Here is a 220,967-nt window from a genome sequence, read left to right as displayed (position 1 = left end):
TAAAGGCGATTTTCTCAATATTTTATTTTTATTTATTTATACTAAGATTTCAAACAGTTGTATCTCAGCCAAATATTGTCCCATCCTAACAAACCATGCATCAACGGAAAGCTTATTTATTCCGCAATCCATTTATTAAATTAATATTAAAAATTGTGGTCCAGGGTCACATATTTGCTGTTAAAGAGAATTCAAGTTTAAAGAACATAATCATTATCCCTGTAAGCCCATAAATATGAAATAATAGAACATCTATTTTTACTGGAATACCGACACAGTTTAACGAGCTTTGGAAAAAAAAAAAAAAGCATATTTCTGTTTTTTGTTTTGTATCTTATTTGATACATCAGGCTTTTATGGCCCATATGATGTAAGAATGTCCTTATACTCAAGGAAAACTCATCTGAATTTTATTCAGTGGCCCAAACGGTGCAGAAATATGCAGTTGATTTTATTACAGTATTCTAACTTTTATAACAGAATACTAATATACATTGCATATCAGTTGGCAGTCACTGTGATCAAAACATGACAGCCAATCGGAATGCATCTATTTTAATCTCAAGCATTTAAAGCGACAGACAAAGTGCAGCACAGGCTCATAATAAACATGCCGCTCTTTGGTCTTTTTTAGAATCTGTTGTCCGGACCCTGAAATAGTTGTTATTCATAATAGTTATCGCTCTTGGTTTGAACAGGTCTGACAAATGTTTAAAATTATGTCTTGTGAATTCATATAGAATAATTTTATATTATGGTTCTCAAAAATGTTGTGTATTTAGGTGTAAAGCCTTTTTAATTAGCAAAAAATACTGAGGGCAATTCTTTCAATCTCTGTAATTCTTTCAGAGCGTGGCCTGCATTTAGAGGCTTGTGAAGCATTCATTAAATTAAAAGGGTGTATATTTAGAAATAGAAATGTTAGGGCAAAACGTTCTGTTTTTATTGTGTGAACGGCCTCTGCCACACCCTCGTGTTTCACGTGCAGCTGGGTGAGAAGCAGCGCCTCCGCGCGCACTGAATGCGTACGGAACTGTCGCGAGGAGGAGGCGAGCACTCGCAGCATCAGCAACACACACACACGCACACACACACATGCATGCACACACACATACACAAAGAGGTCAGCTCGCGTGCTGCGATTTGAATGCAAGATAACCGAGTGCCGCGAGACACAATAAAGGAAGCATAGGACCTGATCGCCGTGCCGTGCCGTCACAGACGCTGGAGAGGTAGGAGACGATCAAACATTTGTTTGAACTGCATAGCTTTGTCGGTGATACTGACCTTGTCATATAGCCCATCTTCCAAAATCCACCATTCTTCACAGATGTGTGCGGAGCTGGGGAGGCATGAAGACGTCTTGGGCTGCATTTGGCGTTGAAATGCATGATATAAGATCTGTCATTGTGTATAAAAAGCCGTCGATACGTTTGCATCATCACATCAATCTGCCCCCTCCATATGTTGCCTTTTATTAGCTTATTTATGAATGACAGTCGTTTTGATTAGGTGATGCTGTGGATTTCTTAGATACGTCCGCAAAACATTGTTTGAATTCGTCAGTCATTCATAATATGCTTACAGGAACTGGTGCAGGCAATTGATGGTGCCCTGAGTTTTAGTGTCGTTTTCTCTCACGATGCATACCTGCCACAATGCATGCTTTTGTGGCAAAAGATGCCATCGATAGCATTGCCCGTTCCTACAAAGGACGTGATGGCTAGTTGCTATTTAAATAAGCCAAATATACATGCACTGATATGCTTTATTAACATTACTTAAAGCAAGAGAGGCGTCAATACTCATAATACCAATAATATTTTTAATAGACAGTGTCTGGCCGAATTGTTCTTCTTTTATTATGACGTAACGATGATGTAATGCCTAACTGTAAATTGAATTTCAGTTTTGTTTCTTTGTTGTGTTTGCTATCAGGTACACACACACTATATAAATACCCTGATGTGGTGTACATGCATGAGCTGTTCATTGCTCTTATATTGTTGAAGGCTCAGTGATGTGAGGATGATAGCATCAATAACATACACATAAACCTTACACTTACTCTATAAGAATAGGATTTTATCCTCACTTTACACATAACTCATGAATGAATAGATGGACTGATGGTTTTTTATTAGATGTACAGACAGATGATGATATTCAGCAGTCTTAGCTGTAATTATGTGTTTTCTTGCATGGAGATGACATTGAATCAAAGCAATTTCACTCTGAATTGCTTGGATCACATGCTTTTAGGATTAGGGATGCACTGGTATTAAAATTTATGGCTAAATATGGTCAACTGAGAAGTATTTAAACTACTTTGTAAAAATTAAAATCAATTACTAAATACAAGTGAATTTAGACATCGCCACATTTTAATGTACAGCATGAAAATCGATATTCATTCAGATTAGCCAAAGATTACATTTAACCATGTTATTAAATTATTACCATTTTCAAAATTAACTTGAAGTGTTAGATGAAGGTAGGAATGTAAAAATAGTGGAAATGAGCATGCGCAATTCAATCCCATATTGACTAAATTAAACCTAATGGCCAGTAACCAATATGGTATATTATGCATTCCTATCAATGGTTGAAAACCAAAAATTGATTTAGAGACAAAAACATAATATGTTTTCCTCATGAAAACTCAGCTATGAAATCATCCTGAAGGTCCTGAATCCTCAATGAAAAAATCTAAAGATCTGACAACATATTATATTAAAAATGTAACATATTATTAAAACACATACTGGATTAGCACATAAAAACAGCGTGAAGAAACAAGGAGAAATGCTCTTTAAATACACAAAATTTACAGTTACACATACACGCTACCTTACTCCTCTTTGAATTTGACATTCTTGGGCCTGACATTTGAAAGCTGTCCATTTTTTAAGACAGGAAACAGCCTCAGAAGTTCCCACTGCTGACCTCGGTTTGGGGGCATGTTCCTCTTATTCACCCTGGAGATTTGTGCATTCAAGTAGAGGAAACCAGAGAAACTGCTCCCTAGGCTTCCTCCCACTGTAAATAATTCATGAAAAGGCCAATTAATATTAATCCATAAAAAGTACTGCGTCAATACAAGTTGACCAGTGAAGGGGAAAGGCCTTGTGTGTTTGACTGGATTGTCTGTGCTTTTGTTGGTGCGACAGATGATCCCACAGCATAATCTGAATAAGGTTACACATCTTTAGACAACAGCTAAAGTGGGTGTGCCTTAAGCATGCTGGACTTTATAGGATGTTATTTTCCACCACAATATTACCTAATTAAACCCACTTTAGTATGCTCACGGATTGGACGTGACAGACATTGGCCCCAAAACATTATGTGGTATAACATTGCCCTCTAGTGTAGTACGACACAGATAGACAATACTAATATAGTCATCCATTGATCCCTAGAGGAATTTATATTGCCTTTGGCTGCCGATATTAAAATAGATGGGCATCGACAGTCACTATCAAACAGTGTCTTAATAGGCACTTATAGCGTAACATTACCCTCAGATATAAGGTAACACAATCTGCACTTTGGTATCATTAGAAAATGATCTTTCATAAGCAGAGATGTACATTTGAAAACATCACATGAAGTAAGAAGTGTTACATCTGAACTGATATTCACTGAGAAATACAATTGAATGCATGTATGAAACAGGCAAATATTGCCTTGACACTACAACACACCATTGCTGACATGTAGGTCAGTCAATTAGTCGGGGCAAGTAGCGTTTTACATGCAGTTGAGGTTAAAAGCTTCAGAGTTCAGTTGGTTTGCTGTCCTTATTAGTGTAAACTAGTCACTATTTTTGCATATTTATCATGCTTATACTTTTATATTGTTAAGTTTTTGAATTAAACCCTTACATCTATCTGAATAATTTCATGTTTAAATGAATGCTGCTTTGTCTAAGGGTGTGTTTATACTTGTAGTTCGGGTCTCTTGGCTCTTTTGGTCTGGACCAAAAAAGAAAATTATACATTTAGTCCTGTTCGTTTAGCGTTCCCACTGTCATTTTTAACACATAACTTTCAGATGCAAAACAAAAGACATAAGGATAAGGTCACAATCTGATCGGACAGCTTTATGACGTATATTTTGTGAACATCCAAAACAATGCTGTGTCCTGGACTAAATGCACTTAATATGTATGTGTACTGTACATACGGTGGTATTTTTTACCAGCGTATTACTCACAAAGAGAACAAACAGCAGGAATTCCTCCATTGCACTGATATCTGCTGCATGGAGATGGCTGTTCCAGTGCCTGTACAGAACTGTAATGGTAATACCTATGACAAGAAGAAACAAATATGCTTGAGCACTTTGTACTTTTTAGAGTTGCATCTTGTGACATCACTTCTTGTTTTCGGGTTTAAGTGTCTTTGATCAGCATTGCATTCATATATCAGTTGAGCCACACCAAAGTTTGTTTGGAAGTGGAATGAGACCCCCTGAAAAGGTGGGTCTCGTTCTGCATGTTTGTTGTGCACCAGGGTTCACACTTACAGAGTAATCGCTCTAGTTCATTTTAATTAAACCAAACCTGCCAAGGGTACACACACCCTAAGACTGGTGTGGAGGACCAGGAGACATGCACACAAAGCTATTGGCATAAATCTCAAGTAGCTGAACAAAATCAGTACAGAGCACTGTTAACAATGACACTGCACACATTTCTGTACAAAAAGAGGGATATTGTAACATCTAGACACAAGAACAGAGGGGTTAGAAAAACAGACTGACAAAACAAAGGCCAGATTTGTCCAATTCTAATGGATTGCGATATTCTGACATGCAGATGCTTTTCTTATTTGTTTTGAATAAAAACAGAGGGACTGCATATATGTGTGTGTTTGATAGAGACAGCGACAGGACACAGTTAGGAAATCTGTGTCTGTCAGGGAACGCGTTGTAATTACATTACCTGGTTCAACCCAGTTCCTCCTCTCATTTTAATCATCAACACTGTATGCTGTAAGTAAGACGCTGTAGCTGTGCTATCATATAATAGCCTCTGCCCCACAGCAATAATTCCAACATTAAAGCATCTCTAATTTCACCCAAACCACAAAGTCATGTTGTACAGAAAATATCTTACCAGAACACAGGTTGGTCCTTGGGTGCACAAAACTTTGACTTCCTATACAATTACAATGCAGTGGACTTGGAAATGCAAGACTTTGAATTTTCTGGTCCAGACTAGGTAGTGCTGGTCTTGTACACATAGGCTCTTTATCAGCAAAAGGAGTGATAGTCTTTATGGTGTAGATGGCTAACTAAAAACATGTTGCTAGTTAAAAGGCCTGGTGGACCCCCCCCCCCCCCCCCCCCCCCCCCCAAATATAGTTTTGTCATTATTTTTCATTTTTAATTATTTGCTCTTACTGAATAATAGGATTCAGCATTCTTTCCCTATTCTAAACACATACGGCTGAGAAATTATATTATTGTTTTTGCTATTTTTAGCATACTGCTAAAATTATGTAATACTATGCTTAAATACTTTTGAAATACCACTAATGTCACGTCTTTAAGTGTATACCTTTAGCACCTTGGTTATGTGCTTATGTGCTAATAGGTTCATAAATAAGTTTAGATAGATAGACAGATAGATAGATCATGGCAAATCGTGACCACATTGCACTATCAAGTTGAGAAATGATTAACGACTGACTGGAAATCACAGTTCCAGCTTATCAATTAAAACTGAGACCATAAAGGTGTTCTCGGGGAATTTATATTCTATAGTAAGAGATCACTGGAGCCCATGTGTTTTATTGGAGTGGGCTGCTGGTCTTGGCCTGTTCTTCTGCAGATCTTGAAAGGTAATGTTTTGAGATTGAGTCTGATTCCTCGAAGATTCCCATCTGTGTCTGTTCTGTGGGAGTTTTTATTAAACGCCGATATTCTCTGCCAGAGTGAGTCACTACAGTCTCTGAAATTTAACACATTCAAGAAAGACTCAGCCTTCCAGTGCAGGCAATTCTGAATCTCGAAACACCATCAAGATAATGAACTTATTTTTAGAACTGAAAACAAACAATTGAAAGTAGCATTGTTGAAGCGGCAGTATACAATTCCCACACCACTGATGCAATAATGACTGTTTCCAAATAAATACTACACATTTCTCCCTGCCCCCATCTATCATTTTTCAAGAACACTGCACACATCAGCTTATAGGGTATAAATACTTTTGTAAGGCATTGCATGTTCATAGTCTATTAATAAATATAGTTCAACACTCAGTGAACATGCCTGTCAGTAGTGCTGAGGACAGCAGAAATGACATTTGTAACCATTTATGTTAACTGCTAAGTGTTCTTGTCCTTTGAGACGGCATTTTATCCTATAAGATATATAATTACTTTCCAGTAACAAGGAACATTTACATAAGTAATATTGAACAGCAACAACTGGGTGCAACATGAGGGGCAGGCAAGGTGCGAAATTTCATTTAACTCCTCCCTGAACTTCCCACTGCACTGTATTATGCTCTCTCATCGGCTGTAGTTCATCGGCGATGTATTTTTCAGTCAGAACTAATTTCACACAGCAGGATTTTGAATCGCCAACAGGTCCAGATATTTAGCATGCCAAATATTTCAGGACCTACTTCATATTAAGTGCCTTTCACTACTGTTTTACCATTTAAATTAATCATTTGATAAAATGCACTTATTGCATGTAATTACATTTGTAATTCATTTCTATAACCCTTAACCCACTCTTAAACCTAGCCCCACCACAAAACCTTACCTGTATCCCACTTTAAAGTTTCCATCTTTCGGATGAGACGTTAAACCGAGGTCATTAAAAATCCCAGCATCCTGGCCAAATTTGCCCATTGGCCTCTGACCATCATGGCCTCCTAATCATCCCCATACACTGATTGGCTGTATCACTCTGTCGCCTCTCCACCAATAAGCTGGTGTGTGGTGGGAGTTTTGGCGCAATATGGCTGCCGTCGCATCATCCAGGTGGATGCTGCACATTGGTGGTGGATGAGGAGATTCCCCCTCTTCCATGTAAAGCGCTTTGAGTACCCAGAAAAGTGCTATATAAATGTAACAAATTATTATTATTATTATATTATAGTTCATCCAAATCAGTACTCTCCTGAACGCACGTTGAAGACTGACAGTAAAGTCAATATTTTTTTTTTTTTTTGTTAAACCACTGATGTCACATGGACTATTTTAACAATGTTCTTATTACGTTTCTGGGCCTTTAATGTGGATGTTGCAGTCTATGCAGGGTCAGAAAGCGCTAGAATTTTATCAAAAATATCTTAATTTGTGTTCCGAAGATGAACAAAGTTCTTATGGGTTTGGAACGGCATGAGGGTGAGTAAAGACAGAATTAAAATTTTTGGGTGAACTATCCCTTTAATAGCAGCAAAAGTGTTTTAAAATACAGCATGAACTCAATAAGTACATTGAATTTGTTTTTGACACAAGTACTTAGGAAAGACACGTAATATAAACTGGGACCATTCATCATGCCAACTAAACTAAAATGTATTTACAACTTTTTTATATAATACTATAATGTAATGATATGCATTATGTACAGCTACTTTTGTATTTGATGTTGATTTAACTTTATAAGTGACAGCCATTAAGGTTCTGATTGAGAATGCTAATTAAGTAATAGATTCAACTTATATGCATGATGTGCCATGTTTTATATGGTTAGAAAATAAGTATGTCTACTTCAAATCGCTCCTTAATAATACAGTTGATTTGTGACACTGGAGACAGGTAGCAGTTTCTGCCGCTATTGATTGCCACATGTCTATTCAGTTAATGGAGGCCCTTGTTCTTTGAAATTGTTTTAACACAATACACACACGCATCCTCACATACGCTGACAAACAAGCTTACAGTCACAGTCTTTGTGTGTGTTGGGCAGTTTGAAATGATCAATGCATGTCTGTTCTTCCTGCCCCTGGTAAGCTGGCCAATGAACAAAGTGTTATTCTGTGAGCAGCAACAGAGACAGCAGTATGAACCAGCGCACTACCCCACCATCATCACCCACTTTCTCCTCTCTCAAACACATTCTAGGATTGTTTTCAGTCACATGTGTAAACACATCTTGGGCATAGGCCACTAAGCTCTCACATAGGACATCATGCGAACAAAAATCCCTTGAGGAACACACAAAAACATACATTGTGAGAGTTTTATGGTGGTACTATGAATATGCATACCATCATTTTTCACACTGTATTCAATAATGGAGATGTTTGTGAATACATCATTTGTGAATTCATCATTCATTGCAGATATGTGTCCTCATGTTCGCACCACAACACACACAGCTATTAGCATTCTTGAGTTCTCTGTGCACCTGTGCAATGTGACACCTGACTCTAGGTAATAGCGTAGCTCCACAGTAACAGCAGGCAAGTGGAACAGCTACACATTCATACACGCATACATTCTAGCCTCTTACCCAGATAAATCGACAACCAGGTAAGCCTTTATTCTTGCGTACACCTTCGACCATATATGCAATAAAGCGTTTTTTTTTGCGTAATGCATGTGGCATGATAGCATTGAATACAATAGGCCTCTGTTCATGAAACTGCCATTATCTCTCGCCAGCTCCACATCCTCAAAGGCTCATTGTGTATGTCTTATTGTATGCATTGTAATTAAAATAAATGTATGCACATTCAATGATAACAGTGTGTTAGAACCAAGGGCCAATAGTTTTTTGTTTATTTTTGGTGTAAAATATAATGTGTATTAAAGTAAGCTTTTTGTATATAATTTTTTAAACAGTTTTATTTTTGTGACTAAGGTCATGAAATGCACCATGTTTGTGTGTGTAGGTACACATGTATCACATGATTACAATTCTTGCCATGAATGTTTCCTTATTCCTTATTTTGTAGTTGTTTCAGACCTCATACATCTTTGTTCCTTTTATCTTTATATATGGTACTTTGGGGTCAGTAAGATCTTGATTATTTTTTGAAGAAATACTTTTTTTCAGCAAGGAGGCATTTATATTGATCAAAGTGACAGTAAAGACATTTATAATGTGATATAATTTGAACTTTCTGTTTACCAAAGAATCTTCAAAAATTGTATTGCATGCAAGTAACACAACTGTTTTCAACATCATTAATAATAATAAGCGTCAAATGTCAAAGCAAATCATCATATTAGAATGATTTCTGAAGGATTGTGTGACACTGAAGATTGGAGTAATTCAGCTTAACACAGGAATAAATTACATTCATATTAAAATAGAAAACAGTTTTAAATGGATGTTTCCCAATATTACTGTGTTTTTGATTAAATAAATGCCACCTTGATGAGCATAAGTGACTTCTTTCAAAAACATTACTGAACCTAGATGTTTGAACAGTAGTGTATATAAATAATAATTCATTTAATAATTTAGACCAAAAGGAAATTCTACCTTTATGCATTACAGAATCATCGTTTTTCAAAAAAGCCTAGACTAGCACCTTGTAGATTCACACAACCAGCCTTCTGCACATTTTTGTTTTTTCAATCCTACATAAATGACTGAAAAAGAGAGAAGGGCTGACTAAAGAGCTTGCTCATGTCTGTGACTGCCGACTGAGTACTAAGTCAAAGTAGTTGCATAAAATGTCTATTTGGCGGATAAGGAGGCTACTTAAGTGGTGTATTGTTAAAGTAGTGTTTAAAATCATTATTTGCCATATATATTACATACTTAATATATATGTTATATTATAAGGGAGAGTGGGACTCGTTGTCACATGGGGAAGTTGTCACAATGGCCATACTGTATATTTCATTAATTAGGTTTTTACAATTTGTACTAAAGCTTGTTTGTGTGTCAGATTCAAATTCTTAAAATAAATAATTTTTATGAATTGTGTCCTTCAAACAAAAAGAGTCAACTATTTATTTTAACAAAGTTGAACTATGTTCTAGACATTTTTATACAGAATTCAGAAATGATATGTTGGGGCAAGTTGTGATGTTTTATATGTTATAATGTAATATTTGATATTTTCATTTTTTATTATATACTACGATATTTTACATATATATTTAGTTGAAAGTTTTCGAATGTGACAACTTAACCCACAAGGTGCTATATGTTTTTCCTGGGTAATATTGTTCAAGGTGGGTATTGAAATTGACTTTGTATCAACCTAAAAAGTGTGACAACTAGCCCCGGTTCCTATTTATTTTACTGCAAGTTACACAGGGTTCAGTTCATAAGAGTAATGTTTGGATCAGAATTGCCTGGTTCATAATGCTGAAGTCAAGCTTTGAAAGGCAACCCTGATATCCAATGAGGTCTTATGGGCTATTGATGAAAGATCTGTGTTCATCTGATCTCCATAACCATCATTCATCCAGAACCAACACAATTAGATTTATTAGCCTTCATACTTCAATAGAGACTTTTAAGATATGGCATGCTATTATTACTACATTTAATAGAGCTCTATAAGCTGTGATTCAATGGTTTTGTTATATTTTTCCCTAAAGCACCAAGGAGCAGCAACAGAGATTTGTAAATCAAGGTGCAGAAGGTTGAATCCATGTTCCCTAAGGTTTTCCTTCAGTGGTGTGCAGCTCTTTCCAGCTGCGCGGCTGAACTAGGTAAAAGTGTGCTTTTGTGCTCAGTAAGCACAGGCAGCTAGACAAGCTTTGCTATACGCTGTGCAGTCAGCCATCCCATTTTGCTTCAGTGATTTCTAGCTGTTCCTTCAAGCCGTTCCATTGTACAAGTGAAGCTAGCTTGCTATCATAATAAAATACGGCAAAACAAGAACATTTCACCTCTGATACTTAATGCATTACATGTGATTTGCTTAATGTGCAGGCATTACTGACGGCTTCAAGCCCTGTTGTGTATGTAGGCTAGAATCACAGCTACGTAGCCTGTCTTTATTTAAAAATGCCCGCTCTCCTCTGACCATCCTTCTATAGTATCTGATGCAGCTCTGTTGAGCCTTTCGTTCTGTGTAGATAAAATGCTACATCAGAACCACCCTAAATGTTACTGTTGTCATAGCAATAACCACACGTTGTGTTCTATTAGCTGTACATGAGAATCAACACAGAAGGCAACATTATGTTAAAAAATGGCCATGAATTGTTAACAATGTTGTAACATTGTGATTCCTGTGTACATGCATTTATGTTGCCTCTAGGCCACATTACAAACATTGTATATTGTGCTTCAAATGCTCTATGCCTCTTTTGTGTGTGCTTAATCAATGCTAATTCTTCTAAGATAGCATCTGGAAAGTTAAGGCAAGGTTTCCTTCACAAGGCTATATCAAAAACGGTTAATTTATACTACTGTTCAGGTTTTTTGAAAGAAATTGCTTTCAACACATGAAATGATTGAAATCTCTCACCAAGGCTGCATTTATTTGATCCAATATACAGATAAATTAATATTGTGATTTTTTTTTTTTAATTGAAAATAACTTTTCATGTAATTTGTTCTTGTGATGGCAAAGTTGAATTTTTCAGCAGCCATTACTCCAGTATTCAGTATTACATGATCCTTCAGAAATCATTCTAATATGCTGATTTGGTGCTAATTCACTTTCACTTTATCAATTAAATGCATCCTTGTTAAATAAAAATATGAATTTCTTCTGTTACCCCCCCCCACGTCTGAACAGTATTGTATTTAGCCTAAGTCACTAACTTTAGCTGTTAGCCGCTGCAGCAGATCACTAGCGGTGCTACTTAACCTTTCATAAATTTTATTTGCAGTATTTAAGAACACTCAGTGGGTGTGTCATCTTGGTTTTTATAAGGGTCATTATGGTATCTATTATGACTTATAATAATGACTCCCATAGCTTTTAGGTTCAGGAGTTACAGGGGCACCATTCCAGGAATCCACTTACATTTTATAGCCCACTGGTTGGTCAAATAGAGGCAGGTCTGGGCTAGAAATGTTTGTAATGATGGTTAGAGCTGCTCTTTGTGATATAGCCTAGTAGTGAGGTCAGTCTGTACCTTTTGCTCTTTTGTTGGTTTTGATTCTTCTAATGTCCTCATTTGTAAGTCGCTTTGGATAAAAGCGTCTGCCAAATGACTAAATGTAAATTTAAACATCAGTAGTGGGTTAAATTAGCGCTGTAGCAGCTAGAGCTAACTTAGCAGCTAACTTACTGCAGCGCTGCTGCTGCCTTTTCTATTTGTATTTTCAATGTCCTGCTGCAGTGCATGTGGCTGCGACTTGCGCTTTTGCCATCATTATTTTGTCTGGAGCTTCTATGCACACATCACAAGCAAGATCATCGGCTAATATGTGCATGTGAACCATAACATGACAAACATGCACACAGTTTGGACCACATGCACACTTGTGTCGCAGTCTCAGATGCATGTGCACAAACACATCTGGACCAGAATCAAAAACAGACAAGCATTTTTTGTCACAGTTGAGCCTGCTCAGACAGAGATACTTTCAGGATGACCCTGTGAGCCATTAGAGGACACTGTCTTCTCATACATAGAGAAACAACACAGTTGCACATAAAGATGATGTAAGACTGTAATCATTTACAGTTTGCTGTTTAACAGTTAGTGCAACACTGTGCTGCCAAAAGGTTTTTGTCTGCCAAAAGGAATGTAGGTTTTGAGAGAATGTGTTTTGATAAACAACGACATTTTAAATCTTGGCATTTTGTGTCCTGACATTCTGAATGAACGCATGTAAAAATCAGAGCAGCAATATGGAACAACAAAACCTCATTTGGGGAACTTTAGTGCTTAATTAAGACTGACTTATCAAAATGATATTATGCATGAACATTTGAATGGATTCTGTGTTAACAAAATTCCCATTTTTGCTTTTTTAATATGCTGTTTTGCAGTAACTTGAATGGGGGATCCATTAACATAAGATGGTAGAAAAAGTACTTCTCAAATAGCCATTAATTTCGACTGCTGAGCAAGCACATATCTGATGTGATAATGCACTTTACTGTGCCTATATGGAGGTAGAGTGCACACTACAAACAACTGTGATTCACAAACACAATATTTTGCAGTTTCATCTATCTATCTATCTATCTATCTATCTATCTATCTATCTATCGATCTATCATATTTTTTTATTTCAGTTCTTTTTATTTTTATTTCAGTTCAGTCATTTTAGTACTTCAACTCAAACTTGTTTCAGTAAATTGCCAAAATTGCCATTTTCATTTTTTTTTACATTTACATTTTACAAAAGTACAATTCCAGGGTATTTTTATTAAGTACATCAATATGTAAATGTGTTTGTCATATAGTTAGCATTAAATAAATGTATTTCAAATACATTTTAGTATATTCATTTTCACTAGGGGAGTCAATTTTTTTTAGCGCATGGCATTCTTTTCTATCTATATTAGAATTGTATATAAATTAGAAGTATTGTTCATACAGTCATCTGATCATTATGGGAAAAAAAACAGAAACAAAAAACAAATCCAAACAGGGTTGTCAGGAGGGTTGTCTTATGTTATCCTGAAGGGATTTATTTTGCAATAATGAGCAGATAATTGTAATAGGCCATTTATAGGCTACTAAATAAAATAAAAACTAACTAAACAAAAAATGGACATTGAATATTTAAGTTGCGATAGTTGTAGAGGCATAGATATGACATTATATAACACAGCTATAGAAGAAGTCATGTACACAGCAAACAAAGAAAACAATGTTTGTGTGCATTTTTATCGATCATGGCAGCAGTACATAATTAAATTATAACCAAAAAGCATTTTAACTGTGTATATATCCAGACTCAGACCCTTAGTATAAGGTTGTGATATGTCTGAAACATGAGGAATTTCGTTCTTCAATTCTTAGCAAATTCCCACTGAGAAAAGACAGAGATCATCCTGTTATTCGCAAACAAGCAATTGCAAAAAAATAAACCCAGGACTAAAAGCAGACTAGACTGTGTACAAGCACAAACAGACTATGATGATAATAAAATAAGGGCCCAGAAGCACCAAGGAGGAAAATAAGGAAAAGCAATACAAGTGTCTCATGATCTCTGTAAGCCTATTATTGTTGTCATCTCCTTCCATTTTTTTCAGACTTGCACACACAAACCAAACACATCAATGAGGAAAATACCTCTCTGTTCACGCTTATTCCCCCTCTACACTTGCTGCAGACAAAGCCCGTCATAACCATGGCGACGGACAGTAAGGAAGCTAAGCTTGACGCGCGGGTAGAGGTAACAGTATCTGAAGGCCCAGGTAAACAAAAACAGAGTGAGGAGCTTTGCAAACGGCCTGCTCTTAAAGTGACAGTGACTAAATGCCTCAAAACATCAGTGCTGTCTCTTTAAGAAATGTGTGGTGTGGGCACAAAAACAAAAGAATTGTGTGTTGTGTCTGCGTGCATGAGCTTGTTTGTCTTTAAAGGAAAGTTCACTCAAAAATTACAATTCTGTCCGTTTTTACTCACCCGCATTTCTTTAAAAACCTAGATGACTTTTTTCTTCTGTGGAACACAAAAGGAGAAATTTTATAGATTTTCTTTGAAGTTGTTTTCCATGCCATTACAATGAAAGAGAATGGGAAGACAGAAGATGTCAAGCTTCAAAAAGGATGCAAAACCACCACAAAAGTGGTTCATGTGACTTGTGCGAGATATTTCAAAACTTGAGCGAGATTTCAAGATATTGCCAATTATCATTTACAATGCAATAAGAGTTGAATGCCAACATTTTTCATCTTAAACTTTGATCTGTTGGCTACAGAAGCCACATGAACAACTTTATGGTGCTTTTGTTCACTTTGTGTCCCCTGTCCTTATTCATTACAATTGCATGCATCAGAGTGACATTCTCCAAAATTTCTCCTTTTTGTTCCTGGGAACAATGGGAGTCATACAGATTTGAAACGACATGAGTGTGAGTAAATGATTCTCATTTCTGTGTGAATTATTCCTTTAAATATGACTTAATCATGTGTTGTTGTCCAGGGTTTACACACCTTTTCGAGTGAACCTTGTGCCCTCAAACTTTATAACCTTGTTTAACTTAACATTAATATATCTCACGTGTGACTTATTTCATGCTTCGTCAGTACAGCTGAAGTGTGGCATGCTTTAGTTTGAGCTTGTTTCTTTATGTTGTTACAGATGTAGACCCATGTGTTGGGCAATCAAGTAAACTGCTGACAAAAGGAACAGTGCCAATTATGTTGTTATGATAAATATATCAATTAATCATGTACTAACATTGAAATTTGGAGTGTGAGGGGAACAAGTTCAGGTGGGACAAAAAAAAAGTTACTGGTTTTGCTGTGCTAGTGAGAAACATTGTACGACAAGAGTGCGAGGAGCAAGGTTGAGTGTTGTCAAGTGGGTCGGACATGTGTTTTAGCTTTTGTGAAGAAGTGAGGGGAACAGTCAGGTCTGAGTGAATTTATTTAGCACTACTGACACTAATAGTAGCAGGTAGGCTGTGTTTGAGTGTATAGTGATTGTAGTATGGAGGAGTGCAAGGGAGACACATTGAGGGCTGTTTCTCTGGCTGAGTGGTGTCCACTCACATCATATGCCTCAGTGATTGAGGACGCCTGCAGCACTGCATTGTGGGCCAGAGAAATGGAGTAGTAGCAGCTGGGAACAGACTGTGACTTATATGAGGCTTTGAAAGGGAAATGACGAGACAAAATATGAGAAATCATAAAATGATCCAGTCATATACGCTCATAAAGCAGTAAACTGTGTAACAGTAATAATTTCAGAAATTCGCATCAGAACAACAGGAGCAGCCACTGACGCCAGGTACCAAATGTCTTACTTTCTTTGTTATTGTGCCATTGTGTTTTGTGCAGCAACACTTACTTACTGTGTAATCCCACACTACTTTCCACTTTTAGCCTGTAACAGATCCACGCTGATCTCTCGCTGAATTTATCTACTCTGGGGTATGCAGTGACCCTGTCACCCCAGCCATTTCATTTGGAGCTCCTACAACAGAGAGTCAGTCACACACACTCTTGAGCCTTCATACACATAAACATCCATAAAAATAGAAAATACAGTCTGGAGATGTTTTGCTCTTGGTTGGCGGCTTGCTTATGGTGTACTTATAATACCTTCAGAAGGACCAAAAAGGAATCTGCAGGCTTTGATAGAAAATATTCACACATACACATATTATAATGTTACAGAAGATTTCCATTTCATATAAATGCTGATCTTTGTGAACTTTTCTATTCATCAAAAAATCCTGAAACAAATCTTAAAACAGCACAACGGTTTTCACCATTAATAAGAGGAAATGTTCCTTAAGAACCAAATTAGGATATTAGAATTTTTTTCTGAATAATCATGTGAAAATGCAGCTTTGTCATCAGAATAAATTGTATTTTTAATGAATCTTTGATCAAATAAACACAGCCTTGGTGAGACTTCTTTCAAAAACATAAAAAAATCTTACAGGCCACAAACTGTCGATCAGTAGTGTATATAGCTAATATTATATTTGACATGTTTATATGTCATTTTATTCGTAAACAGTGTTTTTCAGCTACTCTTATCTCCGTAGTGTTTATGATTCCTTATAACTTTCTAGTCTCAGGAAGTGGAGTCTCTACACAGCACTCTTTACAAACCAAAGGTCCCTTGCCTTATCATTGGTTTAATGCAGTTACATGGGAACTGTATGATTCAGTCGTGCCAGCGACACTTTGCAACTGCAGATTTCCATTTTAATTGGTAGGTTGCGAATTATTCTATAAATGTTTTCTTTACGATTGTTTTGGGATGTTATTTTTTACAGATTAGGAATTAGTTGTTTAAAAGCTGGTGTTTGATTGTTGGTCATGAAGCTCAGATTATATCCTCAGTGTGTATGCTATCAGAAGTAACCAATGGGAAAGAAAGTAGCTTGTTTAGCATTAAGTAAAACCTACAACCCAGTAGAGGTTAAATTATTTGTATACCACCTTTCACAATACATATCCAAGCATTTTTAAAAAACCTCCAGTGAAGCTGGGATTTTAGAGTAGTTTTAGAGGAACCTATAACATCCCCCTGTGATACTGCCCCTGAACAAATCTGCACAATATACAAGATGCTCAGTTGTTTATTCATGTAGACTGAAGTATTATTTGAGTCGTTTATTTTGGTACTTAAAAAGTTCTGCGGTTGCTGCATCTATTGTGTCTCACCCATGATTGCTCATGTGGATTACAGGGCTCACATTGATGTAAAATGTGTGAGAGGAGTAAAGTTTATGTACAGTATGTAGCTTAAACAACCAGATGCATTTAAATTTAAGTCACATCTTGTATGCATTTGAGTGGCTGGATTGCTATCTTTTCATAATTGTAAATACATGAAGTGTACCCCCAAAGTGTTTTCAGTAAAGCATGTAAAAACTCCTCTTTTCTCAAAACAGTGTCACAACTTTATATTACTGACAACAGCTTCATATAAAATTGCTTCTTTAGCAGATGGCTTCTAATTGTTGGCTTCTTTTTTCTATGATGCCTTTTCAAGATCATATGGCTTTATAGGATCTCAACATTACTGGATAGTTTAAATAGGAAATCTGGTCACCATAATTATAAAAGCCAGTCTCAAAACAAGGTCTTACCCCCAGTATAACCTGATTCCATAGCCTCTGATCTATTCTGGTCCTCCATTTCATGGACATTAATTACAAATGCTCACATTTTTGTACATACTAAAATAAACTGAAATAAATAAACTGAATAAACTGAAACCCCACTTTTTACCAGAGCGGCGACGGCAGGGCAAATTCCAGCCATTCCGGCGTCTATTTGGGAAGAAGAAAAGAAGGGAAGCAGAACGTGGGTTTGAGGGATCTGAACTTAAACCTAGCCATTCCACTGATGATGTTTGCAGTGGGGTGGTCTCAGTTAAGGAGGAAAATGATGAGTGTCTAAGGTAAAACTTAACCATTTTAGCTGGGTCCGCCTTTTGTAATGTATACCAAACATATTGATTTTATTTTAGATGCTTAGTTCATTTGTTGAATTGCGTACTGAAAACATTAATAGAAATGTTTTAATTAAACAGTGTGTTAATATATACATTCACAGGGAGTTAAACACCCTTGGGTCCAGAGCTTTTTCACACGAGAGTGTATTTATCCCAGAGGACTCAGAGAAGACATATCCAGGACAGACAATGTCCCAGGAGAACGTTTCAGACAAAGTTAGGAACATTCAGGTGAGACTTTTCACACAAACGTTATAATTAAAAATGTTCATATGCCCACAATTAAGTCTTGCACCAAACTTCCCTAACACAATTTTCATATAAGCATTGCACCAAATTTATACAATTTATTTTATACTGTTTTATGTTGGTATCTTTAGGACTTAATGTTGGCCAACTCCTTCCTCTCCTCTAATTTGACTAACAAGGCAGCAAAACAACCTAACAAACAAACAAACAAAAAATTAGATTTTTTTTAACTCTCTATGCTTTTGTTGACAGAGGCAAATTGGACATAATATAAAATTTGGTCAGAGACTTCCTTCACTCAGAAAGAGTGAGGGAGATGAAGGTAGCTCAGATGAAGAAGAGGTACCACAAAGTCCACTGAGGGTTCTTGCTCAGGTGGAGAATGAGCCACCAGAGACCGAAACCAAGGAAAAAGTAAGTTAATCTCCAACTTATTATCCACTACTTACATAAAATGTTATATATATATATATATATATAATACTGTTAAAAATCACTGCTCTGTTTTAGAGTAATGTTATATTTATGGATTTGGCAGGCACTTTTATTGAAAGCAACTTTTATTGCATTCAAGATATACATTTTGTTAGTAACCTTGTTGCTAATGGCGTACTCTAGTTAAGCTGTAGGAAACTGTCAGACTGTGAATACATTGATTCCCCATACATATAACATGCTTCCTGCTCTGCATAGTCACAAAATTGTTTGTGTTTTTTCTTAACAATTAGGCTGTCAGCCATGACACGGTCCAGCACAGAACTCCAGTCAAATCCCCACGCACCAAGCGCCCACCTCCCCCTGGCACAATTGAGTCCATCAATCTCGATGCTGTCCCTCAGTCTGTCCCACGCTTGGACAACACTGCTGCCAAACATAAACTGTCTGTCAAACCGAAGAACCAGAGGGTGTCACGCAAACACCGAAGGTTCACACAGGTAAAGAGAAAGGTGTTCATTGAAATGTGAACAGTGTCTATTGGGATAGTTTTTATATATGAAGATGTGTTAAAGAGTTCACAGAAAAATGTAAATTCAGTCATCAATTTACTCACCCTTTCCTGTATGATTTGTGAAACACAAAAGTCAATATTTTGATTAATGTTTCAACTGTGTTTGTCCATACAATGTCAGTGTGGTCTAAAACAATACTGGATTAAAATTAAATAATTCAGTGAACTATCCCTTTGAAGAATATAACTCAAAGGCAATAACTTCTGTAAATTTAACATATTTCAGGAGTTTAATGATGAGGATCTCTCTGAAATGCAAGAGGAATCTGAAACACAAAAAAATGAAGAAGTCTTTGATTTGTCAAGAGAGGATTATAATATTAGAAGCAAAGAGGATTATGAACCCACTGAGAAATCGATGAGGCAACGATTTCACGAGGAGGAGCTAGAACATCTTGAGCTTCAGAGAAGGGAACAAGAGGAAGAGAGAAAGACGGAGGAACAATGGAGGAGAATCGAGGAGCAGAGGCTAGAAGAAGAAAAGTGGCGCAGACAGGAAGAAGAAAGGCTGCATAAGGAGGAAGAGGAGAGGAAGCAACGAGAAGAAGAGGTGAGAAAAGAAAGAGAAGAGGAAGAAAGAAGGAGAGAAGAGGAAGAGCGAAAAAGGCAAGAGGATGAAAGAATGAGGAAAGAGGAAGAGGAAAGAAGAGCAGAGGAGGAGAGAAGGCAGCAGGAACTTGAGGCGGAGTGTCTTCGTCTGGAAGAGGAAAGAAAAAGGGAGCAGGAGGAGAGAAGGAGAAAAGAGGAAGAGAAGGCAGAACAACGTAGGATTCAAGAGTTAGAGGAGAAACGGCAAAGAGAGGAAGAGCAACGCCTCCGTGAGGAGGAAAGGAGCCGACAAGAGGAGGCTGAGAGGAAAAGACTAGAGGAGGAGGAGGAAAGAAAGAGGCAACAGCAAGAGGAGAAAGCTGGGGCTACTGACCCAGAATGGAAAAGAAAAGCAGAGGAACTGAGATGGAGAGAGATGGAGGAGAGACAGAGACCCTTCACTTTTAAGGTCTCTTCAGGTGAGAAGCAGATACTATTCCAGAAGGTCAACCTCACTCCTGTTACTCCATCAACTGGCCAACAGGGTGAAGCAACAGCTGAAACCAGGGAGGGAGCCAAAGCTTCTTCACCAGGATGCACAGATTCACCAACTCTGTCTTCATCTCTTTATGTCCCACATACTGCAATTCTTGTGACGGGAGCCCAACTTTGTGGAACCGCAGTCAATCTCGATCAAATTAAGGATACGGCCTGCAAGTCCCTTCTTGGCCTTTCGGAAGGCAAAAAGGCCATGGGCACTCCTCCAACCAAGAGCAAGACTTCTCCAGATCGTAAATCTGGAAAAACCAAATCCTTATACGAGTCTTCCTTATCTGTAGACCAATCCAACGCTGCTGTCCTGGCAGAATGGGCAAGTATCCGATCCAAAATTTTTAAAGGTGCTGAGGACGGAAAATATCCAGAATACCCAGATCAGTCTCGCAGGCCAATAAGTGAGGATCTAAATACAGTGCCATTCACTCACACCAACCTCAGGAAAACCATGTCAGCCAGTGCTAAGTTTTCAATCACACCAGCTAGAAAGAAATTTGCTGATTCCAACAGGAACTCAGAGAGTTTTGGTCAGGAAGACAAAGAAGGTGTGAAAATAGAATCACCATCGACGGAAACTCCCTCTGTCCAAAAATCAGAGTTGCCCTCCTTAGGTACCAAGATCCAGAACAGGGGAAGCAAAGTTGTCCGCATTGCAGATAGTGCTGAAGAATGCATGTTTGCCAAAGACCTCCCCTCCTTCCTTGTTCCCAGTCCGCCACATGGATCTCCCAAGTCACAGAGGTCCGAGACTGGATCCCCAAGTCAGGCAGAATCAGAAGTCTTGGAAGCAAAGAATGAAGGGGATCAGAAGGATCAGAGTGGTGATGAGCGGCCCACACCTTTTGGAATCAAGTTGAGAAGAACCAACTACTCTCTTCGCTTTCACAATGAACAGTCTGCAGAGAAGAGGAAAAAAAGGTACAGTGCAGGAGACAGTTTTGAAGGTGTCCCAGTGCCCCTCACTTCCATTGACCAAGACTCTGACACTTCTACACGCTCTGAAAAGTCTACACCTGTTTCTCCGCAACAAGAGATTAGCGTATTTCGAACCGCTGCAGCACACAGTAAAGAATCTCGTAGTAAGTTTAGCAGAAATACTCTCCCTTTGGCATGCACTGAAGGTGACAACTTTGTCCCCAAGCCTCCACTTTACCAAAAACCGGCTACCTCTCCCAAACCATCTGAAGGTGCCACACCTCCACCCTCTCCTCTCCCGAAACCTGGCAGAAGGACTTCTGGGGACAAGATTTCACAAAGGACAGGGCAAGCAGAACAGGTGGATACTGACCAGAGCAGTGATCATAAGGAAGAAGTTGCAGCATCTCTACCATCCCAAAAAAACGGACAAGGAGAGGAGGATCTTAAAGAAAAGAAGTCATTTTTTCCATCCATCAGCATCCCATGGAGAGAAAAAACAGATCGCAGGACAGAACTCATTAAAAAAGGTTGGAAATACTCAAGCACTATAGAGCTATCTTCACAATTATTATAATGTTTGCTAAGCATCAATTTATTTATATTCCTCAAACTTCTACCACGGGTCAAGGTTCAGAAAGGTAGTAAGGACATTGTAAAAATAGTCCATGTGACATTAGTGGTTCAACCATAATTTTATGAAGCAACAGGAATACTTTTTGTGTGCAGTGAAAACAAAATTAACTTTATTCAACAATTCTTCTCTTCCGTGTCTGTTGGTGCGCATTCTTGAGAGTACCACGACCCATTCAAGTGGTGCTGCTGACGCAGGAACCATGCGTCGTGGTACTCTCTTGAATGGCGGCAGAGACTGACCCGGAAGACAAGAAATCATTGAATAAAGTAGTTATTTTTGTTATTTAAATTTGTTTGAATTGTTTTGTTTTTTGTGTGTGTTCCGAAGATGAACGAAGGTCTTTTAATTTTTGGGTGAACTATCCCTTTAATGCTATTCTTGTAGACAGTACAACAGAGGAGTAGAAGACTTTAAAATGTTTTCTAGTCTTGCTTGTCAATTTGACATCTTCTGCATTTCTTCTTCACAGAAAAACCCTCTCTGCAGGCCAGGCACTCTCTGGACAGCTCACAGACACCGGAGAAAGAGACAGGGCCACTTTGGATCACTCTGGCACTGCAAAAACAGAAAGGCTTCAGAGAACAGCAGCAAACCCGAGAGGATAGGAGGAGCCAGAGAGAAGCAAAGCTGGCTGAGAAACATGCTAAGGACAGAGATAGTGTATGTATACATTATAAATATAACCACACAATCTAGTATCATTAACTAGCTACACTGTTTGTTCTATATGTAAAATTGTAATAACAGTGAGTTTTAACCAGCTGAAATGCAATTTAATGCAACAAGCAATAACAGCTTTCCCTTTTACATAAATATTACCACGACAAGTAACATTTTATTGATCACTTGTTTTCTACTTCTGTGGTGTTGTGCTGGGTAACCTTGTCCTTTAGGAAATCTTGTTGGTCCAAAATCTTGCTCCATATAACTACAATATGGTGTTGTTTGTCTCTGAAAGGCTGGAATGGTCAATCCCACAGAGGATAAGGGCAGTGGAAGTTCCAGCCCTCCCAAACATCAAACAACAGATGAGAAAAAGAGACCAGACACACTCCTGGCCCGTTTTGAACGACGTGACAACTTGAAGAAAGCCAATACCTTGCCCAGCTCAGTCACAGGTAAAAAAAAACAAAGTATTTGATTTAAGGATTAGTTCACTTCCAGAAAAAATATGTAACAATATGTAATATAAATCTCTGGTGTCCCCAGAATGTGTCTGTGAAGTTTCAGCTCAAAATACCCCACAGATAATTTATTATATCATTTTAAAAATGATTTAAAAAAGATTTGATTGATTCGTGCCTGTCTCTTTAAATGCAAATGAGTTGCTGCTCCCCACTGCCTTTTCCAGAATAGAGCTGCGCCATTACAGCTAGTACCTGCTAAAAAAACATCTGTTTTGGTTCTGATTATCATGTTTATCTGTGTGGCAGCCGCAATATACAGTAAATAAATCTATAAATCCACTGCTCTCTTGTCTCCTCTGAGGCTGGGACTCTAAATAGTGTTCTGTGCTCGTCCGTGCAGCCAAAGACAGAACAGTTAGCATGTTTTGCTCAAACTTTCTCCATGGCATTAGAACTGGTACACTGTCGCTTGCAAAATCAAAATGACGGTGCCGTGGGTGGAAATTTACAGATTAAGGGGGAGTAATAATAAAATGAGATCCATTTGCAACATCACTAGGGGAAATCAGACGTGCTCGTTTTTTTCAGACGCTTGGAGAAAATGCCTTACCAAACAAAGTTACTGGGTTAATCTTTTTCACATTTCTTTGGTTGGTAGATGCACCGGGGACCTGATTATAGCACTTAAAACCAGGTAAAGTCCGATTTTCATGATATGTCACCTTTCACGAGTTCACACTTACATATAATTAGCTGAAAAATCTAATTTATATAGTTTTTAAATCACAAATGCTCATCTTGCACTAGCTCGACCTCAAGCATTATGTAATCATATTGATCACGCGTAACGTAGGCGGAAGTACCAGCCAAGTGCTTACAAAGCGAACATGCAAAGACAGCCAAAAAAAAGGTAAAACAATGATGTCGGACGATTTTGAAGTTAGAGGAGAAAATGAGATGGATTTTTTCGCCCTACGCTACCTTTTGAACCAAAGATTACAGACGAAGAACTAACCACACATGACCACATTCCAATGTAATTAGGTAATGTGCGAAGTCGTGCATGTACATTGCAGAGCTAGTTCAACATGAGCATTTGTGGTTAAAAAGTATATACACATTTTAATTTTTTTGGGAAAATGACTGATCGTTTCTCTAGATATGACCGGCTGGATTTCTCGGCTGGGATCATGTAGAGCCCTTTAAAGCTGCATTGAAACGGCAATTCGGACCTTCAACCCGTTGGCCACCATTTAAGTCCGCTATACGGAGAAAATTCCTGGAATGTTTTCCTCAAAAACGTTAATTTATTTTTGACTGAAGAAAGAAAGACATGAACATCTTTTGGGAGACATGGGGGTGAGTCAATCATCAGGAAATTTCTCTTTTGGAAGTGAACTAATCCCTTAAATTTCCCTTTAGTAGCGTTATACTGGGGCTGTTTTTCATATACATTCCCCTAGCTAAAATGCAACTGACATCAGAGTGGGATTTAGACATGGTTCCCATCATGATGTGATGCTTTTAAAACTGAGACATCTAACCACAACAAAAGCATAAAAGAGCCATCTCTAAGTCTTTATAGTGATTTTCTTTCTTTCGACAGTTGAAATTACAGACTCTACACCATCTCCGCCAGCAACAAAAGATGTGACAAAGCGCTTCCCTCCTGGTGACACCACCCAGGTTTCAACTGAGCCTGCGTGGCTTGCCCTAGCAAAGCGTAAGGCCAAAGCCTGGAGTGACTGCCCACAGATCATAAAGTGATCCATTCCTGCTGACCAGTGAAAAAGCAAATAAATAATCTCCTTCATCCACATCACTTAGCCATCACAGCACCCCAGCTCCTCTCTTCTAGCTTTTCAGAATATTTGGTATTTTATGGAAAAAATATTGTACCAATATTCAGATTCACTAAGGATAAACAATTACATCAACCCACCCGTCCGGTTTTCAATATACTGGATTATTGCAACAACATGCATCAAAAGTATATTTACTCATTTGTGTCACAGCCAATCAAGCAAGCCCTATGATCTTCAGAGAAGTTGCAGCCCTTCATATCTTTGAAGTCGCCAGTGGTTAACAGTGTATATACACAATGCATGTCGAACTGTTGATTCTAGATATTACTAAAACAATATGAGTGGTTCACATTAAGTACAAATGTAACATTTCAAGTAAAACAAGAAGGTGCGTTATTGCTTTGGTGATAAATCTGGGAAGCAATTCAAGGGCTAATAATAACAGCTGATGAAACTCACAAATTCCACTCCTCGCTCCCACAAGCATGTAAATCAGAAACGGCTTTGTAATTTTTCTTTTTTTTCACGTATACACTCAAATGAGTTGACACTCATTGACCTTGCCGATGGGCAGACGTTGTCACTTTTTTATTTCTTAACTTATTATATTTGATATCTTGGCAAAGTAAAAAGATCTTCACTGTGTCCGTGACAACTGTGAGTACCTTCATTTTAACTATTGCTAAAACTCATCATGATAATGACACGTCAGCACTGTTTACTCATGTAATAAACTAACAATGAATTTTTCCTTCTAGTTTCCATGACATAGTATATATGCACTTGAGCCGTGCTGTTAATTGATGAAAAATCTACTTCTTACAGTGTCTACACCCGCCTGTTTCTGTAGAATTGGTTGCCTGGGATCCGCCTGCTTGCTGTAACATAAACAATGCTATCCTGGCGTAGCGTGTGCTAGCATCTCTTTTACCGCTAATTAGCTAAATCTGCATCACGGCTAAGTGATGGGAGATCAGCGTTTCAAATGCAACGTCCCAGGGTGGAGAGGAGTAAGAACAAAAGGTCTAGCCAACGGAAATATCCTTTACAAAAAAGGAAGCATTTCTAGTGAGACAATGAACGGACTATTATCGGACATCACCTCTACGTCCTTGAATAAGGCAGCTAACCACAGATTGCTCCAGGAGGGATTGTCCTTGTAGGTGAAGTTGCACTGGATAAAAAGCGTCTGCTAAATAATAGTTATTAAATGGAAGCCTTGATCTCTCAGCAGAGCCACTGACTCCACTATCTAATGTAATGTTGTATGTATGTAGGTATGTATGTATGTATAGAAGTGAAATGAAGCAGACTGTATTCCTTTGGAGATCTCCTGAACTGCAGTCGCGTCACTGGTCGTGTGCAATAGTGTAGCGTAAACGGTGTTGTATGTGATATAAAACAAAAAGTTTGTTGATAATTGCACTTTTTTTTTGTTCCACTTTAGAAAAACCCATTACAGAAAAAGTGACGCAAATGTTATGAAATATGTAGAGAAAATTAAAGGAAGCTGTTTGAACTTGCTGGACTGAAACTCCTGGTTTTGCACAAAAGCAAACATGAACATTAATGCTAAAATCATTTATGTATTTTGCAAGATATGTACATTATAATACATGCTGAATATATACATGTATTTTTTTAATAGGCGTCACCCATAAAAATATACTTGTCCAGTTGCATATTGTGATTAATCACCGTTTGGTCAGTTCTAGACAGTAAACATAATCATTGCGGCACCCCACCACTACCTTATGCCCCCATACGACAGGAGAGGAAAAAATCTCGCCTGGCAATGACAAGGTGGCCTTCAGTGTGCCGGTTTCTCCATCTAAAATCCAGACCTTTCCATCAGTGGAGCACACGGTCACTAGTGTCCTCAAACCCCATGGATCACCATCAAACACAAAGGGAGTAGAGAACACCTTGCCTGTGGTATAGAACTGCCACAGTAATGATCCGTTATCACCATTTATACAGTATACACGACCGTCATGTGACCCACATGTGACTGTGTGACTGGATAATGTTGATGTGCTTCTGCTGGGTGTTGTAGAAACCTGCTCATTAGTCCAAAATGTCAAAGAGGAAATGCATGGCGAGGAGAAGATTGGTCCTTTAGTGGAGAATTCCCATAACTGCAAAATAATGGAACAAAAATCAAACTTTGGTGCATAAAATGCAATCAAATAACTCAAAATCAATGGAGGCATTCTCATAATCATCTGTAATTAAACTGTAATATTATTGGATTACATCTGAAGAGTAAAAGAATATTGCCATAAGCCTCTTTTTAATTCGCAAAAATAAGGTTTGAAAAATGAGTGCAATATACATGGTAGAATAACAAAGTGTTGTTGTTTATTGCTCTACCTGTGAAGACCATAATTATGAAAAATAAGATTTAAAATCGTGATTAAAGTCATGTATATTTAATTTATCATCTCTTAGAGCAAGTTTTCCTTTTTCCTCTCACCGTATCTCCGGAATGGCTTATTCCAATAATTTGTCCATTTACTGAACCAATGAAGACAGAGGAATCAGAGCAGCAAGGAGACGAGAAAAACGGGACACTGCTGGAATATGTCCACAAGAGTTTTCCACTGTCCTGGACAGACAATGAATGGAGAATGACGAGACAAGCTTTAGCCTTTAAACATGACCTCTGATCCTACAGTATAAACTCCATTATTAAGACCTTTCATATCAGAGAAGTTGATTTAGAAGCTTTGAAACTTAAAACACTCAATAATAATGTGTCTTTTTCACTCTAATGAAGATGGAACATTTACTTACTGGATCAAGACAGTGCAGATTCCCTCCCAGAGTACTACAGTATAACTGTCTAGGAGATGAGTGGATGCAAGGGGATGAAAACACTGCACCTCCACCACAATAGTGCTGCCATATACAAGTCTTAGTCTGGGAGAAATAGAGACGAGTGTTTTAAATGTCAAGGGAATATGCAAGAGCATATTTACAAAAAACAGAGTACAACTAGTGTTAACTAACTAAAACTATTAAAAAAATATTTTTGTTAACTGAAATAAAGATTAAATGAAATGAAATATAAATATCATACTCAAACGTAAAACTTGTATGAAAATTGAAATAAAACAAGTTACTAAACAAACTGAAATGAAAAGCTTTTTTACTTTAAAAAAAATGACTAAAAATAAAAATGCACGTAAACCTCAAAATGAAAACTGAAAATATAAAAATAAAAGCTACATAAAAATATGAATAAACACTATAATAGTATATTAATAATACTAAAGCAACACTGATTAGCACTACATAAATATAATTAAACAAAACTGAGAAGTATTTCTCTTGTATATTACCAGTGGGTCTAATGCATAAACAAAGCCATCATGGGACCCTGTGAACATCAGCCCAGTTTTAGGGTCTACAGTAGGGGAACTTTTCACCACATCCCCGGTCTCAAACGTCCACACAGTGTCCCCACAGGAAACATCCAGGAAATATATCTGTCTGTCATAGCAGCCTGAGAAAAAGGGTTAAACTCAGGTTACAAATGTGGATGACAAATAAATTGATGAATAACTTTAAACCTGAAATCCCTTAGGTTCTACTTGTAGTCAAAACCCCACATATTTAGGCTAAAGCAGTAACAACCTCCTTACAACCATGTTAGTTCTCTTAATTAAATTAAGCATTCCTTTTAAAATCAAGTACAAACCAATTGCTACAAGGCTTCCGCATTTGGAAATGGCAGCTGAAGACTCCAATCGATCTCCGAGGATACGCTCCCAGATGACCTCTCCATTGGACAGGTCAAGAGCCTGCAGTCTGTGCGAGTGAGAGCCAATGAACACGGTGGTCCTGTCAGGACCCACCAGCAGCACTGGAGAGGCGTCCACACACCTGCCTGTGTCTGAGCTCCAGAGGACCCGCAGGCCCAGCTGCAGGACATTGGAACGGTCTTCCTCTGAACCTTCACCTGGGCTCTTACTGACAGGTAACGTCTCAGTAACTTCTTGAGGAACATGGTGTTCTGTAATCTTTTTAATAGCAGGATTTTCCTGAGATAAATTATGAAGTTCATGTGAGGAATTAGATATTAAACTGTCTTCAGAAGTATTTGTCACCGTAAGATTGCTCCCGTTTGTTCCCAGTGCATCGGAGAAGTTTTTCTCTTGCATTTTCTGAAAAAGACCCCATTCAATAACCTCAGCAGCTCGTCTCACAACTACAAATCCCATAGTCCTTCTCACTGAGGGAACTACAAAACCCACTGTGCTTTCTGTAGCATTCACTGTGCTCATTTCCTTCTGTTGTCTTTTGGGTGAAACTATAGAGCCTGAATCATCCAGCATTCTCTTCTTTGATGGCTGGATTGCATTGTTATGCGTTTCCGTCATGACGTTGCTAAGCACATCTGAGAAAGAGCCATCTAATATGACCTCCAGCAGGCCCACAGAGGTTGTCCCCATGGCAACAGTGATCTCATCACAGAGACGCAGGGCCTGAAGGGAGTCTCCTCCACTTAACATGAAGTGTGCATCTTCCTCAATCGCCACATCATTTGGCAGGCCAAGACAATCCTAATGTACATAGACAAACACAGAATGGCAGTATCACTCAGCAGGCAATGGGAAAGATATTATTTAAGAAATACCATGTGTCAAACAATTAGAATGGTAACACTTTAGTATAGGGACCAATTCTCACTATTTATTAGTACTTACAAAGCACATATTCTGCATGATCATATTCGATTCTACATGCCTAATCCTACCCAATACCTGAATTTAACAATTACCTTACTAAGGCGTAATTAGGAGTTTCAGGCAAATGTCGTAGCTAATAATTAATAGCAAGAATTGGACCTTAAAATAAACTGTGACCATACTAAGTTCACAAACTAGTTCATTTTGTGCAATATGATTAAATGCTATTTATACCTTCCATAGGGTCTGTAACTTCAGTCTCACAGATTCAATGTCTTTCCATACAGTTTGTGTATTTATATCTTGTTTTTGAGTGTCACACATCCTCATCAATTCGTCAATGGCTATTTTACCTAAAAATACATGCAACATGAATATAAAAATGACTGAAATCTATGACAACAATGAAAACTCATTAATGGAAATGCCAAAGCTTAATGAAACAAAAGGAAAATGTCTAATGATAAAATATAATATTTTAGTACTTTGTCTTTTTATTAAGCCTTTTATGTTTTATTGCTTAAAAAGGACACTTTTAATCATATTATACTTGTTAATGAAACGTATATAAAAACATTCATATATAAATTTGTAAAAAGGATAAATGTATAAATGGTTAATAGTAGCATAAAAAGTTCATTTTAATTTAAAGTAATTATATTTTGATTGGTGGACATGAGTTAAACTATTAGCGTTACTTCAAAGGACAATAACTTTAACAATGGCGATAAAGATATGGTTTCAAAAATCATTCTAAATTTATAAGAATAGCAGAGTTCACACCACAGCTATAACAGCAATTCCTAATATAATTATCCTTACAGTTATTTTTATAGTTATCATTCTTAGTATGGACAGGCCTTCAGAGGATGGTGCTCACTTGCCATGAGAGGTGAGTGGAAGAGCAGGGATGAAGAATATCATGTCTGGAATACTGTGACTGGCCAAAAGCTGTGATAACTTCTGGCGAATCTCTCCTTCAATTACTCTGAGTGAGGGAGAGGTGGAGTTTCTTGAGACTGCGACAGTGGTGAGGTCTTCAGAGGACTGTGTAGAATGTTGGAGAGGTTTTTGTTGAGTAAATTCAGAGGATGAAAGGGTTCCTGGTTGACCCAATGTGAGCACTATAAATGCCAGCAGCCTGTCACCCTTACTCAGGCTCACTGCACACGCTTCCACCTGAGGCAAATTCTCAATGATCTGAGCACAGAAAGAAATCATTGCATAAGATCATATATGTACCTTTAAATAGATTTTATTATAAACACATGCCAAAGTTGTTACAAGACACATGGGTCAGTTATCACCTACCTGCTGCAAGGCATCTAGGTGTACCCGCTGACCAAAACGTTTGATGAGCCGATCCTTCCTGCCCAGGAAATACAAATGGGAATCACGCACCTGCACCCAGTCACCTGTAGCACGCATTGTTCCCTCGACTACAGTTTCTTCATCATCAAGCAGACAAACCCTCTCTTGACCACCTACATAAAATGACAAAAATTCACTGTACAAACACAAAAACTAGCAAAACAACAACTACATGTCAAAGTAAGTACACTACCATTCACAAGTTTGGGGTCAGTAGGACTTTTATAGAGCAAGAATAAAATCATGTTCTTTTGAACTTTCTACTTATGATAGAGTCTAGAAACAAATTGATCACAAAAAATATTTAACTGCATAGCTGTTTTCAACATTGATGATAATAAGAAATGTTTCTTGAGCAGCAAATCATCATATCAGAATTATTTCCGAAGGATCATGTGACACTGAAGACTGACGTAATGGCTGCTGAAAATTCAGCTTTGCCATCACAGGAATAAATTATATTTTAAAATATATTAAAATTGAAAACAGTTATTAAAAGCCATAAAAAATATTTCACGATTTTATAGTTTTAACTGCATTTTTTTTTACTCTTTCTGACAATTGTACTATACCAATGAACAGCTGTCCTTCTCCTTCAGTGACGAGACGTCCTGTCTCATCTCTCACTTCCATTACCGTATCCAACATCGGCTCTCCAAGGGGCACAAATTGATCAGTTCTTTAAAATAATAAATATGATATGTAATCAAACAATGGATTACAAGAAATGGCTAAATAATAATAATAATTTAGCAATATTTTTTATTTCAATTCAAAATAAAGCAGTGGACTGAGAAAACATTCTCTATATACTGTTAATAAGAAAGGTTTTTGTGGCTGATGCGACTGGAGTGTTATTTTTTTATATTAAAATTTTTAATAAATATTTTGGATTAGCTTTTATATTTACAATTTTCATTTAAAATTTGTTTAATTTTTTATAAATTTTGTGATGTGCTTGTCATTTTATTAGTTCCTGTGTGTCACTCACATGTCCTCCAAGCACAGGTGTTCGTATGGGACTTTGTAACAGCTTGCCCAGCAAGAAACTTCTGTGGTGCCGTAAAGATTACAGATGTGTGTGCTATTGCCTTGCTGACTCCAGCTCTTGATAAGACTTAGAGATGGACATGGTTCTCCTCCAAAAGCCAATAACCTCAGGGGTGAATTAGCACTAAGCACCTCCTCCTGAAGGATCCGCCTTCCAAAGCGCCTCACAAGAGTGGGAGTGGCCTGGAAAATAATTAAAAGTCAAATATAATATTTTAGCATAGAACAGTACTTTATGTTGTGTATGTCATCTCGTGGTGCGGAGGAAGCATTGCATAAATGGTTTCAGATACTGGATAAATGCCAATGTCAGAAAAATGTTATTTATGGTCAGCCATGATTAACTAAACTGCCCACTGTCCACTGATGTCACATGGACTATTTTAACAATGTCCTTACTACGCTTCTTGGCCTTGAATGTGGTAGTTCCCTTGCTGTCTAATGCAGGGTCAGAAAGCTCTCGATTTCATCAAAAATATCTTAATTTGTTTTCCGAAGATGAAGGAAGGTCTTACGAGTTTGAAACATCATGAGGGCGAGTAATAAATGGCAGAATTTTTTTGGGTGAACTATCCTTTTAAGAACTGGAGTGTGAAATTAAATTCTGAGTGATGCAAAACATGTTACAGTAAAATATTGAAAACAAATTGTTGGTGCATGTAGATAAATGAACAAATGCCAAAGAACACACTCATTATCTCCGTCATCTGCATAATGCAGAAATTTCAGCTCACTACACCCACTACCAATGTTGATTACACCACCATCATCTCCTCTTCACAGCGTGTACACATTCACGAGAAAGATAAATAGACAGATGAAGTGATTTGATTATTAAAATCTCTAATTATAGGCTGCAAAAACAGGAGTCTGTCCCACGACTAATGGTTCGGTGAGGAATAAAGTTACTTGCCTGTAAGACTGTTGTTTTATTTCGTTTAAACAGCACATTTGCAAGTCTGCGTGGCATCTTTTTAACCGCTGAGGGGACAATTAGGAGACACGCTCCGGAGGACAGGGCCAAAAACACCTCCACCACAGAGGGGTCAAAGGTTAATGGAGAGGACAGTAATACAACATCTTCAGCAGTTATCTTAAAGACAGACCTGTTGAGAAAGTATTTAAAAAAAAAAAAAATTATTATTTTTATGAATTCTATCCTCCAATTTCAACACAATATTTTCACTATAGCTGTCAGGTAAACAAGTGAACGCATTCAGACCACATGGTCATACCTTCAGCTTAAAATAAACTACATAATAAATGCACATTTGAACTAAAAATTTAATGTGTTCTTACCTTAAATGTGTAATATTAGGCACAATACACCTGTGTGGGACCTTCACTATTTTTGGAAGCCCTGTTGTTCCGGATGTGTGCAAAACATAAGCCAAAGGCTCCCTCTGTTGGATGTCTTTGGTCATAGCAGAGCTGGAAGGCTGATCGTTTGCATCCTGCTCACTTTGTATTTTTATTAAAGTGAGCCTATGTGAAGACAATGTTACACATATTTCCAGGGATAGCAAGTTGGAAAATGCACTCTGGAATTGCTGTTGGTTATGAAACAACAATATTAGTAATAATATATAATGACTAGTATAATATAATATAATATAATATACCCACATTAAGCAGTTCGTTTTGTAATAAACAGTATTTCAGTCTGCACTTCTTTATCATTCTCAGATTGCACAAAGGTGGCGATGCAGGATCAAGAGGTACATATGCAGCAGGAAACTGCAGAATACTGTTCAGAGGAGAAAACATTTTAATTATGTGCACTAAACTACAATACATTTGTTTAGTGTAATAATTAGATACTAGAATAACCCGGTGTCCGGTAGTCATGCAACACACATTGCATAACTAATCGTACCCGACAATCCAGGCAGGAAGGAGGACATCTGCATGACAGAATAACCCTATGGTACCATCATGTTTCTGAACAGAGACGCGCAAATGTCCAGCTAATTCATTTGCGAGGGATATAACTTCTTCATATGTCAAGCAGACGCGCGCTGCAATGCTGCTGTCGAACGCGACAGCTGTTTTATTACCATGAGCACGCGCTGCCTCGTGCACCAATTCATGAAGCAATTTTGCTGTCATATCTGAGCGAAATTTATATTAAATCATAATCTGAGAAATTGCAACGTACATTTTCCATATATTTCCATCAGTTTAGGAGCGCCTGTTTTGCAAAATAGCCATAACCAATTCATGAACGAATTTGAGTCGAATGCTTTTTGAACCGGTTCACTAAGGTTTGAACGACTCGTGCACGAATCTTCTTCTTCTTTCTTTTAGGATTTAATGGCGGCTGGCAAACCAATTTAAAGGATGCATTCCCGCCACCTACTGGAAAGGAGTGTGAAGCGCACAATGAATAAGAAGTTTAGAAACAAGAGCTACTTAAAATAAATATATATATATATATATATATATATATATAAACGGTATCCTAAATCCTATTAATCAATCCTGTTTTCTTTAAATAAACAACTAATTTGCGATATATTCTTGATTGTTTATGTCCATCACCTAACAAAACCTGGATTGACATATAATTTATTTCTGTCTTATTCTAAAAAGACTCTGCATTACTTCATTTATCATGTCTTGTCTTGCTAATGATTTCCCACTTGAGTGTTGAAAGATAATCTGTGCATATTACTGCCTTTGTTGGTTGTATTTCTTCTATCCACTGAAGTGCCAATAAGATTGCTATTAGTACTGCAGTAAAAACAGAAATATGATCTGAAGTTCTTTTTGACATTTTCATTTTGAATAGGGGAATATATACTGCTACAGCTGTTTTCTCAGAGTCTGGATCCTTTGAACCATCCGTGTAGTACTACGCGATCTATATATTTCTGTACAACTAATTTCTAATACACTTGTCTCATTATTATGTTTTTCTTTATTCAATTGGATATCAATCAAAGGCATTGGGAAAAGCCAAGGAGGAATTGCTGACCTAGCCACAGTAGGGGCAATACACCATTTTCTGTGCTTCCTCATTGGCCTTCCATACAAAGCTTGATAACTTTCATTTTCCCAACAGTCCTTCAACACCATTTTAACTGGATGACTATCCGAATGTCCCTTTATACTTATCCAGTACCTCATCCTTAACTTGAGCCTACGAATTTCTTGAGGCATCTCGCCCATCTCTACATAAACTGCTGATAATGGGGATGATCTAAAAGCTCCGCAACAAATTCGCATTGCTTGTGATTGTATTGCCTCTAATTTTAAAAGTTGTGTTTTACATGCAGAGCTATACAATACTGCCATAATCAATATCCGATCTTATCAGAGCACAATATATTCTTTTAAGGAACTATCTGCAAGCTCCCCAATCAACTCCTGCTAGACATCTCATAACATTTAACGCCTTTTTGCATTTGTCCACCAATTTATGAGCTATATCTACTCCCACTTTACTGCAAATAGGAAAATGGTATTGTACTATGATCTAATACTTTCCATATGCAAACATCGATTTTCTTAAGACAACAGATGTCAATTTTTGTATTGTTTGATGTAAAAGAAAAGTATATTTAAGTTCTAAGTTACTTTATGTGCTGAATCAAGGCTGCAACAAGTATCTGGGCACATGATATTAAAATATACCACTTTTCTTTTTCTTTTTTTTTTATAAATAAAACGTAATCGCAAAACAGAAATAAACAGTCATTTGTGCCTATAAAATAGCAGAGAATCACATGGACAAAGAATCTCTTTTGTGCCTGCTTTCTGTTCTTCTTCTTCTTCTTCTTGGTTTTTAACGGCGGCTGGCAACCAACGAAAATAGGTGCATTACCGCCACCTTCTGCTCCGGAGTGTGGAACAGATTTTTATATTCTGTTAATCAATCCCGTCTCTCTAATAAAATCATAGAAAGCTTTATTGTTTACTTCACTCGCCCATTTTATTAATACCTTAAAATTTAAATCCTGACTTCTATTTTTACTTAATTGTTCTATCATTCTTCCTCTTTCTTGCTCATACTTCCTACAATCAATAAATACATGAGGTATTGTTTCTTCAACATTACAGTATTCACATAATCCATTTGGATGCTTCCCTAATATTTTAAGATTGCCATTTAAATTTGAATGCCCTAATAGTATTCTGTTATAGATGACCTCCTCTTTCCTTGACTTTCCTATACACTTTATATTTTGATTTACTTTATTTATTAAACTATAAAGGAATCTACCCTTTTCCCCATTGTTCCACTTAATTTGCCATTCTTTATTCACTTCATTCCAGATTAAAACCTTAATCTCTGATTTACTTAATGGGACTTGTATCTCTATTGTTTCTCTCCGTAATGCTTGCTTTGCTAATTTATCCACTTCTTCATTTCCCTTTATTCCTATATGTGCTGGGACCCAAATAAACCTGACTAATGTTTTATTTTGAACAATTCTTGAGTGAATTTGTAGAATACTAAAGAGAATATCTTGGTGACTTGATTTAAAAGATATCAAACTCTTTAAGACTGCAACTGAGTCAGAACAAATTAAAACATTCCCAGGTTTGTGTTCCTCTATCCATTGCAATGCCAACAGCATTCCTATCATTTCTACAGTATAAACTGACAAATGATTAGAAGTTCGCTTTACTCCATTGATACCCTGGTGGCCACTGTTTTGGACTAAAAAAGCAGACCCAGTTATTTGACTTTCTGGATCTTTTGATCCATCTGTATACACTTGTATATGCTGAGGGTATTGCTTTCTGGTATATATTAAAAACACAGATGCCAGGTCAGCTTCTCTTTCTGTTTTTTTAACCTCTAACAGATGCAGGTCTACTTGAGGCGTTACATATATCCATGGTTCGTTTTCCTGAATAAAAACTGTTGGGCTCATCTTGATGTTATTTACTTGTATTTGTTCTGCATATATTTTACTACTCCACCCAAAGCTTGTTCTACATCCTTCATTCTGCTCCCAACAATTCTGTACCACCAATTTTGTAGGATGATCATCTTTATGCCCCTGGAGATTCGCCCAGTAATTGACCGTTAATTGTTTCCTTCTAATTTCTAATGGCATCTCTCCTACCAAGACTTGTAACGCTGGTATAGGTGTAGTCTTTACTGCTCCACAACACTGTCTCATCGCTTGAGCTTGAATTTTATTTAGTTTATCTAACTGGTTTTTTGACGACGATCCATAAACTCCACAACCATAGTCAAGCATTGACCGGATCAGTGCTATATAAATTATTTTTAAAGAAGAAAAACTTGCCCCCCATTCCACTCCACTTACACATCTCATGATGTTTATCACCTTCTGGCATTTCTCTACTATTTTATTTATATGTTCACCCCAAGTAAGTTTTGCATCAAAATACATACCTAGAAACTTAAATACATTCACCCTTTCCAAAGTTTCCCCATACATCTTCAAACTCACTTCTGGAACGACCCTCTTCCTAGAGAAAATTAGTGTTTTAGTTTTCTCCACTGAGAATTTAAACCCCCAATCATAAGCCCATTCTTCCACTTTCCTTATAGTCTCTTGTATCTTCCTATTAATATACAAAATATTCCTTCCTCTCTTCCAGAGAGCTCCATCATCTGCAAACAGAGACTTACCTACCTTTGGTTCTACTTGATTAAACACATCATTGATCATTATGGAAAACAATAGTGGACTTATTACACTCCCTTGAGGAGTACCATTATCTATCTGGAATACATTCGATACTTCATTTCCTATTCTTACCTGGATGCTTCTATTCTCCAAAAAATCTTTTATCCAGTTGTATATTTTTCCACCAATATTCATCATTCTTAATTTTATCAATAGCCCCTCTCTCCACATCATATCATAAGCCTTCTCAACATCCAAAAATACTGCTATTACTGATTCTTTATTTAACTGTGCTTGTCTAATTTCATTTTCTAAACATATAATAGAATCCATTGTTCCTCTTCCTTTTCTAAAACCACTTTGGTAATTTGACAGTAATCCTCTTTTTTCCAGTAAATAAGTCAACCTTTCCGTAATAATCCTTTCCATAATTTTACAAATATTCGACGTCAGAGCTATCGGTCTGTAATTAGAGGGTTTTGACGGATCTTTTCCTGGCTTTCTTATTGGTATTATTATTGCTTCTTTCCAAACTTTAGGAAGTCTTCCGTCCTCCCATACTCTATTATATAACTCTAAAAGTTTCCCCAGAGCCCTATCCTTCAGATGTCTCATCATTATATATCCGACCTGGTCCTTACCTGGAGATGAACATTTTTTATTTTTATTACAAATAGCTCTCACCAATTCATCTCTGTTGAGTGGGAAGTTAATTGGCTGATCTTCCATTCCCCTATTCCTTACCAATTCTTCCATATTTCTTCTCTTTGTTATTTCTCTCCTCCTCTTACCTTCCTCACTTAAGTTCCCTGACCCATGTATTTTTGCAAATGTTTTTACTAGCATTGCTGCTTTGTCTTTATCTGTTATACCTATTTCTCCTTCTGACTCCAACACTGGATAATCCCACTCTTTCTTAATACCTTTCATTCTCTTAATCATATTCCACACTTCACCTACTTGAGTTGTCCTTCCAATTCCACTACAAAAATCTCTCCAACTTCCTCTTTTAGCTTGCCTGATAGTTTTCCTCACAACTGCTTGAGCTTTTTTGAATAAAATTAGATGATTATAATTATGTGTCTTCTTAAGAAGTTTAAAAGCCTTGTTTCTATCTCTCACAACTTTACTACACTGGTCTGTCCACCAAGGAACAGCTTTTTTTGTTATATTTCCTTTGCTTTTTGGAATTGATTCTGATGCTGCCTCTAATATTGCTGCACACACTTTTCCGTTAAAGATGTCAATATCTTGATTTGAATCAATTGCATCCATTTTTTCCTCACACATTTCCTCAAATTTATCCCAATTTGCTTTTTCAAATATCCATTTTCCTCCTCTTTGCGTTTCTGCTCTCTCCGTCTCAATATTCAATGTTATAACTATTGGGTAGTGATCACTCCCAATGCTAGATTCCCCCCAAACTTCCCAATTACACTTACTGGCCAGATTACTCGAAACTAGTGTTAAGTCCAATACTGACTCCCTTCCCTTACAAACATCTATCCTTGTACCCCTCCCATCATTTAAACACACCAACTCCCTTTCCTCTATTAATTCCTCAACTACTTGACCATTGGCATTAATGTAATTTCCTCCCCATAGGGTATTATGTGCATTAAAATCCCCACACCATATCACTCTTTGACTATCTTGACCATGTACTTCCTTTAGCTTCTCTAGCTCCAATTTTTTACATGGATTATAATAATTTATGATAATTATCTCCTGACCTCTACCCCATATCCCCACAGCAATATATTCTTGATCCCTTCCTTTTCCCAGTATTCTATATGATATTTCTTGTCTAATAAATGTTGCACACCCACCACCATTCCCTTCTTCTCTATCGCGCCTTACTATACTATACCCTTTTAAAACAAAATCTAAACAACTTTTCATCCAAGTTTCTTGAACACATACTACATCTGGTTTAATACTTAACTCTTCAATAAAATGCTTGAACTCGTTACCATTTGCTATAAGAGATCTTGCATTCCACTGAAATATTGTTATCATTTATGTGTCCAATCTAGTTTCTTGACTTGATCTTATCTGAAGTTCATCTCGAACTTCTTCCCAAGTCAAGCCTTTCATTCCAAGATGACGTATTGCTGCTATAACAACTAACTGTGTCTTTTGTGTTTTTGATTCAATCCCAGCTGTACTATTTATAACTCCTGCAATAAATGTTACTAATTTCTTCTTTTCAATCATCATTATTTCTCCTGGAACTTCTTTATTTCCTTCATCTGAAACTCCTGGCTGACCTCTTTGTTCTCTAGCTTGTCCTTTAACTTGTTTTGCTGCCTCCGCATAAGTTATCTTCTTCTCCACCCTCCTTTTCTGAATGTCCATCTCTATTTTCATTACTTCACATCCTCTGAATGCTGCACTATGATCCTTCCCACAGTTGCAACACTTTGGTTGTACTCCTTCCTCACACTTGCCGTATTCATGATTTCCTCCACAGCGAGCACATCTACACTGTTCCACACACCTTTTAGCAACATGCCCAAACCTTTGACACTTAAAACATCTCACTGGACCTGGTATATACTCTCTTACAATATAACTCATCACACCCAACATTACTCTTTTAGGAATTTCATTCCCTTGAAACTCTATTACTACTGTTTCAGTGTCTCTTCTGTTTCCATCTGCACCTGATTTTATTCTTCGCGCATTTTCTATCATCCCTCCCTTTAAGTTATCTTTCAACTCTTCCAATCCTATATTGAGAGGAACACCAAAAATGATCCCTTTTCTCCCCTTACTTTTACTTTTATCTCCAACTCTGTTTGTGCTGACAACTTTAATCCCTCCTACCTCTTTTAATTTGAGAGCCTTATTTGCTTGTTCTTCTTTATTACATCCAACTAGCAAATTTCCATCAGAAAGAACTTTAGCGAACTCAATATTTCCTATATCTCTATTTATTATCTTGGTCAATTTTAATGGATTAATTTTGCTTACCCCAATCTGATCTCCAAACCTAACAATGCATATTATGCTCTCTCTACTCTTGTCATCAGACTCTTCTACATCGCTCCTCTTCTTTCGTTTTTCTCCCCGATTTCTCCTTACTTCTTTCCATCCATTTCCTAAAGATTTATCACTTTCCTCTTCGCTTTCTACTTCCATACTCCCTTCACTATCCCCCCACTCAATCCTCTCTGTTCCATTCACGGAGTAGTCGTGCCTCACCGCCGATCCTTTCCGATTTCTCACTGAAGTTTCCGCCATTTTTCCCTCCCGGCAATCCGTCCCCTGCTTTCTGTTCAAAAGAACCGATTCATGGAAATGACTCGGACATCCCATTTGACAAATTCGCGCTTTAAGATGACGTTTCGTGTTGCTTAACAGAACGTCCAATCACAGCTCGATTTTTTACTCGCGGGAAATTTTGAAAGTCCAGTCCAGGCGAGCCGCCGGCTGAGTGCAAAATCTCAATGTATGCTGGTCAAATAAATTAGTTTGCAATCGATTTTGTTAATGCAACATGTCTGCAAAATCTTTATATGTAGATCAATTCAAGAGAAATGACGATGTGTTCAGAAACACGATGGAAGCAATTTTTCAGAAGGTACAGTAACGTTAGTGTTTATGATGACGTCTATGTATTGGTTTCTAAAACAAGTACAAGTATTATGTTTCTAAAAAAACTGGGGCGAATCCATGTAGTAACGTGTAGCTTTAATAAAGCATGTTTATTGCGTCCATTATAGTATTCTAGTCTATATGATCCTGGGATAGACGTCTGTCTGAAAACAATGACCTGCAGGACTGGAAGAGGTGAGCCAAAATATCGAGATTAAAAACTGTTATCTAAGCATTTCTTCTCGCTGAGTGGGTTAGGTTAAAAAATGAAATAAATGTGTTGTTTTCACCTAAACATTCAGATGATTTGTTCTGAGTTTGTGTATTATGTGACTACAGGTCCTGTTCCCATTGACAGTGCAGAGGGAGAAAGTGAGTTACAAGCATTAAAGGTGAGATACATTGTTGTAAATAAAACCTAGAAAGCGCATATCTAGATGAATATTTTCTGAAATATTTAGATTTTGTTATTTAATAATCATGGACATAATAAATTAATGATGTTGGTGTTCTTCAGTAGTATTTAATAATAATAGTATGATTAATACACATTAGCTTTGAAATGTGAGTGTTTTTTTTCTTAGCCCAGATGTGTGTAAGTTTGCACAATGGTTGTATTGGGATATTATATTTCTTTTCTTATATGCAGACTCGAGTTAAAGCAGATTATTCAATGAGGGGTAAGGAACATAATTTTGTTAGTTTGGGTAATTGATAGCTGTTGTTTTGAGTATAATACCATATGTCCTTATTTCTCATGCTTAATCTTGTTGTCTTGTATTTAGAGTCTGAGGACCAGGAGAATGATCAGGTAGTAAAAAAGCTTTTTTTTTTAAACTATTATTATTATTATTATTATTTTTTTTTTAAACCAATATTTTGTTTTCCCCACAGCTTCAGATGGATGTGTCAGGGGTCACTGAGGATGATCTTAATGGCTCAGGTCAAAAGGAAAACAGGGAAAATCTGTGTAAGCAATATTTATATAAATGTAAAACAAACAAGTAGGGGTGCTCCGATTGATCGGGTACCGATCATAATCGGCCGATAATCGCGTTGGGATGTTTGATCGGTGGTCTCTAGCTGATGATGCGCGTGCAGTGAGCGGTTTGGCACGACATGCAGCAGCCCCGTCTCTGTCTGGCGCGGGTGAAATAATTATAATGATGAAGGTGAAGTACAATTCATATTGATTAAATAAATAACAAAGTAATTTGAAACTTTCTGTGAGACATTATTTCATAAACAGCCTGTGTGAATCATCGTGCCTGCATTATAATCGAGCTGCACGCTGCATAGTTGACGCAGGAGTTGTCACTTGCACAATAGAGGCAGTGTCGCATCGTTACTAAAGTTGACAAATTGCTTTTCTTGTTAATTTTTTTAAAATTTAGTAGAGCTGACTGTTTCTGCCAGTCGTAAGTTAATTTAGAATGTTTGTGATAACATAAGTAGTTTAAATGTCTTGCCACATGCTTGAGTAACTTACTATATAAATCTAGAAGTAGCCTAAATGTAAAAGTAAAAAGCATTGAATAATGTGTTTCTTATCGGCTATTTATTGCATTTAAACACGTCTATAAAGATTGTATTTCTGTAAATGAAAAAAGAATCACAATGAAAAAGCATTTTCAGTAACAATGTTTGGATTTGAAATCAAAATAATGGATAAATGTTGTGTTTGTGGTAAACAGATGGATCAGCAGTGGACTCCTGTGTGAAATCAGGCTTGTGCTGTGTGTAAGCTTTTCTGCAACAATTGCACAATTGTAAAAATGGATGATCAAACATTTAGGTGAGATAAATGTATATTTTTGAAAAATGTCTAAAAAATGCCCCCCTCCACCCCTCAAATTAAAAAATCCTCTCTCACAAGGTTTCAAGAGGGGAATTCCCCCCATTTTCAAAAATGAAATTCAGGCACTGAATAAATGTCTATAAATACTGATTGGAGTATCACTATAAATAATTCTACATAAATATGGCTTTAAAAAGGTCAGTATCGGCGATCGGATCGGCATACTGCTTTCTGTGATCGGCCTCAAAAATCCTGATCGGAGCACCCGTACAAACAAGTAACCCTGCACTTTAGCACAAAATAAACATTTCAGTTAGTATTTCTGTTGTTTACAGTAAGATATTTATGAACCACACGCTGTATGCTCTTCTGTTCATTTATGAGCTGGCACTCATTTTGGAGCTGACATTAAAGTCATGTCTCAATGATAATCTTCTAGGGCATGGAGGTGAATCATTCGTCTCCATGATTCTGAATAACACATCTCCTGAATCTCTGTCGGGTGAGCTGTCTCCACCTGAAGAAGAGGATGAAGAACTGGAGAAAACACTGAGCAGTCATGGCAGTACCCTCCTGGATGTCTATCCCAGCATGCTTAACCAAATCGGTGAGGCATACCGGCGACAGCACGTGACTGATATGTCGAGGGCTGCCGCAAACACTGGAAAGCCGGCCCGACGCATCGCAACACATCCTTTAAGAACAGACACAACTGCACTCTGAACAAAACAACAGAGATCTCCTTTACCAGTCAAAGTCCAGTTCGAAGAAACATTAGCAGCTGTTTCAAGAGCAGCGACAAACTTCAACATTTGCTGAAGAACAAACCAAGGTCTTCGCCACTCAAAAATTCATCCTGCGAGGCCAGTGCCTGTTTTTACTCACCCAGGAGGAACGGCGTGGACATGAGCGGTGTGACGGATGAGTGTCCATGGACTGATTTGCATTTAACAAGTAAACCTGCTCGTGTGATTGACTTATCCACACCTTCACATTCAGGTTCCCCCTTATTTAGTGACCAATCTCCAGATCTGGACCAAACCTATGATGTTGGACCAACATCCCATGCTGTTCCAGCCTCATCAGTCCTTAGTTCTCCAAGACAAAGCAGAGCAGATCTGTCTCTAATTGACCAGAGAGGAATATCAGTCACCTCCCGACCTTCCTCATTGGACAAAGACTGTTTCAGGGACCGCATACATTCTCCTGTACCCTCCCCGCAGCGCGGTCTCATTGGTGTTTTGTCTCCTAGTGGGAAAAGTAGCTTCAGACCTAGTGTGCTGAACATGGAAAGGCAATTAAATGCAACAGCAAGTCCAAAACGATGGTCTCCTGTCCACCATCTATCCCATTCTGAGGTCCTCAGATCTCCTTATGGTGTCAAACAGGTGCCGTTGCCATCACCCTGGCGGTCTGTTTATGACCACCCTGACCAAAGCTTATCCGAGGTGGAGAAACCATCACGTTTTACTCCATCCGACCGTCAACGCTCTCTTTCTGGCCCCCAGTCAACTAACTCTTTCAGTGAACCGCAGATTGATGCAGAGTTCAGAAAGCTGTATCACCACTTCATCTGTCGTGGCACATCATCGCTGTGTCCTTCCTCCCAGTGTCACCTGTGTGAGAGACACATGAACGAGACATCCCGAAGCCCCAACTTTTCCTCTTCCAGCATGTCTGCTCTCGCTCTGACACCCCTGAGGGCCAAGCTCAAGAAACGTCACCGTCAGCCCGAAGTGGAAGAGTCACTCCGATTCAAACGCTTCCGAGAGAGTCGTTCTCCACTTAAACAGCTCCAGCTGAGAGTCCAATATATGAGCCCTGGCATGTTAGAACCTACTGAAGACAAACACACCTGGGATAGAGCCGTCCTGCTGCAGTGCCCTAGTCCACAGTTCCTCAGGGGCACAGGAAACCTCAGGAGAATCAGGGAGGCTAAATTAAGCATGAAAATGAACCCACGTGCTTTGTCTTGGGTAAGAGCATTATTGATTTCAAATTTACGGTCAAGTTTTTGATCTAATATTTATTTAATTTTAATGGTATTGCAGTTAACAAAAATAATTTTTAATAGTTTAACAAAAACAAGATTTATTTATGCAGTAAAACAATGGTTTCTCCACTTGCTTTTGCAGAGAGATGTCACAAGCGGAGTCCATCTAGTGGAAGGTTTGTAGTCATATTTTCTTTTCTTAAAAATATACTTGCTCTGCATCAAGGCCTATGTATCTTGCTTACAGATATTACAAAATGTTAACTTATCAGTATTTTGTTTCAACAGCTGTGTCACCCATGAGACTTTTTAATCAGGGTACCTCTCCACTCTCTTCTAGGTAATTTGAGCACAAAATACTATCAATTAATTTCTTACGGATTTCATTTTAACTAGTTCATATGACCTTTTCTAGGGATGTACCATTATACAAATTCTGTCAAATAAAGTTGAGATTAAAATGTTATTTACACGTATTTTGCGTAAATAAAACTAAATTTAACCAAAACCAATAACTTTAAAAGCTATAAATAGTGAATTTGGGCATTACAAATGCACAATAAAAAAAAATTACATCCAACAGTGTTGTCAAATTGTTTTAAAGATGAACTTTTAGAGTACAAATAGGCAAAATAAGCATACATGCGTAAATATAAAAAAGACAATCTCCAATACTGGCCAATAGCCAACATGGTAATATATTGTGCATTCCTGAAATATGAAGATTTTTGTTTTATTTGAAAATGATCAGATATTCTTTTAGTCTCCAACACTGATTAAGAATCTGTTTTCTTCAGTCTCTCCAGGAGGCGACTGCAGTACAGTTTTGTGCAATGAACTTTCCTGCACGCATCCCACAGCCTGCCTGTTAACCCTTGTGGGATAAACAATATATATTGAGACTATATGAAGTTTACCCTAGTCAAAAAGCATGGGATGACAATATGTAGACACATTGCTTAAAGTTCAGTAGTCCTGTTTTGTTTGAAGTGTATATGTTTATTGTGTATATATTTTTGTGTAAACACATTTCCATCACATTCTCATGTTTTAATGATCAATTTTAATAGAACCCAGTGTTGTATTAAAACAAGTGTCTAAGTACATGTGCATTGAATATGTTTGGCTGTAAATAATTCAAATGTTTTGTTTCAACATTTTTTAATAAATGTGTATTTCACATACAGAGTTTCATTTTGTGCGTTCTTGAGGACCAACAGAAAATCAAGAAAATCGGTTTCTTTAAGAAGCATGGCTGCTAAAGCTCACATTGATTCAAAACTTGATCAAAAGAAAGAAAAGTTGAGAAGCATACATGGATACTGAAACAATCTAATAAAATAGTTTTGATAATTACAAGATAGTGTTTTTACTAGACAAGAATCTTAACCAAACTAGCGGTTTGAAATCTGACAGCAACAGGAATGCTTTTAATGCAACTCTTAAAAAGAATGTTTGAAAACTGAAAAATGCTTGGAATGTTTTATTTTAATTCTAACACAGTATATAGCCTACCTTATGACATTTACAACTGCAACAAATGTTAAAGCAGCAGCACAGTTTTCATTTCGGTTTTAGTCATTTTAACAAAAGATTTCAAAAGACAAACAAAAAGAAACTATTCTATACAGAAATGAATAGACATTTATGTGGGCCGAAATTCACCACTCCAGCTCCACTGGGTATTTTCCTGTGAGACAGGCTGTGCAATGACCAAATCTAGTAGTCTTAGTGCTGATCTTCTCATCTTTCCCATGTGACTCTATCCCGTCTTGAACAGCAGATACCAGGCCTTCAACTGACAGATAACGGACACTTGTAGCACCTGTTCAAAGAAAATAATTACCAATTACATTTTTCTGTTTTCAGATGGGAAGTGTTTTTATATTTTCATTATTTGTGTATTCATTACAAAACCTTAGCGATTAAGCAAATTTCTGCTCCTGCCTTACCAATATAACCCGCTATATCCTCAAACTCTGGTTTATTAGCAATTAGCTCCTCTTTGGTAGGAATATTAATGCCCATGTAGCATGGGAACCGGATTGGAGGTGATGCAACTCGAATGTGGACCTGTGTCATCACAAAGGCACTGTTAGTAAAAACAGATAAAAGCAACCAAAGACAGTACTGATTCAAATACATTTTATTTTTATTTTACCTCTGTTGCACCTGCTTCCTTCAGCAGTTTAATAATTGGGGAGATGGTGTTGCCCCTCACAATGGAATCATCGATAAGCACCACTCGTTTGCCGGCAAAGTTATCAGTCAACGCCCCAAACTTCTTGGCAACTCCAAGCTGACGAAGGCGAGTGTTTGGTTGAATAAATGTTCTGCCCACGTAGCGGTTCTTACACAGCACCTCTACATATGGAAGGCCAGACTGAGAAAGAGACAATGTCAAATTTTGTAAGGGCACAACATGAACCAAGAAAGCATTAAGACTGATGTGTAGAGCATCATTATTACTCACTTGTTGTGCGTATCCTAATGCTGCAGGTGTGGCTGATTCTGGAACAGTGCTCACTACATCAGCATCAGTGGGAGCCTCAATGGCTAACTGCTGTCCACAGCGCTGCCTCACTGTATATACCATCTGACCTGTCAGACAGAAAAAAACCCCACTTATTTCACCCATTACTATATGTCATGATTTTAATATTTACTACCATTTAAGATTTTTGTGGTTAGTAAGATTTTGTTTTTGAAAGAACTGTTAATAACTTTTACAATTTTATTTTAAAATAAAATGTATTTCTCAGCATCATTACTCCAGTCTTTAGTGTCACATGATCCTTCAGAAATTATTCTAATATGCTGATTTGCTGCTAATTAAATAGTTATTGTTACCAATGTTGAGAATGGTCGTGATGCTTAATATTTTAATGGAAACCAGGATGTGTGTTTTTTTTCCAAGATTCTTTAATTGACAATTCAGAAGTACAGTTGTTGTTTGAAATAGAATTTTTAGAAATGTTAACTGTCTTGGTTAATTCACTGCTGGCAAGATGGGTTTTTAATAAAAAATTGTCTACTTTTTTTCATATATAGGGGACTAGAGAAACCAGAGCAAAAATCTGCTGTGCTAAAAATTAGTGGTGTCACGATAAATCGATTTCTGGATCGATTCTGCGATTTTCTGAACGCATCGGGATTCTCTCTTAAATCGATTCTGAGCTTAGTTTTTAACAGCAGATGGCACTGCGTGCTTTAGAAACTGCCGTACTCTGATTGCTTCCAGTTCCTTACACAAACACCACTTGAACTTAAAAATTGTCATTCATTAAGTTCGAAAAGGCCTGTGTTTACATTAATCTCATGTCATAAAAGCCGAGGTGCAAGTACATTTAACGTTAACCAATTAAATTACTCAGTTGAACACACAACTGCTCTTATTCATGAGCATTTAAGTGTGCAGTTAAAAACTAGGCAAGAGCACCATCAGCTGTTAAAAACTAAGCTCAGAATTGATCCACGAGTATAGAAACATCAACACCCATAATGCACTGTGTTTGATCTGACTATCCGCAAAGACTATTGCTATCCGTGAGCTGGGATACAAAAATGTGGAAGCATCTGTAATTTTAACAAAAGCAACACACGACATACATTTACTGATAAATATACCAGGAGATCTGAGTGCAGGAAACATGGAGAAAGTGTACAGCTGGTTCATTTACATATACTACCGACATCTGTAATAATACAAGGTGGTTGAAAGTCTTACTGACCCCAATCATTTGGTTTAACGCAAGCATTACGGTTATATCTCAATCTTTCCTTTCACTCAAAACATAATGATTTAAAATATTATGAACTTGCCTTCAAATATGGAGTCTGGCCTGGCAAAGTAAACATACTCAAATATGCAGAAGGCAGGAGGGTCTCCCTCTGGCCGTGGGACAACACTTAGGCTCTTCACTCCGTTTTTAGAGATCTGGACGATCTCTCCAGGCTGTACTTCACGATAATACCTGACAACAGAAAAAAAAAACATACACAATAAACAAACTAACTAATAAAATAAGCAACAGCTACTGTGTGCAGGCTTAAGGATGGAATCTCCTTTAAAGAAGTGTGTAGATAGTCAAAAAGAGTAATCAAACATTTCTGTTGGAATGATGTGAACATACTTTGCTCCAATGGACTGGAAGCTGCAGGATTCAGAAGAGACCACCCAGCCTTCGGTGTCTGCTTCTTCAGAACCTACAGAAAACAAAAAACAAAAACAAAAACAAGGTTAGCACCATCCTAGACCTAAGGTACAGCACAGACAGGCCACATGCACCCCCTGCAGCCCTTTCCCTCACTGCTGAATCACACACCTGAGCTGTGTAGTTTGGAGACGGGTACTAGACGTCCAATAGATAGAGGCCTGTTTCCATAGGGGTCTCTCACAGCATAGATTACATCTTTATACATAACTAGCAATGAGTATGATGTAGGCGTCTCTGTCATCAGATTCTTTATGCTAAGAAAAACAAACAATAAAAATACATAAAAATTAAGACTGCAGAAGTGGACTTCAGTTTGCAATCATTAATACTGACAGGGTTAAACAAGTGGTGACCCAATCAGACGGGGAAGGACAGGCAGAACATACCGAGCCACCCAATCAGGAGTATCTAGCTCCTCCATGGGTGGAGTCAAAGCAAGGAGCTGGGTAATAAGTTCACTGTCTGAGCTGGTGGAGAGGCCAACGCCATGGCGCATAACCTACAACACACAAATACTTAATATCAAATAGAAAAAACCTCCTCTCTTCTCCTGAAACTCTATGTGGAGTCTCATGTAATCCCTACGAATCAAAGCCCACCTTTTTGCGCAGTGCGGAGGCATTGACCAGTTCTCCATTGTGTGCCACTGCAATCTTGCCATGCAGCGTGTCTACCACAAAAGGCTGGCAGTTCTGCAGCTCTGAAATGCCCGTAGTGGAGTAACGCGTGTGTCCGATGCCTAGGTTGCCATTGCGCAGCTTCAGCAAATCCTCTGCTTTAAAAGCTGTATTCACTAAACCCATGCCCTGTGAGAGGCAATTATGTCAGGCATGTCTAATCTTGCATTCATTGCCGTATGTTGAAATGTGTTGGCACATGGAACAGGAACAAATCATGTTTTAAGCGAGAGGAAGAGACTGTATGCATCGAAATGCTGTGTTATTCCTAGTAGCCTACATTACCTTCAGGGTGGTGTACGTCGGTGAGTTTGTTCCAGTACTCGTGACAATTCCAGCACTCTCCTGACCCCTATTGAACAAAGAGTATTTGTAAGAGTGTTTTTTTTTTCTTCACATTAATGATCTACAATAAATTATGCAGATTTAGCAGTTGTCTTACACAAACTTACAAAGACATACCAATAATGTAATTGTATTCAGTAAGGACACATTAAATTATATATTTAAAAAATACAGTAAAAACATAAGGATAAAAAATATTTGTATTAAAAAAAAAAAAAAAAATGCTCTTCATTAAAGATCCTGAAATTATTTTAACAAAATATTTTTAACAATAAGAAGAAATGTTTCTTGAGCAGCAAGTATCAACATGAAAAATTTCTGAAGGATCATGTGACACTGATAACTGCCGAAAATTTAGCTTTGCCATCACAGGAATAAATTACATAAAAAAAAAAAACTGTAATATATATATAATCTTTTGAAAGGTAATGTATACTGACACCTAGAGATGTGGAGGAGGCATCACACAAATTTATTTATTTTTTCTCAATCACTGATAACATTATAATGAATGATCTATTATAGAATGATCTGTCCTAACTACACGTAACGCGACAGGATTCCAGCGACAAGCAATTTGGCTGTCCGACAGCGCGACTTTCCAGATCACAGCCATTCAGAAGCGCAGAAGTACACTGCACTCCCAACGAAATGGAGTTTATAATTTAATTAATAAATTATGGAGTCAAAACAATGCCGCATATATTTGCAAGAGAATTTAAGTATTGCAAAAGAAAATGAAAGTATTGAGAAAAAGTAATGTGCTTTTTGCAAACAAAAATAAAGAATTGCAAAATATAAATTAAACCGAGCAAAAGCAATGATTTTGCAATACATATTTTCCATGGCCATATCTACTAATTCATTTGCAATGCTGCTTTTATATTACATTACATTTCAGTCAAGTTTGAGCTTGCGATACCGTTTTCCCCTTTTCTGCGCGTCTCACTTTGTGGCACTGTTTTGACATGGGGGTGGAGTCAAGGGATGGGGCGGGGAATTAACATAAGAATTACCTTGATTTTTTTTTTTATTGTTTTTTTTTTTTATAGTTTTTGTATTTTTAGTAACAAAAAAAGACTCAAGCTTTGTTTTTTTAAATCTTCCTGTGACAGTCATTTCTTAATTTATGCCAGGAGTTCTGTAAATGAAAAACAAAGTCGAGATCGATATGAAGCTTGAGTCTTAGACCTTTTTAATGATGTATAGTTTATGAAGTTAACTGCATTCTTTTACATTAAAACTAGCAGTAACTCAAACTAATGTAAACAAAGACCTCCCACAGGTTAAGGGACTTTAAACAAGCACTGTTAATACACATTTACACATTTCTTTTGCAATTCTTTATTTTTGGTTTACAAAAAGCACATTATTTTTTCTCAATACTTTAATTTCCGTTTGCAATACTTCAATTCTTTTGCAAATATATGCGGCATTATTTTGACTCCATAATAAATCTAAAACCTTTTTAACATTATTAAAACTAAATGCCGACTGATACACTTGTTGTTTTGCATTGAGTTCACAGTATTAACGTACATCTTTGCTTTCATTTATTTTCAAGATCTGAGGTAAACTATAATCTGTTGTTTTCAGTATGGCTATAAAAAGGTCACACAAAATTATATTCAAACTCACATTAGACACGTTTAACTTCGAATAAAGCACATAATCAGTAATCAAGATTATAGTTTGAATGTTATTGTTCCAGTCGTGACGTCGCGGAAATAGAAACCGTTTTTAAAATATTAATTTTGTGCATCGCTGTCGCAGCTAGTTAGGACAAAACCTCTGATTAACATTAAATTAACTAACATGGATAAGATACCTTTTATCGCGTGTTGCTAGGACACATGTGAATGTGCATGATTTTAAACAGATTTACTATTAATTTCTTGATGTGCTGAACTTTTTGAATAAAAGGAATGTACCTTTAATTAAAAAAAAAAAAAAGAAGCAGCAGATATTGAGACACGTTGATGGTGTTTGTTGAAGAAGTGATATTGCATGGGATAATCCATTAGAAAACATGTCTTAGCAAGACTGGAGTCTGAATAGAGAATGTGTCCCTCCCGTTCTTCCCCTTTGCTATTTTACACCAACAAAATGAAAATCAAGCCAAATTTGTTTTTATGAGTGAATAACTGCACAGAGTGTGACTAAAGCAGATCAAACTGGTTTATGTGAAGCGGTTAGCCAGAGAATGTGAAAGAGAAAGGGGGGAGGGGGAATTAGAACGAGCACAAGAGAGAGAGAGAAAGAGAGAGAGAGAGAGAGAGAGAGAGAAAGAGAGAAAAAAGGAGACAGAAAGCATGAGGGGAAGCATAGACAGTTCATCATAAAATATGTGACCAAATAACCACAAGAGACATTCAAAATAGATATGTTAGCGCAGCCAAACGCCTCTGAACCTTTTCCACGTGTCTTATTGAGTAAGATCAACGCAGCAAGTGCAGCTCATTTGCCAAGCCACTTCTCACATTTCTTCCCTGGCCCTCCCCCGCCACACGCAGCTTAAGCCAGTCATGTGGCTGTTCTCGGTCACGTGGCTGTTCCTAACTGGCTCAGTCGTCTGGTTGCCTTGGACACTGAGCTTAAAGTCAACAGGGAGGGGGAGCAGAGAGGATAAAGGCAGAGGCGAACAAACAGAAGCCATTTCTAGGCAAGCTTAGAAACATGGAGCCTGAAACAGACCAACAAAGGCATTCTGGGGAGGACAAGAGGCAGAGGGAGGCAGCTGGACACTGGAGAGGGGAGGAAGTAAAAGCTCTGCTTTCCGTGTGGAGGGAGAGACAAGCCTGGGAAGAGGAAGAAAGCAGGGCCAAGTATGAGGCCATCTCAAGCCGTCTGAGAGAGCTTGGGGTGTGTAGGGACTGGCTTGACTGTAAGGCCCAGAGTAGGAGCATGGCTCTTCCAGACTGGAGGCCTACGCAGACCGTCTACAGACACTCTTCTGCAGATAGCAGGCCGCCGACCCAAAGGCCTTACGTGGCAGATGAAGAGCCGACGGCTGCCAGAAGAGAGGAGCCTGCTTCACTGCCAGCTCTTCAGGAAGGTAGCAATCACAAGAGTAACAAAGCTACAACATTTTTAGATGAAGCATTCGAGTTACAATTGGATTTTTGCTCTCTTTTGATATTTTATATGTAGCTTGCATAATTAAGTAATTACAATAATATAAAGTGATAATATATCATTTAAAAAAGTAACTTTCATTCTACAACAACAATGGTTTTCAACCAGGGGGGCAGGGCCCACTAGTGGGCCTACAAATGACTTAAATGGGTAAAAAAAAAAATGTGTTTTTAAAAAAAAAATCAAGGTAATTCTTATGTTAATTCCCCCCTCAATTACATTTTTCTAGCTATGTCAAACGAAATAATTTAGTGGGTAGAAATTGTGAGTAAAAAAATATTTGTAAAAAATTCTTATCCTTAATTCTCATCAAGAAAAATCACAAACAACTGGAAAAGTCATGGGGCTGAATTTTGTTGTGGTCTATTGAGGGCCTTATAGTCAAAACCAAACAAAAACCTGGTGGATTTTAAAAACCCACCTGGTGGGTGTATAAATCCAGCCCCTATTGTTTATACTAAATACTAATGTTGCCAAACCTGTTTTTAAGCAAGAACCAATTTACTTCCAGGATTGGAAGGAGGAAGGCACTGGTCTGACAAGGAGGTTCGGGCTCTCCTTACCGTTTGGGCTGACAAGGAGGTTCACAAACAGCTCCAACGCTCCCACAGAAACAAGGCCATCTTCCAGGAGATGGCACATCGGTTGGAACGGCAGCACGGCGTGGTGCGAGACTGGAGACAGTGCCGCACCAAATACAAGAACATGAAATATGACTACAAAGTCAGCAAGAGTCAAGGCCGGCCAATAAGGTTCTTTGCTGAGCTTGATGCTATAATGCAGGGCAAAGACATTGCGGGTGGATTTGAAGAGGACGAGTTGTCTAGGAACATACCAGACAGGGACCAGGTGGCCATGAGGCGTGAACCTGTCGAAGAACAGGTTATTAAGATCGATGACGGTAAGATTTGTGTTATTAATTACAACAAAACAGTGATGGTTCAAGTTTCGCCATTAAGTTCACCTGCATCTTCATGCATTTCTTTAAGATGAAAGTCTGGCAGAGATGCAAACAATAATGAATGCTGCCACTCATCCACTGATCGCAAGAGAGACAGGTGAGTTCTGATATAAACGGAAATGTTCAATGTTGTTTCAACATATTCAACTTTAAAAACAAAACAAAAAAAAACTGGTTTCTGCTTCAGCGACAACAGCAGCAGCCACAAACGAAATGAACATAATCACAGTGCACGACTCGGGCAGAAATTGGAGTGAGGAAGAGGTGGCCGCACTGCTTCAGATCTGGGCCGAAGAAGGGATTCAGCGACAGCTACAGGGCTCAACCAGAAATAAAGACATATTTGTGCAGATTTCACGCAGGCTTCTTCAGCAGGGCGTGGAAAGGGACTGGAAACAGTGTCGCACCAAGTACAAAAACCTGAAGTACCTCTACCGTTCTCTGCAGAGAGGAAAAGCCGATATCGGAGATCCTCGCCGTGTCATGAGATTTTACGAACAGCTGGATGCCCTTTTGTCCAAGCCTCCAAGAAGTCGACTGAGCTATGCCAAGTTTTCTGACACAAACAATTTACTGAGAAACTCTAGGATGTTTACTCCACCAACATTTGAGGAGCACTCCATGGGTGGACTTCCACAGGAGGACAATAACATTGTTGCGATTAGATATGACCAGCCACTAATAGATGAGGTCACTTTGAGATCTTCTGCCATTTCTGCAAGGGTCTTTCAGAACCAAGTTGAAACCGAAGGCATTTTAACAAGACCAGAGGTAGTGTCAAATGTTGAATATGGGATGCCTGAAATGAATGCCACGATTGTGAGGTCAACTGGCAGCCCTCAGATAGAATATGAACAGCATGTCTCCTCTGACTCCATCACAGCAGTTATATATGACGACGGTCCTAAGTACAGAAGGATCCCAGGTAATACAATTAATTACACCAGTGGTTCTCAACTGGTTTTGCATCAGATTTGACATTACATATCATGTGGTGGCCCAAAGCATGACCAAATTTTATTTTTTTATCATATAAGAGTAAACTAAATGAAAAAGTGGAATACAAGTTCTTAAGATTAAACAAACACACATAACATGGATTTTATTTATTTAATATTTTTAAGACAATAATACACAAATACACCGATTCAATTCTTGAATCCATATTTATTGTAGTCCAAGTTATATTTTGTTTAAACTGGCAATGTTTTGTTCGTGGTTTTTGAAAATGAGGGAATGTTTGAGGATGATGCAACCAGTCCATGTTGCATTTTCTGACAGATGAATTTGTAAAATGATACAAAGCCTCTGACGTCAGCATCACAAGATATGGGAAGCGTTTTTCTCCCTTAAACAAGAAGGCCTATTTATTTTGTTATACTAATTACAATGTTGCATTTTATTATTTGCATTTAGTATTGTTTCTTCCTCAGCTGGTAGCGACACAATTTTTTTGCTCACGGCCCACCAGTTGAGAACCACTGACTTATTATCCTTTTAAATTAAACGTTTTGCGTTTATCTCAATATGTGTGCATACATTTCCAATGTAGACAGCAGTGACCCATCATACACAAGTGGAGAGCATGCGGCGGCTACCAAAGGAAGAAAGAGGAAAGCTACAGATGAAGGTTTTTCATTATTTTCTCCTCACTAGAGTAGGGTTGTCACCTTCAGCTAGGCAAAATAAGGAGATGGTCCTCAATGCAGAACACAAGATCCAGGGGGCGTGGTTGGATCTAGATCCAACTCCTCCCACCTTACATTTACCTGAACCTACCAGTCTCCACCCCCTGATCCCTAAACCCACCCATCTCCACCCCTAAACCTACCAATCTCCACATCCTAGATGTGGGTCCAACCCCGCCTCCTGGATCTTTGTTCTGCAGTGAGGGGCTACTGAAAATAAGGGACACGCAGTCACGACTAACAACCCCCCCCCCCCCCCCCCCCCCCCACCACCAAAAAACACGCTCAAGTATGTAAACTTCCAACACAACATATTAATGTCATTTTAAATTATTAATTATTTTTAGTATTTTTTTTTTGACAGTTCTGCAGCTGTTACCTGGATTTTAAGAAGCATATTAAGAAATTGTCAGTGAACAAACATGTTCTTTGACCCATATAATACTGTATCTTGTGTTTAGGGGATCGTTTGCTTTGTAAACAGTTTCATCAGAGCACCGATGATGGAGAAAGCAGCACAGACTGGTCTGAGAATATAGACTTCCAATGCAAAGAAGAGGAGGATCAATACATTCCGATCATGGAGATCACCTCTGTGTGTTCAATGGCATCTAATACAATCACGTCTGAACAATCGGTGAGACGGCAGGACAATGGAAGTCTATTGATCTGTGATTCAACTGCATAGCTGCAGGGTATTGCAAACCATTATTGCATGTGCGTTTTTTAACTATGAGCTATATCCGCATTTGTAGTACTATGTAACGGTAAGAGAACAGAGCAGGCAATTGCAAAAGTTGCACCTAAGTGAATTATTAATGTTCATGATAAAGAAGAGCACTACATTATTACTTTGCATGCCATGCAAACCATATGTTAAACAAGGGGTTTGTTTAATGTTGCTGTTTTCTAACAGGGAAGAGATTTCCAACCACAAAGAGATCCATGCTAAAAAAAAAAAAAACAGCTTAACCTGCCTAGGCATTATTTGCTGGTCTTAGCTGGAGTAAACTGGTCTTTCAGCCTGACCATCTGAAAACTGCCCAAAACCCCTCAAAAATTAGCCAGACCAGACTGGGAGAAAAGCAAACAAGCACGCTTAGACATCCCCAGTAAGGATATATAAATCATATGTGACATAATGTATCCTATATGCTTTAAAATGACAAAAATAAAATATTAACATAAAATAATAAATAAATGCTAAAAATTTATTAAATCTAATTCTAAATGTTGGACAATAATGTACAATCTGTTCAGATTTATAGAAGGTAATGATTAAGATAAAGCTTTTAGAATATTGGCTACCCAGATTGACTGAGGTCAGGGGTGGGTGGTCCTTGTGTCTGACCAGTCTGAAAAAAACTGATTTAAACACTGTTTTCTTAATCTGAGATGCAAATTAGGTAAAATAGATCCCTGGTGAAAAAAAACTAATCCAATGTAAAATGCTTTGCGGATCTTAGCTGGTTTACGATGGTCTTCTTCCACCTCACCCCCTTTAAAATCCAACATAACAGCACAGCCAGGTTGGGAAACCATAAAGTTATATTTTTTCAGGAAGGATGATCTTAAAATGTTTATTCTATAGTAACAGTCTCAAACAATAACTCCACAATAAAAGTCACCTGTATAAGAGCCAGCACATTCGCAGCAGCATACTTACCTGTGCTGCAAAGCAACTAGTCCAAGTGTCAGAATCTGCGCGACCTCCAGTTGTGTTGTCCATTCTCCCGCTGCCACACAGCCGAACACCCCGCATTCCTCCCCAATACCCGACTCCTCAAACTCCATGTCCCCCTCTCTGAGGCGAGCTGACTGGGTTTGTAGTAGTGTTACCGTGCGTTTCCACGCTAGCTGGACTCACTCGAAGCACGTGTTTCCTCACAAAGAGGCACATGCGGCGGAGGATCTGGCAACACAAATTCTCAAATGAACAAAAACTCCAGCTCTGAAGTCAAAGTTACAGGAGATGAAAAAAATAGTAAAGTTTATTTTTTTTAAATAGCCAGTTTTGTCCAATCAGTAACTTAAAACGAACGAAGTCTGGTAGGTCAATTGTGACTAATGCGATTCATGTCTTGCGCAGCACGCCCTAACTTCAATGCAACTTAGTTTGCAAAGGTTTAGTATGATTGCTTCTAAATAACATCAATAAATACGTCTTTTGTCTTTTAAAGTAAACAGATTAAGATTTTGCCCACGTGGTGAAGATGGCATTACTCTGATTGGCGTTTATGAATCGGCAGAGTGTCGTAACGCGTTGCTCTTCTGAAAAGAAATGAGTCGAGTCTCACTCCACTGCGACGCACTTTATAGCAGCCTTTCTCTGAAGTTTAAGTAGTTATTGAAGCCCAGCGACACAGAATAATCAAGTTTCTAATATTTTTGCAGGAAAAACGAAGCGCAACCACAATGTCGAACACAACAGGTAAGTTTGGTTTCATTTGTCTGCTTGATTATTTCTTTCTTCACCATGTTTTACCTGAATAAAATACACCCATATGGCGGGAATTAATACTTTGTGTGACTGCAATAGAGTGCATTTTTATAGAAACTGGAATATAAAATCAACAAATCTGGCATAAATCTGAATTTCCAGTCATAAATGAAGGACTGGTACTAGAGCACAAATGCAACATGGAACAAGCATGTTCGTGCACACACAGGCGTGACATAGGTTTCCAGGGCATTTTTTTAGATTTTGGCAAATAAAATGCACAGAAAATAAATGCATAACAATGTGAAGGGGTAAACATAACACAGAGAGAGAGAGAGAGATTTCTGCAAATTTATGTAACATAATTTTCAAAAGCAGACAATTCAAAAGACATCAGACAACAACAAATTCTAACCTTTGACAAAAATATAGATTTTTAATATATTTTAGAATGTTAAAATATATATCATAAAGTTGCGAGGAGAAGTTGAAACATGAAGAAAAATGGACTTGAAACTTAACTGAAAATGAATGAGTCCCTATGGATCTCTGCTGGATGTATGTGGTCATTGCACTTTCGTTCTTTAACTGTAATTCCTAAAGTTTTTCCTCTAACCTGCAGGTGGCAATATTCTATCCCTAACACATGGACCAATATCTAGAAACCTTTTATATTTAATTTAGGTCATCATTTAAGTGATTTTTTTTTTCATAAGCCAACTTATGGCGTAGTTGAGTAATTGTGCAGTAAATAGATAAAAAAACAAACAAAAAATATATCCACAAAAGCAGCATAAATGCATAGTTGAGAAGTGAAAAAAACAAACAAAAAAGATATATAGTTCATCACAAATTTCTTTTTATATTTCCTTATGCAATCGCTCTGTAAAAGTTTGCGGTCTATATGACCCTGAAGAACTTAAGTGTAAAGTCCATTTGAGGAGTGATTAAGGGTTAGAATTTTTTTTAGAAATGTAGTCTTTCTGTTGGTGTTTTGTTCTTAAAATGATAAAAGTTTGACTAAAAATTTAAGTGGAGAAGAAATTACTAAAAATACTTTCCTTAAGAAAAAAACGCCTTTTACAAAGTAAGTCTCTTTTTAAATCATATAATATGAATATTTGAGTTATATTTTTTGTTTTTTTGAAAATATAAAATAAAATCCTTCCCTGTCTCAGTTATGCCACACTGATTTTAATTCGGTCTACTCCCCCCGTTCCCTAAATATTAGTATTAGCTATAATTATATTAATATATTATAATATTATATAGATTGACAAACTACGTAATGCAACATTTATTTTTTAAGAGCAAAAAGCATAATGTCATAGACCCATATGTGCTTGTTCACTATAATTTGCAGTGATTTACATCTCAAAGTCACATACATTGACATCAATTAATGTGTATTGTCGCCTTGGTTTTTATTTGTAGAACTTAAACTAGGTCAAAAACTGAACGAGGGTAAGACCAAGCAGATCTTTGAGCTTGTGGATGAGCCAGGCCATGTTCTGGTCCAGTCTAAAGATCAGATCACAGCGGGCAATGCGGTTCGGAAGGATCAGATGGAGGGCAAAGCAGCTATTGCCAACAAGACCACCAGCTGTGTGTTCAAACTTTTACAGGACGCTGGTGAGATTTTCCTTCTGTTGATTTATTTTTCTTTAATCTTTGGGCAAGCTGGTTAATTTATTTGCACAAACAATATTCAATCAAAAGGATGGTGATGTGCTGTACTGTAAACAGGCAAGCAAGTAGTGTTGGTCCACAATCACATGATGTTTATTGAATAAAAATTCAACAGTGCAGTAGTGCTCAAACTTTTGCAGAAGTTTTTTTTTTTTTAATCTAGTTGAAGACATTCAAGTCTTTCAGTGTCTCGTCGAAGACAAGTTGCAAGAGGTCTCTAGAGGGCATTTAATTTTAAAATAGTTGCCACAACCTTAGCAATTTTAGTGAATTAAAGTTGGTGTGTACACCATGTGCAACTCCTGATGAAGGTTTTACTCTGGGGAAATGACTGCCTTGTGACAGCCATGCTTCCTTTAATTAAACTGAATATTACACACATGCTTGCTGTGTTCAGGCTATTAAGACTGCTGTTCCAGTTTGACTGTGTGAAAGCATGTTATCATTGTCTGTCATACCTATACTCTGCACAGTCAGTGTCAATATATCACTGTACTCTGCTGGGAAATGCAATTAATGTACTAGACCAATAATTTTGCCATTTCTAATAGGGTGCACACAGTAATGTGAATCATAACTCTACCACTTTCTTTCAGGGTTTAAGACGGCTTTTGTCAGGAAGCATTCTGAGACTGCTTTTGTGGCGTCTCGATGTGAGATGATACCTATTGAGTGGGTCTGCAGACGGATAGCCACAGGCTCCTTCCTCAAACGCAACCCTGGGGTCAAAGAGGGCTACCGCTTCTCTCCTCTAAAAATGGAGATGTTCTTTAAGGTGAGGTTTTGTTATTTAGAAATAAAGTTATTGAGAAGGTTTTGTTATCCATGACATTTCAAAGTAATGTCATGCCATTTCACATATTTCCCATATTGATGCCCTCGGTTTTTCTTCCATTGTTCTTTGTTCAGGATGATGCCAATAATGACCCTCAGTGGTCAGAGGAGCAGCTTTTGACAGCTGGTTTTGGGCTGGCAGGTTTGACTATTGGCCGCTGTGAAGTGGACATCATGAGCAAAAGCACGGTGGCCATTTTTGAAGTCCTGGAGAAGGCTTGGGCCACACAGGACTGCACGCTGGTGGATATGAAAGTAAGAAACCTGAGTGTGTTGTGCTAACACTTGTGAAAGTTGACTGGTGGTAGTGACATTTGCTACTGTTGACCCCTATAGTAAATGTTTAATGCCTATAAACTTTAGATCGAATTTGGTGTGAACGTGACCACTAAAGAGATTGTGCTGGCTGATGTGATCGACAACGACTCATGGAGGCTCTGGCCTGCTGGGGATCGCAGCCAGCAGAAAGATAAACAGGTAAATAACCAAACATCTACTAGCAGCCACTGAGAGTTTGGTATTAATTCTCAGGAAGCAGATATCCTTCTGCTTTGATCATGATTTTTCCAGAAACACGCTGATTACAAAGAATTAACCAACCTGTAATGCGATCTATAGGATTGACTCTGTGTAACTGTGTTCTCTGTGAAGGTGTACCGTGACCTGAAAGAAGTCACTCCTGAGGCCATGCAGATGGTGAAGAGGAACTTTGAGTGGGTTGCAGAGCGAGTCAAGGTACAATGATTTACAAAATTATTGTTTTTGATGTGTTTGTTTAACTTAAATTTCTACATTTACTGCAATATAGGGAAATGGGTCACACTGTTTTTTTTTCTCCATTCATATTAAAAATGCATGAAATTCACCTTATCTAATTTTTACGTCACCCCATAAAGATTGCATTCATCCGGCTCTGCAACCAATCATATAACCATGTCTCCACCCTGTTTTTTTTTTTTTGATAATTCATTACACTTGCATGTATGTCACAATATAGAAGAACATATCTGCCGCTAGCCTGCTTCATCGCAACTTTAAACAAGATCCTCAAGTATTAAAAGTTGACTGCAGTCAATTTCATTTATCATAACCTGCATCAAGAATCTGAACATTAACATAGAGCTTTGTGACCTTATGCTATTTACTTCGTTCACCCAGATCAGGCTTTCACCCCATTAACCTCTGAACACCGTGATGACCTCACCATTCCTCTTCAATAAAGTCTTTCACAATCTAAATGAATTTTTCCCAGTCTGAAAGAACCTCACCACCCTTCCTGATTCCTGATTGCACTCACCCCATTGAAATTTTTCACTTTAGATGGGATTCTTAATAGATTAAAGAGATGATTGTTGGTGTTTTGCTATTGTCACTGATATTATCCACCATGCTTCATATCACAATAATGCTATTTTTGTGGAGGATCCAAACTGAAACATTGGTGATTGATGTGAATCTGTATATGTGTGTATTTAGCTGCTTCTGGAGTCACAGGCGAAAGGAAGGGTCGTAGTTCTGATGGGCTCTACCTCAGATGTGGCTCACTGTGAGAAGATCCGTAAGGCTTGTGGCTCTTATGGCATTCCCTGCCACCTTAGAGTCACCTCTGCCCATAAAGGCCCTGATGAGACACTCCGCATCAAAGCTGAATACGAGGGTATAACCAAACACAACTAACACTAAGAACAGAATGTCCTTTCTACGGACTGTAGAAATGTAAAACGTATTAAAAACAACTCCTGTGTTAATTACAGTGGTTAATGTTTCAAACATCATTATTTGAATCCAGAACACTAAGTAGGTTTATTGTGAAATTTAAAAACTAATTAAATCTATCAATGTTTTTCTTCTCAGGTGATGGCGTACCCACCATCTTTGTTGCAGTTGCTGGCAGAAGTAATGGCTTGGGTCCTGTGATGTCAGGAAACACTGTGTATCCGGTTATTAACTGTCCCCCTATTACCCCCGACTGGGGTGCTCAGGACATCTGGTCATCTCTTCGCATGCCTAGTGGTACAGATCAATTTAAATATCATGAAATCTTTTTAAACATGATATCTGTATTAATTACACTACAACGGAGTCAGTAAAAAATACAGTAAAAACAGTAATTATAAAATATTATTACAATTTAAAATAACTTTTCTATTTTAATAGAAAATAACTTTTTCTTAATATTATCAAAGTTGCGTAATTTATGAACTGTGATATTTTTTTTTCATAATTTTTGGATGAATAGAAAGTTCAAAATACCAGTATTTATTCGAAATAGAAATATTTGTAACATTGTAAATGTCTTTCCTGACCCTTGAGAATTTAGAATTTTTTCTTTTTTTTTAATTCAGTTAACTTTTGAAGAGATTTTTAACAGAATTAAGCCAAATACAGTTTTATAGTTTTTAATGAAAAATAAATGGTAAAAACCTGATATAATTTAGCCATAAATTTTTCTCGCCATGAAAATAGCCACGGAAGCTGGCATGGCATTCAACACAAACAAACTGACCCTTCTGAGCAATTTAATGGGTCCTTTTCAAATAAAAGTATTATGTTAAATCTTACTGACCCCAAACGTTTGAATGGCAGTGTACAGTGCAGTAAAACTAAACATTCTCTCGTTCTTACGCTTTCAGGTCTGGGCTGCTCCACCGTTCTGTCTCCAGAAGCTGCTGCTCAGTTCGCAGCTCAGATCCTGGGTCTAAATGACCATTTGGTTTGGGCTAAACTTCGAGCATCCATGCTGAACACCTGGGTCTCTCTGAAGCAGGCTGACAAGAAGCTGCAAGAGTGCAGCCTGTAATAAACCAGCACTTTCCCTTCAACCACTTTGTACATTTCTGCTTGCATTTTTGTGTACGTACCTGTCATTGCCTTTGAACAAGCCTATGTGAAATGCTGACCTAGAGCTTATTTGCAAAAATACCATTTCAGGTGTGCATTATGTCAATAAACATTCCTCAGTTACATTTGTCTTGGTGGTGGTTCTCAACAAAAATGAAAACATAATAAAAGCCAAGGGTGTGATAAACACTGTTCTAAGTAATATTATCCAAGATTCATAGGAAGTGTGTGTTTTACGAAACCCTGTGAACCCTTGTGAAAAAATCCTCTGTAAAATGAGTCTCCCCCACAGAGAATGATTGACAGATAACTGTGGGAAAGGAGTAACAGCATAGGCGGAGTTTCACATTTTTGCCTGGGGGGGCACCTACCGGTAGACCATGAGCTCTGATTTTTTATTTTTTACACACCGTATATATCTTTCTTTTTTTTTTTTTGCACACTGCATATACCATATTTTCTACATTTTCAATTATTTATAGCCTATATATTTTCTTCTTCATTTAAAGGAGCACTGCGTAAGTTCTGAAATTTCTAACAGTTACTGACACCAGTGGCCGTTAGAGGAACTGCAGCCAGTCTCATGCTCGTTCTCGGTGCGCACTAAATGAGGCTTTTTTTTTATTTGTTTGTTTTTTGTTTTAAGCTTACGATGAGCTTTTGTGGGTGTCTGGGTTGTGCTGGAGGCTGGTCGCTTCTTTCCGTCCACAGAGTCCATTTCAAACACTACCGCTAGCGATTGCCGCTGTAGACGAGAACGCGCACGACGTCACATTTTGTGAATTTTCGCGCCAATTTGGACCCGACTCCTCCAGACACAACTGAGCCTACAGGCTGATAGAGGCAACCTTGGTGGATAGTCAAGGTGTCATTCTTCCTATTACATTATGGTTGGCTCATAAATGGACAAATGAAAACTCTATCTTAAAGATTTTTTTAAGTAAAAACCTACACATAGCCCCTTTAAAATACATTTACAACAACGACTGGTTGGCTATACAAAGAGTGGAATAAAAACTTATGTCTTACCTAATGTAGAAGAATCCGCCTCTTTTGAGAAGTGTCAAAGTTAGAGACCTCCACGCTTTTTATTGTGGGTTTATTAAAAAAACGACGAATATACATTTTGTTCATTATCTTTGCAGAAAGCAGGAAGAGAACGAGAAGAGAGTCCACTCACGCGATACTTTGAGATTCGCGAGTTGTGAGAGTAGGTTTTTTTGGGGGGGGGTTTACATTAATTACAAATAATTTAGCCTTAACATACTCATTAAAATAAGATAATGCAAATAAAATGAGACAATCTGAAAATATTTTTGTATTCATAGATCTGACAAAATCGATTGGCTCTGATCTGGGGGGGCAGTGCCCCCCCCCCCCCCCGGCCCCCCCCAAACTCCGCCTATGAGTAACAGCTCAAAGATTTTGAACAGCTCCATGAAATGTACATGCGTCCTCTGCTTGTGAGGTAAACCTACACTACCTACATTAAACGCTTAGTGAACAGCGCCATCTAAGTCTCAGCTTTTGGCATTACACTGCTTAAGTCGATTACGTCTATATCGGGGTTTCATTGTGAAAGTTGAACGGTACAAACAATTGAGTCATTGGCATATCTGTATCCCTACATTGGTAGATAGGGGGCAGTCTTGGCCTAATGGTTAGAGTCGGACTTGTAACCCAAATGTTGCGGGTTCGAGTATCGGTACAGGCAGAGATTGGTGGAGTGAATGCACAGTGCTCTCTTCCACCTTCAATAACACGACTGAGGTGAGACCCTTGAGTGTGTGTGTTTACTACTCACGGCTGTGTGTGTGCGCACTTGGATGGGATGAACGCAGAGCAGAAATTCGGAGTATGGGACACCACACTTGGCTACACACATCATGTCAGTTGTCACTTAGATTTACGGGTCTGTGCTGAAGAAGAACCAGATTTGGGTCGGTGCAAGTAGTAAATGATAATAAAAGTGAAGTGACGTGACATACTGGCAAGTATGGTGACCCATACTCGGAATTCGGGCTCCAACGCACGCACGCACGCACGCACACGGAGCAGTGGGCAGCCATTTATGCAGTTGGAGGTTCACTCCCCCCCACCTACAATTCCTGCCGGCCCGAGACTCGAACCCGCCACTTTTGGATTACGAGTCCGACTCTCTAACCATTAGGTCACGACTTCCCACAGTGGGAAGATCAATGATGGGAGATCAATGATGGGAAAAGATCAATGATGGGAACTACGATTCTAATTCATTCTATTTGTTCTTAATCTGCACTGCAACTGAAATTAACTATCATTATGAAGGAATAATAGAGCTGAGCGATAATTCGATAACGCTAATTATCACGATATAATTTGTCGATAAAACGATATGAAGAGTTCGATATAATGTTTATGCGCCAAAAGCGGAACGAAACAGCGCGTGACTCATTTGAATCTGTTCGGATCAAGGATCAAAGTGCCGTGCAGCGCGAGCTCACTGGAGCAGATGCGTTTACTCGGTCACGCGAGCAATAAACAGCGCTGTGAGATCCAGTGTGAAGTGCTTGAATTCAGAGAAGAACACAAATAACAGGAGAAACATTGTGTGCAATTATATACATATATATATATATACATGCACATTTATAAATTCAATATCATTTCCATTTAGTTTGTTGAAGTATTAAAATAACTCAAATAAAGCTAAAACTTAATAAAAGACTTATACAGACATAAGAAATTCAGACATTAACTAAAATTAAAATAGATAACAAATACAAATCACGACAGTATAGTTTATCAGTAATCCTAAGAAATAACACTGCCAAAAACACATGCTAAAAACAATAACTTACACATAGTAAGAAATGGTTATAAAAACTGAAACAGAAGTGAAACAAGTAGCAGAAAAGAGGAGAAATAAAAAGCCATACTTATATCCTTTGCCGGTGTCCCAGCCCGGTGGAGTCGATGGTCTTTACACTCTTCGGTCATCACACGAGGAGGACTTCACAAGACAACTGCCGCGGAAAACGAAGCATTTTTATACCCATCTAACAAAATTCTAATTGAATTTAGCTGGACACACTATCCTTATTTTTTCACAACAAATGGCCGTGAAGCTTCGTCAGCGCGAACGGCGTTGCCTAGCATCCATCTGCCAAATCTGAACTCCTGCTCTCCCGGACAAACAAGGATTTTTCTAACTCTGCTGCCCTGTGTTTCACAGAAACCTGGCTAAATGACGACATACCGGACAGCGCGATTCATCTGCCTACTTACCTGCTGATCAGAGCAGATCGGGACGCGTAATCAACGGGGAAATCGCGCGGCGGCGGGACGTGCTTTTACATCAATGAGAGGTGGTGTACAGATGTAACTGTGTTAAAGAAGATGTACTGTTTAGATCTAGAAACACTCTTCATTAACTGCCGCAAGCACACGTGAGCACAGCTCAACAGAAACTCGCTGATCTGATCACAGAGAGTGAGCAACAACACCTGGACTCTGTTTTAATCATTCTCGGAGACTTTAATAAAGCCCTCTCCCGTGAACTGCCAAAATACAGACAGCACATCACATGTCCCACCAGAGACAGTAATATATTGGATCACTGTTACACAACAATAAAGGACGCATATCACTCGTTTCCACAAGCAGCTTTAGGACTCTCTGATCACTGTTTAGTTCATCTTATTCCAACCTACAGGCAGAAACTTAAATCTGCAAAGCCTGTATTAAGATCTGATAAAAGATGGACTAATGAAACAGAGCAGGATCTACAAGCCTGTTTCTCTCTCACTGATTGGACTGTTTTTGAAGCCGCTGCCATCGATCTGGACGAGCTCACAGAGACTGTAACTTCATATATCAGTTTCTGTGAGGATATGTGCGTTCCTAACAGGACTTATCTAATCTACAACAACGACAAACCATGGTTCACTGCAAAACTCAGAAAGCTCCGTCAGGCCAAAGAAGATGCTTACAGAAAAGGGGATATGTATTGTACAAACAGGCCAAATACACACTGGAAAAGGAGATCAGAGTGGCAAAGAGGAATTATTCTGACAAGCTAAGGAAAAAATTATCTTCCAGTGATCCTGCTTCAGTGTGGAAAGGAATGAAGGATATCACCAATTACAAGTCACCATCCCCCAGCACTGTGGAGAATCAACACCTGGCAGACGACTTGAACAAGTTTTATTGTCATTTTGAAAAATCACCCCACACCCGCCCTGAACACACAACCATTAACACCTGCAGCAACCCTCCTCTCCCCCACACCTACAATTCAAACCAGTGAAGAAGATGTGTGCCAGGTCTTCAGGAAGAACAAAAGAAGGAAAGCACCAGGCCCAGATGGTGTGTCACCAGCCTGTCTGAAAATCTGTGCTGACCAGCTGGCCCCCATCTTCACATAGATCTTCGACAGATCACTGGATCTATGTGAAGGCCGCTCATGCTTCAAACGCTCCACCATCATCCCCGTCCTAAAGAAACCCAAAATTACTGGACTTAATGACTACAGACCTGTGGCCCTAACATCTGTGGCCATGAAATCATTTGAAAGACTGGTTTTGGCTTATCTGAAGGACATCACTGGTCCCTTACTGGACCCCCTGCAGTTTGCCTACAGAGCAAACAGGTCTGTGGATGATGCAGTCAACATGGGACTGCACTTCATCCTGCAGCATCTGGACAGACCAGGGACTTATGTGAGGATCCTGTTTGCGCCGATCAGCATACAAAGTGACGCCATAGTTCTCCCATTCTATTTGGAGGATCCTTAAAAGGCAGCCTTTGTTTTGTGGCCTTCATTGGGCATATTTTGAAGTAAAAAGTGAAAGTGAAGTGACATGTGACCAAGTATGGTAACCCATACTCGGAATTAGTGCTCTGCATTTAACCCATCCAAAGTGCACACACACAGCAGGGAACACACACCCGGAGCAGTGGGCAGCCATTTATGCTGCGGCACCCGTGGAGCTGTTGGGGGTTCAGTGCCTTGCTCAAGGGCACCTCAGTTGTGGTTTTGAGGGTGGAGAGAGCGCTGGTTATTCACTCCCCCCACCGACAATCCCTGCCAGTCCTGAGGCTCGAACCTGCGCCCTTTGGGTTACGAGTCCGACTCTCTAACCATTAGGCCACAACTTCCCCTAAAGTTTACATTTATGCATTTAGCAGACGCTTTTATCCAGAGCAACTTACATTGCATTCAAGTTACAGTTTTTACATTTTATCAGCTCTTGCTTTCCCTGGGAATCGAACCCATGACCTTGGCGTTGCTAGCACTATGCGCTACTATTTGAGATACAGGAAATGCATCCAGTGTATCCTTGACATCCTCCCGTCATCCTTTGCACACATTTCAATTCACAAAAAAATTGTTACATGTTTTCAAAGATAAAGGGGAATCATGTTTTCTCTTATTTGGTTGTAAAATAATCACATTTAGGCCTACTATTCTAGCGTTCAGAGCTGAGAAGTCGTCCAGCCTTAAAAGCCACAGAAGGACTAGACTAGAAAGGTTTCTGCTTCGCTAGGAAACATCATTTCTTTTGAGAAGCAAACTTTGTCCGCTAGTAGCCTATGACATCTCACATGCAAAATATTGATATTTCGATTTTTTTTTATATAATATTTTATATGACTTATAATTTTAACATTATTAAATTTTTTATATTGCTGTTTTACTTAGCTTCCTCACTTTTAATTGTTGTTTGAGGTTATGATTGTGTGGTTTCATGGGATAAATAAGAATTTTTTTTTAAAAGGTTACCAGGTTTATTTGTCTACTAAAAGCTGCAGTTTTACTTGATAATTATAGATAATTTTGAACAATCTCAGATGAAGAAATGGTGATATTCCACAATGTTAATATGGTGCACTGATGTAAAATGTACAAATTAATCAACGAGGAATGAAACATATTCTAAATGGCTTTGGGGAGAGTGTCATCCCAAATTTGAATTCCAAGCTTGTTTGCATTCCCTCTGGAGGAGACAGTGTGTAGGATTGTAGAAATGATGTGAAGAAGAGAAAGAGCTCCATACGGGCAAGCGATTCTCCTGGACAAGAGCGTTTTCCTTGGGAAGACAAAATAAAATCTCAAAACAAACCTCAAGATTATCTCATGATTTAACATATATGTCTAATAAAATATTTACCTAGACAAAACCCCCCCAAAAAACCCTGCTCACCTGCCGAGAAAGGAATAAAAGCTTCAAGTTTTTCAAACTCGCCTTGAGTGTTAAGAAAATTCTGTGGGTCAAATGAATGTGGAGTCTTCCACTTGGTCTGATCAAACAGTACTGATGTCAGGTTAGGAATGATCTGTGTACCCTTATTGTAGAATAAAAAACATTATCAGATGATGAAATACTGACATCATCTAAGGATTAACATAAAAGATTCCATGATGCACATAATGTACTTTTAAACTTAATTTGAACACATTTAAAATAATATAGAAATCTGATTTGGTTGGTAGGTAGTTAGTTAAGCTCAAATTGGAATGGCATGTCAGCAGCTGAGGATATAATAAAATAAAAATAGATTTAAATTACACAAGGCTCTGGTATGGCAAGTATCTGGTATGTTGATGCAAAGTCAGCTGTGTCATTGTTATGAAGCTTTACCATCTCACCTTTGGAATGAAATATCCTTCCAATATTGTGTCTTCATTGGTCATTCTTGGCACACTAAGGGGCACAACATTGCCCCTTCTCTGGACCTCATGGATAACGGCATCGGTGTACGGCATGCTGGATCTGTCATCCATGATGGGTCGATGCGACCGTCCAACTACTTTGTCTATTTCTTCCTGAACCTTTTCTGAATGTGTTAATATGTCATTCAATGTCAAAATTCCATAATATGCATCCAACAAATTTAACTACATACCTGAATAAAATCTTAAGACCGAGGGAAATATTACAAGTATTCGCATTTCGTGCTGGTGGATCGTAACCAGGTTGTAAGTACTGCTTCAAAATGCCAAAACAAGAAACAGGAGCAAGAGACAAAAAATAGTGAATAGGAAATTTACTGAAAACTGCATTTAAACTAAAACAGGCAGTTCATCAGCTGATCAAAAGTTTAAGGCCATAGCATTAAAAAGTTAAAATCTGCACAAAAATATGGCTTTCATGTCATTGTCCTTCAGACAGTCACACTGTCGTGACCTCCTCATGGTAAAGGCAAAAGGGCTTTCTGTCTTTGAAAGTGGCAGGATTGTTGAACTGCACACGCAACGCCTCGCGCAACTCGCAATCGCTGCCGAGGTTGGACGCAAAAGACTATCATTTTACATTTCTTAAAAGATCCTGAGAATTATGGGACAAAAATTGTGAAGTGGTTGACCCAAAAAAATTCACCTGCACTGAGCCGGAGGATCCGACGGGCTGTCTGTGAGGTCAAATTAAGGCCCTTACTGATGCTGACTGCAGCCCAATAACCATAAGACGGCATCAGCGAGAGAAGGGCTTAAAGAACAAAAAACGTCTTCAAAGGCCACGTCTCCTCCCACACCACAAACTTGCCTGTTTGGAATTTGCAAGGGAGCACCAACCATGGGACACTGAAAGGTGGAAGAAAGTTTTATTCTCTGACAAGAAAAAAATGTAACCTGGATGGTTCTGATAGCTTCCAACGTTACTGGCATGACAAGGAGATCCCACTGGAGATGTTTTCTACACGGCAGTGGAGGAGGCTTCATCATGATCTGGGGTGCTTTTTCCTTCAATGGGATAATGGAGTTTACAGGTTGTGCAGGGGCGTCAAATGGCGGCTGGCTATGTGGACATGTTGCAGCGGGCATCCCTCTTGACTGAGGGCCCTTGTCTGTGCGGTAATGACTGAGTCTTTCAACAGGACAACGCTGCAGTTCACAACAACTACCTGATGAAGGACCTCTTCCTGTAGAATAACGTTCCTTTTTTGGATTATCCCCTGATCTAAATCCCATCGAGAATGTTTGGGGATGGATGGCAAGTGATTTTTACAAAAAGGGACGTCAGTTCTAGACCGTGGATGCCCTTCGTGAAGCCATCTTCATCACATGGAGCAATGTTCCTACCAGCCTCCTGGAAACAGTCGCATCAAGACTGCTGAAACGAATGTTTGAGGTGATCAACAAGAACGGTGGGGCTACTCACGAGTCCTTTTTTGAAACTTTTAGTTCTGTTGTGGGAGTTTTTTGGCTTAAACTTTTGATCAGTTGATGAACAGCCTGTTTCAGGGTTCCTATACATTTTTCATTTCAAAATTCCATACTTTTCCAGACTCAAATTTCCAAACCTCTCGGTAGATTTTCAGACCAGATTTAAAGGGATACTCCACCCCAAAATGAAAATGTTGTCATTAATCACTTACCCCCATGTCGTTCCTAACCTTTAAAAGCTTCGTTCATCTTTGGAACACAATTTAAGATATTTTGGATGAAATCCGGGAGGCTTGTGACTGTCCCATTGACTACATAGTAAATTGCACTGTCAAGGTCCATAAAAGTATGAAAAGCATTGTCAGAATAGTCCATCTGCCATCAGTGGTTCAATCTGAATTTAATGAAGTGACGTAGAAATGTTACGGTTAAAGTTGTTTACTTCCTGGTTTCCTTTTGTTTTGTATGACAAAAACATGACCTGTAATAAACTTTCCCACCACCTGACATTCGGAGAGATCTGTTCGTGAACGAATCTGTGTTTCTGAGGGATTTTGTTTTTTAAAGGTAAACGAATTGTCCAGTCCATTCGCTCATATTTTTATTTACTCTTTATTTACTGTTAATCTCTCTTTTGGGGGAGATTAACAGTAAATAAAGTAACAATAAAGTTACTAATTTAAAGTAACAGTTACTAATCTTTAAAGTAATTTAAAGATTTCTGAAAATGACCTGATACTTCAGGTCTGAGCTAATAATTAATCAGATTCACTCTTTAACACTGTTTTGAAATAGGAAATGATTGTCAAGTATATGAAATACAAGGTAAGTTGTTATATATTATCTCATGTTCTTAAAGATTCTCTTGACAAATGTATGTGTTCAAAATATTTAGGAGATACATAGTTAGTAGTAGGGGTCTGTTTCTCCCTCCTTCCTGGAATATTTCTCTACGCCTTTCCTGCAATGTTTACATTTTTCAGGAGGGCCTCCCAAGCATAAAGCATAAAAGGAGTGAAAGGCGGGGCCCAGTTGCATCGTTCGAACGACAACCCTGTTTCCCTGTCTAGCTTAAAAATTGACCAACTGCAGAATCCAGCACTTAATACTCTCTGACAAAGGGAATGTGCTATTTTCTTTAACACCATGATTCTGCAATTTATATATGAAAGCTTTGATTTTAAAAGCTGGATCATTTTAAGTTTTGTTTTACTGCTTCTTGTAGATATCATCAAATATAGAAATCCTTCCAGTTTCCCACCGGGACCCTGGCCTCTACCATTCCTGGGAAATGTTTTCACTGAGATAAATTTTAGGAACGTGAATAAGGTAGGAGGAAATTGCATATGTTTGTTTATTTTTTGGGGAATTTTATTTTCTTGATTAAAAACAGTTGGTGGATATATTATCAGGTTGTCTGTATATACATGTTAATATTTGAATTTCAGTTGGCTGAAGTCTACGGCAACATATTCAGCTTAAGAGTGGGCAGTGAGAAAATGGTAGTCGTGTCTGGATATAAAATGGTAAAGGAGGCTCTCATTACTCACATTGACAGTTTTGTTGAGCGTCCAAATATCCCTCTGTTTCACAAAGTTTTTAAGGGAATTGGTAAGTACACTGACCATAATGACCTTTATGCATAGAATTATGGTTCATTCATTATTCTCTCATAATACCCATTTAGTTATTGAAATTCTTTCATTCGTTCATATTATGAAGGTACGATACTGAGTAATGGTTACCTGTGGCGGATGCATAAGAAGTTTGCTGTCTCCCATTTGCGGACCTTCGGAGATGGGAAGAAAAGCCTTGAGCTCAGAATCCAACAAGAATGTGTCCATCTTTGTAATGCTTTTAGGGCAGAAAAGGGTATGGTCTAAATATCTGAAGAATTTTATGAATAGAATAAAAAATGATTTGGAGATAAAAATTAAAATATACACTTATGTATACATAAACATAAACAATGTATTTTCTCAAACAGGACCTTTTAACCCCTTGGTCACCTTAAACAGTGCTGTCTCAAATATCATCTCCTGCTTAATATTTGGACAACGCTTTGACTATCATGATGAATATTACCAAAGAATTCTGCGTCTTGATACTGAATGCATTCAGTTAATAGGCTCTCCTAGAGCACAGGTACTGATTCATAACAGCATCCTTAGACACTACTTTAATAACCTGTTAGTTAATTATAATAAAAAATTGTATTCATCACCCATTATGTCATCTTTCACAGCTGTATAATGTGTGTCCTTGGCTCTTGGAATACTTACCTGGCCCCCATCAGACTATTTTTTCCAATTATAAGCAAATAACAGACTTCCTGAGAGGAGAGATCATTAAACACAGAGAGGACTGGGACCCTTCAAACCCACGTGACTTAATAGATAACTACCTGAATGAGATGGAAAAGGTAACGAAGTGGGATTTTATTTTAATAAGTTTTTAAAATACAAATTTCTAAGCATCTGTTTTGATACTGCAATTTGATCAACCTAAGTCTGCTTTGATAAGAGAGTTTTTGCATATTTTTTGTACTGATTCCCACTTTTGCAGAAAAAGAGTGACCCTGAGGCTGGATTTAACATTGAAGGATTAGTGGTGACCTGTCTAGACCTGATTGAGGCCGGGACAGAAACCGCGACTACAACATTGCGCTGGGGTCTGCTTTTTATGATGAAGTTCCCAGAAATCCAAGGTTAAGTATTGATTGCCAAAACAAGAATAACCATTGTTGTTCTTTTGAAGCATGTAGATTATATGTCATCTTTAAGTTAGCTTGGAAATTGATCAGGTCCAGGAGCTTTCCATGAATAAGCTTATCTAAAAAACACACATTATATAAGTAATATTATATTTCCCATTCAGAAAAGGTACAGGAAGAGATAGACCGGGTGATTGAACAGTCGCGTCAACCTTGTTTGGCTGACAGAGTTGACATGCCCTACACTGAGGCTGTTATTCATGAGATGCAAAGATTTGGGGATGTTGTCCCACTGGGATTCCCTAAAAAAGCTGTTAAAGACACAAATCTAGGGGAATACTTCATTCCTAAGGTATGAATTCTATTCTATTTAGGGTAGGGGCCCTGTCTAGAATAGTGAAGTTTTGATTCTCTCTTTATTAGGGGACCTCTATTACAGTAAACCTGTCTTCAGTCCTGCATGATCCAAATGAATGGGAGACCCCAGACACCTTTAACCCAGGACACTTCCTGAATGAAAATGGCCAGTTTCGGAAAAGAGATGCGTTCCTTCCATTTTCAGCAGGTAATGCGCAAACCATCTGATGACTTCTCAAAAAGTGATATGCTTGTGTTTAATCCTTTTTATTGACTTCGGGTGAGTAAATGATATTTATCTGTGCCACATTATGATTTTAACTTCAGCTGATAGCATCTGCTCACAGGTAAGCGAGCGTGTTTGGGAGAGCATCTGGCTCGTCAGGAGCTCTTCTTATACTTCACCTCTCTGCTGCAGCAATTCACCATCTCCAAATGTCCAGGAGAGGAACCCAGTTTGGAGGGAGAGATATGGTTCACATATGCTCCTGCTCCCTACCGTATGTGTCTGTCCTCACGTTAGAGGATACACATAGGCCTACATTTTTTACAGCATATTTACGAAAATCTGCTATGATAGAATATCTATTATGTAAGTATTCATTCTTTATGTTACCATTAAGTAGGCTACACGGTGGTGGTTTATCTTCACAATGATTTAATACTAATACCTACAGGATTTGTCCTGATGTACAAATGTATGTCATATATATCAACATGCACATCTAATATATTAATAAATGTTGTATTCTGTGTATGATTTGCTGTGTTCTTTTAATGTTTATGTCAATAAATCACAACTGGGCAGATCATTTGTCACAATAAATATCTCTGTTTTCAAAATGAAGCATCATTGTAATAGTCATGCATGTTACTTCAAATGTTACTTCAAGTTAATAATTCGCCCTTGTACTCTGTAATGATCTTGCAATTATTGTACATATTAGAATGTACCAAAGTATATGAAAGCACAGTTTAGTAGAGAAAACTGTGTAAAGTAAAGTAAAAAGACAACCCAAATGATATAACTCAAGTACATGTATGATTAAAGCAGAAAGAAAATAATAACACAGCCTGAAAAACCTCTAGGCAAATGTAGACATGTCAGGCAGAACTGTGATGTTGCCTACGTGTTTATAATAGCTTGTTCTTATCTTCAAAATTTTACTTTTGATAAACGTGTTTTCATATGGTTTCGTTCTCCACCTTAGTGGAATCTGGAGTGCCTTATGTAATATGTAATATCTCTGTACTCCTCCCCTCCAGTATTTACATTTCAGTCCTATACGAAAGTATTTATACCAATAAGCACCAAAGAGTTCCAATAAGACAAAAGGAACCTGTCATTTCCTCTACCACTATCTGCACTTGATCTATGACAGCTTTGATTTTAAAAGCTGGGTCATTTTATTTTTTGTATTTCTGCTCCTTGCTGATATAATCAAAAATAGAAATCCCTCAAATTTCCTTCCAGGACCCTGGCCTCTGCCATTCCTGGGAACTGTCTTCACTAAGATGGACAGTTTTAGTTCATTGGGGCAAAGAAGAATGAAAACTTTTTCAAATTAAGAACTATATCCATGGTTTCTCCCAAACAGGTCCTTTCAAACCTATGACCATCTTAAACAGTGCTGTCTCAAATACTGTTGCCTGTTTGACATTTGGACAACGCTTTGACTATCATGATGAATATTATCAAAGAATCCTGCGTCTTGATAATGAATGTGTTCAATTAGCAGGCTCTTATAGAGCAGGTACTGATTCATGACAGAATCCTTAGACACTACTTACATATCCTGTTAGTTAATTATGATTCAAAATCTGTATTAACCATTAACTGTCATCTTTCACAGCTGTATAATGTGTGTCCTTGGCTCTTGGAATCCTTACCTGGCCCCCATCAGACTATGTTTTCAAACTATAAGCAAATAACAGACTTCCTGAGAGGAGAGATCATTAAACACAAAGAGGACTGGGACCCTTCAAGCCCACGTGACTTAATAGATAACTACCTGAATGAGATGGAAAAGGTACAGCAAGTAAAGGTAGGATTTTCTTTTTGAATTTGAATTTTGAATAATTCAGTACTTTCTTTTTTTATTTTTCACAGAAAAAGAGCGACCCTGAGGCTGGTTTTAATATTGATGGGTTAGTGATATCTTGCTTAGACATGATTGAGGCCGGGACAGAGACCTCTGCTTCTACATTACGCTGGGGTCTGCTTTTTATGATCAAATATCCAGAAATACAGAGTGAGTCTGTTTTTTTTTTTTTAATGTGTACATATTACACATGGTCACCCTTTAATGACTAACTTGTGTTTCCCATTCAGGAAAGGTGCAGGCAGAGATAGACACGGTTATTGGACAGTCACGTCAACCTTGTTTGGCTGACAGAGTTGATATGCCCTACACTGAGGCTGTTATATATATCCATGAGATGCAAAGATTTGGAGATGTTGTTCCGCTGGGATTCCCTAAAAAATCTGCTAAAGACACAACACTAGGGGGATTCTTCATTCCTAAGGTATGAATTCTATTCTGTTCTATTCTATTCTATTCTAAAAACTCTTAGTCATTGTTGATTGCTGCACAAATCAGTAATTTTGATGCTTTATTTTTTAGGGCACCTCTATTTCAACAAACCTGTCTTCAGTCCTGCATGATCCAAATGAATGGGAGACCCCAGAAAGCTTTAACCCAGGACACTTCCTGAATGAAAATGGCCAGTTTCAGAAAAGAGATGCTTTCCTACCTTTTTCAGCAGGTAATGTTTTTATAAAAATTTACATATAACATCTCGGTGTGTGATTTGCTTGCATTTATCTTTTTGTGGACAAGTGCAGAAGAACAAAACTAGCAAACACATTTGAAACTTATTGTACCTAATAACACTGAAGTGAATTAAGATGACAATATGCTTTTATAAATTAATGAAAAACTAATGCTATAATGTATAATTTAATTAGGGAGATTTTTTTCTGAGAACAAAAACAATGAGTGGTTTCTGCTCACAGGTAAGCGAGCGTGTTTGGGAGAGCAGCTGGTTCGTCAGGTGATCTTTCTGTTCTTCACCTCCCTGCTGCAGCAATTCACCTTCTCCAAATGTCCAGGAGAGGAACCCAGTTTGGAGGGAGAGATATGGTTCACAAATGTTCCTTCTCCATACCGTATGTGTCTGTCCTCACGTTAGAACAATACAAAGCCAGTAAGATTAGATATAAAGTGTGCTTTCTGATGTGTTTCTGGATGATTAGCATTTCCACATTTTTCAAAATGCAATATTGTTGCAATGTTGAAAACATGATTTTAATGTATAAATGTAAATGTATTGATACCTGTATTAATGCTCTGTGTAAATGATTTACGGATGTGCAAAAAATGATATTTGTCATGTAAATAAATTATACTTCAGTTGAAAATTTGTCACATGAAACATCTCTCTTTTTTTTTAAAGACAGATAAATATAGATAAATAGAATTGTTTCATTTAAATATTATGTATTAAGTATTATGTAAAATTCTTTTTAGAGTTACTTTAACTATAACAGAGTACAGGAATGTTTCACAGTCACAGATTCATTACTAACAACAGCTGGGGTATTATGTAACTTGCTGGGGCCCCAGAACCATGAAAGGCCTCTTCCTCTTGTAGTCTCAAACACTGAGTGTAAAGACTTCACATAGCAGGGACAAACTCCTATTTAGATTCAGTGTGTGTGCTTGTAGGACAACTGCCCCTCTCTGATATGCACTAATAGGTCCGCATTCATTTGTACTAATGAGTTTCATAAATTTTTAATGAGTTTGTTTGATCAATCAACACTTGCTACAGAATAAAAAAATAAAAACGAGTTTAGAAACAATTTCCACTCAAAAATTGCTAGTACATTTCACAAATAATTACAAAGAAATGGCAAGTAACACATTTAATTAAACGTGTAAGAAAGACTGAAATAGTATTTTCAGACTTTTTGAAGTTTATTGACTTTTCTGCTTAGCAATACTGAGATTGAATTATAGCAGAAAGTACATTGAAAGATAAAATTGCAAGAAAAACATAAAATACAAAATAGCTGAGAAATATAAAAACTAAATTGTCAAAACAAATAAGACTACTCCAAAAATAATAAAAGATATACATTTGCACATATATACATAAGTAAAATATACATCCATTCACACATGCACATAAATAAAAAAAAAGTTTTGAAACATACAAGTGCAACTGTAAAAAGGACCCTAAGCATCCACATTACATTCAATGAACAATTTAATACCAAAAGAAATGGTAGAACTAGCATAACGTTTTGTCCTTGCTTTGAATAATGTCAAATTGCTTCGCTTCCTAAGAAGCCGACCAGTTTTTTCGCCCCTGGTTGATGGAAAAATATCATGAAGGGGATGATCATTCTGGGCCATCTCTTTGATGGTGGCTTGTTCTCTCCGACCTTGTAGGTCAGGTAGATGTATTGATGTGTTGGTAAATCTCTCAATGATTTGTTGTGCTCTATTTTGTATGCTTTCCAGCAAAGCTGCTTGCTTTTTTGTGCAACCAACTAACAGCACATTTGCATACTCTGGGTCTGATCAAGGAGTAATACGTACTGACTAAATCATTAGCAGAAGCTCCATGTTTTGCAAAAACTGTCAAAAAGTGAATTCATTGAGATGCCTTCTTTACACACTCGACAATGTGATAATTTCCAATTAATTGATTGTCAGGATGATACCCTAGGCATTTTGACCGTAACACCACATGAACCTCCTGACCTCCCAGTATAAGTGGTGGTGGTTGTATTGAATTTTTTGCTAAACATATCCTTATTTCGACAGATTTGTTTCCATTTAAGAGCATGTTGTTATTTTGTGCCCAAGTTTCCAAAGCAAGTGCCTCCATTTCCATCTTTTTGTCTGTTTCTATGTCTTTTAACTTTACAGCTCGTGATATACAATATCATCTGCATAAACTGTGTCCAGTGTATCACCAAAAATGACTTCACGGGTTGACATATGGCATAAGTAAAAACAGATATGGTGACACAACTCCACCTTGGGGAACCCCTGACGTCACAACTTTCCATTCACTGCTTTTGCCGTTTGCAACCACAGTACATACTACTTCTACTTTTTCTACTTTTTTACAATCACAGTACATACTACTTTTTCTACTTCTTTCCTTTATTTAAAATTTTTTTTTTACAGTGTATTAATTGTACCCAGTGTTAAAAAGTGTGATAAAGTTTACACTTACAAACCTCTCAGACTGAAAATGGAAAGGCGCATATTAGGCCTGTAGTACATTTCACGACAACTCTTGAGGGAATAAGAGAAAGAGAGCAAAACAAGGGTGTCTTATTACCTGCCCAACCCTCTCGACTACTTATTCATTTAGGAACAAAGGCCCTGTAGAGGCAAGTGCCTATAAGCATTCATACATTACACACATTTATATTATGTTGTAGCTGTAGTGTTATGTACTGTTATGCATTAAGAAACATGTTATCCAACTAAAACACTTTAGCATTGTCATGATCGCACAGATGCTCTTATCTGCTGTCTGCATTGCAGTCTCATGTGGTTCAACTATGCAGTTCAGTCATTATTTATGACCTGTTCCTGGTAGAGTTTCTTTTGGAACGTAGAAGGTTCACACAGAGGCTGAATTGGGGCTGTTTTTGTTGGAAACTTTAGCATGAACTACAAACACTGATTACATAACAGGGTTAAATAATGACTCCCACTCTGCTCGTTTGGCCTCTTGCTGCTGAGACCCACATTAACGCTCTCCTTTCGGATAAATAGTGCACGTACACTTTCTCACACACACCCTATTCACAACAGCCTGGCTAAAATATGTTGGTTTACTTCAGAGGCGTCGGCTGCCCATAGAATCAGTCATGATTTTATATTCCCTATATGAGCGCCTGGACTTTAAAAACTTTTTGTTTTTGATTTGTTTACTCCTGCTGCTTACAGATTTGATCAGGCATAAACATTCAGCAAATTTTCCCCCAGGACCCTGGCCGCTACCCATCCTAGTAAATGTCTTCACTGATGTTAACTATAAAACTGTAGACCAGGTGAGGTACTCATGAATTTATTACAACACTGAAATAATTACTCATTTAATATACAATATAACAATAATATGATTATTTTTTATATTAATATATATTTTTAAATTAAGTAAATATACAATGCTATGGTTTTTTTTTTGGTTTTTTTGGTATTTTCACATGTGCTACTTGATTAGCAATTTAATTAATTTACTTTTTTATTTTTCCAGCTGATTGAGAAGTATGGGAACATCTTCAGTATCAGAAATGGAAGTGATAAAATTGTGTACGTGTCCGGGTTTAAAATGGTGAAGGATGTTTTGATCACTCAAGGGGAAACCTTCACTGACCGCCCTATTTCACCTTTATTTGACATTTTATAAAGGCAGAGGTAAGTGACTCTAATAAGGCAACCAAAGGAAACACAAAATGTTTGTTTACAAAACAGCTGCTGTATATATGGAATGAAAGTAGCATGATAATTGGTGATTATTGCTATAAAGTATAGTTTAATTGCAAATAAGCAAAGTGTTCTTGCTCAATAGGTGCAAATTATTGATACAAATTATTTTGAGTATAGAAAAACATCCTCACTGATTGTACAGCAGGTCTAAATGCAGTTTTCTTCCACTGTCTTTGACGCCTACTCCTGACCGAGAAAGGATTGTCCTTTAACAATGGCTACTCATGGAGGAAGCAACAGCAGTTTTCCATGAGTCACCTGAAAAACTTTGGAGAGGGGAGGAAGACTCTAGAAGAACATATTCATCGAGAGTGCTACTTTCTGTGTGGCGCCTTTAAAGAAGAGCAGGGTAAGAACACATCTACAGTTTTTTATTGAATCTGTTCCATGAGGAACCTTTAACATCCATGGAACCCTTCCAATGCACAAAAAGGTCTTTTTATACTGGAAAATGGTTCTTTAGATTATTGAAATGTACTTTAATCTAATAACAACATCGTTCTTTTGAGAACTGTTCACTGCAATGCATGCAATGCAGTAAAATGATTTGCGCAGCCAAACATAAACGAATTTAGTGAAAGTGAAGTGACGTATGGTGACATATATTATATATGGTGACATATTCGGAATTTGTGCCCTGCATTGAACTCATCCACATTTATATGCAAATGAAGATATTTGCCATCCAATGTTTCCTTTAAAATTAAAATATTATAATCTTAATTCAAGTGATGAAGGATTTTAAACTGTACTACTGTGAGGTTAACCCTGCCTGGTTTACATGTTTGAAAATAATTAACAGTTGAAAACATTAGAAATTTAGAAAAGTAATCAAACAGTAATCAGTTACATTAATGAAGTAATTGAAAAGTTACACTACTTATTACATTTTAAGTAGGGTTACTTGTAATCTGTAATGTAACGGTGGTGGCCGCCCTAGCTTAGATAAGCTCTAAAAAGAAATGTTCGGGCGCCAGCCAGGATTAACCCTGACAAAATTTAAATTAACTCAGGATAGCAAAAAAACACAGCCCACCTGTTACAATACTAATTTACAACACCAACAAAACAAAGTCCAAGAAAAAACTCTGTTCACAAGGGGAAGATTTATTCTGTGACATCCATGAGAAAAAAAATAAAAAACAAAAACGAACAAATAAACAAACAGTTCAGCACTTCGGTTCACTCTGAAATCCGTGCAGAAATTGCGTCACGCAAGTTTGCAGTCATAAAGGCAACTGGAGAGTGTTGCAGGTTTTGTAGAAACCAGGACAGGTGGATAAACAGCCCTCACTTGTCTTCCGAACAGTTTTACTAAAAGCAGATGATCGTGCTGTGCAACGCTAGAAGTCACGTGAACTTCACGACGCACCAGACATCGCTCACAGGAAGCAACAGTTCGACAAGCGTCAGTCTTTCCACTTTGTATGCCGTCCACTCGCTCTTACTACTGCAACCTTACTGATGACGCAATTTTTCCTCAGGTATGACACGCTTCCTTATATCCTACTTCCTTCCGCTGTTAATTGAAACACTCCACCCCAGTCACACAAAGTGAAAGTAAAATGATTCCTGTGGCACGGATTTTCCGCATTGCCACACTCTCCCCCCCTGGAAGAAAACAACCCATGGTTGTTGAAAGAGAACATGAATTAGAAACCTAGGAATTCATCATCATCATCATCAGAGGTTTCTTGAAATAAGTTAAGGAGTTTTTGTTTTTCCTGGGTCTCCAATTCCTCCGCGGTTGGATAGCATGGTTTGAGGTTGCACACGTGTGCAGTGCGGACATCCTCTCCCGTGTCTTCCAACGCTATCTGATAATTCAACGGGCCTAACCGCTTTAAAACCCGGTAAGGACCTTTCCATTTAGGGGCCAGTTTTGCACTGAAATTATGTTGAGCACTGGACTGAGGGAAATTTCTTAACCACACACGGCTTTTTTCTTCAAAGGAGGCTTCACGACGGGTTTTATTGTAACTTCTGAGCTGTCTTTTTTGGGCTTTCTTACAGCACTCCTCTGCCTTCAATTTTAGTTGCCTTAGATGGTGGACAACATCATATGATGGTGTGGAAGGTGAAAGGCTCTTAACTTGGAGTAATTTATCCATTGGACTTTTCAGCTTTCTCCCTATTTGGAGTTCTGCGGGGGACATCCCAATGCTTTCCTGCACCGCGGAATTAATGGCAAACCGAAGCTCAGGTAAATGCTGATCCCACTTCTTGTGGTTGTCATCCACGTACGAGGCAATCATGCATTTTAGGGTCCGGTTAACTCTCTCGGTCATATTCGTTTGGGGGTGATATGCTGTTGTTAATTTTTGATTGAGATTCCATTTTTCACACAGCTCTTTGAATATGGAGGATACAAATTGGGTACCACGGTCAGACAAGATGAAGTCTGGAACACCCCACCGGGTAAGGATTTCAGTTCTGAGAATCTTCGCTATGGTTTGTGCATTTGCATGGCGCATGGGGAACAGCTCAACCCAGCGAGTGAAGTAATCTACAAAAACAAGAAGGTACCCATGACGTTGTGTGCTGCTTGGCAACGGGCCCATTATGTCGACACCCACCATTTTGTTGGGTTGTGAGATAATAATGGGTTGTAGCTTACCAGCCGGTTTCTGGTTTTCACTTTTGAGTGTTTGACACTTTACACAGTGCTTAACATAATGTTTGACATCCGTCCACATTCCTGGCCAGAAAACAACATTTTGTAGTCTCTTGTAGGTTTTGTAGATTCCTCCATGGCCACTTAAAGGATGGGAATGGTAGTGATGAAGGACAGCTGGGATGAGACTGCCAGGCAGGGACACTCTGTAGTGAACTTGGCCATTGGACAGGTGGGTCTTATGGTACAGTTTGTCCTCCACAACTTCATATTTATCTTTAAAATCACTGTTGTTGTTGTTCTCTGCCAATGCTTTAAAGATTTTTATGATCTCAGGATCTTTATGTTGTTCCTCCCAAATTGACACAACAGAGACTGGAAGCTCAACATCCTCCTTTTGGCTGGAGTACAAGCTGCAAAAGGGTACGCTGGAAATCCTAGATAAAGCATCAGGTGCTACATTGAGTTTTCCTTTTCGGTATTCAATGACGAAATCAAACCTTTGCAGTCGTAGGGCCCATCTAATGAGACGGCTAGTGGTTTTTGGGGAACTTAAGACCCACTGTAGTGCAGAATGGTCGGTGACTACGGTGAACATCTTGTGCTCCAGGTAATGTTGCCATTTCTCAAGTGCCCATATGACTGCTAGGCACTCTTTCTCTGTAGCAGAGTAGTTTGATTCTGCTTTGTTAAGGGTGCGGCTTGCGTATGCAATGACTTTCTCCAGTCCCTGAGCTTTCCGTTGTGTTAATACAGCACCGAGTCCGATATCACTGGCATCGGTATACACAATGAACGGAAGTTGGAGATTTGGATGGCCAAGGATAGGAGGTGATGTGAGATGTGCCTTCAATTGCTCAAAAGCTTCCTGGCATTGGGGTGTCCAGTGAAAAATGTGTCCCTTCTTTTTCAGTGCATTGATGGGTTCAGCGATCTTAGAGAAATTTGGGACAAAGCGGTGATACCATCCAGCTAGTCCAAGAAAACGCTGGACCTCTCTGATATTCTGTGGCACAGGGTAAGATCTGATGGCCTCAACTTTGGATGAGTCTGCTGTGATGCCGTTGATGCTAACCACATGTCCCAGGAATGTAATTTCTTTAAGACAGAACTTGCTCTTCTTAAGGTTTATGGTCAATCCAGCTTCCTGCAGTCGACAGAGAACAGTTTGGAGGTCCTTGAAGTGCTGAGCTACAGATGGTGAGTATATGATAATATCATCAATGTAGACAAAGCAAATGTTTCTCCGTAATTCTCCCAATACGGTTTCCATCAACCGCTGGAATGTTGCAGGTGCATTTTTTAATCCAAAGGGCATGACATTAAAGTGGAAGAGCCCTGATGGAGTGATGAATGCAGTCTTTGGTTTACTCTGGGGGTCCATAGCCACCTGCCAGTAGCCACTGTTGAGGTCGATGGTTGAAAAAATGGCTGCTCCCGACAGAGATTCAAGGATCTCAGTGATGTTAGGAAGTGGGTAAGCATCATTCTCTGTGATGGTATTAAGTTTACGATAATCTACACAAAATCTAACGCTGCCATCTTTTTTGGGAACAAGGACGACAGGGGAGGCCCAGCCAGAATGTGAGGGTTCGACAATTCCTGCATTCAACATCTCCACAAGTTGTTCTTGTACCACTGCTTGTTTGGCCGGGGACATACGGTATGGCCGTTGCTTGATGGGCACTTGATGTTGTGTGTAAATAATGTGTTGTAGGACATCAGTACGACCTGGTTGAAGGGTACACACCTGAGTGTTGGACTCCAAGATTCTCCTCAGTCTGTGTTTTTCACCAGGAGGTAAGTGTGCTTCACTCACAGCACTGTCAATTAAACATTGTGCATCTGTACTGACAAGTGGTGATGATCGGCATACAGGTTGTGGTGGAGGGATTGAACTTAACAGTGAAAGGCTTTGGTTAAACGTCTTTACATGTGGTCCCGTCTTTTGACGTTGCGAGCTGATATCAGGTACACTTGCATTTCCAGGTTGAAATGGATGATCTTCTTGTGGGGAGGACTTAAATGAATATTTACTGTCGATTACATTAATTTGTAAGCCACTGAAGAAGATGAAATCCAGTCCCAGAACTACAGCATAGGCGAGTGCTTTAGGGGAAAGGACAGCAACAGGTAAAGTGAAAGTTTGGTTGTGAATGTGGATTGGTAACTGCAACCATCCTACAGGCACCTCTGCTTCTCCATTAGCCAAAAACAGCTGACCGAGAGACCAAGGCTGGAGGTTCTCTTGTGGGAAGAGATTTTCCCACAAACTTTCATGGATCATGGTGTAGCTGGCCCCTGTGTCCACGATGGCCTTCCCAAACCACCCACCAATGCAGACGGGAACAATCAGCTGTTGTGGGATGACAACAGGAGAAACAGGCGTTGGTGTAGGGGGTGATGTTTTGGAAGTGGACAATCTTTTATTTGTTGTAGCTGTCACAGAATTATTAGTTGCTTGACCTCCAGACTTGCGGGAATTAAATGATCGACGACTGGTGAAAGGATACTGCTGTTTTTCAGGTTGTTTGGTGGATGGGTTGGCATATAGTGGACAAAATCCAGGTGAGTGATGTCCCTTACATCTCCAACATTGCACTTGGGGTTGGTCAGTGGGTTTGATGTTTTTTTGAGTTACTTCCTGCGATGATTTTCTGCTTATACATTTTTCATATTGCAGTTGCTGTTCATGATCCTTCTCTAGTTGATGTCCCAGCTTTACTAGTTCCTCAACGGTGCTCACCCGACTACGTAGCTGACTGGCGAGGTAAGGTTTTAGATTTTTGAGAATCATTTTGACTATTTCATTTTCAGTAAGGGAAGGCCTCCATCTTTTGCAGAGAGCCCGATATGTAAAGGCAAAATCTCTGATGGATTCTCTCTCTCCTTGATACCTTGTACGGACTCTTTCAGCTAGCTCATCTTCGTAGTCTTCGGAAAGGAAGGCGGAGAGGAAAACAGTCTCGAATTCGTTCCATGTCGTTACGGAAGATCGGGCGACTTCCCACCAGTCGCGTGCTGTGCCGTGTAGTACGCTGCGGAAGGTTGCCAGGAGGTCGGTCTCTGCAAGTGGGTGCAATGCCAAGAAGTCCTGACACCTTGTTAGGTACAGCAGAGGATCAGAGTCATCTGACGGTCTTCCAAAGGTGGGAAAGGTCAATTTTAAATGGTCACTTTTTCCAGCAGGAATAGGAAGACACTCTGGGACATTTTCTAGTGGTGATGGGGGTGCAGTAAGTATGGCACTGGATTGTGGTTGTACCCTTTTACTTTGGTTATCAGCCATTTCTTTCCCTTGCCGTTTGACTTCCTCTATGTTTGTTTGAAGCTCATTTACTTGTGTTGTTAGCCTGTCAACTTGAATGATGCACTGATTACATTCAGTGGAGAGCTGCTCATGTTCCTTTTGAAGGTTCTTTTGTGTAGCTCTGAGGTCTCCCTGAAGTTCGACCTGAAGTTGATCCACCATGAAACGGACTTCAGAAATCCAGGTACACTCCATTTTTTTCAGCTCTTGTGATATCATCACTGTCATGGCTTTAACTAGGTGATCTGAATCGGCTGAATCTGCTTTTGTTGCAGTTAACGTGGTGAGGATGTGTTGCTGGTTAGCTTCCATTTTTTTAGTCAGGTCTCCAAGTTGTTTTTCATGAAGAGAAGTGGCTGTTTTTTGCTCCTGGGTGAGTTCATTCACTGCTTTCTCCTGATGTTTTATGAAGTTAAACAGGTTGTCCCAGTTACCTTGAACTTGCGCAGTCAAATGGTGAATGTCCCTTCCAGGAGTTGGGAGGTGACCAGGTAGGCGATGCGGTGACACAGAGGGAGATGGTGTCGTTTCAGGGGATGTGCAAAGTTGCATAGGTTCTGGCTGAAATGAAGCAGTGCCACCTAGAGGCAGGGAGGCAAAGTGCACCTGAGACCTGGGATGGGGACTGCTGAACTGAGTTGGTGTGAAGTGAAGAGTGGAAAACTGAGGTGGAGGAATGGTTCTTGGTTGCACAGGTGGCCAGACTGGAGTTGCTATATCTGGGGGAGGTTCAATTTCCACAGATGTTGAAGGGGAAAGAGGGATAGTAGCCATGTTTGTATGGTGTTGCTTGTCAATGTTGTGTGAATAATCAGTAAATGAGATGAGTGAATTAGAATGACTGTGTCTATTTTTGGGGGGCACCCGGGGATATAAACACAGAGTACAATTTCCACAGTCTCAATTTTCAGTTTTTTTTTTTCTCACAGATGCACATCAAGCTCTCAGTAATTAGATTTCCAACTGATACACATCAGTCAAACAAAAGCACAAAGAAAAAAAAAATACAACAAGTTATCTTTCAAGGTTCACCAATAATAACAATTAACCATAAGGTCTAAATAATTCCCCAACACAAACAATGTTCAAGTGATAAATATTCAGGTGATAGAGGTTTAAGTGTTCAGGTTCAAGTCCCTTTTCACATACACAATTTTCATGGCCCTTTTCACATACACAATTTTCATGTCCCTGTTCGGGCGCCACTCTGTAACGGTGGTGGCCGCCCTAGCTTAGATAAACTCTAAAAAGAAATGTTCGGGCGCCAGCCAGGATTAACCCTGACAAAATTTAAATTAACTCAGGATAGCAAAAAAACACAGCCCACCTGTTACAATACTAATTTACAACACCAACAAAACAAAGTCCAAGAAAAAACTCTGTTCACAAGGGGAAGATTTATTCTGTGACATCCATGAGAGAAAAAAAATAAAAAACAAAAACAAACAAATAAACAAACAGTTCAGCACTTCGGTTCACTCTGAAATCCGTGCAGAAATTGCGTCACGCTAATTCAAGTTCCCCAACATAGGCAGATTCGCGTCCACAATCATAAAAAGAGAGAGAAAGAAAACAATTTGTTCATTCCATAGCTTTGAAAAAAAAACATCAAACAATAATCTTAAAGTAAAATAACCATTAAACACTATGTAAAAAACAATAAGCACATCAAATGTGCGGAAGTAAATGTGCGAGTGTGTGCGTGTGTAGTAGTGAATGAATGAATATGAATGAGTGTGTGGATGGGTGGCTTGAAGGTACTGACCAAGTTTGCAGTCATAAAGGCAACTGGAGAGTGTTGCAGGTTTTGTAGAAACCAGGACAGGTGGATAAACAGCCCTCACTTGTCTTCCGAACAGTTTTACTAAAAGCAGATGATCGTGCTGTGCAACGCTAGAAGTCACGTGAACTTCACGACGCACCAGACATCGCTCACAGGAAGCAACAGTTCGACAAGCGTCAGTCTTTCCACTTTGTATGCCGTCCACTCGCTCTTACTACTGCAACCTTACTGATGACGCAATTTTTCCTCAGGTATGACACGCTTCCTTATATCCTACTTCCTTCCGCTGTTAATTGAAACACTCCACCCCAGTCACACAAAGTGAAAGTAAAATGATTCCTGTGGCACGGATTTTCCGCATTGCCACAGTAACCTATTACATTTCCAAAGCAACCTTCCCAACACTGAGTATCATCCACAGCATGCATATGCACAGTGTTGAGGAAATTTACTTTAAAAAGTAATGCATTACAATACTGTGTTACTTCCTAAAAAGTAACTAATTACATTACTTAGTTAGTCTACTTTTTATGGAAAGCAATGCATTACGTATTGAATGTGTAAGTATAAAACCCATGTATATTATTCGTTCAGCTCTCTCCTCTCTCCGTTGTTACCTGCTGAAAAAAAACAGCTAAAACCAGCCTAGGCTGAAAACTTTTTGAGAAATGTGTCTTTGTTTTGAGAACTGAATTTAATGGTTTGGGAAAATGGGCCAACTAAAATCAGTTAGGCTATATTATGTTAACAATCGAGAAAACTGCAATAGCCTACATTGTTACCTAACTCTGCTATTTGTTTTCGTGATCAGCATCTCCTTATTAATATTATTGTTTCGTCCGATATGGCAGAAACTTTCTGCCAGAAAGGCCTATATCCATGATGAAAGTGGAGCGAGCGATCACCAAAAAATTACGGGATGAATCTCAGACATATCCGGATGGCATTAGATTTCTCAGAGGACTTCTGAATAAACCGAGAAGCAGTATCTGATGCACGAATAAATGTGAAAAAAATTTGTTAGTGAATGGGCTGTGCTTTGTGCTTTTGACTAAAAAAGAACCGGTTCATAAGAGTCATTTGTTAATGAAGTCGACAACACTGGACGAGCTGCGTGCGCGTGCAACCATCGTGCACAGTTTAGACTTTTTGTTGTTGTTGTTGTTTTTTTTGCCATCGTTTTCCATTACGCTGTCATCGCCGTGGCTGAAAAGTAGCACATTAAACACTGCTTACATTTATATTTTATTCTGTGATAATTCTGGTGTGGCAGGTAGATCTGCCTCAGCATGTGTGTATTCATGACTGTTTTTATTCATTTTGAGGAAGACTGAATCTGTTTTTGTGCAGGTGAGATGAGTAAATGCATGTTCACATTTAGTCTAGAACTACAGTAACATCATGTTCACACAGCGCACACAACGCCTCAGCATTTACTCCCGATTTCTCTCAACACGGCATCACAAGATCTGTCATGGGAAACAAGATAACTGGAGTTACTTATTTGAAAAAGTAACTCAGTTATTTCCTTCTAAATTAAAAGTAATGCGTTACATTACTACAAGTATTCTGATTACGTAACTTGCATTAGCTACTTGTAATGCGTTACCCCCAACACTGCATATGCAATCAAATACAAGTCATTTAAAGTGAACATTATGCCTGGAAATTCCAAATACTACTGTTTGTGTGTGTGTGTTTGTGTGTGTGTGTGTGTGTGTGTGTGTGTGTGTGTGTGTGTCCAACAATTACATAGATTAAGATCTCTACTATAAACACAGGAAATGTGCTCTGGCCTTAAACACTTTCCTCCAGTATACACATGGAAAGAATTTGTTCTGTCTGAAAACAGAACATTTGTTAGAATGTGGGAACTTTTATTAGAACCTCTGTTTAGCTCTTTATGGATTATTACATTCTCTTCTACATCTATTGTTTATGCATAACTTTTAAAACGTTATGAATATGTGCTTGCCAGCCTCTTATTAATTCTGTATGGTGCCACACATTCGACATGCATGATGACTAGGTGTTTCCCCCCTTCTTTGTGATTGCTTAGTGTGTGTGCTTTCTTTATATTATTATAATGTTATATTTGCTGTGTTTTTGACCAAATAAATGTCAAATAAATGTTTTATGTGAGCATAAGAGAATTTTTTCAAAACATTAAACATATACGTACACACACACACACACACACACATGTTGGGTTTCCATGTTTTATGGGGACATCCCATAGGCGTAATGGTTTTTATACTGTACAATCTGTATGTGCTATTGCCCTACACCAACCCTACACCTAAACTTAGCCCTCACAGGAAACATGCTGCATTTTTAGATTTTCAAAAAACTTTATGCTGTATGATTTATAAGCTTGTTTCCTCATGGGGACCAAAAAATGTCCCCACAAGATTAAGATTTACTGGTATTACTATCCTTGTGGGGACATTTGGTCCCCAGGACGTGATGAATACCAGGTGCACACACACACACACACACACACACACACATATACACATACAAACACACAGAACAGTTGCGTTTCTATCATTTTACTATTTACCTTTACCCTGTCTACCTGTATTGAAGAATTGAGTCATGTATCTTTGTGATTTTTGCCATTTTTGTATTACCTTATTTTCAAATCTAGACATGTAACCTTTCCCGGAGTGATCATTAGTGCACTTTGCTGATTGATTTAAAAGCTATAAAACATGAATTCAATGCCATGTACACTACTATTTAAAAAGGCACTAATATAAACTTCAGGTACTAATATGTACTTTTAAAGCACTAAGTACTTTTTAAGTGATAGTGTGTACATTTAAGGTACTGATATTAAGGGGTAAATAATGTACAAAAATGTACTAATCTTGTCCTCTATTCAAATATGCTATCAGGTTTCTGAACTGAGTAAAGCAATATGCTATTAATTCACCATTTTACATTTCAATGAATTATCTGTCAATGACCATGACCTCCTAAACTTGCAGTATGAACAGAACCACAGACAAGCCTTCATGTGTTTTGCACTAACATCGTTTGTCCCCTATTTACACTGCAAACCAACGAGCAAATATAGCACTGGATGAATGTGTGGGAGTGGGAATCATAAACACTATGGCAAAAGTCAAGCTCAGTTAAAAATAAACCTGCAAGGCATAAACTCCAATAGTCCACCTCACTGCATGTTCCACTCAATAACTGAATCGGAGGAAGGTTTCCCATTAAAATGAATGAACATATTAGCTGACACACATATGACACTCAAACATCTCTCAAACAACAAAAGCTGTCTAATCCATCAAGGTCTTGTGTAAATCCAAGTCCATTTTCTGTTAAAAACATTGCAGCTATTGAGCCAAATGTGAGGGGAGTGGCAAGCTGAACAGATGGAAAGGCTGCCTGTTCAACATACATTCTGCAAACCTCACATTTTCCTTCTTTGCCTGACATGGCGTTAACTGCAGTTCTCGAGATTCTTGATTTTAAGGGACTACTGGTCTTCGTAGTAGCTCTTCTCTTGGTGGCAGATTATGTGAGGAACAGGAATCCACCGAATTACCCACCCATCCCTTTCTCTCTTCCGCTCCTAGGAAATGTCTTCAACATTGACTCCAGGGAGCCACATAATATATCTGACAAAGGGGAGCAGACATATTGACACTTCTGGGTTGATAGGACAGGACTCTATTAAAATCTAAGAAAAAATAAATAAACAAAAAAAATTGTGAGAAGATATTGCATGATAATGGATATTGCTTTTACTTATATATATATACACACACAAACTTATAATTTCATAACAGTGGTTAAAATGGTGCTTGTCATTTAGATCATGCTTGCAGTTTGCTGACAAAAAATATTTATGAACCCAATGATTTGCATTAGTTCCAGTCACATGCTTCAAGCGTTTGAAATGTTTTCCTCACAGCTAGGCCATGCCTACAACAATATATTCAGTCTGCGATTAGGAAGAGACAAAGTGGTCTTCATCAGTGGTTATAAACTGGTGAAGGAGGCCCTGGTGACTCAAGCTGAAAACTTTGTGGATCGGCCCTACAGTCCATTGCTATCACGAGTCTATTCAGGCAATGGTAGGTCAAATGGTTATGACCTGTCAAAAAAGTTCAGAAAAAAGCATTGTTTATTGGGAATCTGGAGAAGCAAACCCCCTTTATTAACAAAAGATAAACATTCCTTTAAATTGCGAAACTTAAGTAGTTACATCATTTGGATCAGTTCTTTATTTCTAAAATAAATATTTAAAAAAGTATTTGTAACTGTCCCAAACTGTTTAGATTTGTCCTACAGCTTGGAGAAAATGGTGATCATCATCTTCTGAAGTTTACATAAATACATTCACTGATTATTTGTTGAAAAAAAGTTGCAGTATCCTATGGAACATGATTATGTACTGATTATTTGTGTCCGGACAGCTGGACTCTTCTTCAGTAATGGTGAAATATGGAAGAAGCAACGGCGCTTTGCTATGTCAACACTGAGGAACTTTGGGTTGGGAAAGAAAACAATGGAGCTGGCCATCTGTGAAGAGAGCCACTTCTTGCTAGATGAGATTGACAAACAGAAAGGTACACAATACCTAGTTTGCATGTATATAAGAATCAGTTTAAGGTAAAAAACAGGACTCTTTTAGTTTTTGTCCTGCTCAGGAGCTGCTTTTGACCCAACAATCCTGTTCAACAATGCTGTTTCCAATATCATCTGTCAAATGGTGTTCGGCCAGAGATTTGATTATGCAGACCACCAATTCAGGACAATGCTAAAATATGTATCTAAAAACATTTAAATAGAGGGCTCCATTTGGGGGCAGGTAAATACATTTTTTTTCTCTCTCTGATAATTGTCCTTTATGTCATACAGTTGGACTGGGAGATATTTTACTACTTTGAATGAACTCTGGGAAAGAACTAATTAAACAAAAAGACTGTTTTGTGAAATCTGTGAAATAAATAATTTTAAAGAAATAGTTCACTCAAAATGAAAATCTGCTCAGCCTTAGGCCATCTAAGATGTAGATGAGTTTGTTCCACTACAGACACATAAGTAAATAAAAATGTTTTTCCTTCAGCTCTATGAGGCATTTCCAGCCATCATGAAGCATCTTCCTGGGGCACACAATGACATGTTCAGTAACTACAAATTATTGCAAGCCTTTGTTAAAGAGGTTATTGTCAAACACAAGGCTGAACTGGATCCCTCAGAGCCTCTGGACTACATCGACAGCTTGAGTTGATGAAGGTAATACAACTATTAAAATGACAGGAGGACTACAAACTAGCCTCTTTCGCTTGCATTTATTTGTAGGAATAAAACAGCTTTACTTAAAATTTTACTTCTTCCATCCCTGAACAGAAGCCACATGAAACAACAGAGGGTTTTGATGAAGAGAACATGGTTCCATGTGTTCTAGACCTGTTTCTAGCCGGGACCGAAACTACATTCACCACATTATGTTGGGGTCTCATATACCTCGTCACTTACCCAGAAGTACAAGGTAAAAAATACACTCTTTAAAGAATCTATGCATAATACATAACCAAACTTATGGTATTAATTGTACAGTGCATTCAGAAAGTATTCAGACCCCCTTCACTTTTTTCAATTTGATGTTGCAGCCTGATACTACAATTGAATTGACTTTTTTCTCATTAATCTATACACTCCATACCTAATAATTTGTCACAATATGAAGTCTAACTCATCCTATTTTATTGTTTCAACCAGGGTACAGCAATTTTACCCATACTGCACTCTGTTATCTTTGATGAAAATGAATGGGAGACACCCTACAAGTTTAATCCTGGACACTTTTTAGACAAAGAGGGCAAGTTTGTGAGGCGGGACGCATTTATGCCCTTTTCTGCAGGTAAAGTGAAAACAGAAGTACAAAAAGAGACTTTATTATGAATTATTTACACTACCATTCAAAGGTTTGGGGTCAGTATGGTTTTTTGTTTAAACAAACAAAAAAAAACTTTTATTCACAAAGAACGCATTAAATTAATCAGTGACATTAAAGACTTCTATATTGTTACAAAAGTTTCTATTTAAAATAAACACAGTTCTTTTGAACTCTCTATTCATCAAGGAATCCTAAAAAATGTATTGCATTTTCTACAAAAATATTAAGCAGCACAATATCATCCAAATTGTCATATTAGAATGACTTCTGAAGGATCATGTGAAACTGAAGACTGAAGTAATGAATGCTTAAATTATTCAATTCTAAAAATATTTCACAATATTTTTGTTACTGTATTTTGATCAAATAAATGCAGCCTTTGTGAGCAAAATACATTTTTCCAATAATAATAATCAAGCTTATTTACATTAACGTCTCCAAACTCTGTCTCTCTCGCAGGAAAGAGGGTCTGTTTGGGGGAGCAGCTCGCTAGAATGGAACTCTTCCTGTTCTTTGTCATTTTATTCAGAAAATTTAAATTTTCAGCTACAGAGGGTGAGAAACTCAACCTTGATGGAGTGATAGGAGTAACGCGCACCCCACACCCCTTCAAGATCCATGCAACGACACGCTGAACAAACCATACTCACTATGAGAATTCTTTTATAGCAGAAATTCAACATTATATAATACACATATGAATTAATACGGTATTGTGTCTGTTTAACATGTCTAAGAAAACAGATCAGTGAAGATTATGGCCTTTCATCTGATGACTGGCTTCTTGTTTGATTAACGGATGTGAGATAATACATCTTTAGTTCCCATGTCAAACCTGCAAAAACCTGCTTAGTAATGCCTAGTTTACAAAAACGAAAAGTGTTGGATGAACATTGCCCTAGAAAAAATAGAGAAAAGGTCATTGCGACATGTTAAACATTATAGTATCATATTGGCACTGATTTCAGATGAAGGGGATGAAGTTTAAGTTTTTTAGGTGACAGATAATGATATTAATCAGCAAACATAAGCAAGATTCTGCTGTGATAATAAACAGCGTTGAAATCCATATTGTCACGTCATAATTTGTTTGTGTGCCCTCTCAAGGCTGAAGAAATATTGCCTCATCCATTTGTATTGGCTGGATTTCAGATCATTAAAATAAGCATTTTAGTGTGTATTCATGTGAAGGAAAATGCTACCCGGGCATAATATAACAAAGATTTTTTGTTTTCATCTGAGACCTTTAAAAATGGTTACCGTTAGTGACACTCAGCGGGAAATGTTTAAATTAGTCGCCATCTAGTGGTGAGACTTGAGTAAAAACTTCAACCTTGGGATCATTAAAACGCAAGAAGGCAGTACTGCAAAACAAACTTTAGACTTTTTATTCATCACATGTAAATGAAGGCTGCAAGTGCTCTTTAACTCCAAATATTACTCTAATACCATATGAATCCAATCGTATTATTTATCATCTCTCACAAACAATGACAGTGCTCATAAAATTGAGTACACAAATTTAAGAGTTCTTCCTTGGAACACATCATACATAAATATTAGCATTTCAAAAAACATTAGCATTTACCCATCACAGATCAAAAAGCCTAGTTGAATAAAACACCAGAAAAGAGAAATCAGAACCACAATGATTAACCTTACCATTTAAAACAGAACTTATGTATTGTATCTCCCAACATACACAGAGTGTGTTTTATCCGAAACGCAACAGCTAGTCTATTAGCAGATAGCTCAGTCAGGTCAACCTAAGCAGGAGCAGAATTTCACAATACAGCAAAAGCCATTTCACAATGCAGCTATGTTTTACAAGTCACGCATGTATATTTAAAGAGTAGCGTACAACACATTCAAAGCCGTCACAGCGGTTTGCTATGGCCTGCTATAATTCTGTGCTGGTGTTCAATCCTGATACTTGAGGTCTTCACACAGACAGGCGACATTAAGTGGATAAAAAAAGGCCCTTCTGCTTGTTAAAAGAGCATGCAAGAGTCCTATCACAGTCAACTAAACATAAAATACCATAACTGACTGAATGAAGCACCTGGATTCAGATTTAATCAATTAGAGTGATTATATGCATGTCTTTTTAAATGTACACAATGTAGTTTCAATGCATGTTGCTGTTGTTATTTGAGAAAGTCACTGTAATAGGAACAAACTAAGAACTCTGGTGTCCAGCACCAAATACATTATCATCCTGATCGACAGATTTTTATTAGCTAGGGCAAAATGTTTAGTCTGCATATACTTTCAATGTTTTATATAACATACCTGCACGATTACAAATATATTCCACGGCTGCATAGTGTATCGTTGGAAGTCATTTCTAGCAAAAGCATGCATGCTACCAATACAGGATGCATTAAATGCATTTCTTCCTGCACAATCTGAGTGAGTCTGACAAAAGATTGACCTGTGATCTTTAGTATGGATGCTGGTTCAGAAGTGACCCTGCTGCAGACGGTTACAGGTGCTTGTTTAGTACTGAAAGTGAAAAAGACCGCTACTGTACATAATTGTGTGCTGACTGAGTAACCTTCGTCAGAGTTCAGCCCCTTATGCACATTATTATACATGTGTAACTGTAGAGAGTGATCACATGGGGACATGCTAATGTTCATCATGGCATGCTTGTCCCCTTGTTTAGAAGTGTACTTAAGGTCACTTGAGTGTACATGTGAGGAAAAGGAGGAGAAGAGCAGGAAGCTGGGAGGTACTGAGGACAAGGTTACTTGGAAGAAGTGGCAGGCATATTGATGGACATAGTGCGCCGCACATTGGTCACCTGACGTTGCTGAGCCAAGAAGGACTGGCCAGGCGGCACTAGAGAGTTGGATAGCCCGCTAAGCCGTGACTCGATTGCCATCTTCTGGAAGTTCAAACTCTATGTTTTGCACAATATGACAAAATTAATTTTCAGAACATAAAGCAAATTACTGCAGACTGTTTCTTTTAAAGTTTTAGATATTTCAAGACATCTATTTCAATTTAAACAATCAAATAATAGGGACATTTTAAGTGACATTCCATTAAGGGACAGTTCACCCAAAAATTAATTATATGATGTTTTATTAAAGTTCGGGAGGAGCACGTCAGATACTTAGCCTAATTAAACACAAGTGGCACGCAATCAAGTCAATCAACACATGGATATAAATACAGCTGACATTTACTCATGTTTCAAACCTGTAAGAGTTTGTGTGTTCTGTTGAACACAAAAGAAGCTATTTTGAAGAATGTTGGTAATCAAATAGGTGATGGTAGCCAATATATGTCTATAGCTACTTTCAACTGTTTGGTTACAAACATTCTTCAAAATAGCTTCTTTGGGTTCAGCAGAACAAACAAACTCTTACAGGTTTGGAACAATAAGAGGGTAATGTAAATTATGACAATTTTAGTTTTTGGGTGAACTGTCCCTTTAAATAAAATAATAAACATGCATAAATAATTATTATATTATCTTTAATTGCAGCACCTTAAATTAAAATACAAACAAATATATAGCGTACAGAATTTTAAATCTAAATAAATAAATATCATCTTTAATTTACACTGTACATGATAAACTATTGAGTGCTGTCACCGTACCTTATTATACCAAGCGGTCACAATTAACTTCTCCTCATATTCCCTCAGTTTGGCCTGCTCACACTCCCGCTGAGTAAAGAAGAAAACATAAGAACAGACATGAGTGAAAAGAGAAAGAAACAACAAAAAGAATTCAGTTGTGAGTGAGAAAGTAAATCTGAAATTGCTAGATGTAAATAACATGTAAAACAGAGAAGAGATGGCTGCTCTACCTCCAGAGCAATGATCTTCTTCTCTTTCTCAGAGAGCTGCACTTTCAGTGACTGAATCTCTGCTGAGGCTGGATTTAGCTTGGGGTCCAGAGCTCGAATCACCTTAGAAATGCACAATATGATGTATAATCACTGGAATATATGAGTAATAACTCTCTGTTATAATAAGGCATGTAAAAGAGCTTAAAATTAGGCAAGAATGCATATAAGAACGCACAGGTTAAACTTGTGGTTATTTGATGCGCAGAGTATGACAGAACATATCAAGTTTTGATCAGTTCTTAATTTTACATGATTCAATAAGATGAAAATATTGAGGACTTTAAAATGCCTACAAAACTGTAACAGACCAGAGTATAAGACAGTCAGTGGTAAAGTAGACTATGTATTTAAGAGCTGAAGTTAATGCAAGTACATCACGGGCTTTCTCCAGGTACATCTTGTATCGATCCTCCATAGCCCTCATGTCCTCATCTTTCTTCTTCAGTGCTGCAACCAGCTCGTCCATCTTCCCACCTGAAAGTGACATTTATCTTTAAAACTGAGAGGAACTTTAAAGATTTTTTTTTTTGTTAGACTCAAAGAGGGTCATAACATCACTCTAGATCATGGACATCAAAGTTTACAGACACAAAGTTGATGGTTTGAGTGAGTGTGACTCGAAAGTTAAAGGCTAACTAGCATCTGGCTGGAGGTCCTCCAACAGCTCTTTCTTCTTCATGATTTCATCTTGTGCTTCATTCAGTCGCACCCTGGGAAAAAAACATAACGACCATCCATTTCAGAGAGTGCATAAGATGCTCAAATATAGCTAAAACAACAGTGAAATCAAATTTTATTAAATGTCTAAACTTACATATGAGCATCCAGCTTCCTCTTCAGATGAGACTGTATGAACGCAAACAAGCAATGTGACTTTTTAATGAAAAGTACTACTTCCAGAAAGAAATTAAAGACTAGATCATTTAGTGTGCTAGATCAAATGTGCAAAAACAGCACCACCCAAGTGGCATAAAAACACACTTACGTCTTCAGGTTTGGCTCCATGTGTCTGCAAAGCCTTCTGCAGATCCTCTACCTGCCGCTGGAGTTCACTGATTCTTTCTCTGTTTAACCTTAATATACACAAACAACACATGTTCATATGCAGAAAATCTACTGCAGAGAACAGTAAGTTAATACTTGATGTATTATGTCAATCTGTACCTGTTCTCAGTGTCCAGCTGGCTGCGTCCACGCCGGGCCTCCTCCAGCTGCTCCTGCAGCTCAGTTATACGCTCGTTCTCTGACTCCTCCTGCTGCAGCCGCAACATCTTGTTCTCATGCTGCAGACGAATGAACCTCTCCCTTGAGAAGCAGAAATACACATCAACATATACATGTATTTATACAACAACGATAGCTAAGATTTTATATGCACTAAAGATGTATGTGAATCACAAAGACATTAGGTTCAGAGTACTAGTCTTGCTATTCACCTTCTGTGTGAAGTGTGATATTAAAAACAGTAGTAAACAACCATCTCCTTCTTCACTCATTTGATCAGATTACCAAATATGAAGACATTTCTGCACAAAATTACTATCAACTTTCCATTTAAAGAATCTTAAAAAAAGATCACGGTTTCCACAAAACTATTACACAGCACAACTGTTTTCAACATTGATAATAATGAGAAATGTTACTTGAATACCAAATCAGCATATCAGAATGATCTCTGAAGGATCATGTGACACTCAAGACTGGAGTAATGGATGTTACAAAAAACAACTTTATCCTTACAGAAATAAATGGCAGTTTAAAATCTATTAAATAGGAAAAAAGGCTTTACTTCCTATATATAACATACCTGTACTCAATGGGCAACATCTCAGCTGCCAGGTTATCGTGGCTTGGACTTCCTGTTTGATACTTTCCTGTGAAGTGTGAAAGAAGTTCAAGTTTCATACCATCTTCTAAACTACATTTTCAGTTTGTGTTTACTGAGCTGTGAAGTGACCCAGACAGATCACTTGAGCTGGTCTCAAGGCTGCACTGTCGTCGGAATATAAATCTAACAGACTGTACTGCCTCTGAACTAGCAGATTTGCTTGAATTTAAATTGGCTTATGCAAAACGAATCACAGGAGTGGAGGAGCTGTTATCTCTCTCAGCAGAGCCCATCTGCACTGATTCATATCTGTGAGCAACAGTCTTCATTCAAATGCAATCTTTTCCTAGCAGCACATGACACTATTTCCAGGTGTGGTATCTGCAAACATACCTGCTAGTAATAGCTGGTCCTGTTGGGCCTGATTGCATCGCAGCTCTTCATTAGTCTCTCTGAGAGTGTCCCGCTCAATGCTGATCCTCTGATGAATCACACACAAACACAATTGTCACAAGGTTTTGGCACATGAATGAGCACTTGCATGTGAATGTGTCTGTCTACCTCTTTCTCCTTTAGTAAAGTATCATATTTCTCCTGAAATTTCTTCATCTCGAAAGCCAGGTTATCAGCCCTACGGGACTCATCAGACAGTTTCCTGTGGAGCTCCTGACCCTGAGGTTCCAAAAGCAATATAGTGTTCATCTTTTACCTCATCTTTCACTTATCACATTTCTCATAATTCCTAAAAATAGAACTGCTAGCACATTTATACCTGTCTCTTGTATGTCTCTAACTGAGCTCTTGCAGCATTAGCTTTGCGTAGCTCCTCTTCAAGGCTGACTGTGTTGTGCATGTAGGTCATATTCTTCTCCTCGAGAACTTTCACTTGCCGTCTGAGGTCACTTAGATCTTCTAACTTCTTCCTGTACGTCTCAACAGAGGCCTCTAGCTTGACTGCCCTGTCAGAGCAGCTCCTAAACAAACAAATCAATCATAAAGACTTCCCAAACCACCCAAAGAGGATACTGGCAAAATCTACTTGTTAAAATATGACCCAGCACACACCTTAATATGTCTAATTCATCTTTAAGCGATCGCGACTCCTCAGCCAGGCTGGTCAGTTCATCGTTACGATGCTGAAGCTCCACTAGTTGTTTCTCCAGCTCTTCACAGTGGATGCGGTAATCATCTTTAGCTGCCTCAAGCCTGGTTATTACATACATACACACACTTTCATTATTTACACTGCATGCTATTTCAAACTGAAACATTCTACCCAAGCTTGGTTCATTATTTCAATGCTTGTCAGCTTATGCATCCACAACAATATACAGAACATCAGCAAGTTAATATCAAGCAAGTTTCAGACAATATTAGGAAAGTTACACTCGGTCTACCTGAAGTTCTCCTCCTGAAGCTGCTCTAGCTGTAGTTGTAGCTGGCTGTGCTTCCTCCCTGATGGAGTGCTGAGGTCTTCAAAAGTATCAAGCTGACTGTCTCGATCAGTCAAGAGGTCATTTTCTGCTAGGAGGCTGTTCCTTTCCTCCTGTAGCATTGTCACCTGTTTAAATGGCAAAAAGGTCAAATATCAGGGCTTTCTGGAAAACCTGATGTTTACTATGTCAAGGCATGTATGACCTACAGTACATACGACAGGTATGGCATATTTGAACATAGGATTGTATGTAGGGTAGTAGTGTATAATATACACAACCGTTCAAATGTTTGAGGTCAGTATCTTATGCTTATCTTATTTATTTGATCAAAAACACAGTAAGAATTATTACAATTTAAAACAAATGTTTTCTATTTTAATATATTTTAAAATGTAATTTATTCCTGTGATGGCAAAGCTGTGTTTTCAACAGCCATTAATCCAGCCTTCATGTCACATGATCTTTCAGAAACAATTTGAATATGCTGAGAAACATTTCTCAATCTTACATTAATATTTTTGTGGAACATGTGATACTTTTTTACATTATTAATGCATTTACTGTCACTTTTGATCAATTTAATGCATCCTTGCTAAATAAATTAATTACTTAAAAAAAAAAAAAAAATCTCGCTGACCTCAAACTTTTGAATGGTAGTGTATATACAGAGCATGATGTAAAGATTTTTGAAAAATTATATAATATTGAATTATAACAGATTACAACTAGATGTGCTGCCCCACTCCTTACCACAAAAGGAAATAAACCAGTTTACACAAAAAAACACTTTCAAAACTAACTAAACATTAAATAATTTATCCATTATAGTTGTGTGCATACACATAAACTCCAAATTGATGCAGTTTTATATTTAATTTGCAAATTAAATGAAACAAATCCACTGTTAATGTTAAGCGTGTTAAACCTCCCACACCCCAACAGCAAATGCAAGTTATTCTTGTTTTAGAGTGTGTGCCAATATATAACCCAGTAATTTCAGCTCTGAATCCATGAGCTCTTTTTGCCACACAAAACCCTCAGATAAGACTAGTTTTTCAGTGGTTAGATTGGTTAGTGGCAACGCAGGGTTTTAGTTTTAGTTAGGCTAGGTTGCCATGCATCTGTTTAAGACTTACCTCTCATAGGTCATGGATACTTTTACAACTCAATCTGTCAAGAATCAGCAACACATGAAATTCTAACCCATTTATGTGCACAGGAAAATTAACATAGCCGTTCAAATTCTGCAAATGACCTTTAAATGTACTACATTTACCACAATTTCCAAAAGGGAAATATACACCTAATATTTATTAATGAAATACTGTACATGACAGATTATTTCTTTGTAAAGCTAAAACACATCAGTCTCTGCAGAGACAAAAAAAAAAACTTGTACTCAAAGGCAAAATCTGTTCATCCATGAAGGTGAATGAACAGAACAGCAGAAATACTGTTCACTGAGTTGACACAGCCACTAAAAAAATGCTGTCTCAGGATTTCTTTGACCAATGCCTTTTTTATGTAGGCAGCTTGTAAATATTTCAGCACCTGTGTATATTCATATCTAAAACAAGTAATAATAGTAACTATTTATGTAGCATTTTGGTTCCGATGCATGAACAATTTTTGCCACAATCTTACTTAAGGCTGTCACAAAAGTATCAATAGTTGTCAAGCAGCTTTGTAGCGGAATTGAGTTCATAACTTATACATTTTTCTACAATGACACGGTTATTGAACTGAATTGAATCAACTAAATTGAGCTGAATAATGACACTGCTTTTTTCGTAAAGCTGCTTTACAACTGAAATTGAAGTCATTTCATAACTGATTAATTTTAACACTAATTTTCCTGGTTATTACTGTAAGCTCATTTGAAATCTGTATTATATAACTTGTGACTTGATTTTTAACATTCCTAATATTCTCGTATCTTTACAAACCCCTTTGACAGCTGTTTTACTGAAACTGGAATCTCACCTGCATGTCGAGCTCCTGACAGCGCTGCGCCAACTCTTCTTTCTCTGCCATGACTTCAGTCAGATCCTCCAAGGCTTTCTTTAACTGCATGCCAAAAAACCAGAATCATTGAACAATACTACAAGATACTACATTTAACACCAATATCAACACTCTGACGTTCTCACACTGACACTGTGATGATGTTATATGTCTGTATTTCTTACCTGTTGGTCAACATCTCCAGGATGTTCTGTTCCTAACTGAGCCACAGTCTCCTTGTTCATAAGCTGTAATCAATACAAAAAACTTTGAAATTTTTTTTTTTATAAAGAAAATATATAAATGACCACTTAAAAACACCTGAATAAAATGAATCTGACCTCCTGAATAGCAGTCATCACCACATGCTGTACAGATTCCTCCAAAGTCATAATAATCTGGATATACTCTGTACAACAAAACAATTTCACAAGGTTAAAATAATGAAATATATATGCATCACGAGGAAAATAGCAGTAAATAATGATAGAAAATATTTTAAGGTTTGGGTGAACTATTCATTTAAATACCTTGTTTCCGGTCACATTTGACTGCACAGCCCAGGATGAGCTGCAGGAGGCGTCCCAGCTCTACCTGATCAGACTGCTCTACCACACGCACCAGATCAGGCAGAAGGCAATCTGTGATCTGCTGAGCCAAAACCTGAGCACAAAGTGATCAGAACACATACTCATTGTTAGAATGAATCAGTTTAAGCATGATTATTGTATCTTTGAAATAAATTATGAAAAAAAGAGAAAAATTGCAGGCATTAACACAGTTATATAATTAAACCACCCAACAATTACACATTCATGTGACAGCAGGCATGTGCGAATTCAGAATGCTTGGTGTCAGATGAAAGGTTAATTCAGACTGATGATATCTGAAACACTGTCATTTACCTCATTATAATAATCAACAATCATCTGCAGGATCTTTTTGAGATTGTTCATCTGTAAAAATGGAGAGAAACAAAGACTTTAGCTTTGACTAACACACTAAATTTGGCATGTTCTCAAAATTAGATTTAAGCACCAAGGCATAAAAGAAAAATAAGCCTACCTTGAGTCTCACATTATCTCCAACATCCTCTTTAATACGGGCCAGCCAGCTCTCATTGAACCATGAAGGATCTCTGTAATTGAAATATATTGATCAGTGCAGCACAGTCTTATCTAATTCAGATACTTTCAGATGCTTTCATTCAGATCAGTCGGCAGAATCAAATCAAATATGTTTTGTTCTTATCCCATCCTGCTTTAATATAATCAGAATTACGTCACACTCTCAGGCTCTCCAGACTCTCTGATAACAATATAGAAATTTCACTAAACTTGAATGTTTATTCAACAACAAAAAAAGTGTTTCAGGTAATATAACTCTGAGGACTACCCAGAACCCAATGCAAGTCATAAAATATTCACACACTGACAAGCTGAGGTATAAATCTGTAATGCTGACCTGGAAAAAAACTAATCTGATTTAGTATGGCAAGGAGGAAAACAAAAAATAGGGGCAAATGAGAAATGTAAAACACAGTTGAATGAACGAGTCAAAAAAACACTGCGGATCAACTGGTAGTACATGGCACAAGCAACGTTGAAGTCATGGGTAATGAAATACAATGAAAGCTATATGAGTTGTGTTGGATTAAAGCATGTGCCAGAGAATAAATGTCAAGTAAATGTAAACACACTCACATCTGATGCAGAGCCTGAGACATGGCTGACCCTGAGGTCAGATCCTCCACTGTCTTACAGGGGGCTGCAGTTTTGAATGTTTGCAGCTGAGGCATATACAAAAAAAGAAAACAAATGTATACAGTGCTATAATAAACAATGATAAACTACAAAGAATGCATTACAATATATACAAATTTTAATATATTAAAAATTCAATGACACAATATTTATTACCTGTAATTGTAAAAAACGTTTTCAGTTTTATTTTGAATAATTGTTGAGTAGTCATGACACAGAAGACTTTCTTTTCCCTGAAAATGCCAGTTAATGTTCATATTGGTCTAAAGCTTACTAACTTTGCTCCCACGGGGGATAACAATATCCTAAATATTGATTCATTGATTGACTGATTGATTATTTTTGCACTTTAAAAAAAAAAAAAAAAGAAGAAGAAGAGGAGAAAAAAAGTGCTAACTGAAAGAAAGTGACAAAAACCAGGCAATTTTCCAAATTTGGAAAGAGCATTTTCAGCACAGCACAAAGATTAATTTGACATTTGATTTAATTATTAGTTTCTCATCGACTTGTCAATCCTCATTTGGGAAACCCTGCATTACTGCAATAAAATTTATAAAAATCGCTATGGGTGCAGCATGATAGTATATTCAATAGAACATCCTGGAGGTTTTGTACACTTCAGTTTTATCTTCCAATCTACTTTGATAGCAATAACATATAGCACTCTCACTAAAGAAAAATACAATGAACATTTACAAAATGCTCCATCATGTTGTTAAGGTATATATTTACTAAAGATCTTTATTTTGATCAACTCCAGTGAATTATATACAGGCTGTATTACATCAATTACGCAAATTTGGGTGCGCAGTTCTAATGTATGACATCGCTACGGAAAACAGACTCTGGGATTCTAACAAACAAATAATGGATTTAAAATGTGCTATCTATTCAGGTAACAATTATAAGCAGGGTCAAGCCATTCATAGCAGCAGAATGAATTGAAGTATTGTATTATAGAGACCCCAAAGGTTTAGAGAATTAAGACAGTTTTATTTTGCATCTTATAGTCTTTTTTTTTTTAACTATTCAGAAGGGGCCTTGATTGAAACGCAGTGTAAACACAGCCATGGATTAGAGCCAAATACAGAGAATCGCGAGCACGCGCCGCAGTCAAAAATCAAAACGCCATCATATTAAACTGAGACAGGGAATATCTGATTGCATAAGACACATTTCACAAATACTCTAGCTAACCAGATTAGACGCCTAAATCGGATTGTTGGCTGTGACTATTGGTGTTGTTTACATGTCTAAAAGCATTCAGAGTCTGACTCGTCTTTATGATTTTTGTATATTGGTGTCGCAAAGGTGCCGCTTGGAGAAATGAGCGCAATTTTAACGTTGTAATGATGCACCGCAGACCCCGTTTGATTTACAAAAGCAAGTGCACAAATCAAAATGTCTTATTTCCGGTATTTTTGGACCATGGTGCCGAAGGAAACGACTACCTGCGACAGGTAACGCTATCTGATCGCAGATAAATAAACGATTCCAGTGACCTTTAGAGCTAAACTAAAAGATAGGATCTTACCCAAATAATCAGGCTCTCGCACAGCACCGTTTTATTTAAATCCATATCTCCTCTGTGCTATCGGGCAAATATTTCCGTCCACCTGTCAACAATGCGCTTCCCCTTCCCACCTGCGTGTGTATTTCTCACCAGCGCTGCGTTCACGTCTATTGCGTCTACGCACTAATTGATACGTAAAGGCTTCGTGAATGTCCGCCGCGGATACAGCGCGTGCTGCGTTGATATGGATTGGTGGGGGATTGAAGGGATCAAGAGTGCAAGAGCAAGAAATAAAACACCAATGGTGTATTGAGTTCAGGACACCGTGTAGCCAATCAAAACAGAGATCCGAGGAGACTGGCAGAGCTGAGAACACGGATCATGTGGTATAAAGCGTTTGGTTTCCACACTATGGAAACTGAATAGGCCATGGGCATATAAGAAAGTGAATATAAAATAGCCTACAAAGTGTTCTTCTTCTTCCGTTTTTGGCGCGTCGCATTCTTTGTGCATATCGCCACCTACTTTTGCTGTTATGCAGTCATGATTTATTTATAATCAGTCTTTCCTTGTTTTTGCTCTTGCCTCCTCACATATCCATCCATATATTATATATAATTATTTGATGCTCCATCCCATTCCATCTCCCAAAGTCCCACCTGGGGCCTACAAAGTGTTACAAAATAGGCTACTGTCAAATTTATCATCAAAATGTTCACCCAAATAAGCACCCAATAAATATAGCCTTAAAAATATTAAGCCTATAAGAATATATTTAAAATGTAAATTTAAGATGATCAGCTGGTAGCATCTTGGACCAGCAACAAACCAATCTAAAATATAGCCTACTGTAGTAGTTGGTCATCCAAAAAATTATCAGCTATCTATCCCCATAATGATCATCTTTGACCAGGTAGCCTAATGATTATCTTATACCAGCTATGACCAGCTAGAAACCATTCAATCATGTTCCAAATCATTAAGTTATTATCATTTTTCAACGCTTATTGGGTAAATCTGACAATTTTTTATTTGTTTTAATGTAGTTATTTTTACTTGGCATCCCATAGGGACATTCACTTTTATGCACAGATTCTTTATGATCAACAGCTCCCAAAGAGAGTTTATTTTATTTTATTTTATTTATTTTATTGCCACTGCCTGCCACTTATACACATATGAGTTAAGCTACACTAATGGAACAGAATAATGGCTGAACCTTCAAATTGACTTCAGTTATTAAAAAAGAAAAAGAGAAAAAAATTGAGAATTTTTTTTAAAATTGAGTTGAAATAAGGATGTACATACTTTAGATTTACACAGATTTTTCTGTTGTTAAACATTAACATCTCTCAAGCTATTACCTTTTTGTAATAAAAACGTAAGATTAGATTGTGATGTGAAGTCACATGCGTTTAACCAGTATGCATGCGCACATGAGGGAATACTTCATATAAGAGACATATTAGTGCCTTTATTGTAAACAATTGTATAATATATAAATAGATAATAATCGATAGAAATAGAAATAAAAATAAAAATAGATAAACTGCATTCCATTAAAGTTTTGATAAACTCTTTCCTTTATTTACTCAATTTATAATTTCACCATAAAGCCACACTGAATAACATTAAAACATATACTTAAGCTCAATGGATATGCCCGTCAGAAATAAGCTAAAAATACATTTTCTATTTCGTCTTCAACATGTTAACCACATGGGACAGCGTAACTGGTGACAGTATCCCTTGACTGATATGACACTGGACTTTAAACCATGACAGCCTTTAGATTCTCATTTGGCCCATGGGTCTTTAACCCACCCCTATGCCATCAAGGCCCTTGTGGATCAACAGTTGCTATTTTCAGCCACAACGACCTTGCGGTTTAGGCAAAAATTAGAAAGATAAATATTAGCTTGAGAAATTTTTAGCAAAAAGCTCCAGGGCAAATGCACTGATATGGAGCCAATTTGGAAGTGGGGAAACTAAGCTACAAAAGCTGTCTCATCAATAAAGAATATTGATATAAGAAACTTATAAATAACCCACACATGATACACTCTATTTGAAGGTCGATGTGTAATATAATAAGCCTATAGTATTAGTATAGTATTGAAGCTGGTGTAGATTGTTTTAACCTGCTGGATTGCCCTGGTTATGATTGTCCCATGCATCTCAGTGAAGTGCCTTTCTTTGGTCATCCATATGGGACAGCGTAGATTGTGTAAACTTACAGTAAACCATTGACAGGTTAACCAGACACCTAACCTACTTAAAATAGGAGGAGACTTACAACCTGTGTCTTTGAACCTATGATAGTGGTCACATGACAAAAATACAACACTGGAGACCGAGAAAATGGCCATGGCTTTGTTCAGTGCAAATATAGTCAATAAACACATTTCCACATGCATTAACATATTTCAGAGGCCCGTAAGATTGCAAGCAAGTTTCCTAAATTTCGAAAATCCAACAGTAAATCATTGTAGTTACCTAATCTCCAAAAAAAGGGGGACTGATGCCCTGGTTAATGATTAACCCGTCTGTCAAATTTACTGTGTACAATGCACTAGTGAGAAAGCATTCCAGTCTCTGCCTTCCTCGAGAGAAAGCAACTGAATTACAAACAAGAAACATGCCCACCAGCCACAGCTTCCACAACAGGTGAGAGAGACAAACTATTTGTGTTAGATTTATATTAATTATATTTAATGCACATTTTTGTGCCCAGTAATCCTATCTGAAACTATCTGCTGTGTAAATTGAATGTTTAAATGCTGCCATTGGAAGATTTTGTCTGATATAAGGCTATATTTAAACATTTTACCAATATGCAGCATTATCCATTTTATAAATAATGAAATATTTATATATAGCTATACATGTATTATGATGAAGGGTTGTGTCCTGAGACTGCAGGTTAACTGTGTTATGGTATTGTAGGGCAATAGAAGGCACCACACAGACATGAAATATTATGACATCAGTTGTCAGTCTAACTTTATTCAATTCTAAACTGAACTCACAGTCTTACAATTCACAAATGCTTTCACATGGGATCATTTGCACAATGTTGTTGTTTTAAAGACATAAGATGCTGTATAAGATAACATAACTGCAGGATACCAAGCTATAATAAGATGCAAATATAGTTCTTTTCATATCAAAGGCAAATGTTAGTTCAGTACTGACATATTTCAAAGGCTGATGTACTTTAAAGCTGTCTGGTGTTGTGTTATCTGGCGTGAGTAAAACACAGGTGTGTCAGACAGCTAAATTTAGATTTCGTACGTGCTCTTCCAGACTTAGTCAGCCTATCCAGACTACTCTTTGATAAAAAGTGTAATAAATTTTGTAAAGAAAATAGCGAATTGAGATTAATAAATGTTTTTATTCTAATGAAGAGAAATGAGGTACTTTTCAATACAGCTTACTCAGAATTTCAAAAGAATATCTGTAAGCTGTAATGATACTGTAAGGATGATGACGATGACCTTATAAACTTTAGTCCTGCATTGTGATTTGAAGTCTCTCAGTTCAACTGAATAGCTGTACATAAAATCCACAGTATTGCATTTTAATAACTTCATCTCTCACTTTTGAAGGTCCTCTCTGCTCTCAAAGATAAGGAATCAAGGCCAGCCATACAATCCTCACGTGAACAAAAGAGAGGTGAATACACACATTCCCACACACACATGGCCTCCAAAAGTCTGAGACCACTAGAACAATTCTTATATTGTGTATTTTATTTCATTATTTATAATTAAATGCAGCATTTTCAATTAGAAATGTCTACTTCAGTAAAATACTGCAATACTATAAAATCAAACATTATTTTAGAAATAAATGACACCTGCAACAGAGCAATATTTGTATAAAATATATTTTATAAAATTTAATTTATCATTTATTACTTTAAAATAAAAATTATTACTCTAATAACTTGGGAAAGGGAATATTAATCCATATTAATAATCTTAATTTGATGCTTGCAGGATTTTGATAAAATGTGGTTGCCAGCAGGCAACAGGGACAATCACTGCCCCGTCTGTTTACAGATCACCAGCTATCCCGTAGAGACCAACTGTGGGCATCTTTTCTGTGGTGCGTATCAACCTACTTAAAACACATCACTGCAAAAAAGAAAAAAAAGAGAACTATTTGCATATACAGCATTCATTTCAGTGTTTTACAATGTTAATCATCATGCTGGTTCACTTTAGCTGAAGGTGCTTTAGAGACTAATGTAACTAGTGTACTGTGAGAGAGCAGATGGTGCTGGCCATTTACACTACAAGCACTGAACACTTACCCGCTCATGTGAATCTACAGTGTTGTATATGGAGTTTAATATTATACTGTTGTAGTTATGATAGCTAAACCTCTCACCTGACCCAGATCACGTGAATACACACTCAGAGATGGAATATTTGTAGATTTAAGTTAATAGTAAACTACAAGGTTAATACAAAATTCTAAACTGTTCATAATTCTTGCACAACAGGCACTTTAAACCAGCACATTAAAGAGACTAAAATAAAGAGTAGCAGAGATAATACAAGCAATAAAACATAAAAATAATGATGCACATGCATGTCTCTTTCAGGTTTGATTACCTGTTCAGTATTTATTATTATTATTCCTTCTAGTCACATTGACTCTACTAAATATATAAAAAAGTAGTGAACCCGACCAGCTACTTTGTTAAATACTTGCTATTGAGAAAAAAATAAAAATAATTCATTGAATATGATGTGCCAGATTTACCTGAATCAAAACATAAATAGCAAAAAAACACCTTTTTGTGTGGTTTTAACATGATGTGAATGGTGGAATCAAAATGACATTTCTGAATCACTGAAGCCAATGCATTTCAGTGGAAAAGCACATTTATTTTTATCTATCTGATAAAAATGGTTTAGAATGACCTTTTGAATATAACAACACATTTCTGGCACGTGGCACTAGGCACATGGTGAAGGAGAGGCCCACGCTTATCTGTCTTCTGTGTCTTTTCCTCTCTAGCACCATGTCTGGTATCTTACTGGAAACATTGCTCCTGGTTAGATGCCATCAGCTGTCCTTTGTGCAGACAGACGGTAAGAGATTTCTTACCCTATGCATGCTACTTGAAGAAAATAAGACAAATAAATGCATTTTATTTTATATTTTAGTTCTGAATAAAACGGTTTATTTCTTTCTCTTAATCTTACCCTAAACGTTTAAGGTAGTGAGTGACAATTGTCTGCAAAACTATTAAGCTGCACAACTGTTTTCAACATTGACAATAATAATTAATGTTTCTTAAGGAACCAAATCAGCATATTATAATGATTTCTCGAGGATCATGTGACACTAAAGACTGGAGTAATGGCTGCTGAATGTAGCTTTGCCATCACAGGAATAAATTACAGTTTAAAGGATTTTAAAATAGAAAACAGCTGTTTTAAATTGTATTAATATGTCACAATTACTGTTTTTACTGTATGTGTGTGTGTATATATACAGAAAAGGTAACGCTCTCATTTGATTTGTCTTTTATTCTTTCTTTATTCTCAGGTGAATAAGATGCGCCATCTCTTCAGAGAGACCAGAACTGACTGTAAAGAGACAGAAGTGCTCAAACATGTCAGAGACTATAACAAGCGCTACTCTGGAGCACCAAGACAGGTACAAACATTAGCTTAAAGTTGGCCTCAAGCAATAATGTGTCTTTTTTACATGCCATATGTCAGACTGAAATCATATCAGTTTGTTTTTTGTGAAGTCAGACTTACACACAATGTGATTGTAGCTACTGTAATGCCTCCAAAGACAGGTGACGGCTGACTTGAAAAACGACATTATATAACATTCTTTGTGTTGACAAACTCGTGCCACTCCCAGTAAATTGGTACAGTTACCATTATTACTTCTCAGCAGAGAGTTATTCTTCTTATTTTCTCTCATGTCACCACACCTATTTTAGTTCCTGATGCCACAAAGGTTGTGAAACGTCAGGCCAGGAAGGACACTGTTTCCCACAGTTGGAAGACACCAGCTGACATTTTTATTGTTCAGATGTGCAGCACACACTGATATCCCACGTGCTAGGTCATATGCTACAGTATGATTGTCATCTTTTCCTTTTTTAGGTAAAGGATTACGTGTGCGATACACCCATCTTCCTGCTCTTTTTGGTGCGATGGCTGGGGAACATGGGCAGCCTGGTATGGCTGTTTCTCTTGAGGGTGGCCGTCTGTGGATTTGGCGCTGCCATGTCTTTGGCCTCTCCACTGGAGACTCTTCCTGGGCCGCTGAGCAGTGTGCTGGGCATGCTGGATGATTTTGTAGTGGTCTTCCTTCTCCTCATCTGCATTATTAACATCAACCAGCAGATGGGGCCGCAGAGGACAAGAACGCACTCCGTCACACAGGGTGTGCTGACCGACACATTGTAGAGCAGAGGTATTCAACCCTGTTCCTGGAGACCCACTATCCTGAAGAGATGAGCTACAACCTTAATCAAACACACCTGAAGCGGCCAATCAAGCTCCTCAAGACTGCTTGAAAATTGTAGGCAGGTGTGCTAAAGCCAGTTGGAAATAAACTTTCCAGGAGAGTGGGTCCCCAGGAGCAGGGTTGAAGACCTCTGTTGTAGAGGACAGTGATGATGTGCTTACTAGCATGTTGAAATTACGCTAAGGCCTGCTGCACTTTGATCTTATTGAACATGGATTTTCAATGACGATGTGTCTAGAATAGACATACAGCACTAAATAAGATGAGTGGAGTTCTGATGTTTTAAAAACAGCAATTGAAGGTGTTTTATTAAAGACAGATTGTATATAATAAATGTAAAGTGGTTTTGTAAATATGCACGTTTCTAATAAATATTTATATAATTTATTCCTTTTTTATGGTGTCTGAATATTTGATTCTAGCTGTGCTTTTCCCTTACATACACACACGACAAACATTTAATAATCAGGAATTTATTAAATGCTTTGAAATTAATGCTTTGAAGTGTGTTTGCAGTGTTTCAACAAAAAAAAACTTGTAGTTGAATAATTTCTGGAATGTATATTTTGCATTTTTAAATAAAAAACGTTGATGATGCAATTCAAATAGCACATAAATTTGTATATTTGTGTATGTTTCATCAACTTTTTTCAGTGCAAAGTTAATTTCTGGAATGTATATTTTGGATTTTTAATGAAAAATGGTGATAATCAGCCATTACATTTGAATTATATCCAAAAAATGCTCAATAAAGAACCCATTATGAATTTAGACATGTATATGTTGAGGCATCAGTTTCCAGCAGGACTCTACATGTTAATTCTACTTGAATACAAACTAAGTCTGTACGTAGGAATGTAAGATTTCAAAAAGTCAGTCTAAGAACATCCAATTTTTTTTTTAAACAAGAATCTTAAAAGGGATCGTTCACCCAAAAATGAACATTGTCATTCACTCACCCTCATGTCATTGTTAAAAATATTAAGAATGTTGATAAACAAACAATTTTGGTTCCCATTGACTTTCATTGTATGGACAAAAAATACAATGCAAGTCAATGGGAACCACGACTGTTTGACTATCAACATTCTCCAAAATACTGTATTTTTGGGTTCAGCAGAAGAAAGATGCATACAGGTTTAAAATGACATGAGGGTGAGTAAATGATGACAATTTTTTTGGGGGTGAACTATCCATTTAATAAGTTGTCCTATCTGTTTAGTTGTCTATGACAACTGTACAGCAGCATATCTCTATGAGCTCTGACACCAGACTGCCGCATTACGAAACATGCTAAGCCACGGTGAGGCCTTCAGTGATTCCCTGAGGTGCTGAGGGGCCCAAGGCCACTGCCAGCCCAGCACGGCCCGCTCTGGATGGGGCATCATAGCCAGGTGACGGCCATTCGCTGAGCAGATGCCTGCCACGCCTTGTGCAGAACCGTTGGGGTTCATGGGATAGATTTCAGTTGGAGTTCCGGAATCATCCACATAACGCAGAGGAGCCAAAGAGGCACCGATCAGCTTCTTCTGAGCCTCAGGAGAACGAAACTGCATCAGACCTGTAGAACAAAAGACAGGAGATTTTAAAGTCTGTGTGAACCGGAAATTGCTGGCAACTTTATTTCAGTGTAGTGACATTTCCAATTTTAGCCCTCCTCCTCTCCGTCTCTCACTAACGGTTGGAGGGGCATGGTTCACCCAAGCCGTCAAAATGACGTCAGCGAAGGCATGCCATTCCACAGCGGAAGCAAATGTTCAGATTTTGATTAAAGATTACCAAGACAAACTAATTTTTTTCAGTGGATTAACTTGGTATATTTGTGTATCACTACTATTCCCGGTCCCGCCCATTCCCGCTGACATTTTTTCCTGTCCCGTCCCAATCACGTGATTCGTAGCGATTTTGTTTCGCATCCCGCGGGATTCCCGAAAAATTGTCAGCCTCTACTCAGGACACAGCTGTGTGATTCTTTTGAATGTACAAAGTCTATCATGCTCGTGATTGATAACATCAGGGTTTTGTCACTGAGGCCACACCACCAATTGATATAAATTGAAAGCCTCTACAAGTAGTCTAAAACAGGGGTTCCCAAACTCGTTCCTGGAGCCTCCCAAACACTGCACAATTGGCATGTCTCCTTTGTCTGACACACCCATTTCAGGTCTTGGAGTTGCTACTAATGAGCTGATGAGTTGAATCAGGTGTGATTGATAAAGGAGACATGCAAAATGTGCAGTGTTAGGGAGGCTCCAGGAACAAGTTTGGGAACCCCTGCTCTAGAAGTTTTTGAACACGCTAAGGTGAAGGAGCTAACGAGTGAGAAACGGGTTAAAATAAAGGCCCTTTTTGATGCTGGCTGGAGTTACCGCTGCATAGCCAAGGACACGAGATGCAGTCCAAGCACTGTAAAGTACACTTTAGACCGCCATGATGTCACCAATTCACAGAAGGGGTGGGAATCTTCAGGCACTTCACGATCCGATCCGATTCTGGGAGTCACGATACGATTCCAAAACGATTCTTGATCTACATTTTTTCCCCAATTAATTCTTCTGCTGTGCAAATACATCTTTACAACTTTACATTTTAACCAAAATTGGAGTTTCTATGCTTTTTGTTTAAAGTTGGAATCTATGTGTGTCAGTACTGCCATCTTAAAAGTAGGGGTGTGAATCTTGGTTTCACAATTAAATTACAATTATCATTATCAACTCAATATCACAATGCCATTGTATTGACTACATTACAAGTGTAATGTAGTCAATTGATGCATGAAACTCGCGCACTGACAAGACTTTCACGTGCGCTTTGTGTTTGTTTGTTGAAGCTCGATTGCGGCTGCGGTTAAATGCACTTGTATTTTCAAATAATTTTACAGATGCCATTGACTGACTACAGAGTATTGAAAAACAGAAAATTATATCAATACAAACATATATGCAAAAGATGACAGAAGCATTAAAAAATATAGACTGGTTACATATCATTCAAAGTTAGAATATGATGTCACATTCTCAGTTTTCAATATTACTGCACATGGCTACATTTTCATTTAAATTTGAAATCAAATTTATTTTGTGCAAAATTTACTTTATTTTATTATATAAGGAGGCTACTTTTTAAAACAATGACTTATTTAAAATAAGTGTTCCTTAAGTATCCGAAAATTTACAGACAATAGTTATGGGTTTTTCTTTTTTCCCTCAGCATTATTGCCGTTTGATTATTACTGATGAGATCATGGTCAGTGGCAGCTTTAACAGGCTGCATTCACACTAATGCACAGATCTGTTTCGATATATCAGATGTTTTGTCCTGCTCTAAAAACATAACTGACTGTGTGTTCATCAATTTCGTATAAAAGTATTCAAAAATCCAAGTGCATTTAACTGCAGCCACAATCAAGCTTCAACAAACAAACAAACACAAAGCGCACGTGAAAGTCTGTCAGTGCGCGAGTTCCGTGCATCTAATAGTACTGCATTCCAAACGGTATAAACGAAAGCATATCTAAAGTAAAACACGGCAGGTGGAAGCACACACTGTCAAGCAATTTGCACGTCTCACAGCGCAAATTCTGTGCAATGAAGCCCGCCGCGTCTCTAGCGCACACGTACCATATGCGAAAAAAAAAAAAAACAAGCTCAGAAACTTTCAGACAGACAAGTGAAGCATCTCTAAATTCTCAGTCTTAAGGACCGAAGAAAGACCTCACGAGGACTGTGTGACGAGATTAACACCACAATGACTAATGGTGCAACAATGTCTTCAAGAACTCTGCATCGGAAACTGGGAGGACGACAACTTGTTGGAAGAATAGCAGCAAAAAAGCCATTACTGAAAGACAAAAATAGAGTGAAATGCCTGAAATTTGCAAAAGAACACAAGAAATGGACAAAGGAAGATTGGCATAAAAGTGTTGTGGAGTGAAGAGTCCAAGTTTGAACAGTTTGGCAACAAGCGAATGCATGTTTGACAGAAGGAGGGGGAGAGATATAAAATGAGTGTCTCTTCCCAACAGCTAAACACTGAAGGGGTAGTATTATGGTGTGGGGTGCCATTTCAGCCTCAGGAAAAGGTGACCTAGTGAACATTGATGGCATCATGGATAAGAAAGTATACCACAATATTCTGGTGAGGCACGGAGTACCATCTGGGAGTCGTCTTATTGGTTCTGGATTTATTTTTCCAAGAGGACAATGACCCTGAACATTCTTGTAACTATTGCCGGAACTACCTGCGATGGAAAGAAACATTGAAAATGATGGACTGGCCCCCCTCAAAGTCCAGACCTCAAACTCAGAGGAAATTTGGGGAGTTGGAAAATAAACTGGACAGATCTATTGTACATTCAAAGGAAAGCCTTTAGCTTGAGTTGCAGAAGGCATGGGATAACATTAGTGTTGAAGTTCTCAGGAAATATATTGACACAATGTCAGAGAGATATGCTGCTGTAATTGCTGCAAAAGGTGGAAGTTAAAAGTGAATAAAAACAGTCTGACTCACTTCATCTGATATTTGTTGTGCTCAGCGCAACCATCTGCATGTTTCATGAACATTATAAAATTAAATCATGTTTCGGAGGCACAAAAAAGAGCCAATATTTTCAGATCTGCCAGGTGTTCTAATAATTTTGACCACCACTGTATTTATTAGGGGTGGGAATCTTTAGTCACCTTATGATCCGATTCCGATTCTGGGAATCACGATCCGATTCTGAGAGTCACGATCCGATTCCAGAACGATTCTTGATCTACTTTTTTCCCCCTTATTAATTAATTGAGAATTTTAAAATCCTTACATTACAAGTACAAGTACTTTTTTAAATAATTACAAATTAAAAAGATAATTAAAACAGTTGTATGTTAAGAATTTTAAACTAATATAAAATCATAAAACCATTTTGAGACTCAAGTACATTAAACCACTTAACGTTACACGGAGTCACGCACAGCCGCATGCGCGAGCAGTCTACACAAACAAAGCGCGCGACAGCATTTGAAATTGAAAGCAGCCTTCTGTTAGTGAGGTTATAATATATAAGTCCACTGCATTCCAAACCACATAAAATGATGACTTCGTAGAGCATTTGTAAAGAAAATACCGACGGGCGAGACCGCACACTTCAAGTGTAACATCAAACAAAGCGCATCCTGTGCAATGAAGCCCGTGAATGTCGTTGTAATTCACTTCAACTTTTCCGAACTTTCTGAAAGATTATTTTACGGAAAGTTCGAGTGGTGCATGTGTGTGAGGAATTAGAAGCAAGCAGAATATGGGTGTTTCTAAAGCAAACTCAGCATCATCGCACATCTGGTTAAAAACTAAGCCCAGAATCGATTCTGGATTGATTCTGAGAATTCCAGAATCGTTGGAGAGAGAATTGCGATGCATCGATGGATCGATTTGTTTCTCCCACCCCTAGTATTTAAGATGAAAACAATTATAAAAAGTATAATATAATTTATAAATGAAATTTTTTTTTTTTTAAAAGTGTATATATATATATATATATATATATATATATATATATATATATATATATATATATATATATATATATATATATATATATATATATATATATATATATATATAAAAACTTATTTTTCTTGTGGTCTCAGACTTGCAGTAGTAGAAGTAAATGCACTTGTCAAGTAGTGTTACAATGAACATATTTCTAACCTTCTCCATGAGCAACCCAAACGCCCAGAGCAGATCCCTCCATTCCCTTAAGCATGATGGCCGGAGAGGGCAGGATACCTACACTCACAAACCTCGATTCGAACCGACCAGACTTATTATGGGTCAGAGTAACATCAGAACCTACAATAGAAATGAATAAGATTTATAAAAAATATTTAATTTATAAAAATAAAAGAAAGAACAAGGTAAATTCTTGAGGCTGTTGTTGGCATTTACATATGGGTGAAACTAAAAGGTTTCTCTCTCACCTCCATCCTCTCTTTCACCCACCCAGCCCAGCAAAGCCATAAGCTGACATCCGTTACACACTCCTAGACTCAGCGTGTCATCACGATTGCGGAAGCGCTCAAACTCCTCACGAGCTTTGGAGTTAAAGGTCACTGTGGCAGCCCACCCTGATGAATAAGAAAAAGTCAAAGCTTTTGATCATCAGCTGGAGGACAAATGCTAAGACCCAGTCATTTTCAGGATGCAGAGTGGCAAGGCCAGTACTAGATAACCTATGACCAGAGTCACAAATCTAAGGTCATATGAACATTCAATGGTAGGGATGAGTTAATACTTGTTATCATTATATAGCAGAACTAACATACAGTTCAGCAGTGATATGTAAGATTGCTGCAACATGCAATAGTGTGATTTTCACCTTTAGCTGACCCCAGCACATCGGCATAGCTAAAACCACCCACAAACACCACAGCTCGGAAAGGTTCAAGGGTCATGGAGCCTGTGCACAAGTCTTGCATTGTGACATCCCACACCTACAGATCATACAAGAAAAAAGGTCAAATGTCAAAATTAATTCAACTCAGCCTTCTTAGCAGTGAAAATTAAAAAGTTTAAAAGCAAACAAGCAGCATTTGAGTTATTAGTGAACAAACATCACCCCTAAATTCTTTTAATAAAAAATTATTGACTACAAACTCCAACACAAATCTTTCATCTTTCTTTGTGAAGGGGTGTCTTTACCTCGAATCCAGCCATGAACAGAGAAGCAGACATCTCCCTGTCTCCATTACTGCCTTCCTCTCTCACAACAGCTGCGCAAGGTTTCCCTGAAGCTGAAACAAGTCAAATATTTTAACATACAGGTCAAGTATGAATACGGGAAAGATTTAAGATTGGTGAAATGTGTTCATGGTCTCACAGAGCTCTTTAATGATGGGTGTTTGGGAGGGGTCAAAGGTGAGCTTGAGGTACTGCTGTGTGCGAGAAGCAAGCCCTTCTTCTTCCTCTTGGACACACAGTGGATTAGCCTGCAGTCGCTCCAGCTGAAAACTAGTGCTTTCCCATATTGCCCTAAGTGTGGGTAGACACTCATTCAGCACTTCCTGTCCACACAGACTCACTCTGACCTACAAGACAGTGTGGAGAAGAAATTAGCAGTTACTGAACACTTTCTCTGCAATCACTGAGCTCCATTAATCCATGCACAAGCTATTAGGTGAAAAGAACTCAGCTCACCCTGGCATGAGGTCCAAAACCAGAAGTTTTGCCAATTCTGTGACAGAGGAGACCAACATCTGTGTATCTCTGACAGACAGTCAATGCATTTCTCTCACACACCTCCAAAACCAGACCAAGCTCTTCTGAAAAAAGAGCCTCCATCACTGAAAGAGAGGAATAAGGAGAGCCATGAGGAAATATCTATTGTCTCCATCTATGATGTAAATTTAATCTAAAAAACAAATATATATATATATGAAAAATTGCAAAAACAAATTATGAATAAAGTAGAATTTCTCCCTTGTGTGCTCAGGTGTACAGAACTACAACTATCAAAAACCATTTTCATTAATTGACAAAGCTGAAAAAAAAATGCCTTTGCAACTAATAGAAACAAAACATTAAGCTGTACTAAACTACTTAGGTACTAAAATGACTAAAACTTAAATTAAAACATTTATATAACAATTTATAATGTTATTTATAATATCATAATAAAATAATTTATAATAGTATTTTATCATCTTATATTTAATAAAAGATAATGCCTCACCAAGGATACAAATCTCACACTAAGGATGTACACAGGTAAGTGACTAGTTGATTTTAAAGATACATTTATTAATTTTTTTAAAATAAAGGCTAATTCAAAATAATAATCAATACTATAATAGCATATAAATAATACCAAAACTATTTTTTTTCCAGACAAAATGTAACAAAAGCGTTTTTTTATGTGAATAAAACTTCCAAAATGCACATGTTGGTATTTTCTATGCAAACTGTAATGAAAAAATGTGGATGGAAACTAGCTTATGATGGTTGGCACAAGTAGCTTTAACGAAAAAGCATTTTTCTTTCAAAATATACATTTTATATTACCAACCATCAAGGCCTTCTAAAGGCAAGTCCACGTCCATCCCACGATTCCCTGCAAAGGCCATCTCCAGCAGACAGGAAATTAACCCTCCATCACTGACATCATGTCCTGCAGTCAGCAGTAGATCTGCAATATAAAGTTAAAATCAACAGACTGTGAACAGATAAAATGCTGCGGTGGATTGAGAATCAAATAATAGGACACCAGTGTTTGGGAGGAGTAAAAACTGTTCCTAGATCAGTTTATGGAGGATTTTTATTGTTAACCCTGGAGCATAGGAAGAATGGTGTTATTAATGTATCGATAAATAAGATGAAGTAAAAAAACTATAATTGCTTATACTGACCCTGAATCAATGTCTGTGTTGTGTTGAAGCAAGCAGAGAGTTTGTCTGGCTGATCCAGATCTGGGCTGCTGTCTCCAAGTTGTCCGTAGCACTGAGCGAGAGCCGAGCCGCCAAGCCTGTATTTACCTGAGCTCACAGGCACATACAGAAGCACACCTGAGAATGGAAGAGAGTGCATGTGAGAGTTGTACACACTAGTACTGTATATATTAGCAGAAATGTAAAAACGATATACGAGAGGTTAAAGGTGCTAAAAGATTCAGGATTAACCTTTGCCATCGGGGTTGTCCAGGTCAGGGGTCACAGTGGCTGTGATATCAGGACACACAGCATACACAGAGATAACCAGAGAGCCTAAAACACAAGGAGAGCAATTAGCAGTGAGACAAAAATGCATGCAGGCAATGGCTTATCTACTGTAGAATAAAAATCACATACAACTAGGTATGTGTAAGAGCAAATGTCTAGTTATGAAAATTTATCTTTGCTCGCTGTACGCTACAATGAAATGTTTTTCTCACTGAATCCACAGTTACAACAATGCATTAGGTGGTGCTGTGGATGTGTGACATCAATATGATGAAAAATAATGGCATGTGCTTTCAGATGCATCAAAGTAAAACATTTTAATTATTTTAATTAAATGGTTTTAATATTCAAAATATTATATATAGTATAGGTAGGCACCATATTGGTATCGGCCGAAAATGCTATTTTTTTTCTGTTATCGGTCTCGGCCCGATAAGAAATTTTGCCCGATATCTTAAAGCCGATAAATACTGCATTATTTCCTTATCAGGCTCTCAAAAAGTATATAAAAATTTGGATATAGATTTATCAGCCAACATGTCGGTTATCGGCTTTCAAATATAAAGAATTATCGTATTGGCCACAATTTTCTAATCAGTGCATCCCTAATATAGTATTTTTATTACATAAACATTTTATATATATATATATATATATATATATAAAAACACTACTGTTCAGAAGCTTGGGGTTGGTAAAAATTTTCTGACTCTTCACCAAGGCAAAACATTAATATAATTTAAAATGACTATTTCCTATCTGAATATATTTTAAAATGTAATTTATTCCTGTGATGGCAAAGCTGAATTTAGAATTTATGGTCAATGTTGAAAACAGTTCTGCTTAATATTTTTGTGGAAACTGCGATACATTTATTGCAGGATTCTTGGATGAATAGAGAGTTCAAAAGAACAGTATTTATTTAAAAAATATTTTTGTAACATTATAAATGCCTTTACTGCAACTTTTGATCAATTTAAATGAATCCTTGTTAAAGTATTAATTGATTAATAAAAACTTATCTTCCTAACCTCAAAATTTTAAACAGAGTAAAACACACGTGACAAACTCAAGCTATAATTTATGACTAGCCACTTTCACACTTTTTTGTGTTAGAAGAATCGATTATTGTCCATCCCTAATTCAGACATGCATTAAACAGATACCTGGGGACTTAACAGTTTCTCCACTGACACGTGCAGCCATGCTGAGTGAATCTTTTCCTCCATCCACAGCCACTCCCAGCTGAACCATCACCTCACACATGGCCTGACAAGCCTCCCACAGGCACGCTCCCTCTCCTGGCAGCTTAGCAGCCCACATCCAGTTACCGCTGCACTTTACATCCTGAGAAGATATGCATAGATATCCTTAAATGACAAGTGGGAGAGTGTTTTTTCCCCCCAAATTACATGCATTCAATAACTTAATTTTTCATACAAAAATGAAAATTATGTCATTAATTACTCACCCTCATGTCATTCCGAACCGTAAGCACTTTGTTCATCTTCGGAACACACGAAGATATTTTTGATGAAATATGAGAGCTTTCTGAACCTTGCACAGACAACAACAGAACTACCACGTTCAAGGCACAGAATGGTAGTAAGTGACATCAGTGATTCAACCTAAATTTGATGAAGCTACAAGAATATTTTGTGTGTGGAAAGAAAACAAAAATTACTTTATTCAGCAATTTCTTCTCCTCTGTGTCAGTCTACGATGCGCGTTCACGACACTACCATGATGCATGCGTGTGGTGCTGCTGACGCAGGAGCCGGCGTTCTGATGTAGAACACACATGTGCTGCGTCTTGTTTACAAGCAGAGGAAAGGCACACGCATTTTTAACGATGTCCTTACTACCTTTCTGGGCCTTGAATGTGGTAGTTGCATTGCAGTCTCTAGAGGTTCGGAAAGTCCTCGGATTAGATCAAAAATATCGTATTTGTATTGTGAAGATTAATAAAGGTCTTCCGGGTTTGGAACGACACGAGGGTGAATAGTTAATAGGGCTGCAACTAACGATTATTTTAATAATCGATTAATCTGTCGATTATATTTTCGATTAATCGATGAATCGGATAAAAAACCAAAAACAAGGCATTCAATTCCAACCCTTTATTCAAAAACAGAACTAAAATATTTAGAAAGTGCACAAACACATTGCTCCTTGAACATCCCAGAGCTATAATAAAATAAAATAAAAATGGACTAACACAAAAAACATACACATGTATGCTTTACATCTGCCAAATATATATACTTATTTTTTTAAATAAAGTGCCACCTGAGCTGCCAGAACAACAGGGGCGTGTCTAGAGCATTTTAAATGGGGGGGCCAGTCTGGGGCACTGCCTCAAAAGAGGGTGGTCGGGGGGAGGGGTTGGATACATGATGTTAATAGGCCTATATTATATAGGCTATTAATTGCACAGTGTGAGATTCATTGGTACTCACAGAACTTTGTGAGATCGCGATGAACAAAGAGTGACAGCTTTATTGGTTATGAGCACTCTTTGCAAGCTTTCTAAGCAATCCATTTAAAATGTAGAACTTTGTTTTTTGCCCACAAACACGTTGCAAAGTTTTGGGAATGACATCTGCATATTTATGCAGGATTCGCTCTCGAAGTATCAGCATATTGATAGCAATAGAAGGGACAAAATATGTGAAAATGTGCATTAAGAGAGCACCCCCACTTATTTCAGAAGCAGCCTTAGTGATTACTTCTGGAACCTGGTTGATATGCTTCTATAACTATATACAAAAACAACAAAATACAAATGCACTACATAAAATAATTTAATAAATGCATATTTACAATTTAAGCACTTAACTAAAATAAGTATTAATACAATTAATAACTAGAGAAGGCTAACTATATTCAGCTTGCTTCCATTTAGTGAGAAAAGCCTACTCTTCACTTGAATTAGAAAAAAAAAAGCTTTTCTGGTCTTCAGTGATGCGAGGATAACGTTTGAGCATACACACAATATCTGAGTGAGACCCGAGCCAATTCATAAAAGAACAATGTATATTTAAAAGCACACGTCCAGTTTTGTGCGAGTGAAGGAAATCCGCTTGCGAGTGGAGAGATGCGTGCTCGCGCATTACATGATCGCGTAACATTATGCGCTCTCCACATCTGTCATTTAGATCACCCTAAAATTAATCAAGAAGAGAAGTAAGCGGCCCTAGGTAGCTGACTACACATGCCAAGATACGCCAGATGCAGTTAGAAATTTACTAAAAACAAGCCTATCGCAAGACATCTGGTAGAGGGGGCACCTAACCACATAGACACGCACCTGCAGAACAATAAATAATTTATAAAAAATAAAGAACAATACAAATCAGAAAATTTAACAGGATTTGTTTGAATGTCAGAACTTGTTCTCTACACTACACTGCAGACGCACACACTCGCAGATGCACACACTCGCAGACGCACACACACACACACGCACACACACACACACACACACACACACACACTTACTTTGTTCAGACACTTTGCATTGCAGTTAACACACTTTTTCTGTTTATTTAGTGTGAAATGCTCCCACACCTTGGATGACTTGGGTCGCACGGATTTCTCTGCCTCCCATGTATCTTTCCTCTACCTCCGCTCGTTTTTTATTTTAGCTCCGCCCTGTCTATGAGGCGCCGAACTCTGCTAGCATCCGTGCGCGAGAGAGACCGAGTGTGATCACTCCGCTCCGCGCTCAACTAGTATTTTTTTTTTTTTTTTTTTTTTAATAATCAAAAGTCTCCGCGTCGCGTGACACAACGAATCGATTATGAAATTCGTTGCCAACTCTTTTAGTAATCGATTTTTATCGATTTAATCGATTCGTTGTTGCAGCCCTAATAGTTAATAACAGAATTTTCATTTTTTGGACTATCCCTTTAACATGTTCAAAAATACAAAGGCTTCTTCACCTTGAGAGCAGACACTCTTGCAAACACCAGGTTAGTGAGAGCTTCTCCCACAGCCATACGAGCCCCAGCTGCTGGTGACACCAGCCCTTTGATTGGCTGCTCGCCTATTGCCGTGGCTGCACCCTGGAGGCTGAACGGACACAGGGCAACAACAGCTACATCAGCCAGTGGAGTGTGAAGAGGACCCACACATTGTTGCTGAGCAACCAGACCAGTCACAGATCGATCAACCTGGAACAGAGGTTTTTTTTGCATAAAATGGATTGCATTTTCAATTCCTTTGTAATGTCAGTATATTAGATAAAACACTTAATTGATTAAATATTTAAATTAAATTAATTTAAATATTTAAATACAATTGTTAAAAAACTAAATTAAGATTAAGATGCCAAGACAACGATACATTTTAACGTCTGGATATATCTGGAAGTGTATAAATTTGGTTTACTCAGAACAGAACGGCAACCTATTTCTGGCCTACCAGCTGTGTGTACCACTACAATATTCAACTATGCAAAAGTCATATTATTATGCATGTGCTAAGCAGTGAGTACAATACCTTGTTGGTGAGGTAGCGCTTACTGGCCACTGCAGGCAGCCGGAGAACTCTCTCCAGAGCTGGAAGAACAGAAAGACCCACAGGAAGAGAGAGAGGCTGCAGTGACACAGCCATGCGCGCCAATACAAACTCCTAAAATGACACGTAGACCTGACTGAGTGGAAAGCAACACAAAAGTAAATCTAAAAATCATAATTCGATAATTTATATTTGAGAGACTAGACACTGCAGTACAAAAATCAGCCAAGAGAGGGTGCACTGTACCACAATTTCTTAAGGAAGTCTAAAGCAGATTTAGGTCATGTCTGATAAAGTTTAAACCTTTTGTGGCATCTTTCCCAGGACCCAATCCAGCTCCAGATCCACAGGGCACCGGCCACTATCAAGCCCATCGGTCTGTTTACACAGGTCATCCACCAACACAATCTAAAGAGCAATACATGTACATGAGCAAGTGTTAAGAAGTGTCCCACAATACATTTTTAGCAACAAAAAAGGTAGTTTGACTCGCCTTGCCATCACCAGTTATCTTGCCCACAAAGTCGACAGGACATTTCTCCCTCTGACACACCCTCTCGAGAAAGCTCCGGTCTGAGGGGCGGAGCAACAGAGCATTACTCTCCTGATACTCCGCCCCCCACAGCTCCAAAACACTGAGGGTGGGGTCACCTCTCTGAGCATTAAGGTAAAATACGTATATCAAATTTTTTGACAAAAATAAGATAAAGATGTTTTATTAAAAGTCTTTATCTCACCTTAAACTTGCTAGTATAGATAACAGCACCAGCAGGCTCACTCAGCTCCTTTAACACATTACCTACACAAATAACAAGGTTTTAATACATTTTAACACGTGTTGTTGAGTAGGGAAATACTGAACTTAAAATCACCCATACCATTGCCCCCAGCACCCTGGTCATGAATGCTGCAGATGGGGTTTCCTTCCTCTCGCTCCAGGCAGGCCCTGAGAGCCCGGTTCATCTTTTGCTCCATTTCAGCATCTCCTCTTTGAACTGCTCCAAGATCCCTGGCACTGGAGTTATCACCTTGAACCTACAATAATACATACACACATGTATGCATTAAGTTGCATCATTGCACAGTCTCTGTAAACACAAAAAAACCTGAACTTTAGAGCAGCTTGTATATTAATTTAGACATTTTTGTGTACCTGTACAGAAGAGGCAGCTCCTCCGCCAACACCGATCCTGTATACAGGACCTCCAATTTTCACCACCTCCATACCTGCCCAGGACAAGAGAAAAAAAAAGAGGAAGAATGAATAAAGAGAAAAAGCTGTTCGTATATAATACCATGCAGTTTTTTCAACAACTTTTATTCAACAAGGATGCATTAAATTATTCAAAAGTGGCGGTAAAGACATTTATAGTGTTAAAAGATATATATTCCAAATAAATACTGTTCTTTTGAATGACAATTATGTTATGGTTTCCACAAAACGGCAGTAACTGTTTTCAGCATTGATAATAATAAAAAATTATTTTTGAGCACCAAAATCAGCACATCAGAATGATATCTGAAAGATCATGTGACAATGGAGACTGGAGTAATGGCTGCTGAAAATTCAGCTTTGCCACTACAGAAATAAATAAATCCATTTCTAAATGGAAATTCTGAAACACATTATGGTGCATTAGATGTATATTATTTCTTGTGTACCTGGTGAAGCCTGTTCTTTCTTCACATGCTGGTGCTCAATAGATCCTAGCCCACCACTGAACATGATCGGCTTGATCCACTCCCGTCGTTCACCATTAGCCAAACGCATCCCAAAGGAACGAGCAAAGCCTTAATGGGCAAGAAAAGAATAAGTAAACAACTGTAGATACAAGCGAATATCTGCAAATAAACAAATGGCTATTGTCCTGTTATATTTCACCTGCTAGAATTGGCTCCCCAAACTTATTTCCATAGTCAGAGGCTCCATCACTGGCCTCTATGGCCACCTGGAGTGGAGGAGCAAAGCTGGACGGGTACTCCCACCCTTCCTCCTCCCACGGGAGCACAAACCCTGAGAATCAGAATCAGAATGAGCTTTATTGGCCAAGTATGTTTACGCATACAAGGAATTTGTTGTAGTGACAGAAGCTCCACAGTGCAACAGAAAGACAGCAACAGGACAGGACACAGATAATAAAATAATAATATCCAAATATCCAAATAGGCAATGTACGAAGCAGCAAAAATACAATATATAATAATAGACAACTATGTATGTACAGGTCAAGTATGTGCAAATTAGAAACGAGAAAATAAAAATTTAATATTTTGATTTTGATTAAAATCACCCTCTCTTCTTTTAAAAATAAAATACAAGAAGAGAAAAGATCCAGATATGGGAAAGTTTGCGTACAAAACAAAATATGGCAATGAATGAACTGAGCTGAGTTTTAGAGCTTACCTGGGATATGCAGGTTGCCGAAGCAGTACCCAGCAGTGCCTGCAATCACATGACCACCCTTTCCAGCACTCTGCACATCTCTGATTCGCCCACCGGTACCTGTGGTGGCTCCGCTGAAAGGAGCAACACCTGGGCATAATAAAGAGCATTATATGACTCATATATTTAACTAAAAAAAATAAATAAAGAAAAATTAAAATAAAGAAAAGCACAAAATTATGAAAGCTTTATTGAATTTATTTTAAGAAATTAAAATAAACTGAAAATATACAAATAAAAGCTAATTCTAGATATAAAAATACTGTAATAGTATATAAATAATACTCTTACTAGAACATAGCACTATTCAGTGTGTTATATTATTAAAATATTAGCAAAAATATTTGAATACTTTCAAATGATACACTTAATATCATGCTATCAGTAAAAACCATTTTAATTCTAATTAGAATTAATTTAGGTTCGCTTCTACACATTTGTACATAAGCAAGCAGGTTAAATATATTTAGGATCAGACCGGTGGGGAAGTTGTGCGTCTCTGCAGTGAAGATGACGTGTCTGGTAGCATGTCGGGTTTTATATGGACTGGCCTGCGCAGGGTTTGTGGGATACATACACTCCATTTCCATGCCTTTAATGCCACTACAAACACACAAGAACCATATATTGAGACATTCTGCCAAGCACTGTTCAAATGGGAAATGACTTTCACAGTGAAGCATCTAACCTGCTGTTGTCACAGAATTTGATAACATTGTTCTGGTTGCTATGGTGCTGAGTGCCCATAATAAGACTAAAGAGTGTCTCCTTCTGCTCTTCTCCATCAATGATCATTCGCCCTCGGAAGAACCAGTGGCGGCTGTGCTCACTGCAGGACAGAGAGATCATGAGATTGTAATAGTACATGTTATTGCAGATAAAAGACTTCCTTTGGTGTTTATTCTCTGGAGAGCACACACCTGTTGGACTGAGCCAGATCAAAGCATTCTACACTGGTGGGATTCCTTTTCACCGTCTGGAAGAGTGCAGTGTAGTAGTCCAGATCCCAAGAGTCAAATGCCAACCCTGCTCATACATGCAGAAATAGAGAGACAAAAAGCAACCAGATAAACATGGAAAGAAGAAAAGGATGCAAAAACAAAATATACTAAACTGACCCTTGCTAGCCGCCTCCTCACTTGGTTACTGCTGCTAATTCAGACAAGTTTTACAGAACATCCTGTCCACCTTATTTTTCAACGCAGAAGACATTTTCTGTGAACGTGCGAGACTTCCGGTTCATTAGCCGCGGTAGGGAAATAATTAGAAGAATAACAAAGTGAAGTAAACAGTAAAGCTGTTTACACTACAAACCAGTGTGTTCATAATTAAGATAATACATTAAAATAATATGGTAAGACATACCAGTTTGCAATATCAAGCATAATAGCTGGAAGTGAATGACATCAGAAGCCAGTCCCATAAAATTTACAAATGAAATATAAGGTGGATAGAAACATAATTACAAGTTATAAAATCACTGTAAGTGAACAAAACTGTTCTTAATGAATTTACTATTGTACAAACTGTTACTTTTGATAATAATAATGATAATAATAATAATAACATAAAAAATACTTTAAAAAAAATTAACTGTTTAAAAAATAAAAAGCTCTATTGTAGGTGACAGAGACAAATCTGTATTTCTTTTTTGGATCATTTAAGTAAAATTGCAGTTAAAACTATCAAATCAGATAAATATTCCATAAACTTTTGTTCAAATGTTTGAGGACGGTAAGAATTTAATACAATAAAAACTGTAACATTGTGAAATATCACTGCAATTTAAAAGATGTTTCTATTTGAATATATCTTGAAATATAATTTCTTTCTGCACTGGCAAATCTGAATTTTCAGCAGCCATTACGCCAGTCTTCAGAGTCACATGATCCTTTAGAAATCATTCTAATATGCGGATTTGGTGCTAAAAAAACATTTCTTATTATTATCAGCGTTGAAAACAGTTGTGCTGCTTAAAAAAGTTCAAAAGAACAGCACATCTTTTATTATTTTTAATGCAAACATCTTTAATGTCATTTTTGATCAATTGAATATGGCCTTGACTCCTTGCTGAATACAAGTATTCATTTCTTTACAAATAATCAATCTTCCTGACCCTAAACTTTTAAACGGTAGTGTATGATATCAAAGAACAAAACCTTGTCTAAGAAAATGGTCAGACTTATTGAAAGGCCAATTCTATGTAGAAAAACTATTCTGAACTACTCTCAAAACAGAAACACGTTTACATTTTAATGGACTGTTAAGGATGTCAGGTGATTGTTTCATTTCTAACCCAGTAGGCTTTCATTAATCTGAGATGTAGGCAGTGAGCTTTGGTGTAACCTACCGGCTTACTGTCTCTCATACAGTCATTCATTCTTTCCTTTCACACACCTCGTGATCTAATCAAATAGGCCCCTCTTATCTTGTGACATCTACTCTTCCTCTAATCATGTTAAGCCTCATGTGACCTTACAATACTGGATCATTATTTGTAGAAGAGAGAGTTGCAGATCTCATCACTGAATACTGCCTACACATACAGTTTTTAAAGCAGTTTATTAAATCATTTTTCAAATATTTCAGTCTTTAAGAATAATGCCATTTCCATGTAATTCATGTAATACTGCTACTGGTTTTATATCCTTGTACTCGCAATACAATGCTAAAATCATAAGACGACAGCATCAGATGGTTATACTAATACTTAACAGATATTGGAATTTTCCCATATTTTTCCACTTCTGTTAATTTTCCAATGGGATGATGTGGATAGTGTCTTAAAGACCAACTATTGGCTGATTATACTGTCTCTCACTAGGTAACACCATGGTTCTCCAAGCTAAATATTCTCATTCAAGTTTTTTTTTTTTTTTAGAGGAAATGTTGTTCAGACTCCAAAAACATCTCTTACCAAGTTCGTCATTGGCCTTCTCTAAGGCAGCACGACCTTGTCCTAGAATGTCCAACTCAAACACTTCCTGTGGCCGAATATCAACAGCAAACGACGTGATTGGCTGGGAGTAAACGCATTCGGTCATAGTGTCATACAAGCAGCTAATCAGTCTCTCCATCTCTCTGTCCTTCAATACACCATTATGTCCTTCCTGGGGCTACATGGTGATGAAAAGGAGAGATTTTAATCAAAATGAGTGGAAAAACATCTTAATGGAATGTAAAGCTATTTAAAGCTATTCTCCTGACCTTGATCAAATGCCTGCGGGAGAGCTCCACTCTCGTCACCCGGCTCAGACCTGCGCTTTGGCAGATGGACACTGCATTGGTGGACCAAGCAGTGGAGAAGTTCAACCTAAAATGGTCAAGATATAATTGAAACATGTGATGCGAGTTATAATAAAGATCGCAATGCCATACTATCATGATAAGACAGTGGTAGAAGTTACCTGGGTCCAATCTCCACCAGTCTTGCCCCATCCTCTGGTTTTAAAGTAGGCGCCTCAGACAGACTGACAGAATAAGGAGGACTGAACAACCAGCACAAAATACCTTTATGCTCCACACTCAAAGAGTCAGACCCTTGGAGAGAAAGAGATAAAGGTGAGATGACAAAGATGAAGAAAGACACAACAGGATGAGAACACTTGAACGAAACTGAGCCACATGATGATATTATTGCTTTCCTTAAATCTGAATTATAGCTGAATTTAATTTGTTTCATAATTGATCAACTCTTCAACAATGACAGTTATTGAACTAAACTGCATTGAACTGACTTAAGCTGAAATAGATTTGCTTTATAAGTGAGTTGAATAATGACTATTGTCTTTTTTAGAGCTGCTTTACAGCTGAAAATATTTTCATTTCACTAGTGAAGAACTTTGCAACATTAATATTATTATTTTCATTTTATTACGACTTTGAAACAATCTGTATTGTAAAATGCAATGTAAATAAATGTGACTTAAACTTATTGCTATTTCTATAAAATATTCTCTCACCGTCCAGCTCTACATTGTAGCAAAGCTCTGTTGTTATTGTGACATATGGATACAGTTGTGTGATCCTTCGTATGACCCGACCCTCCCCGGTCTCCTCTCTTCTGTAGAGCCGCACGACAGCCATGATCCTGAAATAAAGACAGAAAGAAAATATCCATAACTAGTGCTGCATACTTTCTTTCAGGAGATGGTCCTCAATACAGATCACAAGATCCAGGGGGCAAGGTTGGATCCAGATCCAACTCCTCCCACCTTATATACCTAAACCTAGCCATCTCCATCCCCTGATCCCTAAACGCACCCATCTCCACCCCCTAGATGTGGATCCAACCCTGCCCCCTGGATCTTTGTTATGCAGTGAGGGGCTACTGTCTTTCACTGTGCATAATAGGGAAAGCATTTTCTGACTTACCTTAAATTTATCAGCAATTAATAAAACAACAACAACTCAGCTTAGTCAGTCAGTCTACTAGTAATGATTTACTTCTATGGGGAATAAGGGATGAACTGAATCTGGGGTCAAGCAAATAATTTGTGGATTGCATCACAATGCAGACAACCACAGCCTAGTCAGAGGTCACCTATTCAGTTAAAAGAAAAGTGCTATTAAAAGGTCAACTTAATTTTAATGGCACGAATAAGTGAATAATACCAGGACAAACACTTTTAGTATGCACTGTTAACAATAAGGAGTCATATACTAATACTAACTGAACACTGAGAAGTTTGTCGAGAAGTAACTAACAGTCTGCGAGTTGTTTACGGTGCATATTATACCACATATATTAACATGAAATATTGTAATTATAACTTAGCAAAACAAGTAAGTTTATAACCTCGCTCTGCTCGTATCTTTACTGGACGCTTGCTCGAGGTTGGTAGACTCGTCAGATGCGTGATGATGTTGACCACAGCAGACGCCACTCAGATCCACGTGCGTCAGAGGACTAAACACGAACCTTCCGCCACATGGACCGGCCTTCTTTGCGCATGCGCACATATCTGTGCTTGATTAGATAGTAGGTATTACTGACTGTATCTCATCTGAATGGAAACAAACACTTAATGAACATACTGATAAATGAGGGCCAATCATATGAAAGATTAATTTAGACCACTTCAAATGAAAATTCGGGGATCATAGATTTGTCATATATGGGGGTGGGTAGTTCGTCACTAGCACTTTTGTTCTTTTAGTACACACTATTAACCTTTGAGAATTCTTTATTACAGACAGCTTTGTTTTGGGACGGTCTAATGTGGACTTTTTAAAATGATATTATTTGTAACGTTAGTCACACAAATAAATTGCTATATTCATTTTACTCATGTTTAGAGCGCCAAAAATTTAACATAAAAATAATTCATATCGCAGGGCGAGTCAGGTGAGGGTTTATGCGCTTTCGGAGGGAGAGCTTTCCGGGGGATGGCGGAAGCTTCAGCGAGAAGTCGGAAAGGAACCGCGGTGAGGCACAACTGTTCGGTGAATGGATCAGAGAGGTTTGGGTGGGGGGATAGTGAAGGGAGTATGGATGTAGGAAGCGAAGAGGAAAGTGAAAAATCTTTAGGAAAAGGCTGGAAAGAAGTAAGGAGCGAGAAGAGTCTGATGAAAAGAGTAGAGAGAGCATAATATGCATTGTTAAGTTTGGAGTACGGGAGATCAAATTGGGGTAAGCAAAATTAATCCATTAAAACTGATCAAGATCATAAATAGAGATATAGGAAATATTGAGTTCGCTAAATGGAAATTTGCTAGTTGGATGTAATAAAGAAGAACAAGCAAATAAGACTCTCAAACTGAAGGAGATAGGATGCATTAAAGTTGTACAGAGTTGGAGATAAAAGTAAAAGGAGGGGACGAAAAGGGATAATTTTTGGTGTTCCTCTCAATATAGGTATGGAAGTGTTTAAAGTTAACTTAAAGGGAGGGAAGATGCGCAAAGGATAAAATCAGATGCAGATGGAAACAGAAGAGACACTGAAACAGTAGTAATAGAATTTCAAGGGAATGAAATTCCAGAAAGAGTAATGTTGGGTGTGATATACACTGTAAGAGAGTATATACCAGGACCAGTGAGATTTGGGCATGTTGCTACAAGATGTTTGGAACAGTGTAGATGTGCTCGTTGTGGAGGAAACCATGAATATGGCAAGTGTGAGGAAGGAATACAACCAAAGTTGCAACTGTGGAGAGGCACATAGTGCAGCATTCAGAGGATGTGAAGTAATTAAAAAGGAAATGGAGATTCAGAAAAGGACCCCGGTCAAGCTAGCCGCCACCTGGATCTAGTTGCACGTCTGTTTGTGGTATTACGGTATGGAGACACGAAGCGGCCAAAAAGCTGACAAAGACCTATATTTCAGCGGTTATGAATTAAATGTGCCCCAAAAGATAAAAGATACAGTTAAATTATGTTCAAATATATTATACGGTGGAGTTTTCCATAAAAATAAAGTCTGCTAAAATACATTATAGCACTGATTATTTCCTACTATTTTCTACATGCATTATTCAAATTCCTTCAGAGTTAACAATAACATTTAAATTAATTCTTCTTCAGGACACCCAAGACTCGGTCCGTGTCAACTTTCACTGGGGTTTACTTTTTGGAGTTTTTGGAGAATATTAAAGACAAAATCTGTCACATTATATTACTGGTGTGCGTTTCCCGATAATGTTGCCTATTAGTGCACTACGAAGACTCTAAAGGTATATCTTAACTAAAGGTATACTATTTCTAGGCGTGTTCCCCGGACTATACCTTCGGAGATTGCTTACAGGTATACCTTCTTACGTGCGACGTAACCAGGTGCTGCACATGAGGGTGGTGCTGAATTGGTTGATATCGATGGATCGCGAATGGATTATTCACTCTATGCAGGGGCTGCTTCAGTGCATTATGTGAGAAAGATCTTCATAAAAGAAGTGTTGATTTTAAATAAAGACACAAAACTCCTTCATGTTAGAATGCAACAAACTTGCGAAAATTTTACTTTCACTTTGCAACTTACACCATGTCAGGGAGAAAAATCAGCAAAGAAAAATATATGCCCAGAGCACCTCCCAGTGGTCACCACATAAAACACAATGAAAAAAACCCTTCATGAATCACTGCTTAATAATTTAACAGCTTTTAACAAATGAAAAAAATAGGTCTGCACAAGTCCAACAGAAAAACATTCTGGTAAGATTGCTTTCCAACAAGAAGCACTTCAGAAATAGTTGAAATGGCATTTATCAGGAATCATGTAATCTTATAAAAATAATCCAAATTGCAAACTAAATCCAACCCTGGATCTTTTATATAATTTTTTAATTTTGAAACCCGCAACATCATGCACAAATTAAACATGCATATCACTAACTGGCAGTATGCCTTCATCAACAGCTATATGGTAGAGAAAAGAAAGAAAGAGGAGAGCCGCCAGCAGCTGAATTTCGGGGCTGAAGGGGGAGTTTGGTCAAACTATGGCAGCGATACAGGGAATGGTTGAGCTAAATCAAAAACGGCACCGTCCGCAGAGCCATTATGTGCACTAAAGCTTTAGTCTCTTAGCTACCATATAAGAAGCTGCAATTCTTACAAAAATGCGCCTGCCACAGCAGCAAATTCAGCAGCTTATACAGGTACATCTAAAAAAAATTTGAATATTATGAAAAAGGTCAATATTTTTTGTCACTCATTTCAGAAAGTGAAATCCATATATTATATAGATTTATTACACATAGAGTGAAATATTTCAAGCATTTATTTCTTGAAATGTTGATGATTATGGCTTACAGATAATGAAAACCCAAAATTCAGTCTCTCAGAAAATTCAAATATTACATAAGATCAATAAAAAAAGGATATTTTAAACAAAAATGTCAGGCTTCTGAAAAGTATGTTAATTTCTATGCAATACTTGGTAGGGACTCCATAATTACTGCATCAATGCGGCATGGCATGGAGGCAATCAGCCTGTGGCACTGCTCGGGTGTAATGGAAGCCCAGGTTGCTTTGATAGCAGCCTTCAGGTCATCTGCATTGTTGGGTCTGGTGTCTCTCATCTTCCTCTTGACAATACCCCATAGATTCTCTATGGGGGTTCAGATCAGGTGAGTTTGCTGGCCAATCAAGCACAGTAACACCATGGTCATTGAACCAGCTTTTGGTGCCTTTGGCAGTGTGGGCAGGTGCCAAGTCCTGCTGAAAAATGAAATCAGCATCTCCATGAAGCTTGTCAGCAGAAGGAAGCAGGAAGTGCTCTAAAATTTCCTGGTGGATGGCTGCATTGACTGTGGACTTCAGAAAAAACAGTGAACCAACACCAGCAGATGACATGGCAGCCCAAATCATCACTGACATCAACATGGATTCTGTGCCTCTCCACTCTTCCTCCAGACTCTGGGACCTTGATTTCCAAATTAAATGCAAAATTTACTTTCATCTGAAAAGAGGACTTTTTTTTTTTTTTACCACTGAGCAACAGTCCAGTTCTTTTTCTCCACAGCCCAGGTAAGACGCTTCTGACGTTGTCTCTGGTTCAGAAGTGGCCTGGTAGCCCTTTTCCTGAAGACGTCTGAGCGTGGTGACTCTTGATGTACTGACTCCAGCTTCAGTCCACTCCTTGTGAAGCTCTCCCAAGTGTTTGAATCAGCTTTGCTTGACAGTATTCTCAAGCTTGCGTTCATCCCTGTTGCTTGTGCACCTTTTCCTATCCAAATTCTTCTTTCCAGTCAACTTTGCATTTAATATGCTTTGATACAGCACTCTGTAAACAGCCACACCTTTCAGTAATGACCCTCTGTGAGTTACCCTCTTTGTGGAGGGCGTCAATGTTCAATGCGTCAATGTAAAATATTTTTTGGAGAACAGAAGCATCCAGGTAAGAATAGGAAATGAAGTATCGAATGCATTCCAGATAGAAAATGGTACTCCTCAAGGGAGTGTAATAAGTCCACTATTGTTCTCCATAATGATCAATGATGTTTTTAATCAAGTAGAACCAGAGGTAGGTGAGTCTCTGTTTGCAGATGACGGAGCTCTCTGGAAAAGGGGAAGGAATATTTTATATATTAATAGGAAGATACGAGAGACAATTAGGAAAGTAGATGGGCATAGGATTGGGGGTTTAAATTCTCAGTGGAGAAAACTAAAACAGTAATTTTCTCTAGGAAGAGGGTTGTGAGTTTGAAGATGTATGAGAAAACATTGGAAAGGGTGAAGGTTTTTAAGTTTTTAGGTATGTATTTTGATGCAAAACTTACTTGGAGTGAACATATAAATAAAATAGTGGAGAAATGTCAGAAGGTGATAAACATCATGAGATGTGTAAGTGGAGTGGAATGGGGGGCAAGTATTTCTTCATTAAAAACAATTTATATAGCACTGATCCGGTCTGTGGTTGATTATGGTTGTGTGGTAATTGGTTCTGCCTCAAAAAACCTGTTAGAAAAACTTAGTAAAATTCAAGCTCAAGCGATGAGACAGTGTTGTGGAGCATTAAAGACTACACCATCAATTACTGGGCTAATCTCAGGGGCATAAAGATGATCATCCTACAAAAATGGTGTTACAGAATTGTTGGGAACAGAATGAAAGGTGTAGAACAAGCTTTGGGTGGAGTAGTAAAATATATGCAGAAGAAATACAAGTAAATAACATCAAGATGAGCCCAACAGTTGTTATTCAGGAATATGAACCATGGGTGTATGTAACGCCTCAAATAGATTTGCATCTGTTAGAGGAAAAAAAAAAAAACAGAAAGAGATGCTGACTTGACTTCTGTATTTTCAATATATACCAGAATTCAATACCCCCGGCATATACAAGTGTATACAGATGGATCAAAAGATCCAAAACGTCAAATAACTGGGGCTGCTTTTTTACTCCAAAACAGAGGTTACCAGGGGATCAGTGGAGTAAAGCCAACTTCTAATCATTTGTCAGTTAATACTGTAGAAATGATAGGAATGCTCTTGGCAATGCAGTGGGTAGAGGAACATAAACCTTTAATTTGTTCTGACTCAGTTGCAGTCTTAAAGAGTTTGAGATCTTTTAAATCAAGTCACCAAGTCATTCTCTTTAGTATCCTACAAATACATTCAAGAATTGTTCTAAATGATACATCAGTCAGTTTTATATGGGTCCCAGCACATATAGGAATAAGGGGCAATTAAGAAGTGGATACATTAGCAAAGCAAGCATTACAGAGAGAAACAATAGAGATACACGTTCCATTAAGTAAATCAGAGATTAAGGTTTTAATCTGGAATAAAGAATGGCATGTTAAGTGGAACAATGGGTAGATTCCTTTATAGTTTAATAAATATAAAGAGTATAGGAAAGTCAAGAAAAGAGGAGGTCATCTTTAACAGAATATTATTAGGGCATTCAAATTTAAATAGCACTCTTAAAATAATAGGGAAACATCCAAATAGATTATGTGAATACTGTAGAAACAATACCTCATGCATTTGTTGAATGTATGGAAAAATGATAGAAGAATTAAGGAAAAATGGAATTCAGGATATAAATTTTAAGGTTTTAATAAAATGGTTAAGTGAAGTAAATAATAAAGCCTTCTGATTTTATTAGAGAGACGGGATTGATAAATAAAATATTAAACTCTGTTCCACACTCCGGAGCAGAAGGTGGCGGTAATGCACCTATTTACGTTGGCTGCTAGCCGCCGTTAGAAACCAAGAAGAATCATCCAGCCAGTCACATTCATCGTTGTTAAGGTTGCACAGCCAATCAGAATGTTTCTTGTACACGCTCCCCTGTCAGAGGTTAAACATGGTGGCGTGTACAAGGAGGACGAGAGAAATGATGGGCTTGCTACGAATTTTAAGACATTTCCCTCAGAACGAACGTATGTTACTGTGTTTTATATTCCCCACTACCAAGTCCATATTAGATGGTAATAACAGAAAAGACCACTAATGAGACGATCATTAAAACAATCATCTGCTAAAGTGAATTAATCTGTTTATAGAGTTTGCCGTCTGTTGTAATGAAGAAGTAAACTATTGCTTATATCTAACCTAATTTGTACACATACACGCTATTAATTTTATTCCCAGGACTTCTGTCGACGTCTGTACTGAGGCACGCTTCAGCTTCAGATGGACCTCCAAAATTCACCCCTCCAGCCAAACCTGTTATCATAGACAAAACACAGAAAGAAGCTTCTCTGCGACGGTATGCGTGTTGTTCGGTAAATGCATATGATTATGTTTTAGTTTACACCTGCCAGCTTCTTGTGGTATAACAGGTTCATTACAAAAGGTTTATTGGAACCTGTCGCTCAATCTGCATGGTAACATGTATAAATGTAGTTTGCAACATTTGTAGATATATGAATGATTAAGAAAGTTACAGTCTTGCTAAAAAACAATGTTAAAGGAATAATTAAATAAATGGTTAATAAAATTGGAATTTACTGTAGTCAATTTGAGCTATTTGCAAATAATATTTTTATTTTAAAATATGCAAACAATTTTTTTCCAATTCAAAACGCCAAAATTTGACAATGTTTGCATCACTGGATATTACTGTTAGCTTGTTAATATTTCTGTTAGCTATTTAATATATATACTGTTAGTTATTTAATAAACTATCATTAGTAACCTGTTTCATGATTCAGTTGCTTTACAAAATAAATTTATGATTAGGTTTTTGAGTCCAGAGTTCATCCCTCCTCGTCAGCGCACAAACCCTGTGAAATTTTCAATAGAACGGAAAGACATGATACAGAGACGGAAGGTTCTCAACATTCCAGAGTTTTACGTTGGTAAGAAAGGCTGATGATTGTAACACACTGCAAGACTCCTCTGTTCCTCCTCAAATATTCTCTTTATTGTTTCATGTAGGCAGTATTTTAGCAGTGACCATGATTGATCCTCATGCGAACGGGAACTTGAATCGCTTTGTTGGAATCTGCGTTCAGCGCTCTGGAAAAGGATTGGGTGCTACATTTATGCTTAGGAATGTTGTCGATGGCCAGGGTAAAAAATACCATTTAATTTGACTTTGTTTTAGTTTCGTTGCATTATCTGTTCTGTAGTGCTGCAACAACTAAATAAATGAAAAATGCTAGAATAATAAGTGGCTTTTAATACAATTATTAAAATACATAATTGACAGATTAATTGATTATCAACCTAATCATCAGTTGCAACCCTACTGCTCAGATTTTTACTTTAATCATAGTATCCATTATGCATGGAATCTAATGCTTTTGTTGCCATTTTGTTATAAATTTCATAGTAATACGTTTTCGTTCACTGTAGGAGTGGAGATATGCTATGAATTGTACAATCCACGTATACGTAAGATTGAAGTGTTGAAGCTGGAGAAGAGACTGGACGACAATCTCATGTACTTGAGAGATGCTCTTCCTGAGTACAGCTCTTTCGACTTTGATATGCAACCTGTCTATTATGAGATAAAAGGAGACGTTCCGGTCAATCCGGTAAGGCGTTCTAGTAAAACATTTCTCATCTGTAACATTCTGTAATGATAAGTTTTACACCTGCTGTGTTTAGCCACTAAATTGAAAGGGTTCGTGTCTGTTTCTCTCTTTCTCTTGTAGTTAAAAGTAAAAATGAAGCCAAAGCCATGGTCTAAACGTTGGGAGCGTCCCAAGTTTAACATTAAGGGTATCCACTTTGACCTATGTTTGACCCTGGAGATGATGGAGCATGCTCAGAAGTGGGCAGAACCGTGGAGGGCGTACGATATGCTGAAGGAGTATGACACATCCAGTCTAGAGGAGCAGATCTTCGAGGAGGTACAAGAAAATCTCAAAGTGAACAGTCCATAGAAACCACTTCTAGCCTGGACAAAGACAATCCTTTTGAAGGGACATGAGGCTGAGGTGTGTCACCTGTAAAGATGCTGAAAAGATCTGATTTTGGTGAGACATGCTGATGTGGTTCTGGTTCTGGGGTTTGCCTCAAAATGGATTCTGGAGATACATTCAGATGACTACATATGATACATCGGAACTTTTCTTGTGTGTGTATTTTACATGCAGCTCAACCGCTGATGCTCATCTACAAATAACTATCCTAAATGAAAATAATTGCAATTATTTGTTTGCTGTTTTTCATCTCATATTTGTGTCATTAGTGTCTTCAAAAGCAGTTGTGTATGCAGTGATCCTGCTGCCTTGCAATTGGTCACTTTGAACAATAGAGGGCAGCAGAGAAAACTCCAAAAATGTTAATTGATATCTGCATAGCAAATAAAATATCCTAAATAATTATAACTTAATTCCATATTCAAAAGTAATGAAATTGATTAAAGTTATTTTATGTAGTCTAATTTCGCAGTTGTTTACAGTCTGAAAATAAATTGCACTACCATTCAAAGTTTGGGATTAGTAATACGCTATATATATATATATATATATATATATATATATATATATATACTTTTTTTATGTTTAATTAATATATTTAATATATATTTAATGTGTCCTTGCTGAATAAAAGTATTAATCTCTTTAAAAAAAATATATATATAAGGACACATTAAATTCATGAACAGTGACAGTATACCATATTTATAATGTTATATAAGATTTTGACTTCAAATAAATGCCGTTTAAAAAAAAAATTTTTTTTTGAACTAAAGAATCATAAAAAATCATTACATTTAGTCATTTAGCAGACACGTTCATCCAAAGCAACTTAGAAATGAGGACAATGGAAGCAATCAAAATCAACAAAAGAGCAGTGATATGCAAGTGCTATGACAAGCCTCAGTTATCTTAACGCAGTACACACATTATTACATTACATATATTAAAATAGGAAACTTTTATAATATTTCTTAATTTTAATGTTTTTAACCATTTCTTTTCTTGTATTTTTTTTTAATCAAATAAGGAGGAGGCAGTTTTTGGCTGTTTTCTACATGGAATGGAATGCGTGCAATAATATTAATTGAGAAACTGAGACTTAGATTAAGCACAGCTTTTAATATGACCCAGTTATTTATATGTATAGGTTAAAGGCTATTGAAGAGTAAAATGCATATTAATTTACTCTATGGTATAGAGTAAATGAACCTTTATTTCCTCTTTAATAGTCTAGAAGTTAATATACGTTTAATATTTAAACCCCTGGTTTCACAGACAAGGCTTAAGACTTAAATGCATGTTTGAGCTGTCTCAACAGAAAATATCTTGCTCTGACATATCTTAAAATAGGTCAGTGTCATTGTTCTTTGTCAGGATGCACACCCTTAATGTTTTAGGCATTTTTGTAAAAGTTGCTTAAATATCTTAATTTAACTAAGGCTTAAGCTAAACCCGTTTGTGAAACCGGGCCATAGTTTAATAGCTGAGTAAAACAGCTTAAACCAGGATGATAAGGTGGCTTTAGAGTGTTTTTTCTGGGCTCTTTTCAACCCAAAGCCTAACTAAACCCAGGCTGGGACAGCAGCAGACGAATTTAGGCTGGTTTAGTATGTTTTTCAGTGGAGTGTTTTAATACAAAATTCGCAACGTCTTGAAATTACAGCTCTGCTCGCTAAAACTGCCACTTAAACAAAGGGGTGCACAGATTTTCATATCAGTTACTTCTAATATCCAGGCGTGCTATTTCAGTTCAGATATTTATAATCCGCAGCGTGAATTTGTCACATTATTTTAGTGACATGGGATTTTGTCCTAATCCTCGTGCACATCTGTACGCGCGAAGCTCCGCCCATCCTGCTGTTGTGAGTGAAGTCAGCCCTATCTATCACTTGTGGATAGTGAACCGACGCCGCAGTCAGTCAGCGATCTGCAGTGAGCAGGTACAGCCGATCCTTCACCTGGAGACCAAAACCACACGTCGCCCGTTATCCGAGGATATTTCCGCTTACGCTGGTTCTGGTTTTATGAAATCACTGTCGTCCTCTTTCGCGATATGCACGGTAAGCGCTTATCTTTTCAGTTCCCTATAGGATAGCTACTCTAATGTGATGCTTGCAATAAGGTTGCCGTCTATTGTTAATATATTATTTGTTAATATTCTATATGTTCATTGTTTAATGAGACGCTTAATCATTTTGTCTGAGAGAAAAGAGCGCAGTTTCGAAACAAAAGCCCGTAACGTGTTCGAGAAGGAGCGGAATCGCTGTCATTGATTTCAGTCACATAACGGACAAACTTGTTGTGCAGGTTGTGAACTTATACAGCAACTCAATCCGGTTTAAGCTCTATAATAAGCTGAAACATAAGCGCTGGATCATTGTAAGTGTTTCCCAGCGGGATGCTGAAAGTGTCGTCAGAGATGCAACACACCTGTCCCACTAGTGCACCTGCCTCCAGGATACCGGTGTCTACAATGACCCTTATCATGCAGCCTCAATTCATATACAAAACGTACTTTTAGTTACATAACAGATGCCTAAATTATTTGCTAAATTAACGCTTAGTTTAGAGTTTGTTACATGGATGCTAATATAATTACATTTTAAGTAGGGATTACAAATTAAGTTTCATTCAGGATTAAAGTTATATTTTTCACTTATGCTTAGCACATGTTTTGGCTCTGAAACAAACAGAAAAGATTGATCAATTTTTTTTTTCATTAGTAATTTAAAAATTAGATTTTCTCAGTCAATTAAAATGATAACATTAACTAAACATTTAACATTAACTAAACTTGCCACTGTTGCCAGCATTTTATAGTATTTTATTATTATTATTATTATGTAGACAGATAGATAGGTACTTTGCTATTTACTTTATTTTTGCTTTTTCCTGTTTTTGTTGTCTCATCCAGAAATTCAGGACTGACTGATTCGCTAAATATTACATTTGGTCCCTAAATCAGCCTGTGAAAAACAATACTGTTTGCCCCCTAATATGAATATTGGGGGGATTGTGTCATGTAAAGACATGTATTTAGAGTTAAGATGTTCATATCAGCTATGAATTAATTCTTATTTTGTATTATATATCCCAACCAGCCCTGAAACTAATGTAGTTTGATAGTTTCAATGAGGTGCTATTAGTTAATGCATTAATTAACAGTGAGCAATAAATATGTTTTAGTTTTCATTGGTATAGTTATCTCAGCTCCTTTAAATAATATAAAAAATACAGCATTTAATTTCTAGAATGTATTAGTAAATGTTGAAATTATCATTAAGATTAGTGAATGCTTTAGAAAGATTTTAAATTTTTAGTTAATGTTAAATAATGTTAACAAAATAGAACCAGTTGTAAAAGGATCAAGAGGGCCAACACCACTTTGTTACACCTAGTTGTGAGTCAGAAAAGAGACGTGTACCGGTTTCATCATGTCGTTCATTAGTATTACTCAGAACTTACTCCTAAGATTACCCTGTAACGAGAAGTGTGACCCAGGCTATTTCCTTTGAAGTTTTTTAGATTCACAGACTGTTGTAGAAGTAGGTTATGTAGTTTGTGCCAGCCGCCATATATTCTCATAACTCTCTCCCTCCAAGGCTAGCGCTGTTAATCAAAGCACAGAGGCTACAATCTGTTTCGGCTTTTGCATCCTCTCAGTATGTGGGGCATGGGCCAGTCGCAGTAGTAAATAACCTGCGTGATGAATGGATGAGTCTGGTCTGGGGAAATATGCTGGCTATCATTTCTTTTCTCTTATCGGTACGGTGATAAACTCACCACTGTGAAATATGTCAAGATGGCTACATTTATCATTGTCAGTTGTTGATAATTTGCTGACAGACTTGGCTTTGTATGTAATGATCTTGGGTGGCAATTAGTTATTTTGTTTTAAAAGCATCAGTGGTCTGGAATAATGCTGTGTTGTTTTAATCTTTGCTTAGATTCTCTCTTAGTTTTTTGAGGCCTAATCTTTGTGTAAATGTCAGCGGAATTTATACCTTATTGCGATTGTTGGAAAACGTAAATCCTTTGCAAGTTAGAATTGTGCTGACATCATATGCATATAGGCAAGGCCTCTATCTAAAGCATCTATGCAGATGGCATCATTTCCTGCAAGATTAATAGTGGCAATGTTCCTGATTGCTGTGTACACTATCATTTGGGGCCAGTAAGATTTTTTTGTTTGTTTGTTTAAAAAAATAAAAATAAATTACACCTATTCAGCAAGGATGCAGTTCTTTTGATATTGCTGTTCACTAAAGAATCCTGATAAAATATGTATCTGTTTCCACAAAAATATTAAGCAGAATAGCTGTTTTAAACATTGATAATAATAAGAAATGTTTCTTGAGCACCAAATCAGCATATTAGACTGATTTCTGAAGGATCACGGGACACTGAAAACTGGAATAATTGCTGCAGAAAATTCAGCTTTGCATCACAGGATTAAATTACAATTTGAAATATATTCAAATAGAACACAGTTCTAAATTGCAATAATATTTCCACAATATTACTGTCACGGTGCACACAACGGGGAGGAGTGAGGAACACGAGACGAGGAGTAAACTCAAATGAAACAGTCTTTAATACAATCCATCAGGGCAAGACAAGGCAGGGCTGACACACAGAAACACTGGGAGTAACACGTAGACCAGACCAAACTAACTGAACAGACAGGAACTTAAATACACAGGATAATAAACGTAAACGTTATAATTAAACAGACACAACTGGATAAGAATCAACTAATCAAACTAAACAGGGACAGGAAAATGACCAAATAAGGTAACAGGAACAAACACGGGGAAAACAAAACCAACAGAGACCATAAGCGTGACAATTACTGTGTTTACCGCATTTTGATCAATCAAATAAATGCAGCCTTAGAAACCATAAGAGGCTTCATTCAAAACCATTAAAAAATCTTACTGATCCCAAACTTTTGAATTAGAGTGTATGCAATGTCTATGTATGAATAACCCAGAATGCACTGATGAAATTGGGAATTAAAATATTGTGAATTTGACTTCAAAATGAATTGACATCATCTCAGGCAGAGATGTCACTTGCAGGCAGTCTGAAGTAAGTGCCTAATATAAAGTGTGTGTGTGGATGGTTGACATGATATGCTTTTTATTTGAGTTTCATATCTCATTCGCAAGATTTTTCACTCTTGAATGCCAACCACCCATGTTCTGTGTGAGTACTGGTGTGTGTGCGAATGTCCCAGTGGGATCAGGGTGGAGTGCCCCAGAAATATGCCTTATATATCACACACACACAGAGGATTTCTTCCTACTAGAGGATGTTGGCTGCCCTAAATACTAATAGTAGTGTGTGTGTGTCAGTTTACCAGAGAGATATAAAGAGGAGAGAAAGGGATAAAGAAAGGGAATGAAATGGTGTGTTGTGACAATGTGTCCTCAAAACACTTTTTAATATAATCAAATCTCTTGCGTCATCCAGAATCTCGTACTGTGAATATCAATCGAGTTACAGAGTTACAGTTACAAAACTTCCCTACTGTTCTTGTTCACCTTCAAATATAAAAAGCTTGTTGTGCACCTCTGTTAAGGAAAAAAGGTATTCTGTGTGGAATAAGAATAATGGACTTGCCTCTCTGAATTTAAAAATATGTTCGCAAGTTGGATGGTGGACTTGAGTAAAATGAAGTGCAGTAGAGAAGACAAGTGGTTCCTTGAACGTGCACTTTCAAGAGAACGTGGCCCCCGCCTTCTGTGCTACTGTTTATACAGACACACACGCTGTGAACTGTGAGAAAAAGTGTACTAAAGGGAACTGAAGCACAAGCGTTATTTGTGTAACTCCACTTTAGATGTGTGTTGGTGATAAAAAATGAGAGGTATAAGATCTGTTGCTGCAGTTCTCTTGCCTGCATTACAATTAAGAAGAAAAGTGTACAGAAATGCACATGGAGTACTTGCGGCTGTCATGTTTAGACAATTTCCCTTCCAGTCCGTTAATTTCATCTGTCAGCCGTCTTGATAACAATAATTGGCAGCTATTTTTTATGTGAGTAATGGAGATGTTCAATACAAAACTGTACTAAACATCTCTGTATGAACAACTCGTTTTTGTCTCAAGTTTTCTGTTGTTACCGCTATCGGTAGGCTTTAGTGGTGGTACATTATTTTCAAAGACGATAGCGCTTTAACCTTAGCTCCACTTACCAGACATTTCAATTCACAAAATGAGCAAGAACCATCGCAATATCATTTAACAAAGCTGATTTTCCAGTGAGCCTGAGATGTAAATTTGAGCTAGTGGGTTCCCATTGGTATTTTTAACATGGTTTTAGAAAAGCTTTTATTAGTATTATGTATTTGAGTAAAATATGGTCTGTATAACTTGAATTACACAGTAATATCTCAAACCTGTTTTTTAAGCTGCTGTGTTGTTTTAAAATTTGCTAACCAGTTTCTAAATAAAGACAACTACCACAAAATTTTGAGCTGGTGTATTTGATGAATTATACATGCACAATAGCAACATCTTAACTTTTTAAAACACAAGTGTTTTCAAATTTCATGGTTAAGGTATGCGTTTTGAGTGAAATTAGTGTTGTAAACCTGTCTTCAAAAAGTATTAAAGGGGTCATATGATGCTATTTTAAAGATCATTATTTTGTGTATTTGGTGTAACAGAATATATTGATATGCTGTAATGTTCAAAGAACACATTGTTTTTCAAATACTTTACATTAATGCAGTTCCTCTATGCCCCGCCTGTCTCAAACATTTTCTACAAAGCCCCTCCTTCCGACAAGCACAGTCTGCTCTGGTTGGCCAACTGACCCAGTGCATTGTGATTGGCCGAACACCACAAGCACGCGTCGGAAATGTAATGCCCCTTACAATAATCGCTTCAATAATGAGCTTCAGCTTTCAAAGTAAATATAAATTTAATAATTTCATTAGTTTTACCATCAGTTCAAGCCCGAAAGAGGAACAGAGTCGCATGACAGACACAGTGATGATTCTCGTTTATATTTTCACACAAGCTGCCATTAAGAAAGCTGACTCCACTTTGATGTGACCTTGTCTGTCTCTCTCACACATGCGCACACACACACACGACACGCAAAACTCTCCGCATTTGAACAGCCAATAGCAAATACTTAAACTAATAACAAAACATACTTAGGCCTCGTTTACACTGCAGGTCTTGATGCTAAATTCCGATTTGTTTACTATATCCGATTAATGTGTTTACACTTGCCATACCATCTGAAACATCGCGCATGCATTGTTGTCATTTAGCGCCTCCACACATGCTTCCTCCCGGGAATAATGTGACCTGTGCTGACAAAACGAGTCGAGCAAATTTGAAAAAAAGTTACTTTTATTTTCTCCATTAAAAGACCTTCAAAATGATGTGTTTTTTTGGAATCAGACAAAAAATGATTGCTACACCCGTTTAAAGTCGATATATTGAAACAAATAATGCATTTTGCATCTAAACCAAAGCGTTCATATAGCCTGTGAAAAACAAATGATCAAATGTAAAAAATCACTTCAGTGTGTTCATTACAAATAAATTGATTATTAAAACTACAAAAGCAGTTAAATGAAGTGCTACGAGTGATTCCCTCTTTTCTTTTATAGGCTTTTCATAGATAACACTGAGACAGACGGCCTAGCTGTAATGCACGAATCATATAAAGTTACTCATCAGATGTTTTTCCCCATCAGTTCCCCAAGCATTCACTTAAGACAGAAAAGATTATTGTTTGCGTGAATACTGATATACTATAATTTTGTGTATTTATTGAGATCGTGCGCTGTCAGAAGCGCCGTTATGCATGCTCTTCAGATGACAGTCAGCGCGAGAAGTGAGCGGAGAAAAAGTAATCCTCTCAGAAAATATACAATTAAAGATACTTTTAGATGTTTAATTACTAATTGGAGCATTGGGATCGCTAAACGAGGGCTTAATGAACTAATTTTTGTGAAAACCTTTTCCGTCATTTTTCCCATTTTTTTTTGTTTTTTTGCCTGTAGCTCAAAATAGCCTGTGCGCATTTAAACTCATTTTGCCAGCATGGGTCCCATATAACGTCATTAAACCGCGGAGAAGTACCAAATTGTCAAGTTTTAATGATGTACAGAATGCGATGCCTCAGAAAATCCGATCTACCTGTTTACATGACTGTCGCATTGGCACATATCCGATTTATATCCGATTTATTTCCACATATGAATGAGGCCTGAATCCGATCTCGCTATATCCGAATGCATGCGCTTTTTTCCTGTTTACACTGTCATAGAACAGATGCGATCTGTGTCACATATGAGCAAAAAAATTGGAATTGAGTCACATTTAACTGACAGTGTAAAGGGGGCTTTTCAGTCGCTGACTCAGAAGCGCCAGATTGTCATAGCAAAGTCAGAATCACCTCCTCTCCTAGGTTCACGAAGCTGTCGTCCATAACATGCGTTGCACAAATTGGAACATCTGGGTTGTGCTGTTCTGTTGTAAGTAATCTTAATGATTCTTAAATGCATCTACTTTCGGAAGGCCAAATAAAGTGCTTTTGCTTTCGCCTAGAAACACTCAATGTCTCCCTGACATGGCTGCATCAACACTACCGAGGTTACTGAAACCACGCGTTCTTCCTTTGCATGAACATTTGGGCTAATATTTCCACATTGTGACGTAGACCTGTTTGAATGAGCTGTTTTGGGTGGGTGGGGGGTAGAGTCTTAACTTTTATAAAGAATATCTCTTTGGTTTTGAGACTTTAGTCTTTGCAACTTTAGGGATCTTATCTATGCACGAACAGCTTGTAACACTCCAAAGAGAAAGGAAAACTTGAAATCGCATATGATCCCCTTAACCACAGCCCTGTTGAAATAAAGGTTAGGTAGGTTTTGAAGCATGGATGCTGGTTTGAGCTGGTTTAAGCTGGTCCTTAAGGCTGGTCATGTGCTGGTCCGAAGCAACTAGCTCCTGCTCAGGACCAGTTTAGGACCAGCACATGACCAGTTTAAACCATCTTATGACCAGCGCAGGACCAGCTAAGGACCAGCTTAAACCAGCTCATGTTTTTTTCAACAGGGAGAGCTTATTTATTCAGTTAAAAGCATGAAGGAAACCCATGACTAATTAGCCTCCCATTAGCAAATTAGCCCCAAATTGACATTACAATTTAAGTGGTGTACAAGTATGCAGTTTCCAGCTTTTTAATTGGGATAAAAACAGAAATCTTCAAAATGAAAAGATTTCGTTTCAACGACGACAATAACTTCAGCAAGAAAATCTGAAAACATAAAATTAGTATTCATAGAATTAGCATTCATTTAGCTGCCTCACTTTTCACCTGTGGATACGCTGCTGTTTATTTTGCCAGCGTCTGGAGATAAATATGAGTCTGATAATCATACAGATATAATATAGAGATTTGCCGGTCTGTTTTAATTTGTGTTTTGCTGTTCACTTTCACCTCTGCTGCATCATTCAGTACACTCTCTGAATGGCTAGTGTGGTCTCTGCTGGCATGTTTCATATGCTTGTTTCCTGTGTGGACAGAGGATTCCTTATTCCCCTTCTTTGCACAAAGCATGCTGGGTAGTATACTCAGAACAGACATGTGCTGTGTGAGGAGAGTGATATGTTGAATGCTGATTTGCCAGTGCCGCAGGTGTCCATCACTAACATTTCAAGGGACAGTTGTATGCAGCTGTGCGAGATGAAGTGAAGTACAAGGACGGGACAGACAGTCCTTTGGCACAAATGAAAGAGAGCGGAAGGTTTTTAGGAGAACTCACACTTGTAGAATTCAGCGTTACCAGTTGTTTCTGACATGAGTGTTGCTGAATGTGAGGTTTGGGGCTGTTTTGACTGAAGGATTTTAGGTGGGGTGGTGTGTTAGTGTGTTTGTGTATGTAAAGGAGAGCTTATAATCATGTTCCATGGCTTGAAGGCTCAGACTCTGTTTGCAGTTGTAACGCTATCTCTGGTCTTACACATACAGAAACACACATTCACACTGCATGCATAATAGGGATATTGTCCATGCTGACACAAATGAGGAAGCGTTCTAGGTAATAAATGACAATTAAAGGCTTTCTAGTACCCCACAGTAAGATTCAATACTCCTTTTGAGAACAACAAGAAACGTATCTCATTTAGTATCCTTGAAGTAGTCATTATTACACTTTCAAACAATCAATGCTGTGGGTAAAAAATAGACTCAACAAGTCGCTTCATCTCTAAATTGGACATTCAATTAAAGATATTTAAAGGTGCCATAGAATGCATTGATACAGTATTTTAAATTGTTCTCTGATATCTACACAGAAGGTATGTGGCTTAGGTAAGGGCAAAAAATCTCCAGAAACGATTTTACATGTCCATTTACAACCCTAGGATTTCTCCCTAGAATGAAACGGTCTGTTATTGGCTTATTTGGCAGGGTCATGAATAATAATGAGCTCTGCTCTGATTGGCTGTTTCACAGTACGGCTCATCAGCAAGAAGGAAGCACAGGGAGGAAAAAATATTTTTAAATACTTTCTCTCGCAGTTATATCGTCGGGTAATTATACTGTATATAAAACGCGGGCATCAGGGAGCCGTTATTAATATGCGAGGCATTGAAACTGCTTTTGAACGATCCATCGATCGCGTTACAGTTTCACTTTCAAGAGACACGATCACACAAACTATGTTTACATTATGGAGCAACAGTACTTACCACACATTTCACAAGATGCTTGTCAGTGGTGCTCAGGATCTGTAAGTCATTCGCCATCATCCTCATCTCTCCTTACTGAGAGTGAAATCGTATGTACTGTAACAGGCTACCGCTAGCAAGGAGCTAACCATGTCCCTTTAGTGGCTCGCGTTATTTGCTTTCTGTGCCTTTCTGAATACAGACACCAACCCATCCCTGCACTTCACACCCCCTGCACGGCCTGGAACATAACATTTATTTTGTTATTTTCGCTGTTGTCCGCGCTTGTTTATTTACAATACCTGCAGAGCTTCTGATGGTTCGGCCGGCTTAGAACAAGGGCGGGTTTATGCAAATGTTGGGGGCGTAGTGATCCCGACTGTTGCGTCACAGTCGGTGTTATGTTCTGATTCGCCTGTTTTTCAGTGGTCTTTTTTAATCACGAGATTTACATATGAAGGAGGAAACTATGGTGTTTGAGGCTCACTGTATGTCATTTCCATGTACAGAACTGTTATTATTTAAATATGCCAGGGTAAAGACAGTTTTTCATTCTATGGCACCTTTAATGTTGAGAAAATAGGAAATATACACATAAATATACATCATACAGGCATATTAAATATTTGTGTGTATGAAAATATATATGAACAAGTGTAATTTTTATAATTGTTGACAGCCTTAATATAGACTTATTTATAGTTTACATAGGTCTGTTTTTATATTTATATTAGTTTTAAGATACAACTATATATTATTAATTAATAATTACTATGTCTCATGATAATAGTCTTTATTTCAGATATGTACATTTAAGTTGATCATTTTATTGGTTCCCACAAATCCATGACCTTGGTACCAATGCATTGCTTTAGGAATACACCATAAAATATACAGTAGCTGCCTCTCCTTGTCTGTACTATCACTGAATGAAAACCCCTTGGTTGTTATAAAGAGACTTACTGATTCAGAGAAGGAGCGGTCTCTAATTTTATGTCTCTCTGTCTTTGTAGGGATCAGTTTTTGTATCTGTGCAGCCCAAATCTCAAGTAATGTTTTCTCAGAGCTTCGGGGAGACATATTTGTGTGGGTGTAAATAGAAATGTTGCTGCTGTCCATCTTAAATTTATTGCACTAAAACCGTGAGACTCACAGTGACTTTAATTCCGGTTAGAAAGAGCATTGCATAGATGAATGCAGGGATTCACTCCAAATGATCATTCTGTGTATGGATTTTAAGAGCCATTCCTGAAAACACAGAGTCTGGCTTTTCAAGTAAACTACTGTCCAGAGAGGCAATAAACTAACAGTGTTACTTGTGTTAACATTTAATTGATCCTGTGTGAATTCGGATATAGAATGTGGTTGTCACTCATAGAATAGGATTAAGCACTCAGAATAAGAGTGACAATGTATTTAGCTGCAGTGTGTACGTGGCCAGAAAAAGCAAGAGAGGTATATTAGAGTTACTCTAATAAACATGGATCTGCAGGCTGTGCTATAAGATCACTGACGTACGAAGTCCTCTCTTCTCCTCTCCTCTTCTCTCATCTCATCTCTGCAGCATTAGACCGAGAGACCCAATTTAATATTCGATCTAGTTTAGTCTACATGAGAACAGTGAAATTGAGAATGGAATTTAGAGAGCAGTTTTTAATAAGCAATTCATCCTGGGTCCATTACACCTCTGAACCTCTCATCCACAGCCCGAACCTCTCTAGAGCACAAGTTGTTCTAGAAATCCTCACTGCGAAGCAGCAACATTTCTGAATTAATAGAAGGACTCCCTCCCTGATTCCCTTGAACACTCCAGTTATCGCGAACAATGTGTCTGAATGGACTGTGGATGATATTTGTTTGTCTGTGCAGCTTTATGCAAATGAGGTGGTGGATTATATAAAGCTGATTTAGAAATTAATCAGAATATCCCCCCTGTTCAACTAGTAATGACATGCAAATGTCAGGTATTGACTATGTGCATACAAATGAGCTAAGAATTCCATCACTGTGTTTTTTCTTTGACCTTTAGTTTTGTGCTTTCTGTGGATGTTTTTTTTTATTTTTTTATACACATTTAACAAAAGCTGAACAGTCCCTTTAGCTTTGAACATCATATTTAAATTGTAATATCTCTCTTATACTCTCTCTAATATGTTATAGGGAAGTTTTTCTGCAAATATTACCCAGAACCTAGGATTTTAAAAAATTTAATTTGGAATTTCTTTTTTTCCAGAATGATAAATGGAAATTGGAAATCATTTTTTTTTTATCTTTAGTTTTAGCTTCGCCAACAGAGAAACTGGAGCTTATATTCGTTTTAATTCCCTTATATTGACCACTGGAATAAAATTTAGGCCCTGAATGAAATAATTGGGTTAAATTGAATAGGAAAAATGTTTGTCTGTGTATGTATGTGGATGTGGTCTGTATATGTGTGTGTGTGTGTGTGTGTGTGTGTTAAAGGACTTTGTCTTCATGACTGAGATTCACTTCACCTTTCTCTCATCTTAACTCCACTAGCTTGATGGCTTGCCTGTTGAACTGTGCATGTTAGTGTGTGATACAAAATGAAAATGTATCACAAAAATGAAAATTCTGTCATTAATTACTCACCCTCATGCCATTCCAAAGACCTTCGTTAATCTTTGGAACACAAATTAAGATTTTTGATGAAATCCGAGAGCTTTCTGATCCTGCATAGAAAGTAAGGGAACTACCACGTTGAAGGCCCAGAAAGGCAGTAAGGACATTGTTAAAATAGTCCATGTGACATCAGTCAACCTTAATTTTTATGAATCTACGAGAATAATTTTTGTGTGCAAAGAAAACCAAAATAATGACTTTATTCAACAATTTCTATTCTTCTGTGTCAGTCTTGATTCACATTCATGAAAGGAAATTGTCAAATAAAGTTATTTTTGCTTTCTTTGTGCACAAAGTATTTTCGTAGCTAGGGCTACAACTGCCAGTCCTGTCTTCCTGTGTTTTGTGTTTCCCCTCCCCTCGTGCCCATATTTGGTTAGTTCCTGTTCCTGTCCCCGTTTTGGTTTATTAGTTCATTAGTTCCAGGTGTGTGTTATTAATTATCTAGTTTATTCCTCGTTTAGTCTCCCCTTCTTAAGCCCTGTGTTTCCTGTCTCTGGTGTCCGGTCTTGAATGTCTGAATGTCGTTCCGTGTCTCCAGCGTTCCCTGAGTTTGGCTCAATAAAGTCTATGTTTGAAGAAGTTCCTCGCCTCCTCGTTCCCTGCTCCTGAGTGTTGTGACAACAACAAATGATTATTTTGATTATTTCACAGATTAATCAGTAGGCTTTGTTCTATTATTCAGCATTTACGATTAGTGAAAATATTGAATTATACTGATTCTAAATAATAAATAAGGCAATCACTTCAGCTCTTGAAAATTTCATTTATATCGCTATTGTATTTATTACGATACAAATATTTGGCACACGAAATGAGATGACACACAGAGAGACATTTTCATTCACCATTTAATTAACTGTATGAAAAAGCAAATAATTATTCTGCCTAACAACTCCTTTTGTAAGTCATATGGATATGAAACAAAATAATAGTAAGTGATAAGACTTACTTTTGGATTAATTATTTTACTCAAAACATTAGCTCTCTTAAAACACCTTATAGTGTTATAATGATCAAAACTATCCTGAGCTAGATTAAGCTTTAATCTCTGCAAACCCAACTATCACTTTAATGTAATACATTTTTGCATTCACTATTTAGTTTTTGAGACAAAAGCGCACAGCACATACACAGCAGCGTCTGGTTCAGCTGTGTTTACACTCTGACTCTCATAAACCGTGTTTGTCTTCTTCTCTTGAAGTGCATCCGGGAGGGCTGAATTACAGTCTTGTACTACAGCGCCACAAACCGTGTTCTTGCAAGCCCTTATATTATGGGCCAAATGAGGTCAAATGACTATTCGACAACAAAAATATTTGTCGACAATTATTTATTGTTGATGTTGTCGATAATGTTGACTAATTGTTTCAGCCTTACTCGTAGCTTCATAAAATTACAGTTGAACCACTGATCTCACATTGACAATTTAACGATGTCCTTACTACCTTTCTTGGCCTTCAACGTGGTAGTTACATTATTGTCTGTGCAGGGCCAAAAAGCTCTTGGATTTCATCAAAAATATCTTAATTTGTGTTCCGAAGATTAACGAAGTTCTTATGGGTTTGGAATGACATGAGGGTGACTAATTAATGACAGAATTTTCATTTTTTGGGTGAACTATCCCTTTAAGACTGAAAGAGATAATTGCTATTACAGTGAATATTAATAATTACATTTTTAATACTTTTTTTTTTGTGTTATTATTTAAAGCAGGTATTCAGTGAGGTGTTTGGACAGAAGGTAAAATATGAAATGCAAAGTACAGCAAAGTAAAAGACGGAAGATCATTCTTATGTAGTAAAAGCAATCGCAGCAGCCTAAAAAGGTTTGGAGTTTCAGTGTGTGTGAATGTATGACAAACCACAGATCCTGTCTGTCTCAGCTTTCAGCTCTTTAATCTATCCATCAGTCTATTAACCCTCCATTTATTGATCTGTAATGGACTCTTTATTTGCACACAGTAGATTAGTAGGGGACGAGAACCCTGGGTCGCATCTTCAGTCTCATTTCCTCCATCTATCCTCTCTCCATCTCAAGAGTGTCAGCGAAGAATGCTACAAAGACATTATAACTTAGTGGGTTTTTAAGCATTTCTGCTTAATGCAAAACTGATGATGCCTCTCTTCTTCATTCGCATTATAAATTAGATAGGACAATGAAGTCTAGAAACAAAGTAATGGGAGAAGAGAGAGGAAAACGGTATTCGGAAAAGGCCTCTAGCAGGGGCTCAAAACTCGGGTTGTTTTTTTATTAAAGCAGTTAAACACTGCTGTTTTGCATAGTTTATTCTGTTTATTCTGTTGGATGACATTTTTGACTCGAGTAACTTGCTGTTATTGCATTGCAGCCTGCTGGTGAAGAGGTAATAAAGGTACTGTATACTATTGTAACGGTGTGAAATCATCTAAAATGTGATTTACGTTTAAAAGCATAGATAATCCAGCAGTCAATGCTATCACAGAGCTCTGATTCTCCTGGGAGCCATAAAAGCAGCACAACACAGTGCAATGCAATAATGCCGGGCTGTTTTGTAGGTGCGGACCCGCTAAAATGTTTGTGGCATTGTAAGTTAAGATTGTTGTGCTAAGCAGACAAACATTCACAAAAAAGCACTATGACATATGAATGTTTTTGTCAGTGATTAATGCTAAATGTAACTGAAATTCCTACTGTGACAGCAAAATGCTTGTTGCAGTGTGAGCTTTGATAATCTGTTTCTAATCATGAATGATTGTAATAACTAGGATAATTTATTAATATTAGAGTAAATGTAAAGTTTACGCTGCAAACTTGAAATAAGAATTGATTTTAGGCCTCTAAACCTTTTCATATAATAGCTTTGTGAAGATTATTTTTTTTAAATTAGAAATTTGTCATCTAATTTCTGAGCCTTTTAGCCAATCAAATTCAAAGATGCAAGAACTAATTCTTATCTTCAAATTTGATTGGCCTAATGACTCAGAAACTGAGCTTTACTGATAATACTAAATACAGCGATCTGTAGGACATCAGAAGTGAGTGGTGCATAGCATGTTTCCCAACCAAATGATAATCAGATATTTGCTGCCTGGATGTAGCAGACTGATCTAACGGTATTAGAGCAAATGAGTAGGAAGAGGTTTGTGCGCTACTTGAGTCACTGGTAGGCAGGACTAATTAGAAGTTGAAAAAGTAGATTCAAACACTCCCAATGCTGCAGGAAAATTTGCTGACAGCTAAAGTGCAGAGACGTGCTGGTTTGTATTAATACACTCTAGAATAACAGAGCAGTTACTGAAAGATGTAATATTTTGTCTCTCACTTCTGAGTGGATAATAACCGAGCCGCACCACTACTGCCTCCCCTATAGCAGCGGCTCAGCTGATATACTGCCAATCCGTTTGAAAACTTTCCAATGACTTCCATTTAAAAACAAAAGATAAGTTATGGAATTTGAATTTAAATCAACTATGTGAAAATAGCTCTAAAGTAGCCATTAGACAGACTGATGCTGAACTGTTTAAATAGCTTTTTCTTTGAGAATGCTACAAAAACATGCAGTCAGCATTAATAATTACTGTAATTGATGGATTACTTTTTCATAAATCTGTATGTTGCCTGAAATTAGCCTATGTAAACGGTCAAGTATATAAATATAAAAAGGTAAATTCATTTGAAGTACTTTAACACATTGCCTTAAGCTGCATGTGCTCTCTTGCTAAATATATTAGCCTATAATCTCACTGACTAAATCACCTTCCAACATTTTTTAGTGTTTGTACACATGAAACTTTCTCACACTGGTGACAGTTTAACCAGGAAGAATCTGTGTCTATCCAGGTTAATCTTAGGCAAAATGAAAACAGTTAATCTGCAGTACATGCAATATAGATTATGAAACTAAATAGGCATACATGCACTCAGTTTTTTGGGATTGACTGTTACTGACTGTTTTGGGCCAGTTTAATTTTTTTTAATGAATACATTTATTTAGCAAGGATTGCATGAATTGATCACTGTTTGACCACACAATACACCTATTTTGCCATTTTTTTACAATCCTGGAAACTTTGAAAGCCTTAACATTTGTGACTGAAATGCATGCAGCACATACAACAATTTGTGTATGAAAAGGATTATACAGTATAGAGTACTAAACAGTACTTCAAGGACTGACAACCTGCTGCTGTGTGAATAGCTGTAGGCACCGCAACTCTCACCTTTACTGGACTTCTAGATTTTTCCAGTAAGTGTTTAAATGGGCTCAGCTGTAATGGGAGTTTGTGTTTTGCTTGTGTTTGTTCAATCTGTCCATGGAGCACAGACCCAGATTCAGCTGTGAGACTCAGGGCTGATTTCCCAGAAAGACCTTTAGAGCGAAGACAGAGACAAACAATCGCTTTGCATTAGGCGAAAATGCTCTGGCACAATCAATATCCTGTTTGTGTGTGAGTGTGTGATGGTGGACCGGGGACGTGGATTTTTGTATGTATGTGTGTGTGTGTGTGTGTGTGTGTGTTATGGAAAACAACATGATTGAGTATAAGAGGAAAATGGATGGAAACAATGGCCAAAATATTCAAGAGCAGCTGAGAAGAGGTGCATCTCCCTTTGTCCATCCTTTAAAAGCCCTCTTTTCCATTCTCATTACTCTCTACTTGTTCTCTTCTGCCCATTTAATCCTTTTCACTTGTTCACAGTCTCTCTCTTGCTTCACCTCTTTCTATTCCCATCATAGTGTGTCCTCTGTTGCTTGTCTGCATGTCAAATCCTCTCTCTCTCTGTTTCTCCAGATGAGTATTAGCCAGCCGGTCGAGTAGAGGGTCCCTCACATCCCACCTGCAGTCATGAATGGTAAGAACACAGCTCTTTTGTGTGTGCATGGATTTTCTTTAAATCCCATTATCATTTACTCACACTTATATGTCTTTTATATAGCTTTCTATCTTCTGTGGAACACAAAAGGAGATGTGTAGGAGAATGCTCAAGCTGCTCTTTTCCACACAATGAAAGTAAATGTTTACCATTACTGCCAAGACATGACTTTTGATAAATAACTTAAGTTTCACTTAATTTTTCATAGAGATCTGTCATATGGCTTCAGATATCTTTGAATATAGTCATATGAACCATTTTTATGGCCCTTTTATTGTGGAGCTTGACAGCGTCTGGACTTCATACACTCATTATAGAAGAGAGCAGCTCCGACAGTCTACTAAATATCTCATGTGTTCTGCAAAAGAAAGTCGTATAGATTTGGAACAACACAAGCTTGAGTAAATGATGGCAGAAGTTTTAATTTTGGTTGAACTATCCCTTTATAAGGATGAAGAGGCTATGGAGAAAGATTCAGACGTAGCTCATTTGGCTTGTGTGCTGAATCACTACAGCGTAGTTCATTAGCAGAGCTGCACTATAAGAATACATGAGAAGTTCTTGTTGTAGAATCTTCTAAGACTGAACAGATTCTTAGTGATGTCGTTATCAGAATGTTCACATTTTTAAGATTCAGCACAGGGTTTGTACAGAACACACCCAGCTGAAAGTTACTAATGACTGCTTCCTTATTTATATAAGGATAGAATAATATTTGCTAAACTCTATAAAGGATTTCGACTGTTTTTATTTAAAAATATATTTGCTGCACTTTTATAAAAAACACTTTAAAAAAATTACCTTGAGGAGGTACCTTTTGTAGGTAAGTAGGTGTAATATTGTATATTAGGTGTTCATATTTTTAATAAAATAAATTAAGGTAAAAAGTTTAAGATGTAATAAATAAACGTCAATTAATTTGAATTTTACAACATGGATAAATTCAGAAGATTTAGAAATCTCTTTTCTAATGGCATCTTATTGACTTTATCATGAATGAATAATCTATGCATATGTTAGACTCTCTCGTGGCATATGTTGAATTTCTCCAATAATTCCATCCGCATAAACCCCACCCCTTACAATCGACTGCAAGCTTTTTGATATGCCTCCATCCAATAAAAAAACTATGATTTGGACCAAGTACCTGCCAAGTCCCTTTTTTTTTTTTTCTCAATAATCCATTTCACTTGGATGTATGTCTCTATGCAGAAGAGAAGATCTGTCACTACTTCTGTTGCATTGCAACTGTGGTGGCACCATTCTACAGTGATGGTAAAGCATAGGTATACCAAGGTGCTTTGAATTATACCATCATACTGAATTACTATAATATTCCTATTTAATCGTTTTTACATGGTACTTCATAGAATGTCATAGTTTTATCATGGTATACTGTATTACCAGAAAAAAGAAGGCAATGAAAGATACTTAGAATAAAAGCGCCAAACAAATTCTGTGCAATAAATGTATATCGAAATCCATTTGTGTCCAAAAACTTGGTAATACCTTTATAATTGTTTGTTAGTGAAATCTGAAGGAGCCTTTCAGATGTACTGATTGAGACACCAGTCTGATGTGGTTCATGTCAGCTCTCGCTAAGGTTTTAATAAAATATTTATCTTTCAGTCGAAGATAAGCAAGAGAAAGAGCGCAGGCAGGGTGAGTGGAGTTTGTTTAATATCTTGGGTGTGTTTTGATGTGTGACTTTAAAGTGTAGCAAAATTGAAGCATTTATTCTTTAGCTACAATTTCCCAACTTTAAGAAAATCCCTGGAGGGATTTCAGGTCTATTTGTTGAAGGCAGAATCATGGTGGTGGTAAAAGTAGGAAAGCTGAGGTTGCAGGTTGGTTGGGTCCTGGCATAAGTCATATTAGTGTAAATGGCTATATAGGCTGAAGCTAAATTGCTACATCATCCCAAATAAATGCAAATTTCAGCACTGTGAGGAACATTTTGGACATTTTTAGGAATGTGTTCTTTGTGTGTGTGTGTCTGCGAGTTTATTTTGTGTCTGTGAATACTTTTATTCATTTATGTATATGTGTGTAGTGGTTAATCCTCTTGGTGCTTTTGGGAAAGGGTTGCCTCTTCACAGTTTAATCAACCTGGAGGTGCACAGTGAGAAACAGATATTGTTTGCTTATAATGTTTGGTAATTTTGGATGCTTTCTATGCTTCTGTAAATTACAAATATCAGTTGGCATCTTAAATTTGCGTAGTTGTTTCTGTCTGAGCGCTAAAATAAGCACAAAAGCAAACCTGCTACAGCTTCAAAACACTTCCGCTTACCTCTTTAATAGCTAATTGGGCCTGAATTAGTAATAAACCCAAAGTACATGCTTCACTGTGTGGCCTGGAGAGATTAAAATTTCCCAAAGGAGCACCTGAATACACTATCACACACACTCCCCGATTCCCACACTGACAGTCTGTTGCCACGTTTCAATGTTAGGAGACCTGATTGTTGAACCGTTTGTCCTTGAATACTGTGTAAAATGTATTCATGCTTTTGCTTCATGAGCTGTGTCCCAACAATTCCACCAAAAATGTAAATATGTCCTGGGTTCTGCTTTTAGGTTCACTGACTTAACATTGCGTATCCTCAGTGTCCTTGTAGTTACTGCCTCTGGTATCATATGTGCTTCACAATAGAATGACATTGCAGAGAAAAAAAGCTGTTGTTTTCTTATTGCAAATTGTTTTAGCAAATCAGCCTGCAGTATATCTGTTTTACAATGTAAAATATTTAAAAATAAAATGTTCAGACCATTTCAGATTTACCATCAAGACATTGGCTCCCATAAGGTGATGACCAGATTCATGTAAAAATAAAACCAAACTGCTGACTATTAAACTACCGATATTACTAGTCATGTGAGTGAACGTGATTGCAAACATATTCAAAGTACTATTAATTTCTTTGGAGCTTAATCTTTTTTTAATCTAGGGCTACCTGTTTGTTGAAAGTTGGACTAATTGCTCCTTTTTTGTCATAAAAAGTAGCTCCATTTTCCTGAAGTAAAGGCTGATTATCTCAAACTGTCAAACAGTTTTTTTTAATCTTTTGTTGAATGAGCTAAATTTCCGTGAAGAAAGACATCACATGAATTCACAGACCTGTGCTTAATTAATCATGATGGCCTTTTTCAGAATCTTAGCTCTGCTGACAATGCAGGAAACGTGAGCTGAAAGTAGTTTGTTTCCTCCCCAAAGAGAAAGAGAGGCTGCAGAAAGAAAGAGTGAACAAGAGGGTGTGTTAACATTTGCCTCATTCTTTCATTAAAGGAAGAGTTCACCCAAGAATTAAAAATGGCTGAAAACGTACACTCCCTCATGCCATCCAAGATGTAGATGAGTTTGTTTCTTCTTTGGAACAGATTTGGAGAAATTTAGCATCACTTGATTTCCAAATGATCCTCTGCAGAGAATGGGTGTCATCAGAATGAGAGTCCAAACATCTAATAAAAACATCACAATAATCCATAAGACAGGTACTTGGTACAGTGTCCATTACTTAATATCTCATGAAGCAAAAAAATACATATTTACACATAAATACATAAATAAAACACATAAATACATAAATGTTAAGTGGAGCAGGTTGTTATTGGACGCTGACATTTTAGATAGATCTTTGCCTGCTGTCTCTGCGAGACATTATGGTTTACAATAAATACTAAATAATTATTAATGACGCTGTCATTCCATTCAAATATGCAGCCTCTCTCCAGCCAGACATCTCTAATGCATGGATCACACAAGCCAACAGTTTTTTGTCAAAGAAACAGACAATCTCGCAGAGAACTGGCAGGAACTTCAAGACCCAGAAAGGAGAAAAACAACAGCTGATCCAGGATGAGATTTGAGAAGACAGAACATTATAATCAAAATAAATACAATTTCTTTCCCTTTCTCTGTCCCTCTCATTGTTGCAGGTGGTTTTAATATTTGGGCTATAACTCCAGAAGAGAGGGGGAAACATGACAAACAGTTTGACTCTCTGGCTCCCACTCTGGGTTATTTGTCAGGTAAAAGCACACACATACATACACTACTGTTCATATGTTTGGTATCAGTAAGTTTTTTTTATACTTTTTGAAAAATATGTATAATTTTACTCGGCAAGGACAAATTAAATTAATCAAAAAATACAAGTAAAAAAATCCTGATTTCATGAGCAGCAAATCAGGATATTAGAATGATTTCTGGAGGATCATGTGACACTGAAGACTGGAGTAGTGGCTACTGAAAATTCAGCTTTGTCATCACAGGAATAAAGTGAACTTTAAAATATATTAAAATAGCAAACTGATATTTTAAGTTGTAATGTTATTTTACAACATTTATGTAGCATATATGACACCCAAAACTTTTAAAAGGTAGTGTATGGACATGCAAATTATGCTCTATATACTGTGCACCTAACTTTCTTTCTTTCTAGGAGATCAAGCACGAAAGTTCTTCCTACAATCTGGTCTTCACACAGCAGTCCTAGCAGACATCTGGTAAGTATACAAACATGTACACACCCTTCATGTACATACACACTTAATCCGGTTTCTCTGTTTTTCAGATGACTGTTTAACCCTTCCCATTTCTTTCCCAAAAATGTATTTAATTTTAAAATCATTTAAGAAGCATTTTCACTAGTGGCACTTTGTATTTTTCACCCCATTGATATCTGTATGTTCCTGTATGGTTGTGTTTGCTATTGCAGGGCTGGATATATCATAATAAAATTTGAAATGAATGTGTGTGGGACAATGTGCATTTGAAGTCACATACGTCTCTGGAGGGTGGTGGTTCCCAAAAATAACCTCTTCCTGTCTGTGGTTAGTCTACTGGTGTAAACACTGTCACCTAAACACAAACAGGATGTAGATTTACTGATACAGGATACAGAATGTCTGATTTGAGTTTATTGCGTTTGCTTGTTCTGAAATTCATAAATAAATATGGTAGCATAACAAAGATCTGAGCTCATAATAATGCAGCTCAGTTATCACAAACCAACTTCTGGGTTTTTCCGTGGGGATTTGACTAGCAATTAGTGTTCTGTAAGCCAATTTTGATGAGAATGGCTGCTTCCTTTATTTCAGGGCATTGGCGGATATAGGAAAGGATGGGAAGATGGACAGATTGGAGTTCTCCATTGCAATGAAACTAATTAAACTGCAGCTGCAGGGTCAACCCCTCCCGTCCAGCCTGCCAATCATCATGAAGCAGACGCCTACACCTGCTATGACATCATCATCACGCTTTGGTATGAATTAATAGCTGGTTATGTAATGCCATGTGAGGTTTGTTTACTTTAGCAAGTTTATTGAGCCTCATACTATAGGTTGAGATGCTCATATTACAGGTTTTGAAGATGAAGAAGACATATTAAGAAAAAAATGTATATAAAATCTCAGAAATCTGTCTGTCTGTCTGTCTGTCTGTCTGTGTAATGAATAAATATTACTTAAATATTATAATATTTATAATATTATAAACTTAAATCTTAAGTGAAAATTAGAAATGTTAAGGCAACTAATTGAACAATGTTAGGTTGAAGTACAAAAATGACTAAAACTGAAATAAAAATAAACTAAAGCAATATAGATGTAAAATTAAACAAAAGTTAATGAAAATATGAACAATTACAATAGAATACAGATGATAAGGGAACTGCATTTAAATAGAATATTATTTTATTTATAAATAAATAAAAACATGTACAAATAAAACACTAAAATCAAAAATAATTTTAAATACTACATGTGATTGTACAATGTGAAAATGTTATATTTAACATCGCATCTACTGATTATTGCATATAGTGTTATTAAATTGTTTAAAAATATTTTTCAAATGATTCTAAACTGAGCGTTAGATGATGGCAAAACTAAAAGAAATGTAAAAACGGCATAAAAGAGCATGAACAGCTAAATATCCAATATACAGTTAAATGTGATATTGACACGAATAAAAAAATCAGCTGACAATCTATATGGTACCAGTATATCACATAGAAATGATCTCATATAATCTGGCTTTGATTTTTTTTCAGGTATGGGCTCCATGCCAAATCTGTCTGCCATGTCAGTGATGCCCATCATAAGTCCCATCCCCGCAGCCCCTGCTATGACCCCTTTGGTTCCTGTGCCCACCCTGATGTCAGGACCATTGCCTCAGATGCCCAACTCTCTCAGTGTGCCAGCTTTACCAAACGGCAATGCAACTCTCCTCACACCAACACCAGGTACTGTAATACCTTCTATCCTAAATTCATGCACAAACCACCATTTTGCTTAGATGAACATTCAGTATGCATGTACTATTAAATCTATATGCAATGAGACTCAAGCATTGATATATTGCATAATCTATAACTCAGTTACAAAGTTTGCATGTGCTTTAAGTAATTCTCTTTCTTCTTTTACCTTTCCAGCATTCCCAGTCTCCAGTGGATTGAGTAAATCTCACTCACTCTTGGACCTTGGCTCTAGCAGGTGCGAAGCATGCATACTAAGATCAACGTCCATGTTTGTATTGGAATTGGGTGCAATATCTGTTGCATGCAAGTGTTTGAGTGTTTCAGTGATAGCTAAAAACAAGACAGTGATTTTCTTAGAACTGTGCTCTGAGACACCCTGTTACTCTGGGCTTGTTTTGCCAGCACTAGAAGTTTGTAGTAAATAAGAGTGTGTTTGCTGACAGAGTGCTTGAATAGCACAGCTGTCTCCTTGTATCTTAATAGGATCTTGTTAGGGTTCCTCCGAGAGTCATCCAACCTCTACATGTTTGTAGAGAAGCCTGTAATAAACCCACTAATTCCTGCTCAGTGCCTGTTTAAAATGAATTTGGGTCTAGGGCTGTGCAATATATCTAATATACACAATATATTCAGGACGATTATCCTGGCGATATAGAATTAAGCAAAATCATGTATGTTGCAATCATTTTAATGCTCTTTTTATTTAGCCATAAACTTGCCTAAGTTTCCATTTCTATGAAATCTGCACATTTCAAAGAATAATTTCACAATTTCACTGCAAGTCACATGTGCCATCACTCAGAAATGTTTATAGAAATGTTTCAGTGAAAATATATGTTGATTAATTAAATATCAAATATTGATGTTTATATTCATGCAGTATAAACATATGAATTACAATGATTAAATATTATTCCCTAGATGAACTAGAATTTTGAACTAGATTTTTACTTTTATTTTTTTGTTATTGTATAAAATGAATTAATTATATTAAAGGAGTAGTTTATAGTAGTTTATCAAAATAATGAAAATGTACTCACTCTCAGACAATTCAAGATGTAGATGAGTTTGTTTCTTCATCAGAACAGATTTTGATAAATTTAGCATTACATCATTTGCAACTAATGGATCCTCTGCAGTGAATGGCTGCCTTCAGAATGAGAATGCACACAGCTGATAAAAACATCACAACAATTCATAAGTTACCCACATGACTCTACCAGGTCTGGTTTATTTACTGGGTCTAGGGCTGAATATTATCAAAAAAGTGAAAAAAAAATATTTTTGGCCATACTGCTCAGCCTGATTTTGTCTGTGTGTGTCCACCCATGTGTGCAAATATGTTTGGGTAAGTTTTTAAGTGTATTAGCCAGTCACCAGGATGATATCTCACTCTCTGAACCTCTCATCCTGTTCTGTCCATCATGCCAGCCCATGCCAAACTGCAGAATGCTGCTGAATCCTGTTAGAGTTATCTCAGAATATTTAAAAATCAGTAAACTGACAGCAATGAGTCAGAATACTGTGGAATTGCTCATAATTACGAGTTTTAATTATGATTTTAATGGTCCCGGTATAGTGGTAATTACTGCACTAACAAGGATTCAGCAAATGTTGCTCAGACATATCAATTATTAAAAGTATGATGTCACAGCAGAATCTCACAGCACTAAAGGAAAAGCTGATCTTGCAGCTAGCCTGAGACCAGTTGTCTGTGTTTTATGATGGTCTAGGTTATTGGTTCACGAGAGGATTATATTAGTGTTAATGAGCAGCTGCTAAATGGAGCTCATTTGAAAAGAATTTGGCATGCAAATGCAATTTCTGGATTCAAGAGTGCTGTACAAGTGAAAACTCTCAGGAATTATCTGAACACATGCAGATTTGGAGAAAGAAGAGGATCTATATTTAAGCATTAGTTAAAGAAAACCATACATTTAGTAATTAGGTGCAACCTAAAACCTTAGTTTATTAATTGGAAAAAACATTACATATTAAATGATCACCTTTATAGAAAAGCATACTAATCATTTATTTCTAAATTTCCACAGTTCTAACTCTTCCTCCACCACCTCCCTTGCAAGTAATTCCCCCAAAATGTATGCATCTGATTGGGCGGTGCCTCAGTCGTCCCGTCTGAAATACCGACAGCAGTTCAACAGCCTAGACAAGCTGATGAGCGGATACCTGTCAGGTGAGTGTGTGTTTTTAGGCAATGGTAGTGTTTGCATATGATAGCATCTCTGCATACGTGTCATGCATGAACTCTTTTGTGTTTATTTGAAGGTCCCCAGGTCAGAAATGCCCTCACAGCATCAAATCTCACGCAAACTCAGCTTGCCACCATATGGTGAGTTCAAGAAACACTGTACTCATCATATGAAACATTCATTAATCTCATGAAGAACATGTATCGATGGCATTATTTGCATACAGCCCCCCCCCCGCATTGTTTAAAACAAAAAAATGTGTCAAATAGGCAGAAACTTGTTAAAGACCCATGCATTAATCACTTAAACCCTGGATCACACTGTATTGCTCTTCCACAGTGTTGCGTCTGCTGTTTAGGTGCCAGTTGGATAATTAGGAACTGATTCATCTATTAAACATTTGAAATGCTTCTAGGTTAATCACAAATGTGTGTGTGCTTGTGCGTGGGTATATTATGTGTATACATCTCTGTCTTCAGGGCTCTTGCTGATGTAGATCGTGATGGACAGTTGAGAGCGGAAGAGTTTATTCTAGCAATGCACCTGGTTGATATGGCCAAGACTGGACGACCCTTACCTCTGACACTACCTCCTGATCTTGTGCCACCTTCACTCAGGTAAGACACACACAGACCTGCCCATGGAATGAGTAATTTATGGAGGAGACTGTGTTTATTCTGTGAGTGTGTTTGTTTTCAGACAAGCGAAGTCATGTGACCTGCTGAACGGACATGTTCCTTTGATTAACACTGAGCTGATTGAGCCAGAACATCCACAGAAAAGCAAGAGTAATGGTAATTGCATATACATATACTATACATACTAGTGGCAAAAAGATTTTTGGCTTCCAATATTGCATATGTAATATATAATACTGTATATATGATATATTTAAAATGCATTTTAATGGTGCTATATGAGCTATATACAGAATTGCTCAATTTAAAAATACATTTATTAATCAAAAGTGTGTGTTGCATTTTAAACCTGATCTATGAAAACATGCATGTAGTATCTTATGAATGTGTTTACCTATTTCATTATGCTCACATTGCAAAGACACTAAAATAATCATTATCTATGTGGAAAGTTATCATCATGATCCTTCAGAAATCATTCTAATTTGCTGATTTGATGCTCAAGAAACATTTCTTATTATCAATGTTGAAAACCGTTATGCTGCTTAATATTTTCAAGGAAACTGATGTTTTTTAGGATTATGTAATGAATAGAAAGTTCAAAAGAAACAGCATTTATTTGAAGTTTTGAATATCTTTACTGTCACTTTTGATCGATTAAATGCATCCTTGCTGAATAAATTATGCAAATAAATACTCGGGTCACAAACACATTTGTCTTCATTTCTACACAGTATCTTTCTATATATTGCTGATTCAGCTGAACAGTCTCTTTTGAGATCGTGTTTAGATAAAATGCCTTAGATGTAACCTTTTTTGTAATATACACTTTTATGTTCTGTATTATATTATTTTTTATTGTTTTCACTTTTATAACACTTACCTCACCTTTCTGTCTGTCTCTGTCAGTGTCATTTGAGGATAAACTAAAGGAAAATTTCCAGAGAGGAAATGCAGAGCTGGAAAAACGGCGTCTGGCTCTGCTGGAGGAACGAAAGAGAGAGGAGGAGAGGAGGAGGGAAGAGGAGAGACGAGATGAGGAGAGGAGACAACAGAAGGAGAGGGAGGAAAGAGAACGAAAGGAGAGAGAAGCCAGGGAGATGGAGCTGAGGAGACAGAGAGAGGAGGAGAGGAGGATAGAGAGGCAGAGAGAGCTGGAGCGACAGAGAGAAGAAGAAAGACTGAAAGAATTAGAGCGACGAGAGGTAAGTGGAGCATACAAGGGCAGACAGAGGTTGAACAACCACTAGAATATTACAGCAAAGCCTTACGTTTTTTTTCCACATGCATACATGTTGAATGAATAAATAGTTTATACACTTGGGCTATCAAAAAAAAACAATATATATATTATACATACATACATATATATATATATATATATATATATATATATATATATATACACACACACACACACACACACACATGAACAGCTCTGTAAACAGCATAAATTAATTTGCATGTACATATAAATTTACTACATTTGCATAAATAATGTAATGAAATCGATTGCTAAAATATGAAGTTAGGAATATAGTGGTTAATTAAATAGCACATCGAATAAAAAAAAAACGAAATCTTAAATTATTATTAGAAATCTAAAAACTTGAGATTGTTAATGAATAATTACTGTAATTTATGTACTCTATCATGACAACGTTTAATGCTTCTCTAATGCTGCATTTCATTACACAAGCAAAATGTGAGGGTTGATCGCTTGTCCTGGTGGTCTTTAGAAATCATAAGAACAGAATGTTACTGTTGTAATATCAAAAGTAGGAAGTTAGGTTAATTGCTTAAAAAATTTAACTTTGATAGATATATTTAATTAACTCATGAGTTAACCCTTATATATACTGTACCAGTGGAGTGGATCCTCGCCCTAGGAAAAACGATGGGAGCATAATTACGTAGAATATTCATGTCAGAATGAGTGATTAGACCATACATCTGTTGATTAACCTCTCCTTCTCTTTATCGCTCTCCCAGGAAGCGGAGCGACAGAGGCGGATGGAATGGGAGAAGAGTAAACGAGTGGAGCTTCAGACACAGAGAGAAAAAGAGCAGAGTGACATACAGAGGCTTAAAGACAGGAAGAGGAGTCTCGAGATGGAGCTGGAGGCGGTGGTCAGAATGCCATTTTTTCTATTTCTTTTCTTCTTCATTATACCTGTTCCCCATCCAGCCTCATACACCCTATTCTCTGGGGAATGGTGATTATATTGCAAATTAAAAACAGTTCAGTCTTTTCGTGTCCTAGGGTAACAAGCATAAGCAGATCTCTGATAGGCTGCGGGACGCCAAGAGTAAGAAGCAGATCCAGAGGACCGAGCTAGACCTTGTCAATCAGAAGAGAGATAGTCGTATTACGGATATCAATTCCCTACAGTTGCAGTTTGAGGTAGGTTATGTTTTTGTTGCATGAATAGCATTGCATTTGTTATTTTTAACCTATTTTTCATTCTTTCATTGTTGTGCACTACTGTGTAAAAGTATGTGATCAGTAATTTTTTTTTAAGAAATGTATTTTTATTCGGAAAGGATGCTTTTAATTGATCAAAAGTGACATCTATAATGGTACAAAAAAAAAAATGGTGTCCACAAAAAAAATATTAAGCAGCACAACTGTTTTCAACATTGATAATAATAATAAATGTTTCTTGAGCAGAAAGTCAGCATATTAAAATGATTTCTGAAGGATCATGTGACACTGAAGACTGGAGTAATGACTGCTGAAGATTCAGCACCGTATCACAGAAATAAATTACATTTTTTTTTTTTTATATTTATTGAACATTTTCCAACTTTAACAAAACACACAATTATAAAGCACACATACAAAAAACAAAAAAACATTTAACCTAGGCCACTAAAATGGAAAAAAAAAAAATTAGATGTTCAAATATTATGAGGGTAACAACACTAAATACACAGTGACAGCATAATACATAAATTACATTTTAAAATATATTCAAATAGAAAACATTTTTCATTTGCAATTAATTTCACAATATTACTGTTTCTACTGTATTTTTAAACAAATACTGGAAATGCCACCTTGGTGAGCATAAGAGACTTCTTTCAAATACATAAAAAAATATATATATTTTAAATAAATTAAATAGTAGGCTATATGAATGTGTTTTTGCAGGAAATTCAGAGGCAGCTGAGTTGCCTTGGTCCTGAGAAGCAGCGACTGACAGAGAGACTTCTACATCTTACCCAAAACAACTCAAGTGAGCACTCACATAGACCTGAAGCAATTAATGAATAGACGGGTGGAAGACTAATTTCAACTGTGTCCATTTCATCCTTCTTGAATTCAAGGCCTGGGAACATTGATGTTTTTATGTCCTTCTTTCTCTCATGATTTTTCCCCTTTCAGGTCCTTTGATAAATGATGTGAAACAGAGTTTGTGCGAGAAAGATCTGAGCTGTCGGAAGCTGAAGGAGCAGCTGGATGTTTTGGAGAGAGAGACCACTGTGAAACTCTCACAAATGGAGCAGTACAACAGAGAAATCAAGGTCAGCGGCTTCTCTTACATTCCCAGTGTAAACCTCAGCAACATTTAAAGTGCCGTGTTTTGATTAAAGCTAATGTGGGCTTTGGGTGGGGGTTTGCTCTCTTCGAATTTATTTTAAACCTTAATGTCCCTGTGAGGGACTCACTAGTTCGCTGTTCTCTATGTTCCTGTATTTAAAACTTACAGCTAAACTCCCAGCCCTGAAGGCAGAGGATTGCACACTTCATTACACACTAACGTTCACACAGTTCACACTACTAAAGAAAACTCAACACACAAACACTATCACTAACACACTTATTTCACCGGCTGGTCGGATCGGAAACCCGAGCATTATACATGTGGTAATCAGCTATTGTTCAGTATACGTCTAATGTTTTCTGCTCCAATCCTTTCTTTTTTTCTTTCTCTTTGCCCACTTTATCGTTTTCTTTCCTCCCATGGTATCTCTCCTCTTTCTTCTCTTCCTCTTTTCCCCCGGTTGACTTTATAGTTTGTAGAAATGGATGACTGTGTGCTTCAAGGACTTCTCTCTTTGCTGGGCTGCCTAACCAATCTCTTCCTTCTAATAAAGGTTGACCTGTCTTTATCTTTCCTTTACTCACACTCATCTCAAAACCGCCTGCCTTTCATTCATTTCACCTTTTTCACCTCGCCCTGGTTATTCTCCATGAATGAAGTCTCACTTTACCCATAGTATACTGAAATGAGCTTCAATGTCTGACTTCATGACCTTATAACATCTTTGTCTCTGTGCCATTTCATCACCTCATAATGGTGTCATTAATTACACTAAAGATTTCTACTCACTGCCTAAAAACTAAAAAAAGTTTGAAACATTTTTTTTCTATAACTATATACTTTTTCTATAACTAGTTTATGTAAGTAGCAATAAAGCCAGGATCTAAAATAATTATATAAAAAAAGCGAAATAATTATTAAGCTGCAAGAGAAAATCTATGAGCTGTGTATTTTTGTATTTTTTCCTTCTAACTTTGTGAAAACATGTTACACATCTAATTGGCATATATATATATAAATTGCATTTTTTGATTTATTAAAACACAAAATATTAATTTTAAATTGTAACAGTATTTCACAATATTTCTGTTATAATGCATTAATGTTTATCAAATATTTATATATTATATTTATGAAATAACATTAATGGAACAGATAATTTATAGGAGCTCAGTATCCCTCAATATTGGTAATTTATGTTAATTTTAGCAGTCAGTAAAGCTGGCATAATGCAATACCACATATTGTGTATTTGAACCTGTATCATATTATTCTAAGTTTTGTTATAAATGTGACGTATGTGTTAAAGAATTGTGTGGGTAACATTGTAGGACTTGAGACAGAGGCAGAGCCAGCAGCAGGACATCCTTGAGCAGCTCAGGAGGGTGAGATCTGAGAAACTCAAAGAGCTACAGAGACACAGGAAAGAAGAGGAGGAGAGGAAGAGGAAGAAAGAGGAGGAGGAGAGGAAGAGGAAGAAAGAGGAGGAGGCTGCCAGGTAAAATTTTGATTTAATTTCACACACACAGGCTTGCATATTTATGAGTTCCCACATAAATGAACAACATGGAAATATTAAGGTGTTATATAATTGAGATATATTGCTTTTAAAAAAATCATGTACATTTCTGTAAATATATTATAGTTTGTTTTTATAGTTATGTTCAGCTTAGGTTCAGGTTTATAAAAAAACCTGTATCAGATTTCTGTTCTTGTGATATTTTTCATCAGATATTCCCCCTAAAATGTCTAGATTGAACACCCACTCTTTTACCCTCTCAATATTTTGCTCATGTGTACATTAGACAGGCGAAGCTGGAGCAAGAGCGTCTGGAGCAGGAGGAAGCAGAGCGTCAGAGGATGCTTGCCCAGGAGCGAGAAGCCAAACTCAGGGAAGAACAGCAGCGTCAGGCCCAAGCCCGACTTCAGGAAGCCCAGGAGCAGGCGCGAGAGAAAGAAGAGAAGAGGAGGGCAGAGGAGAGAGAGAGCGAGGAGAAGGAGAGAGAAGAGAGAGAAAGGAATGAACTGGCTCTACATACTCAGCCCTCCATGACATACAATAGCACAGAGAACAAAAGTGAGTGTGTGTGTGTGTGTGTGTGTGTGTGAGAGTGAGTGGGTGAGGTCCTTTGCTGAAGCTTAAAAATGGCTTGTATTCATCTACCTGGCCATGAATATGATGTTTTCATTATATTCATTGTAATGGGTGTCGTTACTCTCACGGCCTCATGATTCACTTTAATTACCTGCCATTAATTATCCGAGTTCATATAACAGACTCCACCAGAATGCGAGTGTTTTGGGAGAAGGAAGGTAATAGGCTGCTAAACATAGAGTTTCATACAGTATGTTTATGTATATTTTAATTTCACATAATACTCTGAACTCACACTGTGTTCTGTGTCTTAAAGGAATAGTTTACCCCATAAGGAAAATTTTGTAATCATTTACTCACCCTCGTTTCTTTCTTACAGTATGTTGAACACAAAAGAAGGTATTTTGAAGAATGCTGAAACAGTTGACGGTCCCCATTGACTTCCATTGAATTTTTTCCCCAACTATGGAAGTCAATGGGGACAACTGTTTGTTTCTTCAAAATATCTTCTTTTCTGTTCAACATGAGAAGGAAACTTATACAGGTTTGGAACAACATGAGGGTGAGTAAACATAAGGGTAAATTATGACAAAATTGTGAACTATTCCTTTAATACTTATTTAAACAATGTCTTATTATGTTTATTATAATGTTACTTCGGGGATAATTCTCCCAAAATAGAAAGTCCTGTCATCTTTTTCTCACTCTGTTGACTTACTTTCTTCTGTGAAACACAAGAAGAAAACGTGAATAACTGGTTCAGTAGATTCATTGAATTAATCAACTGTAACTCAGAACGGAATATTACATACTGTATATGGAATAATTGGAATATTGCAGTGTTCAATGCAAAAATTTGATTCAGTCGAATGTTTCACTCATATATTAGAATTTAACAATAATTTAATTTTTTACTTGTTACTAATGATGTAAAAATATAGCATACATTTATATACAAATACATTATACAAAACTACTAAACTGAATCTAAAATAAAGTAGTCTGTTACGCTCAGAAAGTGCAGAGAGCAGTGCAATTATTACGATAGATATATAATGATGTTTGCAGATGTGGGCTTTCTGTAATGAAGATTTTTTTATATGTTGAAATATGCATTTGTAAATGCGCCGAATGGTTGTAAGATGGTTGTTTTATGGTTCTAAGATGATTATTTATTTGCAGGCTTGCAGCCAGTGGTGACTACTGAAGCTACATGTGCTTCCCTCACCACCTACAGAGCTCTCTATCCCTTCACAGCACGCAACTCTGACGAGCTCACACTGGAGGCAGACTGTCTGATCGAGGTTCTGAACACGTCAACACATTCACTCACGCATCAGTTGTAGTTTTACTCATTCAAGTACACATATAATTTGGCTTCCTGTGGATCCACAGGTAGATGAATCAACAGTTAGGGAAACCGGTTGGCTGTATGGGAGTTACCGTGGTAACAGTGGCTGGTTTCCAGAGAGTTATGCTGAAAGATGCAGTAAAGCCACTCTGACTGAACTGACTGAACAATCCGCAGCGCCCTCTACCAACTACCCTGGGTATGGCACTAAAACTGTTCAACTATCACTCTAATAAATGCTGGGTTAAAAACAATCCAAGTTGAGTTAAACATGGACAAACCCAGCTTTTGGGTGATTTTGACCAAGCGGTTGAGTTAAATGATTGACCAACCTGTTGGGTAGTTTTACTTAACTCAACTGTTGTTTAAAAATTGCTATATGACTGGCTTAAAACGAACCCAAAATAGGTTGGAACTTAAAAATCAGACACATAATTACTAGAGGCCTCAGTAGCTAATAGTCAAAAGTGAACATAATATTAATAAGCAATTTATTACAGGTTTATTATTTAATTTTTATTTATTGAACTTATTAATAAATGTTAATTTCCAGCCAATTTTGGGTTCATTTTAAGCAAGAAATATAGTCATTTTTAAACAATAGTTGAGTTAAATAAAACTACCCAGCAGGGTGATCAAACATTTAACCCAATCACTGGGCTTGTCCATATTTAACCCAACTTGGGCTGTTTTTAATGCAGCATTTTTTGTAGGGTTATAACTAACTATGCAATTTAGCTTAACAGCTCAATTTTTTCAACCTGTAATTGATATATATGTCTTGGTTTTTAAAAGAGTGTTTTTTTAATCAGAGAAAACATCCTTTACAATCTTTCATCTATTGTAGCCCAGTAGATTCAAATTTATTAATATTATTATTGAAGCTACACACAAAAACAAGTTGAACACAATCAAGGATTTTTTTCCACGCTAAAGGAAAAATAATAGAAAATTAAAAAAAAATAATTTCTAGTTACATGCCCAAATATAACAATAAACAGCAATATATTTGTACTAAAACCATTTCACTATTCCCTAGAAAATGCCATAAAGACTTCAATGAAAAGTAATAATGCAAATTAATCATATAATCAGATGTTTGAACTGATTCACTGATAGTTTGTGATTCATGGAAAATAATCGAATTTACAACAGACCAAGAAGTATTGTAAAACTATTCAAATCAAACTTAATGGCCAAATAAAAAGATATTACAGTCACAATCTCAATATTCACAATGTTATATAACAATTTTATATAACAACAATATTCAACACAAATATATTGTGAATATTTGATTTATTGCCCAGCCTTATTACTAACATACATATTGTTTTGATGAGCTTCACCTTTGTTGCCAAAAAAGCGGTGTCCGTATGTGTCAGACGTTCCGAAAAAAGAGTTAGATGCAGTCGTTTAGACTGTCACCGCTCTTCTATTCCTAATCAGTGAGTGTGAAAGACCTTCGTCAGAGATTCGGTAGGTGTGACATGATCCTTAACTGCTATGGAGCTGGTGGGACATGATCTTAACAGACTAACTTATATTTGTTGGTTTAGGGTTCTGTTATTAGTTTTCATAATTTTTAATACTTAAAAAATATATATTTTGGATGAATGAAGTCCTTTAAAATTCTTTTTCCCAGAATTCCTCGTGTGGACATAGAAGGACCAACACCAACACACACACCAGTGTCTTCAAACACACAGCACTCACAGGTTGGCATATGTGAATATACACAGACACACCATATATGATATATCTTACATACAACATTGTTTTTTTGATCACTGGGAGGAAAATGATAAATGGCAGGAATATGACCATCATGATACTCTGCACATCATTTTTTCTGTGTTTTTGTGCAATAGGCTATAGCTCTGTGTGAATGGAGCGCTAAGACCGACAGTCACCTGGGCTTCTCTAAAGATGACGTCATCACGGTTCTGGAGAAGCAGGAGAACTGGTGCTACGGAGAGCTCAACGAGAGCCGGGGCTGGTTCCCTTGCTCATATGTCTCCATGGTTATCACCAATAACACACAGACCGAGTAAGAAATGGGATACCTATCCCTTAACCTCATAAACTTGCTTAACTAAATAATTAGTAAGGTGCAATTAAAGACAGCTGATTTAAAAAAAATTTTTTTTAATATTTTGTTAAACAGTATTTAACACATTTTAGATAATTATGTCATATTATGTCATATGTCAAGTATTAGTACCATAAAAAAGGTCAAAACTATTTAAAAAATATTTTAAGATGTGCTCTTATTTGAGATACAGCAAGGATGATTATAACATTTAGTTAAACTATGTATTTAATTCAGTATTTTTAAAGTCTTTATCTAAATATACATTTAGATGGTAGTATTTCTCTGTTTCTTTGAGCAAAAGCTAGATTTGTGGTACTCTGCATGAAAGGTTTGAATCAAACTTCTGCTCAGATTTTTAATGTTATCAATCATTTTCAATGTTTCAATTTATCAATGTTATCAATCATTTTAGAATAAATTATTGATTTAATTAGTGGCCAATAAATATACTGTATGCTAGTAACAAACCTAAAGCTTTCATGTTGTTTGTGTGTCTTCTAGGCCGTTATATTCTACTGTGGACGAGACTGAACTTTCAGATTCTGGTCCGTTTGAGGGTGAGGAGTCTGTTTATGTTTTTATACAACCACCTCTAGTCATTCAGATGAGATATTGTGACATTAAATTGAATCGTCATTTCAGAGGTTTTTGTCATGGTTCTATTTGATTTGTTCTTATTAGAGTACGTGGCTCTGTACACATATGAGAGCCCAGAGTCAGGTGACCTGACGTTCCGTTCGGAGGATGTTGTCCTGGTTACAGAGAGGGAAGGAGAATGGTGGAGAGGGTGCATCGGTGACCAGTCTGGCCTCTTCCCTTCCAACTATGTTAAACCCAAAGAGCCTGACGTATGCATATTCAGATAATTTTTTTTTACTTTAATGTTAATTTCAATTATTATAATGAGTATAATGTTCTTTTGCAGAGAAATGTTTTTGCTGTTTCAGAGAGATAAGATTTAGATTGGTGTGTATTTTGACAATAATTTGCTCACTTTGTTATCATTTTAGACTGCCAATCCTGGAGTTCTTGGTAAAAAACCAGGTCAGATTTCAGATTTGAGTTCAATCACACAGAAACAAAAATCAAGGCTGGTTGTTTTACATTTGAGACATTATTCATTTGCCATCTTCATTGGTCTTCAGAGATTGCTCAGGTGACTACGGCCAATGCTGCCGCAAAACCAGAACAACTGAGTCTGACACCTGGTCAGCTGATCGTGGTGCTGCATAAGAACTCTAACAGCTGGTGGCTGGGTGAACTACAGGTTAGTACTGTATATCACATAACCAGACTTAACCTAACCACAGGACAGCATTTGCTAATAGTGTAATATAGTGCATATAAATACATTTTAAAATGTTTACATTTTTAGATAGATAGACAGACAGACAGACATTGTGACATTTTCATCGCTTTGTATAAAAACAATAGAACTCGATGGAAAATCACCTGTTTTTAAAAACTAACAAATGTGTGTGTTTTATAGGCACGGGGTAAAAAGCGTAAAAAGGGCTGGTTCCACTCCTCTAATGTCAGATTACTGGAGGCCAACAGCGGCAAAATAACTCCTGCATCTCAACCATGTAAGATACACACACACACTCTTTCATTCACACTCTTTTGTATGTGGTTGTATGTACGTGTTGTTTTCCCTCCTCTGTCCCATTCTGCTCCATCCATCCATTCTCTCTGTCTTTTCTGCTCTTCCCCCTGTAGTGTGTCAGGTTATTGCAATGTATGACTACAAAGCAGCCAATAAGGATGAGATGAGCTTCCAAAAAGGTCAGCTGATCACTGTACTCAACAAGGACAACCCTGACTGGTGGAAAGGAGAGGTCGCTGGGGTCATAGGGCTGTTTCCAACTAATTATGTGACGATGACCACAGAATGTGATTCCAGCCAGCAATGTGAGTACTAAGAGAGTTACTTGATAAGTTCCTGTTTCCACATCAGAGTTCAGAGTTGTTTGTTTATAAGGCAAGGGTGGGGAAAATATAAGCTGATTGGATTAATTTACTCTTTTAAAAAAGAGTAAATAAAAAGATGTTTGACTTTTTTACTTTTGATGATGGATAGAAAAGGACAGAGACTTTTTGGCCGTAGCCTGCCTTTCTTTCTTTCTTTCTTTTCTTTCTTTCTTTCTTTCTTTCTTTCTTTCTTTCTTTCTTTCTTTCTTTCTTTCTTTCTTTCTTTCTTTCTTTCTTTCTTTCTTTCTTTCCAACAAGTTCTAATATATTCTCCATCCATCTCTGCATTATTCATTCTCTCTTCTGCCCTTATCTTCTCTCTTCCACCCTTTTTCCACGTCATTCGCCTCATCTGTGTTTTATTATAGGACGATAGCTCTGGCCCCTCCTTCCTCTTCCTCCTCTCTTTTCTGGATCAATCAGAACACTGCTCCGGTCCAGGAAGCAGCCTCAAGACTCAAGACTAACTAGATTTGTTTGGATTTAACCCCTCCTCTTCTACTATTTCTGTTTAGACTTGGCTTAAATCACAATGGAACCCATGAGTTTACCTCCACTGGCTTTAGGACATATATTTCTTACTGTTTAATTGGGAAAAGATATCACATGCTTCTTTTCTAAGAAGTGACATGAATTAAAGGGGCCAAATCATGAGTGACTAAATTTCTCTTGATCTTTTTTGAAATAAAAATTCTTATGTATTTCAAATCTAAACTTCATGTCCAGTACCACAAACAAACACAATTTTTTTTTACTAAGCTACAAAAATGGCAGAACCAGAAAAATTGACTATTCAGTAAATTGACTAAATTGATCTATTAAGTGTTCAGTAACTTGATTGGCCCGGTCCTGGTGAGGTAACACAGAAAAACCAACAATTAAAGTTGTGATTTTTAAAATTGTGATTTTTAAAAAAAGTTTTACAAAGGTCCTTGATCATTTCAGTCTGATCAAAACTGATCATTTCAGTTTTATTTTTATTTTATTTTTTGCACCCCAACAGCAAATATGTATCCCAATGTGCCCAATTATTTATTGCATCAATAGCTGAAGATCATATTTGATGGCAACTAAAACTGCTTGTTTATTTTTAAAATGAAAAACATGACTAAGAAAAATACAAAATATTGGCACAAAAACCTTAACTAACATTATAGATGGACCACAGGGTAAAGAATGAATAATAAAACATATATGGCGTGGCCCCTTTAAAGTGAACTACCCTTTAAGTCAGCACTGTTCATCAGCACAATCATATATTTGTATATCACAGGAATGTTAGTCTGCCTCTGCGTGTTTAAATGTAGTCAAAGGAACTGATGACCAGCCACACGTGTTGCCCTCATACTTGACCAGCTATGCAGCCAGCTAACAGTCGTGACCTTAGAGATCTTAGAGAGTTCGCTCTGAATGTCATAACATTTGCTCTGGATGCATTTTTGTATGGAAAGTATTCACAATTATATGAAGCAGAATTTCACAAATAAAGTTTTTAATTGTGAGATGCTGTAGTGATGTGTTTGCTGATGAGTGCATGTGCATGTGTGGCTTGTTCTGCGTGTGTGTGTGTGTGTGTGTGTGTGTAGGGTGTGCTGATCTGCTCAGTTTAGACTCTATGTGCACTGAGGAGAGGAAGAGGCAAGGCTACATTCATGAGCTCATTCAGACAGAAGAGTCCTATCTGGAGGACCTGGAACTGGCACTAGAGGTGAACCCTACAGCTACATCAACAATATTTATGATATATAAGTAAATTCTATTTGTTTGGACTCTAAGTTACATAAACATGTTGATTTGGTTCCTGTGTGTGTGGAAATTCAGGTGTTCTATAAGCCAATGGCAGAGTCTGGGCGGCTGACGGAAGCTGAGATGAGCATGATCTTTGTGAACTGGCGGGAACTGATCATGTGCAGCACCAAACTCCTAAAGTGAGTGCCAGAGTCCGTCTGGAGAATTGCAAGTGGCACCTAGTGAATGTTCAGTGTCTGGTTTGAATTTATTAGTTCTTATTTCAGTTCTATTTGATGTTTGCATGATTAGTGTGTTTTAAAGGCTTCTGGAAAACCATTTATGTAACACTTAGGACTATCAACTAGCAACCAAAGGATGCAAATAAAAATGAAAGAAGTCAAGTCAATACAATATTTATTAATGTATTTTCTCTTAATGAAAACAATGTCTCACTAAGTACATGCATTTTGAAATGTTTTTGTTGCTTAAAATATTATTACATAAAAAAAAGCTACAACTAAAATAATTTTTATTAAAAAAAACAATAGAAATAAATATGACATTAACAACACAACAGTAAAAAGATTACATTAAAAATAATTACAATACAATAATAATTTTTACTTTTAAAATAACTACAATAATACAGTAAAAAGCATATTTAGTGTATACTTTTATTTGTCGCTACAAGTGGGGTGGCTAAAAGTGTCTCTCTAATAGGTCATTTCATATTTAAAGTACATTTTGATTCCAAGACAAGCAAAAGCAAATGTATTCAGTGTATATTAGATATGTATCATAGACCAGGTGATATCTTCGTGTTTTTCAGAGCTCTGCGTGTCCGTAAGAAGATGGCTGGAGAGCGGATGCCGGTGCAGATGGTGGGTGATATTCTGTCCTCAGAGCTCTCTCACATGCAGGCCTACATTCGATTCTGCAGCTGCCAGCTCAATGCTGCGGCCCTGCTGCAGCAGAAAACAGACAAGTCACCCGACTTCAAACTCTTCCTGAAGGTAAATGGAGTGCAGTACTTTCTAGTAACAGCACAAGTTTTTACAGGACATTCTACTGCTTTCAGACAAGTATAGCGTTAACCCTAGTCTGTATTAAACAGTGAATAATATAACAGTGCAAAGTAAACTTTTTTTCACAATAAATAATTTTGGTTTAGTTTTCCTGCTTGGTCAGTTATTTTGTAAATTTTTCCCCGTGGTCCACAAGATGGTGCTACTCTCTCGTGGAATACTGTGGATGAATTCACTGTTGATAGTGATAAGACATTAGACTCTTTTCCTTCTCTTCATTCTGTGTTTATCTTCTTCATAGAAAATTGCCAGTAATTACCGCTGTAAAGGAATGCCACTGTCCAGCTTCCTCCTGAAACCCATGCAGAGAATCACACGCTACCCACTGCTGATCAAGAACGTATGGGAAGCCTCAACTATGGAAAATTTAACAATAGAATGAGAGAAATAGCAGCTATTATAGAAAGTCAGAGGAAATAGAAAGTAAATAAAATAAAGGCTACATTAGCAAACTTCTTAAAGATAATATAATTAAATAATAAACTAATATATATATATTATACACACATTTAAATGAAAATTTTGGGGTTCGTAAGATTTAAAAAAATAATTAATAATCAATACTTTAAATCAGCAAAGACATTAACATTATTACAATTAATTTTTTCAAATAAATGCTTTCTATTCTTCAATTAATTCTGAAAAAAGTATACGTAATAAATACTGTAAGATGTTTCTACAGAAAATATAGTGTACTATATATGGAATAACAAAATTTATCAGCATTAATACAGTAATATTGTATTATTAGTAGTAGTAGTAGTAGTAGTATTAACAAGTGGGAGGATGAAAAATTAAATATTAATAAAACGTTTTTTTATGTAAAAAATTAAATTTTTACATTTCTTAAATTCAGCAATATACATGATGTTTATTTAGGTTTGTTGTTTCTGAAATCTGATGGTCTAGATTCTGGAGAATACCCCTTCAACTCACGCAGATCATACAAACCTGCAGGCGGCACTCGAGCAGGCCGAGGAGTTGTGCTCACAGGTGAACGAGGGTGTTAGAGAGAAGGAAAACTCTGACCGGCTGGAATGGATCCAGTACCATGTGCTGTGTGATGGAATCATCGAGGTGAGATCACTGCAGGAGAGCTGCTGTAGACCTTTTTGTGCAATATAATGACCTCTAAGTGTAAAACAACAGCTTTTATTATGTGTTATGGTATTTCTGAAAATGTTTTGTGTAATATTCTCATTTTAGCACCTCGTGTTTAACTCTCTGACAAACTGCCTCGGCCCTCGAAAACTGCTGCACAGCGGCAAACTACATAAGACCAAGAGCAGCAAGGAGCTTTGGGCCTTCCTGTTTAACGACTTCCTGCTCCTCACCTATACCTCCAAACAGTTCTCATCTGGGCCTGACAAACTCTTCAATCCCAACTCGAATGCACAGTACAAGATGTATAAAACGGTAAAGCAACATGACTGGTGTCCATCTGGAGCTTGTTTTGTGTTAAACTCTTTGTACAATGTCCCTATCTGACACTCTGTCTCTCTTATTCTAGCCAGTGTTTCTGAATGAGGTCTTGGTAAAAATGCCCTCCGACCCTTCCAGTGATGATCCAGTTTTTAACATCTCACACATTGATCGCGTTTACACTCTTAAGGCTGACACCATTAATGAGAGGTACACCTACTATACAAACATTCAAGCTAAAATGCTCAGATAAAGGCCTAAAGCTGTAATCATAGATGCACATGATCCACTGAACTTAAAATAAAATAAAGGTTATACATAATTCAGTTTAGTGTATAAAGCAAAAATACTCATTTATTACAGTGAGTGTCTGTTGTACAACAGTACAGTATTGATCATTTTATGGTTAAATTAGGACTACCTGGGTACAGAAGATCAAAGCAGCATCTGACCACTTCATAGAGACTGAGAAGCTGAAAAGAGAGAAGGCATACCAAGGTTGGGATTTTTTGATGACTATTAAGAGAGTCAAAGTCAATGGGATTGAATGTAGCTTTACTCATAAAAGCTTGTTTGTTGTCTAGCTCGCTCGCAGAAGAACAGTGGAATCGGGCGACTGTTAGTAACGGTCCTGGAGGCGACAGAGTTGAAGCCCTGCAAACCAAATGGTTAGAACAAACACACACCCACAATCTGGGCTCAATTCACACAAGCATCCCAGAGTCACTTCATTAATCATTGACCCTAAAATCATTGATTTTAAGTTTGTATTTTTAATTCAGTTTAATTATTATTTTTTGTTTTCTAGTTTCAGCTTTTGTAGTTTTATTTTTATTATTTTAACAGGGGCGTTATTTGAATTTTTAATGCCGATTAACCTGTAAGGTTTTCAAGTTTTAGAATATAACATGTATCAAAAACTAAAAATTGAAATATCTACAGTATATTTTATTTTAATAAATTTTGAAGTCAAATGTTTTGCAGTTTGTTCCAACCGAATGAGATTTAAATCAAACTGGGTATTTTCATAATATAATATATAATATAATTTTTTTTTTTATATTTAAGATTTTAATTTCTTTAATTCTGCAATGTATTTCCTATTTTTAAATTTAGCTTAAATTATTATTATCTTTAAATTTATATACTGTGTATTAAAAATAAAGTATTTGTTTTTTTTTTCAGTTTGTTCCTGTTGAATAAGAATCATATCAAAATTATTACTTCCATTTTCAACATCACAAAATTTCTCTAAAAAATAAGAAATATTATCTTAGATTTAAATATTATGGCATATACATTTCATCCAAAGTGACTTAAATTGCATTAAAGGTATACATTTCCTCCATTCTTTGGTAATCAAACCCATGGCACTGCTAACTGTTTGTACTGCAGGAAGCTGTTTGTATAGTATATAGTTCTCTAGTATATACATCTAGTTTTAAGGACGTTTAGATATTAATACTGGAGAACAAGCCAAAATACTAATTAGGAAATCGATGTGTGTTTATAGGGAAGAGTAACCCGTACTGTGAGCTAACTATGGGCGCTCAGTGCTACACGTCCCGCCATCAGCCCGACACGCTCAACCCCAAATGGAACTTCAACTGCCACTTCTTCATCAAAGACCTGTATCAGGACGTCCTCTGCCTCACCATCTTTGAAAGGGACCAGTTCTCTCCAGACGGTGGGATTCCACGTGGCACCACACACACAAAATATACATTCACAAAATCATATGAATTTCTTTAACAGATTGTGCTTTCAATACAGATTTTCTAGGTCGTACTGAAGTTCCTGTAGCAACAATAAAGAAGGATCAAGATGGTAAAGGTCCTTTGGTACGGCGTCTTCTGCTTCATGAAGTTCCAACTGGAGAAGTTAAAGTGCAGCTTGACCTGCAGCTCTACGATCAAACACCTCACCCGTGAACTCTACATCTGTTTCATTAGCACTACAACATTAAACAGATCACTTAACAAAAGGTTATTCATTAGTGTTCATTTTTAAATGTATAGGAATGACCCTGTACACTTTTGATATGAAAAAGGTGAACCACTTAACAGATGTTTACATGCAGTGAAATAGAAGCTAGTCTCATATTTACTCTCACGCATGCTTGATGTTGTATAATGGGGAACATTGGGTAATAACATGATGATTTGTTTGGGATAGGAACTGGCTTGTACTTTGAAATTTGTGCATTTTTAAAATGTATTAGTAATCTGAACATTTTCGACATTTCTACACCTTTTTAAATTTGCCTTACTTTTCCTTTCATTCTTTAAAAGCCAAAGATTGCTACAGTAGAGTTAAGACAACTCTGAAATACACTGCTCAGCATTATCAGTCACCGGCAGCCTTTAATTGATTTTATTTTATTGTACTGCCTTAATTGCTGAAATTCAGTCATTTGTAGATTCCATTAAGCCAATCATACATGTGCTTCCCTAAACTGTTCCCGGAGCCCTTCAGCACATGCTTAATTGTTTTATTATTAAATACTGAAACACAGTTTTAAAAACACTGTAATGTATTTAATTATATAATGTCCAAATTATATATAATGTTATCTGAAATTGTGTGACGGAAAACAAATTATGCTTTAAATTCCTAATTTTACAAATTTTGGGAAGATTTATAAATTCTTTAAGAATGTATAATAAGGGTCTTAGGGTTTTCCATTGATGATTTTAATAACAGCATTTGGTTTATGAACAGACTGGATCTGGATGTTGTACACTTGAGTTGTTGATGATGGATGTCGGACGTTTGTATATTATTTGTTCTTTGTTTAATGCATAATTGTTTAAACATCTATGGGAATAGATTATTGTATGGGTTTGGGTACAATTCTTATACACCAAAGACAAAAATAAAAAACAGAGAATATTAACAATGCTTATCATAAAATAACTGTTTTCTACTTTTTGTTTGTTTTGATATTTTTTCTATAAATGTAATTACTTTTTATTTCACATAATTTAAAAATAATGAAAAACATTGCAAAAAAGTGGAACCATAAAAGATTCTGTAGTGTGGATTATTCTTACTATAATTTCGTCAATTTTGCTCTAACCACATTTGATTGCCAAAATCTGATCACTTTACAGTTTCCAGATACTGCAGAACAGAATATTCATTGTTCAATAAGCACTAGACACACTACACACTGTACACCTCATTATTTATAGTACTTTAATGGTATAACAAGCACCATTGTCAGTAATGGAAGACCTGTGTACATACAAACTCATGTCAACAAGGCCCTAATGAACGCTGTCATCAACAACAGGACCAGCACTGAGCGAGGAAGCACCGTCCCTCTGGCAAAGCCGAATGCGAAGTGCATGTACTCCTGAATAGCGAGAAATTACCTCAGTATTACTGGAACAGAAGCGCTAGAAACATAATGACTGACACAAAAGCAGCTCAGATCAGTGAGCCTGAAGCAAGTACCTTGATTTAAACAGACTGTGGTTCTCCCAAAGTCTTTCTGAGGCAGTATCTTGGGAGGCTTTGGCCCGTGACTGTTTACGGCTCTGTTGGGAAACAGGTGGACTCTGGAGAAGTTCCTCCACTTGTTGACGATGATATACATGACCTAGAATACACAGTTTAGAGGTAATAACAAAAGCCATTTTGTTTACCTCATGTGTTTCAATGAATTCCCCCTCAAACAAAACCCCAAAGCAGTTCAATAGCCTGGTCATGAATAACAGCAAATAGATTTGTAAAACGAATTATTAGTTGACAGCACCTGTTTGGCAGCGAAGTATTGCTGTCTTTTCTTTAATCCTGGCTCGTGACTGAAGAGACAGGGGATCCTCCAATGTTGGGGTGGAAATCTGCACAGAAAACAGAATCCTTCACTAAATCAATTGCATACCATTGTTAATTCATTTTGTTTAGTTGTTTAACTATTAACATTAAAAAGAATATGATATGACTCACTTTGCGATGATGTGGTGTGTTGAAATGGTACAGGAAGGGGTTGTACTCCAGAGGATCATAACTCTCTAGAAACACAAAACCCTGAAAACACAAAATACATTTGAGTTATTAGGGAGGTTTTGGAAATACTGCAGTTGAAATTAGAAATACGTTTTCCATCATTTTCATGTGTTTTGATCATAAAAAATTGATCAAACATTGTTTATTGACTTTTTGAGTTATTCCGTGACTGTAATAGGCCTAGTAATACTTTCAAAAGCTACATTTGGAAAATGATCTGATTAAGGGTTACCATGAAATAGCAGAGTGTATTGATTTTTCTATTTTGTTCTGTAACTTAAGTATCTTAAGGTTACAGTGCATTGCTATTGTAACAGTATGGTTATTCTAATTGCTTCTAATACTGTACCTGTACCTTAGCATTACAGTAGTTGATGTAGTGTGCATGCATACTCCTCATCTTCTGTGTCTCAGTGTAGCCATGGTGTGTAAAATGTTGCTCAATGCTCTGCTGTACCGGCAGCCACACACTCTGTGTCCAGCGCTTATGGAGCAGTTTACGTTTCCTCAGGTCCAGTGTGCCTCTGTGAGTAAGGTAGCGGTCCAGATTCTGTACTGACACACACACAAACACAAATGATTCTGAGGTAACAGACAGATTCAAGTCTGAAAGGCCACAACATATTACCTTTATGAATCCAGCCTCAGTCTCCAGCAGCGGCTGTATAATGGCAACAACTTCTTGCTGCTCAGAGTGTAATTGTTCCTGCAGGTGAACAGACAGTGAGTTGGGTCAGAGTGCAACATTTCTATAATATGTGGTCAGTTTGTATGCAAATGTGGGTGTACCTGTAGTTGTTTTCTGGAGATGAGAGAAAGGGTATGTTGCATATCACCTGCAGTCTTTGTATGTGTCATTGTGCTAGTAGGTCGGAGATTGTTCTTGAATTTCCAGTCTGACAAGTTCAATGATGACAGCCGTTTGAAGACACTATAGGGACAAAAGCAACAACACTGACATTTATAGCACTGTTGTAAATTTAGAAAAATGCCAAAACAGTCTGATGTTCTCAAACCACAATCATTATTCACCTAAATATATGCAAAACATAGTTTAATTCTAAAATCCAATAATATTCTGCTGAATATGCCCTATAAAGCTTACCATAGCATATTTTAATATTCAAGGCCTCTAAATTATCAACCTGATTCAAATTTTGCTTAAAAACCTGTTGAACACAATTTACTATGCCTTTTGACAACTGATTGATAGTTCACACTTTTTAGAAAAGCAAATGGCCTTTTATCTAGAATTCTAGAAACATGCCCCCTTCTGGTGTCTTTTTGCTGTGAAATCTTTACAGATTTTTATTTCATTTAATTTATTTATATAGCGCAAATAAACGCAACAGGAGATGACCACTGTGATTTACAGAGTATAAAACTAAGATACAAGATAAAAAAAGCAAAAAATCAATAAGACATAATTAAGAATAGCTAAATGCTCAGGCCAGAAAATAAGATTTAACTTCGATTTAAATTCATGTACAGAGGACAGGGATCTCAGATAAAAGGGAAGACTATTCCAGAGCCTAGGTCCAACAACAGCAAATGCACAATGCCCTCTTGACATCGGTCGTGTTTGAGGCTGAGCTAGAGAGTAACTGTTTGTGGACCGTAGACACCTGCCTGATGTGTTCAGATTTAAAAGCTCAGACAGGTATGAGGGTGCCAGACCATTTAGAGATATAAAAACGAACATCAATGTTTTGAAATCAACTCTATGATGTACCAGCAACCAATTTAGAGCTATTAAAATAGGAGTAATATGTTGGCATTTGCGGACTCCAGTTAGAAATCTGGCTGCAGCGTTTGCAACCATTTGAAGCCTTGTAATAGAGGACTGGGAAATTCCAGCACATAAAGAATTACAATAGGAGAATTTATAAAGTAAACATAATAACTTTTCATATCTGATTACCCATACATAATTTTTCATATAAATCATGTTAAAAAGTTTCAAATATGATACATCAGGCTTTAGAAGCACATTTATTTGTAGACCTTTCTGATCATTATTATATTGCATTGCCTTTTATGTTTTTCCCGACAGTTAAAACTAAAGTTTTGTTTAGAAAACTATTCATTTAAATATTACTAAGACATAATTGGGAGATACACATAGAGAATAACAACTGATATTTCTATACATTTTATGTTAGTAGTCTGCTATACTGTTACAAAGATGACATTGCTTTACATTACAAGCTATGCAAATTTTATCTTACCTTTTGGCCATATAAATATATCAGCAACTGCACCAAATTGCATTTTTTGTTCAGTTTGGGCCTCTGAATAAACCTCCATATTTTCCTATATCACACTATTTGAGCCATAAAAGCCTGGTGCATCAAATGTGCACCTTAATAAAACAAAAATATAAAACATAAAAAAACAATGCAAACTTTGTTTTGTTTTACCTTTAAAAAAAAAAAAAAAAAAAAAAGATATTATCTAAAGTTTCAATAAACTGTTTCATTTAACAAAAAATAAAAAAATATATTATTTCATATGCCAGGCTTTACTGCAATGAACATCTCAATATTTTCTCCTTAATGTACTGACATAGTGACATTAGAATGACTAATTTCAGAATATTAGAAAACAATTGGGACAACCACAGTCAGTTTACTCCTATTGTAAGCTTAATTTGACTTAATACATTTCGTCTCCATTTATATTAAAGTGTAATGAGGCTGTGATCACGGGGAGGTTGCGTTCAGTGAGTGTAACCTGAAGTGCAGCATCTAATTCCCAATGGCTTTCAGCACAGAACACCCTTACACCTCTCTGTACATGCAGGGAAGAAAGAAAAGGTATCCATGCATGAAGTCCTGAGCTGTACAGTGCTGAAAGACTCCACCTGGCAGGACCACCCACACAGATAACTAATCTAGAAAGGACAATTAACAACCTTTTACAAAATGGCAACTGAAAAGCAACGGCCAACTGTATTAAAACGGGTTCTCTCAAATTATTTGCTGTCACTCAGTAAATATATGAACATTAATATAAATGTGAAAATTATGCAAGCAAGTAAATGAGTGATGGGGTATCTGTGGACTTTACCCTACTAGTATAGTCATTGAAATGAAACATGAATCGGTACACATATTTAATGTTCATACTCACGGTGTCGTCGAAATGATGGAGAAAGCTGCAGCTCGCAACTATTCTGTTAGCTACTGCGCGCCCCCTGTGTTGCTATGGTGACGTCTCTCAAACTCAAAGAAATCGTGAGCGCGCTCCTTCAGACACAATCTGCTGACATTTTCATAGTGTTTCAAGCTTTTAAACCATTTAAAGGGTTATCTTCTCTGTTTTCGACCCAACAGGCTGTATAATTTATTTCATTACAATAAGATACAGACAAAACATTATTTATAACTCACAACAACTAGGCTAATATAAAGTGTCCTTTTGTGCATATTTAATAAGGTGCCCAATCGCTCCGAATAGAGTTAATTGTCCTGTATTAAGGCATAAAAAAAGTCTTTATGAAACCCATACTGCTAGTGTTTGATGTAATTTGTAGATAGAGATAGATAGTACAATACTAGAAATTAGTATTGTTGTAATTAGGCTAAATATTTGCTTATAGTTATCACCAAACTGTCTCTAGTTTGCTGTAGATCATTAAACGGTTAATGCGGCCCTTTAGAAATCTGTAAGAAATCAGTTTTGTGAGGTAGTCTACCTCTGTTTGCAAATTCTGCCTGCAAAGGCACTGGCTCTAATGGCAGCAAGGCAGCTTTCTGATGCAGCTATAAAATTATAATTATAAAATCATACAATAATAAAATCTAGGACCAGAGGACCTCTAGGGCCAGAGTGGCTTCAGCAGGACCCTCTGGGACCAGAGAGGTTGACCAGCCATGGACACCAGCTCTGGCTGAAACTCTGGGGCAGCCATGGCTGTAACTTCTTTGGCAGCCATCGCATGAATCACTGGGAAGCTTTGAAATGGACCCTACTACAACAGAGAGCTCTGGAACTGTCGCAGGTATGGGGTTGCAGCAGCAAGAACATTCAGACCGGGACAAGAAGCTCTGGGACCAGGGAACTCTGGAAAGGTATCCTGTCAAGTAATCTCTGTGGTGCCTTTGACTCTGACCTCAGCCGGTTCTGGGACAGCAGCATCAGGAACCTTTAGGATGACCTTTACAGTGTTTACTGGAGCAGCCCTGACAGGATCTTTGGGACACATTTGTCTGTGGCAGAAACCTTTGGAGCAGCATTGAGGGACCTCTTGGATCAGCAAAGAAATGGGCTTCCACTACAAAATGCAAAAGATAATGAAAATAGAATAATAAAAATCTATAATCTTTGATGCTTGATTGGTGAATTATGCCAAGCCCACAACACACAGTGGTTTAAGAAGGGTTTGCTGATTCCCCCTAGTGGGCCCCTGGTCCCATTTTTGAGAACTGTTGGTTTAGGCCCCTCATGTGAAAAGCATTGAAATTACAAAAATTCCTGAAATGTGTCACGGATCTGTCATCTCTCCACCAGTCACGATGCACTCACACACCTGGTTTCTCTTAGCAATTGATTGAGCACACCTGCACATCATCTGTTCATTCATCAACACGGCTACAAATACACACACCTCACAGCACTCCGGTGTCTGGTCTCGTTACAACCTACAACGTGAATCGTTCCTACGAAGAGGACTACTATAGCAATCATATCTCTATGCTTGATACTTACCGTCTTGTCTACTTACCTGCTGTGTTTCATCTCAAGTGTGTCTTCCAGCGATCCCAAGTCTGTCAGCTCCCGAGTCTCGTCCTGGTCCACTGTGTTGGTGAGGTGTGTGGTTAACTCCTTTTTAAAGACATAATTGTCTCCTGTTTAAAGAGGATTTCCAAGTTACCATTCCTCCTGATCACCGAAGAATCCGAGAATCATCGCTTACCTGTCTCATTCCATATCCTCAAGTCTGTCAATAAAAACCTGTTCACATCACGTCACGCAGTCTGAGTCCCTATTCTGTAACAAAATGTAGTAGTCCAAAAAAATTGTAGTCCAAGAACTCAAATCACAAACACAGAAAAACAACCTTTTTACTTCCCAGCTGAGTGAAAATCATGAAACACTAGGCAGCAATGACAATCCTGACAATGAACAGCTCAAGTGTAATTACAGAGAATAGATTATGAAAATCAAACTTGTATTGGCTCTTTGTGATATTATCGGTATGCGGTATATGTTTGAGCCATACCTACCCTGAGTCATACCTACCATGACTAAGCAAACGAGGTTGTACGCATGAAACAAAACGCTCTATGACATGGAATCAACGATGTTAAGGTAAGTATAAACATTATCTTTCTGAAAAGTCAAAGTAACAATAGATGCTTACAGTAGATCCTACATCATTATACTGCATTGTTGGAAAGAGTATACATATTGCTTAGGGCAAACTAAACAATGTGAATTCAGCATGCTTAAGAGAGCAGTTTTCCGCAGTCAAAACAAATGAAAAGAGACTTTCATTATCAATATAAAATTTAACCATCTTTATACTTCTTAAGCAGATAAAGATTCAGGAGAAAGTTTTCACTGACATTCATTGATTTTTCATTCCACTAAAAGTTTTATTGAAGACTTTTATTTGATTCCTTCAAAAAGTGTAAACACTGTGTTTACTTTTTCTAATAGATTTGATTTGTATTCCTGGATACCAAAAGAATACAACAAACTCTTAAGAAAAGGTATGAAATGACACCAGCCACATCAAATAAGTATGTTATTAGGACTAAATAATGTAAATAAATGCTACATTAAATATGAACTCTTGCTTTTTTTCTAACAGCCGATGAACTGGTGAAGATTGTGTCAAGGTCAGAGTTGTAAATTAATGGTAAAAAGTTGTCTTTCTATTAGTATCAATTCTTATCTCATTACTTGTGCTAAAATATTACCTTTTTCCGTAGGCTTGAATGTTGGCACAATATCTACTCCATCTATTTGAAAGATGATGGTCAATTTGGCCCAATCAAGTTCATTAACACATGCGTTCCTGATTCATATTTGATGGGCTTATATATTTGCTATATTTATCATGACCATATTGCATCTCTTTTCAACTCTTTTGAAAAGCTGAGGGCACCTATGGTCTTCTTAAGAGCTAGAATGTATAATGAGGCCAAAGCATCTTGGTTATTTTGGTGTAATGTCACTGTGAAAGATACTGAAAACTACAAGTATGTAACAGATGCTTGGAGCAACCCAAAGGATCATTTACACATGTTTGATGAACGTATAGTGAGCAACAACAATCTGAGGTAATTGCATTTCATAGTTTTTCCCTTTCTGAACTAGCACCTCTGAAATGAAATGAACATTTCTGGAATACTTGAGATTTTCATCATGCAAACGTGTACAGTATAAGAACCCACTGTTGAATTAACTGAAAAATATTTATAGATTAAGTATACTCTATGGTATGCTCAACTTTAGTTTACCTTACTGAACCTTACTAGTGAGCCAACATGAGCCACATCATTTAACTTTATTTTTTTTTCTCTGCAGCAAATTTGAACGGCTTGGCAATGTGCATGCCCTGGGTTTCAGTGATCTGTATCCTTTGCTTGTTCTAGTGGAAATAACCCAGGCAATGGATACAGCACCACCCCTATGTATTAATGACGATTATGACAGGTAAAGGCAACACATTATTTCACACTGGTTCTCAAACTTTTTTTACACCCAGTGCAATCCCAAGTACCACAACATGTGCCATATTAGATTTAGCAAGTGACTGTTTCTTGGTCAAGCTGTTTTTCTGTTTTCACACTGTATAGACCTACAGACCTACTGTTGCTTTAGCTGCTAATGAGCAAACTAGCACAGCAAAATTAAAGATTTGCATTTTTAACGGCTTTTCTTTAAGGACCTTTGAACTTCAGTTTTTGCTGATGACGAGGACATCCCTCCCTACTCATATGATTGTGAGGTTAAACATATTAGATCGATGGGTTCTCTACGATAATTCAAAGTTACCATATGATCATTTTAACCCCAAGAATGCTGATTTTAGAGGAGATTTCACCATCCTGCTTATTGGCTATGTTAATATACCACAAGATAACCAACAAGGTATGTTTATATCATTTCACTGTACTGTCAGACAAAAAAGGTTCTTAAACTTAAACTTTAGGGGTACAATAGCCCTAAAAGACACATTTTAGAGCAGTGGTTTTTAATCCTGGTCCTGGGGACAACTGCTCTGCACATTTTGTATGTCTCCCTTATTTGACACTCGCCTAAATGAGCTTGTGATCTGAATCAGGTTCAATAAGGGAGACATTATAGGCTACAAAATCTGCCGAGCGATGGGTCTCCAGAACAAGGATTGAAAGCCACTGATTTAAGCCAGCTGCCCGATTTATAAGAGTCCTTTACGATTGTTGCTTGTCAGACTGTACGAACATCGTATCAAGAACATGTCACACTGAGGGATCTCTATGGAAGCAGAATAATGACAATAGTTTCTAAAACATAAAGCAGGCTGAATTCCACAAGTCGAAAAAAAAAGATGCATTGCAATTAACAGTGCCTTGTATTTCCAGGGCTTGCATTTTTAGGTCCTAAAATTTAACATAGTTGTTTATTTAAGCTGTGAATATTTCAAGTCAAAATGTTTCACACACATTTTCATAATAAAAAATTTAATAATTCATATTCACATTCCAGAATTCACTTCCAAAATATTCAATCTGTTTAAAAATACGATGTATAATATTCGGCAGGCTAATTTCGGTCATTTTATTTCACTTTCCAAATTCGCTGCCACAAATTCAGTGGTTAAAATTCGGCAGAAAATTCAGCGAATAGCAGTAGAGCACCGATGCATGATCTCCAGCTGATGTCAGCCGCTCACCAGCAGGTGGTACAAGCGGCTGTTGATGAAGGCCATATGTGGATCAAGTCATTCCTTCACAAAAACTGATTTGCAGAAATGGAGCAAGCGCTAAATAAGTTTTGATTATCGGGGCCAATATAAACATGTGGAAACACGGATTGTGCATATGTTTAATTAAACATCTTTGCTGTTTCCCGTAGCCTACATGTAAGCAGCTTTCTCTACTACAAATGAGATTATAATGCTCTTTTACCCAACGCTGAAGTACAGAACTAACATTACATCTGAGGAACACATATATTGCTTTCGGTTGCTTAGTTTCTGTAACTTTGTGTCATGGATTGTGTGACTCTGTGCTGTAATACTGGGGTTCCCCTCATACGTCACACTCCAGGATTCCCCAACGACGAGTAATGCGCCTCATTGAACTAATACAGTGATATAAGACCTCAGATCTCAGAATACACTTTACTGATGATTATGCGAACTATATTGACAGCTAAGCAGATGCAAGATTTCACGCTGTTTCCCTCAGTAGTAATGACAGCTATTATTAGGCTTGTTTGAGATGCGCCTCGCCTGAAGTGTAGGTGAGAGTAGGCGGCTGCAGTGAGGGGAGGCGTGAAATAAGCTCAGTCAAGACGGACAGTTCTGCCCTCTCGAAGTAGAACAGATACCTACGAGATTCTGCTTCCATAGATCTCAGTTGTCATTATATGTCAGACAACAGTCAAGACGTGTTAAAAACAGATGCGCGCAAGAAAACTTGCCCATATCAACCCATACACATTCAGTGAGAGTTGCATTGCATGTGGGGCTGAACTGTTGGCTATCATGAAAAGTCTACGAATAGCAGCAATACAGGTGAATTTAAAGAAGCACTACACAGTACACACCCACATGAAAACAGCAGTGCAACTGGTGTTTGTCATAGCAAAGGAATTAATACTTGAAATTTCTTCTAACCCCTTCCACCGCTCACAGAATTCCTATGATATGTTGCCTTTGCTGTGATAAACACAGGTTACACCACTGTTTTCATATCGTGTGTAGTGCTGCTTATATACTATCTTCTTAAATACGCCGGTATTGCCGCCATTCATAGACTTCAAAATGACAGGTATAATGAGACTGATTTGGTTTAATGCGGATTAAAAAATAAGGTGTGGGTTGATTTTTATCATTGTATGTATACATAATATCTACATAGGTCCAATTTATCCTTACAGTTTCATTAAATGTAGTTCAATGAAAATAATTTTAAAATGATAGTTGAATCAATACTGTAGAGTCTCATGTGTGATTTTGTCTTGTTTTTACCAGTGCCATTCGAACTTCCTGAAGAGGGACACTATGGGACCATTCCTTTTGATTTGTCCCAAGGCTCTAACAATCATAAAAAGGAACACTCTGATTGAGCACGTTTCATGTAAAATAAGTACAGTAAATAAAAAAATACAAAATAAAGAAGGTTTGGTTGTGTAATGTTTCTGTGTAATAACCCAAATAAAGCACACAAAGAAGAAAGTTCACAAGGAGTTTTAATAAACACATGAAACAAAGCAATACACTACACATTACTATAAACAAGACCCGACCTAGAAGAAAGAGAACTAAGGGCTTCAATAAACAATCTAGTTAATCAACAGGAATGGAAACCGGTACATACTAAACAGAAACCATAACAACTAATAAGAAAATGGAACACAGGCAAACAGACACAGGGAAAACAAGACACAAGCAGAATAATACAGAACACACTGTTAACTGTCATAGCTTGATTAATAGATTCATGTAACACATTGTACAAATGTAGTAAGAAATACAGTAGTTTACAAGTTTACATAATGACATAGAATGACATGTATTGTAATGCCAGTTTACAGATTTAGGTTAAAATAAGCTTTATTAACCTTATGAAGCCTACTGTATCATATTTGATATGCAAATTTACATGGCCTCTAAATTATGAATATTTGTACATCTCTCAATCATTGTGCCCCTCCCCCCCCACACACAGAAAAAGTAAACAAACAAACAAAACCTACTATCCTTTGATCTTAAAACTAAACTTTTAAATATAATCTTACCAATACATAATTCAGAAATGTAGATTGACAAATGATATGCATTTATGAGGTTTTATAAGCTATGAGAATTTAATTTGACTTTTTGGCCATAAATATCAGCAACTGCACCAAATTGTATATTTTTTGCTGTTCGGGCCTCTGAATAAAATTTGAATGTTTGTTTTTTCTCTCCTCGAGTATGAAATCCATTTTCTTCTAGGCCTGTGTATCCAATTTACTAGGTATTTCAAAAACGCCAAAAAAAAGTTAAGATTTAAGCCATGAACAAAAAGACAAAGGTACAAGATGAAGCACTTAAAGTCTTTAGCATAGGCCTATATGATAATGAACTACGCAGTCCATAAAGCATTGTGAAAGTTGTAATCAAATACAGTATAACAAATCTATTGCTTTATGAAGATTTATTATCTGCATAAAATGCTAAATATTTCACTGTATTAATTGTAAAGGCAACTATACAGAAATGCAGGTTGTTTGTAATGCAGGTTGATTCAATTATATCTTTCGCAATACTGCATCTACAGGCTATATAATAGATCAGTGGATCTTCATTTATGTAGTTTTATTTGTATTCTGTACTTTTTTGGTGCATAATAATTGTCTATCAAATACGATTTAGCCTGTTTATTTATTTATTTTTAATACAGTGACTTCTATAGAATCATTTACCAACTTGCTCATGGTAGGTCTGTCCTCAGGGGAGGACTGGGACAAAATTTCAGGCCCGGAAATCTCACACTTATCCAGGCCATCCTATACACCCACAACAAATTCTGAAACATGGACAACCCTATTAGCCTATTTGTATGACCATCACATAAAAAGGTCTAAGTCTTTAGTCGGGGCCATGAAAAATAATTACAGTTTCTGTTTTGAACTGGACCTTCACTTCCCTTTTCCTTTTCTTAATTTTCTCCAATATCTCTGTCACTCACTTTTTTCTTGTACCTGTCACTTCTTTACCAGCAGGTCTACTGTTATTAACAGTTCACCTTGTTGCAAAACAACCACCTCATTGCAATTTGTTTGCACATAATGTTGTTATTTCTCTTAAAATGACTTAAATACCCAAGATTTAACAAACCTATAATTCATACAAATACACTGATGGCCAAAAATATCAGCACCCTTGGTAAATAGGATCAAAGAAGGCTGTGAAAATTAATCTGCATTGTTAATCCTTTTGATCTTTTATTTAAAAATTCACAAAAATCTAATCTTTCATTGGATAATAAGAATTAAAAATGGGGGGGGGGGGGGGATATCATTATGAAATAAAAGTTTTTCTCAAATACAGATTGGTCACAATTATTGGCACCCCTAGAAATCCTTATGAGTAAAATATCTCTGAAGTATATTCCCATTCATATTCACAATTTTGAGCACTCCAGGGTATGAACATGAAATTATCCTGCCATGGCTTCCTGAAAAATCAAAGAATATATTTGCACTCTGCAAGTCCGCGCCTGTCTGGCCTGAAAGTTCTATACAATTGTATTACATTCATTTCTCAAGTACATCTATCCAGTCTGCATGAATACAAATCTTTTACTACTACAGTCGATGCACTAGATGGCGCTCATTTTACATTTTACTTCAATGGTTTATTTGCAAATCCGACCGAGTAAATGTGACTTTGTGGGGTGTCCTCGTCATTTGGAAAATTGTCCCAAAAACAAGCAATTAGGTAAGTTTTGTATTTATTTATTTATTATTATTAAAAAAATTGGAAAAGGTGTGTGTATGTTTTCTCTTAGCCAGCAGAGATGTTTCATCAACATCAGCCATGACTACACGTGTTTTGCTCTTTAACAGTGTTCACTGGACCTCCTCGTTAAAAGAGCTCAGGCTCTTCTGTAACACTTAAGTTACAGCCTCTTAAACAGTGCCTCCACATTTTTTGTTCTTGTCCTTTCTTAAAACCATTTATCATCACCTGTTTACTACTTACTGTAAACTTGACTAAATGGTTACCTTGTCTCTTACACTAGTGTGTTTCCATGATTCTCTGTTTTTCCTCTTTTGCACTTTGCACTCTGCAAATGACGTTCTTTTGAATTTTCTATTCATCAAATGATACTGAAAGAATCCTTTCCACAAAAAATATTAAGCAGCACAACTGTTTTCAATTTTGATAATAATAAGAAATGTTACTCAAGCACCAAATCAGCATGTAACATTGATTTCTAAAGAATAATGTGGATAGCTGCTAAAAACACAGTTTAAATAAATTAAAAACTTTTTTAAAATTTGAATAATATTTCACAGAATTATTGTATTTCTATATTTACTGTTTTACAATATTTCTTTCAAACTCTAAAACATCTTACTGACCCAAACTTTTGAATGGTAGTGTATATCAGCTGTATATGTTTATATTATGAAATAGCTGTGCACATGAGAGTCTCTATACATTAGTGTCTGTTTTATACATTATCTATATATGTGACCCTGGACCACAAAACCAGTCTTAAGTCGCTGGGGTATAGTAATAGTCAAAAAATACATTGTGGGGGTGGAAATTATACATTTTTCTTTTATGCCAAATCATTAGGATATTAAGTAAAGATCATGTTCCATGAAGATTTAGTAAATTTCCTACTGTAAATATATCTAAACTTAACTTTGATCAGTAATATGCATAGCTAAGAACTTCATTTGGACAACTTTAAAAGGCGATTTTCTCAATATTTAGATTGTTTTTTTTGGAAAGCTTATTTATTTAGCTTTCAGATGATGCATGAATTTTCAATTTCGAAAAATGTACACTTAAAGGCCTTTCCACACTGAGCGCGATGCGAAAAAGCAAGGCGAGCCGAATCGCACATGAATGTTGCTTTCACACCGAGCGCGAAACGAATGTTCACCTTCTGCTAATTCATGCCTGCACGCTAGGTGGCGCTGACCAACAATGCATTTTTTCTTCATGTAGCGTATCTCATGTGTTTTCCGCTGCTCAAAATACAGCATTAAATGAAGAAATAACTTGTTTCTTCATTAGAAACACAAAATATCCATAATGCTTACAATACATCTGAAATAATTAGAGGAACAATTAGCATCAAGCTAATTATGTAATTATTAACATTTTTGCTCAAAACCCACTTTAAATCATCATCGATTGCTTGCAATAACTTCCGATTGTGATCTAAAATGGATTTTGATTCTATAATAGGCAGACATGCACTCTTTGTATGTTTTATAATGGACTGATCGATAGCTGCTTGTCATGTCATAAACATCCTCATGATTGTCAGGTCTAGAGTGAACGAAATGGAAGAAAATGGACTCAGATGGCCCGATCTGGAATTTTCCCCTTATGTCGTCATACGGGGAAAGGTTACCTCCCCTTTCTCTACTTTGCCCGCCCATGAGAAAATGAGCTACGACCGTGCGAGGTGAGCGAGAGACATCATGGCTTGCAAATGAGCTAGGCACTGTTTTGCGTCTGAGTAATAAACTGCGCATATTAACAGACAAATTATGTTCATATTTAAAAGTCCAAACAGTCAGTAAGCGACAAGTGCTTGGAAACGCTGTTTTGTAAATGATTTATTGATGTGTCTGCTGCTTTAAGGCAAACTGAAAGTGTTGCTTCTCTGCCGCTCGCTGCTCAGAACAGACGCCGAGAGAGGCGACACTGCGCCGGGAGAGAGACCTCACGCTCGCGGGGCAGTACTGGAGACATCTTCCAACTGAATGATAAGGTTTTTTTGTTTAGTTTTTTTTTAAGTCGCTAGGTTTGTTAGTATGTACCCGTTATGGGAAAAAAGCTGCCAAAGGGTCTGAAAGTTACTAAATATTGTTCTGTCGCGCTCGTGTGTGTGAGACACGGGAGCTGATGGCAGCGGGCGGTGGATATTGCGGATATTGTAAAGTCTATGTGTGGGAAACACTGACCGTATCCAGACACAATATTTTAAACTAACCATTCGGGAGACGTTGTGCTGTAGCCGCTGAGTTGCAACTTCTTCATCCGGTGCTTCTCCATCCGGATCAGATTCTGGGTCAAACTGAAAAGCTTGAATGACTGCGTGTCTACGAGCCATTGCAATACATCCACTGTCAACATTAGCATGGTACCGTGGCCGCAAGCTACAGGACACACCCACCCTCCACCTTGCCCCGCCTCTCTCCTCATCACTAGCATTTAAAGCTACAGACACAGAAATGGCTTGTCCTAAGGAAAGCTCATTTTTGGACTGGCTTGTAGCGGCTGAAATTCTGCACCAAGGCTGAATTTCGGGAAAAAGACTTCAGATACAGTACTAGGGACCACTTAGGCCTATATAAAAGCATCCAAAAAACAGCATGTCATGGGACCTTTAAGGAGAAAATACTCAGAAATGGAGTTGATTAATGGATTGGCACATGGTTTGTCTAAAAGCATATTAAAAACACTGGTCACATAGACAAATAAACAACAGAAAAAACTTCACCACAGGGGGACTTTAAATACCAACAATAACAAGAACTCAGCATACACTCTTCTTTCTTGTGGAAAAAGTCCTCTACTTCGGGGTTTTTACACTCGTACTCAATACAGTCTTCTGAGCTTTTAGCGCCACCGCGTCAACCTTTTGGGTAACAGCAGTTGCTCTGGTCATGTGAAAAATACAAAAAAAAATACATTCACATTTTCGGTGCGCAAATGTTCGCGTTCTATGTGGAAGCATCCATAGGAAGCTTTTGTTTTATTCCAGCATGTCATCGTGTCTGAAATTCGTTTCGCTTTTTCGCGCTCAGTTTGGAAAGGCCTTAAGACTGGTTTTGTAGTCCAGGGTCACATATGTACTGGGTATATGCATATGTCAGGGCCATGTGTGTGGTCTTGATGGACCGCACACAATGCAACTGTGTGGTTTGCAGAGGTGATGTGAAAAGTGGCATCGAAGTAAGTGTGAAAATTATAAGCTTTTGAGAAAACATGGTGGTGTTTACGTGTGATTGACATCAGGTGTCCAGTTACCATTAGAAGAGACTCTATCAGGGTGAAAAAATACTCAAAAGATGACAATGTTTATATAAAAAATATAATATTTTATTTAAACCTACAAAAGTGAAAACATGTAACTTTTTGGTCACACTTCTCAATAAAATATTGGACAAACTGTAAGAAGAACAGTCAAGTCAGTACATGAAGCTATTATTAAACATGGTGAAGCAAGAAAATAAGAAAGAATCAAATGCTTTGAATTTAAATTAACTTAAGCTGTACAAAATATGTACATTATTTACAGCTTTCAAAAAATAGATATTGTAATAAAAAAAGAATGAAGTTACAAATCATCCAGTCTTTTTGACAGGGGTACTGACACTCTCCCATCAGGAGGGGCCAGACAGTCGAAGTCAAACACTCAGTGCTATATTAACCTTCATAGATCTTGGCCAAACTTCATGTCTCGGTTCAGCTCAATCAAACTCTGAGCTGACAGAGTCAACTAAAACATAAGAGCACATAAGTTTCTCTCTGTCTCTTTCTTCCGCCTTCTCTTGGCTTCGTGAGGCGATTAGCTTCTGGGTTTAAAAGCTGCCTTCCGTTTCTTACTATTTTTGCTCTCAGAATCTGAATCTGCCCACCACATTTTAGGGGAGGGGCTTGGCGTCATCTGCCAATCAGTGACATTGAGCGTCACAGAGTCGGACTATAGTGCAGTATTGTTTTTTAGGGGGTGTCCGAACAGAGCGCGGTCATTTTACAATCCCTACCCCCTAGCCTTAGACATCCACCTTGACAAATGAATACACATACAGCATATAAATCCAGAGTCCACGTACAAGATACAGACACATACACGCAAAAAGACGTAAATGAAAGCAACAAACCATTAAAACACAAACAAGTACTTTGTGCTGAGATATGAGATGGATATCTGTTCAATTCAAGTGGACAGTCACTGCATAGAACTCCTTGGCGTCGCTGCCGCTGTCTCCTTACGCCATGTCACCGGCCATCTTCTTGTAGTACATGGACTCAAAGATGTCGTTCTCCCCAGGGCAGTTGTAGTGACATGCACAGGTCTTGATGAACATCATCTGCTTCTTCATGACTTGGCCGTCGGGGCACTTGAACTCCATGGGCAAGGTGGCGGTTCTGTGAGGGGTGCAGCAGCGACCGTCCGTGCAAACGCCGCAGAACTTGGGCCTGTAAGACTTGGTAGTGGTGCAGCCAGAAATCTCAAACTTCATGGGTTTGGAAACACGTGGGGTGCGGATGCACTTCTTCCCTTTCTGTAAAGACAAAGAACGAAAAGTTAGCTAGCAAATTCTGTGATGTCATCATCATGCGCCAACGGAACTATGAGATGTGCTGTGATTGGTTAGGCAGGTAAGTTGCTGCTTACCCGGATTTTCTCCTCCATGTGTGACTCGCAAGGGCGGACCATGCAGAGGCGGGACTGCTTCTCAAGACGGCATTCGCGGTTGTCATTGGTGACACGGGTAGAGATTCCCAATCCGCAGGTCTTTGAGCATGCGCTCCATTCTGTGGTCTGAACCAGGCAGTTCTCTCTCATCATGGAGGGATCGGGCCCGTATGTCTCCTCCTCTCTGTAAGCTGCAAGACAAGACAAGACGTTACTCAACACATTCCTTCCAGCAGCATGATGTCATCCTACTGTTCATATCATTACATCATCACACCAGAATTCATTCCAACCAGCATTCCTTTATGGAAACCATTACTGTGTCTGAATCATCACTTTGTCAATTCTGACTCAGGGAACAGTCGAGATCAAGAAATGCTCACCTGCCAAAGCTGATCCCACAAAGGTGTTCTGATGACTGGAGTCACACACCCACTCCTCGCAGCACTTCCCTGGGACCTTCACCCTGCGGGGCATAGGGCAGTCAGGGCTGGGGAGCCTGATGTCCATTCCACAGAGGGGCACGCACCCTACGGCGCCATCCAGACACGTGCACTGGTATTTACAACTGCTCTGGAAGGACTCTCCGCTGCGGTACACCATCCCGCCGAACACGCAAGTTGCACCTTCTCTTGCTGTGGGACGGAGGTAGAAGGTGGTTACAACTCTGACTCAACTCAACAACTATAAATTCAATGTCTGTATGTCAACGGTCAAGATCCTTACCTGTGCAGACCCCAATGCGACGGTTGCTTGGAGAGCCGTAGTCACAGTAAAGGCCTTTGTGGGGGTCGCAAATGTCTCGTTCTGTGCAAAGTTCTCCCAGTTGCTTGGCACACACCCGGCAGCACCCACAGGTGTCTGGCACCAGGCTCACACCGGGCGAACACTGGGGTGGTACATCAGGACATTGGCATTGTCCACTGCACTCCTGAGCCACAGCCTGAGGAATAAGACACATGTTCTTGTAAGACATTGTACATTTGCTCAACAATGACTTTAAAAATGGGTTAAAATTAGGAATTTTATGAGCTGTTTGTGTCTGGTAAAAGACTAAAGTTCTTGCTAATTCTTTATAGCCTGGATCTCTAGATGTATTTAAACATGGCAATGGTCTTGTTCTCATAATAGTGCATTTAAAGGACTTACCCATCCACAGAAAGTCAGGCATAGCAGAGCAATCACTCTTAGATTCATTCCAGAAAACATGATGACCTCTTCTTTCCAATCTTTTTTAAATAAGAAAAATCTTCTTTTGGGATCCTACAATGTCTTGCTGCTGTAACGCAGTCTTCTCTTCAGATTTGATCAAGGCAATCTCGTTGTGTAGTCTCTAGTTCCTCCTGATCGTGTCGAGTAAAAGCTAGAGTTTAGCTTCGGTATGAAGTTTAGGCTGAGCCGTGTCGAGCAACTGTTGCTTCTCTCTGGAGGACTTGGAATGTTCTGATTCTCCAGCAGCAGCTGAGCTACCTTTATACACGCCGCGCTGTGGTGGACTGCCTCCACCTCAATGGAACGCTGGATAAACATGGGCATTCCTGGCATTCTTTCCTAGTTTCCTGCCCCCCCCTCCACTCTCCACTCCCCTCTCCCCCTCCATTAAACCTGCACCCACTGCCATCCTACATTCCTGGGCTGTCACATAGCAAAATAAAAGTCTTGGCATTACCTTACGTTGCTTGGTGGTGGTAGTTTAAGCAATTTGTCTTAGAGATAAATGTCTGCATGTTTTTCAGATTTAATAAGACTAGATTTTCACCTTCAATGTCTTGTTCTCTAATTAACTATGTGGTGATTGACAGTTGATGATAATGACAGTGTTAGTTTATTAGTGGCCAATATGAAGATCATTATTTAAGTCTGGTCAGTATTTATAGATATTTAAAAGACGACATGTAAATGTATGATATATATATTTTTTGGCTATACAATGAAAGTCAGTGGCATCTTATGTTGTTTTAGACCCCACTGACTTTCATTACTAAAGCAGTTCTTAAAAAATATATTTTTTAATTAAATAAATAAATTCATACAGGTTTAGAACAAAATGTTGTGACACATTTTTAATTTTTTTTTTTAATTTTTAATTTATTCTTTACGGTACAAAAAAATGCTAAACATATATGTTGAATATATTTATTCAGATTTTTTTTTGTGATGTATAAATATTATTAGACTTGCATAAAGCACTTTTTGCAAATCTTACATAAGTTTTCTTGTGGTACTGGATCTCTGGATTCTGACCAGTGTTTTTCTGTAATTGTATACTTTCACCTGGCTAATAACGTTTAGTCAGCTGTGTTTTACAGTGCAGGTGCAATTCTATTTTGCGCCTTCAGACAGCAGACAGAGCACAGACAGAAAGGCAGCAGGAAAGTGGCTAGACTGTAGCATTTGTATATATATTTTTTTTTTACAAAAAAGAAGGATCCCCAGACCCCTCTCCTCACTCTTATGAAAGGGATCACTGCCTCTTGCCAGCCAGCGAATAGGAAATTAAAAACTCCCAGAGAAGAAACGGGAGGTGAAGGAATGTTATCTCCCTGCCAGCAGACATACTGTTACTACATGCACACAGTCTCAGAGGAAGACTTGCCTTATATGGGAATCTTCACTCTAGGTTGTCTTGTTGCCCCCCCCCCCCCCCCCCCCCCCCCCTCCTGCTCATTCTCTTGTTCACACTATTTCCCTCTAGTCTGGAAACAGTGTTGCCGGTGTTGAGGATTGTAATGTGCCCCGTCTGTCAACAACCTCTCATTCCAGCTGGACAGAAAGCTGCTGCCACTCCAACCCTCATACAGATGAGATTATGATCATCATGATGCTAGATGTAGGCCTACAACAAAATGCTGATAACAATAAGCTTTTTTTTTTAAAGTTAATATACTTACATACAATTTATTTTAAAATACAATTTATTGTTATTCATATAATTTATTTATAATTTAATTTTAAATGGCAGGTTACTGTGTTTATATGAGCAGGGTAAGTATGAGACTGTAACTGCTGTATTATAACTAAATCGTACATTTTATGAGTTAATACTGTAGCTCATCCACATAAATTTTTCCCCCCTCAATTTGATGATAGAAATTTACTTAATATTTAATGGAAAATAGATATTTGTTCTGACATATTAAAAGACATTTGCTAAAAATTACATTTAGCATTTTTTTATGGTAAAGAACAGTTTGACTGAATCGAATGGGCCAGTAAAGTTTTTTATTGTTGTTTTTTTTTTTTCTCGAACCCTGATGAGATTCTGAAATTGCTGCCTGGCTTTTCAAGTCAAAATAAGCAGATAAAGGTGTTTACATCCATGAGCAAAAATCTACATATGATGATCAGGTTTTGTCTTTTACTGTTTTTGAGCTTCATCAGATGAAAGAACATGTTCAATCAGTTTATACACTCTTAACGTACATATTATGTGGTTAATATACGCATAATATCTTACTGAGTGCCAGTCATTAACAATGTGCTGTGCGTATGTTGGTCTGTGCAAATTTTTCTGTGGCCGAGCTGGATGGACTGTGCCCACAGTCTGGTGGCCAAATAAACATAGCTGTGTGTGGCGCAATTCAGGTGTGTGTAAGAATCGCGTTCTTACCTTCGTACTCTGCATTAAGCTCTTTTAGTGCCTGCAGCTACATTCCTGCCTCAATGAACCAAAGATAAATACTTTCAGCTCTGCTAAACTTTAATGTCATGCTTACTACCTCCCTAGGAGGATGCAGGACTGAAACTTTACCACCAACAGAATATTTCATAAACAACTTTCTGCCAGCTCTTTGAACAGAAGCATATCTGTAACCCCTCTCATAGAGTTTATTCGAGCTGGCACACTGCTCTAAAAGAAGATGATGGAAAAGCTGACGATGTCGTAAAACAGCTGGGAGGTGAAAAAGGTAACTGTTTAAAGAGTGGGCAGGATAACTGGCGGTCAAAGGTGGCTGTAAATGACGACCCGATTCTAAAACTGGTAAGAGTGACGCGACCAGCAAACTAAATTTGGCCAGCTAAGACAGTAATGCATGTATCAGTCGCTGAGCAAGGTCAAAGGTCACTATCTAATGATGTAATGGAAAAGACTCCCGGCATTAGGGAAATGAAAACCTGTTGACAGAAGTCACTGGGGTGTGTGTTCACATGACTTCATTTCACTTTCCTCCCAAGACGCGTAGGGTCAGGGTTAGGAGGCAGGTGGGTGTTCTGCACATAATTTGGAGCCTGTTTATTGTTCTCTGGACAAAAGCGAACAAAGCTTGAATACTTCAGAGCCGTATTCTGGCTGCCAGAAGCAATTTTCCATCGCTACAAAATTCCAACATCCCATTTTCTTTCTGTCTGGACAGCTCCCAGACCAGTTAATTTGAGTGCTCGGATTACCAATGTTCAACCAAAATATGCATCTATACAGTCCTGGTGTTTTTACCCAAACCAAGACTTTGTTTTGGACTGGGTCTTTGGCTAGTCTAATGTGATTGGTGAAAAGTGATTGGACCCGTCCAAAGAACAAACAAGGATGTTTGAATATACATGTATAGAGATCATGTATCAAGATAATTGCACAGAAGGCTGAAAAGATGGAAAACAGGCCTGCTATGACTACAGTCTACAGAATTTCACAAATAACCCTATTGAAAAATCCAGCATATGAGGTATGTTTTGAAGCATGGCTGCTGGTTTGAGCTGGTTTAAGCTTGTCCTTAGCTGGTCTTGAGCTGGTCCTGAGCAGGAACTAGTTGCTTAGGACCAGCACATGACCAGCTAAGAACCAGCTTAAACCAGCTCATGACCAGCTAAGGACCAGCTTAAAGCAGCTCAAACCAGCAGCCATGCTTCAAAACATACCTAACCAGCATATGCTGATTTTTCAACTAGCAATAGTTTGGATTCTATTGGATATCTATTGCAATTTTGCTATCCTATCAAATTCAGAAACTGTATATATACAACACACACACATATATATATAACACACAAATAAACCACTCCCATACACAAATGTTCCTATTCAACAGAAACAATTTGGTCATTATACATGTCTTCAGGTCTGTGGCTTTTGACAAGGGCTTTAGCAAGGATCAAAGGATTAATGCTGTTTATAAGGGGAAACATTGGAAATTAAGCAGTTGGAAATCCTATGTTGTTGTTTGTTAGATCACTTCCTGTTCAGAGCTTCCTATGTCTGGCTGGCGAGGTGGTGGTAGTAGAGGGATGCCCTCATTTGCTTGGTTGTTGTGAAGCAGAGGTTTTTGTGGCCACATTCCTGTGGGATTCAGTGGAGCATTCCTCATGGGATTTTCCTGACGTTCCTCGCGCCCATGCATCTCTCACTTCTCCTCTAGTTACATCATCAGCGCTCCTCTCTGCCCATCCTATCTGCGATGATGCCATAGTTGAAGCCTTGTGGTCAGTCAACAAATATGATGGCAAATTGTGTACTTTTTGAAAAAACTGTTTAGAATTAATTAAATATACCTATATTTTATGTGTGATAGAATAGCATTATTCGCTATACACTATAGAATAGTGATAGCATTTCTACAAAAGAGACTATTAGGTTCAGTGGGTTCACATGTGTTGAAGGTTCAAGCCTCGATGAAGTATGCTAACTTTATGTTTATAGAAACGCCAAAAATGATCCATATTTTCCAACCTGCCTCACGGTATTTGAACCACAACAATCCACAAATGCTTCTGTGGGACTGACCATATGGAAGGCATAAAATCCACACTTAACACCTCTGCTGCACAAGCGTTTTCCAGTGTAACATTAATCATAATTCAGGGGACAAGAATATTTTTTGTCAACAGAGTGGGGTGACTGTAACTGTATTGATTGGAATATCGCAAGTATCAGCAGATGCCAAATAATCAACCATCATAAATTAAAGGTAATTGATTATTACATGATTACATCTCAATATGCATATTTGATTGCTTCTGCTTGATCAAATTGTACTGCTGAGGGATTTAATGTAACAACATAAATTAGACTGGTTGCATCACATATTTCAGTGTAAAAAGCCTCATCATCAAAAGTCTCAAGCAGCTATAAGTGCTGAACCATAAAATAAACTCTAAGAAAGATTATTTGCCCCTCAATCCGTCACCCCATCTAAAGCGTCTGCCTCTATAATTGGCTTCTGGCTGGCCGTTAAAAGAATGTTCCACACTTTGAAACTTCAAACTGACCCTCTCTCAGCCTCAGTTTAAATACCACATGTGGCAGACACGGCAAACGGAGTTAATGGTGGTTACGGGCTGCAGTTTTGGCCCTTTGAAATGGTGCGGCTGGGTCAGACTTCATTGATTCAAAGTCCAGACTGGCCAGAGCCCACCGTACAACATCACATGTCTAGAAGCAAAAACCCACACTGCTCATTAGATCCTTTAGGGTAGTCTGAGACCAAAAAATTTAGAAATTGGGTCCCTCAGAAAGGGTTGCTTGATTTATGAGACAAGTAAAGGGGCATGATGGGGTGTGTGGGTTGTGGAAAAGGCTATCAAGGATTGGGTGTTTTGTTTTGTTTGAAACATAAAGGATGGAATGTTGTGGGAAACAGTGGTTGATTTGTTGAAAAGTTTGATCTGAGTGAGGAAGCTGGAATATGTGCAAACCAGTTAAATTTCATCTGCGTCACAAGCCCATTTTTGAAGGTGTCTAATGTTACCAGCAACTAAATGAAGCATTGGGTTTAGGTCAGAACTTGAGAAAATCTGAGATGTTTTTTTTCCCCTCTTTTTCATAGCCTGGATAGCAGTAGCCAATAAATTTAACAGTGGCAACTAAGCTCTTGTTTCTAGAGCACTTGGACTATTTAGTTCTGTTTTACTCAGCAGCGTTGAGACTTAGGGATGCTAGTACACTATGTTCTTAACTGCATTTGTCAGTATCACGAGTAGTACAGCTGTTTTTAAAATGTTTTAAATCACTTAATATTCATGTTTCAAAAGACAATGACCCCTTATATAGCTCTAGTGTTGTTGCAGTGGTTAAACTGCCTTTATCTTGGTTATGGTGATGTGAGTTCTTGGAAGAAATATGATCATGGTCAGTAAACATTTAAGGTATTTTTCAAGCTAAACCAGAACATCTAAGGAAGAGTTGTGGTCTTCTGTGTGTTCTTGTACAATTTACAGCAGAGAGAAAGTCTCCACAGTAACAGAACTAAGCCTGTGCAATTTTGTGCTCTCCACCAATCACACTGAGTGATATTCCATACGGCCGCCTGACTGACTTTACTCAGTTTATTGAGTCCTCTCTTCTCCTGGAATTCAGGTCGTGGTTTGAATGCTGTCCCGACAAAGAACAATGATCCAAATATAGGCCTCTGAACAGCCCATTCCCCTAGACATACACCAACATTACTGTTTTACCAGACAACGCCAAGGTATGCATCTCCTCCTGCTCCCACAGAGCAGTTACTAGAACCTTCTATAGATGTGGCTCCATATTTTCAATCTCTCAGAGAGATCGGCTGTTTGCAGAAGCCTCGGCAAACTTTATGCCAATAGGATGGCTTTGTCCTTATGTGGCGTCTGAAGCCGTGTGTATTTAGACACCCATAATGAGACTTAAAAAGGTCATAACAGACTGAGATCTGTGAGTGAAAGACGCTTTTACAAGAAGATAAGTTTGTACCAGTGAACTCTATACATTTATAGGCTGTTTCCCAGTCTTCGGGCTAATGGTCTTCTAAATTGGACAGTGATTGGCTATTAATGGAAAGAGAGACTTACTGTATAGATACAGGTAAATTAAACTTAAAATAATTCATTTGCATGTAACTTCAGGAAAGACTATGGCATTCTTTATTTAAATTTAGTTGCTAAAAAGTACACTGTTTTTGTTCAACTTATTTTTGTAGGAGATTCTCAACTTTTTGTTGTATAAACTTAAAACAACAAGTTGAGAAAACAAAAAAATCTGCTGAAGCTGGTTGCCTTAAAGTTGGCTCAACTTTCTTTTTTTTTTTTACAGTGTATGTATGCTGTAACCACACTTAAATGTATAATACATACACCGTTGTTCCAAAGTTTGGTGTGTCTCTCATGCTCACCAAGGATGCATTTATTTGATCAAAAATACAGTAAAAATTTAATATTGTGAAATATTAAGATTTTAAATAGGAAATAAGTGTTTTCTATTTTATAATATTTTATAATGTAATTAATTTCTGTGATGGCAAAGCTGAATGTTCAGCAGTCATTACTCCAGTCTTCGGTGTCACATGATGCTTCAGAAATATGCTGATTTACTGCTCAGGAAACATTTATAATTAGAAGTTTTGTAAAAAAATTGAAGTGTTTTTTTTTTTTTTTTTTGAAGACATCCTTGGTGAGTAAAAAGTTCCTATTTGATATTTTTGTATTTAGTGCAATATGCGACTGGTAAGTAATTAGAAGTTAAATGCAGTGCATACAGTATTTGCCGTCCGTTTCTCTCTGTTAGCTGTTATATAATTGCTCTTTGTGGATCTTCATTTAGATGTGTAATGTTGGCCTTCTAGAGTGTGTTCAGAGAGCAAAGGGTGGATGTCTGTGGCAGCGGCCATGAAAAGCTCTGATTCATGTGAACAGTACAGGACAGAGTTTCAGTGCCAACACAAGCAGAACAGGAATGTTACCCCAAAACAGGGCGAAAATAGTAGACGGGTGACATACAACACACACATATCTCAGCCACAAACTCAGGTCTGATGCATCCGTACCTGACAGTTAAAATAACAAACAATGAAGGTCAATAACATGTGGCATAACACAACCACATCAGTCAAAAAGAACTTGCAAAACAGCTAAGTTAGCAACACATCACAGCCTATTTAACACAGCATATACAAACTCACACATTGTAGTCTCTTAAAGTCTCTTTGCCCAAATGGAGATTAGCAAAACAGCGCAGTCACACAGGTAATGGTAACATGGCAAATGAGGAGTATTTTCCAGTATTTTCTCCACTTATAATCAAGCAGGAAGTCTGAATAACAGACATGTTATGAGTCAGAGCAGTGCAGAGGTGAGGTTAGGAAAGAGTGAAAGTGTCTGCTCATTCTGTGAGGAATCTATCACTGCTAGCTTACTGTCCGCTACTGTGCGTTCGCCCGCTAATCCTCACAAACATGACTGCTTAAATGCACCTCGCCCTGTCGTTCAACAGTCTTCAACAGAATTTTCCTGATGATTCATGGCTCAACTGCATCATTCAGAAGTTTGTGTAAAGGAATGTTCCGGGTTCAACGCGAGTTAATGTCTATCCACACATGCTAAATGCTAACTAGCTTAATTATTACGCAAAAACGTGTTTTAAGCCAATGGCAAAATAAAAAGTGCCAAAATGTAGCTTGTGCCTGATGCTGAAAGTAATAGTACATTTAAGCCATATTTAATGGCTTTGCATTATTTAATAAAGTAAGTTTTGGTAGAAGTTGTTAATTATATTGTAATAAAATGTATAGTTATAAAATGTATATAAACTTTTATAGTTATAAAATATTAAATTTATACTTAAAAAAAAAATTACTTAACAGTTAATGGTGTTTCAATAATAAGTTTCATGGTTGTACTGTACCATTCTTGCCAGATAATTCCACCCCGGCTGAAAAAACAATAGACATCATCACTAAATTTCTGGTTATTTTTTACTTGTTATAATGGGACTTGACTTATAATTGGTTTTAATGGAAACCATTAGAATTTCTTTTTTCAGCAGGGACATAAATAGCACTTTTGCAAATCATGTTCCCTTGCATGATATCCCTTTTTAGTATTGTATCCAATGAAAGTTTGCAGGTTTTCCTGGCTTTAAACTGTCATAGCATAAGTTGAAACCCTGAGTGCATACAACTTTAAAACAATTCTTGTGGCTATACTTTCAAGACAGTGTGATGTAAATATATACAATATATGTAAATATATTAAAAGTACAACTACCTTTACATCTGATTTGTCAGTTTTGAGATCTAAGATGTGTTCCTCATAATTATTCACTTTTGTTTTACATGCTAGTGCACTCGATTATGCAGAGCCAGGTTTGTTCTGTCCTGTTTAATCAATATTGATGCAATAAAATGCCTAAAGGATCTGTCGTTAACTTTTTATACACAATCGGATCAGACTTTGTGTGTTACAGAATGGGTTTGCTTTGAAATTCCAAGTTATGAAAATACAGGATGTGTACAAAAAAAGCTTTGTCTTTATTTTAGCAGTATTGCTTGTGGTGAATCCCTCACTGGAAAGGCATCTTATTCAGCTCGGGCCGTCTTTGTGCTTAACTTTCCCTTAAAAGGCAATTCATGTGGGTTCATGGGCAGGATTGCTTCCATGGCAAAGATTACTGTTCTGTACAAAAGAAGACACATAGTGTTATCCGTATGACATTATCAAATGAAAACAGAATGTCGAATACGAAGGTGACGTCAAGAGTTAACAACATGAAAAAAACAGTTTGGTAACACTTTATTTTAAGATGTCCAAAATACAGAGTAATTACCTAGTTAAGTACTAGTAGAAGTTGTACTTACATGCAATAAAATGTACTTACCATGTAACTAAGTTATGAAACAGCCTGTACTTACAGTTTGTAATTATATAGATGTAATAGGCAGCTACTGTTACACATATGTAACAGGTCGAATCTGTTACACAGCAACTTGTGTAACCAAAAGATTGTTACATGTGTTGCAGACATTATACAATGTAATTACAAATGTAAGTACACAGGCATGAGCTACTTAAAATAAAGTGTATCAAGATTGTACTTAAGTGTACTAGTAGCGGTGTAACAGACTCGATTTGTTACATATGTGTAACAGTAGCTGCCTATTACATCTACATAATTACAAACTGTAATTACAGGCTGTTCCATAACTTAGTTACATGATAAGTACATTTTGTTTCATGTAAGTACAACGGCTACTACTAAGTACTTAATTAGGTAATTACTGTATTATGACACCTTAAAATAAAGTGTTACCAACAGTTGCAGTTGTCTTTGTGATAGCTCAGACCTAGATCATTATGTTTGCTGCTATAGCTTGCAAATCATGGTAGTGGAAAAAAATATTAAAGCAGGCCATAGAGGTGCCCAAAAAAAAAGAGACGTTTTCCAGACAACTGTCGAGTCTTGACCTACTAACAACACGTCCAATCTAGCTCGCTACCCTGCCAGATGTCAACCCTACAGTCTCTGTTTTCTTTCAATGTCTTCAGTCATCTATAACTACTTGCATACCACCTTCAGACATTGAGTTGCAGAGTAGGTCATGATCGTTCCGTCTTCTGGGCTCCAAAAAGTAACCTTTTTTTCCCTCTCTCTCTTTCTTTCAAGTTCTCCAATTTGCCCAGGTGTTAACTTCATTTGGCATTCAAAAGACTGCATGAAAATAAGAGAGACGGAAACTTGACTTCCTTTCATTTATTTGTGTAATTTGCCTCGCTCGTTTAGAAGCGAGGAAGCCGTGTACCCAAACAGTCATTATCCGTCTTTCATAAGCTGACATTGGTTGTTTGATTTTGGGTGATTTAACAGGAATACCATTTTCTCTCTCTTTCTCGTTGTAATTTGGCAAGTACTCCTTACTGATTTCCTGAAAACGCTTTGAGTACTGTTGGTCAAATCTACCTTTTTTGTTTCATTATGTGCCAAGGTAAATGTTTCATTCATAGGGAGTGTGACTTAACTGTTTTTCTTTACCATTTTTACCAAAACAGGTGTTTCATAGCGTGATACGCCGCTATCCTTACAGTTTTACTGCTCCTGATCCAAAGATATCAAAGGAACCGGGTATGTTTTTTTTTTCCCCCAATGAATATTTAGTTCAAAACATTGCATTCACCTAGTAAATTCATGTGGCTTTGCCTTTCCTGAAGGAGCTGTCAGAGTCTGACAGCCTAAAAAGACCTACAGGTGTTGTGGCTTATTTACTTAATGGTCACAGTCAGACTTTGAATAACATTCACTTCTCACTTCAAATGCGTTCAGGTATGTTAACAGTAAAGAAATTACGTTTATATATATATATATATATATATATATATATATATATGTATTATTTTTTTACACCTTGAAATTATATTAGAATTTATTGATTATATTACAATTAGAATTTATATTCTTATTTATTTATTTATTTTAAATGGGAAATAATTTAAGCAATAACATAGTTGACTAATAATATGTGGATTGTTAAAATATTACAGAAAACAAACTCATTCTTCAATCGATTTAATTATTTAAAAATGTATTTTTAATAATTTGAAGAAAAAGAAAAGGAAGAGAATAATTGGTTCAGAATTCAGAGTCAACTGTTCTCAAAAGATAAGCTCTCTTTTGGGCTTAAGGGATGTGTGTGCTCATATCAAACAGCTACACTCTGTAGTTGAGGTTTTGCTTTTTATTAGGAAGTGTGAGTATGCCATAAAGATACAACAACCCTTAATGTCATTGTTCAGCATATCATGTTTATTTGCAGTAATGGAAGTACTAGCAATTAGGCCTTGTAAAGCTTCAAACACATATCCAAGATAATTAACATGCTTTGTGCAGAGTAAATGGTTTTATATATCCATTGTGTGAAAAAACCCCACACATGATAAATTGCATATGACATCCACAGTACACAGATACTCTCATTTTCGTGACATCATGCATTTGCTATGGCTTCCTGTTTATATCATGCATAGTTATGACAATACAATAAAAATCTCAGTTATATCATGCCTAAAGCTTGGCAGAACTTCAACCCAGTGTTACACAATGACATCATCCTTTAACAGCCATGTCAGCATTAAACATCTGAAACTAGTCGTCCCACTCTCACAGGAACGCTGGACACCTTCCGAATCTTTCTCAGACTGAAAATCATATGAGCAAGAAAAACCGACACCTGTTTAGTCTATGCAGGTGACCCAAATCTGATACAGATGCTGGTTCAGATGTTGAACTTTATTAGCTGATGCTGCACATTTGTGCCACTGCTCAGGTTAGAGCTCCACCTCACTGCTGCTGAATCAGACGAGATGTGATAGGCCAAAAACCCAAATCTGTGGAAAGAGAAGACAGGCTTGATTGTGTGTCTTAAGGGTGTAACTGGGTGAAAGTCTTAATGCAGTGTGGTCACTCAGCCTTGACTGATCATGAGCCTTTGAAAAACGATATTGCATAGCACGTTTTCTGCAAAATTACAAACACCCAGAGACCCACCCTTGAGTTTTTTGAGTCATTGTCCAAGTATGCTGGAAAATTGCTTTTCATAGGCTTTGTAATAATTTTGTTTTGAACACCCTCATTCCAGTGGTAATATCATCTCTTAGATCTTCCTGGCAATGTCCGATTAACTCCAGCTCATATTGACCATCAGCGTACTTTGAAGATTTCCAAAGGCAAAACAGGAAAGTTGAAAGACTTGAAAGAACATAATTTAGCTCCTGATATCAAAACACTTAAGGTGCGGTCACATTAGCAAAATTTTGGGTACATTTTACAGCAAAAAGTATCATGTATTAAGCACAGCTCACACAGAAGTCACTTTCCAGCCAAGAAGCTTTCTGTTGGTCAGAAATCTTGGATAATCTTTCACCCTCTTGCAAAATTCTCATTCTCTTGGATTTCTATTGAAATTTTGCCTGTGAAAATTCACTGAACAATGGTAAATGTGACCTTTGAAAGTTATGTTCAATATGTGTTCATTGGTTACATGATAAACTCTTGCTGCACTTTTTGTACTTGAATTTGTGGGTCTTAAATTGACAAATTACTAACAAATTAAGTGAAATGCGAGATGTCATCATATGGCTCTGTAATTGAATAATTGTAAATAATTATAGACATAGATGCTAGTTATAGAATTAACTCCCCATCAGCTCTAAATATGTGACATAAATTATAGGTTTCATGTCTTAATTTAGTTCTGGAAGCTGCATTTTTGCCTCCAAAATAGATGTGGACAATTCATGTTTATTTTAATAGAAAATGGAAAAGTTTGTCATATAGCAGTTATGTGGTTTTAATAAAAAATAAATAATAGGATAATTCTGATGTTAGATAATAGTGGATAAGTTGTTATGTAATACTGAAGTCATTTTGCTGGAATGGAAAGGTTCTAAATAGATTGTGTCTCAAGGAAGTCAAACTTTCCACCTGATGAGTGAAGTTTCATCACATTCACTGAGATGAGGAAACAGAGATAGATCTTTTGATAGATTGCATTTGACCCGGGGTTTTGGAGGTCAGTCATGTTTAGTCACAGGTGCGTTTTCCCTCACAGTCAAACAAAGCTGAATAATTATGTGCACATTCCACTGACACTCACATTGCTGTGAATTTAGACCTCAACAAAACTTCTTTCTCATAAATGTTTGTTAAAACCCAGCAGAAGTGTCATAACCACTGAATTATTTTTACCTATTTGAGTAAAACTGATTATCTTTCATAATTATTTGTGGAAAGCTTTTTGTGTGTGTGTAAAAGCTAAAATAATTCATTGATTCAAATGCACGAATTTGGTCAGTCCAAAAAAATTTAATTACATTTTAATTAATAAGTAAAACTAATAATACATATAATGATTTTTTTCCCCTGAGACTGTCCCCTGAGTACCCTGAGACTGTCATGTAAGTGAATCTGTCATTTATACAGCTTGGCTCTGATTATTTGTGTTGCTTTTTCAGCAAAAGCCAGGGACAAAGGAAAAGATTATATAAACGGGTGGATTACATGGCCTGTTTGGAATCTGGATCTATCTGGCTGATGTGTCTGGCAGACACCCATTTGGATGCAAACAGTATTGTCTGTGTCAGTGAAAGAGCCCCTGAGAGCAGCACTGTCTGTCTGGCATGACTCATGCTAAACAATATGCTTTTACCTTCACTGAACTTACGTCACGGACTAGTCAGTGTTCTGCGAAAATCAAACCCCCCTGAGTTCCTCCTACAGTCTCATCAAAATCTATCATTGTGCTCTACAGTATGTTCTTCCTCTTTTTCTCTCTGAGAATTTGGAATCTAGTGAAGATCCAGGAGAGAAAGTAATGTAGTTAAAGTGAATATGTGACAGTGGATGTCACAACTGAGCGCTAGAGCTACAATTAGTGCTAATATGACTACGATTTAAAAGCAACTAATAAAACCAGTATGTTTTTTAAATCTTAGGGCCTCACGAAGGAGTTTTTCTCCATCCAGCAATATTTAACCTATGGCACTTGGGTGAGAGTTACGTAAAATTTGCATGAGCTTGTGAAAAGCAGGTCTGTTTTCTATTTAGGATCTCCCATGGTTCAATCAAATTGCCTGTTTTCTTATATATGTGTAATGGTGCTAAAAGCCTGAGATTTATGCTCTGGAAATAGCTCAAAATGATGTGAAGTTTTAGGGTTGGACACAGTTTGTCCTGTTCTTGATAGCTGATGGCAGTTTGTTCAGCAGATTTTTAAAAGCAATTAGCAAATGAGGAATTTTTAAGGTATTGAGACTAAGTTTAAAATCA

General features: G+C 37.4%; 12 protein-coding genes and 1 pseudogene across 27 annotated transcripts; 7 read left to right on the top strand and 6 right to left on the bottom strand.

Annotated features, from left to right (window-relative positions):
• The first annotated feature begins 17,784 nt into the window (after window positions 1–17,784).
• Window positions 17,785–26,341, top strand: LOC306880290 (capping protein inhibiting regulator of actin dynamics-like). Its single transcript, XM_079433736.1, has 8 exons — window positions 17,785–17,945; window positions 18,101–18,230; window positions 18,501–18,662; window positions 18,977–19,183; window positions 19,484–21,785; window positions 22,362–22,552; window positions 22,851–23,010; window positions 24,626–26,341. The coding sequence occupies exons 2-8, from the start codon at window positions 18,189–18,191 to the stop codon at window positions 24,784–24,786; spliced, it is 3,225 nt and encodes a 1,074-aa protein (XP_079289862.1). The 5' UTR covers window positions 17,785–17,945; window positions 18,101–18,188; the 3' UTR covers window positions 24,787–26,341.
• Window positions 25,355–40,830, bottom strand: LOC306880289 (beta-alanine-activating enzyme-like). Of its 2 annotated transcripts, none has more exons than XM_079433735.1 (14): window positions 40,528–40,830; window positions 33,566–33,686; window positions 33,239–33,489; window positions 32,853–33,045; window positions 31,881–32,122; window positions 31,462–31,568; window positions 30,830–31,002; window positions 30,403–30,718; window positions 29,753–29,871; window positions 28,528–29,392; window positions 28,169–28,332; window positions 27,621–27,746; window positions 27,301–27,432; window positions 25,355–26,962 (listed from the first exon to the last, which is right to left on the bottom strand). In XM_079433735.1, exons 2-14 carry the CDS (start codon window positions 33,617–33,619, stop codon window positions 26,519–26,521), a joined length of 3,186 nt encoding a protein of 1,061 aa, XP_079289861.1. In that variant the 5' UTR covers window positions 33,620–33,686; window positions 40,528–40,830; the 3' UTR covers window positions 25,355–26,518. The 2 variants fall into 2 exon arrangements, with proteins under 2 accessions (XP_079289861.1, XP_079289860.1); XM_079433734.1 differs by lacking the exon at window positions 40,528–40,830 and adding an exon at window positions 33,816–34,237.
• Window positions 40,831–40,943: 113 nt separating this feature from the next.
• LOC306880693 lies at window positions 40,944–46,127 on the top strand (annotated as a pseudogene). Its single transcript has 10 exons — window positions 40,944–41,137; window positions 41,280–41,346; window positions 41,491–41,543; window positions 41,801–41,831; window positions 41,937–41,962; window positions 42,046–42,121; window positions 43,389–44,925; window positions 45,085–45,118; window positions 45,231–45,282; window positions 45,740–46,127. The product of its transcript is annotated as an uncharacterized misc_RNA (transcript).
• On the bottom strand, window positions 45,929–62,573 carry LOC306880694 (amidophosphoribosyltransferase-like). 4 transcript variants are annotated; one of them, XM_079434411.1, is made up of 12 exons: window positions 62,458–62,573; window positions 57,632–57,877; window positions 50,122–50,188; window positions 49,759–49,965; window positions 49,546–49,658; window positions 49,268–49,413; window positions 49,076–49,148; window positions 48,765–48,916; window positions 47,416–47,543; window positions 47,104–47,325; window positions 46,895–47,015; window positions 45,929–46,767 (listed from the first exon to the last, which is right to left on the bottom strand). In XM_079434411.1, exons 2-12 carry the CDS (start codon window positions 57,757–57,759, stop codon window positions 46,604–46,606), a joined length of 1,521 nt encoding a protein of 506 aa, XP_079290537.1. In that variant the 5' UTR covers window positions 57,760–57,877; window positions 62,458–62,573; the 3' UTR covers window positions 45,929–46,603. The 4 variants fall into 4 exon arrangements, with proteins under 4 accessions (XP_079290537.1, XP_079290539.1, XP_079290536.1 ...); XM_079434413.1 differs by lacking the exon at window positions 62,458–62,573 and adding an exon at window positions 58,928–59,018; XM_079434410.1 differs by lacking the exon at window positions 62,458–62,573 and adding an exon at window positions 58,189–58,260.
• On the top strand, window positions 52,703–63,953 carry LOC306880692 (multifunctional protein ADE2-like). Of its 4 annotated transcripts, XM_079434406.1 has the most exons (15): window positions 52,703–53,236; window positions 53,828–54,217; window positions 54,306–54,374; window positions 54,465–55,202; window positions 55,830–55,907; window positions 56,427–56,602; window positions 58,360–58,396; window positions 59,840–60,037; window positions 60,691–60,869; window positions 61,004–61,183; window positions 61,292–61,405; window positions 61,580–61,663; window positions 62,405–62,585; window positions 62,783–62,941; window positions 63,562–63,953. In XM_079434406.1, exons 1-15 carry the CDS (start codon window positions 52,858–52,860, stop codon window positions 63,726–63,728), a joined length of 3,129 nt encoding a protein of 1,042 aa, XP_079290532.1. In that variant the 5' UTR covers window positions 52,703–52,857; the 3' UTR covers window positions 63,729–63,953. The 4 variants fall into 4 exon arrangements, with proteins under 4 accessions (XP_079290532.1, XP_079290535.1, XP_079290534.1 ...); XM_079434409.1 differs by lacking the exons at window positions 52,703–53,236; window positions 53,828–54,217; window positions 54,306–54,374; ... (1 more) ...; window positions 55,830–55,907; window positions 56,427–56,602 and adding an exon at window positions 57,831–57,949; XM_079434408.1 differs by lacking the exons at window positions 52,703–53,236; window positions 53,828–54,217; window positions 54,306–54,374; ... (1 more) ...; window positions 55,830–55,907; window positions 56,427–56,602 and adding an exon at window positions 57,831–58,014.
• Window positions 63,954–72,945: 8,992 nt separating this feature from the next.
• LOC306880665 (cytochrome P450 2J2-like) lies at window positions 72,946–75,824 on the top strand. 3 transcript variants are annotated; one of them, XM_079434356.1, is made up of 10 exons: window positions 72,950–73,041; window positions 73,141–73,244; window positions 73,364–73,526; window positions 73,638–73,787; window positions 73,903–74,060; window positions 74,161–74,337; window positions 74,481–74,622; window positions 74,793–74,980; window positions 75,052–75,193; window positions 75,333–75,824. In XM_079434356.1, exons 3-10 carry the CDS (start codon window positions 73,415–73,417, stop codon window positions 75,506–75,508), a joined length of 1,245 nt encoding a protein of 414 aa, XP_079290482.1. In that variant the 5' UTR covers window positions 72,950–73,041; window positions 73,141–73,244; window positions 73,364–73,414; the 3' UTR covers window positions 75,509–75,824. The 3 variants fall into 3 exon arrangements, with proteins under 3 accessions (XP_079290480.1, XP_079290481.1, XP_079290482.1); XM_079434354.1 differs by having other exon boundaries at window positions 72,946–73,244; XM_079434355.1 differs by having other exon boundaries at window positions 72,946–73,244; window positions 75,313–75,824.
• Window positions 75,825–96,505: 20,681 nt separating this feature from the next.
• LOC306879867 (protein Hook homolog 1-like) lies at window positions 96,506–107,767 on the bottom strand. The gene is made up of 22 exons (XM_079433089.1): window positions 107,571–107,767; window positions 105,977–106,062; window positions 105,339–105,411; window positions 105,179–105,229; window positions 104,804–104,936; window positions 104,615–104,682; window positions 104,459–104,521; window positions 104,253–104,336; window positions 102,231–102,394; window positions 101,899–102,039; window positions 101,606–101,807; window positions 101,395–101,505; window positions 101,227–101,314; window positions 100,813–100,879; window positions 100,170–100,310; window positions 99,991–100,078; window positions 99,820–99,851; window positions 99,642–99,715; window positions 99,379–99,479; window positions 98,964–99,065; window positions 98,752–98,820; window positions 96,506–98,044 (listed from the first exon to the last, which is right to left on the bottom strand). The coding sequence occupies exons 1-22, from the start codon at window positions 107,613–107,615 to the stop codon at window positions 97,889–97,891; spliced, it is 2,139 nt and encodes a 712-aa protein (XP_079289215.1). The 5' UTR covers window positions 107,616–107,767; the 3' UTR covers window positions 96,506–97,888.
• A 2,315-nt stretch (window positions 107,768–110,082) lies between these two features.
• On the top strand, window positions 110,083–113,995 carry LOC306880558 (E3 ubiquitin-protein ligase RNF170-like; the record flags this gene model as incomplete). Its single annotated transcript, XM_079434158.1, has 6 exons — window positions 110,083–110,216; window positions 111,158–111,224; window positions 111,551–111,659; window positions 112,581–112,654; window positions 113,115–113,225; window positions 113,690–113,995. 6 exons carry the CDS (start codon window positions 110,083–110,085, stop codon window positions 113,993–113,995), a joined length of 801 nt encoding a protein of 266 aa, XP_079290284.1.
• Window positions 113,996–114,409: 414 nt separating this feature from the next.
• Window positions 114,410–134,656, bottom strand: LOC306880557 (phosphoribosylformylglycinamidine synthase-like). Its single transcript, XM_079434157.1, has 29 exons — window positions 134,509–134,656; window positions 133,673–133,800; window positions 133,118–133,250; window positions 132,918–133,023; window positions 132,628–132,826; window positions 130,631–130,736; window positions 130,399–130,539; window positions 130,189–130,313; window positions 129,672–129,800; window positions 129,150–129,281; window positions 128,930–129,058; window positions 128,421–128,494; window positions 128,146–128,302; window positions 128,005–128,066; window positions 127,761–127,922; window positions 127,571–127,675; window positions 127,250–127,381; window positions 126,691–126,921; window positions 123,913–124,093; window positions 122,708–122,791; window positions 122,438–122,593; window positions 122,098–122,217; window positions 121,230–121,375; window positions 120,913–121,120; window positions 120,735–120,826; window positions 120,412–120,526; window positions 120,014–120,160; window positions 119,745–119,885; window positions 114,410–115,617 (listed from the first exon to the last, which is right to left on the bottom strand). Exons 2-29 carry the CDS (start codon window positions 133,794–133,796, stop codon window positions 115,310–115,312), a joined length of 3,945 nt encoding a protein of 1,314 aa, XP_079290283.1. The 5' UTR covers window positions 133,797–133,800; window positions 134,509–134,656; the 3' UTR covers window positions 114,410–115,309.
• A 5,790-nt stretch (window positions 134,657–140,446) lies between these two features.
• On the top strand, window positions 140,447–143,030 carry LOC306880044 (large ribosomal subunit protein bL19m-like). Its single transcript, XM_079433315.1, has 6 exons — window positions 140,447–140,530; window positions 140,742–140,859; window positions 141,333–141,451; window positions 141,531–141,665; window positions 141,951–142,132; window positions 142,253–143,030. The coding sequence occupies exons 1-6, from the start codon at window positions 140,455–140,457 to the stop codon at window positions 142,481–142,483; spliced, it is 861 nt and encodes a 286-aa protein (XP_079289441.1). The 5' UTR covers window positions 140,447–140,454; the 3' UTR covers window positions 142,484–143,030.
• A 1,383-nt stretch (window positions 143,031–144,413) lies between these two features.
• Window positions 144,414–188,047, top strand: LOC306880702 (intersectin-2-like). The gene is made up of 40 exons (XM_079434423.1): window positions 144,414–144,585; window positions 160,648–160,708; window positions 164,669–164,761; window positions 165,175–165,238; window positions 165,833–165,996; window positions 166,786–166,977; window positions 167,167–167,227; window positions 169,044–169,186; window positions 169,279–169,342; window positions 169,682–169,819; window positions 169,902–169,996; window positions 170,750–171,045; window positions 171,833–171,970; window positions 172,104–172,244; window positions 172,995–173,079; window positions 173,229–173,368; window positions 173,861–173,941; window positions 174,720–174,886; window positions 175,194–175,465; window positions 176,666–176,787; window positions 176,879–177,033; window positions 178,480–178,552; window positions 178,706–178,884; window positions 179,431–179,486; window positions 179,611–179,777; window positions 179,940–179,973; window positions 180,075–180,196; window positions 180,419–180,515; window positions 180,649–180,840; window positions 182,487–182,608; window positions 182,722–182,828; window positions 183,461–183,644; window positions 183,958–184,056; window positions 184,626–184,793; window positions 184,923–185,132; window positions 185,227–185,348; window positions 185,554–185,636; window positions 185,723–185,806; window positions 186,652–186,825; window positions 186,912–188,047. The coding sequence occupies exons 2-40, from the start codon at window positions 160,702–160,704 to the stop codon at window positions 187,067–187,069; spliced, it is 5,049 nt and encodes a 1,682-aa protein (XP_079290549.1). The 5' UTR covers window positions 144,414–144,585; window positions 160,648–160,701; the 3' UTR covers window positions 187,070–188,047.
• Window positions 188,048–188,308: 261 nt separating this feature from the next.
• LOC306880082 (protein FAM228B-like) lies at window positions 188,309–192,358 on the bottom strand. 6 transcript variants are annotated; one of them, XM_079433371.1, is made up of 9 exons: window positions 192,285–192,358; window positions 191,886–192,045; window positions 189,942–190,083; window positions 189,781–189,858; window positions 189,508–189,702; window positions 189,093–189,173; window positions 188,899–188,986; window positions 188,598–188,742; window positions 188,309–188,496 (listed from the first exon to the last, which is right to left on the bottom strand). In XM_079433371.1, exons 2-9 carry the CDS (start codon window positions 191,897–191,899, stop codon window positions 188,424–188,426), a joined length of 816 nt encoding a protein of 271 aa, XP_079289497.1. In that variant the 5' UTR covers window positions 191,900–192,045; window positions 192,285–192,358; the 3' UTR covers window positions 188,309–188,423. The 6 variants fall into 6 exon arrangements, with proteins under 6 accessions (XP_079289497.1, XP_079289495.1, XP_079289498.1 ...); XM_079433370.1 differs by having other exon boundaries at window positions 188,329–188,496; window positions 189,502–189,702; window positions 192,285–192,338; XM_079433369.1 differs by having other exon boundaries at window positions 188,310–188,496; window positions 189,508–189,858; window positions 192,285–192,339.
• An 11,773-nt stretch (window positions 192,359–204,131) lies between these two features.
• LOC306880570 (CCN family member 2-like) lies at window positions 204,132–206,922 on the bottom strand. Its single transcript, XM_079434181.1, has 5 exons — window positions 206,627–206,922; window positions 206,204–206,420; window positions 205,861–206,112; window positions 205,457–205,668; window positions 204,132–205,343 (listed from the first exon to the last, which is right to left on the bottom strand). Exons 1-5 carry the CDS (start codon window positions 206,684–206,686, stop codon window positions 205,047–205,049), a joined length of 1,038 nt encoding a protein of 345 aa, XP_079290307.1. The 5' UTR covers window positions 206,687–206,922; the 3' UTR covers window positions 204,132–205,046.
• Window positions 206,923–220,967: the final 14,045 nt, after the last annotated feature.

This window comes from Barbus barbus, assembly GCF_936440315.1.
Source record: "Barbus barbus genome assembly, chromosome: 14".
Taxonomy (NCBI): Eukaryota; Metazoa; Chordata; class Actinopteri; order Cypriniformes; family Cyprinidae; genus Barbus; species Barbus barbus.
Note: the sequence above shows the minus strand (reverse complement) of the source record. Positions and strands in the feature narration are given on the sequence as shown.

Coding starts and splice junctions, on each gene's coding strand:
- LOC306880290 (XM_079433736.1), top strand. CDS start 18,189: ATGTCCCAGGAGAACGTTTCAGACAAAGTTAGGAACATTCAG. Junction 18,231..18,500: donor ACAAAGTTAGGAACATTCAG/GTGAGACTTTTC, acceptor TTTTGTTGACAG/AGGCAAATTGGACATAATAT. Junction 19,184..19,483: donor AACACCGAAGGTTCACACAG/GTAAAGAGAAAG, acceptor AACATATTTCAG/GAGTTTAATGATGAGGATCT.
- LOC306880289 (XM_079433734.1), bottom strand. CDS start 34,048: ATGACAGCAAAATTGCTTCATGAATTGGTGCACGAGGCAGCGCGTGCT. Junction 27,747..28,168: donor TTTATGCATTAGACCCACTG/GTAATATACAAG, acceptor TATTTCTCCCAG/ACTAAGACTTGTATATGGCA. Junction 26,963..27,300: donor TAAGCCATTCCGGAGATACG/GTGAGAGGAAAA, acceptor ATTATTTTGCAG/TTATGGGAATTCTCCACTAA.
- LOC306880692 (XM_079434406.1), top strand. CDS start 52,858: ATGGAGCCTGAAACAGACCAACAAAGGCATTCTGGGGAGGACAAGAGG. Junction 60,870..61,003: donor AAATGGAGATGTTCTTTAAG/GTGAGGTTTTGT, acceptor TTCTTTGTTCAG/GATGATGCCAATAATGACCC. Junction 61,664..62,404: donor GGGTTGCAGAGCGAGTCAAG/GTACAATGATTT, acceptor GTGTGTATTTAG/CTGCTTCTGGAGTCACAGGC.
- LOC306880694 (XM_079434411.1), bottom strand. CDS start 57,759: ATGGAGTTTGAGGAGTCGGGTATTGGGGAGGAATGCGGGGTGTTCGGC. Junction 49,659..49,758: donor CCTCCGCACTGCGCAAAAAG/GTGGGCTTTGAT, acceptor TGTGTGTTGTAG/GTTATGCGCCATGGCGTTGG. Junction 49,414..49,545: donor ACTCCTGATTGGGTGGCTCG/GTATGTTCTGCC, acceptor TGTTTTTCTTAG/CATAAAGAATCTGATGACAG.
- LOC306880665 (XM_079434355.1), top strand. CDS start 73,062: ATGATTCTGCAATTTATATATGAAAGCTTTGATTTTAAAAGCTGGATC. Junction 73,788..73,902: donor TGCTTTTAGGGCAGAAAAGG/GTATGGTCTAAA, acceptor TTTCTCAAACAG/GACCTTTTAACCCCTTGGTC. Junction 74,981..75,051: donor GGGAATACTTCATTCCTAAG/GTATGAATTCTA, acceptor TCTCTTTATTAG/GGGACCTCTATTACAGTAAA.
- LOC306879867 (XM_079433089.1), bottom strand. CDS start 107,615: ATGGATTTAAATAAAACGGTGCTGTGCGAGAGCCTGATTATTTGG. Junction 102,395..104,252: donor GTCAGGAGCTCGACATGCAG/GTGAGATTCCAG, acceptor CCATTTAAACAG/GTGACAATGCTACAGGAGGA. Junction 99,852..99,990: donor ATGGAGCCAAACCTGAAGAC/GTAAGTGTGTTT, acceptor GCGTTCATACAG/TCTCATCTGAAGAGGAAGCT.
- LOC306880557 (XM_079434157.1), bottom strand. CDS start 133,796: ATGGCTGTCGTGCGGCTCTACAGAAGAGAGGAGACCGGGGAGGGTCGG. Junction 122,594..122,707: donor GGACAACCCCGATGGCAAAG/GTTAATCCTGAA, acceptor TTCCATTCTCAG/GTGTGCTTCTGTATGTGCCT. Junction 121,121..121,229: donor GTTTTGGACCTCATGCCAGG/GTGAGCTGAGTT, acceptor ACTGTCTTGTAG/GTCAGAGTGAGTCTGTGTGG.
- LOC306880044 (XM_079433315.1), top strand. CDS start 140,455: ATGGTGGCGTGTACAAGGAGGACGAGAGAAATGATGGGCTTGCTACGA. Junction 140,860..141,332: donor AAAGAAGCTTCTCTGCGACG/GTATGCGTGTTG, acceptor ATTTATGATTAG/GTTTTTGAGTCCAGAGTTCA. Junction 141,666..141,950: donor GAATGTTGTCGATGGCCAGG/GTAAAAAATACC, acceptor CGTTCACTGTAG/GAGTGGAGATATGCTATGAA.
- LOC306880702 (XM_079434423.1), top strand. Junction 180,516..180,648: donor AACTCCTGCATCTCAACCAT/GTAAGATACACA, acceptor TTCCCCCTGTAG/TGTGTCAGGTTATTGCAATG. Junction 185,133..185,226: donor AGTACAAGATGTATAAAACG/GTAAAGCAACAT, acceptor CTCTTATTCTAG/CCAGTGTTTCTGAATGAGGT.
- LOC306880082 (XM_079433369.1), bottom strand. Junction 188,743..188,898: donor AATACTTCGCTGCCAAACAG/GTGCTGTCAACT, acceptor TGTGTATTCTAG/GTCATGTATATCATCGTCAA. Junction 188,497..188,597: donor CACAGTCTGTTTAAATCAAG/GTACTTGCTTCA, acceptor CTCGCTATTCAG/GAGTACATGCACTTCGCATT.
- LOC306880570 (XM_079434181.1), bottom strand. CDS start 206,686: ATGTTTTCTGGAATGAATCTAAGAGTGATTGCTCTGCTATGCCTGACT. Junction 206,421..206,626: donor GCCTGACTTTCTGTGGATGG/GTAAGTCCTTTA, acceptor CTTATTCCTCAG/GCTGTGGCTCAGGAGTGCAG. Junction 205,669..205,860: donor TGTGGGATCAGCTTTGGCAG/GTGAGCATTTCT, acceptor CTTGTCTTGCAG/CTTACAGAGAGGAGGAGACA.